Genomic DNA, 229169 nt, shown 5'->3' with positions numbered 1-229169 from the left:
CATGAGGTGTCCATGGGATCAGGGATCAGTATCAAAAGATCCAAAACAAACAATTACATAGATGTGAATGAGGGGGATTGAAGTGGAGGCCCAAAGTCATCTGTAGACAATTGGACATCCCCTCACAGAAGGGTCACAAGGAAGGGACAGGATAGCACCGAGGCAACGCACATCATACTTGTAGTTCCTGAAGGCTTCCTCCACCTGCTCCCCCGTCCCCCCCCTCAATACCATGACCCAGTTCTACCTTACAAATCCAGTTAGGCCAGAGTACACACATTGGTACAGATAATAGCTCTTGACAAATGGAATTCAGGACAGATACCTGAAGTTAGGGGGGATGGTGATGGTGGCAGGGGCAAAAGGGGACCCCATCACAAGGTTGGATATATAGCCCCTTGTAGGGAGATGAATAACAGAAATGTGGGTGAAGGGAGACAACGCACAGTGCAAGACATGAAAAAGCAACAACGATATATAATTGATCAAGGATTCCCGAGGGAGGGAGGGGACAACAGAGGAGCTGATACCAAGGGCTCAAATAAAAAGAAAATATTTTGAAAACATTGATAGCAACATATGTTCAAGTGTGCTTAATACAATTGAACGATGGATTGCTATAAAATTTGTTTAAAAAACGGTTTGTAAGAGTCTCCCAATAAAATGATTAATAATAATAATATTTTAAAAACCTCAATAAACAAACCCACAGCCATCAAGTTGCTTTTGACTCATTGGCACCCTAGATAGGGCTTCTGAGGCTGTACATCTTTATGGGAACAGAGAGTCTCATCTTTGTCCTTCAAAGCAGCTGGTAGGTTTGAACAGCCAACCTTGCAGTCCACCGCTCAGCTGACAGGGCCCACTACTAGGTATACATCCCAAAGAAATAAGAGTTAGGACATGAAGAGGTATCTGGAACCCATGCTCACTGCAGCACTATTCACAATGACAAAGGCGTGGCAACAACCCAAGTGCCCCTCAGTGGATGAATGGGTAGACAAACTATGGGACACACATCCAGTGGCATATTATGCACCACTGAAGAATGAAGGATCTCTGAAGTGCTTCGCACTGTGGACAAACTTGGGGGATATTATATTGAGCTCAGTATCATAAAAATTCAAGGAATGAGTTCCATTCAGAAATATATATATATATATATATATATATATATATATATATATATATATATATATATATATATATAATGGTGATTAGGCATGGTAAGGGAGAGCAAAGAAAATAACTTAACTAGAAATCAGACCCATATTCCTTTGCGTGAAATGAAAGGAACCCTACAATAAGGGTCAACCAACCCAGGAGCACTACAGAAACGCTGAGGGGTGCACAAGAGTGACAGATGGCAAAGATGAATACCACTCCTCAATCCTGCAATAGCAGCAGCTACAAGCCACGATCCACAGGGAGAAACACAGGCAGACCGGCAGGACGAGACGGTGGAAACACAGGCAGACCGGCAGGACGAGCCGGTGAGATGAGTATGTGAAAGGAGCCATAACTCATGGCCTTATCTAGGCTCAGCAGATGGTATTTCTGTCAACATGTTTATATGTGTTGTAAACACATCCAAATAACAGAGCAAACAATGCGTCAGGGGGGTATGTAAACTTTAGCCATAACCAAACACGAAGAGGGAATGACTCAGTGGGCCCAGGGGCGTGGATCTATAGTATTGGGACACATCAAGGTCAATTGGAGTAACATCGTTCACAAAGATAATGTTGTACATTCTTCTGTGAGTAAGACTGGGGTCTAGGTAGCTTGTGAGCAGTCTTCTAAGGGGCTGTTACTGTCCTCTCCCTGTCTAGCGCAAAGAAGAGAGAAAAAAATTAAAGGCACGTGGAAATAGTCCAAAGGACTAATGGGCCACATGAGCATCAGTCTGCACCACTCAATGACCTGAAGAACTAAACGGTACCAGACTTCCATGGAAGGAAATTCCAGCAGAGGAGATCCCAGCAGAGTGGTAGAAACACATGGAACAAAACTCAAAATAATAAAAATAAATATAGGTTTATGGGTCAGATAGAGCTGAAATAATAATTTTTTTTAATTGGGTCATATAGAAACTAGTGGAACTCCTCGTGTATAGTCTTTGTCAGGTGTCAGGTTTGGGAATGAACCCATCCCTGTAGCTCAACATTGGAGAGGTCTACAGGATGGGTAACTAGGGACGGGAAGCGCTTCTCAATAACCAACCTCGAGAACTCAAAAGGGCCGTGCCTGCCCATGGACATCATTCAGAGGACCACCAGGCATAGGGAAGGAGGCAGGATGGAAACAGGAATCCCAGGAGGAAGCGAGAGAGCTGATGGTACACTGGGGATCGCAATCTATGGCACGCTATAAACGTGTCTAAATTGTTGAGTGGGAAACTGATTTGTTGGGGGATGAGCAACAGAAACGTGGGTGAAGGGAGGCGGTGGACGGTGTAGACTATGAAAATAAAAATAATTTATACATTATCAAGGGATCATGAGAGGGGAGGGGTAAAAAGAGGCGCTGATATCGAGGGCTCCAGTAGAAAGAAAATGTTTCGGATATGTTGATGGCAACATATGTACAAGTGTGCTTGATACGATGGATGTATGGATTGTGATAAGAGCTGAGAGAGCCCTGATGAAATGATTTATTAAAATAAATAAAAAGAAGAGAAGACTGATTTGCTCTGTAAACCTTCACTCAAACCACAATGAAAGTTGGAAACAAAATTAAAAGATGATTGTCCAGGAAACTCTACGGGGTGGTACTCGGTCTTTTTATGTTTTTACTCTATCTTATAGGGTTGCCCTGAATTGGAAGCAACTTGATAACAGACAACATACTGACCCTATTCTAATTTTTTTAATAAATGAATGAAGAGAGGGTAAAAATGAGGAGCCAATGCCGGGGCCTAACGTAGAGAGCAAATGTTTTGAGAATGATGAAGGTAACGAATGTACAAATGTGCTTGACACAACTGATGTCTGTATGGATTGTGATAAGAGTTGTATGAGCCCCCCCCAATAAGTTGATTAAAAAAATAATGAATGAACATGGGTTTGAAAATTTCTCCAATCTTTAGTTCTAATAAAAAAACTCTTGACTCAATCAGAACCAATGTGAAGGCAGCTAACTAGCAGTGACAGAGGTTCAGAGAACAGGCTGAAAGCTCAGGGCAGCTCTAGACGCACAGGAAGCCCTTCGCCCTCCCTCCTCGCTCCGCCGTCCTTTGACCACAGTTTGTACACAGACCAGGGTGGAAGGGACCGTGGTGCCTTTGAGGAACGGAAGGAAGCCCGGCCAAGTGTGTGTGTTGCAGGGTGCCAAGTTCAAGAGGCCAGCGGTGACGGTCCCACGAGCCAGCTCACCCAGGGCCTGCGACACATTTTGAATTTTGGGCTTTCAAGAAATGGGAAACCACTGGAGACTTCCTATATACAGGTTCCCCTTGACTGAAAAAGATTATTTACTTGGTGATAGGGGCACAGGGTACCAACTTTTAAAGGTCTGGTAGGTTACATCTCCCACCCCTTCTTCCTCGGTCCGCCAGCTGCCGGGCCCTAGAGACAGCCAGTCTTCTCGGTTCAATGGAGCCTTCCAGAGGTGCTCTCTGCAGAGCACGAGCAGGCGTGCATGAGCGGGGTCTGCGAGGGACGTGGGAGCAGCGTGTGACTCCTGTTCGCCCCGCAGAAGCAAGGTTGGGCAGGCTCCTTTATTCCAATAACAGCCAAGAACACCCTCCTAGAGGAATGTCTGACGGGTTCGTTTGGTTTTGTTCGCCAGTGCGGCCTCTTCATCCCCTTTTGCATATTTTGAACGCACGGGAGCAATGTTGAACGGACATTTTTCATTAAAAAATCATTTTAATTGATGTATGTATGGATTGTGATAAGAGTTGTATGAGCCCCAATAAAATGATTTATTAAAAACAAACAAAAATCATTTTAGGGCTCAAGTAGAAAGCAAATGTTTTGAGAATGATGATGGCAACAAATGTACATATGTTCTTGACACAGTGGATGGATGTATGGATTGTGATAAGAATTGTACGAGCCCCCAATAAAATGATTTTTTAAAATCATTTCGCTGGGCGCTCTTACAAGTCTTATGGCAATCCATCATTCAGTTGTATGAAGCACACTTGTACATATGCTGCCATCAACATTGCCAAAGCATTTTCTTTCTACTGGAGCCCTTGGTATCAGCTCCTCTTTTCTTCCCCCTCCTTCTCCCACCCTCCCACCCTCAGGAATCCTTGATCAATTAGATATTATTGTTGTTATTTCGTGTCTTACACTGTCCATTGTCTCCCTTCACCCACAGGTCTGTCATTCGTCCCCCTGGGGGGGGAGCTATATAGCCAACCTTGGGATGGGTTCCCTCCTTTCTCCCCCCTCCCCGCCTTCACCGTCCCCCTACCCTCATGATGTCGCTACTCCCACTACTGTTCCTGAGGGTTTTATTTGTCCTGAATTCCATGGTGTCCATAGTTTTTATCTGTACCAATGTGTGTACTCTGGTCTAGCCGGATTTGTAAGGTAGAACTGGGTCATGGTAGTGGGGGAGGAAGCGTTCAGGAACTAGAGCAGTGGTTCTCAACCTTCCTCATGCAGTGACCCTCATGCTGTGGTGACCCCCAATCGTAAAATTACTGTCTTCATGACTTCATAACTGTAATTTTGCTACTGTTATGAATCCGGTGACCCCAAAGGGGTCTCGACCCACAAGTAAAGAACCGCTGTGTGTCCTTATGTGGAATGATGTGTGTTTTGTCGTTGCTAAACTGCACCCTGTCCCTTTCTTGTAACCCTTCTGTGGAGGGAGATGTCCAATTATCTATAGATGGGCTTTAGGTTTCCACTCCAACCCCCCTCATTCACATCAATTGTTTGTTTTGGATCTTTTGATACTTGATTCCTGATCCCGTGGACACCTCATGATCACACAGGCTGGTGTGCTTCTTCCATGTGGACTTATTGCTTCCCTGCTAGATGGACGCTTGTTCACCTTCAAGCTGTTAAGACCCCAGACGCTATATCTTTTGATAGCCAGGCACCATCAGCTTTCTTCACCACATTTGCTTATGCACACATTTGTCTTCAGCGATCGTGTCAAGGAAGGTGAGCCAGGTGGAAAAACAAAACAAAACAGAGTGCCAGGTTATTAGAACAAAGCGTTCTTGTGTTTAGGGCCTTTTGTGTAGAGGCCCAAAGTCCATCTGCTACCTTAATACTTAACATACATGTATATGTACATTGGCCTCTATCCCTTTCATTATACATTAATATATTTACATATATATTAATAACTTTACCTCTATAAATAGCTTTTGCTCCCAACTCCTTTTCTCTATTTCCTTTCACTTTCCTCCTGTCCCACTATCATGTTCACCTCCATTCAACTCTCAGTACTTCCTCTTGTATACATTGCACTTGATCAAACCCCACCAGGCCTCCTCACCATCATTTTTAGATCTCTTGTTGTTCCCTCATCCCTGGGTTTGCTGGCTCCCCACTGCCTCTCCACTCCTCATCCTCCCATGTCTCCCCAGGACCACGGACCCAGTTGTTTTCTCCTCGGGATTGTTCGTCCTGCCTATCTTACATAGATAGACATAGGATGAAAGAAACACAAAAACAAAAAAACACGGATAGATAGTTCCAGGTCTGTCTGCTGACCCTTGTGTGTGTTTTCTGATCAAGTGTGATGAGGGGCCAAGCCCTGTCCCCGAGTCAGAAGCCTATCTTCAGGATTCCTGGGGACTTGGTTACTTTGCTCCCCTTGCTGCCCTGTTGCACTCCCTTCACGCTCCACCCCCTGTGCGTGGGGCAGACCAGGCACACTTTCTGCCCAGTGTCTCCAGTGCAGTCCCCGTAGCGCTTTGGGTCAGTGAGGGAATGTCGTGTCTCATGATTGGTCCGGCCCTATGGGTCTCTCTGCATTGGCTGCTCTGAGCAGGGATGTCGTCCCTGGGGCTTGGTGGGCCATGATGAGGTCCTCTCTCGCTCTCTCTTTTTCCCTCTTAGCTCCCACCTGTGTGTTCTGGACAGACCTGCCACTCTCCCCAGGCCATAGCTTCAGTGCTGTCCTCTGAATTCCATTCTTCTGGGGAGGGGGTCGACAAAGCTCGGCTTGGGCCTGGTCCCATCACCCTCTCTGGTAGTTTGCTGCTGCATGCCAGTATGACGTTTTTCATTATCAATCTCTCTTGGAGATTGCTCCACTTCAGTACTTTAAGAATGTCTCATTAAAAAACAAAAGACTGCATCAGATTATGTGGTTTGGAATATTTTATTTATTTTACTGCCACATTGTATTTAACTCATCCCGTCTTAAGGCGCCCTGGTGGTACAATGGTTAAGGGTTTGGCTGCTAACTGAGAGGTTGGATGGTTCGACACCACTCAGCGGGTCCAGGGAGGGAGACCTGGTGATCTGCTCATGTAAAGATTTAAAAACAAGACACACTGCCATCAAGTCGTGACCCCATACAAGAAGCCTGAGGCAGTAAGATGGGGACAAATAATCTCATCTTTCGCCCTTGAAGCAGTTGGTGGGTTTGAACCATCCACCTTGAGGTTGACAGTAAAACACCTACTTGACCTGTCCCCAGGCTCCCCCACGAAGGTCCCAGCCTTTGGAGAAAAGCCTATGGAGCTGTCCCAGGGGGCCAATATGAACTGCAGTACGCACACAGCAGTCCCTCACAGCTGAGGTGGTCTCTAAGCGCCTGCCACTCACCCCCGACAAGGCTGCAATCAAAACACTTGTTGATAAGTCGTTTCACACGCGTGACTTCCTGGAACTGGAAATGCTCCAGTCAGAGGTAAGTGTAGCTCATATTCTGACACAGGAGAGGGCTTCACACAGCTCGTGAAAATTCTATTATCTTCCAAATGGCTGCCATAGAGCTTGCGCCAATTTACATTCCAGCAGCTCTGTTGTGAGTTTTTCAGGGTTTTAGCAGGGAAATGACGGGACCATACTTGTATCTTTACACGATCACTCAGACTACTGTAAGAAAGGCTTGGGGGAGGCAAAATAGAGCTAGGAGGCCAGGGAGGAGGCAGGAACCGTCTCTCAGGCACAGAGAGAGTGATGGTGGCACCTGGGATTGGATTGGTGGCAGTGGGCAGCATAACCGGGGTAGAGGATTCGAACCACCAACCTCTAAGTTAACAGATGAGTGCAAACCACTGGCACACTCAGGAACCTTAAGGTCCACAGAGACTAGTAAATCAATATCTGGGAAGGGTTGGGTGAAGAAGAAGAAAGTATTACACCCAATGTCTCCGCTTGAGCAGCGCAATGGAGGGCGAGGCCTTCCCTGAGCGGGACACTGGAAGCAGAAGCAGGTTTGCAGAGCGGTAGTGTACAGATGGTAAATTTAGTTTGGGGTGTTTACTTGGGTTTGCCATGTCTGATGAACGAGTGGAGATGTCTGCTACACGCATCTAGAGCTCGTGGGAGATCTAGACCAGAGACAAACATCTGCACGTTGCCAGAGACTGAGGCGCCTGGCCGTCCCTGGTATCGTCCTCCCTAACACGCCCTGGCGGAGGCCCCCTGGACAGTTGATCTGAAGCTCTAGACCAGGTAACTGTTTCAGCTTGCTCCAGCAGCTCTCATCTGCCCCAGCCTGCCTCCCACGACTCTCTCCAGAACCCAGGCTGCTCGCTCGCTGGCAGTATCTCCGCCACAATCTTTCTCATGGCACCCACCTGTGGCAGTGCCGCTCTGGCCTCTAGCCTGGCTCACTGAACTTTTTCCCTTCATGCTGGCAGTTTTGGCTTTGACATGTCTCCCCAAAGCCAGCGGGTGGTGACCCTAACCCTAAAATGGTGACATGGGGGGTGGAGGGTTGGCCCAGGCCTGGGGTGTGGGCCGCCTCACGACTTCCTGTCTCTCTTCATTTGCGCACATCATCCCTGCAGAAGCCACACAGCTCTCTCCCCACTGGGCTTCAAGCCCTCACACACACACAGCTGTGCGAGCAGCCAGGGGAAGAGACTGGAGGCAGAGGTAAGCCGGACAGATTCAGTTCCCCCTCTTTCCCCTGGGCCGGGAAAGGGGAGGGGACATGGTGCAGGCGGACTGGAATGTGCTGGATGCCCAGTTCTCTGCTCACATGGTCTCCTTTCTCTCTAGGCTGGCCATGTAGCTGTGAGCTCCTACTGGGGTGGAGAGCTTTGAGGGGGCAGGAACCCCAGCCCCCAGCCCTCTCCGAGACCCTCAGTGCCCAAAGCACTTGGTCAATGGAGGAAGAAGGAATGTTGACCAGAGTCCCAGGGAGAGAGGAGTCCCAGGGAGAGAGGAGTCTGGTGCTGGGTGAATGCACTGGCCCTAGGACCGGACCGAGGGGGAGATAAGGCCTGAGAGAGGAGAGAAGGAGTCAGGAAAGACATAGACATCACAAGTAAATAGTAAGGAAGGAGGCCCATTGAAGAAAAACGAAGAGAAAAGTGGAGACACAGGAAAAGGCAAGAAAAAGAGAGCAATTCTCCCAGTGTAACATCACCAAAACTTCACCCCCAAGCTCATGGTTGCTGCTCCCAGTTCAGTGGTTTCGCTGTGCCTTTTCGTTTTGTCTACTGGGGAGCGTTTTGAGACTTGCTGTACAACTTGTCTGAAGGCGCTTCCACTCGGGTCAGCTTTAACATGGGGGTGAAATGGGAAGGCTAAGCTGTTCGGAAGGGTGGGAATCCATCCTAGGAACACTGGTTTTAGAGAACTCAGCCTGCTCTCAAAGCAGGTCGCCATGGGTCTCAGAACTGGCCGGTTCCCCCTGGGCTTGGTGGGGTGCAGAACTCTACGTGCCTCAAGGTTGAGGCTTTAGAATTCCAGCCTCGCCCTGGCCCTTTCCCTTGTCCTAAGATTTCTACGGCTTCGAAGCTCCAGCTCTTTGGGAGTCCTCTGTCTACGCTTCACAGTGTTCTTGGTTGGACAAGAACCTCGTCAGCTGCCTTGAAATAAAAAGATCCCATCCCCAAGAATTCAGGAGCTCTCGCTCTAGGTGGGATAGATTTTCCTAAATGCCCTGCCCTTTGTGGGGCGCCTTTTTGGGGGCGTAAAATCCCATGGAGGACAAACCCTGATATTTCATTTTTTGATAAGTAATTTCTGCACGCCATTGTGTATAGACTCGCACAAAATGGCCGCCCTTGTCCCCTCAGGGGACAGAGCTGCAAGCGGGAGACAGTTGGGAGATGACGACTCTCCTCTAATTCGAGGCACCGTGGAGAAGAGCTCACTTCTGAATACAAGCACCCCCACCCCGAGTTTTTCTCTGGGTGGCACTGAGGCACGTTAACGGTGGTGGGATCCTTTGCAGAAGGCCCTGATGGCCGCAGCCCAGGAGGATGTAATCCATGTGGCTGAAGCATGTGTGAGGACCTGGTTCAACGGGCAGATGGTTGGTCGTGGATGTTGTCTTAATTTCTCGTAATCTTTTGGTTTGGTTCCTGGATATTTTCAACAACCTCCCCAGTGGCTTCTCAGGAGAAGCTCCACACCAACGCTAGGCCCTGGACGCAGGCAGAAGGGACGGTGAGGTGGTACCCAAGGTAGACCAGGAGGCGTCTGGCAAAGTTCGCCCCCCACCTCCCCCAGGTGGGTTGAATGCAACAAGGGAGGGGGTGCAGGCCGCGGGCAAGGTGGGGTACGGGGCCCTTTGCAAAGCTCTAAGAATGAGCGGCCTACGCCTTGGGGGGCGGGGGGGGGCAGCAGGGCGGCACGGCCCCCCTCTTGTGGGCGTCTGATGGCAGAGGATGGCGGGGCTGTAGCCACGGAACCACAGAGCCCCCTGAGCGGGTCGTGGTCTCTAGGAAGCGAGCCGTAGACAGGGGCGCGCAGTCGGAGGATATCCCGCGGCCGGCTCGAGGGGGGCCGGGGGCGGCACGCGGCGGAGATGAAAGTGCCGCGGGGACCACAGACTGTCGCTGTGGTGGGGCTGCGCCCTCTTCCTACCGGGGGCCGGGGGCGTGCGCCAGGCGCCTGCCTGCCCTCTGCGCCGGCCGCTGCTCGGGGCGCCGCGTCCTGCCGCTCCAGCGTCGCCCGTCCTTGCGGGGCGTCTCGGCCAGCCGGGTGCCCCGCTCCCACCTCGGGGCGCCATTGGGGGTCGTGAGAGGTCCAGCGAGCCATTTCGAGGGTCGCTCGGCTCGCTCTGCGTCGATGGCTCCCTCCTCCCTCCGTGCCTTTGTGTGTTTCTGGGGTGCGGGGGCCGGGGGCATGGTCCCTTGTCCACCCCAGTGGCAGCTCCCCCTGCCTCCCCCCAGGCCTGTGGCGGGGCGAAGGCTGGGGGTGCGGGTGCCGGGGAGCCCGCCCCGGGGCGTCGTGTAGCTGCGGAGCGGGGAGCGCAGGCCGGGCCCGCGGGGGACGCGCCCTCGGGAGGGGCTGCAGGCCGGCTCGTGCGCCCGGCTGCGGACGTGGGCACCGTGGGCACCGCGGGCCCGGCTGGAAAGGCCCCTCCACCGCGGCTCAGCCCCAGCCCAAGGCGGGGGAGGCGGGTGGGCAGCGGGAGGGCGGGATCGGCCCAGTGGGGGACATACCCACCGGGAGTAGGGGGCAGGGGTGCATGTCCTCAGCCTTGTGCCAGCACCTTCGAGGGCTAAGCTAAATTCAGGCCGAGGGAAGCGCTAGCCCCGCACCTTGCTCATTCAGAAGCCAGCGGGTCTGGGGTGGGGGGCAGTGGATTCTCAGGTGTAAGGGTACCCCTACCCCACCCTTCTCGCCCTCTAAGGCCTTCCATTTCCCACACTAACTTGTAAACAACTTCACCCCAGTGACTGACTAGCCTCCCCCCACCCCCCCTTTCTGGAAACTTCCTTTCTGTTTTCTACACCTGTGTTAGTCCGGGTACTTTAGAGAAACAAATTCACAGAAACTCACGTCGAAGAGAGAGTTTTATAGAAAGGGTTAAGTGTGCATCAAGAAAATGTTTCAACCCAGTGCTGCCCAAGCCCACAAGTCCAACATTAACCCATATGTCCAACACTAATCCACAAAGTTCTCCTCCATCTCACAAAACACACGCAATGACACCAACTGCAGGAGGAAAGCTGAGTCAGTGAGTGTGTAAACATCTCAGCCCGGGCAGGGGTCTCCACACGGGTGCCCCAGCACCCAGGGCTGCATCGGGGCAGGTCCATGTGGCTTCTCCTTGGGGATGTCTTGCAGGAAGTGAGCCTTGCAAGCTGAAGCAGGGCACTGGCTAAGGCAGCTGCACCCTGGTCCAACCATCAGAAAGCAAGAGACCTGAGAACTAGAAAGGCGAGGCTCACTGAGCCATTTATCTCTCGGCTCTTCAATTACCCCACCTGTGTTTATCGGCCAGGTTGGCACAATAAACTAACTAGCTCAACACCCATTGTCCTCTAGTGTGTCATGGGGCAGCTAGAAGACGGGGTAGACCTGCCTCAGGGTTTTCAAAGTGGTTATCCCCACCCCACCCCTGTATCTTTAGCTTTTGTTTATTAAAAATTTTTTTTAGTGAATTAGGATAACAGAGCCAATCATAATTTTATATCCAACCATTCTTGCGCATGAGTATTCAACCCATCACTGCAATCCCTCAATGTATTATCACGTATCTCACTTCCTCTCTGTTTCCTGTTTCCTAACCCTCCGAAATTTGTCCTTGAGGAAATGCTGTCCCTTTGATCCTACATGGCTGGTTATTCTCACGTGGCATGAGATCACCTCCAGACCTGAAGCCTAACGGCCACAGTCTCGGGAGTCTCATCAGTCTGTGATCAGTTATGAATTTTAGTTGTTTCCCCCCATTTTTCTCCCACTCTATGAAGACCCTTCTAATGTGGTCCTTTCCAGAACAGCTGGGGTACCTGGGAACCCCCTAGTTTTCATGGTCCCAGGGCTGGGAGCACTGCTGATTGCGGGGTCCACTCCCCCACTGGGCTAATGGTTTCCAGGGGCTTTCTGCTGCAGGGCCATCACTCTGCTTTGCTGTGATGGACGAGGCCAGGAGCAGCCTCTTACCAGGCGGTCCATCCTTAGGCCATCGTCCTGCTGTCCAGCAGCTGGAGGGTTCAAACTGAAGACTTTCCTGGTTAGCAGCCTTTGATCACCAAACCGCCAAGGCTCTTTTGCATCCTGTTCCTATTTCCTTAGTTAAAGGAACAAATGAGTAAAGTTCTGTATGAACGGGGCTTCAAAATGCATGTGAAAAAAAAAACGGGATTCAACTACATTAAAAACTTTGAGTGATATGTATACAAGCACTCATCATGCCCTAAACATGGATGGTCTGGAAGGACCCCTTCCTCACCGCCCTCCCCAAAGCTTTTCGGAGGGAGACTGCACCCCTCTGGTGGATTGCGGATCAGCACCCCACAGGAGGCAGGATCCGATTCAGGCGGTTGAAGGGCCTGTAGAGAAGGGGTTATTTATAGGAAGAGAGTTATTTGCAGAGGTGAGGACAGGGTTAAAGGAACCAACAAATACGCTAAGGGCCCCAGACACTCGTACTCGCGGGAAGGCTCCTGAGGAGACCAGTGAAGGGAACGGTGTTTCTGGGGCTTCAGTTGTGGGTAACAGGCCACCAGGCAGGAGCATCACCTTCCATGTTCTTTCCCAACTCGGCATCTCTGCTGGCAATTCTCGCTGGTCAACTGGGAGTGGGAGGAAGGGAGGTGTGCTCTGTAGCAGTCAGCCTCGTTGGTAGAGAGCAAGCAGAGCAGGGAAAGGTGGGGGGGAAATGAAGGTACGGATTGGGTCACACTGTGTGCTAGTCTGAGTAGACCAGAGAAACAAATTCATGGATATGTGTGCCTATATGTGTGTATATCCACACGTGTATCTGTGTATATGAAAGAGCTTTATATACAAGAGTAACTGAATATTGAGAAAACATCCCAGTCCAGTTCAGATCAAGTCCGCAAGTCTGATGTTAGCCCATATGTCTGATACTAACCTATAAATTCCTCTTCAGCCTCATGCAACCATGCAATGACACCAGATGCAGGGAGATCACAGGCCAGTGGGTGGGAAGTCTTGTGGATCCAGTCAAGGTGTTGTAAGCATCTCAGCGCTGGCAGGGGTCTCCACATGGCTCCTTCAGCTCCAGGGCTCTATCAGAGCTCCATGTGTCTTGTCCGCAGGAATGTCTCACAGAGGGTGTTCGTGTCCCACCTCCAGTGAGCTATTGATCTTCTTTGCGCCTCCAATGAGGTCATCAAGCTGCAACCTGATTGACAGGCTAAGCTCCGCCCCTTCCCTCTTAAGTCTCAACTAGAAAACAGATTATGTAACCACCACACACTGAATGACTCATTTTAGTAACAGAATAGAAACTTACACAATTATCGGGGCTAGAAGTCCAGATTCAGGGTGTTGATGGGTCCATGTTCTCTCGAAAACTGTGGTATTTAACCTTCCTGATGCCGCGACCCTTCAATACAGTTCCTCGTGTTTTGGTGACACCCCCCAACTATAAAATCATTTTCGTTGCTACTTCATAACTGTTATTTTGCTACTGTTATGAATCATAATGTAAATACCTGATAGGCAGGATATGTATTCATTGTTAATAATTGAACATTATTAAGGCATAGTGGTGAATCACAAAAAAACAATATGTCATTATATATTAGGCAATATTTATTTCTAGTTACAGATAAATGAAATTTAATCTTGAAGGATTGTGTAGCATGGGTAACTATCTTCACGCCAGTATCTACATGTGGGTGGACCCACCTGGAGATGGTCTCGGTTCCTAAGACCATCAGAAATATGTGCTTTCCGATGGTCTTAGGCAGCCTCTGTGAGATGACCCCCCATGGGGTCACGATCCACAGGTTGAGAACCACTGCTCTAAAGGCTGCAAAGAAAGATAGTTCCTTGTCTCTTTCAACTTCTGGTAGCCTCAGGGATTTTTCGGCATGTAGGCAGATTCACCTTTACAGGGCAAGTTTTCATGTCTCTGGCTCTTGGTGCCCCTCCTCCATAAGGTACCACTCGGACTGGACTCGGACCTACTCTACTTTGGGCATGATCTCCTGTGAATTTAATGGAAAACACCTTCAAAGACTATTTCCAAACAGGGTCACCTTTGCAGATGTGGATGGGAGGGGTTAGGACTTTAACATAGTCTTTTTGGGGAGCACACACCTCAATCTCTAACACCCCATCTCCATTCAAATTTTTTTAATGGCTTCTTTGGTGAACTGCCTATTCAAATCTACTTTATGACTGGGTTGCTTGCCTTTTTTTTTTTATGTGAAAGTCTCACCTGTTTTTGTTATTAGGCTCTTGTCAGAGATCCAGTTTCTGACCTGCTCCGTTTCCGACCTGGGCCGGTTCACCCCTCCTTAGGCAACCTGGTGGCCCCCCGCTCCCGGGAGGTCACCATATTGATGCCGAACTTAGTGCGGACACCCGATCGGCATAGCGCACTGCAGCCCAGAACTCCTGGACTCAAGCGATCCTCCAGCCTCAGCCTCCCGAGTAGCTGGGACTACAGGCGCGCGCCACCACGCCCGGCAGAGATCCAGTTTCTGAAGACCTTCTCCCCGTTGTAGCTTGTCTTTTGATAAAGTCTTTAAAATTCGTGTGTGTGTGTGTGTGTGTGTGTGTGTGTGTGTGAATTAGGTGAGGGGGGTGTTTACATGTCAGATTACTGACTCAGTATTCAGCAGTTCAAAATCCTCAACAAGGACCCCCTGCAACCACCCCCCCTCATCTCTGTTCTCCCTCTTGTGGCCCGCCACCCTCCCTTTCACCAAGTCAGCCCCTGTCAGCCTTTGAGTCTGTGGTTCCCTGTGCCCTCCGTCCCCGGAGAACCTCCAAAGTCTGTAGCTTGCCTTTTATCTGCCTCGTCCTGGTCCCACGCAATCTTTGTCCTTCTGTGTTTCATGACATTGCTTGCAGTCCCTTCTAGAATAGCACTCTTTTTGCTTCCCCCCTGGGTTTCCTGTTTCCATTCGCCCTTCAGTCTTGCCCCTCCTTGCCTTCTGACCTTTATTTTGTGGCCAGTGTTGTCCTTTTCAGCACCCCTGATGGTGTGGTGGCTATGCGTTGGGCTGCTAGCTGGATAGGGTGTTGTTTTTCACTTTAGAAGTCCATCAGTTGGCTGAAAGGTGATCCCCCAGAGGTGGTAGACATCTAACGTGAAAAATAACAGGTCATATAGACTTTATCTTAATGAAGCATTGTACTCAGGGATAATATCCTTTCCTGGGGTTGTTATTTTGCTAAAATGTGGTTCCACGTTTCAAGAATACCTCAGGACAATGGCTTCAGGGAGTTGCCAAGTCGTTTTTGCTTTCTAATTTAGAAAAGGGTATTGATTTAATTTTTTTGAAGGTGTGCAAAGCCAAAAATACACCATCTCAACTATTTTTAGATGTACAATTCGGTAACATTGATCGCATTCTTCAAATCATTCCACCATTCTTACTACTGTTTCCTAAATCGCCCCATCACCATTATCGTAAATTCATAGCCCCTAAGATTCCCATCCAACCTTCTGAGTGGCCATTGTCCATTGATCACACCCGGGGAATTCTCTCAATGACTGCAGTGTTCAAGGCACTCATTCTTATCAATTAGGAGAAAGTATTATTATTTTTAACTTTTTTTTTATTGTGGAGGTCACAGATGATCAATTTTCCCTTCAACCATTCCTATTCACTTTATTTCATCTCATTGATCTCAGTTCAAATGCTGTAACACCACTTATCCCACTTGCTCCCTAGGTTTGCTGTTTTAATTCCTCTTTTTTCCTAACCCTCTGCACTTTGTCCATGCGAGAATGCTCTCTTAATCTGAAATCATTGTTTATTCTAAGGTGTATGGCCCTCTCTACTGTCACTGATGTAGACCTCTTATTCAGTCCCAGGCCTGAAGGGTGATTAGGGCCATTGTCTTGGGGGTTCCACTGTTGGTCTCTACGTGACCCATAACCCTGGGCTTTGTTATGATTTTCATGTTCATTTTCATCACATCCAGTTCCTTCCAAAGTGACCCCTTCAGAGCAGTTGACAATGGCAGCCGGGCACCATCTAGTTGTGGAGACTGATGTTTAAGTGGTCTGTCTGTCTATTGAACAATTTTTCCCATGTGTCTTTCCATTTTCATCCCTCCTCTTTCCTCTGGAAAGTGAAAGGCCAGCGTCGCGTCTTAGATGGCCATTCATGCGCTTGTAAGACCCCAGTCAGTTCTCACCAAAGTCAGGTGGAGAACATTGTCTTTGTGGGCTATGTTTTTAATCATTTTTTTGACATTTAAATATTTATTTCAGCACTTATTTGGTTTTTAATCATGTTACTGGGGGCTCATACAGCTCTTATCACAATCCGTCCATCCATCCATTGCATCAAGCACATTTGTACATTTGTTGCCATTATCATTTTAAAAGCATTTTCTTTCTACTTGAGCCCTTGGTATCAGCTCCTCATTTTTCCCCCCTGTCTCTTTCCCACCCTTCCTCCCTCACAAACCCTTGATAATTTATAAATTATTGTTATTTTTGCATGTCTTATACTGACCAGTGTCTCCCTTCACCCACTTTCCTGTTGCTTTGTGGACAATGTTATGCCAGTTGGCCTTGGTGTCTTCTGAGACTGTGGCCCTGGCCCAACAGGGAGTCCTCTAATCCTAACTGACCTAGTACGTCTGAACTTGTAAGGAGTTTGAGTTCTAGTCCACATTTTTCTCCCATACCATCGGGTCGATCTTTTGTGGCCCTAATCTGAGGAGCAGAGAGTGGTAGCCAGGCACCATCTAATTCTTCAGGTCTCAGGATACAAAGAAAACTCCCAAACCCAAACCCACTGCCATACAGTTAACTCTGCCTTGCTGTGACCTCGCTGAGACAGTGGAACTGCCTCGCAGGGTTTCCACGCCTGCAATCTGTGTGGACGCACACGGCCAAATCCTGCTCTTGAAGAGAAACTGATGCGGGTGAACTGAGGACTTCTGGTTAAGCAGCCAATCGCGTTAACCACTGCATTCGGGAGAGGGGGTGTCCCTATGATCTCAGGGTAGATAAAGCCAATTCAATTGAATTGGAATTAACCACCTACGTAGGTAAATGGCCCCTCTAAGTTTCTCTCCTCTGTGCTCTGGAGTCTCTGGGTTGTACGAATGGTTAGTGCACTTTCCTGATAACCCAACGACTGGAGTCCTGAGTCCACCCAGAATGCCTCAGAAAAACCTGGTGATCTGTCCCCCCAATCTGCCCTGGAAACCCCTGTGGAGTACCGTTCTGTGCCGACACACGGGGGCCGTCATGAGTTGGAATCATCTTGGTTGTTTCTTGGTCTTGTCTAAGCTCCAGTTGGTACCAGGCTATGACCACGCCACACCTAACTGATCACCACTCCTATCCTCAGGCAGGTTGGGTTGGTGAGGGTGAAATGGGCACGCGCACTGTGGCAGTCGAAGGTCGAAGGGGCACGCCCAAGGTGGTGCCGTCACTTTGCTGTGGTTGTTCAGAAAGGGTGGCTTCCCGCAGACAGATGTTAGGGTGACCTCCAGCGCCGAATGGAAAGAAAGGAAGCCCGGATGCAGGCTCTCACCTCTCCAGGTGGTGGCCCAGGTCCCCGCTCGCCTTCCTTGTCATTCTTCAGGTCTCGCTGAGATCCACTGGTTGGCTGGGCCAGAAATCCAAAGACACTTGGTGGGGCTACCTGGGGGTCTTCTCCCAGTCTCGATTTCTTCCCTGTCATCTGACCTCCAGCTACCATACCGAGCCTCCTGAAACTCTACATGGACCGTGTCCCATCTCTGCTGCCGGTCGCCAGCGAGCAGAGCCCTGGTTGCTCTGTGCAGAGTTACAGTCAGTCCCCAAGCGCCTTTTCCACACGGCCAATTCACCCCAATCTTACAGAATCAAAACCGTACAGACTGCGGGTATCTGTAGCTAAGCAAGTGTGCCTGTGGCTTAGGTCTACTCAAGCTTGAGGACCGGGCGTGATTCTGTAAGATTGGGGTGGGGACCTGACACCTTACATTTTTAATACATTTTCAGATAATGTCCCTAATGATCCTAAGGACGCCCATGCCACATTCTGAGAATCACTGCTCTGACCCGGTGCTGTCTGCTCCTTAAGATTTACCCAGGGCCCGTGGGCGCCACCAGTCCCAGCCTTGAAGTCTTCCAAGCCCACAGCCACTCCTTCTGCCGCTGCGCCTTGCTGTTGGTCTCCGTCAGGGGCCTTCCCAGGGACTAGGGCAGCTCCAGTACCCAACAGGGAATTACCCTGTACTTTCTTTCTTCTCGGCTCCCCCTCAACTCCTGAGAATTTTCCTCCACAACGGTCCTCAAGCCACTCTTTGCCCACAGACAAACTTTTTGTAGTTAACCTAGCTCATTCCATATTTTCCCTTATTCCAGTTGGCCTAACTTAGGCTGTTTTTCTGATTTTGTTTTGTCCCCTCCGCAGTCTCTTTGAACGTCTGTACTGCTCAGAGGCAAACAGGTGGCTTGCGGATGTCCACGTGACTCTGAGGATCCTCTTATTTGCCTCACCTGATTGCGAGTCAAACAGTGAATTCCTGCTGTCTAATTAGTCAACAGAGACCTCCTGCGATTGTCCTAAGACTGAGGAGGGGTGTTATTGTTCTGTCTGCTTGCTAATGATCAGCAGTCACATCCTGACCCTGCGGCAATGTGAAACATCTGGGAAAGTGTATGATTCCCTAGGGAATGAATTCCAACCTAGAGCGCGTTCATCTTCTCTGGGTTCCGACTCCACAGGGTGTCCATGAAAGCAGCCTGACTCCCTGCTGGAGTCGCCTTCCCCTTCTCAGTTCTCAGCCTTCTCTCTGGACTAGGTGCATTGGCTCCGCTGCTCCAAGGGAGAGGTAACTCTCACTCATTCGGAATAACAATGCAATTCTTGTTCAGGTCACACCTTTCCTCACCTGCGTGGCTGCCCTCCCGCTTCCTGAGGTTCACCTTCTCTTAGCAGCTGGAGGGCCCCAGGTTACACATCCAGTCATGCCCCTCTCTACTCAGGGGCCTTCAATGGCGCCCGAATACCCAAGACCCAGTCCCAGCATCTTAGCATTGCCACTCAAGAACCTTCCTGCCGGGCCGGCTTCTCTGGCCTCAGTCCTTACCAATTTGCCATTTCCCCCATGAATTCTTTTCCCAGTTGGCAGATGGCCCACTTAAAAAAGAAACTGTGTTATTGGGGGCTGTTACAGCTCTTATTCCAACTCATACATCAATTGTATCAAGCACACTTGTACATATGTTGCCATCATCATTTCCAAAACAGTTTCTCTCTACTTGAGTCCAGGGTATCAACTCCTCTTTTTTCCCTTCCTTCCCCCACCGTCCCACCCTTGTGAATTCTTGATAATTTTTATATTATTTCTATTTTCCTATTTTACACCATCCGCTGTCTCCTTTCACCCACGTTTCTGATTTTCGTCCCCCAGGGTGGGGCGGGGGCGGGGGCGGGGTTGTACATCAATCATTGCTATTGGTTCCCCTTTCCACCTCTGACCTTCCCCTGACTCTCATGGAACTGCTGCTCCCATATTGGTCCTGAGGAGCTTATCTGTCCTGGATTCCCTGTGTCGAAATAACCCACTCGGGCCCAGGCAGGCACTGGTGACAATTACAGCAGAGAATCTGCTTCTAGGTTTCATATCGAGTCCCCTGAATTGACTGGAAGGATTCTGAAAGTATGCACGCCATCCATTTATGCTCCAGGCCTAGCGCATGCCTGCTGCCTAACCATTCTATCTCCCTCAGGCCCCGCCCTCTTTCGTGGGCATGCTGCAGGTTCCTGCCCACCTCAGCAGAGCCACCATGGATGGGGGCACCTCTTTCAGGAAACAGCTCCTGGTGCTGCAGTTGGGTGAGTGCTCAGACTTCAGGTTGGGAAGCAGAAGGCCTGGGAGGAGAAGCCGGGTGGGAGGTGCAGAGGTAAGAGATCAGGGTCCAGGTGGGTTGGAGAGGCCTGACACCTTCTTTTTTCACCCAGCGCTGCTCTCAGCAGCTTCTCTGGGAAAGGAGGTGGTGCTGGGCGAGGTAGGCAAGATGGTGGAGCTCCCCTGCAAATCCACCACACACTTCTTCGTCTGGAAAGTGAATGATACCAAGCTTGTGAGTAAACAGAACCAGCACTGTTTGAAAGGTAGGCTTTCTTGCTTATCCATCCAGGGCAAAACAAAAGCAAAAAAACCACCCCATGAACTGAACATCCTGGTGTCAGAATCCTCCTTCCAGAAAACTCTAAATCACAAAAGGCCGGCATTCCCAGGGCCTCAGGCCACTCCTCCAGTGTTGTCTGACTCTGTATGACTCAGGGAATGTCTTTGGCAAGCCATATCAATTTTAATCCTTTAATATGTGTGAATTTATTTGAATGTGCATTGTAAACATAAATTTAAACACACACGATTCCATGCATATTATTCCTGTAGACTCATGTTGGTGATATTGTGCTCACTTTGCTTGACAGCACTGGTGTATTTTTTAAATTTAGCTTTAAAAGTGAAATCTATAGACTTAAGACTTTAATACTTCTTAGAAATATTACTTTACAGTAAAGAAGTTATGTTTTGTATGTACCATTTCACTCTTGTGTCCTCCTTTAAATAACACTTTATTACGCTTATGGCTTCTTATAGTCAACATATTCTTAAATAACGATTCCCTAAAGGTCCACAAGTAGGAAAAACCTCAGCAGCATGAATTGCTTTTGTTCTAAATATATATTTGTGTTTTGCTAGGTTTTAAAATTCATTTATTTATTTTTTATATTTGTGTTTTATAGCTCTACTAGATTTAACATCTTTTCTTTACTTCCTATTTTAATATTTTATTTTACATTATGAAATTTTAAACATATATAAAAGTAGAATAATTATTTATCATCTATCCCAGGTTGTACAACTCAGGACGAATTTTGTTTTGTTTATCCCCCCACTTACAATGTTATTATGGGGCAAATCCAAGACATTGCATCATTCCGTCTGCAAATACTGCCACCTAGAGACCCACACCTTATCTACAGAGGTGCTTAGGTTCCGAAGTCCAGGTCATTATGAGAAATGCTCCATTGTGTGAAAATGGAGAATGGTCACATCAAAGCACAAATAGAGGATGACTACACTCGGTTTTTTGTTGTCATTTGTGACTACCAAGTCTTTGAGAACCATGGCCCAATGAACTTGGCACATAACCCTGACCAGCAAAACCACTGTTACTTCCCTTCACACCTCATTATTTGTTAGTGCCGGATGGATGTACGACATTAATGCACAGAAGAGTGGCTAACAAGTTTTTATCAATGTCAGCAGTGTGAAATGCTGCATAACAAGATAGACTGTCAGTGAGGCGTAGATGTACCTCTAAATACAGCGACTATATTCAAAACAGATCCACAGTGTCATTATCAACCCTTAACAACCACAACTGAATACTTTATAATGAATATTCGCTCTGTGTTAAATTTTTCCCATTTGTTACATTATTTTTATATTTGGCTTATTTGAGTCAGAATAAAATATAAATTCAACCATTGCCTTGGTTGATGGCTTACACTGAGTCTTGAACGAATCTTCTCTGTTTCCTCATGCAATTGATTGGTTGAAGAAACCAGTTACAGTAATTGTCCTATTAGGTTTTGCACATTGAGAATGGCATGTCGTCGACCATGCCCTCTGTGTGTCCTGCACACTTCAACCATCTCACTCTCGAACGTGTTGCATTGACAATCGTTTGCAAAGTCAGCGCTGACTAGCTTGTGCATTAGCGATGTACTTCTGGCAACAGCACACACCAAAGTGCAAGGCAAGCCCACAGAGGCCGTGAGGGTCATGTGTCCCCGTGGCTGCCCAGATTCTCAGTAGTTTAGCAGCTATGGAATGGCGTTCTCTGGCCACTGCAGAAGCATGTGGTCATCACCCATTTCGTGATCCGATAGGGTCATCCTTCCTCTCCTCACAGAACGACTCTGTCTTTGAAACCTAACCATGCTGTTGGCTGGAGTGGGTGTAGATAGAGATGACAGGCAGAAGCCTGATCACATCCACACTCGATCTTTAAAAACGAGACCATTTCAGAGGCAGTATTGTTCCTAGAAGGAACGAGGAATATTTTTTCTTCTTCCTGTTGATGGAAGTCAAGGGAGGAACCCATCTACCACCACTTGATAGTCATGCAGTTACTGCTTCACTTCCCCTGCCTGTTAAAACAAAGGCTTAAATAAGATTCCGAGTCTCGTAGCCGCATTCAAAAGTGTGCAGATTTAAATGGAAAATAATGCATTGTGTAAAGAGTCAGGAAGATCTCAAACTGAATGAAAAGGGGCAATCAGTCAAGGGCAGCACTGATGTACAATGGTCCAGTGGAAATGTCGATCTCTGATTTCATGAGTGGGGAAACTCGATCAGCGTCACCCCACGGCTGACTCCTATGGACAAAGGTCAGACACATCTCCTTGCTCTCCAAACTTTTCATCAACTGGGACGCCAGCTGTTCCTGCCCCGCGCTCGCTATTTCTCTCCTGGATTTGGTCATTCGTATAAATCCCACACCCAGCTCACAGACAATACTCATCACAAGAGGGTTTGTTGAGGACATAACCAGTTACAATTCAGGGTCAGGAAAGACTCAAGAGATAGTTCTTTGGCCAAGACAGCTTCTTGGCTGTGTCCACATGAAGTCCTCTCTTTAGCCTTCAGCCTTTTGGCCTGTAGCCGCTCGGGCCTCTTGGGCTGGGCTGGCCTCTGCTTTGCTCTGACACGGTGACAAAGCTCTTTCACATCACAGAGGCACCTCATCCTGCCAGCAAGCCTCTCGCCACAGGTTTCCAATTCTTTCATTCTGTGAGTCAGGTGAGCCTGCTTCCACCAAAGGTCCAAAGGCACTCTACACTAACTGTCTAGGTCCAAGGGCTGTGAGGCCCACTATACGGTCTCTCATTGGTCACCTGGTTCTGCGGCTGCCATTTTTCTACTTCTGTCTCTTACCTTCTTCAGTGTTATAATTCTCTTTCTCCTGAAGCTAAGAGGTTCTCAGCAGAGGGAGCCCAGATCCAAATCACATAATTCACTCATAATTTTCTTTCTTGCTAGTTGTGAGATCCTCTCTTTCTGTCTCTGGGGTGGCTCATTTTAAGCCTAGACGGATGACAAAACTGGCTAATCCCCCTGCTGGTCTTTCTATATCATATTCTCATGGTTCCATCCCTAAAAGGTGTTTTGCACCTTATTTGCATTATTAGTAAAACTGACCAATCCCCTTGGTGGGCTTCAAGCACCATATTTGCATAGCCCCACCCAAAGATTGAGTGGGAGTTACAACACTATGGTAAGAAACCTGTATAAAACTCATCCCTGACACCACAAACACGAAGAACGAGATGTTAGAACCATCTGGCAAATATTTTTAAGCAGCTGTGATATAAATGCTTCAATGAGCAATTAGAAACCCACTTGAAACAAATGAGAAAAAAAAAAAAAGAAAACCTCAGCAAAGAAAGAAGATCTAAGAAAAAGGAAATTCTATACTTAAAAAAATAGAGCTGAAATAAAAATCTTAATGCATGGTCTCAACAGAAGAATGGAGGGTATGGGGGGACATGGGAGAGGGGAATGAGGGGGCAGGGAGGTGGTGCTGACCAACCAAGGGACAGGGGAGCAATAAGTGATCCAAAATCAGTAGCAAGGAGGGTGCAAGTGGCCTGTTAGGAAGTCAGCAAGGGCAAGGTAACCAAGAGAAATTACTGAAACCCAAATGAAGATTGAGCATGATAGTGGGACAAGAGGAAAGTAAAAGGAAATAGAGGAAAGAACTAGGTGAAAAAGGGTATTTATAGAGGTCCAAAGACTGGAATGTGCATATGTAAATATATTTATATAAGAGTGTGGGGAAACAGATCTATGTGCATATATTTAGAGGTTTAGTATAAAGGCAGCAGATGGACATTGGGCCTCCACTCAAGCACTTACTCAATGCAAGAATACTTTGTTCGAATAAATTGGCATTCCAGGATGCACACCTTCCCAACATGATTGCTGAAGAAAAATGGGTGCATAAGCAAATGTGGTGAAGAAAGCTGATGGTGTCTAGCTAACAAAAGATACAGCATCTGGGGTCTTAAATGCTTGAAGATAAACAAGCGGCCATCTAGCTCAGAAGCAACAAAGCCCACATGGAAGAAGCACACCAGCTTGGCTGACCACCAGGTGTAGAAGAGACCAGTTGTCAGACATCAAAGAACTAAAATCCATATTAGTGGGTGCTCACCTTCCTGACACAACCACTGAAGACAAATGTGTGCATAAGCAAATGTGGTGAAGAAAGCAGATGGTGCCCAGCTATCAAAAGACATAGCATCTGGGGTCTTAAAGGCTCGAAGATAACCAAGTGGCCATCTAGTTCAGAAGCAACAAAGCCCACATGGAAGAAACACACCAGCCTGTGTGACCACGAGCTGTCGAAGGGATCCGGTATTAAGCATAAAAGAACATAAAATTATATCATTGAAAAGGTGGGTGAGTGCAGAGTGGAGACGCAAAATCCAAAGGTAGCCAACCAGACACCCCTTGCTGAGGGGCTGTGGGGAGGAGATGAGCCAGTCAGGGTGCAGGGTAGCAATGATGAAACACATAACTTTCCTCTAGTTCTTAAATACTTCCTACCCCCTACTATCATGATCCTAATACTACCTTGCAAATCTGGCTAGACCAGAGGATGTACATTGGTACAGATAGCAACTGGAAACACAGGGGATTCAGGAAAGATGACTCCTCCAGAACCAGTGATGAGAGTGGCGATGCCTGGAGGGTGGAGAGAATGTGGGGTAGAAAGAGGGAATTGATTACAGGAATCTACACATAGCCTCATCCCTGGTGGAGGGACAGCAGAGAAGAGGGCAGGGGGAGACATCGGACAGTGTAATATATGACAAAATAATAATAATTTATTAATGAAAACAATATATATGAATGATGAAGGGTTCACGAGGTGGAGGGGAGTGGGGAGGGAGGGGGGAAATGAGCAGCAGATATTAAGGGCTCAAGTAGAAGGCAAATGTTTTGAGAATGATGATGGCAACAAATGTACATATGTTCTTGACACAATGGATGTATGTATGGATTGTGATAAGAATTGTATGAGCCCCCAGTAAAATGATTTTTTAAAAAAAGAATGGAGGGTAGAAAGAATCGGTGAACTGGAAGAGAAAACAAAATAAATGCATAAATTCAAGCAACGAAGAGAAGACAGACTCTAAAGAAAAGGTGAACAGAGCCTCAGAGAAAAACGACTTTTAAAAAAGTGAACAATAGTTTTGTGTAGAACTGCAAAAATGGTCCATCGTTATGGTCTGACCTCATCTAACTTCTTGAGGCAGAAATACTTATGATCTCCAACCTTTTCACCAATTCTGAAACCAGGCATCCCCCTGGCACTCTCCGCTTCTCCCTTGGGGTCGCTCGTCCATGCCACTGGTTACGCAGAACTCACAAACAATACTCATGATGAGAAAATTGACTAGGGAAGTAGCCGGTTACAACTAAGGAGCAGGACCAAGAAGCCACAACTGGGGGTCAGGATGGTGACGCATGTAAGCAAAGCCTCCTTTCTTCAGTGCCTCCTCCTCTCACCCTCCTGAAGACAGGCTCCTCTTGCCTTCTCAGGAGAGGCAGCTTCGCTCAGCTCTCAGCCCTGTGCCCTGCTTGGGCTGGGCCTCTGCTCTGTTCAAGAAAACATATGCCAGTAAAGGCCCCCACTCCACCAACAAGCCTCTGCCCAGCTCTCTCAGTCTTTGGGTTGGGGCGTTCACTGGCGCAACCCCCACACTGGGTGGACTTCCTGGGACGTCAAGTCCACCACAGCTATCTCACTCGGCCTCCGCATTATGCTGGTTACCGCCATTTTCCCATTTTCCTTCTTGTCATCTCAAGCCATCATGTGCATGTGAAAGTTGGACACTGAACAAAGAAGACTGAAGAAATGATTGCCTTGAATTGGGGTGCTGGCGAAGCGTATTGAAAGGACCATGGACCGGCTCCCGCATAGCGGGCCAGGAGCACCTGGGCGATCTCTCCACGCAGCAAGGTCAAAGTCAGAGGGATGGAGGCGAGGCCCAGTGCGCTTGCGCATACAGACCTAGGATGCGGACAGCGCGCTAATGAAGATCGGAGATCGCACAATGGAGAAAGTGTGGCGGCCAGCTGGAGAGCCAGAGCTGGCCGGGCGAGGGGGAGATGAGGCGCAGAGCCGTCTGCTGCAGCTCGGGTACCAAGCGGAGTTGGTTTCCAAGGACATCCTCAGCCTGTGGCAGCAAGGGGACCATCTGCCCACCCTGACATCCCCTTCCAACCCCAAACATCAGAACGACAGCCCTGAGGGGGTACGTGGAGAGTGTGTGTGTGTGTGTGTGTGTGTGTGTGTGTGTGTGTGTGTGTGTGTGTGTGTAAGGGGGAGCTGATAGCATGGGAGTGAACAACAGAATGGTATGTGAATGGAGATCGTGGATGGAGCAAGATATGGCAAAAATAAATAAATGGGGGGGTAGGGTGGGGAAGGGGGACAAAGTGGAGCTGATGTCAAGGAGCGCAAGAAGAAAGTGATTGAAACAGATTGTGGGAGCAATGGTACAACACGTCTTGATGTGGCTGAGCAATGGAGTTACGATGTCTGTAAGAACTCCCAATTAAAATAATAATAAAAGTACCATGGACTGCCGGAAGAACAAAGGAATCTGTCTTGGACGAAGTACATCCCACGTGCTCCTTGACGTGTTGTCAGCAGAGACCCTGGAAAGGGTTCTCCTACTTGGTGAAGTGGAGGAAGAGTGAGGAGGGGCAGACCCATGACAAGATGGAGCGGCCAGCCACTGCCATGATGGGCTCGTGTATAAAAACCGAGGAAAGGACCCAGCACGGGGTGGTGTTTTGTTCTGTTGTCCAAAGAGCCGCCACGAGTCAGAGCTGACTTGACACCTCGCACGAGCACCCACTTACAAGATCAGGGCAAGAAAGGCTATGGCAGGGATTCGTCACACTGCAGGAACTGTGCCACAAGGTCTAAGAGAGATGAATGTGCAGATTCAAGAACCAGAGCAAACCCCAAGCAGGACAGATTGAAAAGAGGCACACCCAGAAACTTCCTAATGAAACTTCCGAAAACTAGAGATGGAAGCTGTCAGAGAAAAAAATGACAGCTTATCCATAGGGGAAAAGAGTTCGAATAACAGAGGACTTCTGATCTGAATCCATGGAGGCAAGAATGCAGGGCTACGTATTTCAAGTGCCGAAAGAAAAGAAATGTCAACCCAGAACCTAATACCCACAGAAAATATTCTTCAAGCATGCAGCGCAGATCAAGCTGAAGGAGAACTGAGAGAGTCTGTCGCCCACAGGCCTGCTCTACGGGAACGCCTGAAGAAATTGTTCTAAAAGTAAGGAAATTATACAAGAAGGACACCAGGGAGTGAGTGTCAGGAAGGAAGAAAGGATTGAATCAGCAAAAATATGTCTAAATACATTCGGCTTTCCTCTTGAGATCTTTAACTTGCATTGGATAGTTGACGGGGAAGAGGACATATTTTAAATTATAAATGGAGAGAGTAAAGGGATGCAAAGAGAGACAGTGGTAAAATGGGAACACTAGTAGGCTGTGTTCGATTATGTATATGTGTCACGCTTCAAAGAGTCGTGGGGAAATTTTATTGTCTTTTCATTCCACCTGTCCGTGAGCTTTTTCCAGACCCGTTATGTAACATAATATCCAGAACAAATACTTAAAAATATAAGTAATTAAACTCAGTAACATTACATAAAAATCTATGTGGATTCTAAATAATGATCATTTGCCAACATAGAAGTTAATGCCCGTGAGTCTGCACATATACAAATAAATGATTGGATAAATAAATAAAGAGAGAAAGTTCTCATGCAGAATTCACAGTAATTTATGTATGTACACCATTCTCAAGGAATTCACGGCTGTCTGGTTGTTGTCAGCTCCTAGAGTCTTCCTGCGTAGCTTTCCGAGACTGTAACTCTTGATGGGAGTACAGAGCCCTGGCTTCCTCTCATGAAGCAGCTTGTGGTTTCAAACTGCTGACCTAGCAGTTAGCAACCTAAAAGGTAACCACTACGCCAGCACTTTCTTAGGTGTAGGCTGCACATGGTTACTTCCTTCCGAGGCGTACAACAGGCAGGCTGGGGGAAGAACTGTGCAGTAAAGAAGCCTGACAAACACTGCCTCTGCCCAATGATCAAGGTCAACACCACTCATGATAACTCACATGGGTAGTGGCCAAACTATGAGCCGAAAGGTCTGCAGTGCAGATGTACCCACTGCTCCACTCTAGAAAGATGTGGCAGCTGTCTGCTCGGTGAAGATTTATAGCCTTGGGAACCCTGTGGGGTAGCTCTACTCGGTCCGGTAGGTTGACTGTGAACCCAAATGGACTCATTTCAAATATCATGATATAGGCAGGTTGAAATTAAAAGGATACGAAAAACAGGATTGGTTATATTAAAATCAGATAATGTAAACTTAAGACTCAAGACAATTACCAGACAGAAGGATATTATATAACGACGAAAGGTTCAGTCCACGCTACAATCCTAAACACGTATGCACCAAACAACAGAGTTGGAAAACGTGTGAAGGAAAAACTGATCAAACTAAAGCGAAGAAGTAGACAACTGGTCAATTATAGTTGGAGATTGCAACACCGCTCTCTCAACAACTACGGAGAAAATCAGCAAGGACGTACAATACCTCAATGACACCATCAGCATTTTATCAAGACTTAGAGAGCACGCCGCCCACAACGGCAGAACACACTGCTCTCAGGTGTCCGTAGAACGTTGACGAACACGGAGCCCATCCTGAGTTAGAAAAGAAACCTCTACAAAGTGCAAAGGAGCTGAAATCATACAGAGCACATCCTCGGACCAATGAAATCAAACCAGACATAAATAACAGGACCAGAATAGGCAACGCTCTCAAAATTTGGAAATGAAAACCAATAACTTCTCAGTGATCCATGCGTGGGTCAAAAAGGAAATCTCTCGGGAAACTTAACAATCACATTGAACTGAGTGGAAATGAAAATACATTCTGTCAGAACGTGTGGGACGCAGCTAAGCGACGCTGCATGGTTCTTGTTGTCAGCGGTCAGCGGTCAGCCCTAGAGTCGGTTCCGGACTCCTGGTGGCCTCATGCAAAGGTGAAGTCTCAAATCCGTCTTCCAAGCTCCAACTTCAAGAGCCTAAAGGAAAAAAAGAAAAGAGCAAATGAAACTTAAATTAAGCAGAAAGAATAATAAAGATAAATGCAGATATCAAACACAGCAACACAAGAGAAAGCAATGAAATAGAAATTTGATTCTTCAAATTGATCGGTGACATTGACCACCTTCTAGCGAGACTGAAAAGGAAAGAGAGAGGACACAGTGATCGATATTAGGAAGGGAGCAGAGTTTCACCACAGACTCTGCAGACCTGGACGGATAGCAGGAGGATGGTCGTACCACATGAAGAAGGTGAGCAATGCCGTGGCGTGTACACGTAACATGTTTTTAAAAAGAAGGAAGGGATAAGAAGAGAATTACTAAAAACAACTTTATCCATATAAATAGGTCAATTTAGATAAAATGGATCAATTTATCAAAAAAACACAAACTACCACCATCCACCCAGTGTGAAACAGGTCGTTTGAATAGTCCTGTAACTCTTAAGGGCCTTCAATTCATAATTTAAAAACTCCCCCAGGGGAAATCTCCGGGCCTACACGGTTTCACTTAAGCTTCCTGCCAAATGTTTACAAAAGATTGAACACTAATTCTACACAATATCTTCCAGAAAAAAGAGAAGAGAATGGGTCAGTTTCCCCGTCATTTTACGACTCGGCATTACTCTGAAACCAGTATCACACAAACAGCACACACACACTTTGGTGAGTGTTCCCAAAAGAAAGCAAAGACCAGCATCTTTCAAAAGTAAAGGTGTAATCAAGGGCTCCAGTAGGCAGAAACTATTTTGAGAATGATGGTGGCAACATATGTACAGCTGTGCTTGACACAATGGATGGATGGATTGTGATAAGAGCTGTAAGAGCCCCCAATAAAATTATTTTTAAAAATCTGAATTATCCCAATCATGAGGTCACTTTTATTTTTTTCTTACATATTTAAAGGTCTTTAAGAAGACAAGACCAAACAACTAGAAGTAATTTTATATATATATTCCCATGTCAGAACAACGAAATTTTAGAACTAAAAAAAAAAATTTAAGATCAGTGTTTAAATAAGTAGATGTTTAAAAAAAGATTGAAGGTGCAAACATTCTTAGCAAAACATTAGCATATAAAAGTCAGCCTTATTTTAAAATAGTTATATACCACAACCAAATGGAGTTTGCTTCAGGAATGCAAGACTGGCTCAGTATTTGAAAGTCAATAAACGCCACCCCTCATAATAACAAGTCAAGAAAGGAGGGCCACGTGATCGCATTAATTGATGCAGAAAAAAAAGCACTTGACAAAATTCAACACCCACTCAGAGTAAAACTTTCCAGAAATTTATGAATAGATGACAACATCTTCCATTTGAAAAGAACCTCTACAGCCAACAAACCAACCCCAAATCCCTACAACTAACATTACATTAAATGGTGAAAAAGGAATGCTAGCCACGTAAGAACCAGAACAAGGCAAGCATGTCCACTCTTACTCAGCATAGTACTGCAATTCCTAGCCGTGATGAATAGGGGGGGGGTTGGAGTGGGGGACACTGGCTGTCAAGAAAAAAAGAAAACTGTTCTTACTTGCAAATGTCAGGATTGTCTATGTAGGAGATTCCAAGAAATTTTTGAAACAAAACAGAAAGCCCTCCTAAAATTAGTAAGTGGGTCATGCAAAGCTGGAGAGTAAAAGATAATCAATTCTATACAATAATCAATTCTATTTCTGGGTAATGACAATGAGAATGTGGACACAGAAGTTAAAAATGCAATGCAGTTTACAATCACTAAAGATAAATCAATGTGTGCAGATCAAATAAAACATGGTCCAGATTTGCACGCTGAAAGCCACGCAATGCTGACGAGAGAAATAGAAGTGCTGCGGGAATGGAGAGGTGTCCTGTGTTTAGGGATTCAAACCCACAAGGGTGTCGATTCTCCCCAAATGCCTATGAAAGTTTAACACAATTCCTATGAAAATCCCAGCGAGATTGTTTTTGTAGACATAAACAGATTTATTATAAAATCTATATGGAAAAGCAAAAGAACTAGAAAAACGGACACAGTTTTGAAAAATAAGAAAAGCAGGAGCAATCAGACTACCCAATCTCAAAGCTTATTGCCGCAGTAATCAAGACTGGGTGGGGGGATAGGCATATGGAATAACATTGAGAACCCAGACAACTAAGTCCACACAAATCTACCCAAATGATTTTTGACAAAGCGGTCCAAAGAGTTCAGTGGAGGATAAACAGCCTTGTCAACAAATGGTGCTGGAGCTTTTAGACATTCCTGGACAAAACAAACAAAAACCTAAGTCTCATAGCTTATTTAAAAGTCAACACAAGCCCAGCTATCAAAAGATACAGCGTCTGGGGTCTTTAAGGCTCGAAGATAAACAAGTGGCCATCTAGCTCAGAAGCAACAAAGCCCACATGGAAGAAGCACAGCAGCCTGTGTGACCACGAGCTGTCGAAGGGATCAGGTATCAAGCATCAAGGAACAAAACATCATATCGTTGTAAATATGGGTGAGTGCAGAGTGGAGACTCAAAGCCCAATGGTAGCCAACCGGACACCCCCTTACTGAAGGGTTATGGGGAGATGAGCCACTCAGGGTGCAGGGTAGCAGCGAAGAAATATATCTTTCCTCTAGTTCTTAAATCCTTCCTACCCCCCACTATCATGATCCCAATTCTACCTCACAAATCTGGCTAGACCAGAGGATGTACATAGGTACAGATAGCAACTGGAAACAGGGAATCCAGGACAGATGACTCCTTCAGGACCAGTGGTGAGAGTGGTGATGCCTGGAGGGTGGAGAGAATGTAGGGTAGAAAGGGGGAACTGATTACAAGAATCTACGTATAACCTCCTCCCTGGGGGATGGACAGCAGAGAAGAGGGCGGGGGGAGATGTTGGACAGTGTAATATGACAAAATAATAATAATTTATGAATGATGAAGGGTTCACGAGGTGGGGGGGGAGCAGGGAGGGAGGGGGAAATGAGAAGCAGATTTTAAGGGCTCAAGCAGAAGGCAAATGTTTTGAGAATGATGATGGCAACAAATGTACATGTGTTCTTGACACAGTGGATGTATGTATGGATTGTGATAAGAATTGTACGAGCCCCCAATAAAATGATTTAATAAAAAAAGTCAACGCAAAATGAAACCGGTTTAAAGATAAAATTGTAACTTCTTAAAAAATCATTTCATTGGGGGCTCATACAACTCTTACCACAATCCATACATATACATACATCAATTGTATAAAGCACATCCATACATTCCCTGCCCCACTCATTCTCAAGGCATTTGCTCTCCACTTAAGCCCCTTGCATCAGGTCCTCTTTCCCCCCCCCCTCCCTCCTCATTCCCCCCTCCCTCATATGCCCTTGGTAATTTATACATCGTTATTTTGTCATATCTTGCCCTATCCGGAGTCTCCCTTCCCCCCTTCTCTGCTGTCCCTCTCCCAAGGAAGAGGTCACATGTGGATCCTTGTAATCAGTTCCCCCTTTCCAACCCACTCTCCCAGCATCGTCCCTCACACCCTTGGTCCTGAAGGTATCATCCACCCTGGATTCCCTGTGTCTCCAACCCTCATATACACCAGTGTACAGCCTCTGTCCTATCCAGCCCTGCAAGGTAGAATTCGGATCATGGTAGTTGGGGGGAGGAAGCATCCAGGATCTGGGGGAAAGCTGTGTTCTTCATCGATACTACCTCTCACCCTAATTAACCCATCTCCTCTCCTAAACCCCTCTATGAGGGGATCTCCATTGGTCGACACTTGGGCCTTGGGTCTCCACTCTGCACTTCCCCCTTCATTTAATATGATATATATATACACATACATATATACATATACACATATATACACATACATACACACACATATCTTTTTTTTTTTTTGCATGATGCCTTATACCTGGTCCCTTGGGCACCTCGTGATCGCACTGGCCGGTGTGCTTCTTCCATGTGGGCTTATTTGCTTCTGAGCTAGATGGCCGCTTGTTCACCTTCAAGCCTTTAAGACCCCAGACGCTATCTCTTTTGATAGCCGGGCACCATCAGCTTTCTTCACCACATTTGCTTATGCACCCATTTGTCTTCAGCGATCCTATCATGGAGGTGTGCAGTCAATGATATGATTTTTTGTTCTTTGATGCCTGGTAACTGATCCCTTTGGGACCACTCGATCACACAGGCTGGTGTGTTCTTCCATGTGGACTTTGTTGCTTCTGAGCTAGATGGCCGCTTGTTTATCTTCAAGCCTTTAAGACCCCAGTCACTATCTCTTTTGATAGCCGGGCACCATCAGCTTTCTTCACCACATTTACTTGTTCACCCATCATACAACTCTTATCATAATCCATACATACATCAATTGTGTAAAGCACATTTGTACATTCATTGCACTCATCATTCTCAAAATCTTTGCTCTCCACTTAAGACCTTGACATCAGCTCCTCATTTTCCCCCCTCCAAAATTATAACATTTTTATTAAAAACAAAAACCAAAATTCAGAGGAGAAAACCACTGGGACCCAGCTGAGGAAAGAGGTCTCAGATTTAATACCACAAGCATAGACCATAAAAATAAAAGTTGGGCTTCATCAAAAATGTTAACTTTTGCTCTGCAAATGACCTTGTTAAGAAAGTGAAAAAACAATTTACAGAGTGTAAGGAAATATTAGTAAGCCACATGTTTGACAAAGAACTGGTACCTGGGACATTAAAAAACCAATACTAAAAATGCAAACAATTCAATGTGAAAATGGACAAAAGCCATGTACAAACATGTCAGCAAAGAGGATCTACTGTTGGAGAATAAACACGGGGGCGGGAGGGGCTAAAGTACAGAATCCTATGTCATGTCCTTACATCTGTATGTGAGCTAATGTTTGCAGATGCAAACAAAATCGTATAGAAAGATTCACATCAAATTGTAGTAATATTAGAGAGATGAACAAGGGAAAAGCACGTGCTTAAGTCTGTGTATTGTTTGTAGTTAAAGTAGCTACACTGAAGAATAAAGATTAGTTTACATCAACCTAAAAATCTATGTTTTGAGTAGGATGGTCAATGTCACGTGTCCACTGGATCCAGCTATGATTCTCCATGGTTTGGCAGACATTAGGCTGGTTGCTTTTCCAAAAGGCAATCACTTCCTTATGTGATTTGATATGATCAGTTGGAGGATGAGTTGCTTTGGAGGTGTGGTCCGTATCAGATATATGAATGTTTTGGAAAAGTTAACTTGTTGCTAACTGCAATGCCAGCAGTTCAAAACCACCAGCTGCTCCATGGGAGAAAGATGCGCCTTTCTACTCCCATACAGTTACAGCCTTGACACCCACAGTGGGAATTCTACCCTGTCCCATAGGGTTGCTATGAACTGCAGTCAACTCAAGGGCAGTAAGTTTGGTATTTTGTTGAGTCAAAATCAATAACACATTTAAAAAATATATTCTTATTTATTAATTTCACTGGTTTTGTTTCTTTCTAAGTAACCCAGCCTAGAATCTTGAGTGTTTTCCACCTCATTAAAATGATGTTTAAAACAAAAATTATGGCAGACATCATTTTTGGTGTCAGTGTAATATCCCATCACATGAACGCACGCTAACAGACAGCCATTATCCTCTTGGCTGACGTTGCCCTGCGCACCGTTCTACAATGATTATTTTTGTACATAAATTTCGGCTTTCATTTATTAATTATTATTTTAAGGATAATCTAAAAATGAAAGTAAAGAGACGAACTTTTAAAAGTAGCTGATGGATGTGGCAAAATGATAATTTATAAATTATCAAGGGTTCATGAGGGAGTGGGGAGCGGGAAGGGAGGGGAAAAAATGAGGACATGATGTCAGGGGCTTAAGTGGAGAGCAAATATTTTGAGGGTGATGAGGGCAATGAATGTACAAATGTGCTTCTCACAATTGATGTATGTATGGACTGTGATGGGAGGTGTATGAGCCCCTAATATAACAATAAAAAAAAGAAAAAATAGTTTAAAATAAGTTTTAAAAAAAGTTAATCTAAATAAATACATAGAAGTAGCCGATGTACGTCACAAATTGGATAGAAAGGCTCTGTCCATGGCCCCAAGTCTAGGTGATGTCGCTGCGTGCCTCTAGTACTAACTAGCACCCTTGCCAGCCTGCTGGGTATTGTTATCTAGATGTGGTAATTTGAGAGCTGAAAAATATATCATTGTTGTCTGCATTTGCATTTCTTTGCTCTGCTGTGAGCCGGAAACAATGTGCTACTTTCCAAAAATTCTTGACTCTTTTGTGTAAATGCTTTTGATCTGTTTCTATGGCTTAATCTTCCTCCAGAATAGCTCCTTTCCTGGGGTCCCCATCTGCCACTGGCAGCATCACCGCCTGATGAACCACAGAGCCCAGCTCTTTGCTCAATCCCTGGTTTCCTGTGAAAGCCCAACCATTCCTCCCTTTGAAAACATCCCCCCCAACCCCTTATCCTCTCCTTTGTTCTCATGGAAATGCCACCATCCTTAACCAAGTGGTGCCTCTCACCTCGATTACAGCGAAAACATCCTCATGGTTCTTGCTGCTACCTCTGTCTCCTTCTTTGATTGCTCTTCCACCCAAGCAGCACGGCCTTCCAAAGCTCTGCTGCATACACATGTCCCCTGCCTAGCTCATCGGACCGAGCCTAGACGCCACAGCCAGACACTCACGCTCCGAGCGTCACTTTCCACGGCTTCCCAGCCAGAGGCTTCTCCTCCCAGTGGTTCCCTCCTAGTGGGCCTGTCCCGGGCACGTGAGCCAGGTGGGCACATCAGAGAAAAGGCGAAGGAACAGTTATTTTGGGAAAAGGGGTCTGCACTTCATTTTGGATCCGTGTTGAGTTTGGGGTAACGGGAGGAGATGCACATAAAGCTATTCCTGTGCTGTTTGGAATGTAGGCCCAGAATTGAGGAGAGAGGCTGAGTTGGGAATAAATATTTGGGAGTCCTCTGCAGCCCTGACAGGGGAATTCAGTGGCGTTTAGAGAGTCTAGTGGAGTGGAGAAGGAGGAGGACTAAAGGCTGGAGTGACACCCAGAGCTCTATGTCCAAACAAGAGGCCAAGAAGTGGGAGGAAACATTTAAATAAAGGTGAGAACCCAAAAAGGTGAAAGGGGGGCAGAATCAGAGTAGTCTACTGCTTTAGGAAGTCTGATGAATTATGAAAGGAATGTAGTTGAATTTCAGATAAAGCTGGGGAACTGGAGGAGTATTTGGAAGCAGGGGGAAAGGCAAGTAGGGTGTGAGTGACTGAAGGGACAAATAAGAGGATGGGGAGAGAAGGGAGGGGCGCTGTTGGGGTGAGGTGGGCTACAAGGGTCTCTGGAAAGCCTAGGGGGAAGACTCCTGTGGGAGCTGGAAGACAGAAGGGAGAATGCCTGTGGAAGCTTGAGGAAGTGTCCCGAGAGAGTAGTGCAGCAGCATCTACCCAAATGGCCTACATTTTAATCTTGGGCCTTCCATTTAATAGAGTTAGAATCCCAAAGACAGAAAGGGGCAGAAGGGAGGGAGGAAGGGAGGAAGGAAGGAAGGAAGGAAGGGAGGAAGATATAGCGAAACATTTCTCTCTGATATTTGCCCTATAGGTCTTCACTTCCTCTCCTCTGAGACAACTAAGATTATCATTTTATGTTCCCTTCCAGAAACACACGTATGTGTGCATGCTTGTGTGCGTATTTCTCTAAGGCACTCTCTCTCTCTCTCTCTCTCTCTCTCTCTCTCTCTACACACACACACACACACACACACACACATCAATTTTCAAAGTTTGTGGGAACATTCTATTATGTTTTCATTCCATTTCCCCTGAACTTTTTGAAGCCCCTCATATTTACAGGTACAGAGAGAGACATATGTATGTAAGCTTAGAAGTTTTGCTACCAGAGTTTCAAGGCATACATGCACAGAATTATTTCAAACAAAAAGTGCTGAAACATGTCTCTGTGGGCGGGGATGGATGAAGATGAGTCCTCCCATTAACAGGCTTGCCTTAGTCTCATTATAATCCCTTTAAAGAGGTGAAGAAAGCTGGTGGTGCCCGGCTATCAAAAGATACAGCATCTGGGGTCTTAAAGGCTTGAAGGTAAACAAGCAGCCATCTAGCTCAGAAACAATAAAGCCCACATGGAAGAAGCACACCAGCCTATGAGATCATGAGCTGTCGAAGGGATCAGGTATCAGGCATCAAAGAACAAAAAATCATATCATTGTGAATGAGGGGGAGTGAGGAGTGGAGACCCAAAGCCCATCTATAGGCCACTGACATCCCCTTACAGAAGGGTCTCAGAGAGGAGATGAGCCAGTCAGGGTGCAGTGTAAATAATAATAATTAATAATAATAATGCCTTCAAAGAAAGGAATGCTTTTTCTGCCAGGGGGAGAAAAATAACTTTGAGATGAGAACTAATATCAAAATTGCAATAAAACTCATGGACTAGAGGGTTGACCAGTGTTGCCTTGGGTAAAAGGGAGGATGGGGTTCACAAGAGGGAGAAGAGAAATCAGTGGGACAGGGGTGGAACATGAGTGTGTGTGTGTAAGTGGATTGAACTGTTGAATGCAAAGTTGATGGTCTGAAATATTAACCGCCCCCACCACCAAACACACACACACACACACACACACATCATTAAACAAAACAAAAACAAACTCCAGTGGACATCTTTCCAAGCTATTGACGTTTTACCACAAGTTTATGGAAATGCTGCTCCATGTGAAACAACGGTTCTTAAGCAGATCCAAAGTTTTAAGGAAGGTCGGGAAGACACGCCCGTGCACCTCAGCGGAAGAAGAAACGAGTCGGAAGAGCACAGAATCACCCCTGGAGCAGCCGCGGCTGAAGCTGGGCTCTCACATGGCTCAGCACGCGCCGTTCTGAGTGGACGCGTGTCCTGCCCTGCGCTCCACAAGTGGTCACACACGCGTGCACATTGCGTTCAGTGCCCTGCTTGTTTCGCAAAGGACGTGTCTTAGAGATTGCTCCACATCAATAAGAAAAGAGCTTTCTTCCTCTTTCCTTTGCGCAGCCTTCTCCTGGCCGAGGAAGCTCAAATGTCTGCCTCCTTTTCTTGGTGGATGTGTAAGTTTTGGAAATACATCTATAATTCTGAAAGATATTACAAATCACCTGCCAAAGAACTGTAGGATTTGGGGGGAACTGATTGTGGTAGCAATCGTATAATTCTACTTGATGTGATTGAACTATGGATTGATATATGTATTAAATCCCAATCAATAATACATTTTTAAAAAGAAATATAGGATTTATATCCCCACCAACAATGTATAAGAGTTTGGGTCATTTTTAAATCTCTGAATCTGTTTCCTTCCTTAAAAAAAAAAGTAAGTAGCTATATTTGGAATTGCTGTGAAGATTCATTGAAACGGCTCATGACAAACAGCTGGCACATAGACGTCTCTGCCCCACAATAAGGGCAGTGTTTGACTTTGGGGTTGTGAAATGTGGCCCCTTCTGGGTAAGCGGATGGATGGGGTTCTCTGATTAGCGTGAGGGGCAGATCCGAGGCCGTGTGAACCCTGCTCTCCGCAGAGGGGCCATGTCTCTGGAGCTGCCCCACCTCTTCCATGTGGCTTCTCCTTCCAGGTCCCACACAGCAAAATCGCTACGAGTGCAAAAAGAACGAGTGGGACCAGGGCTCTTTTCCTATGATAATAAAGAATCTTCAGGTGCGAGACTCGGGCAATTACATCTGTGAAGTGCACACCGCCCAGAAGCAAGAGGTTCAATTGCTGGTGTTTACATGTGAGTGGGGAGGGCCTGGAATGAGGACACCCCCCCACCCGATCTCTCTTCTTCCTCTCCACCCACCTCTGCACCAGAATCAGGGCCTGAGTTGGTGGTGGTCCTTCCACAGACAGGAAACGGAGCAGACTGGTGCCCAGGTCTCCTCACACACAGCCTCCTAAGGCCTAAGGTCTTGAGTCAGGCAGGGGAGAGGCCTGGAGAGGAAAAAAGAGAAGGGCAGGAACCAATGGAAGAAAGAGAATCGGATGGGGAAGGAGGGGTGAGCGGAGGAAAGGGCTGGTTTGGGGATGGGCAGCTGGGTGTTGGGAGGAAAGTTGATATTGAGACAGAGCTAGAGACCCTCTACATTTCTCAGCTTCTTGTGGGTGTGCAAGTGTGTGTGTGTGTGTGTGTGTAAGAGAGAGAGAGAGAGAGAGAGAGAGAGAGAGAGAGAGAGAGAGAGAGAGAGAGAGAGAGCGAGCGAGCCAGGGCAGAGAGACAAGTGTCCTGTTCTTTCTCACAGTGAAGAGCTCTCCTGGGCCACGCCTGCTGCAAGGGCAGAAGCTGACCCTGACCTTGGAGGGCCCCGTGGGCAGCAAACCCTCAGTGCAATGGAAGGACCCAATGGCTAACAGCAAGAATGGGGACAAGATCTTCTCAGTGGACCAGGTGCAGTCCAAGGACAGTGGCACTTGGACATGCACCGTCTCCCAGGGCCAGAAGACGCTGGAGCTCCGCATCAACATCCAAGTACTATGTAAGAGAACCCCCTCTGGTGGCAGCTGCTCCTGCTTCACTGCTTCAGGGCAGACTGGCCCTCCTCGGGCTCTCACTGCTGTGCCCCTGGGCTGGGCTGCCAGGAGATCTGTCCTGGAGATGCTGGACTCACTTCCCCAAGGGGCCCGCTAGCAGCGAGGGAGGATGTACGATGTTGGGCCTCAGAGACCATGTCAAGGGTCTCAGCTCCCCACTCCTCCCTCATTGGCGTATGCATTTACTAAGTGAGATTCTCCAGTGCACGCGCGGAGGCACTGAGGAAGACCGAAAGTCAGGAACACAGGGTGGGCCCCGGCTTGTGCCTCTGAGGGGCTTATGTGAGAGAAAGCTAGCAGCTCAGGGTGTGTCCGTGCTTGGATTCGGATGTAAACCCTGACTCTTACACTGCTAGTACTTGACCTTGGGCAGGCTGCTCTGTGCCTTGGCTTCGGGGTCTGTAAAACGGGCATGAAACGGCAGCCACACGCACCTGGAGTCTGTCCGCAGGAGAGCCGGGCGCTGCGCCACGTAACACGTTTAGACCAGCGCCTGGCACGTGGTCAACCTGATTTTCTTGCTCTGATTTTGCGAAGGGTGACCAACTATGCACCCTTGGAGCTGATTCTGACGGACCGTGACCCAGTGTGGTGGAGGAGCCCTCCCGATGGCGATAGAGCTTTGCTCTACCCTTCACTGAAGCAGGTCACTAGTCTTCACCTGGAGAGCGGCGAGGGTTGGGAGGGGTCCAAACCATCCACCTTGTGGAGCGCAGCCAAGTGTCTAACCTTTGCCCCAAGGTGCCTCTCACAGGCAGGGCAAGCCCAATGGCTTCGGGACTCCTGGGCTGCTCTGTGAGGCTTCCCCGAGGAGGGACGCTGCCTGCAGACCATGCGGTGGTGGGGAGACAGCGGGGAGGATTGTGAAGGACCTGAAATACAATATGCTGCTTGGGGGTTAGGCTTCCCTTGTTGCCCTTTCCTCGCTCCTACCCCTGCCTAGGCTGCTCTTCTGCCTCCATCTGACCCCGGTTCTCTCCCCTCCCACCCTCAGCTTTCCAGAAGGATACTACTCTCATCTACAAGAAAGTCGGAGAGCAGGCAACTTTCTCCTTCCCACTGAACTTCCAAGGGGAAAACTTGAATGGGGAGCTGACGTGGCAGGAAGAGGGGTCGTCCTCCCCCAAGACCTGGATCAGCTTCTTTTTTAGGGACCAGAAGGTGACCACAACATCGGAGAGCAAGTTCCAACTGATGAACTCCTTGCCGCTCACCTTCGTCATACCCCAGGTCTCGCCTCAATATGCTGGTTCTGGAAACCTGACCCTGCATCTCGCCGAGGGAACGGCCAAGGGAACGATCCAGCACAAAGTGAGCCTCGTGGTGATGAAAGGTGAGGTGTCAGGCTGAGTCGTGGGGGGCAGGGGCAAGATAGGGAGGTGGAGGGGCCTTCCCAGAGCGCCTTCTAAGGCAATGTAGACTCGACATGAGGATGCCTAGCTAGGCCCTGGCTAGGAGTTGTTGGGTAGTCAGATGGCTAACATGCTCAGCTATTAACCAAAAGGATGGTGGTTTGAATCTACTCAGAGACACCTCACAAGAAAGGCCTGGAGATCTTTTTTATTTTAAAGCCTGTCTCTGACACACATGGCATCCCTAGGGCTTGGGATCAACCTGATAACCATGCTTTTAGGCCCTCATCACACTGATCAAGAGCCCTTGGGCTTGGGTTGAGTTTGAACTTTGAATGAATCCTTATGTCCTTCCCCAACATGCCAGAGTCAGCTTGGGATTGTGTCCACCGAGAGCCCCCTAATGGGTGCGGGCTGAGAAGAGGGATGCTAAGTCTGCCTCTGCCCAACTCACCCTCTGTGATTCTGAAGAAACCTCCAGACCGACTGGATTTTAAAGGGCGATAACGGAGCCTGCTCTGAGCTAGGCAGTGAGGATGGTAACACTTCTGGCAGGTTCCAGGGTGCGTTCTTCACATCCGTATCACCCCAATTATCGAAACACCGCCACACACAATGATGGCTAACACTTGATGCTTCTTCCTCCCTGGCTGGCCCTGTTTTAAGTGGACTCATTCCTTGGCTGACTGTCTGACCCGCCTGGAGAGTTAAGGAACTTACCTCAGAGTAAGCAGCAGAACTGAGAGTCAAATGTGTGCTCTCTATCAAAACAGCTTGAAAAGGTTCTCTGAGGGGCTGGGAGCAGGGTCCCCATGTAAAGCATCACCCTTTCTGTTCTACTGAATGCTCTGAGAGCTTGGAGGTGTGGAACCCCGAAGTCCAGGTTCCTAGCCCCCGCCTCTCGCCCCTCTGCAGTGACTCAGTCACAGGACGTGTTGCTCTGTGAAGTACTGGGACCCAGTCCCTCCACGGCGATGCTAATCCTGCAGCTGGAGAACCAGGCTGAAAAGATCCACAGTAAGCAGAAGGTGGTGAAATTGTCTGACCCTGAGACGGGGATGTGGTTCTGTCGGCTGAAAAACCAGAGCAAGGTTCTGCTCGAATACACAACTGAGGGTAAGGACCTGGCGGCTCCCACCCTCAGGGCGTCATGGGTTTGGCAGAGGCTGCCTGCCTCTCATTTCCTTTGAGTTATACATGTGGGTCCAAGACAAGAGTGTCCCAACTCCCTAAGTTCTACAGCCCAGGAAGTTGGTGACACGGTCCTGGCTGTCCAGCAAAACACGCGCGCGCGCGCACACACACACACACACACACACACTGGACCACAATTTTTTTTTCTGAACTACAATTTTTATGAGACCCCTGCAATCTCTAAAACATAAACTTCTTTCCAGCTCTGCCTGCCTCGAGGCCTGGGAAGGAGACTTTAGCCCTGGGAGCCTGAGAGACCCCAGTCTGACCTGAGGAGGCATCCGCATTCCCCTGCCCCTCCAGAGGGCCCAGTGCCCCTGATGAAGGGCAGTGGTCTGAGTACACCCTGTCTCTTGCAGTTTCCCTCCCAGACCACTTCTCCAATCAGCAGGCGATCTTCCTGGGTACAGGGCTGGGCGGCGGCCTCCTGCTCATCCTCCTTGTGTGTTGCATCTTGTGCGTCACATGCAGGACCAGGCGGGTGAGTGAGTCCCCCATGGGCAATGACACCCCACTGCTCACCCAACAGGCCCCCTGGAGCACCTGGGGCCCAGACAGCAGCAGGTGTACATATGACCTGCTCCTGGGCCGGTGCTCTCTGCCCATAGTTTCCTCACTGGAGACAGGAGCCAGTCCCAACTGTCACGCAGAGAGACAGGAAGGCGGGGACAGATGGCCTCTGCTATAGTCATGGCTTCTCCTCTCCCAGCTTCCCCCTCCCCCCCCTCCAAGGGGCAGCTCCCTCCTGGAGGCCTGGGAACCTCACGACTCCCCTCCTTCTCCCTGGACAGCGCAAGGCACAGCGGATGTCTCAGATCAAGAGGCTCCTCAGTGAGAAGAAGACTTGCCAGTGTCCCCAGTAAGGACCAGGGAAGGAGGGTGGGTGAGGGGGAGAGGGGAGGGCAGGGAGGAAGAGAAGAGGGTGTGAAGAGGAGGAAGGGGCAGGGGGAGGAGGGAGGGGCCAGAGAGAGGAAATGAGGATGGGGGGTCAGCGAGGAGGTGGGAAGACACAGAGATGGGGAAAGGGTGGCTGAGGAGGGAGTGGAGCAGGCAGGAGTTGTGGGGGTGCGTCACTGGGAGAGCAGAGGCCCTGGAGAACAAAGGGTGGACACATACACTCCCTCTCCCAATTCTGTGTTCCTCCAGCAGGTTCCAGAAGACATGCCACCTCATTTGAGGGTGCTTCTGGCTCCCAGCCTCCCAGGCCACCCCGCCCCTCGGCTTCCCGCTGGGCTCTGGGGAGTTGGGGACCAGATGAATGTAGCCTGTGCCCACGCCTCTGACCACCTGTCTCCCTGTCCACAACGCGCCTCTGGGCAGCCTCCACTTGTGGCCCAAGTCCTTTGGTCAGACTCCAATCCAGTTGGTTAGACTGCCTGGCTTCCAGCCTTCCAGAGACGAATCACACTGCTTCTGGCCCCATTACCCTCTCACTCAACCCCTAGCCCTTTCTGAAGACTTCACCTTGACCTCTCCCCCACTGTCCACTTGGAGCCCAGGGGGGAGAGCCCAGGACTGTCCTCTTACAGCAGAGGAGGCAGGGACTTTGCCCAAGCTCCACAGCCTGTCAAGACAGACCCACTTCCAAAGGCTCCTGTCTGCCGGCCTCCACTCAGTTGGCAGGGCCAGAACTGGACATGCCCTGCACATGCACAGCCACACACCTGTACACCGTTCCTTAGGGGGCAGGCGGCATCTCTCAGCCGACACGCGCACTGTCTATGTGAACCGTATGAACACCCCCACGCTCTGACAGTGACAGGGCATCTCCCACGTTTGAAAGTCAGAGAGGTCATCCGATTGCTGGGCATCATCACAGTCAGTGCCAGACTTGGGGTTGACCAGGTCTCCGGCTCCTAGTCTCCTTGCACTACTGCTGTTTCTTGAATGGAATGCGAGGACAACTAGCCCACCAGTCTGCAGCTGGCTGGTCAGTGTGTACTGACGAATTCACAGGTGCTCACCGCCTTAGAGAGGGGGCCTTGCTGTCTAAAATCCCTCCCTGGTCACCTTCTGGTGGCAGAGCCTTGTTACCAGCGAAGAAAGCCTTCCGTTCTCCTAATCGGAGCACACTCCTGTGCAAGAGTGCCCAGGGACAGAACCCTCTAGAAAGTGGGCTTTGTTAGGGGGAGGGGGCTGAGAGTTAGCCAGATCCCGCCCTGCACCCTCCCTGGTGGCCTGAAACCATTCAGAAGCGAGGAAGCATGGGGTTCATTACAAGGGTCCCTCCCTCTCTTCTGGCTCCCCACCCTCCTCGCCCCTCTCATTTTCTCTTCCTTGGCCCTCCCCAACTCACACACCTATTTCCCTTTCCCGCTTGCCTCTTCCAGGGAACCACCTGGTGGCTGTCAGGGATCCCCATTGCCTGCCTTGTCCTCCCCACCCCACCCCTGCCTCCACAGCTGACAGGAAGACTCAATAAACTTAGCATCAAGACGCTGATCCATTCTGTGGTTCTGCTTAATTCTATCAGCACCCACCCTCTGTGGAACTAGTGCAGTGCACACAGTGTCTGGGGGCTGGAGCACGAGTGTGTGTGTGTGTGTGTGTGTGTGTGTGTGTGAGAGAGAGAGAGAGAGAGAGAGAGAGAGAGAGAGAGAGAGAATGCCAGGCGACCACTGATTTTGTGGATAGATGCCTCTGACATACATGCCCTAGCAAGAGGAGGCTTGTGTGTGTGGTGGGTAGAAAGGAGTCTGTGTGTTCCAGGAGGAGGAGGCCCTGTGGGGTGTGTGTGTGTGTGCGTGTGTGTGTGTGTGTGTGCGCGCGCGCGCGCACAACCCCACTCCACGGCAGCCCCTCACTCCCCAGGCGCCTCCTGCACATACCCCTCTGAACACAGCCCCAACATACACACGGTGACACACGCTTCCTCCGCCCCAACAGCCAGCTCCGCTCGCTCGCTCGCTCGCTAGGCTCGGTGGCACCCACCGAGCACCAGCTGCCAGTTAGAGCTTGTGTTCATGCCTGGGGGGGAGGGGGGAGATGGGGGGCGGGGGGCAGGACAGGGACTATCTCACCAATGAAGTGGGCGCCCCACCAACCTCGGCACCTTCCTTGCCCCTCCCCCTTCAAGTCCCCAAGGTCCAGCTCCCCGCCCTCCGCTCCCCGCAAAGCTGTCCTTGGGTGCCAGCGCCGGGCCCGTGCAGAGAGGGGCCTGCAGAGACCTAGGCGGCCGGCCGAGCCCGCGAGCCGAGGGCCAGCCGGGGCGCGGGCCTGGAGGAGGGAGGAGGAGGCCTGGGGGAGGGAGGGAGGGGGGACGACGCTCTCGCTCGCTCGCTCCGGAGCCCGCTGGCGGCGGGAGCCGAGCGAGCCGCCTGGGAGTGAGGTCTCCATGGCAGTGCCCGGCGCAGCCCCAGGTAAGCCGACCCCTGCCCTCCCCCGCCCCCGCGGCCCCCCACCTTTCTCCCCCTCCAGCTGCCTCCCCTCGCCTCCGGCCGGCCCCTCCTCCCAGCCACCTGCTGTTTCTGCCTGGGAGAGCACGGTGGGTGGTGGGAGGGCGGAGCCACTTGACCTTCCCCCTTCCCCCCAAAGGGCGAGAGACCCCCGGTCGGCCCAGGCAACCCCTCAGATTCCCAATCCCCGCTCCCCCTGATCTCTGTCCGCCCTTCACCTCCTTCCGTCTGCCCTTCACACCCTCCCTGCCTGACTCCCTCTCTCGAAGACTCCCGTCGCTAGCTCCCAGAGCCCCCCGCGGGGGGCTGGATGGGGTGGGTGGGAAGAAGGGGTCTGAGACTTTAATGGAGGGTAGTGGGAGGGGGGCCCTTCCTGACCAATTCCCTCCACCTCCCTCTGACTGGCATTACCATGGCAACCAGGGTGTACTGGGCTCCGGAGGAGAGACTAAGGTGGGGGGGTGGGGGGGCTCGAGAGGGGGCAGCTTCTTGCAGAAGGCAAGGGTCTAAGGTTCTTCCCCCATCAAAAGGTCCTTCCACCCCAAAGCCTTCATGGCCATTTCCACAACTCCCCCTCTGCTCTGGGGTCACCAGCGCCCTCCCCCCTCAGCAAAGACCAGCCCAGTGGCACTAAAACCATGACTACCCGCCCTCCCATCTTGGGGGAAACTGAGGCTCCAAGTCAGGGGACAAAAATCTACCTGTGGAGGGGGAAGGGGGGCAGTGGGGAGCAGTCAGCACCTATGGAACATTTGGTTTTTCTCCTTAGCTCCCCCCATTCCCTGTCCCTACCTCCACCCAAGCCCTCTTCCCTGCCCAGCACCATCTCCAGGGGCTCTAGATACTGTCCCCCATACTACCACTTTGCCCTTTGGGGGGGGGTTCTTCCTTCTTCTCAAACTCTCCACCTTCCTCCTAGTTCCCCCTCTTTCCATTTCTGGATGCTTCTGATGTCAGTGGCGTCCCCGCCTGCCTTTGGATTCCCCACCCCCCTCCCCCCCAGGTCCCAGCCCTTCTCTCCCATCTCACCAGAGAGCCGGGTAGGTGGAGGGCGAACACTGCAGGCTTCTGAAAATGGACTGACCACCACGGAGACCGTAGCAGGAGACTGGAAGGCTGGGGAGGGGTAGCCCAGTTTACAGTGGTCCTGTGTGATGGAAGACGGCAGAGGAGCATGAACTGGGGGGTTCCCAGCAGTGAGGAGCAGTAGCAGAGAAAGCTGGGAGGACCCAAGGGGGGAAGGGAGGACCCAAGGGGGAAAGGCTGACACAGCATGGGAGGCGCGTGGTCTGAAGGGTCAGGGGCTCTTGTCTGCGGGCTGACTGCGTAGCTATCGCATTTAGAAGCAGGAAAGTCGTGGTTCTGAGCCACCCCGGGGGCCCCTAGTGATGTATAATCTCTGTCTTAAAGGAAGGGAGTAGGGACAAGAAACCAGTTGGAGTCAGTCTCCCTCTGCCCTACCTCTGTCATGCTTTCTCCCCTGCAGCTTGTCCAGGTAGCTGAGTCCCACCCCCAGAACCCCTAGGGGCATCCAGAAGACCCCCAGCTGGTTCAGGACCAGAAGAAGACTGGGCCTGGAGGTCCTGGCGCATCCATCCTGCCAAACTCCTAGTTGGGAAAGCCACCTGCCTCCCCCTTCACCAGCCACAGGAAAACTTCAGAAGGGGCCCCAGCCCATATGGAGGCTGAGGACTGCCTCTGCTGACCCTCGGCTTCTTCCCCTGCCCTCCACACCTGGCCTCAGCGGGGTCAGTCATGCCTTGCTGAGCAGTGGGGTGAAGCCGGGGGGGGGCAGCTGCCTCACCACAGATCAAGGATTGCGGGCATCATGGGTGGGGGTGTGAGTGAGGCTCCTGGGTGAGACCTAGCCCCCGCCCCCCCTCCCCAGGAGTTCAAGGGGGGTGGGGGTGGGAGGCCAAGGATAGGATGGCTCGGAGTGGGGCGGGGGCAGAGGAGGCCTCCCTGCGCTCCAATGCGTTGTCCTGGCTGGCCTGTGGGCTGCTGGCCCTGCTGGCCAATGCCTGGATCATCCTCAGCATTTCGGCCAAGCAGCAGAAGCACAAGCCGCTGGAGCTGCTGCTGTGCTTCCTGGCGGGCACGCATATACTCATGGCGGCAGTGCCCCTCACCACCTTCGCGGTGGTGCAGCTCCGGCGCCAGGCTTCCTCTGACTATGACTGGAACGAGAGCATCTGCAAGGTCTTTGTGTCCACCTACTACACCCTGGCCCTGGCCACCTGTTTCACAGTTGCCTCGCTCTCCTACCATCGAATGTGGATGGTGCGTTGGCCGGTCAACTATCGCCTCAGCAACGCCAAGAAGCAGGCGCTGCATGCGGTCATGGGCATCTGGATGGTCAGCTTCATCCTCTCTACTCTGCCCTCCATTGGCTGGCACAACAACGGCGAGCGCTACTACGCTCGCGGCTGCCAGTTTATAGTCTCCAAGATTGGCCTTGGCTTTGGCGTCTGCTTCAGCCTCTTGCTACTCGGGGGCATTGTCATGGGATTGGTCTGTGTAGCCATCACCTTCTATCAGACGCTCTGGGCCCGGCCACGGAGGGCTCGGCAGGCTCGGAGAGCCATGGGGGGTGTTGGGGTAAAGGGGGGTGGGCCAGGGGCCTTGGGGACCCGGCCAGCCTTTGAGGTGCCAGCCATTGTGGTGGAGGATGCCCGAGGGAAGCGGCGATCCTCGCTGGACGGCTCTGAGTCTGCCAAGACATCCCTGCAGGTCACCAACTTAGTCAGCGCCATCGTCTTTCTCTATGACTCACTCACGGGGGTACCCATCTTGGTGAGATCGGGGTTCCCCTATTGTTCCTGCTCCCCCCAATATCCAGGCCCCATATCACCCGATCTCTGCCTTCATCAGCCAAATAGCTCCATCATCCCTCTTTCCCGTCCACCATCCATCCTCCCCTCCCAGCCCCGCTCACCAGTTCTTGAATAAGTCCCATCTCTATCATCCATCTTCTAGTTCCCACTACTTCATCACACAGCTTCATCATGTCTTCCTGCTCCCACCACTCAACTCTTCCATCCATCCTTGAGTCCCACCAGCTGTCCTTCACCTCTACCATCCCTCTTTCAGTTCCCCTAGCTGTCATCCGGTTCTTCAGTTCCAGTGTCTTCAGGTTACCTGTCCTTTAGCTCCATCACCTACCCTTCACTCCCACCAGCTGTCCTCTAGCCCCATCACCCTCTCTTCACGTCCATTCTTCAGCAGCTCATACCTCTCATCCATCTGCCAAGGCCCACTCTCCAGTCCCGAATTCCCTCTGACACCGCACAGTCTCTAAGCACTGCTGAGTAGGACCCCACTCCTTGGCTGTTTGCATGCTCTGAGTCCCTTTTCTTGGATTTCTGTCTTTTGATTTCTGGCCCCGCCTCTGTTCCTTTTCCTCCTCATCCCAAAGTGATAGCTTTGTCTATCACTCTCCTCTCCCCTTCCTCAGGCTCAATCCCTTCCCTCCCCTCGCCACTGCCTCCTCCTCCAACTTAGCTTCTTAGTACCCCTGTGCGACCCGGCGGCGGCGGCAGCAGCATCACCTGGGTTAGGTGGCTCCCTGCCTCTGGGCCCGACCCTGTGCCATTCCTCATCCTCCCACTAGGTGGTGAGCTTCTTCTCCCTGAAGTCGGACTCGGCCCCGCCGTGGATGGTGCTGGCGGTGCTGTGGTGCTCCATGGCCCAGACGCTGCTGCTGCCCTCCTTCATCTGGTCCTGCGAGCGCTACCGTGCAGACGTGCGCACCGTGTGGGAGCAGTGCGTGGCGATCATGTCCGAGGAGGATGGTGATGAAGGTCAGAGGAGAGCCCGGCCTTTGCTTCCCGGGGCAATGAGTCCCGTTCCCCCTTCCCCTACTCTGTGCCTGGGGAGGCCTGCCCTGGAGCGCCCCTGTTGGCCACAGCCCCGGCGGACACCTCCCACTAGCATCCGCTGGCTCCTTTGGCACCAGCGGTCTCCTTCCCTGGGCCCTGCTTCCCCCTCGAAGCCCGATCTGCCACAACTCTGGCCACCAGGCAGAGTGCCTGTGCAGGGACTAAGCTCCAAGAGAGGACCCTCAGCCACAGGGAGAGCGTGACAGGAGGGGTGGTCTTGGTTTCAATGACCTGTGGGCGGGCGTGTAGGAAGCGCTAGGGATTCAAGGCTGACTGCAACCGACCCTGGCCACGTGCATGGTCTAATAGGAGCTTCCAGAGAGTGGGGACAGAAGGGGTCTCCTGGAGCTTATCAGGTGAGCCAGGGATTGGCTACTTCTTGACTTGAACCACCCCACCGCTTCTATCCCAGATGGGGGCTGCGAGGACTATGCAGACAGCCGAGTGTGCAAAGTTCGCTTTGATGCGAATGGGGCCACGGGCGCCGGCTGCCAGGACCCCGCCCAGGTGAAGCTGCTGCCCGGAAGGCACATGCTCTTCCCCCCTCTGGAGAGGGTCCACTACTTACAGGTACATGCCCAGGCCTGGGCACGGCCCTTCCCCCCTGGCATCTGCTCATCACAGGCCCCGCTGCCCATCCTCAGGGCACCCAAGGGGTGGAAGCAGGGGAGGGGGAGAGAGGCACTGAACTAGAGTCTCCCTTCCGATGCCTCAGAACCACGTTTGCTAAAGTCAGGATGTTCCAAGGGAGGGGAGCCCGCCTTGCCGGGTCCCCACGTTTGCCCGCTCTGCGCTTGCAGGGTAGGTACCTAAATCTCACGTGCTCCTCTCTCCAGGTCCCTCTGTCCCGCCGTCTGTCCCATGATGAGACCAACATCTTCTCTACCCCTCGGGCACCAGGCTCCTTCCTGCACAAGTGGTCATCTTCCGATGATATCCGGATGCTCCCGGCCCAAAGCCAGGCCCTGGGGGGGCCTTCTGAGTACCTGGGACGGCGCCGCAGGCTGGAGGAGGAGGAAGAGGAGGAGGAGGACTCCGAAGGTGGGGGGCTGGCCAGTCTCCGACAATTCCTGGAGGGTGGGCTTCTGGGGGCAGGCGGTGGACCCCCACGGGGTCCTGGCTTCTTCCGGGAGGAGATCACCACCTTCATTGACGAGACCCCTCTGCCTTCTCCAACTGCCTCACCAAGGCCCTCTCCTCGCCGGCCCAGGCCTCTGGGACTGTCACCACGCCGACTCTCCCTTGGGTCCCCTGAGAGGGGAGCCCTCGGACTGCCTTTGGGGCTAAGTGCAGGGAGACGCTGCTCCCTTACCGGGGGTGAGGGGAGTGGGAGAGCGTGGGGAGGCTCCTGGGGCCCAGGTACCCCTATCTTCTCCCAGATGACCCTATGAGCCCACCTGGACCTGCTGAACTCAGAGGAGAGGCTTGGGAGGGGAACACCTCCTTCTGGCCCTGAGCCTAAGGCAGGTGCTTCCAGACTTTTGGGTGGTGGGTGCTGGATCTGGAGCCCTGCAGCGCCTGCTGACTCCCATCCAAGCGACCAGATGCCCTATGCGCCTTCTAGCATCCCTAGCAAAATGTATTAAAATCTGAAGTGTTACCATGGAAACTTCTGTGTCCGATCTACGGTGGTGACAAGGCTACCGGTATGGCCAGAGACATGGGGGCTATAGTGGCTGGTGGAGGACAAAAGTGGTCCAAGCAGTGGGTAGAGGCTGCAATGCAGTGCATTACTTAACATGGCCCTTCCCTGGAGGGTTTTCATGACTTCTATACAACGATTGGGTGGGGTATGCAAATAAGGTCCCTGTGGTCCACTAAGGAGATTGGACAGTTTGTTGCTCATGCAAATAAGGTGCATAAAACCCTCATAGAGGTGGGGTAATGCGAATAAGGTATTTGGAACCCTAATAAGGAGATGGGTCTGTTTTACCATGCTGTCAGGCTTAAAATGAACCATATCATTCTAATAATAATTTTAATAATAAGTTGGGGGGGAGAAACCACTACAACCAAGACAAAGAGCTGGGAACATTCTTTGGACCTGAGATCTTGGAGAATTTCCTAGACTCGGGATCTAGAAAGGGTTTTAAACACCAAAGAGGGCACCGGACAGAGAGAAGTAGCTCAGTGGTCAGCACAGCACTGGCAGCAGCAGAACCAGGAGACAGCGTAGGCCGGCCGCCTAGCCCACAGGTGAGGAAGCCCAGGGCTTGGGGCCGGACGCTGGGTGGCCAGTGACGTGCCTCTGGGCATGTATATGGTGGAGCTAGTCTGCTGACCCTTAGCGCTGGAGAGCTGAGCGCCTTTGGGAAAAGAGTTCCTGGCAGATAGGGGTGTTTCTGGGCATATGTATCAGTAGAGCCAATAAACCTTGTAGAACTTGCCTGAGCTGGGCAGAGGCTGAGCAAAGGGACTGAGGGCCAATGAGAGGCCTGCAAGCACAGCTGAGGGGAGCTGATCTTGATCAAAGAACTGTCTCCTATTTCCTGATCCTGAATTATTACTTGTTACTTCCCCAAGAAGCCCCAGAATTGTGAGCATTGCCTTGGAGTTCCATGCGGCGGCCATTGCAATGAATTGTTGAAGCCAGCAGACTGCCGTGGGAAGGGCAGAGCGATAGGAATGGGCAAAAAGGCTTAAGATAGGAGGTCTGTCTGACCTCTGCATCCTAGCTCTTGCCCTTGGGCTGTTGGTGCTGAGGATAATTTCGTCTGGGTGGCGTATTGGTTACAGGTTGGGTTGCTAACTGCAAGGGTTCAAAACCTACAGGCTTTCTTTCTACTCCTCTAAAGAGTTAGTCTCAGAAACCCACAGGAGCGTTCTCCTCCGCCCTCAATGGCATTGAGCTTTTTGAGGGGTTTTGTCTGTTTGAGTAAGAGTGTGGCTCTAATCTCAAGGTTCTAAATTTCATCCACCCGCCGCCCCCCCCAATCCACCCAGGGGCCCACTTTCTGGGCCGGGAAGGGTGTGGGCCTGACTTGGGGTTGAGGGCTGGAGTTTCTCTCATCCATGCTGCATGCTGAGTTCTTTCCCTGGGGGGGGAGGGTGTGGGGGGTGGGGGGGTATTGTGTGTGTTAGGGGCACCTGGCTTTATTTGAACCCAAGAGTTGAGAGGAACACAGGACAGTAGTTCCACTCACATGCCGCACCAGGGGCTGCAAGCTAGCGTCCAGGATTCCTAGCTGGCCCCTCCCGCTGCCCTCCAGGGCCCCAAGCCGGCTCCAGCTCTCCGCTGCTGCTCGCCTCGCAGCTGCCCTTTGTTTCGCGTTTCACAAGGCCACTTTATCGTAAATAACTCAAACACTAAATAATAATACCTCAAATACTTTCCCCACTCAGCACTTGAGCCTCCCTCCCCGCTGTGATGGTGTCCTCAGCTCTCTGGCCTCGCTTATTCACCCTCTCCCCCCCCCCCCGCCCCCCATCTCTCCTTCCTTTCCCCTCCCTCTGTCTTCCCCCTTTCCTCTCCCATCCCGCTGCCTTTCCCTCTGCGGCCGGCTGGCAGCTCTGGCACCATGCTCCGGCTCCTTCGGGTGCTGCCGCTGCTCCTGCTGCCTCCCCCGGGCTCCCCGGAGCCCCCCGGCCTGGCCCAGCTGTCCCCGGGGGCGCCCCCGCAAGCCCCGGACTTGCTCTACGCCGACGGGCTGCGCGCCTATGCCGCCGGGGCGTGGGCGCCCGCCGTGGCGCTGCTGCGGGAGGCGCTGCGGAGCCGGGACGAGCTGGGTCGCACGCGGCTGGCCTGCGGGGCCCGCTGCGCGGCCGGGCCGGGGGCGGCGCTGCCCGCCGCGCCCCTCGACGCCCCGGGGCCCGAGGCCCGGCCCGGCTCCTGGGAGCGGCCGCTGCTGCGCGCCGCGCTCCGCCGCGCCGAGTGCCTGAGCCAGTGCGCCGCGCGCAGGCTGGGCCCCGGGGGCGCGGCGCGGCTCCGCGTGGGGCGCGCGCTCCGGGACGCCTTCCGCCGCCGGGAGCCCTACAACTACCTGCAGCGGGCCTACTACCAGGTGCGGCCCCGGGCTCCGACCCGGTGCCAGTCGCCCCAGGGGGCGGGAGGCCGCATCGGGCCCGGGGCCAGAACCCCAGGGAGGGCAAGGGCCAGCCTAGGGAGCGCGTGAGCCCCGGTCGACTGGGGGCGATCGCGGGACCCGAACTCTCACTTAAGGCTGCCTGGGGGTGAGCGGCCCTGGGGTGGGGACGGGCCGGCGGTGGGTGGGCCCTTTGCAAGGGACGGTTCCACTGGCAGCCTTTGCCTGGGGCGGGCGCGAGCCCTGGAGACGGTGGGCGCGCGCAGGGAGGGCGCAGGGAGGGCCGGGCTGCGGTATTAGCGCAGCTGCCGACGTGGCTGGTGGCGGGCGGGGGCTGCTATGTCCACCTCACGGTCCTAGAGAGCTGCTGATTTTGCTGCCGGGTCGTCACCCCCACCCTACACCCCTCCCACTTACTTGTAGCCATCCCTACCACGTGGTCACTCAAACTGAGACCCTGAGCCCTTCTGCCCACAGCCCCACCCCTTAATGACCATACCCTGGGCACCCACGCTGCTTTCTAGGTGGCCTGCAGGTTGGAGGGTGGGGGCTGCTCTGACTGACAAGCCCACCCCCCAGGCTCCTGGGGCAGCCCAGGGTGCATTCTAGGTCTGCAGAGGCTGGTGGTGGTGGGCGCAGTGGTCTGGCAGCCCCAGCTCAGGACGCTGATGCCCTCCGCCCCTCCCACAGTTGAAGAAACTGGACTTGGCGGCGGCCGCAGCACACACCTTCTTTGTAGCCAACCCAACACACTTGCAGATGCGCGAGGACATAGCTAAGTACCACCGCATGTCCGGGATTCGGCCCCAGAGCTTTCGGGATCTGGAGACACCCCCACATTGGGTGAGACCCTCAGCGCCAGTCCGGCCAGCTTTTGGTCCAATGCAGCTTGGACATAATTTCCCTTGCCGTGACTCAAGGCTAGTGTTGGAACGTTCTGATTCTGAGACCCCTCCCTGCCTTCCCTAAGGTGAAGAGAGACAGGGACTTCAGGCCCCAAATGAAACCAACACCGCCACCCCCACCCCCACCCTGTTTGGCACTCCCCAGGGTCTCAAGTAATTGAGGGCCCTCCCCCACAGGCAGCCTATGATGCAGGCCTGGAGCTGCTGGAGCGCCAGGAGGCAGGGCTGGCACTGCCCAAACTGGAAGAAGCCCTGCAGGAGAGCCTGTCCCAGATGGAGCTCTGCAGGGCTGGCTGTGAGGGGCCTGAGGAGCAGCAGCTGGAGGATGAGGAGGAGAAGGATGGCACCGGGAGCCAGGGGGGCCTCTATGAAGCCATTGCAGGTAGGAGCTCAGGGTACCAGAGGGAGGAGTCCCCCACAGCACAAGCATCCTGCCCCACGTGTTTACTCTGCAGGGCTCTGGATTCGGGTCCTGCAATGCCGCCAGCGCTGTGTTGGGGACATAGCCACACGTCCTGGCCGAAGTTCCCCTGTCCCGGACTTCCTTCGCAGTCAGCTGAGGTGGCTGCATGAGGCCTACGCTCAGGGTCAGTTCCAGAATGGTGGGCCCTGGAGGCCACTGTGGGGCGGGGGGGGGGGGCACTGTGGGGAGGGAGGCTCTGCCCCTGCCATCATCCTGAGCCTGCTGTCTCCATCCCGCCCACCTGTCTCAGGGTCTGTAGCTTTCCTGCCAGGGTCCCAGCGGACTGACTTTCCTTGCTCTCCTCCTTGGGAAAAGCTCAGGAGAAGGCTCCCAGGGCTGCTTCTGACTTCCTGCTTCTCCCCTGCCTCTCTTCTCTCCTCTCCTCTGCCTCTCTGAACTCTGCTCCGCTAAGGTATGTTTGAGTAAGCTTTCTAACGAAGCAATTGATGAACATGGCTGTCAGGTGGGCAGGGCGGAGGGCCTTTTGGAACTGGTTGGTGCTGGGGAGACCATCTGGCTTCTCCAGCTCTGCCTCCGTCTGAGGATCGTTGCTGTCTCTCTCCCCACCTCCCTCCCCACTGGCACTCCATCTCCAGTGGGGAATCTGACCCAGGCTGTGGAAAATGTCCTCAGTGTCCTGCTCTTCTACCCTGAGGATGAGGCTGCCAAGAAGGCCCTGGGCCGGTACCAGGCCCAGCTGGGAGAGCCGCAACCCGGCCTTGGGCCAAGAGAGGTAACCCCTGCCCCACACGTCCCCTGTGAAGTAACTCTACGTCCAACAAATAGAGTTGAGACCTTGGTTTGGACCTGCACCTGGATGTGGACCCCCACTCCCACATCGGTCCTGCTTGCTCGTTTACCTGGTGCCACTGTGGGATAAGCATTGGGCAGATAATCCCAGGGTTGGTGGTTCAAACTCACCGCTGCTCAGTGGGAGGAAGATGAAGCTGCAGCTCCCACAGAACCCCCTGCAGAGAGGAATCGACTTGGTGGCAGTGTATTTGGGTCCGGTGGCTTGACTTTAGCACTAATGCCACAGATGGATGGTTTTAAAGAACAGAAATACTCTCTCACTGTTCTGAGGGTCAACATCTAGATCAACGTCTTGGCTCTGTTGGTTCCTTCCTGGCCAGTCACCGTTCTTAGTTCCTTAGCTTGTACAAGATGCTCACGTGAAGTCTGTCTTCCCCTGTGTGGGAATGCCTCAGTAGCTACTCAGTTTGTTTTTTGTTTTTGCTTTTGTCCATAGCTCAGAAGTGATTCGGTTTAGGATCCGCCCTACACTGGCACAGTCTTGGCAGAACTGACATTACGTTAGCTGGACACATTTGATCAGATGTGCAGTAATGATTGATATTACCGTAGCTCACATCCACAGGTGTGTTGTCGTTTTTGTTAGGTACCATCCAGTCGGTTCTGACCCGCAGGGACCCTGTGCACAACAGGAGGAAACACCGACCGGCCCCACAGCATCCTTCCTCACCATTGTCCCATTCCAATGTTGTATCCACGGTGTCAGTCTAGCTCCCTGCAGCTCTTCCTCTTATTCACTGTCCCTGTACTTTACCAGACAGGATTCTCTCTCCAGGAGCTGGTCTCCCTCGACAACATGGCCACAGTATGTAAGACCGAGTCTTCCCATTCTTTCCTTTAAGGAGCACCCTGGCCCTACTTCCTCCAAGACAGATGTGTCTGTCCCTTTGGTACTTTCAATAGTCTCCACCGGCACCACCATCCAAATGCATTGAACTTCGGGAGACGTTCACTGTCCAACCTTCACATGCATAGATGACCATGGTTTGGGGCAGGTGCACCTTGGTCCTCAAAGTAACCTCCTTGCTTTTCAGTTCTCTATAAAGGTCTTGTGCAGCAGATTTACCCAATGCAATGGGTCCTTTGATCTCTTGACTGCTGCTTCCATGAGCGTCGATTGTGGATCCAAGCCGGACAAAATCCTAGACAATGCCGACCTTTTCTCCATTTGTCATGCTGTGACCTGCTGGTCCAGCGGTGAGGATTCGGGTCTTCTTTACATTGAGTCTTAATCCACACTGAAGGCTGCAATCCTTCCTCTTCATCCGCAAGTGCTTCAGTTCCTCTTCCCTTTCAGCAAGCAAGGTGTGCCATCTGCATACCACAGACTGTTAACAGGCCTTCTTCCACTCCTGATGCCATGTTCTTTCATATAAGCCAGCCTCTCTAATGATTTGCTCCGCATATAGCTTGAATGGGTATGGCGAGAGCTACAGAAGGTAGGATTCCAACACGTATTTGGGGGAATGCAGTTGAGTTCATAATACAATCTCTTCCCTGAGCACCCTAGTCTTTCATCCCACATCCCAAATCTGTCTCCACTTCCTGCTCCCCACTTCAGATTCTACTTCGGAGTCACCCCCCGCCCCCAGTCTTCTGCCTTCCGATCCACACACACAGACACACACAAACTTCCACTCTGCACCTGCTAGGGAAGGAAAGTTGAATCCAAAGGCATTGTGAAGAGGTTAGGGGCAGGCAGTATCCTGCCCACCCCTTCACACACGCACACACTTAACTTCTTGTCTCCTGTCTTCTTCCTGTCATCCAATCCCCTCTGTTCAGGACATCCAGAGCTTCATCCTGCGGTCCCTGGGGGAGAAGAGACAGCTCTACTATGCCATGGAGCACCTGGGGACCAGCTTCCGGGATCCTGTAAGGAGCCCCACCCCTCTCACCCCTGAGCGCGGCCACAGGGGTGATGCTAAGAATGGCCTGCATTTGTCACTGCGTCTTGCAGCCGACGTTCCCACGCCTTAGCCATCTGGCTTGCACACAGTCCTGTGGGGCTTGGAAGGTGCCCTGATCGCGCAGTGGGTTAAGCACTGGGTTGCCAACTGATAGGTCAGTGTGTTAGTCAGGGTAGACTAGAGAGACAAATTCATGGACATCTGTCTGTGTATCAGAAGGCACTTTATATACAAGAGCGGTTGAATATTGAGAAAGCATCCCAGCCCAGTCCAGATCAAGTCCATCAGTCTGATATTAGCCCATATGTCTCATCCCCAGCTATAAACTCCTCCTCAACTCACAAAACACATGCAGCGATGCTCAATGCAGGACGCTCACAGGCCAGTGGGTGGCAAGTCTTCTAAGACATAGTGTCGGGGAAGGATCTCCGTGCTGGCAGGGGTCTCCACGTGGCTCCTCCAGCTTCAGGGCCCTGGCTGCGATCAGCAATGTCTCCCAGGGAGTGAGGGTGTCCCCGCCTCCAGTGAGCTATGTATCTCCTTAGCACCTCCAATTGAGGTCCTCAAGCCAGACCTGATTGACAGTTAAACTCCACCCCTCCACTCTTAATCGTCTCAAATTGACAACAGATTGTACAACTACCTCCATCGGCAAACCCTATGGTCAGCCGAAAGGCCAGCAAGCGGTCTCCCGACCCCATGGAGCAGTTCTGCCCTGTCTTCTAAGATCGATGTGCTGCAAGGCACTTGATGGCAGTGGGCCTGGCTTGGGTTTGCTGTGAGGCTGGGAAGGGACGCTGGTGTCCCAGTTATACAGAACCATCGTGGGTCCCTCCTTCAGGGCTCTGGGGCCCGACAGCTCTGTGGGCAGCCAGTGGAGGAGGCTGTGAGTGGGTGCTCTCTGTATGACAAGAGTTGCCAGCATTCTGGCCTCACACAGCAGGATGGACAGTCCCCCTGGGCCATGCCAATCAAGCATGCTTTCAGACATGGCCAGCTGTCCTCTGGCGTGCAAAATGACGCAGGCTGAGTGCCACTGGTTAAGAGAATGGAATCGTTTAGGACTGCACAGGCTGCCGCCCCAGAGGCTCACCGGCGCCTGGCAAGGCCAGGGTCCTGGGCTGCAGAGTGGACGGACTCCTGGCCCTGGCGCTGGTGTTGGCTGCCCTTTAGGAGGGAGGAGTGAACCTGGGGGTGGCTGCCTCTGAGGCCCTCCAGTCACAACGTGGCTCCCCTCCGGGAGCCGACCGAGAAATAACACTGTTGAGGCTCTGGAACAATGTAGAAAGTGTAGACTCATCGAGCTGGTTCGGATGCTTCCCTGGTCTGTCACTGACGTTCTGAGAGGCCTCGACTTCAAAGTGGGCACACTGATATTCTCTAGTTCACGACTCTTGTGGCCATTACATGATCCATTCCACATTCATGCTGGGTATGCGCGCTGACAGGAACCCACCATACCCACCGCCATTGAGTCAACCAACTCTTAGTGACCCTGTAGGGCAGCGCAGAACTGCCCCGCTGGGTTTCTGAGGCTTAGCAGACAGCCTCAGCAGTTCTCTGGAGGAGCAGCTCGTGGGTGTGAACTGCTGACTTGCGATTAGCGGCCCAGCAAGTACCACCTACACTACCAGGAATCCACGCTCTTAGACTAGCGTCTGACAGATAGTAAGCCCTTTTGTAAGGTGTGTTTTGTTTTGTTTGTTTTTATGTTTGTCTTACTGTGGTGGTTTTTAGCATTAATGATTGTTATTAGAGTTTGACCAAAGCCCCAGTTCCTGATAGTCCAGGGCTTCCCCTTCGGGTAGAGGGGAACCTTTATGCGATTTAATCAGAGGCTCACATCAGGGAGCCCCCAGGGCTGGGCATGGCAGGCGATGGGAACTTTCCGCCCGTCTCCCAGGATCCCTGGACACCGGCCGCTGCTGTCCCCGAGGCACTTAGAGAAAAGCTCAGGTAGGAGATGCTCTGCGGTGGAGGGGGGCGTGGGGGGAGGGGGCTCAGGGGAGCTGCTTCTGGGGAGGATGGGTTTATCCTGCCCTGGGCATCCACTGAGCGTGTCTCTTGCTCCTGAGAGAGGATCAGGAGAAGAGGCCTTGGGACCGCGAGCCTCCGCAGCCAAGGCCCTTGACCCATTGGAAGGGTAAGTTTCTGGGAGGGTGGGAAGCAGGAACTGGACGGCCTGGGGGCTACCAGGTCCAGCTGGGCCTGCCCTCAGGATGCCAACTGCCTTCAGCCTGCCCTTCTTTGCAGATGCCCTGCTCCTAGAGGGAGTGAGCCTGACCCAGGATGCAGGCCAGCTGAACGGCTCTGAGCGAGCCGTGCTGGACGGGCTGCTCACGCCTGCCGAGTGTGGACTGCTGCTGCAGCTGGCCTCGGTGAGTGAAGCAGGCTGCCTGGGGGCAGGGCTGGCCGCAGGGACGGGCCTCGGGGCTCTTGGCCTGTGGCCTCTCTCTGTTTGGTCCTGCCCCGACTCCCTCCCTGGGAACTGTCCTTGCTGCTGTCCCTCAGGTGTGGATAAGTTCCTTCTCTGAATGTAGCTGGCAGCTAGCGGATTTTATTTACAAAGGAATTTGGCAAGAAAGTGATAGGAGCCACGAAACAAACAACATGAAGGCCCCCTCCCCAATAGGTGCTTTTTTGGGGAAGGGTCCCTTGGCTAGCTGAGAGCCACCCAGACGCCCTCAGCGCGGATCGAATGAGCCACACGCACCGGGCTGCCCTCACTGTTAGGAAGCCCACGTCTTCCGTGAGGTGAGGACGGTGCAGGACCAGGCAGGGTTTCATTCTGCTGTGCACAAGGCTGCCGTGGGCCGGCTCGACGGCACCTGACAGCATTGACAATTCAGCCTGCACCCCTTCGCTGAGCACATGCTGAACCCACTTCACCACCAGGCTCCTCCACCTGAAGGCAGGCCACCCAAACCCCTCACCCACCCAGCCGCCGCTTGGCGGTCACCCCGAGGCCAGCAGTTCAAAACCACCAACTGCTCTGCGGGAGAAAGACAAGGCTTTCTACTCTCGACAGCCTGGGAAGCTCGCGGGGCAGTTTTCCCGGGGCCTTTCGGGTCATGAGTGGGAACTGACCCGGTGGCGGTGAGTTTCTGCTTTGAGCCTCTCTAGCAGAGGTGTGGCAGGCGGTCTGCTGTGGGAAGGACTTGGGGCTCCCTGATTCGGTGGAGCCCTCTCGTGGCAGTGTGCAGAATGCCCTGGGAGAGATCCGACAGACGTGGCAGAGACTTGGAGTAAGGCCTGACTCAGTACCACTACCTTCTGTCAGGCCGTCATTTTAACAGGATGGAGAGAAGCGGGCAGACATCAAAGAGCGATCAAATGTAAAGATTAAGTGTTGTGGACGATGGTGAGGAGTCCAGGATAACTCCCAAGTATTGGACTGGACGATACTGAACTTGAGCCCATCCGACCATGGTCTGTGTTGTACGCAGGGAGCACCCGACAACAGCGTACTCAGTTCATGCTGACCCAGGCCCTTTGCAAAGGCCGTCTCCTCTGCACATCTCACGTGCCTCCTGAGCATCCTTCAGTGCCCTTTAGATGTCACCTCTCCGATGATCTGCCCCTGACCCTGTTTGAGTTGAGGCCTCACGAGCGTATAGCCCCGTTAGAATATTCTTTTTTTTTATTAGGGGCTCGTACAACTCTTATCACAGTCCATACATATACATACATCAATTGTATAAAGCACATCTGTACATTCCCTGCCCCAATCATTCTCAAAGCATTTGCTCTCCAATTAAGCCCTTTGCATCAGGTCCTCTTTTTTCCCCTCCCTCCCCACTCCCCCTTCCTCCGTTAGAATATTCTTTGTAGTATTTTATCACCATATTCATTACTTATTTACTCTTTTCAACTTTTATCTCAAAAATACAAGGTCAGAAAAAAAAAACAAGGTCCAAAGGAGCAGGGACCTTTATTGTTTGTAGTTCTATCTTCAGGGCCTAGAACAGAACCTGGGTCTGTACACACGTGTTTAAGGATTGACTGAAAATAGGTTGGGTGATGTAGGCAACAGACTCGTCTCTCACAGATGGGTTTGGGTGCAGGGAAAGCAGGATCGCTCAGGCCGAGGTACCGTTACTGAGGTTCAAATAGGTAGAGGGAAGTCGGGGAGGCAGTGCTCCTGGCTCTAGATGTCCAAATACGGAGTCACTCAGGAGATACTAGTCCCGCGTTGGGACTCAGCGTCAAGAGGCAGTTGAAGCCACAGGGTTGTGGGCCACCAAGAGGATACCACGTGCAAGAGACCAGAGAGGGATGCTCCGGCAGGTGCTGGTTCCCCACCTTCCTGCCAGGACCTGCCCTGACAGTCAAGCTCCCTGTTAGGAGTTGGTTTCTAGACTTCCTCTGTTCTGAGCTCCTGTGTGAATCCGGGATGGAAGGTCAAGGTCTCCCTGCCCCACCCTGTCCTGAGCGAATAGACTGGAATAACAGTTCAGGCGGGAGCCACAGAGGCCTCTGAGCGCTTCTGGCCCCCTCCCGAGTGGGCGGCCAAGGGAAGATGGCAGAGCCACCTGGGGCCAGCGCCTCTGAGATAACTCCTTCCCATGTAGGATGCAGCTGGGGCCGGGGCCAGGTCGGGCTATCAAGGCCGCCGCTCCCCTCACACCCGCCACGAGCACTTCGAGGGGCTCACGGTGCTGAAGGCTGCGCAGGTGAGAGGAGGCCCCAGGACTGGGTGTGCAGGGGCGAGCAGGAGGCCGGGCACCAGGGCCTGAGAGCCACTTCCAGGACTGGACCCGGGGTCTGCCCTGTTGAAGGATCAGTTTGGGTTGAGGGAGGGGGCTGCATCCCATGTGGGGGTCACCGCTCCATGGCCTGCTCTTCCTCTCGCCCCTGCAGCTGGCCCGGGCTGGGGCCGTGAGCATGCAGGGCGCTAAGCTGCTTCTGGAAGCGAGTGAACGCTCGAGGGCAGTGACGGAGGCCTACTTCTCACCGGGGCGGCCTTTGCACCTGTCCTTCACGCACCTGGTGTGCCGGAGGGCCATAGACGGTAACTACGGCAGGCCACCCTCGGTCCTTTCCCAGGGAGCCCCTTCCTTACTGCTCTGCTCTGCCAGGCCTGGGAGCGGCGGGCGGTGGGAGTCCTCCTGGGGGCGGTGGGTGGGCACAGAGGCCCTGGGCAAAGCCCCTGTGCCTGCCAGGAGAGCAAGAGCAGCGAATGGACCTGAGCCAGCCCGTGCATGCGGACAACTGCGTCCTGGACCCCGATACTGGAGAGTGCTGGCGAGAGCCCCCAGCCTACACCTACCGTGACTACAGGTGGGCAGCTGCCCCCTAGGCACCAGGCACGCGGGCAGAGAGAGGGCCACCCCCCGCCACAGCAGGCCCGAGCTGGGGGGCTCACCACCTCCTGTCTTACTCCCCCCACCCAGTGGAATCCTCTACCTCAACGATGACTTCCAGGGTGGGGACTTGTTCTTCACGGAGCCCAATGCACTGACGGTCACGGTATGTGGAGGGGGGGCGTGGCAGGGACGGGGGGCAGGTAACAGGGAGCCAGCTGTGGGGTCAAGATTCAAAACAGAAGATTCCCAGAGGCAAATGCAGGGAAATGGCCGGGGCCACCTGAACCCTCTCCCCTCTGGGCCTCTAGCCCTCCTTGCCAACCTCGGAGCACAGGGGCCACTGATGGGCTTTCCTGGCCCCTCAGTCCTCGGGGTGGTGTTGGCCTGCACCCCGAAGGAGATGGGGCTGAAGCACAGTTGGCCGGGCCCCTGCAGGACTGCCAGGTCCCTATTCCGAGGATGTAGGGAACTTGGAAATGCCCTTTCCCCACAGTCAGATGGACGTGGCGTGGGAGCCATGCTGGGTCTGCTGGGCCTGAGCGCAGTTCTAATTGCTCACCTGCCTGAGGTTCCGTGTCCGTGTGCGTGTGTAGCACTAGTGTCGATTTTAAAGGGTTACTGTCTAGAGGAGATTAGACCATACACCCAGAAGAGAGTCGTGGCTGGAAAAAATGGTGGCTCCTAAATGGTGGCTGGTAGGACTGCTTTCTCCCCGTTCCTGGATCGCGGCACGTTCCGGGTGGAAACCAGGGGCTAGAATTGGGAGGTGGAGAGGGACAGCCGTTCCCATTTGCCTAATGTTGTGTCTTGGGGAGCCCTGGTGGCAGAGTGGGTTACACGTTGGGCTGCTAACCGCATGGTCCGCAGTTCGAAACCACCAGCCACTCTGCAAGAGAAAGAGGAGGCTTTCTACTTTCATAAAGAGTCAGGCTCAAACCCCACAGGGCCCGTCCTGCTCTGTCCTGTGAAGTCACTATGGGTTAGAACCGGCTCTGGCAGTGAGTTTTTAGAGATGCTCTGTCTTACCCGATGACCTTCCCTCCATCCTTCCTCCCCTCCCCCTTCACTCCTCACCCCCCAGACCCAAAACCAAACCCATTGCTGTCAATTCTTTTTTTTTTTAACCCCAGTTCTTTGTGAACTCGCAGCGCGGCCTTCCATAGCCGACCGAGGGTTTGCAGTCCACAGCTCAAATAACTTTTCAAACGCCAGCCAGCAAGTCAGTTCTGAGTCCTTGAGACCCCCCCCGAGAACCCAGCTGCCGGTAGTGCCCATCCTCCTTGGGGTGCATAACACCTCTCCGAGGTTCTGGCCTGCCACCCACAGCCTCGGGTTGCTCCACACACTGGCCCAAAGGGTTGAAAATCCAGGGCGCCCAGGGCAGGGGATGAGAAGTCTAAGTGCTGAGTGATGGGCGGGAGAGTGGACCCACTCAGTGCTGCCTCTGCCCACTGGTCCCCCTGCCCTTAAGAGCAAAGGCCGAGCTCTCTGAGGGGGCACTGCCGGGGCTGAACCCCGCTTCCCCTCCAGGCTCAGGTTCGCCCTCACTGCGGACGCCTGGTGGCCTTCAGCTCTGGTGGGGAGAACCCCCATGGAGTGTGGGCTGTGACCCGCGGACGGCGCTGTGCTCTGGCACTGTGGCACACGTGGGCGCCCGAGCACAGGGAACAGGTGAGGGGTTGCAGAGGGAGGGGTGGGATTCTTGTGGGTGGGAGGGTTCAGGTAACTACTGAGAAGGCCCGTGGGCCGGGGGCATGGACTGACTGGCCCCCAGCAGGGGTCTTTGGGGCGGGGTGGGCTGCACCTCACTGGGCCAGTCTCTCCCACCGCCCTTAGGAGTGGTCAGAGGCCAAGGCGCTGCTGCAGGAACCAGTGAAGACAGGGGAAGAGGAGGATAAAATGCCCAGCAGAGACCCTGCCCCAGAGCCCCCCAGCCCCAGGCTGCAGCGGGTCCAAGACAAGGCGGGGAAGCCCCCTCGGGTCCGGGAGGAGCTGTGAGGGGCTGTACCAGCCCCCGAGGACGTGGCTGCCGGACATGTGGAGGGTTCCAGGGATGGTTCCGAGCCCTACAGCGACTGCTGTCCCTGTATTCCCACCACTTGGGGGCCCTAGGTCCAGCCCGGGCCAGGCTTCCCAGGACACTGCACTGACTAGCCCTGAGCTCCCAGGCCTGGCCCCGCTGACTGGGGACATCATGGCTCCCTGAGCTGAAATGCCAGAGGACACAGACTGCCTGCTTTCCACAAGGAGGGCCCGGGTCGGCCTGGTCCCCCCATCCCAGCCTGCGCAATAAAGAACATTCGGACCCCTCAGTGGGGCTCAGTCGGGTGTCTTCAGGCTCCATCGGCGTGCGTGCGTGCGGTGTGGTCAGGTGGCTGGGGCTGGCCTGGAAGGAGGCAGGTGTCTCTGGGCCTCCCTCCCTCAGGGAGGCGTGGTGCTCAAGCTGAGATTTGTCAGGGAAATCTGGACACCTGCTCCCCTCATGCAAATGCACCTCAGCCTGGCAGCTGCTCCCTGTCCTCCCCCTCGGGCTGGGGCAACCAGGCCCCTCTGACTCCTGACTTCACAGCCCAGCAGGACCTAGTGAGTCTGGGCCACAGAGGATGGGGTTGCCCTTAATTCTAATCCCCCACCCCCCAAGGTAGGGGCCAGCCCAACCATCATCTCCAGATCCCCTCTACCTCTCCTCACCCCGCTCAGACCTGAGGGCAGCTGGTTGGGGTTTGTCCAGAAGTAGGATTATCCAGATCAGCCCCCCACTAATCTCAGCTCCTGCCTGCACCCTCCCCGGTGCTCTCCTCCCCCCGCAGCTGAGGGCCACCTTTGGGGCACCTTCTACACATCATCCTCTCAGGTGGGGGCCAGGTCTGGGGGTGCTGGAGCCCTGGCTGCTGCTGCTGCCACGCACCCCTTCCAAACCCCAACACCTAATCCTTACAGCTTTATTCTAATCCCACTGGCCTGCTGCTCTTTTCTGAGCCTCAGAGACAGACCAGGAGAGCACCCTTCCAGCTTCCCTCTCTGGCGGTGGGTGCGGTCTGTCCAGAGGGCCACTCCCCTGTCCAGAGCCAAGCTCCCACCCCTCACCCCTCTCCCCCCATTCCTCCCCCAACCCAGGCCTCTGGAGTGGCCTTTCCCCCTCCCCTGCAGCTGATGATTCCATTTGCCTGAAGTCACCGCCCATCCCCACCCCCAGCTCCCCCTGGCCGTCCCAGTCTCCCAGTCTGGGCCAGGCCAGGCCACCTGTCTGGCAGCAGTGGGCCAGGTGAGCGCTGGCACTGAAGCTAGGGGAGTGAGGAGGTGCCTGGGAACTGGAGCGGGCAACCCGGGAGAGATCCAGCCAGAGCCCAAGTAAGAGGGGGCTGGTAGGCGCTGGGGGGTGGGGGTGAATGCACAGGACTCCAAATATGGAGGACCCAGGGAGGGGAGAGGGGTACCCCATTTATTTCCCCATTCTTGGCATGGGCTTCAGCTCTTCTGAGGAGCCCGGGGCAGGGTGTTTGGAAGTTCCCCAATGCCCAGCCCATGTTCCGCGTTCTGCCGGCAGGCGCAGCCCCTTGACCCGGCAGCCATGGGGGAGATGGAGCAACTGAGGCAGGAGGCGGAGCAGCTCAAGAAGCAGATTGCAGTAACCCCAGAGCCCTCCCACTCGGGAAATACTGAAACAGAATCAGGAGGGAGTGTGGCCTAGGGGTGGGGGCTGGGTTTTCTCTTGAATGACACCTTGGGGACCACTGACCTGGAAATAACCAGCCTCCTGATCTTGGGTTGCACACTGTTGACCCCAGAACCCCAAACCCTCACCCCTCAGAGGCCCACCCCTCCCCTGCCCGTGCCCTTGTCCGATGTCTGCTTCCTCCTAGGATGCCAGGAAAGCCTGTGCCGATAGCACGCTGGCAGAGGTGAGACCTCCCGTCCCCCGGAGGGCAGGGCATGAGGGGTGAGGCTGGGGATGCCCAGACCAGCCCCAAGCAGGTTCTGAACATGAGGGACAGCATGTCCTCAGGCTGAGCCAGGGCGACTGGTGAATTCATTCAGCAACATCTGGTTAACTGAGTCGGGCACTGTGATACCAGGATGCTGTTTGGGCTCTGCTGGTCCTCCACCTCCCAGGCAGGGTCGTGAGGATGAAGGTACTTTGTAAATTGAAAAGTCCCGGAGACAACAACGCTAACAGTTGCTCAATGTGCTAGTTCATCAATTCAGACCTGCCCGGTTTCTTCACATTCTGACATCTGGGAGGCTCCCAACCAAGGATGATGCCTTGGGGTGGAGTTGAGAGCACCCCCTCCTGTAAAATAATGGGTGTCTCAGTGTTAGTGGTAGCCCAGTAATAAGGGGAGCAGACATTGACCACGCCCCTTGAGCCAGGCGCTGGGCTAAATCCCTTTTCCTTTTTTATGTCAACCTGGGATAAGGCTGTATTTGCACTGGGGGGAAGGCAAGGAACTTGCCCAAGATCACAAAGCAAGTCAGTGGCAAGTCAAATGCGGATCCTGAAACCTTCATCTAGGTGTAAAAGCTGCTTAGTTTTCAGGGCAGATCAGGTACCAAGAGGTGCCTTCTAGGGTCCGGGTGCCCCGTGGGTGCCCCGTTACAGAGCTGGCCACACTGCAGTGGGGAGCCCGAGTCTGTGTTTAGTGAGGTTGGCCAAGCTGGGAGTCTTTCATCAGGAAGACCACCTACCCAACACCCCTCGCTCTTCCCCAGCCCCTGCTTGAGAGAGGGCCATTCTTCAGCCCTTACCTGCCCACCACCGGTGCTGCGGCCTCTCTCCCCCAGAGGGGCCAAGAAGGCTCATTTCTCTACGGCTGGGGGGTGAGGAGCAGGAACAATGTATACCAGTCTATGACTGTGACGCAGGTCTGCACATGTTCCCTGCCCACTGACTTCAAATGCCCTTCTCCACAGTTGGTGTCTGGCCTGGAGGTCGTGGGGCGAGTCCAGATGCGGACGAGGAGGACACTAAGGGGGCACCTGGCCAAGATCTATGCCATGCATTGGGCCACTGACTCCAAGTGAGGCTTGAGAAGGTCAGGGGTGGGGTGGGGGGAGGCAGGCAGGAGCCGCTGGGCGACATGGCTCTCCCTCTTCCAGGCTGCTGGTAAGTGCCTCGCAGGACGGGAAGCTGATCGTGTGGGACACCTACACCACCAATAAGGTACCAGCCTGGCTCCCTGACCACCTTGCTGGGGTGCCGGCTGCCAGCTCAGCCAGGGACTCCTCTGCCCAAACCCACCCTGCCGCAGGTGCACGCCATCCCGCTGCGTTCCTCCTGGGTCATGACCTGTGCCTACGCCCCCTCGGGGAACTTTGTGGCGTGTGGGGGCCTGGACAACATGTGCTCCATCTACAGCCTCAAATCCAGGGAGGGCAGCGTCAAGGTCAGCCGGGAGCTCTCCGCGCACACAGGTGAGCGGACCCTCTCCATCCGAAAGGGCCCCCAGGCTCCTGGAAGATGGTGACTCTCTGCAGCCCGGGGCCTGTCCTTGTAAACACTGCCACCAGGTTACCTCTCCTGCTGCCGCTTCCTGGATGACAACAACATCGTGACCAGCTCGGGGGACACCACGTGGTGAGGACCCATGCTCTGGGGCGTGGGGGCCAGCCCTGGTGCCGTGCGAGGTGGCCTTCCTCAGGGACAGTGCCTTTTGTCCCTCCCGCAGTGCACTGTGGGATATAGAGACGGGGCAGCAGAAGACGGTGTTTGTGGGCCACACGGGCGACTGCATGAGCCTGGCCGTTTCTCCCGACTTCAAACTCTTCATCTCGGGGGCTTGTGATGCCAGCGCCAAGCTCTGGGATGTGCGAGAGGGGACCTGTCGTCAGACCTTCACAGGCCACGAGTCGGACATCAACGCCATCTGTGTGAGCCCCTTCCCGGCCCCAAAGCCCCGCCAGTGCCCAGCCCCCTGGCTCTTCATGTTGCTGTCAGGCTGCGAGACCAATGTCACCGTTGGCACGTGTGGGGCTCTCACTCGCTCTCTGAAGAGAAGCGGACACGTATGCAGACATGTAGGCAGAGCCAGCGTCCAGCCACCCGCTGGAGACCCTGCAGGGCAGAGGATCGATCGCCCTGCAGGCGGAGGCTGTCCATCAGCCTGGTCTCTCTCTGAAGATGCTGGTCCGGTTAGATTTGAGGGCATGGCTTTTGTGAACAATGCGCAGACACCATGCCTCTGTGCCCCTTAAAAACTTTAGTGTGTATTACTTTAAAAAAAAGGCTATTTTTTAGACTTTTATTTAATCCTTTTATTGGAGGCTCTTACAACTCTTATCACAATCCATACACACATACATTGTGTCAAGCACATTTGTTGCCATCATCATTCTCAAAACATTTTCTCTCCACTTAAGACCCTGGCATTAGGACCTCATTTCTCCCCTCCCTCATGAACCCTTGATAATTTATAAATTATTTTGTCATATCTTGCACTGTCTGACATCTCCCTTCACCCACTATTCTGTTGTCCATCCCCCAGGTAGGAGGTTATATGTAGATCCTTGTAATTGGTTCCCCCTTTCTAACCCACCCTCCCTTTACCTTCCCAGCATCGCCACTCACACCACTGGCCCTGAGGGGATCATCCACCCTGGATTCCCTGTGTTTCCAGCTCCCATATGCACCAGTGTATATGTTCTGGTCTAGCCAGATTTGTAAGGTGGAATTGGGGTCATCATAGTGGGGGTGGTGGTGGAGAGAAAGCGTTAAAGAACTAGAGGAATATTTTATGTTGCATCAGTGCTGTACTGCACCCTGACTGGCTCGTCTCCTCCCCGAGACCCTTCTGTAAGGGATGTCCAGTTGCCTACAAAAGGGCTTTGGGTCTCCACTCCGCACTCCCCCTCATTCACAATGATATGACTTTTTGTTCTTTGATGCCTGACACCTGATCCCTTTGACACCTTGTGATCACGCAGGCTGGTGTGAAAAAGGCTATTTGCTTACATAAAAAAAAAAATAGTAAACTCACTTCCGTTGCATTGATGCGGATTCACAATATAACTCTTATAATCAGCAACACTGACATAACACTAGACTCAAATTCATCTACAATATATATTCAGATCTCACTTATTGCAACCAGGCCCCTCATGGCCTTTTTGTCCCTGAGCATGGTCCACTCCAGGAGCATGCATCCCGTTTTCCTGCCTCGCATCCACATTGAGCTGAACCCCCTGCCTGCCATTTTAAGTAGGCTTGCTCTCAGTCCAAGTGAACCATTTGATCATGACGAGACAGGCCGGGCATCTTTCCCTGACCTTGAGCAGCGCTGGCTGCACTCACTGGCCATGTGGAAATGGCGCCTTGTGGTGCGCTTGCTCCTTCTCAGCCAGTGTCTGAGCTAGGGCCCCGACAGGACAGGACAGGACAGGTGGCGGCTTGCTCCTTCTCAGCCAGTGTCTGAGCTAGGGCCCCGACAGGACAGGACAGGACAGGTGGCGGCTTGCTCCTTCTCAGCCAGTGTCTGAGCTAGGGCCCAGACAGGACAGGACAGGACAGGTGGTGGCTTCCCCAGGCCGGAGTCCTGACCCCGCCCCTGCACTATCAGTTCTTCCCCAATGGAGAGGCCATCTGCACGGGCTCGGACGACGCCTCCTGCCGCCTCTTTGACCTGCGGGCCGACCAGGAGCTGATGGCCTACGCCCACGAGAGCGTCATCTGTGGCATCACCTCCGTGGCCTTCTCGCTCAGCGGCCGCCTGCTCTTCGCAGGCTACGACGACTTCAACTGCAACATCTGGGACTCCATGAAGGGCGAGCGTGTGGGTAAGGCTGCCCACCTCCTTCCACCCCTTCTGTGTTCTCACACCAGTGCCCGTGTTGGGACCCACTCACTGCTGTTCCTCAATTAGTGGGTAGCTCTGAGACCCAGCCCAAGGACCCAGCGCCCGTGGCTCCCCATCTGTGACCATCTTCCCTCAAAGCAAAGTTGCTCTTGGGCCCCATGGGCGCCAGGAGTGCCCCTGCTGAAGGAAGTCAGCCCATCTGTCCAGTCACGTCTGAGTTCTTGAGGTTCCAGACCAAGGGTGTTCTTGTGGAAGTGTGGGAGAGAATTTAAGGTGCTTGGGAGAGAACTGACCCCCACCTGGGGGCATGACTGGGCCCAGCCTGAGCGTGGCTGCTGCTCCGGGACCAAATGACAACACTGGCCCCAGAGTTTGGATCTCAACCCTGATTCTGCTGCTCACTTCCCGAGTGCCTGGGCCTCAGTTTCTTCATCTGCAAACAAGGGGTGGGACTGAAGGGCCTTCCCCGTTTCCCAACACCCCTCCACAGATGGGAGTCACACCGCCCTGGTTCCTCATTGCACACCGGCGCCTCCAGCCTTCCCACTGTCAGCCCTGCCCTATTCCATGGCAGACTCTTGAGAGCTGGACCTCCAGAGAAGTCCCTTTTCTTAGAGGGATCCTCAAGTCCAGGGCCTAGCCTACTGACCTGAAGCCCGTACGTGTGTGCGCACTCGTGTTCTCGCCCAGAGCCATGCCAGGAGGCAGGCTGACCCTGCCCCTCTTCTTCAGGCATCCTGTCTGGCCATGACAACAGGGTCAGCTGCCTGGGGATCACGGCGGATGGAATGGCTATGGCCACAGGTTCCTGGGATAGCTTCCTCAAGGTCTGGAACTGAGGAGGTTGCAGGCGAGGGAGGCAGAAGGCCATGGAGACCCCCAGCTGCATCTCCTTGAGGTTCCTCTTCTGTATTCCGGCTGCTTTTCCCACCAAGCGTTCTGTCTGGCCCACAGGGGGTTGGAGGAGGGTGCCCCTGAGAGACAGAGGTGGTGGGTGTCTTCTCCCTTGGTCTCCCCCTCAGAGTCCCACAGCCTCCCCCTTACTGAGCAAGGACAATGGACCCCTCCCGCTGCAGCCCCACCAGGCCCACTAGAGTCTCCAAGGCCGAGCTCTTGCCCCACGGCCTCTACCAATGCTCTGACCTGGATGGTTCAGGTGGCTCAATCTGGACCCTAGCTCTGACCTTGTGACATCGCTCGGGTGCCGCTAGGGATCCTTTTCCTTCTGTCCTGTGTTCTCTCCTAAAGCACCTGTAATAAAGTGTAGCGCCGTGCTATGTCTGTATTTGGCTCCAAACCAAACTGAAACCCGCGGCCATGGAGTCAGTTCCAACTCATGGCAACCCCCAAAACACAAACAGGGCACACAACACAGTCCATTTCAACTCATGGGGATCCTATAGGACAGGACACAACTGCCCCTGTGGGTTTCCGAGACTGTAAAGCTGTAGAGCCTCATCTTGCTCCCTTGGAGCAGCTGGTGGTTTCCAACTGCTGACCTTTCTGATCACAGCCCAACAAGTAACCACTGTGCCACCAGCAACCCTATCAGACAGAACTGTACCAGGTTTCTGAGACTGTAAATCATCACAGGAGCACACAGCCTTTATTTTTCTCTAGTGGAGTGTCTGGTGGGTTTGAACCACTGACCTTTGGTTACCAGTCCAATGCTTAACCCGTGACACCAGCTTAGCTCTATCCCAGTTGAAGTCCCCAAACACCTGAATCTCACTTCCTCTTTACCCCTTGTTCTTCACTCTTAATGGAAGGCAGCCTTGCCCTTCTCACCAGTAAAGCTCAGAGGACCAAAGACTCCCCTTTCCACTGATGCAAGAGGTTTGGAACTAGAACTCTGTGGGACCCCACTGCAGTCCTGGTCTCCCCTAGAGGAGACGCCTGGTGGAGGGAGCTAGACTCCTAGTTAATGCTCAGTGTTTATCTGCAGGGAAAGCCTACAGCCAAGACAGGACTGGGCTAAGTAACAGGGTTGGGTCCAAGGGTAATGGCTTTAGCAAAGTAATTCTCAAGAGCAGCAAAATCACAGGAGGGCAAGAAGAAATGGACTTGGTTTCCAGCACACGTTTAGACCCCAGGCTCCACTCTGTCACTGAATCAAAAACAGTCAGGGTCTGTCATCGGGCAACATGATGCAGCAAAGCGTTGCAGGTGCAGTGATAAAGGCTGGCCCTTGGAAAAGATGGGAAGCAGAAGACATGCCATGAACTGGGGGGGTGGGAGGGGGTAGGGGTGGAGTCTGAGATGAATCAGGGGCAGAAGGTACTTACCTGGAGGCGGGGGAGTGGGTTCTCCCAACAGCCTGCCTGTGACATTGAACAGGAAGCAGGTTATAAAAGGGTCTTAGGTGACAGAAGCCACTGAAGAGCCTTGAGCATGGTCGTGCTATGTCAGTCACAAAGGCTCAACTTTTCACAAAGAGAGCCCTACAAGCTGTGCAGGTTGAATTAGAGGGAAAGGTGTCTGGAGCCAAGATAGGCTGCAGGTGGTAAAATCGCAAGAGTGATGGGGACAGAGAGGACAGTGATGGGGCAAGGGAGAAGAATCGGAATGAGATTCTAGATAGAAAATTATTGATCAAGTGCTAGGATGTGGGGCATTCAGAGGAAAGGCTTGCAATTGGTGGCCAAGGTTTGGAATTGAAATAATAGGATGACCGATACTCTTGCACATTGGAACAAGCGAGAGGAGCAACAGCTGCTGACAGGAGATGATAAATTTAATTTTAGACCAACTGGAGCTGGCTGGTAGAAGGCCGGGTGGTGAAGTGGTCATGCATTGGGCTGGGATCCACAAGGTGAGCAGTTTGAAACCACCCGCTGCTCTATGGGAGAAAGATGGGCTTTTTACTCCTGTAAAGTGTTACAGTTAAAAAATTTTAAAAAAGAGTTACGGTCTTGGAAATCCACGACAGGTCTACCCTGTCCTGAAGGGTCACTATGAGTCAGAAGCCAGTGGTGGCAGTGAGTAATTGGATAAAGGGTCATGGTTAGAGAGACCTGGGAGTCCTCAGAACATATGGGGATGAATGCCTGGAGGAGAGCAAGAGGGAGAGAAGCTGGGGGGAGGGGGGGAAGAGAGGGGTGTTGCTGTCACCAAGACATGAGGATAATAGGCTTGGAGTTAGCAGTGGGGGGACCTTCACATTGGGGAGCACAGGCTCTCCTGGCTGGTGTTTTCTATACAGAAGACTCAGCACGAGGTTCAGGTATAACACTTAAAAAAACATTTAAAATTACTTCCTTTAATATTACAAGAAACATAACAACAAAGGTCTGATCAAGCTCTCAAAGAAAGCCCAACCGAGGGGTGTAGTAGAGTCAGAGAAAAACCAAACCAACCACGCTACTTCTGAGTTCGGCAGAGAAAGGCAACATGGCGAAGCTCCGGGTGATTCCAGTACTGGGGCTGCGCAGGGCCTAGCTCTCCACCAGGGCAAAGTGCTGGTTTTCCTTGTCATGGCCCTGGCTTGGCTCCCACGCTTGCCCTCCAGTTTTCACAAGTCTCCTAGTTCCCAGGCGGGGCCCCTCTTTGAGTTCCCTAACGTCTCCACTCAGGGGAGAAGGCCGCTTTCCCTGCAAGGACAGTGTGTGAGTGAGAAGATCTGGGCACAAGGGTCTCCCACTCCCCGGGCTGGATTACCTCGCCGCGGCCCCTCTCTCCCTTTACCTGCCGTGGTGTCAGGGCCCCAGGGGAGTTGTCATCCTGAAGGATAGTGAGAGGGGATCGCCCGAGGCCCTTGCCCCTGGGTTTCCGTCGGTTGCACTTAGGACCTAGGGTGGGTTGGGAGTTAAAGCAAGGGCCCCCCATTAGTGGCATCCACTGGATTCCTTTCACATTGGCACAGTACATGCTTCCGGCGTCTGTGGTGGACACAGTGTCCTTAAGATTCTGTACCTGCAGATCGAGGCGTCTCGGGCTCTCGCGAGGGCTTCTCTGAGCCCTGGCTGGCCACCAGGCTCTCTGGAGGCTGGCCTGCTTCCTCTGTGGAAAACACCTCTTTGGAGGGGAACTCTGTTTGGCTCAGAGGTGGTATCCGAGCCTCTGGAGAGACCTGGGCGCCCAGAGGTGAGTCTAACTTAGGAGATGAAGGTGCCTCCGGGGGCAGAACAGGCTCTGGGGAAAGACTTGGCAGGGCAGCTTCGGTGTCAAACACTTCACTCAGCTGCTTCGCCAGTGGGCTCGGAGGCTCTAAAGGAGATACGTGAGGTGGGGCACATTTGACCCGCTGACACAGATCCTTCAGCCAGCTGGTAAGAACGCAGGAGCTGTGTGGCGTTCTCGCCCAGGTGGGTGAGGGAATGGGAAGAGGGAAACCAGGGGAGAGGGGGCAATGTGGAGAAATGAATGAGGTGAGGGGTTGGGGAGACGACAGAATTCTCTTGGAGGAGTCCTGAGACCCACCACCCAGGGCCCAGAACCCACCGCTGGTGGTCTTCATAGGTGTCCGCGCGATGCCCAGGGTAGGTGAGCGGGGATCGCAGTCCTGCGTGGGGTTAGGCCCCTCCTGCTGTTTCCCTGAAGGTAGGCTTGGCTCTGCAGAGCTCTCCACCTGTGATGAGACCACAAGCAGGCCAAGTTCGGCCTGGGACTGTCCCCTCTCCCCAGGCCCTTGGCCTCGGGCAGACATTCCAGGGAGAGTTTGCAAGTCCTCGCACCTACCCCACACCGGCTGAGAATCGTGCAAAAGCAAGCCCCGACGTGGGAACGGTGGCCAGAGTGAGGGTCCACTCAGGGCCAAGTGAGGCTGGGGCGCAACCATTTGCTCCTCGCCTCCCCCACCCCGGCCCGCAGTACCTGGATGGGAGTGCGCTGGATGCCCGCACTCGGCGAACGCGGGTCCGCCACTCGAGCCAGGAGCTTGTTGTGCGGCGGCGGCCGCGCTGGGGTGACCGGGACGCTCTTGGCCAAGCCCATCGCCACCAGGAAAGCGGGCTGGGGCAGGGCCCGGCTCGAAAAGAGGAAGGGAGGCCTGCGAGAAGCGACTCAGGTCTCAGCTCTTACCAGGATCGGGCCCGCATTTGACCCAGGTCAACCCGATCTTCCCAGTGTCAAACGGAGGACCCTCCCGGCCGCTGGGCAAGAGGTCCTTGCGGGGCTAATGGCTAGTGCAGCTGACCAGGAGGTGCATCCTAAACCTCCTGGGACCCCTAATTTATTCAAATCACTTACCGGGCCCCAGTGCCACCTCGAGTCCACCTCGAGTCCACCTAGTGTCTCAATTCCCGAAGCTAAGTTTCAAACTTCCCGCCACGCCCCCTGCCCTGACCCTATTGGCTACCCCGACGTGGGCGTCCCCTTTCTGTGGGCGTCCCCATTGGACTGGAGGCACGTCAATCAGAAGGGTCCTGGGACCAACGGACGGAGGCTTGCTCCGCCCTGGGCGGCACTTCCTCGGCATATCGCGAGACTTTGAGGGCTCGTTTTCGCTTTTGAACCCTCCAGGTTCAAAGACAAATTATTTTATTGACAAAGAAAGAAACCATAAACGGTCACGCTATTATGTTCAAAACCAGCTGGAGATGGAGTTAGGCTGGCTTCCCCTGAAGACGAGTGGGATAGGGATAGTTACAGCTATTAATCCCTCGATACGAACTCGTTCCAAGCGCAACCTCATTGGGCAGCCCTTTTTCAAATATTAAGAAGGCAAATCGCTTCATAAATCTTTTTCAGTCGCTTAATATTTTCTGATTGGACAAGTCGCCGGCAAAGTTTCTGGGACCGGTTGGCTTAAATGTCTGTCAATTTTTCCAATCGAAGGCACTCGAAGGCATTGCAGGCGGCTTAGCCCCAGCCTCCCAAACTCGGGGTCCCGCCTGGCCGCTCGACCGACGCATAAACCGTAGCGAAGTGGGATTGGCTCTCTCAACTGTCAATTGTGTTGGACGCGCTTTTCATTGGCTCTCTTCAGGAGTGGGAGCAGAGGGCGGCGCACTAGTAGCCAGGCCCCGCCCAACTGCCATTCTCGCGCGTCTTCCCTCCGGCGCATGCGCCTCGTAAGCGCTGCTCATTGGACGGGAGGGAAAGGGGGTGGGGGAGTGGGACCGGTGGGAGCCGCCGTGTGGAAGAGCCGCTGCCGGTATCATGGCGGAGCTGTGTGAGGAGGCGCTGATATCAGTATTACCAACAATCCGCGTCCCTAAGCCTGGAGACCGGGTCCACAAAGACGAGTGCGCCTTCTCCTTCGACACCCCGGTAAGCTTGTTCCCCACGTCCGCAGCGAGCACGACTTCCTCCCTTCGCCCTGGTCATTCTGCCGGGGCCTGCAAGGCTTGAGCTGCCGCCTCCCTGCGGTGCACCATGGGACTTGGAGTCTCCCGCGCTCCTCCGCCCCGTGGCTTTTCATTATCTGGGCCCGTCGTCGGACTACTATCCCCGGAAGCCACCGCGCCCTCCAAATCCGCTCCCTCCCTCGCGGAGCACTGTGGGGATTGTTGTCGCTCACTCCCCGCCGCCGCCCTGAACTAAGGGTACAACCCGACCTTTGGACTACATCTCCCGTGCGGGCCCCTGAGAAAGGCTGAGAGCTGGCCTGGCGTGTGGCGCATGGCTCTCTGGGTTTTGTAGTTCGGTGTGGGAGGGATGGGGGCGACCCCCGCCACTAGTCTGAGCTGAGGGGTAGTGGTGTCTGCAGTTGCTAGGCGGCTAGGCGTCTGAGAGGGGCTGTGAAGCCGATGGATACAGAGAAAGGCCGGGTTAGGGAAACCTCCACCCGTGGCTAAGATGGACCTGGGGCGGGGAGGTGGGTCATTGATAATGAGAGGAAGACGTTCGTCCGCTCTCGAGGTGAGCCTTGCTCGCAGCAGCCCCCCTCCCCACCCAGTATGGAGAAAATGGGAAACCTCACTGAAGGTATTCCCAGATAAATGTTTCCTTTCTTGGTGGGTGCTAAGCCGGAGTCTTCCCCATCCCGGCGCCCACTCTTGACTAGTTAGACAAAACTGCCATCCACACCGCGCCTCCCGTTTTGCAGGCTCCACCCGGTGCCTCCCTTCCTGCGGGAGCTCCATCCAGGCCGGGCCCGCACAGAGAGGACAGCAGCCTGGGATCCGCCCCCCTTGCCACCCCTCCCTTCAAGCCACCACTGGGCCCTGCCCATGGTGTTGAGCCCGACCAGCTCAGGGCTGGAAAACTGCAAGTCAGAGGGGCAGGCTCGTTCAAGCTTCACCCCTGCTGAGTACAGCAGCACCACCCAAGGCCCCAGTTCAGGAGCCCCGCCGTCATTTGCTAGGCTTGCATGGGGTCTCAGACCATGTGCTGCTTCTCTGAAATCGGGCTTCAACAAAGGGACAAAAAGAAGGACTTCTCCGAGCCAACCCGCCACCGTCTGTGGTGCACTGGGCATCCTTTAGTTCCAACAGAGGAGTTCTCGTCCCACAGGGCTCCCACATTCCTCCAGATTCTCAATTGCGTGGATTTCTAGAGCGCCCTCCTCCTCGGGAGGGAAGTGGTTTTCTGCATTCCGAGCTTATGGTAGAAGATGGTGGGTGCCTCCTTACACGCCCCGCCGTTCCCTGCCGTCTCTCCTCAGTCACAACGTTGACTACTTTAAAAGAAGTTTTTACACTCTCCTCTCACTCTTACACTCTCCTCTCACTCGGAGTCAAGAGGTCTGCTGGGTGACCCAGTTGCGTAATTGACCAGCTTTTGCCAAGTTTGATGATCTTTAAATTAGGTTCCTGGTGGGAGGCGCATGGGTGACTTCCCCAGTGGTGGGAAGTGCTCCATGTGTCTGTGCACCTTGCCGCCCATACTGTTGTCGGGAGTGGCTCACACATCGGCCTAGTTTTCATATCACAGCAGGGAGACTTTCAAGGCCACTGAGCCTTTTATTCTGGGAAGAAGATGCCCATTGTTACTCAAAGCCTTGACTCTCTGGGAAGACTGTTATTGTCTCCAATTTCCTCCTCCATCTTCTCCATCTCTTTACTACAAAGGCTCCTATGGGAGCTTTTTCAGCCTTGGGAGGAAGCCCTCCCTTCCTCCCTCCTCAGACCTTTGTCATTCCCGGTCTTAGGTCTTCTTACTGGCTTGTACTCGGTCCAGCTGCCTCAGTAAATGTTGCTAGAATGTTTTAGGAAGAAGGTGACCTTGAGGTTAGAGGTAACCAGGTGGCCCTTTGGTGGGGATCATAGTTATGGATCAGGCTCAGCGGGAGAGCAGGTGGAGGGCTCACAGGGTGGGCCCGTTTGACCGCCCAAGAAGAATGTGGCATAGGAAAGGTCTGCACTGGAAACTCCAGGGTTCTGGGCGCTATTCCGGTGCTGCAATCTGTCCCCTAGCCTAGAGGGCAGGCCCTGTTTGTCTTGGGTGTCCCTAGCTGCCTCCACTGTCTGACACGAACATCTTGTCTCTCCTAAGAAAGGTCCCTTTCCCCTCTGAATGTCATCCCTGGTGCTTGCAGTACACATGGTTGATCACCATTTACTTTCGGGATTTCTTGACTCAGGAAAGAGGAGTGGGAAGTGAATTCTCTGGGATTGACTAGAGGGGACCAGTGTCCGAAGGAACAAATATATATAGATGTTAGCTAGCCCTCTGATGTCCTTCTTGGTTCTTATCAAAGTCATCGAAGGGGATGGGGAGGATCTTAGCCGGGTTACAGGTCACAAAGGGATAACCAGCTTGCTAAGGGGCACATGGTGTTAGAAAACAGACCCTACCTTCTGGAAGCCAGGAGTTTCAGCTCCGGGTCTCTGACTTCCCTGCCTGACCAGCCGTCATCCGCCGGTGTATCTTGCCCCGCAGGAGTCCGAGGGGGGCCTGTACATCTGCATGAGCACATTCCTCGGCTTCGGGAAACAATATGTGGAGAGGCACTACAACAAGACGGGCCATCGAGTCTACCTGCACCTCCGACGGACCCGGCGCCCGGTAAGGGCAGGGCAAGAGGGTGGCGCACACACGCCCCGCAAAGCACTGCTGTACAGTCTCTGCCCTTCTTACCCACTGGCTTCCGTTTCTCCTTTTCATCTGCTGTGTGTGTCTAAAACCTGGATGGAACATGATGAACGGAGTTCATGTCACTTCACCGCACACAGGCGGATCCTGGAATGGCAAATGTTTTCTGACACGTTCCTTCGCTTTGTATTGGTTTTCCGCCCAACAGTTGTGGCTCGTTGCATTTTGTGACACGGCTGGCAACCTCCACGGCCTCCCAGCCCCATGCCGTGTCCCTTCCTCCCGTGTTGCTGCCTCCTTTATCCTCCCCTCCTCCCTCCTGCCTTCAGAGCTTTATCCCTGGGGAAATGCTGTCCTTTGAGCTCACACGGTTGATGGTTCCAAGGCGCGGGGACTCCCTGGTGTGATTGGTCAGCTGGTAGCCCCTTCTGCTGCGTGGCTGAAAGTTGGGTCAAGGGGGTGAGCTCAGTTCAGGCTTGGGAGTGAAACGGGTGACTAAAGGCAGTAGTTGGGAGGACAGGGGCGGGGTTCTACCAATTTCTACCCAACCGTTGAGCTTAACTGTTTCATAGAGATTTACTTCACTCACACACACACACACACACTTGGCTCAGTATCTTTGTCAGCTGCATCCTCTTCCTAGGTCCCCCATCCATCCATCCTCGGAGCCTTCCCTTCCCTGGGATCAGGTGCCCCTTACTGAGCCTGCTCTTCTTACCCCCTTGCAGAAAGAGGAGGACACCACCACAGGCACCGGAGATCCGCCCCGGAAGAAACCTACCAGACTGGCTATTGGTGAGCTGCGTGGGCACCTATTCCCCGCCGCCCCGGGGTCCTAGCGACACAGAGGGGGCATTGACCTGTGGCGGCTGTCCCACTCCTCCTCTTCTTCCCTGTCCTCCCAGGTGTGGAAGGTGGGTTTGACCTCACGGAGGAAAAGCCTGACTACGAAGAGGATGTGAAGATTATCATCTTGCCTGACTACCTGGAGATTGCCCGGGAGGGGCTGGGAGGACTGCCGGACCGGGTCAGGGAGCGGGTAGGAAGCCCTTCGCGCCCCAGCAGAGGTGGTGGGCCGGGGCGGGGGTGCTCGGCCCAGTGATCATCACCAGAGCTGAAGAGCACGGTGGGGAGGGAGGGAGGCGCGTGGAGCTGGGTGCTGCCTCTGACCCTCTACGTTCCCCTCCACAGGTGACCAGTGCCATAGATGCCCTCCTGCGGGCCGACTCTGCCTCCCGCAAGCAGGAGGTGCAGGCCTGGGATGGGGAGGTGCGGCAGGTGTCTAAGCACGCCTTCAACCTCAAGCAGCTGGACAACCCTGCTCGAATCCCTCCCTGGTGAGGCCTGGCCCTCCCACCTTGGGGCACCACTGGCAGGGCAAAGACAGAGCTGCCTTTTGCTGGGGATCTGGTGGGAGAGAGGGTTTGCCAAGGGCAGAGCTGGGACCAGAGGCGAGCAGATGGGAGGGATGTTGGGGCTGGTGAGAGCCCCTTCCCGGCGCACGCATCACCCCCAGCCTCCCTCCCTACTCAACCTGCTTTGGGCAGGGGCTGGAAGTGCTCCAAGTGCGACATGAAGGAGAACCTGTGGCTCAACCTGACCGATGGCTCCATCCTGTGCGGCCGCCGCTACTTCGACGGCAGTGGGGGCAACAACCATGCTGTGGAGCACTACAGGGAGTCGGGCTACCCGCTGGCTGTCAAGCTGGGCACTATCACGCCTGACGGAGCAGGTAGCCCCTTCCACACACACGCGTGTGCTTATGTGTGTCTTTGTATTCGTTTTCTGTGACACCAGTACGTGAATACATCCGCTTAATACAAGGTGAGGATGTTCAAGGTGAGCCTAAATCCTGAGTTAACCCCCGGGACCTAGTCCCTTACTGACGTGAGACAGACCACTCCTGCCCTTACTCTGTCTGACTCCAGTCGCCACCCCATCTTCCCTTGCGCCTCACCTAGAAGGGCATGTGACCGCTCTGTGACTCAGGCACCCAGCCCTCCGGTCCGTCCAGGGCAGGGAGTGGGACTGGTGGCCAGGAGTCCCTCCAGAGGTACCCGCTTGACTCTGTCCCTGCCTCCTGCCCTAGACGTGTACTCATACGATGAGGATGACATGGTCCTGGACCCCAACCTAGCTGAGCACCTGTCCCACTTTGGCATTGACATGCTGAAGATGCAGAAGGTGAGAGCTGCCAACTTTACCCCTGCCCCGTGACGGGCCGCCTGAAACAGAGGGTAGAATTTGCAGCGAGGTACTGCAGTTAACCCCGCGGCCAAGATACAGGGAGGGCTTCAGAAAGACCGTGGGGAAATGCCATTATCGTTTGATTCCATTTTCCACCAACTTGTTCAACACACCCTCGTGTGTGGCCCTCCTGTGGACAGCTCCCTAGCAGCATCCATTCTGTCAGCGAGTACTGACCGAGTGCCTACGACAAGTGTGGTCCCGCTTTCAGAGACCTGTGTTGTGGGGGAAAGGCAAGCGGTCATCACACAGTCAGCACAGACAAGTGGACAGACAGACGGATGGGTGCGATGAAAGAGGGGTGGGGGCCACAGGAGGTCTGGGGAATCAGGGACTGCCCTGGGAAAATAGCATTGGAGTGAAATCCGCAGGTGACCCAGGGTGAACTTCAGGATGGGGAAGGCCTTTCCTGTAGAGAGGCCCCTACGAGCAGAGGCGAATAGGCCTCTGAGGGCTGGGTGGCCCAGCCTGGACCGCTCACAGGCCTCTCGTTGTTCAGAGCTGTTGTATCCGACCCTGTGAGAGGTCTGTGGAAAGGCCGGGTGAGCGTCTTGCCCAGTGTGAAGTGCACCTGCCTTTGCAGACAGACAAGACGATGACTGAGTTGGAGATAGATATGAACCAGCGGATCGGTGAGTGGGAGCTGATCCAGGAGTCTGGTGTGCAACTGAAGCCCCTGTTCGGGCCTGGCTACACTGGCATCCAGAACCTGGGTAACAGCTGCTACCTCAACTCTGTGGTCCAGGTGCTCTTCAGCATCCCCGACTTCCAGAGGAAGTGAGTACCCTCCCCACGGTGGCCCAGGGCTCTGCACCCATAATCCCTTCACCTCTCCTCCTGGCCGCCAGCCTCTGGGCACACTCCTCCTTCAGCCGCCCTCAATAGGTGTCCGCTTTCTCCCAGTCTCAGAACGGTTCTAGCGTGCCGTGGCTGGGGTGTGTCACTCAGCCCCCTGCAGAACACACCAGCAGGTCCCCAGGCTCTCCAGGCCGCGCATCTGACTCCAGGGTTAGCGGGTCCGTGACACTGGATGAGCGCCTCAGATGGACAAGTAGCACTTGAGAGGAAGGGTTTGGACCACGAAGAAGAAAGGCAGATTCTTAGCATAAATGTGTTTGCTGCCTTGGTTGGGAAGCCGCCCTGGTGGCGTATCAAGCATTGGGCTGCTAACCACATGGTTGGCGGTTCAAACCCACAAGCTTCCGTGTGGGGACAAGATGAGGCTGTCGACTCCTGTAAACAGGAGTTAGTCTCAGGAGCCGTTCTACCCTGTCCTGTAAGTAGGGATCAAGTCAGTGGCAGTGGGTTGGTCTAATTTGGAGGGATCTGACACAAATTCAAAAACTTAGACTACCAACAAGCTCTACCTGATAGATTGGGAACTGTCTCTCTCTCCTGCTCCTGGGCTGCCCTCCCCCTCGCCCTGGCGTGTGCTGCGCCCTGACATAGTGGAGAAGGTAACAGCGATGTGGGCTCCGGGGTTCTGCTGCCGGGAACCCCACACTCGGGGAGAGCTTGTTCTGGGAGTTAGTAGATCACCGCTCGCTTCTCTTTTCCTCCGAGCCCAAGCAATGATCTCTGCCTGGTCCTTAGGTATGTGGATAAGCTGGAGAGGATCTTCCAGAACGCTCCGACAGACCCCACCCAGGACTTCAGCACCCAGGTGTAGGTAGCCAGGCCTCTGTCCGAGAGGCCTCCCCACTCAAGCTGGTGTGTGTGCGCCCTCCTGCATGAACACCTGGGGGGGATGGCAGGTACCCCCTGGTCACTTACTAACTCTTGGGTGGCTGTCCTCTGGGCTTGTTTGTCCTGGTCTTGGTCCCCGTGGAACACAAGGGTTCTCGCCCCTGAGTCTTGTCTGCGGTGGACCACCATTGAGGGTGAGGGGCTGTGGGCAGGCGGGTGGGCGTCAGTGGGACTGGAGCTAACTGGTTCTCCGGACTGTTTTCACAGGGCCAAGCTGGGCCATGGCCTTCTCTCTGGAGAGTATTCCAAGCCAGTGCTGGAGTCCGGTGATGGGGAGCAGGTGTCCGAACAGAAAGTGAGTTGGGGGCCTCTGCCCCTTGCCAACGCTGGGGTTATGGGGAGTCTGAGGTCTGGGTGCCTTAAAAGCTGCAGGGCGGGCTAAACCCAGCTGAGTCCCTACCCTCTCTCCCCAGGAAGTTCAGGATGGCATCGCCCCTCGGATGTTCAAAGCCCTCATTGGCAAAGGCCACCCGGAATTCTCTACCAACCGGCAGCAGGATGCCCAGGAGTTCTTCCTGCACCTTATCAACATGGTCGAGGTGAGGGCCCGAGGGAGACTCGCTCACACGCCTCGCATCCCTCCCTCTCCCTCCTGCCACCCTCTGCTGGCAGAGCCTCCCCTGTGCCCAGAGAGTCTGCATGCACAGAGAATGGTTGGTGAGGGCATGCCGTGATCCTTGTGCACCGTGCGCTTGCAGCCCTGTGGGGTGCAACCACAGAGAAGGATGTGAGACTGCTTAGTGCTCAGAAAGAAAATAACCAGCCATGGCGGCCTAGGCACACAGGGCTCCGTGGGGCCAGGGTGTGGAGGAGGGGGGGTGCGTGCATTAAAGTCACGAGCGGAAGTCAGCCTGCTCCACCCTTGCATCCTCGAGGCCGTCTCCACCTCCCCCTTTCCCCTGCCCCCCAGGGACCCTGCTCAGCCCCCTCACCCCCCATTCCCTACCTGGCTTCCCTGTGTCTTCCCCACAGAGGAATTGCCGGAGTTCTGAAAACCCAAATGAAGTGTTCCGCTTCTTGGTGGAGGAGAAGATCAAGTGCCTGGCCACAGAGAAGGTGAAGTACACCCAGCGAGTTGACTACATCATGCAGCTGCCGGTGCCCGTGGACGCGGCCCTGAACAAAGGTAGCGTGTGCTCAGCAGGGGCTGGAAGCGGCAGGCGAGCTCTGTGAGGCCTGGCCCCAAGGACCAGCCTGCTTCCCGTGTGCCCTGCTCCCGGGGCCACCTTGCCCACAGCTTGACACCAGTTCTTGGTGAAGGACATCGTCGGTGGTAAAGTAGAGGAGAGAGAGCCCATGGCCATCGAGTCACTGCCAACTCACAGCAACCTGTAGGACAGGGTAGAACTGCCCCTGAGTTTCCCAGACTGCAGCTGTTGACAGGGATGAAAAGCCCCGTCTTCTCCTGAGGAGCTGCTGATGGTGTCGAACTGCTGGCCTCTGGGATCGCAGCCCAGCCCGTAACCACTACGCCACCAGGGCTCCTCTAGTAAAGCGGAAGGGCAGTAAAAAAGAAGGCCCTCATGGGGATGGATGGACGCGGGGACTGTAGCAAGGGGCTCGGGCGGAGGGGCCGATGCGAGGCCGGCGCAGCACCGGGCAGTGTTTCATTCCATTGTGTTTAGGGTCTCTCCGGGTTGGAACCAATTTGAGGGCACCTAACAACCACCAGCGCAGCCTGTTGAGGAGAGGCAGGGTCCTCACGTGACCGATGGTCTAGTGGGCCTTGGGAGGGCAGAGGAGCTGTAGTAGGCACGGCTGCAGAGCCTGCGGGCAAGGCTGGGGTCCGGGCCCACTGGTCCCTTGTGCCTCCAGAGGAGCTTGTGGAGTATGAGGAGAAGAAGCGGCAAGCCGAGGAGGAGAAGTTGCCGCTGCCAGAACTGGTGCGGGCCCAGGTGCCCTTCAGCTCCTGCCTGGAGGCCTACGGGGCGCCCGAGCAGGTGGATGACTTCTGGAGCACCGCCCTGCAGGCCAAATCAGTAGCCGTCAAGTAAGCCCTGTGCGTCTGGGCCCGAGGCTTTGGGGACCCTGGAAGCTACCGAACGTCTCTCCTGTTCTCATACGCCTTTCATTTGGGGGCTGGTGGTCTGGCCGGAGTAGACGTGGGCGACTGCTGTGCCTGCCACCTGCCCTGTCCCCGCACCCCGTCCTTCCCTCTCCCCTGGTACACCCATTACCGACAGCCACCCAGCCCCTCCTGCCTCAGAGCCGCCCTCCGGGGTGGGCAGCCACAGCTTCCTCCCACCCTGTGGCTCTGCTTTCGTCCCTCAGCTGTGCTCGAGGGCAGGCCTTCAGTAGGGACAGGATTAGCATTGCCAGAAACAGCCTCTGGTGTCCGAGCCATGTCATTGGCACCGGCTAGAGATGGGAAGGCGCTCCTTGACCTGAGGGGAATTTGCAACTTGCCCTGTACTTCCCTCTCTCCTGTGTCCGCACCTACGGGGGGAGAGTGCCGTGGGGATCTCTCGAGCTTTTAGGTCTCCCCCACCTGCTCATCCCAGGAGGGGCTACGGGGCTATCAGGAGAGGGGAGCTGTGGGATGCTCAGGTACCAGGACATTCTCTCTTCCCTAGGACCACGCGATTTGCCTCATTCCCTGACTACCTGGTCATCCAGATCAAGAAGTTCACCTTCGGCTTAGACTGGGTGCCCAAGAAGCTGGGTATGGTGCCCGGGCCGAGGGAGGGAAGCTGAGAACGCTAGAATCAGGAGGGGCCGTAGCACCTGTAGCCCCTGCCTCTGAGAATAGAACAAAATGAGCTTCAAGGGGCCAGGGTTTGTGAAAAACAAATAAACCCTGACTCAGAAACATTAGAAGACGCCTTCAAGTTTGCAGTTAACGTTCCCAACCAACGTGATTTCCATAGCTGCATTTTTATAACCAGTGAAATGTTTTCACCTTGAGTCGTGAGCAGTGAGTTCTGGCTCGCGGAGACCCCTGACGGCTCTAAGAGCTCTCTGAGGATTACTGATCTGACTTCCTTCTCTGGAACAAGGGGCGGAGCTCCTCAGAAGTCATAAAGCCACCCAGTCCCACGGCAGTGGCCCCCTTCCTTGCGCGTAGCTGTGGCAGAGCTGGAGCCAGGATCCGGGCCTTCTAAGATGGGCCTGCTCATGGTAGCTCCTTTTGAACGAGCAGTGAGCCACCAAGGCGACCCTCGCCCTGCCCTTCCCCTTGCAGACGTGTCCATCGAGATGCCGGAGGAGCTGGACATCTCCCAGTTGCGGGGGACAGGGCTGCAGCCCGGAGAGGAGGAGCTGCCTGACATTGCCCCTCCTCTGGTCACTCCGGACGAGCCCAAAGGTAGCCTTGGTTTCTATGGCAACGAAGACGACGACTCCTTCTGCTCCCCTCACTTCTCCTCTCCAACATGTTAGTGACTCTTCCTGCCTGTCTCTCTCCTTGCTGGGGGGGGGCCTTCTCCGCCTTGTCTCCCCGACCCTGTCCTTTGTGTTTTTCCTGTCTCCCCTCTCCTGTCCTTTGTGTTTCTCCTGCCCTTTTGATGGAGCTGGGGACCCCCTAGAGCACCCTCAGCCACATTTGCCGCAGGGGTGGCCATGGCCCTGGCTAATCGCCTCTCAAGGCCTGTTCCTGCTGGCGGGGGGCGGGGTGGGGTGAGTCCCCTGCAGCAGACGCAGGGCCAGTCTCTGGACAGGGCCCTGTCACTTCCCTTCTGTGCCTTTGGGATCTCCGTGTGGTCCCTCTAGTTCTGGGGTAAGGTTGATGAGGGACATGCATGGACTTGGATGGCTGGGAGAAAGGGCTGTGGGTGCACTTGGAAGGGAGCAGAGGGTGCCCCACGGAGTACAGTCAGTGTGCCCACCCCACCCCCTATCCCCCCCCAGCACCCATGTTGGACGAATCCGTCATCATCCAGCTGGTGGAGATGGGCTTCCCTATGGACGCCTGCCGCAAAGCTGTCTACTACACGGGCAACAGCGGGGCCGAGGCGGCCATGAACTGGGTCATGTCACACATGGATGATCCAGGTAGGCCGGCCAGCGGGGTGGGCCAAGCCAGGCTGCCATCCTCCCTGCAGACACACTTCAGCCGTTTACCTCCTGACAGACTTCGCAAACCCCCTCATCCTGCCTGGCTCCAGTGGACCTGGCTCCATAAGCACAGCTGCCGAGCCACCACCTGACGACTGTGTGACCACCATCGTCTCCATGGGGTTCTCCCAGGACCAGGCCCTGAAGGCTCTCCGGGCCACGGTATGGGCTGCCACGGGGAGCAGGGAGCGAGCCTCAGTCTGACCGAGCAGAGGATTGTGTGTGTGTGTGTGTTTGTGTGTTGGGGTGCCGGGGGCTGGGTGTCCTTCGATGGCGGCAGTGAGTTCTCCCCGATGCTTGCTTGCCCCTGAATGTGCTCAGAAAAGTAACGGCCCCTTCCTCTCCAAGAACAACAGTTTAGAGCGGGCTGTGGACTGGATCTTCAGCCACATTGATGACCTGGATGCGGAAGCTGCCATGGACATCTCAGAGGGCCGCTCCGCTGCTGACTCCATCTCGGAGTCGGTGCCAGTAGGGCCTAAAGTCCGGGACGGCCCTGGAAGTGAGTGGGCCTGGCAGACAAACGGGACAGCTGGGAGGAGCTAGCCAACCCACTGCTCCAGAGCCCTCTTTGGAATGCAGTGCTGCCTTCCCAGGGGCCAGAGGGGTCAGTTCCTGGGGGTGGGACTTGAAGAGCGCCCTGCATGTTCCACGTCCCCTGAGCTGCTGGCTGGAGCCTCAGCATGGGATGCAGGCATTCCACATGTCCGTCTCTGCCTTCTCTCTCCCCAGAGTATCAGCTCTTTGCCTTCATTAGCCACATGGGCACCTCTACCATGTGTGGTCATTATGTCTGCCACATCAAGAAGGAGGGCAGGTAAGGGGCTGCCCGTGGACACCTTCAATGGGGAAAGGGAGGTGGGAATTAGTAGGGACCTTGTACAAGAAAATTCCAGAATAGCTGTGACTATGGGGCACAAGGACGCCCCAGATTGGACCTTGACTGACAGCAGAGATCGGCAAACTAGCCCCAGGGCTCTTGTGGATGCCGTTTTCTGGAGTGGAGCCGCTGTGGGTCACTAGGCGTTGGCACCAGCTGCATTCAGAGCCGTGATGGCACCGTGGCTGCGGGTCGGCTGTGATCGGAAGCTCAATGCCAGCAGCTTCTTGGGAGAAAGGGCTTTCTGCTTCCGTGAAGAACGGCAGTCTTGGAAACCCACAGGGGCAGTCAGTCCTACCCTGCCCTGCAGGGCTGCTGTCAGTATTGACTCGATGACAACACTGGGTTTGACATGGCTGCAGTCCTCCTGCAGCAGCTAGACTTAAGTCACAGTCAGAGGGCAGGTGACCTGTGAAACCCGAGATGTACTGTCCAGCCTTCACAGAAAGTTTGCCGCCCCCTGCCTCATAGGAATGGGGCAGGGCTGGTTGTAAAGATAAAAGAGGGCCCCAAGACAGAGTAAGGGAAAGGACCCTGGTGGGATTGGGACCCTCCCTCCAGTACAGTAGGGTGTAGAGAACAGAAGCACCAGGAGAAACAGAGAGGAAACTGATCCAACTTGGGGTGCGCATGCATCCTTTTCTGCCTCTCCCCCAGATGGGTGATCTACAATGACCAGAAAGTGTGTGCCTCCGAGAAGCCCCCCAAGGACCTGGGCTACATCTACTTCTATCAGAGAGTGGCCAGCTAAGAGCCCTCCTCACCCCTTACCACTGGGGCAGGGGCAGACCACCCGCCTGAGGGATGGGGCTGTGGGATGGGCTTTGCCCAGCCCCCTGCTCGAGACCCTTTTCCTTTTGGTCCCAGCTGCAGGGAAGAAGCTGGAGGCCTAGAGCAGGGCCAAGCAAAGGGGAGGGGACACATCTTAGGCTTGGGGAGTAGGGCGGGAAGGGGAAGGGAGGGCTGGCCGCCTGTCCACACCAAGGCTCCGTAGTGTCCCCTGCCCCTGGACCCAGTGTGCTGCTGCTCTGTAACCCTGCCCGGCCCCTGGTGTGGAATGGGGAGGGGTGTCGTCTGTGTGTGTGTATGTGTGCGCGTGGGTGTCGCTTTGTGCGTCCTCTTCCAGGGGAGGGAGGTCTCTGCTTGCCCTCCTCCCCCTGCGTGTTCCATGTGGCTGGGCAAGGGAGGGCTAGGAGGGAATCGGGGACCGGGCGCCTTCCTGCCTGTCTTTCCCCCACCCTTTCTGAAAATGCCAAAATACCTGATGTGAATAAAAGTACAATGGCTACTTTGTGTCTTGTCCCATTTGAGACCAGTGTGGGTAAAGCAGGATGGCTACTGGAGACCTCGGGAGGGCGCTCGGCCAGTTTCACAAACCCCCTGCCCCAGTGGGTGCCAACTGCTATCGACCCTGTAGGCAAGGGAGCGAACTGGCCTGTGGGTCCCTGAGACTGAGTGTGGGCAACTTGCTGGGCAGCTCCTGGTACACGGTCGCTGGCGCTGGGGAATTGGGTGTGCCACTGGGAGGTGGTCCCTGGGGCAGGAGGAGGGCTAGTTGGGGCTGAGACCGCCAAGGGAGGGCCTCGGTGCAGAGAAAGGGAAGCGGCTGGAGAGCCCTTCCTCCTCGCCCTAGTGGGGGGGGGCCTCTGCCTGGGCCCCAGGCCCAGGAGTGGCTTGTGAGCTCCCGCAGAGTAAGGCGTCCCGGAGGGGCTGCTGCCCCTCCCGCAGACCCTGTCACTTGTCCAGCGGCTGTGGGGCCAAACGTATTGCTGGGTGGGTCAAGGGTGCTCCCCGGACGCTGGGGGCAGGGGTGCTCGTTCCCCGAGTTGGAGCCATGCCCCTCGGAGCTGCCTGCGCCCTGGTGAGCACTGGCGCAAGGCCTGGCTTCCTTCCTGCCGCCGAGTCGCCCCTGGGGGACGCCCAAGCACGGATCACAGCGCTTGCCACCCCTCGGCCAGGCAGTGGGGCGACGGCCACCCAGCCCCCGCCCGCGACGCCGCTGGAACGTCGATAGAAGAAAGGAGGGCACGTCAGAATCGAACCATCCCGGCCCGCGGCGGGCGGGCCCAGGGCTAAGGACTGGCAGGGAGGGAGGCAGGGAGGAGCGGGCAGGCAGGGAGGGAGGAGCGGGCAGGCAGGGAGGGAGGAGCGGGCAGGCAGGGAGGAGCGGGCATGGCGGAGGAGGAGGAGGAGGAGGCGGAGTTCTGCCTCGCCGCGCTCTATATAAGCCACCAGTGGCAGCGGCTGCGCGGTGATCCTGACCTTCAGACTGTCGGCGCCAGCACCATGGCGCCCTCCAGGAAGTTCTTCGTGGGGGGAAACTGGAAGATGAACGGGCGGAAGAAGGGGCTGGGGGAGCTCATCACCACCCTGAACGCGGCCAAGCTGCCGGCCGATACCGGTAAGCCCTCGCCCGGGCGGAGAGCGGGACGGGCGTGGCCCCCGCGGGTGCCCTCGGGGACCGGACCGCACGCGCGGCCCGGGATCAGGCTGCTAGGTGTCCGGCCCTTGACCCCACAGTGCGGCGGCTGCAGGGGGGGAGGCGTCCGCGGGGGAAGGCGAGGCCCCACTTAATGGGGTCCTCCCACCGGGGCGGGAAAGGACTCGGGTCGCTGGGAAGAAGATGGCCCGGGGCGCGCACGGGGACTGTCCGAGCGAGGAGCGGGGAAGGAGCAGAGCCCGCCCGAGCCCCGGGGGGCGGCCGGGGGAGCCTGCGACGCCCCCGAGCGGGGGGGGGGCCACAGCGCACGCGGCTCCCGGCTACCTGCCCCTGGGCCCCGGCGCCGTGCGCCGCCGCACGTAGCCCGAGAGACTCCTCCCCGCGCCTGGCCTGGCCGCCGCGGCCCCCGCCCCGCCGGACACTCGGATCCGTTCCATTCAGCAGCCCCGGCCGCGCGGCCTTCTGTGGGCGCACCGAGCGGAATGCAAACTGGCCGAGCCACTGGGACTGGGTAGCGGTCCCACAGCATCCCCCCACCTGGGAACGGGAAGCGCGAGGCCTGTGGGAGCTAGTCAACTGCGTGCCACCCACGGGTAAAGGATGCTGTGCTCTGCCCCCGCCCGCCCACCCCCTAAATCACAGGCGCCAGACCCGAAGCGCTAGCCCCTTCTGGTGTGTTCCCCTAACGGCCCCCATGCAAACACAAGAAATTGGCCCCTTCGCCCCTGCTAAAAATCCTTTCCTGCTGGAGCAGGTGAGGATGGGCTATTTTGGAAAGGAGGCCGGCTTGGCCCCTCGAGAATGCTGAGTCTGGGAGGTGCCTGTGCCCAGAATAGCCCCCAGAAACCAGAGCCACAGCTGTTAAAGAGCAGAGGGCAGGCCTAGGGCCATGGCCTCTCATGGCCACCTGGAAGGCGCTCTGGGTTGGTTGCAGGCCCGGCCTGGGCTGGGGAGTGGACAAAGGTCATCTCTTGCTGGGCGACAAAAAGGAAAGAAGACTAAGGAGGAAGGATAGTGGGGGTGGGGAGGACGTGGGGGGAGGGGTGCTCCAGTGCACTGGATGGAAGTGAAGAATGTAGGCTTCTTGCCATCTTCCTCCACCCCCACCACCCCCACCTTCCATCTCATCTTCAGAGGTGGTCTGTGCACCCCCTACTGCCTACATCGACTTTGTCAGGCAGAAGCTGGATGCCAAGATCGCAGTGGCTGCACAGAACTGCTACAAAGTGACCAACGGGGCTTTCACTGGGGAGATCAGGTGAGACACAGGCAGAAGGGAGGTACAGCCACCCCACACCCCGCCCGCCCTTTCCTAGCTAAGGGGAGGGTTCCCTCTTGACCTGTGGCTCCCTCTCTCATTTAGCCCTGGCATGATCAAAGACTGTGGAGCCACCTGGGTAGTCCTGGGCCACTCGGAGAGAAGGCATGTCTTTGGAGAGTCGGATGAGGTGAGTCAGCAGGAAAGGAGGGGGAGAGGAGACCCTTATTCCAAGAGGGGTGTTTCACCAGATTTGTTCCCCAAACAGCTCATTGGGCAGAAGGTGGCCCATGCCCTGGCAGAGGGCCTTGGAGTAATCGCATGCATCGGGGAGAAGCTGGATGAGAGGGAAGCTGGCATCACAGAGAAGGTCGTTTTTGAGCAGACCAAGGTCATTGCAGGTATTTCTGGAGAAGACCTTTGAGCCTAGCCAGGGCCACAGAGGGTGCGATTGGATGCTCTGCAGCTTGACTCTGAACTCAGGCTGATCCAGGAAAGGGGGGACCAGAGCCCTTGTGCCTTCCCTCACTCCCCCTGATGGTACAGTTGCCACTTGGGTGGGTGGGTAGGGTTCTTCAGTCGGCAGCAGGGGGCTGCTCCCATTCTTCCTACCCTGGGGGAGGTGGCTGGCTTCTGTTAATGCCCTCTCCATCTCTCATCTCTGCCCTGCAGATAACGTGACCGACTGGAGCAAGGTTGTCTTGGCTTATGAACCCGTGTGGGCCATTGGTACCGGCAAGACTGCAACACCCCAACAGGTGACCTACCCCAGGAGCCCTTCCTTTGTACAACAGGGTAGCCACAGAGACCTTGTGGGCCAACCAATCCCACATGTTAAAAGACCAGGAGACCCCAAATCTACAGAGAAAGATTTGTCCGAGCCCCTCATTCTGAGCCCTGGCTGGGATTAAAGCGCTAGAGTTGGGAGATTGCACATCGGTGCCCGGTGCTTTTTCCCACTGGGTGGGGATGAGAAAGGGTTCTACTTGCCTGCTCTTGTCCTAGGCCCAGGAAGTCCATGAGAAACTGCGGGGATGGCTCAAGTCCAACGTCTCTGATTCGGTGGCTCAAAGCACCCGCATCATTTATGGAGGTGAGTAGGTTTGGCCTTACTGAAAACTAGACCAGGTCCTCCTCAGGGGGCCCACCGCACCCCTGATCACCCCCCTCTTTACTCCCTCCCAGGTTCTGTGACAGGGGCTACCTGCAAGGAACTGGCTAGCCAGCCTGACGTGGATGGCTTCCTGGTTGGTGGCGCCTCCCTCAAGCCCGAATTTGTGGACATCATCAATGCCAAACAATAAGCCCCTCCCTTCCATCTCCCTGGCCCCCTTCCTGCCAAGCCAGAGACTAGGCAGCCCAGAAGCCTAGTCCATCAACTGCCACCCTGCCCCATGCTTGTGATGGTGTCACCTGCCCCCCTCTCGTGGCCTCATCCAAACTGTACTGTGTGCACCTTCTCCTGTCATGGTTGGGACCAGGCCAATCACTTCACCCAGGACTATAATGGTCGGAACTTTACATGTTACCAAGGTGGCTTCTTGTAAGCTGAGAGGTGGGGGGGATGGGGGGGGCTTGCCCCTGGGTGCCCTTAGCCTCAGATCACAGCAAAGGCAGGAGAGAGAAAGTACCTTCCTCTTGCTCTCCCACTTATCTTGAGGTCAGCAGCTGAGAAGAGGCCCTGTCTGCCCCTCAGGGCCCAGGGGTGCTACCATCTCCCATGATTCCATTGCCTGTGTCGTGTGTCAGCTGCCGCAGTCGTGGGGGAAATAAATATCTGGCACTGTGCCTTGTGGTGTGCCCTTCGCTGTACTTGCCCATGCGATTTCTCCTTTTAGAGACAGCCACAGACCCTATACTGCGTGCCAAGAGGGGGGAAACGGTCAGTAACATTTCTATAACAACAGATCTTAATATTTTTACTCAAAAAAACAAAAGCAAACTTTGAGTACCAGGCAGCCACAGGCTCGAATAATAGCTCCCTCCTGCCACCCACGCTGGGTGCCTGTGGGACGATGGAGCTCCCCAGAATATTGGGGACAGGAGCTCGCCTCCCCCGTCAGAGGCACTGGCTTTCAGAAGCTGGTGTGGACCAGCAACTTCCTGTGCCACTCCTGAGACCCACAAGGTCTCTGCACTGTTGGGAAGCACAGGTCACTGGTAGAGCAGGTAGCGCTTCATGGCAGGGGGCAGCGGCAGAGCAGATACCTGGCCAAGCCGGGTATCCCCCAGGGCGTGGCGCACACACAGCCGGCTCAGGTGCAGAAGGGAGTGCGGCTCCGCTGGGGGACAGAGGAAGGTGAAGGTTAAGTAGGGGTGCAGTGCCCACCAGGAGACAAACACCTTCAAACTACTGGGTCTTCGCCCACAGCCCTTCTGGCCTCCCTGCTCCACTGCTGCTTGCTACACCTGGCCTGAAAGGGAGGTGCAAGGCACCTTAACCTTCTGCATCTACTCTTGGGGTGAGGGCATTTCAGCTAGATTTCACACATCCTCCAGCAGAGCTGGGAATTCAGCTGCAGCTAGGCCCTCTAGGGGACATGCCAAGGTGCCTGGGGGCTGGTGCTATGTGACAAAATGGATGGGTTGGCCCTGCTGGGCCTGTACTGGGCTGCTCTTGCTGGAGACTGCAAACTCAGGCTATGGCTAAATTCAGTCAGCCCCAAGTTCTGGCCTTAATTGGCTCCCCAAGGAGGCCCCGCCCCAAGGCCCACCTCCTACTCTTCTGGGTGCCCAGGAAACCCCCAGCTCCATCCTGGGTAGTTTGTGGGAGGAAGTAGGTATGTGTCAGCGATGGGTCAGAGCCCAGGGAATCTGAACACACCCCTGGTGCTAGCCTTCTCTGCCTTTGAACCAGTACACCTTTAACCCTTGCACCGCTTGCTTCAGGGCCTGAAGCCTCAGTAAACCCTAATTCCTAGACCCCATTCAGGCCCGTCTGCATTCAGCACCTATTAGCCAGGAGCACTCCAGCAAGTTATTTTTGCCGAGGCAAGCCTGAAGAACCACCACCTGCCGATTCACCACCTCCAGTGACAGACCCTCTCCCCAGGCCTCACCTCTCCTCTCGCCCAGGTAGCGGATGCGGACTTGGCATTGGCCCCAAACAGCACTTACAGCCGGGTAGAGGGTCCTGCCCTTCAGTCCTCGGAAGGCTGGCCCCAGGTAGGTGCCCCCGATAGCGTAGCCCAGAGTTCCCTCCTCCATGTCCAGAACCACCAGTAGCCTCTCTGGCACCTCCAACGGGCCACCCTGAGGTCCGGCTGGATAGTGGGGGGCGCCAGGCCCCTTGCTCTGATGGTACAGCTTTCCACGCCCAATGTCCCAGCCCCAGGACTCGCTGTTGCTGCCCAGCAGCGCCGCGTAGTGATCGGCCTGCAGCGGGGCCAGGGCCGTGGCCACGCCGACCACGGCGTGGGTGCCCCTCTGCTCCGGCGGCCAGCTGATCTCCCAGGCGTGCAGGCCCCTCGAGTAGCCGCTCTTACCGCGGACCCCATCAGTACTCTGGGCCACAGGCCGCCGCTCAAAGCACAGCCCCCCTTCCTTGACATCGATGTTTTCTGAGCAGTCCTTGGGGTTCCAGCCGTGGCGCCGCTGGGACCGCAGGTCAGGAGGGGGTGCGGACAGCAGTTCCTCCAGGCCCTCAGGACTTGAGAGGTCGGGGTACAGGGCCTGTGGGGTGGGGGTGCTGCGGCTGCTGCCCGCTGCCAGGGCCGTCTGGCCCATGGAGGTAGAGGAGTTGAGGAGTGCCGGGTCTGAAAGTTGCGCTCCAATTGCGGACTGACCTGGAGCGGGGTCGGGGGAGAGAGCGTGTGAACCGGGAGACCCAGGCGGCGGCGGCCCATCCATCCACTGCCCGCGGCGCCCAGGCCCGTGCTTCACCTGGCCCACCGCCTCTCCGCGCCCAGAGCCGCGTCAGTCCGCGCCCTCGGCGCCTCGGCCCCGGGGCGCCCCCTCCGCCATCGCTGTCGCCCCCCGCGAGCCGCGGCCAGCTCCCGGCCCCGTAAGTCGCCGGCGGTCCGCAGAGGCCGAGCCGAGGGCAGCAGGGGCGGGCCGGCCGCCGCCGCTTCCGCCTCCAGCCCCGCCCCGGCCCCGCCCCTCCCGAAGCCCCGCCCCTTCAGGGGCCCCGCCCCGCGGGCCCTCCCGGGCAGTTAACCCTCTCCTCTCTGCGCCGCCCCGCGCCGCGCCCCGCGCGCGTCCTTCCGCGGCCGTTAACACGGTGGTCACCGCTCTAGGGGACTCGGCTGGCCCCGAGACGCTGCCCCCGCGGGGCGGGAGGACTCTCCCGGGCAGTTAACCCTCTGCTCACCTCCCGAGGCTGCGTGCACCCTGCACCCTGCACCCCACTCCTGAGCCCCTGGGGCGTGGGGCGTGGGTCTTCGTGTTTCACATCTGTTTGGGGTCCCTGCCTCTGGGCGGCCTCTGTCCGTGAGTCAGCCTGGGCCCTGGCTGCGGTGCTGCTCCGTTTCAGGCGTGAACTGCGCGTGTCATCCGACTGCACGCTGGCTGTTCCAGGCCACACACACACCTGACACACGCACACCTGACACACGCACACACCTGACACACACGCACACCTGACACACACACGCACACACACACCTGACACGCACACACACCTGACACACGCACGCACACCTGACACACACACGCACACACACCTGACACACGCACACCTGACACACGCACACACCTGACACACACGCACACCTGACACACACACCTGACACGCACACACACCTGACACACGCACGCACACCTGACACACACACACCTGACACACAGACGCAGACACACACCTGACACACAGACGCAGACACACACCTGACACACGCACACCTGACACACGCACACACCTGACACACACGCACACCTGACACACACACACCTGACACACACAGACGCAGACACACACCTGACACACGCACACCTGACACACGCACACACCTGACACACACGCACACCTGACACACACACGCGCACACACACCTGACGCACGCACACCTGACACACACACACCTGACACACACAGACGCAGACACACACCTGACACACACACACCTGACACACACGCACACCTGACACACGTGCGCACACACGCACGCACACGCGTGCACACACACACACATGCACACACGCTACTCAGTGCCATGGAGTTGATTCCAGCTCAGAGCGACCCTGTAGGGCCGGGGCGAAGTGCCCCAGCAGCCGCCACCCTTTCAGACAGCTCCTCATGCTGTGGGGACCCCCCCCCCAAACCATAACATTATTTTCGTGGCTACTTCATCACTGTCATTTTGCTCCTGTTATGATTCAGGGGACCCTTGTGAGAGGAGCGTTCCACCCCCAAAGGGGTTGCGACCCACAGGTTGAGAACCGCCGCCTTAGGGAGTAGAAAGCCTTGTCTCTCCCCCGTGGGACCTTGGGTGGTTTCCAACTGCTGGCTTTGAGGTCAGTTAGCATCCCAACGCGGGTCAGCAGCGCGGTTTTCAGCCAAGGAAGCCATGCCACCTAAGTAGCTGTGCGATTGCCAAACTTCCCCAAACCGGTTTCTTCGTGTTTGTTTGTTGCTTGGGCCGTGAGCTAAGTGGGCGTGCTGATGGCACTTTCCTCACAGAGGAGCTCTCGTGTTTAGTGGGTCACGCGTTGGGCTGCTAACTGCAAGGGCGGCAGTTTGAAACCACCAGGTTCTCTGAGGTAGAAAGATGAGGCTTTCTACGCCCATAGAGTTAGTCTTGAAAAGCCCAGGGGCAGGTCCACTCTGCCCCATAGGGTCATTGTGAGTCAGAATGGACTTCATAGTAATGAGTTTGGGTTCTGTTTTCCTCACAGGGTGGTTTTGGAGTCGAATAACCCACGTAAAAACTGATGTAAAGCATTTAGCACCAAGCCTGGCACGCAGTCTGCTCTGTACTTGGAAGTGTAACTGACGCTGTGACTTTCCTGAGGGCAGATTCTGCGGAGAACAGGACAGTGGTGAGGGGCAGTGAAGGGTGAGAGAACAGGACAGTGGTGAGGGGTGAGAGAACAGGACAGTGGTGAGGGGCAGTGAAGGCTGAGAGAACAGGACAGTGGTGAGGGGCAGTGAAGGGTGAGAGAACAGGACAGTGGTGAGGGGCGGCAGCTTTGGGGCAGGCTGACTGGGCATGCATACCTGAAGGCTACTCTGCATGTGACCTTAGCCAAATGACTTACCCTCCTCCAGGTCTGCTTCCTCCTCTGGAAAACAGGGCGATCCTCATGCGCACTTCATAGGCTGGGGTGTTGTGAGTGTGGACCCTGACTCCGCCGGTCCAGCAGGGCAGAGTAGACCTCTCCCAGAGTTTCCTAGATCGTCATCTGTACAGGAACTAATTGCTGCCACGTCTTTTCTTCCACAGAGCTGTTGCGTGGGTGGGAACGCTTGACCTCACAATGAGCAGCTAAGCATGTAGCCATTGTGCCAGTGGGGCTCCTTTTATAAGGATGTACCCACCCCTGATATTGAGTCGACTCCTATGAGTCGATTCTTAGCGACCCAACATAGACATAGGGTCTCTGAGATGGTCAGTCTTGATGGGAGCAGTCAGCCAGGTCTTTCTCCAGAGAAATGGGGTGTCAACCACTGACCAACCCTTTGAGTAGCCCCACACCTCCCTCACGCCATGCCCATGGCACCCTTTTATAAGGGTGTAGGGAGGGGGGAGTTTCTGTACGTGTGGAGGGCAGTGGTGTTTGGTGGTAGAATTCTTGGCTGCATTTCTGCTTCGGCATACCCAGTCCACTGTCAGCGCCCTTCTACAGGTAACTTTCCTGCTGAACAGATTTTGGGGAGTGCCCAGACTAGGTAGAAAGGTCTGGCCATCATATTTGCATAGTCCCACAGAATCATTTTGTGGGAATTACAAGACCATGGGTAGCCGGGTCATAGGAAGTAACTCACAGAGCCACATCTTGAAATCCTAAACACACTCCAGCACACATTGGCCTCTTCGAGCCTAATTGCTGTTTCCATGAACTTTAGTATAACTGGTGCAGTTGGCAATGTTGGAGGACTCCCAAGACACCGTCACATCAGACGTAGGATCAACATCCAGGTCTGGGAGTCAAGGAGGAATTTCAGCCTCATGGATGTGGCTCTGAACGAGTCAATCATGCTTAGATCTGCAGACTGACAGACAGGGCTGAATCAGGATGAGCACACTGGAGTACACGGTGGTACAGTCTGAGATCAGCAATGGGAAGGCCAAGGTCTTTTTCTTTGGAACTTTGCTTGACGTCTACGGTGAACAGTTGTGGAACCAAATCAGGAAAGATGCTTCAGGAAGTAGTCACTCGGGACACTGCATTTGATTGCTAGAGTACATGTATGTTCTCTCTAGATGGATAGATATAGATATACATACACACGTGTGTAATAATTCTACATATTTTATAGATGTAAACTTTTTATATCTGTTATATATATAATTTTGAAGGCCCTTAGACTAGCCTTTTTATGAAATGTTTTCCACAATGATATATGTATGTCAGCTTACTTGGGCCACGATTCTCAGTGGTTTGACAGTTAGATAGACAATGATATAATTTGGCAGTTAAAGAATGATGCCATCAACCCCAATGATGTGATTCGATTAGTTCAGTCCTCAAGGGGAGTAGAGTGGGATGCAACTCCGTCTGCTCGAAATAGCTCTGATCCCAGGTAAGGAGATAGTCCCTAGGGTGAGACCTGCATCTCCTTTTATCTTATAAGAGATAAAAGGAGAAGGAGAGATGAGCACAGGAGCATGACTACTGTCACCAAGAAAGGAGATCTAAGTTTAAAAAAAATTTTTTGCACATGTGGCTAATATGCTAACAATTATTAAATCTAGGTGGAAGTTATATTGATGTGCCTTGAACTATTATAATCTAGAACTTTTTCTAAGAAAATGAAAGATATGAAAAATAATTTGAACTAAAACAGGAATTATCCAAATAAAAATGCAAATTAAAGAAAAGACCTGTGAGAAGCAGAGCATGACCTTTGGACCCAGGATCCCTACATCAAGGACCTCTCAACTCAGGGCAGAGTGATGCCAAGACCCACTAGATCTCCAGGGACACCAAACTCACAGATGCTGAAAAGAGCGAGGACGGTCTTCCAGAGCTGAGAGACAAACCCGTCCCCTAGGTGCAGTGCTCTGAATGCAGCCTTCTAGCTGCCTCGACTATGAGAGAATAAGTGCTGTTTGTGAAAGCCATCCACTGAGGGTACTTGTGTTTGGTCGCACCAGAGAACTGGATAGTACCGTGGGAAACGTCTGGATGACTCCATATGTCCTCAAGACACACAGAAAAAGCAGCAGGCAGGTCATTGACTTCTCAGCACCTTCTCTTTCTAGTGTGAAAATATAAACTATTTCTCCCCAGAAGTTACCATCTATCTCATCTAGGTCTAGAAGACAGCTCTTTTCTCCAATAATTATAAAAAATTGTTTCAGGTGGGTTTTTGTTTATTTATTTACTTTTTAAAAATTGTGAAACAGGTAAAGGTTACAGAGCAAATCTGGTTTCCATTCAATAATTCATACACATTTTGTTTTGTCATTAATTGCAATTCCCACAACATACTATCACTCAACCCCACTTCTACCCTGGCTTCCTGTTCCCAGTCATCTTGCCTCCTGAACCCTTCCTGCCTTCTGAATTTTGTCTGTGGGAAAATGCTGCCCTGTTGGTCTTGAGTGGGTGACTGGGCTAAGGAGCACACACCTCTAGGATCAGTGTTCACCGTATAGGCCTGTCTATTGCTGGCTGAAAATCGAACCATGGAGATGGGTTTAGTCCGTGCTGGAAGGGTAACTAAAGGCCATAGTCTTAGGGGTTCCACTGATCTCTATCTTAGTCAGCCTCGTCTGTCAGAGGAAGCCAGCCCCTAACACATCATTATGGGTCCTGTAGGCGCAATTGTACAGCGATAATAAGTAAAGATTATAGTAAAGTTATAGAGAGCATGAGAGATAGAAGTGAAGCATTGAAATAAATGGAGTCATACACGATTCATGGTAGGATGCTCACCTCAGCCCCCGCTGATGGTCCACGTGGAGGGAGAGTTTAATGCTAGCCCAGGCTTTTTATATTCTCTGGGGACATGCAAGCCCCCTAATTACAGGTGAGTACAAACATCACAGAAAAGGGTTGTGCTATAGGTAATACACTAATGGGAGGGGTGATCTAGTAATAGGAAGAGGGATTGGGGGTATACATATGGCAAGATGGGCGGATCCTAGATATAGGACTGCAACTTAACTTTGGATGTCACAGAGCCAGCTTTGCCTGTTAACTGGCTCAACTGATAGAGACCATTATTGGTAGGGTGTGAACACTTGGTCACAGGCCTCAGGGAGAACTAGTAGCAGGGAGCAGGTCTACCAGGTAGTCTGGTGACTAACTGCCCTTGGGAAGGATGTCTATAAGCATCTGACCTTGCCCCACATTTGTCTTATGATTTTGCGTTTCCTCTGTATTTCTCTCTCACTCTATCCAAGGTTTCCTAATGTGACCCCTGTTGGAGCTGTTGGCGGTGGTAGCTGGGCACCATCTAGGTCTCTAGATGGTCAGGGTAGAGGCCGAGCTCACATTGTCCATTAGGCCATTGGGTTGTTTCCATCGAGTCTTTTATTTTCCTCTGCACAGGCAGCTCTGGGTGGTTTGCACTGTTAGTCTACTGACAGTTTCATCAACAGTCTATACATTTTGAGCCATCCTGGACTGGTTTTAAAATCTTTCTAAAGGCTTTCATTTTTGGCAGAAGGTTTGACTTGACTTGAAACTAAAAACTTTGCTTTGTGTTGTGTGTGTGTGTATGTGTACATGTGCCATCTACTGCCTGTGTGAAACATATTTCTGGTTCCTCTCTTCTAGCCTGTAAGAGTCTGGGTAGACTAGAGAAACAAATCCATGGACACACATATATATTAGAAAGAGATTTATATACAAGAGCAATAGAACATTGAGAAAACATCCCAGCCCAGTCCAGATCAAGTCCATAAGTATGATATTAGCCTATATTTCCGATATTAATCTATAAAGTCCTCTTCAGACTCACGAAGCCAAATGTAGGACGATCACAAGCCAGGGGGTAGAGTCTTTGGATCCAGTGGCGTAAGCATCTCAGTGCTGGCAGAGGTCTCTCTGTGGCTTCTCCGACTTCCAAGATCTGGTTGCGTCCACGTGGCTTGTCTTCTGCAATGTCTCCCAGGGAGTGGCAGAGAGAGAGAGAGAGATGTCTCTGCCTCCAAGGAGGAAGTACCAGATTTCCCAGAATTCTCAGAGAAGGCAATGCCCACACAATAGTCTCACTGGCTATCTCTAGATTGACAGCCTAGACTCCAACCCTACTCTCTTAATCATTAAATTGACACCAGATTAGGTGACTACCACATAGCCATTAATTTAATGTGATTTCAGCCTTCATTAAAGATTTGTCACATAGCTGTCATTGTAGCAAGTAACAGTTACAGGAGCACTAGATGACGTGGCTTGGCTTCACCAATTTTTCTTTCTTTTTTAATTTTTGCTGAAAAAAATTCCATTATCTCCTCTTTAAATAACCAACCAATAAATGCTTTTGTAGTGTCAATTAGTTGAAAGGTGACAGAGCAGACCATCAGTTTACATTCAACAGTTCAGTTCATTATGTTTCAGCTCAGCCTTTGCAATCCCCTCAATGAGCCATCCCCTATCCCACTTCCTCCCAGTGTTTCCTGTGTCCATCTTTCCTAACTCTCGGAACTTAGTCATTGGGTAAATGCTTCCCTTTTGATCTTAAACGGTTGATCTTCGTTCTCAAGGTGGGTTCAATTCCTAACCTAAAGAATGAGTAAGGGCTGTGGCCTTCCAGTTCTACCAGTTTCTGCCCAACGGGTAGCCTGGACTCTCTTCTGACTTTTGAGTTTGTTCCATATTCTTTAGCCTCTCTATCCAAGCCTTTCTAATGCGATCCTTTCCAGAGCAGTGGGTAGGGGTAGCCAGGCCCCATCACGTCATTCTGGTCCCAGGGTTTTGGAGCCTGATGTTTACATGCTTGAAGGGTAACTCAAGACCATGGTCTTAGGGTTTCCACCAATCTGTCTTGTCAGCTTAGTCTTTTTTATTTGGTATTTCTATCTTTCAGTTTTTATCACTCTCTTCCCTTCCTGACAAACAGAAAGAGACCAGTAGTGGAACCTTAGATGGCTGCTCATGACCTTTTAAGAGCCCAATCACTATTCATCAAAATAGGATGTAGAACACGTTTCCACATTTATTTGGGCCTTTCGCTCCCTTTGCAGAAAAAAAAAAAATTACTCAGTGCCTCCCAGCAATGAAAAACTTTTGTATTATAGTCCATAATCCAGGATAAAGAGTGGCCATCTGCTTTTACAGCCCCCTTTATTGGTCTAGCACCCTCCAGCGAGCAATATTGCTCACTTTGGGAAACACTGATATGGAATGTCCTGAAAGATGTGATGCCAATTGACCATGGTGTTCCCGCCTCCTCACAGTTTTAAAAAGTTTTATTAGCATATAATTCACATATCCTACAATTCAAGAGTTCAATCATATGCAGAAGAGTTGTGCAATCATAACCACAATGAGTTTTAGAACATCTTCTTCCCCATTTCCCCTAGGCAATTACCCAGTTCCTGTCCCCCTTGATTTGCCGACCAAAGCAGGCTGGTTTTTCTGCCAGCACTCAAAGGGATGCTTTCTTTGGTTGAGTCAGAGGGGGCGGGGGTTCTTCAGGGTCAGACTGTCTCTGGAGCATTGTACAGAAAGGAGGACTTTTAAAACACTAGAACCAAAACATGTGCATCTAATTTTCAACCCGCCATCGCAGTTAGTCTTGCAAGGTGCACACGGAGAGGTTCAGAACTAGGGCCAGTTTCACAGGGGAGAGCGGCTGGCCACACACGAAGTGGCGTTAAAACTCCCAGGGAGCCTGGCTGAGGGAATGGCAATGGGTTTGGTCCTCTAAAGAGGCTCAATGGGTTTACCTCATCTCATCATGGAATCCTCACAACAAACCAAATGCCCTGCGCCTGAGCCCATTCCCATTTCAGCAGCCCTGCAGGGCAGCGCAGCGCTGACCACGGCTGCGGGAGGCTGTCAATCTCCCCGGGACTTATCTTTCTGCTGCAGAGGCGGGCCTAGCGTCCGCACCCACTATGGCCACCAGGGCGGCTCCTCCAAACAATGAAGGTACCAGTCTAGTCTGGCCAATGGCCGCGACTTAGAGACGCTGAGCCTGTCTCGGGCTACGAGGGAGGCTGGGGAACAGCAGCAGGAAGGCTCGAACCCGAGACGCCAGGGGGACCAGGAGACGGCCACGGCGGCGGCCCGCCCAGCGCTGCCACCTCAAGCGCGCCGGACGCCACCTGGGCGAAGCCCGCGGGACGCTGACTCACGCCGGGCGCGCGCGCGCGCGCGCAGGTCACGTCACCGGGTGCGCATGCGCGGTGCGGTCACGTGACCGGGGCGGGGCCGACCGGCGAGGGCGGGGCGTCCGTGGCAGTGCCGGGCAGTGGTCGCGCCCCGGCGGGCCGAGGCCGGAGTCGGAGCCAGAGACCCCGGGCCTTCTGAGGACCAGCGCCGGAAGGAAAGCCCCCCGCAGTCTCCACCTCCTTCCGGCTTCCCTTGTGTTGAAACTAGAATCTGGTTCGGTTTTCTGAGGTGGAACTGCCGCTCCTCAGCGGGGAGGGAGGACCCAGTGAGGCAGCCGGCCGGAGGACCCCCAGGCTGGGGGAGGGGGGTGGGCGGAGGGGTGCCGGAGTCGCTCACCTACGGAGCGAGGTGCTGTGCAAATCTCGTTGCGGGGTTCACACCCCGTTTCTTAGTCGGCTGCTCCCTTATCTCCTTCCTGCCTGTCCGAGTGCGGTCGGTCTTGGGGCCCTGCGGGGAGAGCGTTTTTTGTGCACTTGAAGTAGGAGACACCCAGGGTAGCTTAGAAACTTGGGTACGAAGGAGCCTAGTAGGATAATATAATACACTGCCAGCCCCACCTCGGTGACTCAGCCGAATACAAATACCCTTTTGCTTATCCTTGATTTTTAAAGAACTCTGACTCAACTTGTTCTGGCTCTCCTCTCGCCTTTCACGTCTTCCAGTGAAGTCCTCACCAGGGGCCTCTCAGGCTGTGTGTCCTCTGTTCTCAGAATGGATCCTTAACGTTTAGGGGGAGGCGAAGAATTTGTCTCCAAGTGAGGGAGGAGGTGTGGACTTGCTGGCTTTTCAAAAGCTTATTACCCATTCAGTATTTACTGGGCACTTGGTATGTGCCAGCCAATAGGATGGAGAGTGAAGCTCGAGGTTTAATGGTATCCCACTTACAGGTAGATAGATTAGGGGTAAAGGGAGGGTATTACCCCAAAATGCCTGCGCTAGGGGAGATCGGCTGGCAGGGTTGCAGGAATCAGGCACGCAAGTGGGCATGCTCAGAAGCCGGCCACCTAGGCCCAGGTGGAAGCCAGCTTGGACACACCCACATTAGGCACCAGCAGTATGACATCACACAGGTGCGCCTAGACACAGCCAGTAAGAACGGCCAATACCCTCAACCAGCCTGCCCTGCACATGGGGATCAGAGGGGGGGTGCGAAATACCAGACAGCAAGTCACTTTCTCATGTTTGGGTGCTCTCTTGCAGGTTGGAGGGCATAGGTGCCCCTGCGTCTCGGGCCCCGCTCTCTTGGGATTTCCTACTCTTGGTTCTGCACAATTGGTTTCGAGCTCCTGTTCAGTGTTCTTTTCACGTGTCTTTTCTCGCTCCCCTAAAGTGGATATTTTCAGTGGCGAGCTCTCCCACGCCTACCCGCCATACGCTTTGCGTGCTTTCCAGGGAGTATGCACTCTCTGAGACTGTAATACCTGAAACTTCCCTTTCCCTACTGAAAGTTACAGAAGTGCTTCTGCCCTGTGAATTCTTTTCCTTGCTGAGAAGCAAGAACCAAGGTAAACCACCCCAGAAACTTAACAAGACTACATAGCACGGTATTCTCTGGAAGACAGTACAGGAGGGTGTGTGTGTTCATTTATAAGGACAAGGTGTGTGGACTGTTATCAGGGAAATGCAGGGAACTGTCAGGGAGCATCCTAATTTAGAGGTCAAGGAAGGCCTCTAAGGATGTCGCATCAAAGCCTTGGCCAGTTCCACACAGGAAGAGAGGCTTGAGGCGGAGGAAGCACGGTGGGAGAACAGCCCTGAGAGGGCACTGTGGCTCAAAGCGAACAAGAGAGGTCACGACCGACCTTGAGCTGCTGGGCTGCACTGAAAGCCAAGGTGATGAGAAACTTCTTTGTACCTCTAATCTTAAGAGCACTGGGGAAATTTGAGGGCATTTAAAAAGGAAGTCGCAAAACTAACTAAATAATTAAAGGAAGCCACTTTACGTTTAAAAGAGCTTACTATAAAAAGTCTTATTAGAAAAATAATAAAGACGCTATGTTGATGGCAGCCAGAGCCCTGGAGCGGAGCTGGAGGAGCCACGTGGAGAGCCCCGCCAGACTTTTCACCCACTGGCCTGTGATCTTCCTGCTTTCAGCATCAGTGCCTGTGCTGCATGAGTCGAAAGAGGAATTTAGGGATTAGTATCAGACAAATGGGCTAATACTGGACTTATGGATGATCTGGACTGGGATGTTTTCTCAATATACAATTGCTCTTTGATATAGAGCTCTCAAAATAAATAAACTTATTGTAGCCTTTCACAGACGAGGCAAAGAGTGGAATCAGAAAGATACTTAGGAGCAGTGGTTAGATTCGGCCTGTTCGAACCAGTTTGGCAGAACCAATACCAAAGTTTTTGTTAAGTTTGGTGAACTGGTTGTTAAAATAGCACTTGTAATCAGGGTTCTCTGTAAGGCGAATCAGCAATTGCATATTCCACCTGCACATAGTCATGGTCATTCCACAGGTATAACACATTAGATGGAACTATGCTTGTAACATGAACAAGGGAGGGCAGAGTGGGGAGAAATACAAAGTCCATCTAGACAGAAGGGTCACAAGGAAGAGACAATCCAGTCAGGGTGCAGTTGTAGCACCAATGAAACGTACAACTTTCCTCAAGTTCTTTAATTCATCCTCCCCCCAAGCCCCCCACTCTCATGACCTCAATTCTACCTTACAAATCTGACTATACCAGAACATGTACACTGCTACAGATAAGAGCTGGAAACACAAGGAATCCAAGACAGATGAACTCCTCAGATCCAATAATGAGAATAGAGATACCAGGAGAGTAAGGGCACGGTGGGGGAGAAAAGGGGAATCGAGCACAAGGATCTACATATAGCCTCCTCCTAGGGGGAAAAACAACAGAAAAGTGGGTGAAGGGAGACTGGACAATGTAAGATATGAAAATAATAATTTATCAAGGGTTTGAGAGGGGGGGAAAGGAACTGATATCAAGGGCTCAAGTAGAAAGAATGCTTTGAAAATGATGGCAACGTGTACAAATGTGCTTGACATATTGTCAAGATGGATTGTGATAAGAGCTGTAAGATCCCCCAATAAAAGTATTTAAAAAGTTCTTTAAGTCTTAAAAAAAAATTAGAAGGGAGGGCGCTAATCAAGAAACCACATGAAAATATTTGAACAGTTTTGTTGTCAGGTACTATTTAACATTTTTCATTAATGTTTTATAACTTTATTATAGTCTAGTTTTGCATGTCTCTTGTTCTCACTTAAGTACTAAGTATGTGACATAGTAAACTCCCTTTTGGTGCATATATATATATTTATACTTCAAACAGACATGAGGCCTGCGGACCAGTTGTTAAATGATTTGAATCCTACCACCACTTAGAAAGCTACTGTGGTTGCTGAGGTGCTGACAGCAGTTTGGGCCAGGGTTGGCTCACAGAAGACAGAGAAGATGATGAATTCAGGTTAGACGATCATTTAGTGCTAGAATTTAACTAGACTTGGTGATCGATTCTACTGGTGGGGGAGAAGGGGTGAAAAGTATGACCCACAGTTTCTGGTTTTGAACATTTATTTAGTTATACTTTATATAACAGTTTTATTGGCTCTTCCTCCACATGTCATACAATTCAATAGTTAAGTCATGTCAAGAAGAGTTGTACAATCATCACCACAATCAATTCTAGAACATTTTCTTCTTCCTTGTACTAATTGTTATTCGTGTGATTATCATTATTTTTAAATGTGGCAAAAATATACACACCAAGGAACTGATATCGGGGGCTCAAATGGAAAGAGGATGCTTTGAAAATGATGATGTCGGCCTATGTGAAAATGTGCTTGATACATTGGAGGAGTGTATGGATTGTGATAAGAGATGTAAGAACCCCCAATAAAAGTATGTATGTATATGTGTGTGTGTGTATATATATATATATATATATATATATATATATATATATATATATATATATATATACACACACACCAAACATCCTCCGATTTCACCACACTTGGTTGGAACATTTATATGATGATCGATATCGGGGGTGTCCTCCACTCACCTGTCTTGAACAGTTGTGGTTTTTATATGACTGTGATGATGGAACCTATGCCACTGGGATTCTTCACATACCAGCAGGATCACCGATAGTGCACAGTTTGCAGCAGAGCGTTCAAACCAAGACATACTACAAAGGAGGACCTGGCAATATACTTCTTAAAAACAAACTGGCCACTGAAAGCCTTATGAATTGCAGCAGAAAGTTGGCACTAATGACAGGGATGAAGCCAAGCATTCAGGTGATTCACTTGCGGATGTGGAGTAACTTAAAATGAGAAAGAAGAAACAGCTGCATCCAGTAATAATCAGAAGCAGGGGTGCCCGGAGAGGCTCTGAAACTTGCTCTAGAATGTCGAGAAGCTAAGGTGAAATGAAAGAAAAAGTAAAAAGCTGAACAGAAGATTTGGGGGTGGGGTGAGGGTGAGGAGGTGAGGCCGCAGGTAGGCATTGAGTGTATGGTGGTGGTGGAATAATTTGGAAAAGAATATCAATAATGGCTGCACAACGTGAGTATAATCAGTGGCACTGAATTATACAAGTAGAAGCTAGGCGCTGTGGATTTCGAAATTGTTTTGTTTAGTATGTTTTTGCCACAATTCAAGGCTTAAGTTACAATACTGTGGTCAAAATAAATGATGCAGGAAACATCACAAGAAGATGGGACCAGAAGAAGAAGATGTAAAGAAAACAGAGTCACTGTACCAAAAAAAATTGGTCAACCTTAATTTTTTGGGGAGGTAGCCTATGTCAAGAACTGATAGTATTGAAGAAAGTAGTCCAAGCTACACTAAAGGCATTTGCAATAAACAAGGCTCCAGGAACTGACAGAAAGCCAATGGAAATGTTTCAATAAATGATGCCATATTGGAAGTGCTCACTTGAACTAGACCAAGAAATTTGGAAGCTGATTTCATTAGCCAACTGACTGGAAGAGATCTATATTTATGCTCATTCCAAAGATAGGGGATCTTCCCAAAACTGTGGACATTATCAAACAATTATCACAATATTCCCATGCAAGTACAATTTTGCTAAAGGTAATTTAAAAAGTTGCTGTAGAACAACAATAGGAAACTGCCAGAAACTCAAGCCAGATCTATAAGAGGAGGTGGAACGAGAGATCTAATTCCTGGTAACATATGGATCTTTTCTGTGTTTTATTGACTATACAAATGCGGACAACTATGTGGATCATAATAAATTGTGGGTAGCATTGTGAAGAATGGGAATTCCAGCAAGCTTCCTAGGCCAGAGGGATAGTCATTGGAACAGAACAATGGGATGCTAATTGATCTGAAACAGGAAAAGTATGCATGAGGGTTGTGTATTTCACCATCTGTGTGCTGAGCACATCACCACCTGAGGCTCTGGATAGACTATATGAAGAAGAATCAGGTGCCAGGAGCGGAGGAAACTTAATAACCTGCTCTAGGCAGACAATACAGCCTTGCTTAAAGTGAAGAGGACTTGAGTCACTGACTAATAAAGATCAAAGCTACAGCCTTCCATATGCATTACACCTGAACTTAAAGAACTAGAAATTGTACACTGGACCATTAAGCAACATCAGTCAATGGAGAAGAGATGGACGCTGTCAAGGTTTTCGTGTTACTTGCATTGAGCATATCTGCTGCAAAAGATCTCTGAAAGTCCTAAAACACATTGGTGTCACTTTGGAGACAAAGGCACACCTGAACCAAGTCATAATATTTTCAGTCTCCCCATATGCAAGTGAAAACTAGTCAATGAGTAAGGAAGATCAAAGAAGAACTGATGCCTCTGAATCAATGGTAGTGACTGCCAGAAAAAAAAAAACTGCATTGAAAGAAATGTAGTCAGAATGTTCCTTCGAAGAGAGAATGGGGAGACTCAGTCTCAAGGACTTTGGACCCGTTATCAGGAGGACGTGTCCCTGGCGAACTGTGCTTGGTGGAGGGCTATCCAAATAGAAGACCCTCCGGGAGACCAGCAGATGCAGTGATTAACACGGGACGGCTCTGAGGATGGTACGGGACGGGGCAATGTTTTGTTCCGTAGCACATAGGGTAGCCTATGTGAGTCAGAGATAACTCCACAGCACCTAACAAGAAAATAAGGAATAGTGGAGTTTCCGGATGCTGCAAATGGTAAATGTGCCAGACTAACAACAAGATTGGAAATTTGAGTCAATCTGGAAGTGCCTTGGGAGAATGCAGTGACAATCTATACTCCCCCCAAGAGCCCCCATCAAAAACAAACCCACCACAACAACCCTAAATCAGCCATTGAGAAGCCCTTGGATTTCAATTCTATTCTGACACACAGGGCCTCCACAAATTGGAGTCTTTTTTTTTTTTTTTTTTACAGTGGAAAGGGTTAGCTAGAGTTTTTTCTAAACTAAATCAGGGGCTTCAGTTACTTGGAAACAGGGACCCAAATACTGATCACATTGGGCAGATTGGAGAAGCAGTGAGATCTTACCAAGAAATATCTAAAGAGCAATTAATGCAACTCTCACTAATTTTCTAACTAGAAATCTCCCCATTCCCAGAGGTAACCCAGATGGCCAGAACCATGCACAAGTGCGGTTATTACATCATTGACAAAATGCCAGCATCGCCCCGCTTCATCATGCAAGTAAATTTTTTTATCTGTATTTTTTTCAAGTTTCAGATGTTTATTGTTCAGTGTAAACCCCAGCGCGACACACCAACATGACTTCATGCATTTAGGAGATAACAATATCCTGGTTACATGGAAACTTGTGCAGATAATTTCTGGAAGAACTTCATTCTGAGAAGCCTTATGGGAAAACATTTCACTCAGAAGTCAGGGCCTTCTCTCTTCAGTTTGCTGTAATCCGTATTCACAGTGAAGAACTTATATTGTTCATCGGGAACAAGTTTATTCTCCGGTCTGGGTGGTTCTTTCTGTCCCAACGGACATCTAGATTAAACAGTGCCAGACACATGACACACGGTGCAGCTGCAGTCCCTCCAGCTCCAAGCAACACAAAGACAAGGATCAGGTGGTTCCTGGCCTGGCCGAGGATCTGACACAGCGTATTTGCTGCTTTGGCCTCTGGTCCTGAAGGAGAAAACAAATTTGGCAGAACCAGGAGCTAGAACTCCACACAATATCTCTGCAGGTGTCCAAAATCACCCAGGACCTCCTACCCGAAGATCTGTGTTTTTAGAAAATGTAGATATGCAGGAAATACCAGGGGACTTCAAAAACTTGTGGATGGGGATGGAAGGGGAAAAGAGCTGATACCAAGGGCTCAAATAGAAAGTAAATGTTTAGAAAATAATGATGGCAACATATGTACAAATATGTTTGATACAATTGCTGTATGGATTGCTAATAGAGCTGTAAGAGCCCTCAATAAAATGATCTTTAAAAATATGCATGCGTATATGTGGACACAAGCTTGCGTGTGCACACACACACACACACACAAATCCTTTAAAATACCAAAATATTTCTATTTGTGAAAGTAGGTGGGGTTTATATTTTATATCATCTATTTTGTATTCAACAACTTAAACTACTTATCAACCCCTCAATAAATTTGTCCTACCCTCCCTTTGATTTTTCTTTGCCCCCTAGTTGAATACCGTCTTTCCCTTTCACCAAGTTAATACATGTTACTCTCTAGCCTGTTCCTTCTCTCCCCTCCCTTCCTCCAGCCACCAAAGTCTGTTTCTTTTGTTGTGCAAACTTTGCCGTTTCTCCTCCTACCACACTTACCTTTTGGGGACTGGCATTTCTTTTGTTTTGGTGCAGCGATGCAACTGTGGGTGCTAGAGAGACAGTCTTCTGAGAATGGATGATTTGCCACAGGGATGCTTTCCACGGAGTCACAGAAACGGATCAAATGGTGCTACAAATGTTTATAAGTACATTTGTAATCTCGCGGAAAAATAAGGCTAGAGAGCAGAAGGAACGACTGGGCGGGAAAGGTTGGTTCCCTTGGAGTCCTGATTGCTACCTGCAGCCATCTCAGGACAGTGGGAAGAATCCGCTTCAGGAAATCCCAGATCGTAGTCATGGTGATAGAGAGCTGCCTGATCGGCCAACCCGGAAGACCAGCTCTCATAATTCATTCCTCTTCTCCATACTCGAAGTTCTTTCAGTTACTGGCTCCTTTGGGGCTTTCCTCTCCATCCCTCTACCACATAGCTCCAGCCATGACGGATTGCTCCCATTCAAAACACTGTCGAATTACAGCTTTAGATCTGTATTTGCATCTGCATCTTACAAATGTACAATCACATCCTGGAATTTACTGAATCACTCCACTTCGCTCTATCCAACAGATAGATAGACAGACTATTCTATTAGAACTAATAAGCGGGTTCAGTAAGATGACAGGACATGTGACATTATATATATATATCTATGGAAATCAGTAGTAAGATCAGTAACCGTGACAGTGGGTACCAGAGAAGAAAGTGCCAGTTATACAAGTCAATGAGAAATAACCGAGAGTCCCAGCACAGCCCACATGCACACCTAGGCACGACTATATGGTCTAGTGGCTAAGCATATGCTGACCACTGGAAGGATGGCCATGGGAACCCAACAGCTGTTCCACAAGAGAGAGATGTAACGATCCACTTCTGAGAGGTCACGGCCTTGAACTCCCTTTGGGGCAGCCGCCCTCTGCACATGGGGTGGCCCAGGGTCAAAATCAACTAGATGGTAACTTTTTTAAAAAGCCGGTAGATTCCACCGAGCTATGTAACTACTCATGGAGTTGTCCTGCCAGCAGCAGCAAGGGCTTGGCATCCCTTGGGCTATCACAAGCTACATTTTAACAAGATCATCAAGCTCATTAAAGTGTGAGGACCACGTGGCACAGCAGCCACAAGGAAGAGCGCAGACATATGCCTAAGAGTTTATTGCAGTGTCGCTGATAGCATTCACCAGTTTTTAAGTTAATATTCATCAGTTAGGGTTTTGAAGAGTTTATTCTCTTTTAACTCCATTTTTTCCAGGAAGTTTTTTGAAGTTCCCTCATATGCCCGTAAAATAGAAGATTAGACAGTTATCGTAGAGAAATCAGTAGCTCTGATAGTGACATGAAAGATGTCCAATATGTATTATAATATCTTAAAAATCCAGTTGATGAACAGGAAAGATGATTGATAGTACCTTATTTAATTATTGAATCTGTGCAGTTTAATAATTCATTCACACTTCTTTTTATACATCTATGTTCTCTAATGTATTTAAATATTCTATAATATCTTCCATAAATATGTAGTTTTCAGTTTACTACAGCATTTTATTTCTAAGTGAAAGTGGTGTTGGGGGAGATCATGGCCTTTTACTGTTGTAATTGGAGGATAGTGCCTGGACCAGCCACCGAGGGAAGGGTCTGACCGAAGATGATATGCAGCTCTCATTAAACAATGTAGGACAATGCACAGGTGGATGGTGATAAGAGTTGTATGAGCCCCCAATAGAATGATTTTTTTAATTAGAATGATTTTTTTTAAGAATTAAAAATAAACAGTGTATATTCAGCCCTGGTCAAGTAAATACATCATAACCCCTCCAGTGGTGCTCCACATCTTCCAGGATAAAGTCCAGATCGCTCAGTGGGATCCAGCTCCATTGGCTGCTCTGGCCTCACCCCCTCACCCACCACCTTCCTGCACCCACTGTTCCTGCCAGCAGAACCACTTGTTTCTCCTTGCCCAGGCAGTGAACTCTCTTTCCTCCAGGTTTCCCTGCAGGAACCTCTGCCCTAATATATGAAAGTAGGCATGCAGTGTAAAAGCATCCCCTGGCATTTAGTAAAAGATGAGGTGGGGTCAGGGATCATTATGATAACATTCATCTCATTCTATTGAATGACTTGTTGACTTAATCCTCGCAGATGCAGTAAATCCTAGGATGACAGGGACATTATTTGCTGCCTTTGAGTTGCTCGGACTCATGGTGGCCTAGTGCACAATGAAATAAAATGCTGCCTGGTCCTCCCCATGATTGGTTATGTAGGGGTAGATCACCAGACCTTTCTTCCTAGTCTTAGTTTGGAAACCGGGCAGGAAGTAATAGTTCTTGATTTTCCATTCATTTTACCACTCTCATCTATCACACCCCTTTATAAGACTAAACTCATGGGTGAGGTCCAGGTAGAATGGCAGGGGCCAAACTAAATCCAGGGATACATATGGTAACCAACTAAAAAGGAGGGAAGAAAAAAAAAGACACGGGTAGCCTAGGGAACAGGGCACTAACCCACACAAGGGGAGGGTGTTGTTTATATCTCTACAGGGAAAGAGGGACCAAACTTCAACCCGGTGCTTCAAGATGAGAATGTATTACACCGACATGAAGCAGGGAACCAATAGAGAGGTCTGAGGGGCAGCCTCAATCCCAACTACGTGGACAGCACCCCATCCCAGCAGAAGAATTCACTGTAGAGGATAGTACTGAAGCTATAGCTTAGGGAGAGGGACATTTCTGATCAGAGCACACAGGAACAAATGAAGGGGGAGGGAGAGAGAGTCGAGCACATCTTGGCCCACGAAGCCCTGAGCAAGATATTCCTGCTCAGAGCAGTCAATGCAGAGAGGACCATAAAACCAGCCCCACCATGAGCCAAGATGGCCCTCACTGACCCATAGCACTACAGGAGCCAACATGAGACACAGTGTGGGAATTGTGCCCGATCTGACCCCACCACACTGAGGCTAAACACTAAGGGTGTGCAACAGAACAGCAAGGGGAGCAGAGCAATGAAGTCCCCAGGGTGTGGCACCCCATTCAGACTTGACTGGAAAACACTTGTAAAGGTCAACAAACAGAACTTGAACTATTTATAGGCTCCCCCCCCATTGGTTTATTTATTGTATTGTTGTTTTCTTATTTGTTCCCTCTGTCTTGTTTTTGTGCATAGTATTATCTCTGCATGCCTATATAGATAAGAGAGGCAGGATAAACAATCTGGAGGAGGAAACAACTGGACCAACAGTCAGGGGTGAGGGGTAGTGGGGTAGAGGGTATGGAACTTGGGAGAGGGGGCGGTGGGAGGAAAGGAAGTGGGTGTTAAACCCAGGGACAAGGGAACAAGTGATCTAAAATCGATGGCAAGGATGGTATAGGAAGCCTGGTAGGGCTTGATCAAGGGCAAAGGCAATATAACCAAGAGGAATTACTGAAGCTCAAATGAAGGCTGAACCTGATAATGGGACAGGAGGAAAGTACAAAGAAATAGAGGAAAGAACTGGAAGGTAAAGGGAATTTATAGAGGTCTAAGTACAGGCATGTACATATGTAAATATATATGATGGGGAAATAGATCTATGTACATATATTTATAGGTTTAGTAGTAAGGTAGCAGATGGACATTGGGCCTCTATTCAAGTACTCCCTCAGTGCAAGAACACTTTTGTTCTAATAATCCGGCATTCTGTGATGCTCGCCTTCCCAAAATGATCACTGAAGACAAAATGGGTGTATAAGCAAATGTGAAGAAAGCTGATGTTAACCAGCTATCAAAAGATATAGTTAGTACCTGGGGTCTCAAGGGCTTGAAGATAAACAAGCAACCATCTAGCTGTGAATCAACAAAGCCCACATGGAAGAAGCACACCATCCTATGTGATTATGAGGTGTGTATAGGATCAGGTATCAGGCATCAAAGACCCAGAACAAAAAATCATATTATTGTGAATGAGGGGAAGTGCAGAGTGGGGACCCAAAGCCCATCTGTAGGCAATTGGACATCCCCTTACATCGGGGAGGAGAAGAGCCAGTCAGGATACAGTGTAGCACTGATGAAACATACAACTTTCCTCGAGTTATTTAATGCTTCCTCCCCACCAGTATCATGACCTCAATTCTACCTTGCAAATCTGACTAGACCAGAGCATGTACATGGGTACAGATAGAGCTGGAAACACAGGGAATCCAGGACAGATAAACCCCTCAGGACCAACATTGAGAGTAGCCATACCAGGAGGGTAAGGTGGAGGGAGAAAGGGGGAACCAATCACAGTGATCTATATATAACCCCCTTCCAGGGGGATGGACAACAGAAAAGTGGGTGAAGGGAGATATCAGTCAGTGCAAGACATGAAAAAAAAATTATCAAGGGTTTGGGAGGGAGGAAGAGTGGGGGGGAAATGAGCTGATACCAAGGGCTCAAGTAGAAAGAAAATGTTTTGAAAATGATGATGGCAACACATTTACAAATATGCTTGACACAATGTATGGATGTATGAATTGTGATGAGTTGTTTGAGCCCCAATAAAATTATTTATTAAAATATTTTTTAAACCTTATAGAAAAGGGTAGAACTGTCCCTGTGGGTTTCTGAGACTATATTTATGGGAGTAGGAAGCTCCACCACTTTATTTATTTTAAATATTTTATTTTTTCTTACAAAAAACAGAAGCATGTTTTATTTCAATCCTGTTGAGGGAGTGCGGGATGGAAAACAAAATGAGGGGAGGGTTCTCTTTATTCACACATATATAGACACATCAAAATCAACTATAAGGAATAATACCCCCCCCCATTCCACTGCCCCCACCCCCAATTTCTCCACGGGGTCCAAGGCCAGCTGAGAAAAGATGGGTAAAGAATTAAGACACTATCGGCACAGTAACGTGGCCAGTGCACCCAAAGATGGAGAGAATTTCCCAGGCAGCAAGGCCCTGGGCCCCAGGTGAGGGAAAATGAAACAGTGCTGGCTTAACAGGAGGGTGGTCGGCAAAGATTAGGGTCACCCGCGTGGACGTTCTGGGTCAGACTATGGGTGGAGGGAATCCAAACACCGATGTAGTCCGTGGTGGGTTTGGCATTCTTGAAGACCCAGGCTTTTCCTCCTCCGGCTTGAGTTTAGCTCCACCACTTTATAAACCCAAAACCAAACCAAGCTCACTGCCATGGAGGCAATGCTGACGCCCAGTGACCCCCTGTGGGTTTCTGAGACTAGCTGTTTAAGCTGAGTCTTTCTCCCAGGGAGATGCTGGTGGTTCCAACTGCCGACCCTGTGGACCACTGCTTAGCATAGCTACTCCACTCTCAGAGATTCCTACAATACCAGTTTTTGTTCCATGAAATCTGTCACATGACTTAACAGTCACGTATCGAATTGTGTTGTTTAATTAGATTCCAGTGCAAGATTGGTAATATTCCCCTCCCTCCCTGTTCTGGCAGGAAGTGTGCCATTGCAGATTCTCTTCTCCGAGTCCTAGATTCCTCCCCCTCCTCCCCAAGGTGTCCATCTCACCGGACTGGGGGGCACATTAAAAATCACTTGGAAAGGTGCGCACCCAGTGCCTGCCACAAACTCTCTGCAGATGTTTGTTGGCCCTCAGCCTCTTCCTTCCTCATGTCCTTCAGTGCCCTTCAGGCTGGGTGTGGATGAGCCGTGGGTGACTAGATCACTAGGTAGACTCAGGAGTATTTTCCTGGGCAGATGTTGGGCTCTCTCCCCACTGACCAAAGAATTTTCACTAACCCAGCAGTGAGGAGAAGGTGTGAAGAGCCTTTTACAGACTGCGTAATTCCACCCTACCCCTTAGTAGAGTTAACCTGTTTCACAGATTAAGAAAGTGGAAATTGCTTAAAGAAACTGCTAGCAAACGGAACCTCTGCCAGGCCTCCCTCCAACACACATCTTACGACCCACCCACTTTCCAAAGACCCGACTGAAGGGGAAGGGCGTCCCCCCTCCAGAGCCCTTAGTCCAGGCACTGAGTTTATTATGTCCGTCTGGACAGTACCCGTGCCCTTTAAACACAGACGGCGACGTGTACCCAGCCCCGCCCCCGCCCTGTCTACGCCCCGCCCACTTAGCTCCGACCCAGGGACCCCTTCCTCCCCCACCCCCACCCCCGCCTTCTGCGCCTCATCCGGGTCCCGGGAGAGGGAACTTGGCCTCGTAACCAAGCAACCACTGATCGCCCCCCCCCCCCGCGGATTTTCCTTTCAGTTGGTGGCTTCTCGAGTCCAACCGTGGGCAGCCGCCGCGCCCTCGCGTCCCGCGCCCGCCCCGTTGCTAGAGTGCAGTGCACACCTCTCCTTCGCTCGGCCAGACCGCCCGGAGCCGCTCCCCGGCCGCCGCGCCCCTCTGCGCAGGACGGGGTGGGCACCGAGGGGCCTGGGGCTGCGAGCGAGCGCGGAGAGTTGGAGGAAGGGGCGCGGGGCGGGGGCTCGGGCTGGCAGAGAGCAGAGGGGAGGAGTGAGGGGCACTTTGGACCAGGACTTCGCGGGGAGGTGGCGGAGACTGGAGAAAGCGGGGAGACCGGGCTGCAGAGGAGAGGTGGAGCCCTGGGGAACGGAAGGGTCTTGGCCGGGAGTCTTAGGGAAGGCGCCCCGGAAGCGGGAAGTGGGGAGACTGGGGATCCACATTGGGCGGCCCCAGGGATGAGGACCGATGCATGGTTGGGGTGGCCAGAGGGGAGCAGGCCACTGGCGGTGAGGGAGGTGGAGGGTTAGCCCCGCGGGAAGCCGACCGAGCTCGTCTTTCTCAGCGCACTGACTCCACAGCCTTCCTCCGCGAAGAGAGATGTCAGATGAAGACGATGAGGACTACTTTGAGGCAAACCAAGATGACCCGGAAAGATATGACTACGAGAAGGAGGAGGCCGAGGAGGGAGAGGACTACAGGAAAGATGGGGAAGACTTGTCGGAGGAAGTGAGGCCCTGGGAAGGGACAGCGGGCCCCTGGGGACCGGCTAGCCTTGGGTGGTTACGGATGCCTGACTCCACTGTCTCCTGCAGTGGATACCCAATTCCCTCACTGAGGACTTGATGAAGGAGAGCCTTTCTTTGCTCTGTAAGACTGGTAACGGCCTGGCTCATGCTTACGTCAAGCTGGAGGTCAAGGACAGGTGGGTTTGGGAGGGCCCCATCTCCTTTCCTGCCTTCCCCCTGGTTTTTCTTGTCTTTCTCTGAGCGTTTGGATGGCTCTCGTCCCTGGCCCAGTGGTGAAGGAGGGGTAACATTGATGAGACTCCCTGAGTCTCAGACTTGGTGCCTGAGACTGTGAGGGGATTCCTGAAAAAGTCCCCTGTTCTCCGAGACCAGGCCCTGACCGCTGTGCAGGACACACGTACCTTTTCTTCCTCTTCTGCATCTCTCCCATCCACTTCTCCATCTTCTCCCAGTATGAATCATCTCCAGCACCTCAAGGACCCAGTGGGTCCTCCCTGGACTTGGCCCTAACCCTGGCCTTTCCCTCCACCACCACCTAGGGATCTGACAGACATCTACTTGCTGCGCTCCTACATCCATCTGCGTTATGTGGATGTTTCTGAGAACCACCTGACAGACTTGTCCCCACTCAATCATCTCACCCACCTGCTCTGGCTCAAGGCTGATGGCAACCGGCTGCGCAGTGCCCGGCTCAATGAACTGCCCTACCTGCAGATTGCCAGTTTTGCTTATAACCAGATTACTGACATGGAGGGCATCTCTCATCCTCGTCTGGGCACCCTGGATCTCAAAGGTGGGCCCTGCAGAATGGCTTCCTAATCTGGGGCCAATAGAAGTGGACTTCTCCGCACGTATCCATTCATTTAGATACCCATTATCATATTCACTGTGGTTGTTTTGTGTGCTGAGACACAGCAATGTCTCAACAACCCAACCCAAGTGAACCACAGAGGAGAACCCTGGGATCATGGAGCTTATGTTCTCATTTGGCCGAGGGGCCGTTAGCAGGGAAGACAATGAGTAAATGAACATGGTAGGTTAAAGGGAGAGAAGTGTGGAGGTAAAATAGAGCGGGCAGGAGGAGGGGGGCCCAGGGAGTGATTTCAAACAGGATGATTCAGACAGGCAAGACTGGAGAAGAAGACATGTGTGTACAGGCTGGTCGGAGAAGAGGGAGGTGAGCAATATGGTTTGCTGGGGACTCTTCACTCACTCCTGAAAGGCTGAGGGAGAGTGTGTGCGACTGTGGTGGAGGTGCTACGGTGCTCCCTCAAACAACGGAGGCTAGAAGCCCCAGAGGCTCCAGCAGGCCTTTATCCTCTGCTGGGCATCTACCCTAGCCAAGTAAGAGCCGTCACGCAAACGGGCCTCGCATCCCATGTACATCGCAGCCTTGGTCACAATCGTGCGAGAAGCTGGAAACCGCCCCAGAGTCCATCAGTAGACGGATCAAGAGACTTGGGGTCCTCCACACAACAGAATAAAGCAATGACGAAACCACGAAGCACCTGGTGGCTTAGGTGGGCTTGCTGAGCGAAAAGAGTCAATCGCCCAAGAACAAGTAGCGCCTGAGACCCCTATGGTAAGGATAGACACCGAGACAAAGACTGGTGTGCCAAAGGGAGCCGCCCTTGCAGGTTCCCAGAGGAGGGAGCACCAGGCTGAGAAGCTGGACCAATGGACCAGAGTATAAAGGAGTATAAAGGAGGGCGGAGGTCCGTAAGAGGGAGAAGAGAAAGCCGAGGAAGGGGGGGTGAGAAAGAACATAGAGGTGGGGCGTGCTGGGTGGTTTGAACTTTGGAATGCAGTCTGAAATACAACCCCCAACACACCTCAACCAATCCAAAAGAAGAGGAGGCTGAAGTGGACATGTCCCTCAGGCTCTTGGACTACCAGGTCGCTTGCTCCAGGGCCCAAAGATCTTAGATCTGGAAGGGACCCCTTTCACCGAGCGCTCAGCTTTAGAAGAAGATGGTGCAGAGGCTCCCAGGAAACGGCGTGTGAATGCTGGGTACCTGGTGGGGCCTTTTGAGCCCTTGACTCTTTCTTCCTCCCCAGGAAACCGCATCCAAATGGTGACCGGTCTGGACCCCCAAAAGCTGAGCTGCCTGCACACCCTGGAGCTTCGGGGGAACCAGCTGAACAGCACCCTGGGGATCAACCTCCCTAAGCTGAAGAACCTCTACCTGGTAGCTCACAGGACAGAGGGCGGGGCAGGAAAGAGGGCACTGTCCTGGGGGCCAGGGTTTCCAAGTGGGCTCGGCCACTATGTTCATCATCGTAAGGGTCACTGGTATCATTTATTTATTAAGCCCTGACTTGATGTCAGAGGCTGTGGGGATAGCAAGTGAAAGACGCTTTGACCTCTAACGGGGATCAAAGGACGGGCGTTATGACCATATATAACGCGTGGATAACACAGGTAATTCACGTCACAGCACATCTGATGACATCACTGAGGCGCAGGCCTCAGGCAAAGGGAGCCACCTAAAGGTTCCATCTTTTAGAGCCTGGAGCATCTTCACTGCAGAGCAGAGCTGAAGCCACTTCTTGGCTAAGGTTGGGGGCTCCTAGCCGAGTGCTGGGTTGAAGCCCCTCCTCCCCGTGAGAGGTGGCTTTGGGAGAGTGTGTGGTGCAGGGGGTGTGACCTTGGACCTTGCTCCGGAATAGCAAGCAGCTTCTCCTGGACTTCTAAACTCTTCGCAGATCGCTAAGCCCTTCTTCTTCCTGTCTCTCTCTGCTTCTCTCTCTGACTTTGCTTCCTTCCCTACTCCTGTTCTCCCTCCCCGTCTCCTTACTGTGTCTTGGAGTCTAGGCCCAGAACATGCTGAAGAAGGTGGAAGGCTTGGAGACCCTCAGCAACCTCACCACCCTGCATCTTCGAGACAACCAGATTGAAACTCTGAGTGGCTTTTCTGGGGCAATGAAGTCGCTGCAGTACCTCAATCTGAGGTAGGCACCCCCTCCCAGCCCCACCCTGCCCTTACCCCTGACCAGGAGCAGCTTTGGACCTTTCAGTTCCACTCCAGCCCTGACCTTCCAAACCTGACCACGCCAGGACCTTCACCTCGTCCTCAATCCGACCTGCACTCCTCACTTCAAACTCCCCGCCATCGAGTCGATGCTGACCCGCAGGACAGGGTGGAACTGTCCCCTATGGGTTTCTGAGATTAACTCTTTATGGGAGTAGGAATAGAAAGCCCCCCCTCCCCTCCCCACCCCTGACCGCTGAGGAACAAGTGGTGGTTTTGAACTGCTGACCTTGCAGTTAGCAGCCCAGTGTGCAACCACTCCGCTCCTCCGCCATTCCTTACGCCTCCACTGTGGGGAATGTGCTGGGGAACAGCTAAAGGAGTTAGAGACCGTCCCTGTCTTTAAGGACTCGCTGAAACTCTTGTCCGAGCTCTCCCTGCAATGGTAGGTTTAGAAGCCCCAACCCCTCCCGACTCAACAGAGCCCCACTTCCCTGAGGCCATGCTTCCATCCCAGGACCTTCTTCACTGGCCTAATTCCTACCTTCTAGCCTGTGGTTACGTTTCATCGACACATAGAACGTATGTCTGTCTCTGCCCAGGAGATTTCCTCCCTTCACTCCAGCTACGGAATTGTGGCCCACCTCTACTGTCCCAGGAGGCTGGACAGGGCCTGATTTAGCAGCCCTTGCAGGGCAGAAACCGGACTGAGTGGAGCAGAACACCTCTATAGGCTGGCATTGCTTGGTGGGCCGATCCACAGGGGTAGGGCTTTTAGGGAAGCAGGAGCCCAGTGGGAGAGTCTCCCAGGGCCCCCAAAGCCTGAGTGAATCCACTTCTGGCTCTACGGCAGGGGCAATATGGTGACTGACCTGGGGGAGCTGAGCAAGCTTCGGGACTTGCCCAAACTGCGGGCCCTGGTACTGCTGGAAAACCCGTGCACAGACGAGAGCGACTACCGCCAGGAGGCCCTGGTGCAGATGGCACACCTGGAACGGCTGGACAAGGAATTCTTTGAGGAGGAGGAGCGGGTGGAGGCGGAGGAGCTGCGCCAGAGGATAAAGGAAGAGCAGGACCGCGAAGCTGACCAGGATGAGGACCCGGACCTGTCAACAAATTAGCCCCTGAGGATGGTGGTGAGGACCCCAGCAGAAAGCGGAGGTGAAGGGGGGCTGGACAGGCACAGAAACGTTGCTGCAGGAAGAGAGGGGTGAGGAACGTGAGGGAAGGGGCTCCTACAAGGAGAGCCCTTGGAGAGACCAGGCTAGGGGTCAGGGGCATCTCAGCGTGGGGAGGGGCTGAAAGTAGGCTTAGGAGATACATCCGACACCACCACTGGAGGCTGTAAGAATGAGGGGATAGAACTGGGGTAGCAGCTGAGGAGTGGGTGGGGGGGGGAGGGTGGGCAGCCTCCCCAGACATAGAATGAAGGTGGGTTAAGATGGGACTGATACAGCCAGGCCCACAGGGTGTCCGTTGGTGGTGCTGAGAGCAACTCAGCTGTCTGTGCGTAGGAGAGAAGACAGAAGATCCTGCATCACAATCCGCAGCTGAAAATAACAGGACACAGGAGGAGGGGTGGGTGAGTGGGAGGGATGAAGGCAGGCAGGGTGAGGCAGAGAGAGGCTGTGAAGAGCTTTGGGAGATGGGGCAGCTGTGCCTCTGGATGGGGCAGAGACAGGCTAGCCTTCTGCCCTCTTCCTCCAGGAGATCAAGACCTGGCAGGCCTGCCAGTAAGGCCCCACCTTCACCATGCCCCATGCTCGCCCATCAGGACATCGGATGCCTGCTTTGGTCTCAGCCTAGCCTGGACCGACCCTGGGGTGCTGGTGGCCAGCGCTGGGCGCTGGAGCTCAGGGAGAGGGCTAGGTGGGGGCCAGGCCTGGGCTGATGTGTGGACAGACCCCCTGGACGTTTGGCCAAGAACAGAGGAGGGGGCTCGGTTGGTTTTCGAATAAAGAGACGTGCTGACGCTCTTGTGTCTGACCTGGTTTGTGACACGCCGAATCTGCGGAGGGGGTGACTGGCATTGTGGGTCTAGGCTAGGCTCCAGGATTGCTGGGGGGCGCGGGGCTCTAAGCAAGTGCACGTGGGTGCGGGGCGTCAGGTCTAGCTGGGGTCCTTGCCGGCCCGCTTGCTTCCTTCAGCTCCTGGAACCTTCCTCCCCGCCCCCCACCGCTCCCCCACCTGTGCTTCTACGTGCGCCCCCGCCAGCCGGCGGCTCCTGACTCATCGGGGGCTCCGGGTCACATGCGCCCGCCCGGCCCTATCGGCGCCTGCCCCCCTCCGCCCCCCGCCGCCCGGGAGCTGCAGCCGCCGCCGTAGTCGCCACTCCCGTCCTCGCCGCGCCTCCGCCGCCGCAGGCCGGTCTGCAGCCCCGAGGTGAAGCCCAGGCCCAGGGCCCCCTGCCCGCCCCTCCCCGCCCCGAGACCCCCGCGCTTCTCGAGGCCTCTGCGCTGCGCACCTGCTGGGTCACCGCGCCTCCTTCCCGGCCTTCGCGGACCCCTCCGGCTTTCGGGCGGGAGCCCCCTCCCCATTTAGGAGCCAGCCCTCCCCGCACCTGTTCCCCTCTAGCCGCCTCTCCACCCTTGCCTGCCCTTCTGCCCGCGCTCTGGGCCCCTGGCTTAAGTTCGGTGTGTGGGGGCTGTGTGTGTATCGGGGCGAGCCCCCCTTGGCTTCGGATTTGGTGGAATGGCTTCCCTCACCCATCCTCTGCACCTCAGACTTCTAGACGTCCCCTCCCTCCCCCTAAGTCGGCCCTTCTCCTGGCTTTTCCATTTCCTCCTCCCAGCTTCCCACGGGAGGGGCGGGGGGGGGGGCGGTTGTCTGAGAAGGAGTGAGAGAGGACAGGAGCCCTTCTCCCTGGCCCCCACAACCCCCAGCCCAGGCCAGTCTCCTGGTCTCCCCAGACTCCTCTCGGTACCACCTCTTGGGAAGAGAAGGGACACACCTTTGTGGGTTAGGGATCCTGGACTGTCGGCTGGGCTGCAGGATGCTGTGAAGTGTGGGGTGGGATGGAGGACCTTGGTCCTGCGGGCCGGCCGGAAGCCCCCTGCTCTTTCTGGCTCCAAGGAGAAATGCCAGCTTAGCTCTGAGAAGACCTGGGGGAACCCCAGCAGCGTCCACAGGAGCTAGCTGCCCAAGTTGCTGAGGAGGCGGATGAGGGACCCTCTGCTCCTGCTCCCTACAGGGTGTTCCCATCGCATCCTTTCACCCTGGCAATGACCTCCCCCTCCTCACTGGCGTGACCTTCTCCCAGGCCTCCCGCCCGAGGGGGAGGGACGGAGATCCCTTCTGCTGCCCAAGACTGCGGCCAGCTCCTCCCCGCCCACTGCAGTAACCTCTTTCCCGCCCCGCCCACTGCTGCCAGGCTCCACCCCTCTAAGCCTCTTGCCTTTCTCCTTCAGCCCCTTCCACCCAAGGAGATTTCCAGCATCATGTCGATCGAAAAGATCTGGGCCCGGGAGATCCTGGACTCCCGTGGGAATCCCACGGTTGAGGTGGATCTCTCTACTGCCAAAGGTAACGGTGGGGCACGGACCTTGGGGCGCACACGCACACATACATGCTGGACTCAGACTGGCCTGGGTGGGAGCCCACTTAGCTAATGCATGGGTGCTTGTCTGCTCACAGCCTGGGGAGTGGGGGGGGAGAGGCTTGGATCCTCATTGGGGGGACGGGACAGAATGGGCAGGTCTGTGTCCTGGCATGAGACAGACCCCCGCTGGGGTGCCTCTGCAGGTGCAGCTGTGTGTGTGTTTCTGTGGGCCCTCATTTGCGCTTGTGGGAGAGATCACTGCTTGTATCTTCTCGGCTGTGTACGTGTGTGTGTGTACACGTGTGAAGGGAGCCTTGCGGGGAGATGGCTGGAAGGCAGAAGTAATTCCTGGCCTGGTAGTGCCCTCCTCAGTCCACGTTCCTCTGGCAGGTCTGTTCCGGGCTGCAGTGCCCAGCGGAGCCTCCACTGGCATTTATGAAGCCCTGGAGCTGCGGGACGGTGACAAGCAGCGCTATTTAGGCAAAGGTGAACCCCGGAAGTCCCCAGCCCTTTTCCAGTGTGCTCTCTCTTCCCCTCCCCTCCCGCGCGGGCTTCTCCTAGCCTGGCCATCCACCCCCCTGCCTCTCCTCAGGTGTCCTGAAGGCAGTGGACCACATCAACTCCACCATTGCTCCAGCCCTCGTCAACTCAGTGAGACCCTCTCTTTGCTGGGGAGGGCAGGGCCCAGGGCCAGGAAGGAATCGTGGTTGAGAGGGGGAGGGAAGGGGAAGGGCCACTTTGGGGGAGTCCTGGTTCCTGGGATGGGGAAGGAGGTCCCCTACTGCCCCCTGCTCCCACACAGGACTCAGGGTCTCTCACTCAGATAGGCCCTGCCCCAGGGATCTGGTTGGACCCCGGCTGAATGGGAGCCTGTGTGCCGATGGGAGACCTGCCCTTGGGCCCAGCCTCCATCTTGGCCCTGCGTCATGGGAGCTGTGTCCACAGGGCCTCTCTGTGGTGGAACAAGAGAAACTGGACAACCTGATGCTGGAGCTGGATGGCACCGAGAACAAATGTAAGCAGGAACTGGGAGAAGGGGGTGGGTATGGGGTGGGCAGAGAAAGAGCAGACAGGACTGGAGGGGCCAGCACTGTGGGGACTTCCTCAGGGAGGGCTGCCAGTGGCCTTGTCCTTCTTGCTCCCACCTCCCAAAGTTGAAGTGCAGTGCGAGGCAGTCGTGGTAGAGACAAAGAATAGTTTCTTTGCGAGTAAAGAGGAGAGAGCTGGTGTTGGGTTGTCTCTGGTCGCTTCTTGGGGCTTCTTAACATGAGGTCGGTTCTTTGCCCTTTGCCCACCCCCCCTGCTATTTGTAGGGAAGAATGCATGAGATGCACAGATGTCTAGAAGGGCTCATTGCAGGGGTGGGGAGGGAGATCTCTTCTATTAGCTCCTTTTGGGGATCATGGGTGGAGGCAAGGGCTAAAAGAAGGGGGCCTTTTTTTGCTCAGTCCTCTCTTCTTTAAACAGCCAAGTTTGGGGCCAATGCCATCCTGGGTGTGTCCCTGGCTGTGTGTAAGGCGGGGGCGGCCGAGCGGGATTTGCCCCTCTATCGCCACATTGCTCAGCTGGCCGGGAACTCAGACCTCATCCTGCCCGTGCCGGTGAGCACTCTGCTGTGTTGGTGCCTGTCCCAGGGGTGCGGGGAGAGAGGGAGTGGGAGAGCCTGGAGGGTGGAATGAAGGTGGGAAAGGATAGAGCACGTAACCCTTGCTGGGGTGTGGGGCGCTGGGGCAGATTGGGGGTTGGCATGGCTGTCGGATCTGGGGTTGACACTCCCAGGCTGGAAAGGGAAGGCCATTGCCTCTGGCCTCCTGCGCCTCCACAGGCCTTCAACGTGATCAACGGCGGCTCGCACGCTGGGAACAAGCTGGCCATGCAGGAGTTCATGATCCTGCCTGTGGGTGCAGAGAGCTTCCGGGATGCCATGCGGCTCGGGGCGGAAGTCTACCACACGCTCAAGGGGGTCATCAAGGACAAATACGGCAAAGATGCCACCAATGTGGGGGATGAAGGTGGCTTTGCCCCTAATATCCTGGAGAACAGCGAAGGTAAGCCCAAGAGCCCCGACTCTTCCCAGGGACATCCGGAGAGGCCACCCCTTCACCAAGTTCTGAGGAGGAGGAGTGGGGTGCCAGAGCCTCCAGTTCTCAGAGGTACCAGAAAACCAGCCATCATTCACATCCAGGCCCCGATGAGCTTGTGCCTGCCTAGTCCGATCAGTTAGCAACCTGTCAGTTCTCAGGGGAGCTCCTGAGATACTGGGAGGTGGTCTAGGTGACCTGTGGGGTGCAGTCATGTTTTAGTTCTATGGGATTCCCTGTTGGATGAGATCATGCCAATCTCTGGGGAATCCATGCTAAATCTCTCCCCGTCTCAAGCCAACTTCTTCTGCCTCTAGGTCCCCTAGTTTTTCTGTCTCAAAGGAGCACATGAAGGGTGTGGCTACGAGTTTAAATTCCAAGGCTAAATTGCCCGGGTTTGCCTCTAAGTAGGAAGAGTTACTTGCAGACAACCTGACTTCCTTCTCTGCTTTGTTCCAGCTATGGAAGGGGATAACAACCATACCCCCAGGGGGCAGAGGTGGTTTGGTGGCAGGGTTCGAAGATCCCCGTGTGATTCCTAGCCAGTGCACTGCCACCACCCACTGCCTGGGTATTGCAACGATGCTGACTAGGTGTCAGCAGAGCTTCCAGATGCAATTAGACTAGGAAGAGAGGCCGGGTAATCTGCTTCCAAAAACCAATCGACGAAAAGCCTATGGTTCTCCCCAGTCCAGTCTGAAACAGATCCATGGGTAGCACAGAAGTGGATAATGTTTCAGCCGGCTGTGCTGTGCGCCAGGGCTGGCTTGATGGCAGCTCCTGGTGAACATTAAAGGAACCCTTATATGTCAGACTCATAGCTGAGGTAGCCACTGCCCTGGACCCTCTTCTACCTCACAGCCCCTCTGTAGGTAGCACAGAAGTGTGCCCCAGGGTTTCCCAGACTGCACATCTTCACAGGAGCAGACGGCCTCGTCTTTCTTCCAAGGAGTGGTTGATGGCCTTGAACTACCGACGCGGAAGCTAGCAGTTGTCTGTTTAACCCACCGTGCTGCCAGCGCTCCTTCTGGTTGACACAACCCTTAATACATGACAGCCAATTCAAACCCAAACCAACCCCTGTCAACAGAGTCCTCTCTGACTGCCTAGGAGCAGCCTTGGCCAGCCCCACCTAGACCTGGGGATAACCCAGTGGCTTCAGCCAGGCTCAGCCCAACAGCAGTCCTCCACCTGTGCTCGGTCTTGCCTTTGCCTTCATCCTTCCAGGCCTCCCGCTTATCGTCTCTCTGTTCCACCCCTAGCCCTGGAGCTGGTGAAGGAGGCCATCGACAAGGCGGGCTACACAGAGAAGATCGTCATCGGCATGGATGTCGCTGCCTCAGAGTTTTATCGGGATGGCAAATATGACTTAGACTTCAAGTCTCCTCCCGATCCTTCTCGATGCATCGCTGGGGACCAGCTGGGGTCCCTCTACCAGGACTTTGTCAGGAACTATCCTGGTGAGGGCTGGGAGTCTGCGAGAGAGGCCGGGGGCAGGGCTGCTGACTCTGGGGCCAGGTGGAAGTGCCCTCAGAAGAACCTGAATATCAGGCATGGGGTGAAGGGGCAGAAACTAGGTTTGGTTTGGAACGGAGATCCATGGGTGCTGAAGCTCCCTGGATTGTGATGGGGAAAGGATGAGTGGGCTCAGCAAGGTGTGTAACTAGCACGCTTCAGTATCCTCGATGGGATCAGCCCTAGAAAGGGTCTGGGGCTGATGTGTGAATCGCAAAGAAAGGTTGAGGATGAACTGGGTCACCTGCTCCACGTGTACCAAGGCTCTCCCTGCTAAAGGCAGAACAGAAGAAGGAGGTGAAACACACTGCAGGAGGCAGGATTTGGATCAGCAATGAGGAAAGGCTCCCAGAATAGAGAAACACAAGGGCAGGCTGGGCAGCAGGTTCCAGGCCTTTGTTCTTGGAAGGTTTCAGGGACTACACGGCTCCCTTCGGGATGGGAGCAAAGGTGGGGAGGCTCAGTGAGGAATCAAAGGGCAGGGCCAGGGTGGTGACTGCCTGATACAGAAACCCTCCGTTCCTCCTCCCCGGCAGTGGTCTCCATCGAAGATCCCTTTGACCAGGATGACTGGGCTGCCTGGTCCAAGTTCACAGCCAATGTCGGGATCCAGATTGTGGGGGATGACTTGACTGTGACCAACCCCAAGCGCATTGAGCGGGCCGTGGAGGAAAAGGCCTGCAACTGCCTTTTGCTGAAGGTCAACCAGATCGGCTCGGTCACTGAAGCCATCCAGGCGTGAGTGACTCCCATGGCTCTCCTTCTCGGCCACTTTGCTTCAGGTCCCTTTTTTGCAAGTGCTGTCCGCTGCCCGGTCCTGCCCCGGGATGCCCATGCTCACATCTTGCTCCCCTCGCAGCGCCCTCTCCCTCTAGAATTGTTTCTTGACTTAGACCAGTGTCACTGTCGGCTGGGAAGAGCGAGAGCCTGCTCCTGCTCGGTGAGACCCTGGGCTGGGGGCTCAGTGTGGGTGTCTGGATGCAGGTGTAAGCTGGCCCAGGAGAATGGCTGGGGGGTCATGGTGAGCCATCGCTCAGGAGAGACGGAGGACACGTTCATTGCCGACCTGGTTGTGGGGCTGTGTACAGGACAGGTGAGTGGGGCCGCCCAGTGAGTGGAAGGCGGGGTGGGGGGTGGGGAGGGTTGTGGCTCTCTTTCGGGGAATTTCAAGGTTTATGTTGCCTCTTGGCGGGTGCACTGGCCACCCCTGAGCTGCTTTATTTTGGGGATGTTTCAGATCAAGACTGGTGCCCCCTGCCGTTCTGAGCGTCTGGCCAAGTATAATCAGCTTATGAGGTAAGGGAGGCGGGGGACTGGGAGGGAACTCACAGGCCCCGAGGGTTAAAAACCCTGTTTAACCACCATTTCATCTCCAGTGCCCACAGCCTGGTAACAGTATGTCCAAAACAAACAAAAAACTCACTGCCAGTGAGGAGATGCCAACTCCCAACTGCAGGGTAGAACTGCCCCTGTGGGGTTCTGAGACTGCACTTTTTTATGGGGGTAAAAAGCCTCATCTCTCCCCCATGGAACAGGGGAGTGGTTTTGAACTGCTGACTTTGTGTTACCAGCCCTACACATAACCAACACACCACTAGGGTCCCTTGGTAACAGTAACTATTTGCTATTCAAGGCCTGAGTGACTAGAGGCCACATGGGCAAGCAGGGGTGCTGATCCTTGGACACGGGCAGGTGGTGGTGAAGCGTGCCAGCTGGCGGGCTCCCAGAGAGGGCAGCAGAAGCCTCCCGCTTACCTGACGGTCTCCTGTCTCATCTCTCTCAGAATCGAAGAAGAGCTGGGGGACGAGGCGCGCTTCGCCGGACATAATTTCCGCAATCCCAGCGTGCTGTGATCCCCCTTCTTGCCTGGAGACGCGGAGCTTCTCTTCCATCCTGTGAACCCCTCTCTTCCTGTCTTGATCTGTGATATTTCACCCGCTGAGATACCTGAGCCCCAGGGAGCCCGGAACGCCCCTGGTGACCCTAGCTGCCCGCCTGCTCTTTGGCTTGCCCGACACTATGCTGTCTTTGCGCTCTCCTTTCTGCGCCCCCCCGCCCCCTTTGGTTTTCCACATTCTCCACTTTGCCTTCCTTTCTTCTCTCTCCTCGAAAGAAACCTGGATGTGGGATGAGGACTACAAGGGGAGTTTGTGGACGAACAATCAGGGTCTGTGCCGGGAGCGTCAGGGTCAGTGTGCCCAGGGTACGCGAGTGGCACCGTGTGTGAACTTGTGCTTTGCGCTGGCTCCAGGAGCTTCCCGTGTTGCACATGAGGACAGGACTGGGGTGGATGTTAAGTGCTGGGTGTGTGACCACGCCTGGTATGTACGTACGCATGTATGTATGATGTATGTATGTATGATGTATGTATGTCCATTCATTATCTCCTCATACCGCTAAGACCGAACGCTTGGCCTGGTCTGAAAGGACTGTGTGTCTGTGTCACCCCAGGCTGACCTGGGGTGGGCAGTCTTGCTGGAGTGGGAAGGGTAGCAGAAAAGGGCCTTGCTAGAACTTCCTTTGTGTGAGCTCATCCTTAAAAGAAGCCTGGGTTGGCCCAGGGGTGGGGCTGTGTGCCTGGGGGACTCCCCTCCCGTCAACCTCTCCCCAGCCCTAGGGTCCCCGTTTTCCCTCCAGCTGCACCAGAGCAATGCCTCACCCCCCTGTGCCACGTCCCAGTTGGCACCACCTGTGGCATTGAGAACACCATTAAAGTCTGAATCACAGTGCATGGTTGTGTCTGAAGAGTCGTGCTCTAGTCTCTGAGGACAGGGGGAGAGAAGGCAGAGCAGCCGGGAATGGTAGAACTGGACAGCCGGGCTAGGGAGGGCCACGTGGGACCCAGCTACCCCTGCCAGCCCCCGGACCAGCGGGTATTTGGTGTTCTGAACCTGGGGTCTGGATCCCTGGGTGGTACAAATAGTTAGCAGTGAATTTGCTAACCAGAAAGTTAGAGGGGCTGAGTCCACCCAGAGGTGCCTTAGTTGAAGGGAAAAGCAGCCACTGAAAACCTAACCTAACGGAGTGCATTCGCCCCCGCACCAGGGGGGCGAGTCGGGATTGACCTAACAAGTGGGATAGCCCGGGTGGAGTCCTGATACCATCGCAGGCGGGGACCTCCTGGGCCAGTTCCCTCACTCAGCCCCATCCTGTAAATCCTGGCTAGTTCTGGGACAGAGCTAGGCTGTTTGGTCATCACCCCCTTAAGATGGGGGAACTGGGGAGGGTAGTGTTATCAGGTACATGAGAGGAAGGTCTGAGGGAGGCCTGAAGATTCTTCCTCTGGGTCAGGCTGTGCACAGGGTGCCAGCATATGGCTAGAGGACCCTGTCTCTCTTCAGCGACGGTGGATGCCCACCTGAGGGATTACCAAGAAGGGGAATGGGGCGGGGAGGGGGGCAGCTCCCCAGCAGTTAGGGCTGCCCTTTGGGGAGCTGTGACCACTAGAGGGAGCTGAGGTTCTGCAGGACGTCATGTCTGACTACTGGAGGTGTGGCAGGAGGCACTGGAAGGTGGTTCTGCACCCTTTGTAGGTTAGGCCTGCACTGTGCTCATGGCATTTCTGGTCTTGGGCCCCCGCTGCGGAGGATTCCTTTGGTTTGGGCAGGGCCCATTTCTCTGGGCCCTCTCCTCCTGGAACCCTGACACTTGGGCCATTTCCGCCTCTTGATGTCAGTGTGGGCATCTTATTATCTTCCTGCCGTGTGTCTCCTGTCTCTCTTGGGGGGGTCACCCTAACTCCCAGACGTCACCAGGATGACTCTGGTTCTGGTTTGAATTACATTCCCTAACCAATGCCCTTTCTCTCCTCCCTCCTTGCTCTGCTGCCTTCTCAGACAGCCATATCCCAAGCTCGCCACCCCCCTTTCCCCCCCTCAGGTACTGGATTGGATTACATCTAACTCTGCCTGGGCCTCCCTGGCCCCTCTTTCTACTTTCCCTTTGTGCCGTTGCCTAGAGACCAGTGGGTTATGGGGGTGTGGGGGGCTGGGGTGAGGGATGGTGAGGTGTGTATGTAATGCTCCCTGAAGCTGAATTGTGAGTCTGGTTCTCACTCAGAGGGGCATTGGAAGGGGGTAGGCCTCCATTTCCCTAACTCTCCCCACCCCCACTCCCCTCTTCTCACTTCACACCTAAGGCAGTTTTCCCTTTGGGGCTCAGATAGATGGGTCACCATCCTTTGCCACCTCTCGGTGGTTGAAGAACAACGGAGACGCTCTCAGCCCAAAGGGAAGTGGGACGCGGGCCTGGGCCCAGGCCCACTGGGAGAATGGCGCTGTGCCAGAGAGGAGGCAGGAGTGTGTGTGTGTGGAGGAGCAGGGTTGGGGAGGAGGGAGCTGTCTTGGAACACAGGAGGAAAGGAGTCTGGGGAGCACCGGGAGAAGGCTGCAGGGGAGGGGTAAGGAAGGTGGGCAGGGAGGGGCCAGTGCTAACCAAATGGGAAGGGAGGGACTTTAGGGTGGTGATTCACTGCTAGGCCAAGGGAGCCTTCTGGTTCTGCATCCTACCCCATCCCCCAGAGCTCTTTAGAACCCACAGGCGAGCACCTGGGTCTGCTCAGACACAGGCCGGGCTTTGGCCCGGGGGAATAAGAGAGGGCAGCCACTGACCTGCTACAGAGCCAGCCTCCTCCCCTCCCAGAAGACGGGGGGTTCTGCCAGTTCAGGGCACCACCCCGGCCTCTGGCTGGCCTGACCCCACAAAATACTCCCCCAAATCTGGAGCAGTAAGGGCTCCTGATCCTTACTCCAGCTCCAGCTCTTCCTGTTTCCCAGCCTGCCTCCCTCCCTTCCTCTGGCCTTCCCAATCTCAGCTGCCAAAAATCACCCAGTGTCTTGGTGTCCTTTGTCCTGGAAAAAAGAGCTGCTTGGTGTGGGCCCAGGGAGGGAGCCCTGGGGCAGCGGCTGATGTGTCCTGGTGGGGTGCTGGCTTCCAGGCTGGAGATGGAAGTGGCTGGCTGCCCGGCAGCCTCAGGGACCGCGGGGAGCAGAAGAGGTGGGAGGAGGGTAGTGGTGCAGAGCGTGCTGTCTGTGGTGACTGTCTCCACCTTGGAATGGCTGGGGTCAGGGGACCAGTTGCCCACGGATTCGGCTCCACATCGAGCCTCATCTCAATTCTTTCCTTGTGGCCCAAGGCACTCTAATAGGTGGTGACTTTAAAGGGATTTGAGAGTGAACATGGAGAAGCCACCAGGCAGAAGGGTCCGAGGCTGGTCCCCAAAGCTTCCTATATCGATATCCCTGACCCACAGAGGACATGTCCTCTACCCTCAGCACTTCTTGTCATTTCCCCTATCAATGACCCTCCTTCTTATTGATACCAAGGGCCTCGTTTTGCCAATCTTCTGTGAGCGCCCCACGCCTTGCCTTACAATTCTATGTGCCCCGTCCTGCAACCCTCCATTCTCCGCACCCCCACTTCAGCGATCTCTCTGTCCTCTTGTCCTACGCACATCTTGGCTCTCTGGGAATAAGTGTCTGGCCCTGCCTCTCTCTCTTCTTAAGATCCCCTCTTCACACTGACATTTCCTCGGGACCTTTGCCTTTGGATTTATTACCTCATATTCTTCTCTCGCCTTCCTCAACACCAATCACTCCTAAACTATCTGCGAGAACCCATCCTTCCCATGATCCCAAACTTTCACCCCGTTTCTCTTTGGCGATGATAGCGATGGATGATAGCCCCCACACGCTTCCCGCGCCCCCTCGGGCCGACGTGGGCATGCCAAGCTCCTGGCATCTCTCCGCTTCCACGCACCCCATTGTCCCCCACCCCCGGAGCGCCATTTTCCCAATCTCTGTCAGCCGAACTCGCTTGCCCCAATCTCTACACCGTCACCCCCAAGCTCCACCCACTTCGCCCCAAACTTCTCCCACCTCCCCGCGGTCCGCCCTGGCCACGCACGGCCCCTCCGGCCAGCGCCCCCCGCGTCGGGCCCGCGGGCCCCCGCATTCCGCTACAGCGAGCCCCTCCCCGAGCCAGTCCCCGCCAACTCGCACGGCGCCTCCCCTCCCCTCCCCTCCCCTGCGCGCCGCGCGCCCCTCCCCCGCCCCCTCCCCCCTCCCCCCTCCCTCCCGCCGCCGCCGCCGCTTTCCTGGGCGACTCGCCGGACGCGCCGCCCAGCCGCCCGCAGCCCCGCGGCCTCGGCCGGGACCTTTTCGGGGGCGCTGCCGGCCTGGGGGGGCGAGGCGGGGCGGAAGGCGGCGCGCGGGCGGGGCGGGCTGCGCGGGGGCCGGCGGGCGCGGGGGCGAGCGGCGCGGCCGCGGCATTCCGGGCGGCGGGGAGGGGGCGGGCGGGCGAGCGGAGCGAGCGGAGGGAGCGGCTCCGGGGGCGGCGGGGCCGCGGGCTGAGGGGAAGGAGATGGGGGCCGCCCTTCGGGGGGGCCGAGGCCGCCGCCGTCGCCGTCGCGGCGGCGACTGAAGCCGGGCCGAGGAAGGGGGGCGGGGAGCGGCCGCCGCCGCCCCCCGGAAGCGCCCGAGCCCCGCCGCGGGCCCGGGCTCCAGCCAGGTAAGCGGGCTGGCCCCCGCCGCGGGCCGGGCCGTGCCGGGCCGGGGGCGCGGGGCGCGGGGCGGGAGGACGATGGCCGGGCCGGGCCGGGCCTGGCGGCTAGGAAACGCCTCAGAGGCCGGGAGCCGGGCCCGGGCCCGGGTGCGTGGGGCTCGGGGGGAAGGGGTGTGGTGGCGCCGCGGGGGCTTGCGGCTGAGGGGCGGCGCGGGGCTTGGAGGGGTGACGTCTTTGTGGCTCCCTGGCCGCCGGCCGCCTCAGACCTTTTCCCCGTCCCCGGGGCGGGGGCGGGGCGGGGGCCTCCTCCACTGCGAGGGAGCCGGAGCGCGGCCCGGGCGCTCGGGAGGGCCCTCCTTCCTACCTGGAGCCGCGAGATCGCCTTTGTGCCAGCTGCACCCCTGGGGCGCTCCCTGGGGGCGGGGTGCCATTTTGTTGCCATAGCAGTGGTCCAGCGGGGTGTCCAATAGGTAGGGGTTCGGGAGCTTTCCTGGGCCCCGGGGCGCGGCTGTGCCCTTGGGGGGCAGCAGGGCTCCCGCTTCCTAGCACTTGGCCGTGCTCTAGAACAGGGGTTCCCAACCTTCTACTGCCGCGACCCTCTCCAGGTACAGTTCCTCACGTGGTGGTGACCCCCCCACCGTACAATTAGTTGCATTGCTGTCATTTTGCTACTGTTAAGAACCCGGCGACCCCTGTGAAAGGGTCGTTCGACCCCCCAAAAGGGCCCAGGCTCACAGGTTGAGGACCGCTGTTCTGGGTTTGCGGTGCTGCGTGGGTGAGAGGTCCCCAGAGGGCACCCCCTTCCATCCAGCAGTCTGTTGGAGATGGTACACGATTACTTTGAGGGCCAGCTCCCTCCCCCAGCATGGTGGGAAGATGGAAATGTTCCCTTTCTGCGGTTCTTTCTGACCTCTACCTCCCTTACTATCAAGGACCTTTGCTGTTTGTTTTTTCTCTTCATTTCTGTACTGAAACTCTTTTTCTCAAATTTGAATTCTTCCTTGATTTTCCCTAATATCCCTTTTCCCTCTTTCCCAAACTATCTTCACAGTGACCCTTTCCTCAGCTAACCTGCCTTCTATTTCTGACCTTGTAGGAATGCCTGGGCTCTCCCAGGTGAGGGTGGCCCCGGGGAGAAGGCCAGGGCCCAGCCTGGTATAATGGAAATACCCTGGAATGGGAACCTAGTCTGGTCTCCTGTCTCTGTGACCTTGGCCAAGTCGTTTTCAGCTTCTGCACAGAGAGGCTTGTACACTAGGTGATCTCCGGCTTTATCTGCTGGTCTGGGCTGCACTGTTATCTAGGAGATACTTTGGACTGGTTTGCTTGTCAGGCAGGTCTGGAATGAGGAGGGCTGGGTCAGTGATCCTGAAATGCACCCAGCAAGCCTTGTCACTTGATTGTATTTCTTTTCATAGCCTTTCCAATTAAACCAAAACAAAACACAACACAAACCAGTAGTGTTTTTTTTCCCCCAAGTGGATCAGCAGGCCTTTTTCTGGGTAGACGCAAACTTAATTTTCCTTGTTCTGTTTCTCACAACCCTTTTGCAGTTTCCCAGTCCAGGCGACCATTTTCCCTTTGGAGGCGAATGTGGTTAGTGTGTTGCGAGGCACCTAGTGCTCTATAAATGTTAGTTAAAGTGACTGGCTGCCCTGGCGAGGAGTATAGTCCGACTCGTTGGTTCCAGAAACAAGTTCCAGCTTCAGAAACATCACGCGATCCAACCGGAGCCTGAGTTCTCTCTCCCCATCTACCTACCTTTCTGTGACTGCTTGCTTCTCTCCTTCTCGGTCACTTTCGCTAATTTTATCAGACTCCAACTGTTTCAGAAAAGCTGAGTGGCAGGGATTGCCCTGTTCTTCAGGTACCTTCCTGTGTTTCTCGTGACTTTCTGATCCCGACTGGGTCGGTGAACCGGTTGTGATTGGAGGAAAGATGGGCACCCAGCTCAAGCGGCTGACAAAGATTATGGCCACTCACAGTCATCTTTGTTGGGCTTTTGCTTCGTTTTTCCCCCCTTGTGTTAGATGGGGGCCTGTCCTTTGCATTTTGGGTGTTGACAGTATTTTCAAAGTAGTGTACATAACTACTCAGACATGTGGCAGTGGTTATAGTTGACCGAGACAGGAAAAATAATAAAGTTCCACTAGGTAGGTAGAGTATCATTTGAAAATTCAGAAGACCTAGGGCGTTAGACCAGCTATTCTGTGATTCCAAGTAAATTGTTGTAAAGTTTCTGGGAAGGTTATGTTCACCCCGTGCCTGTTGACTTCAGAAGTGGACCTGAATAAGCAATCTTTTCAGTCTCCCTTGGGAAAAGATGCTGTACAAAGGAGAGATGCCATTTACCTAGCCAGCCCTCCTACCTCAGAGTAGATGCAGAAGCCTCCTTGGCTCCCGTTGAGGTAGGCAGCACTTAACTCAAGACTTCCTACTGTAGTGGGTTCAAAGGTCAATAACACGAAAGAACACCTGTAGATACATGGCATTTGTGGAGGATGTTCAAAGGAGAAATCAGCAAGAAATTGCTTCCAAAAGATTACAAACACGCGCAAATGAAGAGTTGGACACTCACTCACTCACTCTGTAATTTGGAGATAGCTCTGTCTGGTTTGAGGATGAATAGGCCTGGGCTTCCTTTGTCCTGTCCCGTGGAGCATTTCAGGGTCCCTCCCGTCTGATGTGGAAGAAAAATTTCCGATCTCGGGAACTGCTCTAGGCCTTCTGAGACTTCTCCCTCCTAGCTTCTGAAGACAAATACAGCAAACTAAAAGAGTGAACATGGGCTGTGAGGTCAGAAATGTGACCTCTGTCACCATGGGAAGCTGGGCGAGACTCATTCCTTAAGCCTCAGTTTCCTCCTCTAGACAGGGGGAATAATGAGAATACCAATTTCTCCGGGTTAGTTAAGTTAAATGAAGTTTTGTGTACTCAGTAAACTAGTACTCCAGCTTCACTGCTTTCTACTTCCGGTGTAAAGAAAGCTCTGTGGGGTTTGCGTGCATACACATCTTCCTGAGGGATCATCAAGGGTAGAACAGCATGATCCTTTGGATCGGAGCTCATAGTACTTCCTGAGTTTCCTGCCTTCCCCAGAGAAAAGAGTAGCTTCTCTCTCCTTAAGGAGCCCTGGTGGTACCATAGGGTTAAGTGCAGGACTGCTAACTTCAGGATTATCATTCCAACCCCTCCCCTCCCCCCCCCAGGAGAAAGATAAGGCTGTCTACTCCCTCAAAGATTTACCCTAGCTCTCAGAAACCCTATGAAAGGGCTCTTAGGAGTTTGGATTGACTCGCTGGAGGTGGGCTGGTTGGATTTCTTGTTCACTTGTAGATAAACTGAGGTAGTCCCCGGGCAAGGCAGCCAGTCCTTTGGGAAGCACAATAGTATTGCCTTCAGACCCAGCTAGCCAATTTAGTGACCCTGATGGTCTCCTTCTAGAGCCTCACTCACTGGAGGGAGATCCGGCAAGATCCAGGGGCCTACACTGGAAACTTGGCAAGGCTGCTTCCTACTTCCCAAGCCACAGCTGTGGGGAACTTGAGGTGAAGCAGAGACGTTTCTGTATTCAGCTGCCCAGGCAGAGGAGAATGGGGTCTCCACAGCCTGAAGAATGAAGACACGACAGAATAAAGACTCAGTAAGTAACAGCTAAAGTGAGAGATGGTGAAGATGAGGGACAGGGAAGGGGTGGGACCTGACAAAAACACCAATACAGCCCATCACCAAAGTTGGGTTTGATGTAACACCAAATGAGAAATCGCTTGCCTCCTTCCTCAGATGTCAATGAGGAGTGGACGGAAGAAAGAGGCCCCTGGGCCCCGGGAAGAACTGAGATCGAGGGGTCGGGCCTCCCCTGGAGGGGTCAGCACGTCCAGTAGTGATGGCAAAGCCGAGAAGTCTAGGCAGTCAGCCAAGGTATTCTGTCTCGGGCCCTCCCACAGGATGCTTGGGTTGGACTGTGTGTGTGTATGTTCTGGGGGCACTTCCTGTCCGCCAGAGAAATTAGCCAGTAGAGGCTTGGGAGACTCCAGGTGTAAGACAAAGCTTCCCTCCAGCAGAAGGCCCGAGTAGAGGAAGCCTCCACTCCGAAGGTCAGCAAACAGAGCCGGAGTGAGGAGATCTCAGAGAGTGAAAGTGAGGAGACTAGTGCACCCAAGAAGACCAAGACGGAGGTAAGAAGCCTTTTCAGCTACGTGATCCTTCTTCTGAAAGTGTATTCTCCCAGACTGCCTCTCACTAGCAATTCCTACCATGGTCCACCTGGGATATGGGAGGAAAGCCCTGCCTCGGGTTTATTAAAGCAGCCATGTATCAGACAGATCCTTAGGGCTTGGGGGAGAGACTGCTAGCTGACTGGGCAGGACCAGAGGGGACTAGAGTTTGAGATGCCAGCACTCGCCCCACCTCAGGTCCTGGTTTGCAACTTAGGCTGGGGAGGTGGTGGTTCAGGGTAAGAAGTCTTGTTAGAAGGAACAAGTACATCATAGAAAGGAAATGTAGAAGTTGCCTTTTTAAGAACAAAGTGTTTTTAAGGTGGTTAATTAAAGGGATAAGAGATGAGATAGGAGATGGGGAAGACAGATGGGTTCCACTGTGGAAGTGGGGAGAGGTGTTTGGAGGAGGAGGAGGGCTCGGTAAGGCGGGAAACAAAGTTGGCTGCTAAGGAGCAGATGGCAAAGAGATGGACATTACAGTACAGACATGCTTGGAGGGGAAGAGGATTTTGTGCAAAGGAGACCCCGGATATGGGATGGGAAATGGCCCTTCTTCTGCAGCAGGAACTCCCTCGGCCACAGTCCCCCTCGGACCTGGACAGCTTAGATGGGCGGAGCCTCAACGACGATGGCAGCAGTGACCCTAGGGACATTGACCAGGACAACCGCAGCACCTCCCCCAGCATCTACAGCCCCGGAAGTGTGGAGAATGACTCCGACTCGTCCTCTGGCTTGTCCCAGGGCCCAGCCCGCCCCTACCACCCACCTCCACTCTTTCCTCCCTCCCCATCCCCAGCAGATGGCACCCCCCGACAGCCAGAGCCTAGCTTTGAGCCCCACCCTTCTGTGGCACCCACTGGGTATCATGCTCCCATGGAGCCCCCCGCATCTCGAATGTTCCAGGCGCCCCCTGGGGCCCCTCCTCACCCACCACTCTACCCTGCCGGAGCTGGTGGAGGAGTTTTGTCGGGACCTCCAATGGGTCCTAAGGGGGGAGGGGCAGCCTCTTCGGTAGGGGCCCCCAGTGGGGGTAAGCAACACCCTCCACCCACCACCCCCATTTCAATATCAAGCTCCGGGGCTGGTGGTGCTCCCCCAACAAAACCGCCTCCCACTCCAGTGGGCAGTGGGAGTGTACCCCCTGCTCCTCCACCAGCCACCTTCCCCCATGTGACACCAAATCTGCCCCCGCCACCTGCTCTGAGGCCGCTTAACAATGCATCAGCCTCTCCTCCTGGCCTAGGTGCCCAGCCGCTCCCTGGGCATCTGCCCTCCCCCCACGCCATGGGGCAGGGTATCGGTGGACCAGAGAAAGGCCCAACCTTGGCCCCTTCGCCCCACCCTCTGCCCCCCACTTCCTCTTCTGCCCCCGCTCCCCCTCTGAGGTATCCTTACTCCTCCCCTAATAACTCTGCAGCGGCCTCCTCTTCCAGTTCTCCCTCTGCCTCTGCCTCGCAGTACCCAGCTTCCCAGGCACTACCTAGCTACCCTCACGCCTTCCCTCCCCCAACAAGTCTCTCTGTCTCCAATCAGCCACCCAAATACACCCAGCCTTCTCTCCCAGCCCAGGCTGTGTGGAGCCAGGGTCCCCCACCCCCTCCTCCCTACAGCCGCCTCTTAGCCAACAGCAATGCGCATCCTGGCCCCTACCCTCCTTCCACTGGGGGCCAGTCCACTGCCCACCCACCAGCCCCAGCACACCACCACCACCACCAGCAGCAACAGCAGCAGCAACATCACGGCAGCTCTGGGCCCCCTCCACCTGGAGCATACCCCCACCCCATAGAGGGCAGTGGCTCTCACCATGCACACCCTTACGCCATGTCGCCCTCCCTGGGGTCTCTGAGGCCCTACCCACCGGGGCCCGCACACTTACCCCCACCCCACAGCCAGGTGTCCTACAGCCAAGCAGGCCCCACTGGCCCCCCATCTTCTTCCTCCTCTTCCAACTCTTCCTCTCAAGGGTCCTACCAATGTTCACACCCCTCTCCTAACCAGGGCCCCCAAGGCACCCCCTACCCTTTCCCACCGGTGCCTCCCGTCACCACCTCCTCAGCCACCCTCTCCACTGTCATTGCCACGGTGGCCTCTTCGCCAGCAAGCTACAAAACCGCTTCCCCTCCCGGCCCCCCACCATATGGAAAGAGAGCCCCATCCCCCGGGGCCTACAAGACAGCCACCCCACCTGGATATAAGCCGGGGTCACCGCCCCTGTTCCGAACGGGGACCCCACCAGGCTACCGAGGCGCCTCACCCCCCGCTGGCCCAGGGACCTTCAAGCCTGGCTCGCCCACAGTGGGGCCTGGGCCACTACCACCAGCGGGGCCCTCAAGCATGGCCTCCCTGCCACCGCCGCCTGCAGCCCCGGCCTCAGGGCCCCCCCTAAGCGCCACACAGATCAAACAGGAGCCGGCGGAGGAGTACGAGCCCCCGGAGAGCCCGGTGCCGCCGGCCCGCAGCCCCTCGCCCCCTCCCAAGGTGGTGGACGTGCCCAGCCATGCCAGTCAGTCTGCCAGGTGAGCGCCCTGGGCTGGGGGGAGGGGGCCCTGCCCTTCACGTGCTTCGGGGAGCGTTGGCGCCCAAGCCCAGCCCTCGAGGGCCTGACTGGAAACTGGTTTGTGGGGTGGGGGCGGCCCGGGGCTCGCGGAGGTTGGGTCGCCGCGGGGCCGCCCGGGCAGCGCTCCAGGGCTGAGCGCGCGCCGCCGCTGCCGCAGGTTCAACAAGCACCTGGACCGCGGCTTCAACTCGTGCGCGCGCAGCGACCTGTACTTCGTGCCGCTGGAGGGCTCCAAGCTGGCCAAGAAGCGGGCCGACCTGGTGGAGAAAGTGCGGCGCGAGGCGGAGCAGCGCGCGCGCGAGGAGAAGGAGCGGGAGCGCGAGCGCGAACGCGAGAAGGAGCGCGAGCGCGAGAAGGAGCGCGAGCTGGAGCGCAGCGTGGTGAGTGCGTCACCAGGCGCGTCACGTGCCGCCCCCGACGCCGCTCCGCCCGGCCCCGACGCCGCTCCGCCAGGCCCCGCCCCCGACGCCGCTCCGTCAGGCCCCGCCCCCGACGCCGCTCCGTCAGGCCCCGCCCCGCCCCCCGCGCTGCGCAGCGGGCTCCAGCCGGTGGGGGCGCTGGCACCGCCGCCTGTGGCGCGGCCGGAAAGGTTTCCCGGGGTAGGCCAGAGTCCGGTGGGACTACCAGAAAGGTCGACGTCTACGGGGGCAGGGCAAGCAAACAGACCATCCCCAAAACTCTACCCGCAGACTAGGCAGGCGGAGCCAGGCGTCCTGGCACGGTTCTTGATTCCCTCTCTCCGTCTGCCCCGCAGAAGTTGGCTCAGGAGGGCCGCGCTCCAGTGGAGTGCCCATCTCTGGGCCCGGTGCCCCATCGCCCTCCATTTGAGCCCGGCAGTGCTGTGGCTACAGTGCCCCCCTACCTGGGCCCGGACACTCCAGCCCTGCGTACGCTCAGCGAATATGCCCGGCCCCACGTCATGTCGCCTGGCAACCGCAACCACCCGTTCTACGTGCCCCTGGGCGCAGTGGACCCAGGGCTCCTGGGTTACAACGTCCCAGCTCTGTACAGCAGTGACCCAGCCGCCCGGGAGAGGGAGCGGGAAGCCCGGGAGCGAGACCTCCGAGACCGCCTCAAGCCTGGCTTCGAAGTGAAGCCCAGTGAGCTGGAGCCCCTGCACGGCGTCCCCGGGCCAGGCCTTGATCCCTTCCCCCGACACGGGGGGCTGGCCCTGCAGCCGGGCCCGCCAGGCCTGCACCCTTTCCCTTTCCATCCCAGCCTGGGGCCCCTAGAGAGAGAGAGGCTGGCACTGGCCGCTGGGCCAGCCCTGCGGCCCGACATGTCATATGCTGAGCGGCTGGCAGCTGAGAGGCAGCACGCAGAAAGGGTGGCAGCGCTGGGCAATGACCCACTGGCCCGGCTGCAGATGCTCAACGTGACCCCCCACCACCACCAGCACTCCCACATCCACTCGCACCTGCACCTGCACCAGCAGGATGCTATCCATGCAGGTAAGACACCCTCTTACTTCCCTGACTTGGCCCGTTGGACCAACCGCCTTACGTCTCACAAGTGACTAGCCTGGCATGAGCCTCTTTCCCGTGATTGCTGCCTCCACTGTCCCCACAGCCTCTCTCCTCATGCTCTGCAGCCGCAGGCCCTGGATGCCCCACCGGTCACTGCTTCTCTTTGTCTGGCATCCCCCGATTGAGGCTCACGTTGGGGGAACCACCTTGCCGCCTTTATAGCCCCTTGCTCCCAAATCTACCTTCCCCATTCCCTGACTCCTTTGGTTTCAACTCCTGTGTCTGCCACAGTTTACATCCTCCATCATGTCTACCCCTGGGGTGGGGTCCCTAGTTCTCTCATTCTGCCCCCATTCTATTCGGATCCCCCTCTGTCGCATTGTCCGCTTCTCTTCCCAGGCTCCCTTCACCCAAATGAATAGGTTCCCAGACCTGCCTCTGGTGACACCTTCTTCTTTGCCCTCCAGCCTCTGCCTCGGTGCACCCTCTCATCGACCCCCTGGCTTCTGGGTCCCACCTTACTCGGATCCCCTACCCAGCCGGGACCCTCCCCAACCCCCTTCTTCCTCATCCTCTGCACGAGAACGAAGTTCTTCGTCACCAGCTCTTTGGTAAGGACGGCGCTCGAGGCCAGGGGAGCTCTCCTGAGGGAATGGACCAGAGCGACAGAAGGGAGGCATTTGGGGGGGTGGGACTGGCCCACGTGGGTATGGGAGGGAGGGAAAAGGAGGTGCCTAGAGGAGCTGTGAATGGGATGAGAGCTGAGGCCCTGTCTAGACTTCGGAAGGTATGCACCCGGACTCCACTGGTGACCGCCTGCAAGACTGGGGGTGTACCCTAACTTCTTAACTGTGGCTTCCTGTGTGAGGTGACTGGCTGCCCACTGGCCCATAGGAGGTACCCAGCACCCATCAGTCACGCACCCCCTTGCCTTTCCTGCCCCCAGCCGCCCCCTACCGGGATCTGCCGGCCTCCCTCTCTGCCCCGATGTCCGCGGCGCACCAGCTGCAGGCCATGCACGCGCAGTCGGCTGAGCTGCAGCGCCTGGCGCTGGAGCAGCAGCAGTGGCTGCATACCCATCACCCCCTGCACACTGTGCCGCTGCCCGCCCAGGAGGACTACTATAGGTATGGGTTTCTGGGGCCAGGAGTGGGTGGGGGCTGCAGGCCTCCCGGCTCTCCCCCCCCCCCATTGGTGCGAGGAGCCAGGTCAGGATGACTACCAGCTTAACTCAGTTCTGCCTCCCTCTCCCCTCTCCCCAGCCACCTGAAGAAGGAGAGCGACAAGCCGCTGTAGGTCCTGCCACCAAGAGCACCTGGACCTGGGAGGCACCCCTCCCGCACACCACAAGGAGTCCAGAGAGGACGCTGCTCAGTTGCAGGGTCTTGACAGCTGGCCAGTGGGGAGGAGGCAGACACAGACAGAAAGCCAAGGCTGGTGTGGGGAGGTGACGAGGGTGGGGCAGAAGCGCACAGTGTCTTGGACCCGGTCCCTTTTCCTCCTTGCCCCTCCGCTTTCTTCCTCCCCAAGCCCAGCCCTTGGTGGCCACCGACCCCTCCCCCACCCGTTGGTGTGGTTATTTCATCTGTTAGATGTGGCTGTTTTGCGTAGCATCGTGTGCCGCCCCCGCCCCACCGCCCCCAAATCCTTGTGTGCGCGCCCCCTGCGATGTATGCCCGGCCCCCTCTCCCACATTAATAATTTATATATATAAATATCTATATGATGCTCTTTAAAATACATCCCAACCAAAACCAAACAAGCAAAAACATCCTCACGACTCCCCAGGAAGATGGCTGCGACTCTTTCTTTGCGGGCTCTGGGGGTGGAGGTGGGGGTGGGCTTTGGTGCCGCAGTGCCCAGAGAGAGACCTGGAAACCTGTCAATGGGCTAGTGGGGGGGGGGTAGGGTTGGGTGGGAACTGGGCGGAGTCGGAGCCACCGGAGTGGGTTCCCTGTGGGACAGTGGGATCCGCCAGCTGGGAAGAGGAGGGCTCTATACTGTAGAGTTGGTCTTGGGCAGCCACAGGTGGGTCGCTGTGGGCCAGAATCCACTCGGCGGCAGTGGGGTTTGGCTTTGAAGGGCCCACCTGAGCCCTGGGAGGTGTGTCTGCCTCGCCACTGGGACAAGGTTCCGGAGTTCTGGCTGCTTGCCGCGGGGCACGACGTGGGGTAGGCAGTTTCAGGTGGGTCAGTGCCCTTCGGTCGGAGGGATGGGGGTGGCAATTTCAAAGGCCTCGCTGGGTGCTACGAGGCCATTTTAGGAGACGCCCAGAGCTGCGCTTGCTCCAGCTTGTCGGCCTGCAAATCACAATCTTCCTTCTTAAGACCTGAAGGAGGTGTGGCTTGCTGCTTTTCAGCCAATGAGCATAGCGCTCATTTGCATAAAAATCCTACCGTTCACAAACTCCAGAAAGGAAACGGCTTAGTTCCTTCGAACAGGTTTTTCTATTTTACCTTAGTGTGCACCGCTTATATGCCAACGGGGGTCTGAAGCCCTCCGCCCTCCGCTCACCCTTACCAATAGCGGTGTCCTAGGAGATGCCCTGTTCTCTCCGCGGCACTTCCGGCAGTGCTACAGCTCTTTTAGAATTTGTCTAGCAGGTTTTCTGGTCTTCCCGGAAAACCCCCCACACCAATCCAACAGCTGCTTAACAATAGACCAGTTGAGACGTTTTCCTTCCGTTCACGTCGCTCCCGAGGCTCCGTGCCTGCTTCCCGGCCGGTGCAGCCCCGGGGCTGTGCGACCTGGCTTCCGGTTGCTGCTGATGCTACTTCCCCTGCGCTTCCCCCCGGCGTCGGGCACGCTGTCGGGAGCCGGCCCTTGCCCGCGGCTTCGCTGCACGTGCCCCTGCTCTCGCCTCCATGGCGTCGGCCCAGCCCGCGGCGCTCAGCGCCGAGCAGGCCAAGGGTGAGGCGCCCTCTGCTCCCCGGGGGTGGGGGGGGTGGTATGGGCGCGCCGCCGCCGCCGTGGGGGGGGGGGAGACAGGGACGTGGGCGCAGTCGGAGGGGCGGGGAGCCCGCGCGCCGGTCCTCCCCCGCTGCCCGGTGCAGCGTGGGGAGGGTCCCGTCCGGAACGGGGGCGACGTCGTCGGGCTATGGTCCCCTAATCCCCTGTTCCCCCCCTCCTGCTGGGGCGCTGCCGGGGCGGCAGTGGTGCTGGCCGAGGTCATCCAGGCCTTCTCGGCCCCCGAGAACGCCGTGCGCCTGGACGAGGCGCGGGACAACGCGTGCAACGACATGGGCAAGATGCTGCAGCTGGTCCTGCCCGTGGCCACGCAGATCCAGCAGGAGGTCATCAAAGCCTATGGCTTCAGCTGCGACGGGGAAGGTGGGTCTCCCGCCGCGTGTCGTGCGCACGGCGCGTGCGCAGTCGGCCCTCGTTAATCACTGAGACCCGAGAGCAGGGCCCGGTCCCCGCGGAGCTGCACCCCAGCCGTGTTTCCTCCCCCATCCACGCCCGCCCACCCGTGCACACTGCCTTCCCCGGATTCTGGTGACTCGGCTGCTAACAGGGCTCTGCCTCCGGGGAGGGAGGGCCACGCTGCTTTGGGGTGCTCTGCAGCCGCCTTTCCCATCCGGATCCCAGCCACGCAGGAGGAGATAGGCCAGTGGCAGACAGCGTGCTCCCCAGGCTGTGGGTAACTGTCCGCTCCCTGCCTGTTGCAGGTGTCCTGAAGTTTGCCCGCCTGGTCAAGACCTACGAAGCCCAGGACCCTGAGATTGCCAGCCTGTCGGGCAAGCTGAAGGCCCTGTTCCTGCCACCCATGACGTTGCCGCCCCACGGGCCTGCTCCAGGGGGCAGCGTGGCTGCCAGCTGAGGGGCCACCCCGGGAGATAATAAACCTGCCTGTGAATCGGCCTTGACACCAGTCCTTGTGACCCCAGAAGCCCACCTCCTGTGCCTGGGTTCCCTCGTCTTTCTCCTGGATCCTCCAGTGCCCCTGCTCCAGGGAAGGCCTGGGGCCCCCCTCTTTCTCCCTCCCAAGGAATGGGGGCAGGAGGGGCAGGCTTGCTCGCGCCTCACCACTCACTGGGTGGTTGGGCCTGCCGGGCACTTCCTCTCTGGAGGACGGGTGTCCAGCCTGTGCACTTGGGTCCCCTATTTGCCAGGCTTCCGTGTGCCTGGGCTATTTCCTGGTCTCTGCCACTACCAGCCCTCCCCAGCACCTCCGTCAGGTGGAGCTCCAGGTGACTCCTCCCTTCCCCAGGGAAGGCGGCCCTGGACTGGCTGGCGAGGCTGGACAGGGAAGTGGGCTGCTGTGGGCGGTCTGTGCCTGGCCCCACCCCACCTGTCCCTCCTTCAGGGGCTTGTCCCTTCCCCACGGTACCATAGTCCCTGGCAGTGCCTAGCTAGAAGGAAGTAGCCGGATTCTTCCGAGCGCTGCTATTCACCTGGCCTGGTCAGGGCTCTGCCGTGCCCAGGCTCGGCCCCAGCCCCTGTGGCCCTCTGCCTGCGAGCCCCACTTTTCCTGGGAGATGCTGTCCCGTGGGTAAGTCCCCTGCCCCACTTGGCTTTGCCGGGCTCCTGCTAGGTTGGGAGGGGTTCCTGCTCATCCCTAGCAGGAATGGGGCGGAGGGGCCGTGTGACTGCCCCGGGCCATGTTTCCTGTTCTTACACACTCGGCCTCCCCAAGATGCACAGACCCCGCCCCACCCCCACCCTCCACGCTCATTCCTGCACCTCGGCGCCACCCCCACCCCCCCATGTTGTCTTAAATGACAGGCTGTATGCCTGCCCTCCCTCACATTCCCACCTCTAGCCTCTGCCCCCTCCTGTCTGCCTGAAGCCTGACACCTCACCTGAGCAGCACCCCCACTCACACCCTTTCTTCCCGCCCCCCAGTCCCCCACACTCTGGAGCTGCTGGCTTTTGTTCAGTTTCTTTCCGTTTCTCTTCACGCCCCCGTCCGTCATTCATTCACGAATGCACGTGAAGCATCTGTCTCGCAGTGCCGGGACCGTGTGGTACTGGGAGGCGGCACGTGCCCCAACCCCATGAGCAGCACAATTCCTCATCTTTATGCGTGTGGTGCAGACGCTGAAAAATAGCTTCCCGCGAGAGCCAGCGCCACGCGGGGCAGTAACGAGCTGGAGAAATCTGGGAGGGCTTCCCTGAAGTGGTGGCATTTGAGCTGTGGCCTGGATGGTGCGGGTCCTGGGGTAATCAAGAGCCAGACATCCCAGGCACAGGGCCTGGCAAGCAGTGGACCTAAAACCCAGGCAGCTGGTGGAGAGAGAGAGAGACAGGCAGGACCAGTGGGGGCAGGTTGGCCCTTGCTGGGAAACGGAGATTATATTATTGGGGGACACTGCTTAGAGACTGTTGGTGCATTTGTGGGCACGTCGGCCTCAGGTCCTGCTGACTCTTGCTTCTTCCACTCTTGCCTGCCCCTCCTTTGTCTGCATCGCCCCGCCTGCCCAGGTCCTTGCTGTGTCATCTGGTCCGTGACCCCTTCCTCACACCAGCCATGCTCATTTTCCTTCCAAATGACATGGCGAGGCCTCCCTTCATTCCTCTCAGCCCAGCCTGCTGCAGTCTTCCGCATCTGCGTCCAGTCTCTCACAGGTCTATGCCAGCCAGCTGCCCTGCCCAGCCCCTCCTCTAGGGGGCCCTGCCTGGTGGTCCCTTCTGTGCCTGGGGCAGCACCAGTCCTTGCTCCCCAGCCTGCTGCCTACCTACTGCAGACTTCCCGGCAGCCCAGAGAGCTGGGGTGCTGGACAGGGCAGGGCTGTGGTTTGTTCGCCTTCCCACTCACCAGCTCATGACCTTGGGCAAGTTCCTGGACCTCAATTTGGCTTCTAAAATTGGACCAATCACACCCACTAAATAGGGTTGGAAGGGCAGGGAGCTGATTCCCTAGTAGGATTCTCCGGCAGGCGGGACCCAGTTGGAGTCCCACCCTGCCCATGCACTCCTCCTGTCTGTTGGGGGCGGGCGGGTTGTGGCGGAGCGTCCAGGCCTGGAAGAACGGCCTGCCTGGTGGTCGGCCTCCGGAAAGCAGGCGGAGAACCCTGTGGGGCCCAGCAGTCCGGTCTGTCTGTGCAGGGGGTGCCTTGGGGCTGGGGCTGCCCTGACGGTGGCTGGCCACACCAGCAGCGCCTTACTTAGGGTTGGCGTGAGGACTGGCAGTGGAAACCACTTGGCACTGAAGCCAGCTACATACCAGCTTTCCCCAGGGACAGTCAGCCCTCAGTGCACATGGGACACCCCCCCACACACACACCCCAGGTTCACCCAGCCTTCCCCCTGAAAAGCCATATTCCCTGCAGAATGGATGTTCACCGCACCCCCATAGCACAGGATAGAGCTGCCCCTGTGAGCTTCATGGGAGCAGAAAGGCCAGTCTTTCCCCGCGGAGGGGCCGGCGGTTTAGAACTGCTGACCTTTGGAGCTGGCAGCCCAGTGTGTATAACCATTATGCCACCAGGTCACCAACCCTGATTGACAGCAGTGGGGAAGCCGTGTGAATTAGTCAAAAGCATCTCTCGAGACCCATAGGGAGTGTGGCATGTCATTCCCTTACTTCGTGTATACGTTGTATTCTGTGTTTCCGTGTAATTCAGAGAGGACTGAACGAACACGGGAGGATTTTGTAGATCATATGTAGATACTAAGGAGCCCTGGTGGCGCTGTCAGCTAACTGCTGAGCTGCTAACAGCCAGGTCCGCAGTTCAAACCCACCAGCTGCTCCCAGGGAGACGACGAGGCTGTCTGCCCCCGTGCAGAGTGACCGCCTCAGAAGCCCGAGGCAGGGGTGTGCTGGATGGCGGTGAGTTTGGGGCACAGAGACTTGAGCATCTGAATTTGGGGATGTGTGTATGGGGGTGTTCCTGAAATCAACACCCTGCATCTGCTGAGGCACGGCTGCACCGGTCGCCCGTGGATCAGGTGGGGTAACAGCCTTGGGGAAGGGAAGTCACTTTTTAGAGCTCATGTCACCTCATTTGCTCCTCCAGACCACCCATCATCTTCTTTTTAAAATCATTTTATTGGGGGCTCGTACAGCTCTTGCCACAATCCATCCATCCATCGTGTCAAGCACACGTGTACATTTGTTGCCACCATCATTCTCAAAACACTGGCCTTCTACTTGAGTCCTTAATATCAGCTTCTCATTTTCCCCTCCCTCCCCACTGCCCACTGCTTCAATGAACCCTTCATCATTCATAAATTATTATTTTGTCATATGTTACACTGTCCGATGTCTCCCCCTGCCCTCTTCTCTGCTGTCCATCCCCCAGGGAGGGGGCTATACCTAGATTTTTAAAAAATCATTTTATTGGGCCTCATACAATTCTTATAACAATCCATACATCCATCCGTTGTGTTACCTAGATTCTTGTAAATGGTTCCCCCTTTCCACCCCACATTCCCTCCATCCTCTAGGCATCGCTACTCTCACCACTGATCCCGAAGGAGTCATGTGTCCTGGATTCCCTGTGTGTCCAGTTGTTATCTGTACCAATGTACATCCTCTGGTCTAGCCAGATTTATAAGGTAGAATTGGGATCAGGATAGTGGGGAGGGGGAGGAAGCATTTCAGAACTAGAGGACAGTTGTATGTTTCATCGTTGCTACCCTGCACACTGACTGGCTCATCTCCTCCCCACAACCCTTCAGTAAGAGGGTGTCCAGTTGGCTACCAATGAGCTTTGAGTCTCCACTCTGCACTCACCCACATTTACAATGATATGATTTTTTGTTCTTTGATTCTTGATACCTGATCCCTTCGACAGCTCGTGGTCACACAGGCTGGTGTGTTCTTCCATGTGGACTTTGTTGCTTCTGAGCCAGATGGCCGCTTGTTTACCTTCGAGTCTTTAAGACCCCAGACACTGTCTTTTGATAGCTGGCACCATCTTCTTGATCTCTGTCTTTATCTCCTAACTTCCCACAGGGATAATTTTCTCTTCTGAACTACCAGGCTCTGCTGTCTGTAGCCTCCTTTGAAAAGTGGTCACAGTCACTCCCCACCACAGGGTGAGTCCCAGCTGGGGCAGGCGGTGGGTGTGCAGGTGCCCTGGGCACTGTGTTCTGCTTTCCTGCCAAGGGCCAGCAGACACCTGCCCTCTTATCCGGGCGTCTGCCTGTCTTCCCGCTCTCAAGTCTTCTGAGGAACCCTGCCCTTTGATGGGCCGGGAGTTTCAGTTCTGGACACGGGCCTGCAACTTCCTGTGTGGGCAGGGAGGACCATGTGTGGGCCTTGGCACACACGGTGCACAGAGTGTGAGGACGGGCATGGGTGGTGCGGTGCATGGAGCGGGACTGCATGCACACGTGGTGTGCTTGCTGTGGTCATGCTGTGTGCTCACGTGTGCGGGACCAGGAGGCTGTGACTGCGCTTGCTTGTGATGGGTTTGTTGACTGACATTCACTCTATGCCGGGACATCCCACGGTGAGCAAGGTCAAGGGGGCCTGGCCCAGTGGGGACAACCCCTGCCTTGTTCTCAGGTGGCTGTCCGAGGCCGAGGGGCGGACAGGGTTGACCTATGTGATAGGCACACCCAGAGAATGGAACACACGCGCGCGCGCGCACACACACACACACACACACACACACACACACTTTCTTTGGAAAGGAAATTGATCAAAGCTGTTCCTGTGAAAAACATTAGACTTTCATTAAGCTTTAAACTTGACTCCTCTAAAAAAAAGGTGTCCCGAGGCACAGTCTTGAGTGGGTCAGGTGCCCCCCAGACCACAACGCACGCGCCCGCTCTGCCCAGAAGCTTCTCTGGCAGGGGCGGGGTGACCCGTGGGGCCGCTAACGCACAGTCAGCCGTTCAAAGCCACCCGCTGCTCCCTGGGAGAAAGAGGCGGCTCCCCACTCGGATGCAGTCTCTGTCCCCTCTGTCCTGTGGGGCCGCCAGGGGTTAGAATCACCTTGATGGCGGGGGCCTGGGGTTGTGTGTGCGTGTGTGTGCACAGTTGAGTTGATTGCGTTATGGTATCTGTGCCCCTGGTCTGGAAGAGAGAAGCCTTGCAGAGGCGGTGGTGGTTCCTTGGCAGGAGCCTGCCCACCTGCCAGTTGCGTCCCGGTTGCACACAGTGTGTGGCTGGGATGCTGAGTAGGTTTCCATGGAGTTTCCAGACCACGGTGGGACTAGGAAGAAAGGCCTGGCGATCTGTTCCTGGAATTAGCTCGTGGAAACGACGTGGTGACCACGAACTGGGGCAGCAGCAGCATCGTGCATGGGGTCACCGTGAGCTTGGACCACAACAGCCAACCCAGCACTGCCTCCATGCCAGCCCGGGCTTGCAGCCACCCGGTGTCCCTCCCCAGAGCAAAGCACCTCTGGGTGCATCCTCGATTGGGCTCCCGCACCCCGTCTTGTTTGGGTTTGGTGGTGCTTGTGTTTGGGATGACACAGAAAGCAAATCACCCTTCACTTCCCACCTTTGGGTCTCTAAAGGTCAAGCTCTGAGACAGTCAGTGCACCAGACCTGCCCCTCCGTCCCTGGACACCAGGACACTGGGCAGTCAGTCCTGCGAGCTCCGGCCACGCAGGGAAGGGGACTGACGTGGGGCTGCCTGGCTGTGCCCCTGCCTCATCCCCTCCATCTGCTTTTCTTCCCGGTCCAGTTCTGGGGTGGTGGTGGGCAGGGCAAAGGGGCCGGGCGGCTGAGGGGTCATTTGGACCATCCCTCCGCGCGGTGCAGGAGGAGATGCTCTTAAGCATCTGCAGGCCCGTGGCTATGGGTCTGTCCCTCCCGCGGCGTTCCTTCCGGGCTGGCTGGGGGCTGGGACAGTCATCCAGATCACCTCCCACACTGGATCCCAGGGTCTGGGGGTGAGTCCCTGGATGCGGTCTGGCTCCGGATACGTTTTCAGGTCCTCAAGTACCCCCAAAGGGGTAACAAGAGCTCCCATTTTGCAGGGGGGTCAGGGGGGCCTGATTGCAAGAGAAAGAGTTGGCTCGGGGTCTGCTTTCCTGTAAGCCTTCCTGGGCCCCAGAAAGCCCGAGTCGCACGGGTTTATTGCGAAGAGCGTGGAGCTGAATGCCTAACAACATACAACAAGCCCCCAGCCCGCACCCACTGCCCCCATGGATTCCAACTCAGGATGGATGACCCGATGGCAATGGGAGAAGTGCTCCCCGCCCCCCCATGCCCTGGTTCCCAAGGCTGTCCGTCTTTTCTGGGAGCAGACGGCCACGTCCTCCAGTGGGGCAGCTCAGTGCTTAAACACCGCGCCACCAGGGCTCCTCGGCCTGCCGGAAGGCTCCACGGGAGGATAGCTCTCCTCCTCTTCCTAACAGGAGCTTTGGCCAGGTGGGGGGTGGGTGCTGCGGGGGGGGGGGGGGGAGAGCCCGAGGGTGCCCGCAGGTTCCCACGCGTGGTCTTTGGCCGCCGCGTCACCTGAGTGCCATGCTCCTGATGCCCTTGATGGCAGACCTATGGGGAGTGGGGCCCCTCCCCGCCCCCACTGTCACCCTGCTCCGCTGGCTGCTTAGTTCTAAAATGAGAAGTAGAGTGAGTTCCCCCAAGGGGTCGGCCGCGCCCCTTCCTGTCCCCGCCCTGCCGGCTGCCCCAGGCCAGTACAGTGGCAGGCCCCAGTGCCAGGACCCGCTGCCTGCCGGGGTGGGGAGGAGGCCTGGCACGGAGCCTCTGAGCTGGAGGCTGGACCTCACCTGCTGGGACTTGCCGCTGTGCCCCTTCCTCTTGGGGAGCCCCCAGGATGGTGAGGTAAGGGCTGGGGGCTCACAGCAGGCACAGGCCGTAGGCAGGTGTTCTGGGGAGGGGTGTCCAGCAGACCCCTCTTTACACGCTCTGCACCCCCCCCCCCAGATGGTTCCACCGAGACCTTGGAGGACTGGACGCCGAGGCCCTGCTCAAGAGCCGTGGCGTCCATGGGAGCTTCCTGGCGCGGCCCAGTCGAAAGAACCAAGGAGACTTCTCCCTGTCTGTCAGGTAGGCGCGGGGTTGGCCTAGGCCCGGACCGCTCTCTGTGTGCTCCCCAGGGCCGTGCTGCATCCCCAGCACCCCCTCATCTGGGCCCTTGTCCGCTGCCGTTCCCCGTCCCAGCATTCCCCCTCCCCCCTTCCCCCTGCCCCCTGGGCCCCCAACCCCCCTGCGTCCACTTCCATGCCCGCACCCTTGGGCCTCACTGCCCGGTGCCCCGCAGGGTGAAGGACCAGGTGACCCACATTCGGATCCAGAACTCGGGGGACTTTTACGACCTGTATGGAGGGGAGAAGTTTGCCACGCTGACGGAGCTGGTGGAGTTCTACACGAAGCAGCAGGGTGTCCTGCAGGACCGCGATGGCACCACCATCCACCTCAAGTACCCGCTCAACTGCTCCGACCCGACCAGCGAGAGGTGAGGGCCGCGCCGCAGCCTGACCCACCCCTCCAACCAACTGTCCCGGAGGCCGTCCATCGCCCCACCCGGCCCGACGCCTCCTCAGGGGTCCCAGAGGGCCAGCCTCCTGTCCCTGTCCCTTCCCCTCTAACCGAGGCAGCAAGAGAAGGTGGCCGCCGGCCACTGCTCCGGAGTGCAGGCAGCTGCCCGGCCCAGGCCCTCGTGACAGGAGGCCACCCTGTTGTTAGAAAGCTCTTCCGCCTGTGGGACTGGCTGCCCCTGCCTGCCCCCACTCCGCCAGCCGGCTGGAGATGTGGAGGGTGGGGGGCAACGTGTGTTGGGACGTGCAGTGCCTTCTCCCAGCGGCCCAGGATGGCTGGGGCTGGGTTTGGAAACAGCGTGTGGTCGCGCGGTCGCCTGTGTGTGGGTCCTGGTACTGTCCCGCCCCGTGTCCCAGGTGCTGCTGATACTCAAGGCATTCTCCCCAGAACAGAACGGAGCTGGGGCGGTCTCCCCGAAACCACCCCCAGTGCGTGGCATGACTGCCCGCCCGCCTGCCTGGCTCCCGGCAGCACCGTGTGGCCTAAGACACTTAAGGGCCCTGGAAGGAGGGTGGGTTTTCCCCGTGGGCCAGGCCAGCGGGGCCCTGTCCTTCCGGATGTGTGTGTTGGTTGGCCAGCTGGCTCCGGGCGCCTTCTCTGTCCTGTTCAGTCTCCGAGAGTGACATCTCCACACCTGCGTCCTCATCTCCGTTCACGTCCCTCCTTGACCTGAGCCTGGGGGGAGGCTGAGGAAGGAGGCCTGGGGGCCGCCATTGGCCACGTCTGTCTTTGGAGTTTGCCTGAAGCCAGAGTTCTGTTTCTCTCTTCGCCCAAGGGTGCAGCCCCTCTCCCTTGCGTCCTCTGTGGGCATCTGCCCCGGCACCTGCGTGCACCAGACCCTCTTTGTTCCCTTGTCTCCTGGCCCCAGGCCTGGGCCTTGCCTGCAGGAGGCCAGGAGAGACTGGCTCAGGACTGCAGAGCAGTAGCCTGTGGATGGGGTTGGGAGGGAGGAGGAGCTGAGCAGGCCCCAGGGAGGAGGCCGAGGCCGAGGCCGGGGTCCAGAGAGCCTGGGGTCCAGAGAGCCTGGCAGAAGCACCAGAGAGAAACCAGAGTCCAGGAGGGGCCAGGCCGGGGGAGTATGAAGGCTAGGGGAGCTGACTGCGCTGCGGTCTCTCCGAGTGACCCGTGCTCAGAGCCTGGGTCCTACCCACCCTCCCTCCAGCAAAGCCCCTGGCCCTGGGGGGCTTCCTCCAGACCTTAGCGCCTATTCCCTATCTTTGGCTTCTCTGGCCCCTCCTCTTCCTTGGGAATTTGCATTTGTCCCCACAATGGCTAACTCTTTGCCTGTGGTCAGCTTGCATTTGCATGGACACTTCCTCCTGCCTGGGGCTGGAGGAAGGGGGTTCAGCCCCACCCCTCTACCTGGGGGCCTCAGCGTGTCCCTGCCAGGTGGGGGGGTGGCCTGAGGTGCTCAAGGGTGGGGTAGGAAGCTCTGAGGTCTCTGAGCTGGAGCCCACGGGGGGGGGGGGGGGGGGTGTCAGAGGGGACAAGACAGACTAGCTCCCTCCCTCCATCCCCCATCCCTGCGGTTGGAAAATGCCCCCCCTCTGGTCCCGGGGCTGAGGAAACCTCACTTCTCACTCTCCCCAGGAGGAGTTTTGTGTTTTTTCCATCACGTGGTTTCCTGTGGGGCTGGGCATGATGGGGCTGCAGTTTCCTCCTGGGAAGGGGTTGTGCTTCGGGGAAAAGTCCTAGTTCTGCTTTCTGTCCCCACAGCCCCTTTGAGCCCCGGCCTGCCCTTTGGTGACATCGTCCCGGCCCCCTCCCTGAGCCCCCTAAACCCCCTCCCTTAGCTGAGGTGCCTCCCGAGCAGCAGAGCCATGTGCCTTCCCTCCCCGGGGGCGATCTCCCTGGCGTGTGTGTGTGTGTGTGTGTGTGTGTGTGTGCCTCCCGTGTGACTCCCGCCTTCCCATCTCCCACCAAGCTCCGCTCTGTGATTCCGCCTCTTCTCTGTGACTCCTGGACACCCTGCCTTGGCTGCTCCCTTGCGGCTGTGCCCAACCTTGCCCAACGTTCTGTCTCAGTCTTAAATGTCCAGAGGGAAACGTGGGGCAGGAGGGTGGCTCTGGGTGTTGTCATCCCCAAGGCCTGCCTCCCTCACCTCTGGTGGGAGGTGGGGGGTGGGCATCAGCTGCCCAGCCCTCAGCTTGCTCACCTGAGCAGTGGGGGACACCCTGCCTCTGGGGCGCCATGAGAGGCTCTGGAGTTGAGATTGAAAAGCCTGCCCTGGGCATGGGGTCTGCAGGAGGCAGCCCGTCCCCCTGCCGCTCTCCGTGCGTGCTCTGCCCCTGTGGCCTGGAGCTCAGCCTCCCCGCGCTGCCCCCTCTAGGTGGTACCACGGCCATATGTCCGGGGGCCAAGCAGAGACGCTCCTTCAGGCCAAGGGCGAGCCCTGGACGTTTCTGGTGCGCGAGAGCCTCAGCCAGCCTGGGGACTTTGTGCTGTCCGTGCTCAGTGACCAGCCCAAGGCCGGCCCTGGGCCCCCTCTCAAGGTCACTCACATCAAGGTCATGTGTGAGGTAAGGCTGATGGGTGGAGCATAGAGCCCTGGAGGGTGGGGAGGGGAGGCCCAAGATGAAGCCCCCTTTTGTGCCTCAGCACTGGGAATGGGGAGAGGGGGGCTGGTCCCTGGAGGGAGACTCAGGCCCTGTGGGGTGCACTCCCCCCGCCCCCCACCCTCAGGGCGGACGGTACACGGTGGGTGGGCCCGAGAACTTCGACAGCCTCACCGACCTGGTGGAGCATTTCAAGAAGACGGGCATCGAGGAGGCCTCCGGGGCGTTTGTGTACCTGCGGCAGGTGAGCGATGACCCCCAGCCCCCCACCCCCCAGCTCCCAGAGCTGCGGCTCCCTAGACCCTCATTTCACCCGGGTCACCCGCCTCCACCCACCCAGCCTTACTACGCCACGCGGGTGAACGCGGCCGACATTGAGAACCGGGTCTTGGAGCTCAACAAGAAGAAGGAGTCAGAGGAGACGGCCAAGGCCGGCTTCTGGGAGGAGTTTGAGGTGTGTGTGGCGGGGCTGGGGGTGCTGGTGGGCTTGGCCATGCCCTCAGCCTGTGGGCAGCCCCTTCTCTCCCCACCACTGACTCTTCCCGCCCCCCCCAGAGTCTGCAGAAGCAGGAGGTGAAGAACCTGCATGAGCGGCAGGAAGGGCAGCGGCCAGAGAACAAGAGCAAAAACCGATACAAGAACATCCTTCCTTGTGAGTCCTCCCTCCGCCTCGGCCCCCACTCAGGGGCAGTCGCCCCAGGAAGCCTTTGCCTCCCTCACCTGTCCAACAGACGCCGTTCCCCCCAGCCCCCTTCCTCTGAGAGCCTGACCCCACCCCATCTGAATCCCCTCCTTCATCTGGACGACCCCTCCCTGGCCATCTAGACCCAGGGGGGAGCTCAGTCCTCTGTGGGCCCCTGCTGCCCAGGCAGGAGGGCCCCTGAGTTTGGGCAGCGCTGGCCTGACGCGGGCCCTTCTCTGCCTTTCCCTGCCCTCGCCAGTCGACCACAGCCGGGTCATCCTGCAGGGACGCGACAGGAACATCCCTGGGTCTGACTACATCAACGCCAACTACATCAAGGTGGGCGGTGCCCGTCCCCAGGGGAGAGGGCCCTGTGCTTCCTGCCTCATGGTGGCACCTGGGTTTGGTCAGAGTCCAAGCTGGACTCAGGTGGGCGGTCCGGCGGGCAACAGGGGTCTGGCCCGGGCCAGGGAGCTCACCACCGTCCCTCCGCCCTCGCGCACGTGCAGAACCAGCTGCTGGGCCCCGACGAGATCGCTAAGGTCTACATCGCCAGCCAGGGCTGCCTGGACGCCACCGTCAGCGACTTCTGGCAGATGACATGGCAGGAGAACACCCGTGTCATCGTCATGACCACGCGGGAGGTGGAGAAGGGCCGGGTAGGCAGAGCTCTGGCCCCCCCTGCGCTCCTGAGCCCCCCGCAGGCAGGGCTGGCTGCCCACCTCCCTCATCCTAATGGAAACACGAACACACAGCAGAAAGGGACCTAAAGGCTGGCCCTCTGGGGGAACCAGGCCCACGGGCAGAGCCTGGGCAATAGACACGCTCAGCGCCCGGAGGCGGGCACCCCAATCTCCCATCCCAGCTGCCTGAGGCGGGCACCCCAATCTCCCATCCCAGGTGCTTTCTCAAGGGCTCCCCTCTCCCCAGACAGTTCCCTCCTCGGGCCTTCGTATCCACAAACTGAGGGTCCCCCTGCCCCTCCCCACAGTAGGCCTCGTTTTCTCACAATCTATCCCCCAGCCCCACTGCCCGGCTGGCCCTCTGTACCCCACCCCCACTGCGGTCATGAGCCTGCCCAGAGGATCGGGCACCATTGCCCCCTCTCTGCTGGCCCTTCATGGCTCTGGCTCCCCTGGTTCTCCCAGGAGAAAGCCCCGGGCTCCGAGCGGCACCCCCATCTCCCCCCAGCACTGGCTGCCCCCAGGGGCCCAGCTCGGCTCCGGCGGCTGGACTTCTGAGCCACTGCGGCTGGCCCGGCTGATGCTTGCTTGCTTTCTGCTAGGAAATGACAGGGTCTTTCCGCACTATCTCTGCCTGACAGCCTCCTCCCTATGGAAGACCCAGCCCACAGCTGCCTCCTCTGGGAGGCCATCTCAGATTTCCACCTGCCCCTCCCTCGCAGTGGGCCTGGCCTCCGGCCCCAGGGCCCCGGGAGTACCTGTCGTATTCCTGCAGCCCGGCCTGTGCGCGGTGTGGGTGGATGATGAATGAGTGGAAGGAGGGCGAGCTGGCCGGCCAGGTCCTCTGGGGGCACTGGGGCCAGGAGCTCAGCAGCCTCCCGCCGCCCTGGAGCCCTGCTCCCACGCCTCATGTCCTCCCCATCCTCCTTTTTCCAGAACAAGTGTGTCCCTTACTGGCCAGAGGTGGGCACGCAGCGCGTTTACGGGGCCTATTCCGTGACCAACTGCAGGGAGCATGATGCAGCCGAGTACAAGCTCCGGACCCTGCAGGTCTCCCCGCTGGACAATGTGAGCAACACACACGCACACACACACACACACGTGCCCCTTGGTCCTGCCCTGCCTGGCGAGGCGGGGCAGGATGAGTGCCTGCTGTTTGGAAGCGGGGGGCACTGACCCTGTGTGCTTGGCCCAGGGAGACCTGGTTCGGGAGATCTGGCATTACCAGTACCTGAGCTGGCCTGACCACGGGGTTCCCAGTGAGCCCGGGGGTGTCCTGAGCTTCCTGGACCAGATCAATCAGCGTCAGGAGAGCCTGTCCAGCGCAGGACCCATCATCGTGCACTGCAGGTGAGGAGGAGGGCGGAGGCCTGGGGTGGAGGGCAGGGCTGGTGAGTCCGCTCTGCGCCAGGGCCAGGCTGGCTTTAATCACGGGCACCTGCACCTGGCAGTGCCTTCCCTTCGCCCCCAGCTCCCTTGGTCTCCCCGGCGGCTCCAAACTCCCAGGGAGAACTCAGCTGGCACCGGTCCTGCCTTGCCCTGCCCAACACATGCCGGACTTGGCAGCTTACCCCAGGGCGAATTGAAGGGATCGATCACTTCTCACAACAGACCCGGGGCCCTGTCACCCTGCTTTCTCATGTGGTTCCACACAGGCTCCAGAACCTTCTATCTGGGGCCCCTGAGGCTCCCTGTTGCTTCTCTTTTTCCCTCTTTGTGGCTTCCCAGTTCCCCCACCCCACCTGGGCCCCAGGATCCTCTCACGCCCAGCTCCAGTATAGGTGCTCCTGTGGGGGGTGGGGTGGGGGTAGGTAAGAGGAACAGGGCAGCCCAGCAGCAGCTGATGGGGCGGAGGGTCCCCAGTGGGAGCAGGAGCCAGGGCTGCCTGCTTACGGCCCAGCTTCTCCACTTGTGGCTTCTGCAACCTCGAGGTCCAGAAGGGTCTGAGGGTGCTCATCGGAGGGGCTGCCCGAGGCCTGCGGGATGGCATTGTCCCACCCCCCAGCCTTGTGAGGGCTGTGCCCGGTCGCCATGTCTGGGGTCCACGGGACCCTCCACAGACGGGGGCCGCGGGTGGTTTACGAACTCACCTTGGGTGGGGGGGGGTGACATGACATGTCTTCCGTCGCTGCCATGTGACCCCCAGCCCAGGCCCGGCCCGTGAGGACCTGACTTCCTCTCTGTTCCCACAGCAGCTGTTGTCCTATGGCTGGGGGGGCCCCCAATCTGGAGGTGCCCAGTTGCTTGGGTGCCCAGCCCCTCCCGCGTGGGGGCAGGCCTGTCCCCCTGCCCCCCATGCACACACATGCACGCACACATGTCTTAAAATCCCCACGGGCTTTATTTAGACATGGCCAGAAGGATGTGGGTTTGGGGGGTTTATTTTCGATGTTTGAAATAAGGCGGTGATTGTCGGGCACTGCCCTGACTGGTCAGCCAGAGGAGGTGGGAGGGCCTGGGGCCTGAGGGTCCCGAGGTCTGTCTGTCCAAAGGGTGGGCAGAAAGGAAAGGCCCATGGCCCCTTCCCCGCCTCCGGGGTCTGAAGAAAAAGGGAAACGAAGCAGAGGGAGGGTGAGGGACGCAGGACTGGGCCGGGCGGCACTGCAGGGCCTGTGGGAGCAGCCAGCAGTCACAGATCAGAAGCTGTGGCAGGAAGTTGGGGGTGTGTCTCGTGCTAGGAAGGACAGGGACGTTGCCCTCAGGGAGACCCCCATGCCCCGTCCCTCGGCCGAAGTCACGACCACAGGGCAGGGCGGGCAGACTTGTGCCCCTTGCTCGTTGTGGCTCAGTGGCCCGGCCCCGGCGGTCTGCTCCATGGTGGAGCCGGGCCTGGGTCCGGCCCGGCCCCTGACGGCGGCGCCCTTTCCCCCCAGCGCGGGCATCGGGCGCACGGGCACCATCATCGTCATCGACATGCTCATGGAGAGCATCTCCACCAAGGGTGAGGGTGAGGGTCCCCGGGGGCGGGGGGTGGGGCGGGCCCTCTCCTGGGCCCTGAGGTGCCATGGCCGCCCTGCCCAGGCCTGGACTGTGACATCGACATCCAGAAGACGATCCAGATGGTGCGGGCGCAGCGCTCCGGCATGGTGCAGACCGAGGCGCAGTACAAGTTCATCTACGTGGCCATAGCCCAGTTCATCGAGACCACCAAGAAGAAGCTGGAGGTCATGCAGGTGCGCAGAGCGGGCGGGCGGGAGCGGGCGGGGCCATCCCTGGCTGGCCGGGACCACCCTTGCCCACCCGCCCCTCCGTGTCCAGTCGCAGAAGGGCCAGGAGTCAGAGTACGGGAACATCACCTACCCCCCAGCCATGAAGAACGCTCACACCAAGGCCTCCCGAACCTCCTCCAAGTGAGTGAGCCCCGCCTGCTGCACCCCGGCCTCTGCAGGGGACCCGGGGCGGACGTGGGTCCAAGACTTCCCCAGTGCCCACTGCGCGCGGCCTGTGTGAACACGGGAGGTGCTTCGGGTCTGGTGTCGGGAGAGACCGCAGCCAGGTCACCCTGCTTGCGGGGTGCTCGTCCATGAGAGGGGCTGGTGGTGGGGAGCCTGCAGGTACTGGATGGACAGAGGGTCGGTCTCCTGGCCCGAGCTGATGGCCGGCCCGCCCCGTGCCTCCGGCAGGCACAAGGAAGACGTGTACGAGAACCTGCACAGAGCGAACAAGAAGGAGGAGAAGGTGAAGAAGCAGCGGTCAGCAGACAAGGAGAAGAGCAAGGACTCCATCAAGAGGAAGTGAGCCGCGCCTCGCGCCTCCCGAGGTGGCCAGGTAACAGCCCCCGCTGCTCCTGCCCGCCCGCCTCTCCGCGCCCAGCCTGGCCCTGGGGACCTCGCCCGCCCCAGCTGCCCCCGGCCTGCCCCCTGCCCCCTGCCACGCCTCCAGGTCCCAGCCTCGCCCTCACCCCCTCCCTTCTCTCGCAGCCCCAGCCTGACGCCTGCCGCGGCCTCCGCTGAGAGCCCCCGGCACAGCCTGACCCTGCACGGAGCCCCAGCCACTGTAATTTAAGAGGTGGTCACCCCACCTCCATCTCCCCGACACTGTACATAGCCCAGCAAGGCCCAGGCAGGGCCAGGCCCCGCTACCTTGTAAATAAAGCTGCTCCGGTCAGTCGCCGAGTGTGTGCCCTCCGACTCTGTGTGGGGAAGGGAGGGGGCCGGGGTGGGCGCCCCGGAACTCAGCCGGGGCCGGCACAGGGCCACCCAGCCCCGGGCTCTGAGCACAGGACCTGTGTCGCGTGTTCACATCGTGTGATGGGTGTGTTTCAGCCCAGGGGCTCTGCCGCCGCCCCGGGGTGGAGGCGCATCCATGATGGCTCAATGGTCAAGGGCAGGAAATGGAGCTCGAGGCCAAACCAGAGGCCTGCTGGTTCTGCCCCTCGCTCTGGGCACCATTCAGGATCCCCCTCGCCTCGCCATGGGCCAGGCGCTGGCGCTGCCGAAAAGACTCAAAAGCCAAGTGTATTATTCGACCCGGGCCCCTTAGCTTTCCCAACTGATGGACGGCAGGGAAAAACCGAGGCCGGCCTAGAGGCCGCCCTTGCCTCAAGACCAGCCGCTACGGCGCGGGTTCTCCAGGGCCCCACATGCCTCCCTCACCGGGGCGAGTCCTGGGCGGCCCACGAGCCCTGCGGATCCGAGAACGAAGATGAATGTGGAAGCAGGGGTCTGAGACCCAACTCCAGGCGCCCACCCGTCCGCCCAGGGGGTGTGGGGGGTGTCAGCCCCTGCTGTGACCTGACTGAGGTGGAGGAGTGGAGGGAAGATGGGACAGCTCTCTGGTCTTCCTTCTTCCCGGGGCCGGAGTGGCCTTGGGGGCTGTTCACTCACACGGCTCAGCTCCTGCCCCCCAGCTGGGATGTCTAAGAGGGGGCGTGGGGGTGGGCCCTGGAGCAAGGGGGGCTGGCTTTCCTGGACTCAGCAAGTGCCCACTGTGCGGCTAGGTGGGACTCCACCAGGGGGACAGAGAGTCCCTGGCCTGTGGGGCTTAGGATCCTGGCCTGGGAGACCGGAATACACCTGGAGCAGACCAGGAGCTGTACCAGCATGCAAACAAAGGCTTCTGAGGGGGGCCAACCCCCCGCAGCTCCCTGCCCTCCAGGGGGTGAGGCCTCACCTGGTGCCTTAGGGCCCCTCTGGGGCAGCGCCTTGGCAGGCCCTGCGCAGCTGCACAAAGGAGCTGAGGTCCCACGCCTCCGAACCACCCCAGGGAGGCTCGGCTTGGATGCTGAGGCCTGTCGTGTATGTGTGTGGCTGCTTTAGGGCCAAGCTGATGCTCCGGTCAGCTCTGGGCTTGCAGGTGGGGAGGGGGAGGCAGGGAGACCTGAGCTGAGGGAGGGGACCCTGCTGGGGGCCTGCCTGCCCTCCACTGACAGACGCTGGGCAGTGCCTCCTCCCACCTTTTCCCCACAGGTTGAGGGGTGGGGCGACACCTGATCCCTGTGAGCTGATCTTACTGACCTTGGAGGGTCTGGGGGTTCTGGCTGTGGGCTGGGTCTGGCCTTGAGAGGCGGGAGGCGTGGCCTGGGGGCAGTCTCGGGAGCAGGAGGGCTGAGGAAGATGCTGAAGGGGAACCATACTGCCTAATCGGAACCCCAGGGGCAGAGGGGGCCGACTGGTGGGAAGGGACGGCTGGGAGCAGGTGGGAGGCCTAACGGCTAGGCCAGGCCTGGGAGCAGGCGGCTGTGCCCGGAGCTGGGAGGGAAGGGGTTAAGGCGGCGGAGGGGGCAGCCTATGGCAGGAGGACACACCTGTGCGCAGGGCAGCAGGCGGGGCCCAGGTGAGGCGCCCGCCCCAGCGCTGCCAGGAGGAGGAAGGAGGAAGAGTGGAGGCCAGGGGGGCTGTGGGCCACTGGGTCCAGGGCCTCCACGCCCCCTCCCCGGCGCACCTGCTCTCTGAGGGGTCGGTTCGGCGGCAGGTAAAGCCACCAGGAAAGGGGAGAGGGTTCCTGGGGCTGGGCTTGGGCTGCGGGATCGTCCGAGGGGCATTAGAGCGGGTGGGGAGGTGAGTCGGGCAGTCCGTCGGGGGCAGGTGGGCAGGAGGTGTTGCTGACGTCTCTGTTGGGCTCGGGTGTCTGCTCTGTGGAGCAGGGCCGCTGGCCAGGAGCAGGACGCACCCGGAAGAGTCCCCTGGGACAGGTGGGGGGAGGGAAGCCAGGGTTCTGCCGCCTCCCGCTGGGGTCCCAGGGCTGGGGGCTGCCTGGCTGGGTGGGTGGGGGCCCTCGTCTTACCCCGCAGTGTTTGGGTGCTGGTCGGGTCTCTAATACTGCCGGGTAATGATGGAGGCCCCGGCCCGTGTCAGCGGCAGCCCTGGCCTCAGGGGGCCCACTCTACTCTCCGCTCCCAGCGTGGGGGTCCCTTCCTCTCCCTCGCAGGGCTCTCGATTGGAACTGACCACTGAAGACACAGTGGGCCTGGCCCTTCCCGAGGCCCGTGTGGCCTGTCACCCGGTGGATCCACTGGGACCTGCGGCAGGCGGGCTCCTGCGCTGCCAGGACGAGCCGGGGCCTGACGAGCTTCCACCTGGCGCCCGCTGGCCGGCTCTGGGCCCATCTTCCAGCACAGTGTTGGGTTGTCTGAGAAGCTCCTAACACTGTCTGGTAAAGATGGCTCCCGGGCCGGCGCCCTCCGCAGTGACCTTCAGGGTGACCTAACCACCCTGACTGAGGACCTCTGACCGGCACCCTTCCGGGTTGGAGTGTGAATCACAAGGGCAACGACGAGACAAAATGTCTGCCTCTAACCTGTTCCCCGGCGGCCCTGCATCCTTTCCCGCCTCACCTCCACAGCCGCCAGGGATCGGCTGACGGGCACAGCGTCCAGCCAGGCGCCTGACCTGTCTTCTGTGAGGCTGTCAATTCACGGCTTATGATTCCCACGTGCCCAGGGACTGACTGCCCCCAGAGCAGGGGGAACTTCACCTTGATCTTCAAACTCTGAGGCTTTACGCCCACTTCCGACTCCCAGGACTCCTTCTGCTGCCCTCCAGAACGCCCCCCAGCCCCCCAGGCCACAGGGTGGGGAGGGGGCCATGGGGGCCCAAGTACAGGCAGGGACTTGTGTTTCTGGCGCTTGAAATTCAATGAGGGCCGTGTGGGGAATTATGAGGAAGCTTGTCTAGGGTTGAAATGGCCACGTGGTGGCTCTATGGGCGCAAGGAGCATGGTCACAGAGCTGGCGGCCAAGGACGTGGGAGCATGGGCAGCTCACAGTGGGCAAGGCCCACTGGCCACAATGGCCTCCCACCCGGCAAGTGAAGGAGCCAGTTGTTACCAAGGAGGCGGCAGCCCGTGGGCATCAGTGGCCGCTCCAGCCTCGAGGAAGGAGGTGTTGGTGAGTGGGCAGCGCGATTGCAGCCTGGTCGGTGGGGGCTGCTCACGCCCTCTGCTGGCAGACACCGGGAAGGACTTGAGTGAGGTGCCATGTGTGCAGGGGCCTCCCCAGCTCCACTGGGACACTGGGACGCAGGAGGTCTCTGCTTCAGTTTGCATAATAAAAGTTTATTGAGTATTCCTGGGGCGACAGTTCTCTCCTCCCAGTCTGGAGGGAGGGAACTCACCCAGTACGGAATAAATCACTGAGAAATCAATCACACTCGGTTCCTTGGACGAAATGGGGGAGAGGACAGTCATTTCCCTGAAAAAAAGGGCCAGTCCTTCAGTAATCCGGGGGTGGGGTGGGGTGGAGGGGTGGAGAGGGGACCATCATGATGCTGGGCAGGTGAGGGGCGTCCAGGGACCCCCGAGCTGGCTCCTCCAAGACCAGGGAGAGGCGACTCCACGTCGTCTCGGGCGAAGCTCTCGCTCAGCAGGCTCATTTCTTAGTCTTGATGAGGCTGTCGCTGTGAACCAAGGGGCAGACGGACCGACAGGGTTAGGAGACAGCCCATGTGACTGGAGAGCACCCCTTCCCTGCCCCCCCCCAGCAGTGGCAGGGAGGATGGGGGTGAGGCAGGGCCCACACAACCCAAGGTGCAACATCGTACCTTCCCCTGTGGCAGCAGGTCAGCAGACGCAGAGGAAACAGAAAAGAAACACATGTGATTGGCCAGCTCCAGCCCCACACCTGTGCATCCGTCCACACCACCCCACTGAGCCCAACCCCCAGCTCTCCAGTCCAAGAGAGACGACAGAGGCGGGTTCTCTGGGCCGGGGCTCCTGAGTAAGGACACCGGCAGTGCCGTTTGCTTTCGGGGGACAAAAGTTCCCCGCGGAATGCTCCTGCCGCGCGCCCAACAAACACAAGGCAGGCTCCGGAAAGCCAGGCAAGCCGGTCTCCTCAAAGCCCACGGGGGGGCGGGGGCTCTCACCGCGTGAAGGCCTCGTCCTGCAGGTTGAGCACGAGGTTGTCAGCGGTGAGATAGATCCGATTCTGTGACGTGGCGATCTGGGGGGACAGGCAGCAGAAGGCAGAGCATTAAGCGCCAGGCACACGCTGGGCGAGGACGGGGCCTCGGACATGAGCAAGGCACGGCCCCGGGAGCCCTGCAGGGCCTCCCCTCACCGTCTTGGAGATGTTCTGGGCCGCCCGGATCTTGCGCAGTTTGATGTAGCCAGGGTTCTTGCTCAGCGCTTCCCCAAGGTGAGCGAGGGCAGTTAAGGGTCCACACAAGGCCAAGCCCCAGCCCGACCCCCACCCCCCCAGCCTTTGCTTCATTCCCCTGGGCCGTCAGATCCAAAGGTTGTGCTCAGAGGGGTGTGCCTCCCCATTCTTGGCCCCCCCGCCTGTGGGCCCCCCTGCACGCAGCTGCCAGAACTGGGGACAGCAGCGGACATGCATTCAGGGCCAGCAGTGCTATTGATCTGGCCTTACAGTGGGGAGCCAGGCCTCAGGCACCCCACTAAGATTACAGATCCACCCCCCCACCCCCCCGGAGCCAAGGGCCGGGAGGCACGAGTCACATTCGCCTTGCTTCATCAGCCGGCCGTCGCTGACCGGGGCAGCAGTGGGGCAGGGCCACGGGCTCGGCAAAGGATATCATCTTGGCGGCCTCGGCCTCCCCCTCCGCCTGCACAATCTTCTGCCGCTGCTCCTGCTTCGCCTTTTCCACCAAGAACTGGGCCCGCTGGGCCTCTTGCTGGGCTGCAGGAGCGGAGCCAGGGTCACAGATGTGCGGGTCAGCGCCCCCCCTCCCCCCAAGGAGCCGGGGCCCCACTCGTCTTGAGACTCACCCACTTGTTTGGCTTCAACAGCAGCTGTGTACTCTCTGCTGAAGCTCAGCTCTGTGATGGCGACATCGTCCAGGATGAGGCTGAAGTCCTTGGCCCTCTCGGTCAGCTCCCGTCGGATCAGTAGGGACACCTGGTGCAGGGTTGAGGAGGGGAGGGCTGGGGTGGTTTTACCACTGAGAGGAAGGTGCGCTGCTATGACAACCTGGAAACCAGCTTTCAAGTGGGGCCAAAAAGGCCTGTCCTCACGGAAACAAAGACCAAGCCCAGCGTTTATGGGCTGAATTCCAGCCCCTAGCAGTTCTGTGGGTTTCTGAGACAGCAAACCTTCGTGGACACCGACGGTCGTGCCTTCGTCTCTCGGAGCAGTTGTGGCCGAGCCACCGGCCTTACAACTAGTGGACTAGCAACAGAAACCCTGGACTCACGGTCATGGACGCAAACCCGACTCTCAGCGCCCTTTAAGACAGGCACAGAACTACTTTGTGGGTTTGAACAGGCCGCCTGTTGGCAGCCCAACGTGTAGCCACTGTACCACCGGGCTTTCCGTTCCCTCACTGGAACATCGGAACTGAAGGGATTAATCTGATCTCCTGGCAGCAGAGGAGCCAAGCTCAGAGGTGGGGCGACTGGCCCGCGTCACGTCAACTCAACTCCTTTTCCGCACGCACCCCTTTCCCTGCCGAGACGAACCTGAACGAGCCCCCTCCTCACCGAGAGGGGGACGAAGCCTGCCCTGTTAGTGTCATCCCCTTCCCAGACTCACCGAGGCCAGCAGTGCAGGTGGAAACAGAACCAGACTCACAAATCATCTTTCGGATGACGGCGCCTGTCCCGACACCCCCGCGTGCCTGGGCCCCCCCAAGGGAAACGCTGAAGTGCTGCTGGTGGGGGGGGGTCAGACCTGGGCCCGCTGGGTGATGAGCTGGGAAGCATTGAACTTGGCCACGACGCTCTTGAGCACCTCGTTGACAATGGACGGCAGCACCCGCTCCTCGTAGTCGAGCCCCAGGCGCTGGTACATGCTGGGGAGCTCCAGGGCGTTGGGCCGGGACAGCACCCGCAGGGAGATGTTCACCATCTGCAGATCTGACACGGAGGCCCCGGGCCCTCACCTACAGACCCCCCCCCCCCCCGCGTTTCCTCCTGGGGGGCCCTCGGGGTAGCATACTTGAGCTCCCTGGGTGGGGGGAGTGGAGGAAATGACGGGACACCAAACGCACCCCCAGCCTCTCGTGAAGCCGTCTCTTATGCCCCCCTTTAGGGGGTTTATGCTCGGGGGCTGGGCTTGTGAGTGGACAGTGAGAAGCCGTCGGAACAGGGCAAAGGCGCACGTGAGGTGGGAGGGCCGAGCCAGGCGTCTCCCGGGACAGGGCAGGTGGAGACCGAGGCCCCAGACTAACATCTTCCCGCCCGCCTCGCGGGCGCTCACCTACCTTTGGAGCCCGTGGGCGAGGAGATTTTTCGGGGTCTGGCCCGGATGTCATAGATGATGGGGTACTGGAACCAGGGGATTCTGGCGTGGAGAAGAGGCGCCGGGGTCAGACGGCCGCTCTTCTCCCTCCAGTACCGGACGCCCAGGCGCGGGCGCAGGGTCGGGGTCGGGGTCGGGGCGTGAGTGCCCGCCGTTACCTGAAGTGAAGGCCCTCGGCCAGGATGGTGTCCTGCTGCACGCCTCCGATGCGATTGAAGAAGATGGCTCTCTGCCCGCCTTCCACTGTGGGGAGCAGGGCAGTCAGGCGGGGGGGGGCGGGGGGGCGGCGCGCGCGGGCCTCACAAGGTCACCGGGCACGGGCACGGGCACGGGCACGGGCGGGCCCCGCTCACCGGTGAACACGGACTCGCGGACGCCGTAGGCCACGGCGCCGGCGCCCAGCAGCAACTTCAGCGCCGTGCCCATGCCCCGGGGGCCGGCGGGCAGCCGCCCCGCCAAGTCCTTCAGGTTCTGGGCCATGTCCGCGCGGACGCCGGCGGGCCTGGGTCGGAGGGGGTCCGGCGCGCCGCCACCCAGCCCCGGTGCGAGCACAGCACCCTGCGCACGAGGGTCCGGCCGCAGTGCGAGCAGGCGAAAGGGCACCGGAAGTGCGCGCCCCGCCGAGCGCTCCCCTCCGCCCCGCGGCGGACCCGAGCCGCGCGCACCGGAACCGCGCGCACCGGAAGTCCCCGCCCCTTCCGGAACGTGCCCGCCCCTGGCCAACCGCCGCCACCCCCCGGCTCGCGCGTCCCCACGGCGGCCGGAAGGAAGTCTCGGCGCGCAGGTCCGCGGCAGCACGCGGCTGGAAGCGGCGCAAGTTCCGGCCAGCCTGCAAGATGGCTGCGCCCAGCGGCCGCTTCCAGCCTGGCGAGCGGCGCGGCGAGCGGGAGCAGAGCTGGGAGGCTGGGGCGCCCAAGCGGCCCCGACTCGGGGCGGGGAGCAGGAGCGGGGGCTGCCGGCTCATCGTGGTGCTGGAAGGGGCCAGTCTGGAGACCGTCAAGGTAGTTCGGGAGGTGGGAACCGGGAGGCTCGGCGGCTTGGGTCCCGTGGGATGGGCCGGGCGGCCCGTGGGCGGAGAGAGCACACGCGTAGCTCATTGCTTTGACTCTCGGCTCGTTTCCTCCTGCTGTTGCTGAGTCGCGTTCAAGCCTGCACTGTATTCCGATTGTTTCGGAATTTGGGGATAAAGGCATTTACAGGGACAGGCCGCTGCTGGCCCTGCGGTGCTTGTGTGCAGTGGACGGGGCTCACGGAGCAGAGTAAGACAGCCCGGCGGCTACTGCTGAAGACGACCCCGTTAGAAGGCCTGGTGGGGCTGCACCCCAGCGTGCCAGCGGCTGTGAAGATGAGCACCGTGTGCGCCCATGCATTGCGTGGCAGTGAGCAACTGCAGCAGGGGAAGGGGCGTTTCCTTGTCCTGAGTCCCACGACAGGCCACTGGGCAAGAGAGAAAGGTAGTCAACTGTCATCTACTGAGATTCCTGCCCACTTGCTTATTTGTAAGGCTGCCTAATTAGCTAATGGGTGTCTGCTCTCATTCCACACTGTGCTACCTGCAAACGCTGCCTGAACAAGATTATTTTTCTACCTTTGCATCTTTGTTTTACCTCACGCTCAGCTCTTTTCAGAACAATACGCCCTTCCATCCCTTAAAACTTTGGACGATTTTATAATTTTCTCGTTCTCTCTGACTTCATACTCTTTAGAACAAAACCTGTAGTTCCTTGAGTAGCCAGTGAAGAGACAGCTGTTTTAGAATTCAGACCTGGTTTTCCAGCTTGGTTCTGAGATGCACTGTAGGTGTGTGATCTTGGTAGTTGTCAGCAGGTTGTACAATGGGGGCTGGCCACACGAGCGATTGTGGTGCCCTGCGCTGCAAGTCCAGCGGGACACTGCTTTCCCTCCTCCTTCCCTGCCACTTTGTTTGTAGAAGACTTAAAGTTATTTTTTTAATGTTTTAGCATGGCCAGCTAAGCAAGTTTCCTTCCATTTTCCTCTACAGTTTTGGTATTGCTAACCTATCAGCTCATCTTCATCGGGCACGTACTTGCTATTACCTCTGAGTACTCATTTCGACATCACGTCGGCTGTCCCTCGGGCTGCCATGGACAGTGTGTGAAAAGCCCCTCTTCTTTGGGAGCCCGGCACAGTGGTTGAGAATGTCGACGGGCACCAGACTGATGCCGAGTCCGGGTCTCTTTTCTTTCACATATAAAAATAAGTGGCACTCCAAATTCCACACCAAACCATTAGTTCATGTGACTCGAGGATGTGTGCTGCCCAGGCGTTTCAAGGGTGAGTTTGGGGAAGTAGATCGCCACTTCTGAGGTGCCTCTCTGGACTGCAGCCTCTGATAAACATAAACCTACATTTATTTTTTGTACCCGGCCCCCTCGGCCTTCAAGTTCTTTGAAAGCACTGCCTTCCCTTACCTCTTAGGGCCCCTGCATATGTTCTCCATTGCCACGTATTTGTCCATGCACCGAATAAGTAGGTATTGAGTCTCCAGTTAAGGATGACCTCTTCAGAGAAATGACCCCCCTCCCTGGGTTAAGTTCAGATTACCTGTTACTAACTCGTTAAGGGACCCTTCACTTGTGCTTCAAGTTTATCAGTCTAAACACTGTGGTGGTTTAGTTTGCCGTTTCAGTGAGAATGATCTCTGAGGACAAAGAACTCTAGACTCTTTCCTGTCTCTGGTTTCTGGCAGTCTTGGTGCATGACGGTGCCTCAGGGCCCTGGTGCTCGGATGGCCATGGGCATTTTGTGTGTGTGTGTGAGGTTGGGCTCTTCACATGTGGATTCTGTAGTTCACAAAAAGTTTCAGTCAATGTTTGCCATTCTTCAGTGTCTCAATTTTCACATTTTGGGTGTCATTTATTTTCTCACTTATGCTTTTTCTTCATCCTGTTGCTGAAATTAGTCTTAAACCTGGGAATAAGCCAGTTTTACTTGTGAGAGATGAATTCCCCCCGTTGGACCCCTTCCTGTGACATAGAATTTGGGATTTATAGCTCCTCACTTAGTGCACATCATTCATAAGCTGACTGGGTAGTGATGGTCTGTTTTGCCCAGTGCGCACGAGTTGCTTCTTGTGAGAAATAAACTCACCCATGCTCACAAACCCAAGACTGGCCGTGCCAGCATCCCTCGTGGTTTCAGCGGAATCCAGGTCTGGAGTTGGCCTGAGAACGTGCCCTTCTAACAAGTTCCCAGATGTTTTGGGACCCTCTGCCTTGAGCAGCAGCGTGGGGTTGATAGAAGCTAATGTTCCCTCTTCATCTTGCCTGCTTTCCAGGCAGGCCGGACGTATGAACTACTCAACTGTGACAAGCACAAGGCTATGCTCCTGAAGAACGGTCGGGACCCTGGAGAAGTGAGGCCGGACATAGCCCACCAGAGTTTACTCATGCTGATGGACAGCCCCCTGAACCGAGCTGGCTTGCTACAGGTTTACATCCACACCCAGAAGAATGTGCTGATTGAAGTGAATCCCCAGACCCGAATCCCCAGAACCTTCGACCGTTTCTGTGGCCTCATGGGTGAGGAGCCTCAGGACTGAAAGGTTCTGTAGGGAAGCAGGGGAGAGGAAAGAGCAGTTGAAACAGGGATGCTTTAAACTAGAGCCCACAGCGTGACTGATAGCAGTACCAGGACCCAATGTCACCTGCCGTGTGTGGGGAAACAAGGCTCTCAGGAGCCTGGTGGTGCCGGGGCTCGAGCTGGACTGCCAGCCACGTGGTCAGCAGCTCAATCCCACTGCAGCTCTCATCTGTCCTAGCAGGTTTCTGAGCTGGCACTGCCTCTGTGCAGGTGGGGGTGTGCCTGGGCTCCTGGCTGGATGAGGGCGCGGGGCTGGCCCCACCAGCTGCCTGTCCTCCCAGGCCTGTGCTGGACAATCACTTGCTCGTCCAGTTGTGTAGTCTGGGAGTAAAGCACACCTGGAGTCCATGGACCTATTGGGTTCCTGGGCGGAGGAAAGGGGTGGGGGCCTCCACTTAGCTCTGCACTCCTTCCCCCCCTTCCTTCAGTTCAGCTTTTACACAAACTCAGCGTGCGAGCAGCTGACGGTCCCCAGAAGCTGCTGAAGGTGAGGGGTGGAGCCCACTGGGTGGAGGGAGGGTTTTGAGAACGTGTCAGGAACTGATGTTCATTTTTTTTCTTTTTAAAGGTAATTAAGAACCCCGTGTCAGATCACTTCCCAGTTGGATGTATGAAAATTGGCACCTCTTTTTCCAGTCCAGTCGTTAGCGATGTGCGAGAGTTGGTGCCCAGCAGTGACCCCATTGTCTTTGTTGTGGGGGCCTTTGCGCATGGCCAGGTGAGGGCGTAGTGGGTCTCAGAGGACTGTGTGTGCGCGCTTGCTTGCTTGCTTCTCGGTCCTCTGGGGGCGGTGCCTGCTCCGCTGTTGAGCTGAGACTTGGCACAGAATGCAGAGCGCAGTTAGCAGGTCTGATTTCGCGCTCAGGGGAGAACCAGAGTGAACTGGAGGTCCCACGTCCTGTCCCAGGACCTGGCCTTTGAGGACTTCCGGGTCTCTGGTAGCACTGCGACCCTTTGTCTGACCGTGGCCCCGGATCGCACGCGGGGGAGCAGTGCAGCCTTGTTGTCCTGCTCCTGCCGACAGGACCCCTTCTTTCCTCCCTAGGTCGACGTGGACTACACAGAGAAGACTGTGTCCATCAGCAACTACCCGCTTTCTGCCGCCCTCACCTGTGCGAAGCTGACCACAGCCTTCGAACAAGTGTGGGGCGTCGTCTGACGGCAGCCCCTTGGCTCCACAGCACAGACTGTTGACACCCCTTGATTCTTGCTGAGCTGCCTGCTGAGAGATGACCTTCCTTCTTCGACCCTGGAGACTGGAAGCCAGGGCTGTACGTGGGGCGTTAGTTTATCCTATAAACACAATTTTTATGTAAACCTGGTTGTTCTTGGGGGTGGGCTTTTTAGGGTCTTACAACGTCTAATAGTTACTTCCCTCAGACCTCAGGTGCGACAGGAGGCCCCCACGCTCTCAGCTTGGCTCCAGGCTTGGGAAGGGGCTTTATTTCCAAGTGCCCTGTGTGCAGTGCAGCGCTCTAAAGGAGGGGCCCGGATGTTTTCAGCAATGGCAGGTGGGGGGGCTTTTGTTGGAAAGAAGGCAGCCGAGACGAGGAGTGAAAAACGGAACAAACAGAGTGATTTTATACGGTACAGTTCCAAGGTAGAAAAGGCGGGGCCTCGTGCCCCACGTCTGTTCCCCCCTCCCATGGAGGGGTGGTGGTAGCGGCACATATACAATCGTAGTAAATTGGCAGAAGAAAAACCCAACAGATTCCTGGCTAGAGGGAGAGATAAGGCAGCGTGCTGGGGGAGTCCAGAGGGGGACACGGCCCCTCGGCTCCACCCACAAGAGTTCCCCTTTGGCCCGGATGAAGACTTGGCTGGCAGCAGAGGCACAGCAAGGAGTGCCATGTCTTCCAGTCCCCTGGCTCCGTGTTCTGTGTGCTCGGGGCGGGGCGGGGCGAGGCGGGGGTCCTGTGAAAGGGACACAAGCCGATAAGATGGATCACAGCTGCTGCTGGGAGCCGGACGCGCACGTGTCTGCTGTGAAGCGCTCAACACAGCGGGCGGGAGGCAGGCGCCCAGGCTCCAGTCACGCTGGCACATGGTGCACAACTGCCACCGGTCTGCCGGTTGTGGCTCCTGTGGCCACCAGATTCAGATGGACGACTTCTGCCATCACATCAGGCATGCAGACCCTGTGGGCCAGTGGACCCCTGTCCGCTGGGGGGGCTGACGGGATAGGAACTTTTCTGCCCCGCCCCTGGTGGTCTTGAGTCTAGCTCCAGGGCCGCCTACTTACCAGGGAGGTGAGGTTACTCCATTTTCTTCAGCTTCTCTTTCCTTGGCACCAGTGCTTTTTGAATGTAAGGCAGGATGACTAGCAGACTCAAGAAGACGATATGGCCCAGAAAATAAATGGACTGGTACACCTGTTGGGGAAAGAGGCCATGAGGTGTACGGCACGGGGTGTTCCTTGCTGCCCGAGCCGTCAGGGGTGCTGCCGTCCTCCCGAGCAGGCCCTCACCTTCAGCCATTTGTCCCAGGTGAAGAGGCAGAAGGCGGTCATGGAGTAGCCCATGAAGAGCCAGTGGATGGTCTGCTGCACCAAGTAGAAGAGGGGGTGGAGGGTGGGGATGGACGCCAGCTTGCTCAGAGCAGGGCTCTCCCGAATGAGGCTGGCGACCTGGGGAGGGAGGAAGGAGAGAATCTTGTCTCCAGAATCCTGCCTCTCTGCGGCATCGGCATCCTTCCCATCAGGACCCTCCAGGGCTACTGACCTGCCTTTCCACCATCACAATGAGGAACTCCATCTGGAAGCAGACCAGGTATCCTGAGTGTAGGCCGTGCCAGAGGGCCAGGAATAGCAACGAGAGACCCTGGGATAATTCTTTATTTCCAAGGAACTTGAGTCTCTTGAAGAAGTAACTAGAGAGAAGGGCGGGCAGAGAGCCTCAGACCAGGTCTTGCCTCCCCGTGGGGTCCCTGCCTCTAGGTTCTCCGTGTTCTCAGGAAGGGGTGGAGCGGGCTGGCTCCTGCTTGTGGCCAGCAAGGGTGAGGGAGGCAGTACTAGTGCTACCTGATTAGCTTTAGAGATGAAAGGCAGTTAGGACTCACAGTTTAGAGACAGAAAACAGACCCAAGGCTTAGCTGGGTGATCTTGGGCAAGCCACTTCATTCAACAGATAATGGCTGTGTGCCTACTGAGTGCCTGAGGCTGGGACCACAGTGGTGAACAGGACAGGCCAGTTCTCTGCTTACATCTCTAGTGGTGGGACAAACAAGCAAACAAACAAAAGATGCTTTTAAACAATGCAGTGGAGACCATAGAACCGCAGCTGAGACTGAAACCCTAGCCTCACGCTTATCTTGCTTGTCTTTTTATTCATAAGAGGGGTGGGGAGACAAAAGCTAAGCTTGCAGGTGTGTGTCACAGAGGGGTAGGAGGTTCTACCTGAAGTGGGAAGAGACAGACAGAGGGGACATAACTGGAATGCCTGCCCTCAATCTGAAGATGCAGTGGCAGGCGGGCAGGATTGGGGTCACACGCCCTGCCCGGTGGCTTACCGGGACACCCAGGCATTGGTGTTGATGTTGAAGGAGTTGATGGTGCCAGTGAAGCGGGGGGTGGTCTCAAAGAGCCACACCTTCATGTTGGCGCAGGCATCCCACTTTGCTCTGCGGTTTTCATCAAAGCCGGCGAAGCCCAGGCCGGTCAGAATGCACACTCCTTCCTGAGGGGGGAGGCACGGCGTTGGGTCTAGCCACTCCTCCTCCCCTTCCCACGGCCTGTGTGGACGGGGCCTTGGGGCTTCTCTACTTACCGTGACGAGCCAGCAAGTGACATATTTGTAGAGCACAAACTTGCCCCAGACCAGCATGTACATGCAGCGGAACCAGAAAGGGCGCAGCTTGCGGGAAGAAGACATGTGCATTAGGGACACGGCATTTGCAGCGAGCCGTGGCTCCTTTCCCAGTCTTCCTTTGCAAACCGCTGGCTGACCACGCCTGCCTGTCACCATACTCCGGCCACGTGTCCCCCTGCCAGTTGGGGGGAAGGGCTCAGCACTGCGGCAGCCCAGAGAGCGCCCTCCCACTTCCTTTCCTGTAAAGTCGGGGCGGCCCTGTCCTCAGCTCCTCCACAGAGGGCCTTCGTGGAGCAGTAAGACAGAGGGGCTTTACGCACCCCCTTGAGGAACCCTCCTGAGGGTGGCTGTGGACAGCCAGCACCTGCCCCTTCCCTCGCTCTCCCATTGCCCTAGAAGCTGCCAAACCCATCCTCAGAAGAACACAGGCTGGGGGTGACCAGAGGCAGCTGTTTCTCCATTTCAAGGAGCCACATGGATGCACTGAACTAGCTCCTGGGGAAGGGAAGGGGTGAGAGAGTGCACATGGCACAGCCCTGTGCCCGCGAAGGCCCTTCAGTGCTGGCTGATGACCATGTCCCGGCTGGCTGGCACTGACACCAACTCTCACAGATCTGGAGCAAAACCAACATGCGTTTGCCGATGGTGCAGCCCCCTCGTTCGCTAGCTACGGGGATCCTGCGCTTGCCTCCTCTGATGAGGCCATGCCTGCGTGCGCCCTCAGGCCCCACTCACCTCGTAGTCCTCGGTGAGGAGGTAATCGTCTGTGATGTGAGGGCTGAGCACAGTGTAGCCCACTAGGTAGACAAGGCCCAGACTCAGGCGCTTGAGAGCCGGTACGATGCTGGAAAGGAAGAGCCGGGGTCACAGAGGGCAGTCTGCTCCCTTTACCACCCTCTGTGCTTGCTCATCCACTTGGGGCAGGAGCAGCAGCGCTGCTGCCTGAAGTCTACACTCGGTCTCCCGTGAGGACAGCTGCACTGCATGCTTAGAGCACACCGGGAGGGCTGGGTGGGCGTCTCTTGCACCAGGGTCTCGGGCTGCACGGGGACTGAATGCCCCACGTAGAAAAGAAACAGTAACCCATCTCAAATGTCCCTGCTCTCCACAGGTGAGGGCGCGTTCTCAGTGAAGGGGCTTTAAGTTTTCTACTCTGACACAGCTGAGGTCATGGAAAACGGAATGAAAAGATAAGGTGACTTTCCCACGAGCGTCTCTCTCACCCCCCACAGTGGGAAAAGACAGAGTTAACATAAAAAAAACACATTTTTAGATGGAAAGTAGGTTTTAGCGACAGGGACACGACTGGCTCGGGTACTATCCCGTGGCACGGAAGTACATGGTCATGTCACAACTGCAGGTCAGACGTGATCAAGGCCAGCGGGGCCGCTTCCAGCAGGGCGCACGCCCCGCGGGGCCCAGGTGCTGACACGCGGCTGGGATTGCCTTTGGGAGAGGTAGTTCAGCAGAGGGGCAGGTACCTGTTTGGTATCTTCCCTGGGACGTCAGTCAGCTGTCCCTGCACCAGCTTCATGTAGTGGTTCATTGAGAACTGAGGCCCCACCAAGAAGGCCCCATAGAAGTAGGAGAAGCCAGCCACTTCCAGCAGGGAGGGGATACCCCGAATGGCATATCTCTGTTGCTCAGGGGTCAAGGAGTCCTAGGCGGAGAAGGGAAAGAATGGTTCAGGAGGGCCTTGAATCTCCCCTACCAGAGCCAGTGTGCGTGTCCCCCCACCCTTGGGCCTCATAAACTGGGGATGGGGTGGGGGGTGCCCTCAAATAGCCATCTCTTTGTGGAAATGATGTGGAGAAAACAGTTGCTTCACTTGGAGATGAGCATGTGTGGGGGGGTAACTCAGCAACAGGTGCCGGTTGCTGCTTTTCTAAATGCCCTGCATTGATCTCTGGACTCGGTGCATGAGCTGGATTCTGGCCAAATTAGGTCTGCTGATCTTTGCTCAGTGCGCTCTGGAACAGGGCGTTCACACAGGCTGGGGAGCGAGGGAGGGGCAGGTTCTGCCTTTGGCCCTGGCTGGCATTCTGTCATGTGGTGACAAGTCTCCCGCCTTCCCTCAGGTGAAGCCCTTCACTCTCCTTGGCAGACGAATGAGCTCTCACCTGGTCTTTCCCTCCGTCAAAGTAGTCAACCGCCAGACCTGGGCAGAGAGAGAAGGCGTGGGTACAGCAGAGGGAGAGGACCCACTGAGTACAGCCGGGAGTGCAATGGGGGGCGGGGGGGGGGCGGGGCGGGGCTGATCAGGGAGGAGCCTAGGTGACCCACCACTCACCAATCAACTTCAAAGTTAGAACACAATGTGGCATGGTCCACTTGATATCGTAGTTGCCAGTGGCTGTGAAATAATATCCAGCGAGAAGGTAGACCTAGGAGAGGGGACAGTGGATATTCTACCATCATTCCTATTGGATTTTGTCCGACTCTGATATCCAGTTGACTCTGCTCTTCTCTCGGCCTCTGTCATTAAGTCTTTGGAAAACCACGCGGGGAGAAACGGATGCTAGAAGAGCCCCCATCAAGGTTTCTCAGTGAAATGAGCAGGTCCACTGGGATCAGAATGTGCATGCTCAGATTCTGTAGTTCACTGAGCTGGCCTCCTGCCTTGCCAGCGAGCGACACCCCTCATATACGGGGGGGGCTAATGCTGATCAGAATCCAAGGCAGGTGAAGCATTTCATTGGGGTTGCAGGTGAGGTGGCCTCCCTGAAGTCAAACAGCTGGTAAGTGCTGGGGGAGGAGAGTAGCTCGTTGTTTTCTTGATCTCGTGCCCTCCTCCCACTGTCACTGCTGTCAGCTGGGCCCAGAGCAACTGAGGTGCCTGGGGACCGACGCTTACCATCTGGAAGCAAAACGTGGTGAGGACGGCCGTGATGGTGCGGCCCATCAGCCGGAGGATGAGGAACTGGAGCACAACGCACAGCAGGGAGTGGTAGAGCTGGGTCCCTGGAGGGCAAACGGGAGCCTGGTTTTGTACGACCCCCTTCTTGTGACTTTCACAGAATAGAGACAAGAAATAACTGTGGGCACAGGGGCTTTCCTTTCCGCTCCCAGGATAGTCTCCTGGTTGGGAGGGAGGGCTGGTCAAAGGAAAGGAAGGCGAGTCACAAGGTTTTACTGGGCAGAAAGGATGGCTCAGGAACAGGGAGAGCGCCCCTCCGAGGTGAGGAGCGCCTCACAGGAAAACTCTATCAGCTCACATACAGCACGGACTATTCTTGGGATTTCCCACAAGAGAAATGTGAGGCAATGGGTTGGTGTTCATTAAGGGGGGCTTTCGGTGGACTGGTTTCCTACCTGTGTGCATCTGCATCATATAGGTTACTTACACCTCACCTAATTATTGGACCTTTGTCAGAACTGTCTTTTCAGGAGGTTTCACTTCTGGGAAGGGCTAAGAGTGAGATCTGTTGGGGGAGAGGATGGGTCTTCTTTAGCAGGAGTTAATGACATAAATATAAGGATCTCCTGGGCGGGTCCTATTTCTGAATTGCTTGAGCTGAGCATTGACTCTGAGCAGGGACTGCGTGGGTCTGTCGGTCAGTGAGCGCGGCCGTGGAGAGAAGCTCTCCGGCTGGGTCTGGCCGCCGTGCCCCTAGCTGGGAGGGGAGTGGGTACACAGGACAGGGCAGCAGGAAGGGTGGAGCATCCCCCAGAGAGCTTCTGTAGCCATCCAGTTCTCTCCAGAGTATTTTGTTCAAAATTGCTTCTTTCCCAAGTCCTCTATATTCTAGTGTCACTCCTAACGCAGTTCACTTACCAAAGTTAAAATAAGCAATCGAGAGGCCTGTGAAGGTGTGGAAGAGATGGATGAGGTAGCTGTCCTTGTAGAAAAGGTAATGCCGATAAAACAAAGCTAATGGGTAGCCTGGTGGGAGGGAGGGAGGGAGGGAGAGAAAACAGGGTTAACGATGTTTGGGGCCATCCCAATAATTCGTTTTGAGAATTTACTTAGCATAAAACGCAGCCTAGGAAGGAAGAAATCACACTATGAATGCCGACAGAGAAAATGATAATGGTGTCCCAAGAATCAAAAGGGTCCTCCCTTTTTGGAAAACAAAACTTAAAAAAAAAAAAAAAAACAACTTATTTTGTTGGGACTCTATGTGCCCAAATGCACCACAACCGGAGTTTCCACACATACAACTCAGTAACAGTAATTCTCATCTTGGAGCTGTGCAACCATCGTCCCCCCGTTTCTGAGCGGTTCCTCCTCCTCCATCCACATCACCCCCAAATACACGTCCACCCTAGGATGCTGCTTACAACACATGGTAAATGGCTGGTACACTTGGGGTCAACTTCAGCTGCTTAGAGGCTGTCTCCCTGAGAGCACCAGCCATCTAGAGCAATCAGACTCTGTTCTTTGTCCCACCCTGGGTGGGGCCCACTCCCTGCCAATAAGGATCGTGGATTGTTTTCCTGAAGGAGACAAGTAAAGCCCACTCAAGGACCGCCGAGCTAAGGCTGCCATCTTGTCCCATGTGTACCCCTAGATGGTCCTCCTCCCCATTGCATGTATTGCCTATGGTACCATCCCTTCCTATTATGATATAATCAGGGGGGCTTGCACACCCCTAAATGTATATGTCTTGAGATTAGAAATCCACTCCCTCTCCTCGTCTCCCACCTCCACGTGGACCAGCAAGAGGGGCTGTGGTGAGCATGCTGCCATGAAATGTGTCTGACTCTATTTCACTCTCTCTCCTATCCCTCCTATTCTGACTTTACTATAACCTTTTTATATTGCCGCCCTACAACTGCATCTTCGGACCCTGCGGCTGCTCGAGGCTGGTTTACTCTGACACCTGCCCACTGGAGCTGCCGCCCCACCTCTTCAGTGGCTGTGTCACTTTGATTCCACAACTATAGCTCCTGACAGGCTCAAGGCAGACATTCTTTAGCAGTTCAGCGAAAACTGCGGTTTGGTTTTAAGATTTCAGGCGAATATATATATATATATATATATATATATATATATATATATATATATATATATATATATATATACATATAAATCATTTTATTAGGGGCTTATACAGCTCTTATCACAATCCATACATACATCAATTGTGTAAAGCATATCTGTACATTCTTGCCCTCATCATTCTCAAAGCATTTGCTCTCCACCTAAGGCCCTGGCATCAGGTCCTCATTTCTCCCCTCCCTCCTTCAGGCGATATTTTTGATGTCACACTGAAAGAAGATCAGTGTCAGTCTGGGGAGGGTCATCTAGATTTCAGGCTCCAGAAAAGTCTGGAGTCCAGGATGTGAAACTCTGTTCTGCAGGTTTACACTTTGATCAGAATTCCTCTATAGAATCCTCTATCCAAAATAATAATTCCTCCCCCTCCCCAATTTTAAGCCTTTTTCTTATGGTGAAGGTTTACAGAGAAAAAATGGTTTTCCATTCAACAATTCATATGTATCTCGTTCCATGACCTTGACTGTGACCCGGCAATGTAAGGGCCTCTGGTCATGACCTTGACTGTGACCCCGGGATGTACCGGCCTCCTGTCTAGTTCTTCTGGTCTCACTTTGAAGGAGACAGCTGGACACACACCCACGATCTCCCGTTCTTGACTCTCCATTGTTCTGTTGAGAGAAGTTTTTAAATGTTTTTTCAATAAATGCAAACTTAAACCTTCACGGACTCTTTTACTCTGAGGCAATTCAAAAGCAGGTCTTAGGAGCAGGGGGCATCCTCGAAGCTGCTGGGTGTGGGTGCGGCCCAGTCGGTTCCCACACAGAGCAACTCTCTAATCTGCGCGCTACGCATGCCTAGGAACTTGTAGATCACTGACCGCTTCTTCCCTAAGGAACGGAAGGGGCCCAGCTGTGCTCCACAAACACTATTCCACCCCTTCGTGACCGTTCACAGGTTTACCACCTGTTGCGTGTGTACAGAACCTGTCAGACAGATTATTCAGACAACTATCAATTAACACCCAGGCTACACAGCGCGGCTGGTGAGGGCACTGGCTGGCATGCAGCAGGCTCACGACACGTGCAGACGCTGCTCACAGACGGGCGGTCTGGGCATTTAATTAGACTGGAATGTGTCTTCATGGGCTGGGAGTCGGCGCTGCAGGGCCGTGACGGAGCGAGGCCTGCACAGCCCAGGCTGCTTCACTCAGTGCCGGCGAGACGGTGCTGAGTCACGGCAACACTCCGGCCTGGGCAGAACGGCCGTGGGTGTCCAAGGCTGCGCTTTGAGGGGAGCAGCCGGCCAACCTCTGTGGTTCGGTGACCAGGAGCTGAGTGCCTTTGCCCTGGGCACCACCAGGGCGCGCTCCTGCGCACCGATGATGGAACGGGAAAAGGTCACACGTTTTGGTATTCCTCTGTTTTGGTATTCCTCTATCAAAATTGGCATGTTCCCTGGTTTATAAAGAAACCTGGCTGGTGAGCTTGCAGCATTAGGGCCTTGGGAGGTTTTTGGAAGGACTCGTAACCTATTATGATCGGTGCCCTCCAAATTGGTCATGAGTTTTAATAGCCTCAATCCTTGCTTTTACATTCTAAATTGCAGTTAGTTTATCTTTTTAACACCTGCAGTAACTCTGTTGCGAGTTGTCTGGTTAGCTCTGCAATGTTTCCAGCAAGAGCAGATGGAATGGAAGAGCTCAATTACTTGTTAAATGATTAAGTTAATGGACAAACATATAGCAACAGTTTTGGCTTACATCCTTCAAGTTACCCTTGGCTCCGCTCCCAATATATCTTCTTCTTTAAACTTAAGCTCACAGCCCGTGTGTCTATGTATCCTGCTTTGTCCTTTCTTCTCCCCCCTCCCTCTCCCGCTTTCACAAAAACAGTATTTAACCCTTCGATCGTGATGCCAGGTTTCGCTGGTGTTCTTTGAGAGCTGTTTCCCGGATGGCAAGGCTCTGTCTCCCATGTAGAGTTTCATCCATGGAGTCAATTCCACAGACAGACTGTGATGGCGCATTCCTCTTCATCCACATACTTGATAAACGTTTACTAAGTGCCTCCCTCCCACATGCCGGGCAGAGTTTATGGAACATACAATGGGGGGGGGGGGCATAGAATGGCTATTTTCTAGCCGCCGGAGATGAAGTGAGATAGAGTTACTAGCGCAAGAGAGAGGGAGCCATCTGTGACCCCTTCACAGTCAGAAGGGAGATCATGTGTCCTCTGTATCACGGGCAGAAAGTTGGCAGGGGTAGAACCAACCCAGGTCAGCAGCAAGCACAGCATGTAGCACTGACCTCCGACCGCCTTACGTCTTTGGCTTTTTAAGTGTTTAGGAGAGGCAAGAATAATGGAAAGACTACAGTAGAGTAGATCCAAATGATCTAGGCACTCACGAATAAGTTCTGGATTGTTAAGCCTGCACCTCTTTAAGCACCAAGACCCTTAACTACTTGGAATGCTTAAAGTTGAGAAATTAAACACGTTGTTTTGTTTCCTTAGAAGTGAACAGGAGTTGGCATCTCCTTGGTCGTCTGGGCCATAGTAATTTTAACGTCCCGTTGCAGTGGTTCTAACATGACCTACTGAAGTACATGAAAGAACCTGCTCTGACACCAACAGGCCGTTCCTGTATCCATTTCTTGTACGGGTTCTACCCTGCTCTGTGCTATGCAGGGATCAAGAGTCACTGTGTGAGCTTTCAGGGTCCCTTCCCTACTTCACATGTATTGCAGGCTCTCGAAGCCCTAACTTTGACTTAAAGGTGGAAGAAGAGAAGAAATAAGCTCAGAACATGGGCCTTAGGGACTTTTCTTGGCGATCCCCTGTTGTTGGGAATATTCTGGTGAGTGTAAGTTCCCAGTGAAGTGTTAGCAGCATATACGAAGGTGGAGCAATTGGGAGAAATGCAAAGCATGAATGCAGCAGGCCAGGACACAGAGAGCGTTAAGACCACGTACCAGAGGAAAGCAAGGCCTGGGACGCAGCTGCAAATGGGGACGAAGAAACTGTGCCGGGGTGAGTTGCTGTGACAACCCAGAACAGATCTGAGGCTGTAAACACCAAACTTAGCTGTTGGCTGCTGCTCAGCTCAGCAGGCTCTGAAGCCTGGCTGCCCCGAACTGGCTCAGGGATGTGCTTGCTGGTTTTCTAGGAGGGTGCTGTCCTCCAAGCAGTTTCTAAATCCAAATGCTTTTTTTGGGGTGTGAGAGCCAGTCAGAAAGGGGGCTACACTCAGAATCACCTGAAGACTCTCTCTAAAAAAAACAACAAACGCTCCATTCCTCACGGAGCTACCTGTCTGATCCGGTTTCCGTAGGTCTGCATGGGAAGGGATCTCCACCTTAAAAAAGTGGCCTCCAATACAAGGCAGGACAATGCTGGGAGGGACCGGAGGATGCAAGCCCAGCTGGATGTCGGTGTTGCTGCCTTTCCTTTAAAAGCACCACATAGGCAGGGTTCTAGGAACTGGTTTGGCAGCCCTGCGTATTTTCCTTCTTCTTCTTGATTGGTCATTTAAAGGAGGGCTTTCAGAAACGTTTTAGCAGACGAAGGACTATGACTCAAAGTACACCCTAAAGCCGAGGAAGTCCTGCTCAAACGAGAGCTCAGAGCCAAACTAGGACATTCAAAATGCGTGTGCGCCTCAAAGCCGGCCGCTGGAATGCACTTTATTTGGTCCCGCCCCCTTGGGGGCTGTGCAGCACGGACTGTGCGACAGCTGTGTTCTTTCCCTGACTCGGTGCCAAGTGCCGCTTGAGTCAGGGACCAGGAAAGGAGCCCTGCTGGTGGAGTGGGTTATGTGTGGGGCTGCTAGCCGAGGGGCGGCTCTGGGAGAAATCTGAGGCCTCCGGCTCTTGACAAGACTGAGTCTTAGGAGGCGTCCCGAGCAGGTCTACTTGGTCAGAATCGACCCAGGGGTGGCCAGTCAGCCGAGGCTGCCAGCGGCACCCAGCCTTACTCACGTCCTACGCAACAGTTCTGAAAGGACAATACAGCCTAAGGTGTCAGAGATGTCACTTACAGAAGCGTGCTGTTTGCATTAAGTTCAGGTGACCTCTCTGGCCTTCCATCCCGTGTCGCTATTCCTGCGTCCTGCGTGTGGGACTACGTCCTGGTGACGAGCCCTGGCCAGCGTGAGGAGTAGCTGCGCGCAGACCTAACTACACCGGGCTGGTCGAGCCAGCGGCTGACACCAGTTGTACAGGAAAAAGAACACCACCTCCACAATCGATGCTCAAGGGAGCAGCAGTCAGGGGATCGGAAGACCTCTTTAGACACAGAAGCGCAAGGATGCTACTTTGCTGACTAAGGTGCGCCCGACTTAAGCCATGGCGTTCTCCGTGGCCTCATTATGCATGCGGAAGTTGGACACTGGGTAAGGACGACTGAAGAAGAATCGGTGCATTTGAACTGTGGTGCTGGGGAAGAATACTGGGAGAACCATGGACTGCTCAGAGGGCTAACCGACTCGTGTTGGAAGAAGTAAGGGCAGAGTCCTCCTGAGAGGTTACGATGGCAAGACTTGACCTTACATAATTTAGACAGTGTCAGGCGAGATCAGTCCCTGGAGAAGGACATCATGCTGAGTACAGTGGAGGGGTAGCGAAGGAGGGGCAGAGCCTCAACGAGATGCATTGACACGGTGGCTGCATCCATGGGCTCGGGCACAGGAACAATGGTAAGGACGGCACAGGACCAGGCAGCATTTCGTTCTGTTGTGCACAGAGTTGCTATGGACTGGAGCCAACTCGATGGCACTTGATAACAACAAGAATCACCACCTTAACAAACATCATTGTGGCAGCTGCATAATCTCCGGTCAACTTGAACGAAGGGATGGAGTCTAGCCTGTCAATCAGGTCATAGCCAATCATGCCTCTGTGTGGGCATGGTCTTCTCCCAAGGATTCTGGGAACTCCTGTCTTCCTCCTTGGAGGCAGGGTACACACTCTGCTTCATATTCCTGTTGACAAGCCACATGGAGCCACACTGATGGCAGCCAGAACCTTGGAGCTGGAGAAGCCACATGGAGGGCCACGCCAGCACTGAGATGCAACCACCACAACTGGATCCACAAGGCTTTCCACCCACTGGCCTGTTATCTTCAGGAATTTACAGACTGGGATCAGACATATGGGCTAATATCAGACTTATGGACTTGATCTGGACTGGGCTGGGATGTTTTCTCAGGGTACAATGGCTCTTTTATACCCAGACTAACGCAACCATCATTAACAAAACTCACTGCCATTGAGTTGATGCCAACGCACATAGGAGTAGTTTTCAAACATTTTGTTCTCAAGACCATCTTACACTCATAAGTAATTTAGGAACTCACACACTTTTTGCATTCTGTCTGGCAATGTCTACTGTATTAGAAAAAGACTAAAGTTTTAAACATCTTTGATTATTAGTTCATTTAAAATCACTCATTATGTTATCACAAATAACATAATTTTAATGAAATAATGGTATTTTCTAAAACAAAAACCCATTTCATATGAAAGATGATTATTTTACAGTTCAATAATTTTTTGTTTTGTCTGGCTTAATAAATGATAGCTGGAGTCTTACATCTGCTTCTGCATTGAATCTGTTTTTGTTCAAATATGTAAATAAAACTTGGCTCGTATTCATCATTGAAGAGTTTATCACTCTTTCTAGGTAATTTTGGATAGTCTTTGATGATTACCCCACTAAAAACTGGACAGTCATTTTTGAAAGGTGAATTGCAAAGCAGAAATGGAAACGTTATCAATGAATTTTTCATACCTGTGACATTAAAACCCACCGGTCCCTCTTGTTTTTGAAAGGACCGTTATCCAAGGATGACTTTGTAACATCAGGTGTTGGTCACTTGGAGAATATGGCTTGGGCAGATCTTTCAAATATCGACATGATCATGTTAACACAACATCGAAAAGTCACACTCCACTGACTCCAGTGGAAAAGTCTTTAAATATTGGGAAGTTTTCAAGCTCATGAAAGTATGGATAAGTGCCCCAAATTATAATTTTTATTTGAAAGCTTCAATTTTATCATTGGCTAAAAATATTGCTGGTTGTTTTCCTTGAGGCAACAGAAACAGACTCACTGTACATTTTCAAGAAATTATCTGCCAAATGGCCAAGTCTAAACAGCTATAGGCTTTCTGTCGGTCATTCTGTCAAGTAGAAGTGGTGTTGAATGGGAGGGGGACAGAAGAAGCAGCCAGCCCCTTATTGAACAGGCAGCGGTCTGAAGAAACGCACGCATGCTTTTCCTGGAGACAGTAATCAGCGGGCAGCAAAATGCTGTCTGTGTGTTTCTCGTTTCTTCACTCAGAATACTAAAAAGGGCCCGGATGTAATAGATTCTGTCTCCTCACGATGTTCTTCAGTGAAAATGCCCCCGTCCTTTGTTCTGGAAGCTGTGAGTGTACACAGGGACGAGTACAGCTCCGAGTTCACTGAGGTCCCACAGCTTGGATTGGTGTCAGTCACGTCACCAACCCCTGCCTTCGCAGCATTAGTGCAAACGTACACACGAGGAACTCAGCATTCAACGTCTTAGTGACGCAGAACTTAATTTTGACATTACACTCTCGACATAGGTGGGACCCCCTAGGAGCATGTCGGCAACACTCTGCGAACCACTGGGATACACAGTGATGTTTGGGGCTGGACCACCCTTCTGCCCACCCTGCCCACATCTAGCAGTCTTCTGTCCCTCCCTCGTCTCCTCAACTGGCATGCTGCGTTCTTCCTTTTGGAAGCTTCCCCTCACCGGCTCTGAGATATGCAGTCTCCCAGCTCTCTTTCTTTTGACTAACATGGAGCCTCTCTGCCACTTTAACACGTGCAATCAAATGGTTCCAGCACAGTCACCAGACAGCAAGCATCACTCTGAGAAGACGCCCTGTGGCCGTGAGTAGCCCTGTCTCAGGCTCTGCTGTTCACACCCCCTGGCTCCCATCAACCTACCCTCTGTCTTCTCAGATTTGAGAACCTGACGAGAGACCTCATTCTATTTAAGTTCATATACAAATAGACACGCACAAAGGGGCGTCCAAAAGTTCATGGAAATACTGTTACCTTTCGGGGTCCATTTGTCCATGAACTCCTGGAAGGAAGGCCCCTTGTCTCACACGTGGTGTTGTGTTTCCTTTCTTTCATTAACACAACATTGAAACAATTCACTTCTGTTCAGCATGCATCAACAGCCCAGTCCTTCTTAGGGCCCTGTGGGCAGCCACATCTTGTTAGTCATTCAACCATGCTTTTCACCTTTTGACTATGATAGGCCATGTGGTCAGGAGCATTTGTGTACAAGCTGTTGTAGGGACAAAGGCCTGTAATCCCTTGGGGGCATATACCTAGGAATGGCTGCCTCTGTGGGGTTCTGATCCTCAGTCTACGATGAAGGCACTTTCAGAAATTTCCCACAGGGAGTAGACCCAGACTTCTGTAAAATATAGAACCATGCCTCTGACGCGGGGGCACTGTCAAAAGGAAATCACAAAACATTTCCTAAATGTTTCCCTTGATTTTCTGTGCTCGACTTGACTGGCACAGAGCCTTGCCGTCCACCCTTTGAGTAGACTGTCGCAATTTCTCTCCGTCTCTTTGCAGGAAGGCTTTTCCTGGATTCTAATGGCTGACCTCCAGGAGCGTGTCTGGGTTCTACTGTCCTCACCGCAGCCCTGCTGGAAAGGAACTGAGTGTGACGTTTGTGGCAAGCCAAACAGGCCTTTTAGCCCTTTCAGGTCTACAGCTCCTGCTTCCGGGTGGACATTACCCGTTTTCGGCCTCATGCGACCAGAGTCTTGGTAAACCTCAAAGACGACTTCCCTCTCCGCCAGCCTTTTCCAGCTGCTTCTGTTTATTCGTGGTCCCTACCCACCGTGACCATACACCCAGGTTCTGAAGCTCCAAGGTGGTGTGCCTTTGACTCTTGCCGCTTCTTTGTTGTTCGGATTTAGGCCCCAAGCCTGGTCAGTTCTGCTGGAAAGCTTGTGATTATCACCCCTCCCATGCCCTTTTGCTTGTGCTACCTCAGTACCCCATCTTAAAATTCCTGCGATGTTCTTACCCGATCTCTGCCTGCAGCCTCATCTTCCCAGCGCCCCGTTACCAGAATAATCTCCTTCAGAAACCATTTCTCCTGCTCAGAATCCACTAACGGCCCCCACCGACTACCCAACGGAGCCCCACTTCTCAAGCCTACGCAGGAACTCAAGGTCTGCCTTCAAAACGGTATTTCGAGCGCAGGCTTCCATTTCAGTGCAGCAACAAAAGCTGTCTGCTGGTGGTGGCCTAACCGTGTCTGAGGCTTTTGTCTTTCGGTTCCGAGTGCAGTTCTACTCTGTACCATATGGGGTCACTAGGCGTCCGGGAGGAATGGATGACAGCCAACAAGGGGTGTTACTAAGTAAGAGCTGCGGCGCCTACGCGGCGGCGGTTTTTGCAAACCCAGGACACTGCAGTAGCATTTGCTTCAAAGGGGGCTGTAAGAACGCAGCAGCAGGATGTATATGGTGCAGGTATGTCCCCCCACCGCCGCCCACACACAGACCCCGGAGGGAGGTGAGGCAGGCCTCACCTAAGAGCCTGGGGCAAGTGGATTTCAGAGCTTCTGAATCTGATCTCTGTAAGGTATAACCATCGAATGACTGAGGGACTTCTCCCTGATCTGTACTTGAAAATAAGACTTGCAGCACATTTGTTTTGCAAGTGTAGATTGATCATGGGGTGCCAAGTGCTCGCTGATCCGTAATTAAGAGTCCTCTCTAAATGGCAGTGTCCAACACTGGATGATGGGAGGAACTTGGACTTTGGAGCTAAGACAAAGACAGATTGTAATTTGAATTCTGCTTCTGTTACTTACTAGCTCAGGTTGGTTGACTCTTCAACCTTGTTGGTCTTCAGTCTCTCATCAACAACATCACAAAATCTACTGTAGGATTTGGATCTACGACACCTGATACATATTTGATGCTCAGCAAATGTGACATTGCTTCGCTTCTGCGTAAAGTCCCAGAAACCTTATTCACACACACGGCTTTAAATATTATCTGTACAGCCAGATGTCACATTTTAAAACCGCCTTTCAAATCTTAAAACCAATTTTCATCTCCAGCTGGCCCCTTTCCCCAGAACTCCAGACTCGTGCATGTAGCCATTCCAGGCCTAAAGTGGGTCCAGTGCACATCTCAAACAAAACAAACCTTCCCACCGTGAACCTGCGCCCCCCACCACCCCAAGTCATCAGCATACAGCAGCTTTATCTTTCTATTTGCTAAGGAGAAAACCTGTAGCCTCACAATCATTCTGGGCTTCTCTCCTTTGGTCCCAATGACTGTTCTACCTTGAAAACAAATCTAGACTCTGCCCCCTTCTCTTCACCCCCAACTGCTTGCTTCCCTGGGTCAAGTTGCCTTCATCTTCCTGCTCCCCTTCAGCCTGCCCTCCACATAGCATCCAGGGGCCTCTGTCATAACCTAAGCCAGATCAGTTCATGCTTCTGCTCAAGACCTATCGAAGGCCTCCATCCAACTCACTTGAAGCCAAAGCCAAAGTCCTAACCAGAACTGACACCATCTGCTCACCCCTCCCAGTCCCCCACCTTTCTCTGACTCATCTTTACTCTCTGCCTCAGCCAAACAAAGGTCTCTTGCCCGCTGGCATATCTGGCGTCAGAGCCTTCAGGAGCTTCCTTGCCCACAGTGCCCTTTCCCCAGATACACGCATTCAAGCATTGAAGCCATTCTTACACTTCAGCGGTCTTTACTCAAAGGGCATCTTATCACGCAGGCCTTGCCTGACCGTCTTGTTTACAATCGCACATAACGTCTTCCTTCCCCATATACACTTCCTATTTTTCTTTCCTGCTTCATTTCCCATTTTTTGCTCCTCACCACTCAATACTCTTTAACACACAGTGCCTGCTTCCGTGCCTGGTACACAATGGGGCTCAGAGTATTGGAGGAATGATGAAGCAGGAAGAAATGGATGCTCTGTAGCCTAGGCAGTCAATGAAATATTTATTTAGCGCCCATTATGAGCTCAGCATCGCATTAGACGTTGGAGTGTGAGGTAAAAAAAATGAAGAGCTGTTTCAGCCTCACAAGGAACATGCTTTTTAGGTAGCGAGAAAAGCAACAGCAAACAAAGAGGAGCCGATGTTGGGGAGGCTAGGGAAGAAAGAAATCAATAGTGACCAGTCAGACTTCCAAGAAGCAGCAGTACTGGGGGGGGGGGGGGGGCGGGCGCAGCGGTGCCATCAAGTTGATTCTGACCCATAGTGACCCTACAAGGTAGAACTGCCCCTGTGTTTCTACTGCCGTTAACGCTTTACAGGAGTAGAAAGCTTCATCTTTCTTCCACAGAGCGCCTGGTGGTTGCAAACTGCTGACCTTGTGGCTAGCAGCCCAACTTCTAGCCCACTATGTTACCAGGGCTCCCCCCAAAACAGTTTTGAAAACTATGTATCCCTTTGGCTCCTAGAGGCAAAGTTGGTTATGCCCAGGCTGCGAACCACAAGGTCAGCCCTTATAACCCACCAGTGGGACAAAGAATGAGGCTTTCTGCTCCCTGACAGATCCACAGCTTCGGAACCCCCAAGGAGCAGTTCTACGCTGCTCTATAGGGTGGTTATGATTAGTCGTCAGCTCCACAGCAATGTTGTTTTTTTTCTTCCCTTTTTTATGTCCTTCTCGGGCCTCTCAAACTAACTCATGGCAACCCTATAGAAATGCCACCCTCCCCACCCCCAAAAATGTCCCCATGGGTTTCTGAGACTGTCAATCTTAATAAGAGCAGAAAGCCTCATCATCCTTTTCCTCAGGAGCAGCTGGCAGGTTCTAATCGCGGCCGCCCTAAGGTTATCAGCACCAGGGCTCTCCCCACCCTCACCCCCACCCCTAGGTCCTTAGGCGGTACAACTGTTTCCCATGACAAAGCTAAAAGTTAGTTAATGGTATCACAGAAGAAAGGGCTGGTGGTCTGCTTCTGTAAAGATGCCAAGGTTACAGCCAGGGCAGCCCTATGGCGGACGCAGTACTCCCCTGAAACACCCGGGACTGCCATGGAGTGCAAGTGACTTGATGACAACGGGCTGGGTTTTATTGGTTTTGGTATCTTCTCTCACAATTTTAAGTTGACATTTAAAATGTATAGGTTTAAGCCATTTTTAAAAAAGAAATCATTTTATTGGGGGCTCTTATAACAATCCATACATCAGTTGTGTCAAGCACATTTGTACATATGTTGTCATTTCAAAACCAAACAATGTTTTTCAAATGTGTATATACGGAAACGACAGCTCAATACCTGTCCCTCAGGACCACCACCTCCCGTCTGAATCCTACTTTGACTACAAATAGAGACGGCAGAGGTTGCTGTCAGTCCTCCCTGCTTTAGTGGTGCTCTGGGAGACGGCACACCAATGGGCATGTTTTCCCCCTATTTCGTCCTTTAAAGACTGACGGAAGGGGAGTGTGAGAGAACTGGAAAAAGAGGCCCCCTTGGGACACAGGCATTTTACTTCAGAAGCGAGTACATAGGGGAGCTGAAAATCAGGAAATTGCAGAACACATCACCAGAGAAGATGGCTGATATGAAAAAGAATCGCCATCAGGATGGGAGGAAGGCTTGTGAACCACCTGTGCTATGCAGATGACACACCTTGCTTGCTGAACAGGGGGCTGGGATGCTTGATGAGGATCAATGACTACAGCCTTCAGGAGGGATTGCCACTCAATGTAGAGAAGACCCAAATCCTCACATGCCGCACCCCTTTCAGACACTTCCTCATGCGGTGGTGACCCCCAACCATAAAGTTGTTTTCGTTGCTACTTCATCATTGTCATTTTGCTACTGTTATGAATTGGGTGACCCCTGTGCAAGGGTGGTTTGACCCCCAAAGGGGTCACGACCCACAGGTTGAGAACCGCTGTATTGGGTAAATCTGCTGCACAAGACCTCTTTAAAGTGTTGAAAAGCAAGGATGTTACTTTGAAGACAAAGGTGAGCTTGACCCATGCCCAGGTATCTTCAATTGCCTTATGTGCATGTGAAATTTGGACAATGGAAGATAGATCCCATCGACACCTCATGATCACACAGATGGGTGTGCTTCTTCCATGTGGGCTTTGTTGCTTCTCAGCTAAATGGCCACTTGTTTACCTTCAAGCCTTTAAGCTCCCATGCGCTATATTTTTTGATAGCTAGGCACCATCAACTTTTTTTTTATACCACTTTTGCTTCTGCGCCCATTTTCTCTTCAGCGATCACATCGGGAAGGAAGGTGAGCATCACAGAATGCCAGGTTATCAAAACAAAGTGTTCTTTCATTTAGGGAGTACTTGAGTAGAGGCCCAATGTCCATCTGCTATCTTAATACTAAACCTATAAATATATGTACATAGATCTATTCCCTATCTTTATAAATAAATATATGAACATGCCTGTAATTAGGCCTCTGTAATGCCCTTTGCCTCCTAGTTCCTTCCTCTAATTCCTTTTATTTTCCTCTTGTCCCACTATCATGTTTGGCCTTTATTTGATTTTGGTAATTCCTCTTGGTTACATTGCCCTTGATCATGTCCTACCAGGTATCCTTCATCCTCTTCACCATCGACTTTAGATCACTTGCTACCTTGTTCTGGATCAGGTATCAGGCATCAAAGACCAGAACAAAAAATCATTTCATTGTGAATGAGGGGGAGTGTGGAGTAGAGACCCAAAGTCCATCTGTAGACAACTGGACATTCCCTTACAGAAGGGTCACAAGGAAGAGATGACCCAGTCAGGGTGCAGTATAGCACTGATGAAACAACTTTCCTCTAGTTCTTTAAACACTTCCTCCCCCCCACTATCATGATCCCAATTCTACCTTACAAATCTGGGTGGACCAGAGGATGTATAGTGGTACAGATGGGAACTGGAAACACAGGGAATCCAGGACAGATGATCCCTTCAGGACCAATCATCAGAGTAGCGATACCAGGAAGGGAAGGGAAAGGTGGGAGAGAAAGGGAGAACCGATCGCAATGATCTACATTATAACCCCCTCACTGGGGGATGGACAACAGAAAAGTGGGTGAAAGGAGACATCAGACAATATAAGACATGAAAAAAAAATTATAAATTATCAAGGGTTCCTGAGGGAGGGAGAGTGGTGGGGAGGGGCAAAATGAAGAGTTGATACCAAGGGCTCAAGTAGAAAGAAAATGTTTTGAAAATGATGATGGCCAAAAATGTACAAATGTGCTTGACACAATGGATGTATGTATGGATTGTGATAAGAGTTGTATAAGCCCCCAATAAAATGATTTTAAAAAAAAAGAAAAGAAAAAGGAGGATAGAAGAATTGATGTGTTTGAAGTATGGTGCCAGAAGAAAACTCAAAGTCCCATAGATAGTCAAAAGAACAAACAAATGTGTTCCGGAAGAAGTACAGCCAGAACGGTCCTTAGAGCCAAGGATGACGAGACTTTGTCTCATGGACTCTGGACACGTTGTCAAGGGAGACTAGACCCTGGAGAAGGACATCATGCTTGGTAACGTGAAGGGGCAGAGAAAAAGCGGAAGGCTCTCAACAAGATGCACAGACACAGTGGCTGCAACAATGGGGCTCAAACATGACAACAGTTGTGAAGATGGTGCACGACCAGGCAGTTTCTTTCTGTTGTGCACAGGGTCGCAGTGAGTTGGAACCGACTTGCTGCCACCTAACAGCCACCAAGAGGCCATCTTCTCCCGAGGAGCCCTGGTGACGTAGTGGGTTAAGAATTGAGCTGCTGAGAAAAATGAGGAGCTGATACCAAGGGCTCAAGCAGAAAGAAAATGTTTTGTGAAGGATGCTGGCAACATAACATATGTACAAATGTGCTTGACACAACGGATGAACGGATGCATGGTGATAAGAGCTGTAAGAGCCCTAATTTAAAGGAAAAAACCAAAAAGGCTTGGGCTGCTAATTGCAAGGCCAGCAGGCAGAGACCAGCAGCTGCCCCGTGGTTTCTAGGAAGACTAGGCTTTCTCTTTAAAGAGTTAACGTGGAAGAGCCACAGGGACATTCTCCCCCGTCCTGTAGGGTCACTGGGAGTCAGCATTAACTCAGTGGCAGTGAGGCTGTAATTTTTTATTCCAAAGTTCTCTGGTGGTGCTGTGGAGGAAGCACTGGGCTGCTGACCGGCAGGCGAAGCCTTTAAACTCATATGCCATTTGCTCCCACCAAGACTCACAGTCCCAGAAACCCAAGGGTGCAGCTCTGCTCTGTCCTATGGGGCTACTCCACGTGATGGCAGGGGGTTTGGTTTGGTAGTTCAGAGATGGGGCCTAACTAGACACTGCGTGCTGAGAACGTCCCTACTGATCACCCTGTCAGCTTGAAAAGCCCTTGCAGACTGCGGAGTCTGGGCAGGGCTGAAGTTCACCTGTGGAACTTATTTAGCACTGGCTTTTTTGTTCCCGTTTAGCAGATTAAATCTTGCTGATAGTGAGGGCAGGGAGCCAGCACACCTTCCACACTCCAACAATCTGCATATCAGGGGCTGAGTCATATACTGAGTTCATAGAATACCCAGATTCTAAGAGCTGAAGAAACCTTAGAAATCCGCCAGTCCACACTCTGCAATGGACAGGTAAGATACGAAGGCCCAAAGGGAACAAATGGCACGTCCAAGGTTAACAGCGGAGTGCAAAGTAGAATCCATGCCACCTGGCTTCCATTCTATTCTTGTCACCTCACCTGCCTTGGCACATGGCAGTGGTCTAGGAGTCAACATAATTAACCTTGTGTTTGTTTAGAGTTTCAACTCAACGCTCTCTGGTCAGTTCTGACTCAGAAAAGGAGGGCAGGGCAGAACTGCCCCTGTGGGTTTCCGAGACTATAGCTCTTCAAGCGAGTAAAGAGCCTCATCTTTCTCCCGAGGAGTGGCTGATGGTTTCCAACTGTTAACGCCACAGCAGGTCCTCATGGAATCCACTACATCACCATGGCTCCTTCTTTTAGAGCTACATTCTCCAAATTTTAAAATAACCATCTATAGTCAAGACACACACACACACCCATTTTTTTTGCTGCTTCTCCTTCTGACCTGAAAACATTTCAAACTTAATTTTAATGCTGAAGTTAGATAATACACTTGGCCTTGTTAGTTTAATCCTGGGGTGCTTCTCCCTACCCCTTCTACTGTGTTGTATGAATATAGCAGTTCATTTCTGACAGTGACCTTTAGCTAAATACCTTAAGCATTTAAAGGTAAAGGGTTTGGGGAAACTGGGGTAAGTGATCAAAATTATCCTGGAATGAAGGAAGACTACAAAGGCATTGCATTTTCTCTTCACAATCCACCCCCCCCCCCATCTTGTTAGAGGAAATCACAACAGAGATGAATCTTTACTCACTTCCCAGTGCCTTTTGGGAGCATCTTCACCCTGATCTTGTTGCTGTTGAGAACGTACACGCCCATGGTGGAGCAGACATCAATCCAGCGACACTGATTATAGTCTTCCACAGAGTGGAGCCATCCCCATCTCCCACTCCAAGAATCAGTCCTCCAGACGAGCCCGTCAGGGTGCAGTGTAGCACCAGTGAAACATACAACTTTCCCCTAGTTCTTTAATGCTTCCCCCACCCCCACCCCGGTACCATGACCCCAATTCTACCATACAAATCAGGCTAGACCAGAGCATGTACACTGGTAGAGATAAGAGCTGGAAACACAGGGAATTCAGGGCAGATCAACCCCTCGGGACCAATAATGAGAGTAGCAATTCCAGGAGGGCAAGGGGAAGGTGGGGGTAGAAAGGGGGCACCAATCACAATGATCTACAAATAACCCCTCCCAGGGAGATGGACAACATAAAACTGGGTGAAGGGAGACACCAGCCAGTGTAAGACATGAAAAAATAATAATTTATAAATTGTCAAGGGTTCATGAGGGAGGGAGGGAGGGTGGGGAAAAAACGAGGAGCTGATACCAAGGGTTCAAGTAGAAAGAAAATGTTTTGAGAATGATGACAGCAACAAATGTACAAATGTGCTTGACACGTGGATGGATGTATGGATTGTGACAAGAGTTGTACGAGACCCCAATAAAATGATTAAAAGAAAAAAAAAGTTACCGTATATACTCGAGTATAAGCTGACCCAAATATCAGCCAAGGCATCTAATTTTACCACAAAAACGGAATTTAAAATGTGCTGAAAAAGTCCACTTATATGCAAGCGTAGTGTATAGGTAGTCCTGATGGACACAAACTCACTGGCCCCTAAATTTCCTACCTCATCTTTCCTACACACTGTTTGATGTTAAGAAGACCTCAAGGGATAGGTTTGCTTTCAGGTTTAAAGACAGTTCCCAGGCAATAGTTTTGGGGGTTCACACAGCAGACAGGGCTGCAGGAAGTCTGGCAGAAGGACATTTCACCGGTTGCTGTTTGTGAGAAAGAAATAAACGGGTTGTTAGGAAGGCTAAGGATGATCAGATTCTCAGTTGTTAAGCCCAATGGAGTAATCTAAACCGGAACTGCCCCAGAGCCTTTCCAAAAGGAATTCTTTCATTTCTCCATTTAAGTAAGCAAGGTCTTCTTAAACTCGGAGGTAGGGACTGATGTTCTTCATAGGCCAGGTGAACTGGTGAAACGTGGTGTAAAAGCGGAAAAGTCAGGCAACAACAAAGACGGGACACTGATGTCATGTGTCCCTCTGATGCCTATTCTTGAGAGGAAGGCAGTCAGGGACTGAAAGGACGCAAGGCCACAGGGATCGGACACTCACTGGCTCTCGCTAGCTTCTTAGCCCAGGAGAAAGTTGTAATCTACATGCACACTCGCAGTGATCAGGCGCCAGGTTCTTAGCAGTCAGCGTCTCATCAGTTAGGCTTTGCCAAGTGGGGCTTATCAATCACCAACCACTTAAAAGGGCAGTCTCAGCTTTGCTCCGTGTAAGTGCACTTGTGCATCAGTGGCGAGCTTTAAGGGATATTTCAAGTGTGAAATACCTGAAGGCAAAAGAGAGGTCATGGACATCATCCTTATGCGTAACATCTGGATTCTGCTGTTTCCACTACTAGTGCAGTTTGTTCCAAAGGCCAAATGTAATTTTGTTACTGCACATCACAATTTCTCCCCTAAAAATTATTCTACAGAAAGTTACATACTTAAAGCTGATAAAGCCCAGAGAAGTGCTGACGGTCATTTCTGCATTTTGGTGGGACAGGGACAGCAGAAGTTCAGACTGACTTTGAGACACTGGAAGACACTGCACTGCCTTCCTGCAGATAAAAGGGCATGGGTTTCCTGTACTAGGACGTTTGATCTGGGTGAAGTGTTTGTAAGTCAGGAAACCGCGAGGCAAGTCTAGCCAGATGCCCCTCCGGAGTCACAGGGGACCTAGTGGAGAACTCCTACTCCGCAGCTTAAGGCAAAGGATTCACATTCTTTGTACTTCCATTTCCTCGTCTGCTAACCAGGGAAAACGCCAGCCATTTCACAGGGCTGTTGTGCACATTAAAAGAGAAAACATTAGCGAGAGCATCATACATGTACTTCCATTAGGCCACTTAACGAGGTATTTACTCTGGGTATGGGTGATTTTTTTTTAAATGAAGTATTTCTATACCTAGCTTCGTAAAACTTGAGTATATATATTTTATTGTTTTTGTGAAAGTTTACATAGCAAACTAGGTTCCCATTAAACAATTTCCATGCATATTGTTCAATGACACTGGCTATATTTTTCACATTAAATCAACATTCTTTTTTGGGGGGGTTCTGAGGGGATGCATGGAGACAATGGCTGATGCAGTAGTTTATCAGGGAAGGGGGAGTGGGGGGAGATAGGGAGGGTGAGGGGATTTGGGGAACAAACCATGAATCTGGGAGTGGGGAAGGAGCACTAGAACTGAGTGATGATGTATATACAACTCATTTCATTTCATTACTACTACTTAAATCGTTTTATTGGGGACTTGTACAACTCTTATCACATTTGTACAATATGAAATTCATTTAAAAAGTGATTTAACCATGCAAGTGTATGCTATGTGAGTACTATGTCAGGAAAAGCACTAAAAAAAAAAAAGACCCCTCCCCCCCAAAAAGCAGAAGGGTATGTGAAACAACTCCACTTCTGTGAGTCTATTCCAACTCATAGCGACCCTACGGAGTGGACCAGGACTGCCCCATACGGTTTCCAAGGCTATTTCGTCTTCTCCGGAGCACCTGCCACATCTTTTATCCTTGGAGCTGCTGGTGCGTTCAAACGACTGACCAACCTTTCAGTTAGCAGCCAAGCACTGAGTCATTTCAAGGTCTCCCTCGGGGCTCCTCATGTTCACGTACAGTGGGGAAACTCTGGCGTACCTTAAGAGACTTCGAGAGGCAGGGTCAGGGTGCGGGCAGAGGGAAGGGAGTGGTGGAACTGGTGGGTACAGAGTTGATTGGGCCTTTGTCTCTCCTGTGAATACCGTGCATTACAGACAGCAGCGGGCGGGGTGGGCAGGGATAAGAGGCAGTTCAGCCTCTCAATTAATGGGCCACAGGGAGAGCTGAGAGCCCAGGAGAAAGAGCACCTGGCTCCTTCTTCCTTTCAGGTCTTCACCATTCTTTTCCAGTTATAAACCTGAGGTGTTCCCCTCTTTTTTATGTTTGTTGCTGTGTGATACTTGAAAACCACTTTTTAAAAAACAACTTTATGGCACGGGCTTTCAGTGAAGGCAACGCTTTTAGCTCCTCTTCTTTCCTGATAGGGATTCCGATTGCTCTAATCAAGTGGCTAATTAGCAGTCCTTTCTCTAAAGCCCCTTAAGTGCTTATCATGGGGATTTCCCTTTGTAGGGAGGCCTGATCTAATCTTTATACAAACAAGGTCGGTGAGAATGCAGGTGTTGCAGCAAATGTAACAATAAATTCTTTGTAACCCACTTAAGATTCTAAAAGGCGAAAAGAGAACAACTCTCACACCCTAAATTGCCTTTCAGAATTCCAACAGGTTGTATCTGCTCTTCAGCGCCGGCTCATTTTGAGGGTGTTAGTCAAAAGAAAAAAGGAAGAGGGAGTTTCCAGTCTCTGTAAATATTCCCCCCCCCAAATGAACAACCTCAACTAAGCTTTCAAGATCTTGACAGACTGTTTGCCCAGGTATTCTGATATAAAATTACACAAATGTAATTATATGTAATTGGATATGTGCATTCATACAGCGGGCTGTCTCAGGTGCCCTCGAAACAGCTGTGGCAGTATTTCCTTCAGAAACAGAGAAATAGGTAAGAAATGGGCGAAGTTCAAAAGTGCCAGACACTAGATTTTGTTAGCTTCTTGAATGGATTTACAAAGTACCTTAGTGGTACCATAAAATGTAAGCACAATTTTAGAAGGAATCTTTCTTTTGGTAGGTCTGTAAAATGGTGCCAGCACAGTGGGGAACGCCATGGTGCTGCCTTAAAGAGTTGGCACTAGAAACATCAGGTGACCAGCAATCCCTCTGTGTAGTGCAAACGTGTGAAGAGCAGCAACAGCCAGGACACGTGGATACGCACCCCAGGCTCATGGTAGCAAGACTCACAGTGGGGAAAAGAGGGAAACAGCCCAGGGGCTCAGCAGGGAAGAATGGATAGGCCACTCAGATAGTACACACAATGGAACACCAGGCAACACCAACGCAAAACTGTGAGTCTGGGAAACACTTCATGGGATGGATGAACCCGGAGGGCATTGTACTGAGTGAAAGGGTCAATCACACAAGGTCAAATATTGCAGGGACGCTACTGTAAAAAAGGCAAGAAAAAGTTTTCGCACTTTAATACGAGGCAGCCTCGATGCCTACCAGGAGTGGGGGCAGAAGACCCAACCCAACCCAACCCAACCCAACGAGAACCTTTCTTTCCTTCCCACTGAATTTACTAATCAGACTCCTTAGAGAATAGGGCTTGTTCAGCTGATTACAATTGTTTGATTCAATTACACAAAAATACCTTGCCCCATATTTAATGGAAATGAATACATTCCAGTTTTTTCCTTTCGATTCTTTTTAATTTCCAGTCTGTAGCACACACAAGATTTACCTGCGATGCTGATTTAAAATGTGAATTAAAAAGAGCAGTTTCCCAATTGCTAAAGGGAGGGAATGCCTTGGCCCTGTAATCTGAGAAACCAGAACCCAGTCATCACCCAGTTCTGCATCATTAACAAGTAACTGTATCTACAACATGTCTTCTGGCTGAGTCATCAATGACTCCACGACTATGCCACTTCTACTTCATGAGTAGTAGCTGGGTTTTCTTTTTAGGGCCATTTTAAACAAAATAAAAGAAAATCTTATGATTATTAAGGTGCAGAAAACAACTTCTGGATAACCCCTGGTTTACGACTGGAGTCTCGAACTAGTACTTTTAAAAGTCTCTCTCACGGAGCCAGGCATTTTAAGCATTTTGCACATATGTAATCACTCAACCCTCACAAAACCCTATGAGGCAGTGTGGTGAAGTAAAATTTGCTTGGATAGGGCTCTCCTGTCTCTCTGTTAAGACCACCACGATTGGGTGGGGCCGTGCATATAGGGAATTGGTCAGTTTAGCCACTCCTGAGAAAAAATAAGAAAGCCATCAAAGATATAACGAGAGGAATCTATGACTATCAAGAAGGAAGAGCCTTAGGGTGCGAGGTAGTACCGATGAAGAAGACAGCTTTCCCCCAGATCCTGGATGCTTCCTCCCCCCAACTACCATGATCCGAATTCTACCTTGCAGGGCTGGTTAGGGCAGAGGTTGTACACTGGTGCATATGGGGGCTGGAGGCACAGGGAATCCAGGGTGGATGATACCTTCAGGACCAGGGGTGTGAGGGGCGATGCTGGGAGAGTATAGGGTGAGTGGGTTGGAAAGGGGGAACTGATTACAAGGATCCACATGTGACCTCCTCCCTGGGAGAGGGACGGCAGAGAAGGGGGGAAGGGAGACTCCAGATAGGTCAAGATATGACAAAATAATGATGTATAAATTACCAAGGGCAAATGAGGGACGGGGGAAAGGGGAGGGAGGGGAAAAAAAAGAGGACCTGATGCAAGTGGCTTAAGTGGAGAGCAAATGCTTTGAGAATGATTGGGGCAGGGAATGTATGGATGTGCTTTATACAATTGATGTATGTATATGTATGAACTGTGATAAGAGTTGTATGAGCCCCAATAAATTGCTTAAAAAAATTTTTTTAAACTGTAAAAAAAAAGGAAGAGCCATCAGCAAGGGCGTCAGCACCCAGATCATGTGACAGAGCAGGGGAGATATGCTCAGGGTATGAGACAGATTGGTTGGCTTTCTGGTCCACCAAACAAAGCAGAAGCCAAGAGTCTGAAAAGAGACATGCTTGCCAGCATGGCTGAGAAGAAGCAGCGTTAGGGACAAAAACTATGCCCTTCACATCCTAATAAACCCCATAGTTGTGAGATTTGTCTGTGAGTTCTATGTCGTCATTGCAACGAGCTATTAAACCCAGCAGACAAGTCGAGTGCCCTGGGAGGGAGGGGTGGTGTCAGAATGAGTTACAGGAGGATGGAGGGTGGGAAGGAGCCTGGCTGACATTGCTTTATTGAGCTTGAGCTGGTGTGGAACTGGATTCTCCTCCTTTGTGTAGCCAGAGGACGGCCCCATGCTGGTTTTTTCCAGGCAGTTACCTTTATTGCACAGATGAGAGATGAAGCACAGAGGTTTCGTAATGTTCTGCAGTCCCAGAACTGGTGGGGTCAAGGCCAGGATTTGAATCCAGAGACTATGCTTTCAGCTACCCAGCTCCTTACCTAGTCTATGTACACGGATCTCCACCTGGAACCTTGTCTTAAATTTACATCTTTCCCAGACAGTATCTCTTCTCATTTCAGAGTCCAATCAAACTTCCTGTTTCAAAAGTTCTATTAAGTTTCATATAAGCTCGCTTTGAATTTATCACTCTCTACTCCAAATCAACTTCTTTAGCTTGGCCTCAAGGCCCTCCCTCCCCGCTCCCCCCTCCCTCATGAACCCTTGATAATGTATAAATTATTATTTTGTCATGTCTTGCACTGTCCGACATCTCCCTTCACCCACTTTTCTGTTGTCCGTCCCCCAGGGAGGTGGTCACGTGTAGATCCTTGCAATCCATTCCCTCTTTCCACCCTCCCAGTGTCGCCACTCTCAGCACTGGTTCTGAAGGGATCATCCACCCTGGATTCCGTTTCCAGTTCCTATCTGCACCAGTGTACATCCTCTGGTCCAGCTGGATTTGTAAGGTAGGATTGGGATGATGTGGGGTGGGAAGGAAGCATTTGGGGCGCATAGGAAAGTTGTGTGTTTCATCACTGCTACCCGGCACCCTGACTGGCTCGTCTCCTCCGCGACCCTCCTCTTTCCTGGCGTTCATGACTTTCCATTTGAGCTGCCATCACCAGGAAATTCACAGCGTCTCAGACAGAGCAGGAACTCAGCACTCTTCAGCAGCACATGCCACTGTCTCCTCCCCCAGGTCCTGGTGGCTGCTCCTGTCAGTTTCCATGCATTGGCCTAATCTAGATATTTCATATAAGTGGGATCATGCAGACCTGTGTTTTGTGTCTGACTTACTTCACTCAGCATGGTTTAGCAGGCCATTGGGGATAGTGTTACAAGGACTACAGGTGTGGTTTTTTTTTTTTTTTTTTTGGTAATCATACATAGGCAAACCAAACCTGTTGCCATGGGGATGGTCTCACAGGGTTCTCCGGCTGTCATCTCTGTGGGAGCAGAAGGGCTTATCTTTTTCCCAGGGAGCAGCTGCTGGATTCAAACGGCCAACTTTTGGTTAGTGGCCAAGTGCTTTATCGCTGAGCAACTGGGCAGCTTTGATCAGACGCAGGCCCTGTATCCTTGGTCAAGACGGGGGTTTCAGTACATTCCCCACGGCGGTGCATCTATCCCCACTATGTAACCCCAGAACATTTCCACAGTCGTTACTTCCCATTCGCTCCTCTCCGCAGGCTCAGAGTTGCCGATTCTGAGTACATACAGATGGAATCGTACAGTTCGTGTGGCCTTTTGTGTCTGGTTTCTTTTCATGTAACGTAATGCTTTTAACGTTCATCACGATGTACGTTAATGTACCACGATGTCCCATGGAATAGTACTCCATTCCTTTTTATGGTTAATACATTTCACATTTGTTTATCCGCTCACCAATAACTGACAGACATTTGAATTGTCTAATACCCTTTTGGTTATTAGAATACTGAAACAAACCTCTGACTACTAGGGGTGGAACTGCTGGGTTATACAGTAACTCTACGTAACTCTTTTAGAAACTGTCACACTGTGTTCCACAGCAGCGGCACTGCTTTATATCCCCATCGGCCATGCATGAGCAGTTCCACTTCTCACCAGGACACTAAGCTGATTTTATTCCAGCCGTGCCAGTGGATGGAAAGTCCTACCTCACTGTAGTTTCAGTTTGCATCTCCTTCTGACTCATCAAGGAGCCCTGGTGGTGCCCTGCCCTAAGCACTGAGCTGCCAGCCTCTAAGTCCAGCAGGTCTAATAAAGAGGAGCTGATACAAAACGGCTCAGGAAGAAAGTGTTTTGAAAATGACAACAGCAACATCTGTACAAGTTCACTTGATATAACTGATTGATGGATTGTTTAATATAGGAGAGAGAGAAGGCTGCCTGCCCCTTTCACCATTTCGTCTCCGAAACCCTCAACAGGGTCACTCTGGCCGGAACCAGCCCCATGGTCATGTGATAACCAATCATGTTGAGCCTCTTTTAATGTTTATTGGCCACTCATCTTTTTTTTTTTTTAAGAGAGCGATTTATTCAAATCTTTTGCCATTTAAAAATCTGCTATGTTGCCTTTTGACTGCTGAGTTTAGGACTTCTTTATATATTCTAGTTACTAGACTTTTGTCAGATTTGATTTACAAAAACTTCAAAATTTTCTCCCAAAGTGTCTTTTGACACACAGAGTTTTTAATTTTTAGGAAATATTATTTTTCCTTCAGTTGCTTGTACTTTTGGGGTTATATCAAAGAAGATGTTAAGGCTTTAAAAAACCTAGCTTATTTCATGTTTCTTAACTATCCTTAGTTTTACACTTTACCCATGCCTTTGCTTATTTACACTATACCTCCTTACACTCCCAGTGATCAAAACCTTAACTCCTTCTTCAGGGTCATAGGAAGCTTAGGGAAGGCTTCCTCTCCTGACCAAACTAGCTGGAAATACCAGCATTCAATATAACCGGAAGACTTGGGATTTTAAAATAAATCAAGAAATTATGTATGTTAGGGTAGTCCAAGACAAACTTTTAACACAGAGCGAGAGGGCCAGGCTGAAACAAATTTAGAGCTTTTGGTGAGATGATGCCCTGGCTCTCTACAATTCGTCTGTTAGGCTCAGCGTACTTGGTGGTCAACGCTGAAAAGCCTTGGCCTACAGCACTTATGTGTTATGACTGAACCTGCACTGGGCAGGGAATTGGCTCTATGTATTTTAAAATAGATGCCTGCTATCTAGAAAGTCACATGGTCTGCTCTCGCCTCTTAGTCTTTTAGAGAGTCAGTGATCAATGGAGAATTAACAAATGATGTCAGACTGTCCTTCAGCTCAAGAGTGAAAATTCCTCACTATTTTTAGTTAGGGCCACAGTAGCTCTTTAGCTCAAATCAATCTTCACTCCCACTAAGGTCTATGCCACAGGAGCCTTCCAGGGCACTATTCCTGGTGGCCTCCGCGTGCTGGCGTGTAAACAGAAGTGTCCTATTTATGGACAGAAATCCTGAGTGATGCCTACATCCATCTGAGTTTAGAGTTGCTCTCTCAGCAGAAACAGGAAACCTCAGGAGCAATAGGCCATTCACATGCCTACCTGGCTGCCATTTGAACTGATAGCATACACAGGGATCGGAACCTTACTCTTTCGACTCCTAAGCTTTGCACATAATACATGCACATAAATCCACTATGTCCCATAGTCAATTCTCAACTGCCTACAAAACTACCCGACTGTATATCATTTTATGAAGGAGATATGAACATGAGCTTATTTTAAGGATGTAAATATTATGGCAACACGAATACTTGGAATTGAAAGTACCTTCAATTGACAAAAGTGTTTTTGTTTTAATTTAAAATTAGGTGTTGAAATAGTCTATTTGATGACACCATGGGAGTCAAGGACAAAACCTGGGTTTGATAATTTTTTTCAAAATTTATTTTTTAATCATTTTATTGGGGGCTTGTACAACTCTTATCACAATCCATACATACATCCATTGTATCAAGCCCATTTGTACATTTGTTGCCATCATCATTTCCAAAACATTTTCTTTCTACTTGAGCCCTTGCTATCAGCTCATTTCCCTCCTCCCCCTCTTTCCCTCACACATCCTTGATAATTGATAAATTATTTTTTTTTCTGTCTTACACTGTCCGATGTCTCCCTTCACCCACTTTTCTGTTGTCTGGCTCCCTGGGAGGGGAATATAGATAGATCATTGAGATCAGTTTCCCCTTTCTCCCCCCACCTTTCCTTTCCCCTCCTGGTATCGTTACTCTCAATATTGGTCCGGAGGAGTTTATCAGGTTTAATAATTTTGACCTCATCTTCTACCTGCTTTCTGAGTAACTGTCCTTTCAGTTACAAAGCAATGATATTTGGGTCAGAAACCTTTATAACTAATGATTATTGTATACATAACTCTTACAGAGAACGTGAGTTGTTCAGTTTCATGTATTTAATTTTATCATCAAAGCCAATGCTTGAACAGAGAGGAACTAAGCTCAAAAAAGAAGTTAGTTCATTTTAAGCCAAAAGTAAATTCTTACCCAGAAACTTTTTTTTTTGTTAAATGTGTCTTATCCTCCCTCTTGTTTGGAAGACAGGTAGAAATAAAGAGGCAATGTGGCACCCTTTGGTTATACCAATTTTAAGTAGATTTTGAAGAAGCTATTAAGGAGCAATGTTGGTGGTAAGGATCAGGTATCAGGCTGCTAAACTCGAGGTGGCAGTTCAAAACCCACCAGTGGCTCTATGGGAGGGAGAGGAGGCTGCCTGCTCCCCTACACATTTATAGTGTCAGTAACCATAGACAGGGTCACTGTGAGTAGGAATGGGCTTCATGGCCATGGGTTGACAGGAAGGTATTATTGTCTTACCATGAGAACTCCAAGTGAACCCTAAATCTCCCGGTCCTTGACTTCAGCAATTGCTGGGAAAATGTACACACACAACTCTTTTTGACATACCCCTACCTTAAAAATACTATGCTAAAGGAGGACAGTTTGTCTTGATATTAGAACAGCTTTTTCTGTCAGTTGTAACTAGGGTACCTAATTTTTTTTCTTTCAGTTATCATTTTATTGGGGGCTCTTACAACAATCCATACATCAATTGTATCAAGCACATTTGTATATATGTTGCCATCATCATTTCCAAAACCTTTTCTTTCTACTTGAGCCCTTGGTATCAGCTCCTCTTTTTCCCCTTACAACCCTCACCCACCCTCGTGACCCCTTGAAAAATTATAAATTATTATTTTCATGTCTTACACTGACTGCTGTCTCCCTTCACCTACATTTCTGTTGTTTGTCCCCTTTGTGGGGGGTGGGGGTGATATGTCAATCATTGGGATTGGTGCCCCCTTTCTCCCCCCACCTTCCCTCTACTCTCATGGTATCACTACTCCCATTATTATTCCTGAGAGGTTTATCTGTCCAGGATTCTGTGTGTCCAGAGCTCTTACTTGAACTAATGAACATGCTCTGGTCTAGCCGGATTTGTAAGGTAGACCTGGGAGCGTGATAGCCCATGACAGGGTTGGGGGAAGAGGAGAGAAGGAAGCATTAAAGAATTAGAAGAATGTTTTGTCAGTATGATACAGCACCCTGGTTGGCTCAATCCTTCCTTGTGACCCTTCTGTGAGGAGATGTCCCATTCTCTTCAGATGGGTTTTGGGTCTCTGCTCTGGCCCGGCCTCATTCTCAGCAATATGTTTCTGTTTGTTTTGGGTCTTCTGATGCTTGATACCTGATCCTGTCAACACCTTGTAATCACACAGGCTGATGTGCGTCTTCCATGTGGGCTTTGTTGTTTACCTCTAGATGGCTGCTTGTTTAACTTCAAGCCTTTGAGACCCCAGACACTATATCTTGTAATAGTTGAGTACCATCAGCTTTCTTTACCACATTTGCTTATGCACCCATTTTGTCTTCAGCAATCGTGTCAGGAAGGTGAGTGTCACAGAATGCCAGGTTATTAGAACAAAGTATTCTTGTGCTCAGGGAGTACTTGAGTAGAGGTCCAATGACCATCTGCTACCTTAATCCTTATCATATAAAATATATGTACACAAACCTATACCCTTCTCATTACATTAATATATTTACATATATACATGTCTACATTTACACCACTATAAATGTCTTTTGCCTCCTAGTTCTTTCCTCTATTTCCTTTTACTTTCCTCCTGTCCCACTATCATGTTCACCTCCATTCGGCTCTCAGTAATTCCTCTCGGCAACACTGTACTTGATCAAACCCCACCAGGCATTCTATATCCTCCTCACCATCAAGTTTAGATCTCTTGTTGATCCCTTGTCCCTGGGTTTATTGGCTTCCCCCTCCTTTCCCCCAACACTGCCTCTCCTGGGAATAGTTGGTCCCATTGTTTTCTCCTCCTCGGGGACTGTTTATCTTGCTTATCTTATATAGATAGACAAGGGTATTTAATTTTTATTAAAGCTATTAATCACAATTTATTAACTGTACTAAGAAATGTAAAAAGATCAATGAAGAGAAGGCTATATTTAAGGAGTTTTGCTACACAGAAAAAGGATATAATTATTAGTTCAGCAACCTTACAAATCAACAACCCAAACAGTCCCTTATATTTAATTTTTTGCATAAAAACGATCAAGCAGAGATAGTGTAGGTAATAATGGTAGTATGAAAGTAATGATAGAACAAACAAAAACCAAACTCACTGCCAATGAATCAAGGCTGATTCAAAGCAACTCCCTGTAGGTTTCAGAGACTGTAACTATTTATGGGAGTGGAAAACCCAGTCTTTCTCCAGAGGAGCTGCTGGTGGTTTCCAACTGCCAGCCATGCGGATCAGAACCCAATCTGTAACCACAAAATCACCAGACGTACTAATAAAGATGATGGTGCTGTAACACCATTTTCATGACACAAATCATATGGTTTAATAGTAATAATATAAAGAATAACGAGGAGTCAGCATTTGGGGAAAATTCAGGTATACAGAATCCGAGAGTGGTTTGTTCATGCCAAAGATTGTAGGCTACGGTAACATTTTAATAAATTGAAGGTATTATCAGAACATCAGGACTTCTAACACAGATACCCGAAGATAGTATACTTATCATGGTAGCTTGGAGGACTCAGTAAAACATAGGCTACTGTGGGGGGAGGTCCGATGCTCACAGACATCTTCCCTGGAGGCAGTCCCCGCCAGACTGCTGTCTCCCTACACCACAGGGGTGGGCCTGCTCCCTGCTGCTGGGGACAATGGATTATTTCTCCCTGAAGCTTGCAACCATTAGCTTGGTTCCTGTAGGTGGGGTTTACACTTCACTAATGGTTCTTAAGGAGATCCAGCTGCCATCCTGTAGCTAGGGTCTGCCATCTGGCCACATGTATACCCCCAATCCCTCCTCTTCCTATTACGTGGATACCCCTAGATCAACCCCTTCCAATACTGCATTACCTATAGCACAACCCCTTCCTGTGACGTATGTCCTCACCTGTAATTAGGGGGCTTGCATGTCCCCAGAGAATATGAAAGACCTGGGCTAGCATTAAATCTCTCTCCCCCTCCACGTGGACCACCAAGCGGGGCTGAGGTGAGCATGCTACCATAAATTGTGTCTGACTCCATTTATTTCAATCTCTTCTATCTCTCATGCTCTCTATAACTTTACTAAGATCTTTACTTATTATCGCTGTACAATTGCACCTACCGGACCCATAATGATGTGCTAGGGGCTGGCTTCCCCTGGCACTACTGGGCCTTAACCTCAAAGTTTCTCATGCACTGGGTCTGGTGTAGATCCAAACATCTGCCTTTCTGACGAGTTTCTAAGAAATGCTGCTTCTGCTGCTGCTGGACCCAAGACCATAATTTGAGAGCCACTGTAAGCAAGTCAGCCCCAAATCCTTGGAAAACACTGAATACTTATTGAGAGGAAAGGGAAAGCACAACACTGAAGAAAATGACGGGGCCAGGCTTCATTGTGTGTTTACAGTGTCTCTGCTTCCAGTAAAGAGCAATGGGCAGTGTGCACTCTCACCCAAACGCATCAGTAGACCTCCAGAAACAGCGAAGATTTTGAGGACTATAGTACCTTTGGGAGCTTTGGGGGTACAGTGGTAATGTATTAGGCTGCTAACTGCAAGTTCAGCAGTTCAAACCACCAGCCAGCTCCTTGGGAGAAAGATAAGGCTTTCTACTCCTGGAAAGAGTTACAGTCTGGGAAATTCAGAGGCTGTTCTACGCTGTCTTATCCCGCTATGAGTCAGAACTGACGATGGCAGTGAGTTTGGATTTTTTAAAATTACCTTCAGATGCCATTTAAAATTGCATTGCTTCAAAATATGGCTGTTTGTTTTAAAATTACGCCGACTACCATTGTTAACTCCTCTCTCTCACTGCTATTGAGTCACTGCTGATTCTGTGACTCTTTAATGAAGTAGGAAACCCCATCTTTCTTCCTTAAAAAGATCCTACAGGACAAAAAAGGATTGCTTTGTAGGGTTTCTGAGGCTGTAAAATCTTCATGGGAGCAGACAGCCTCCACCTTTCTCCTGCCAACGCTGAACCCACTACCTTACCCAGGGCTCCTCTATGACCCATCAGATACATCGCTTAACTCTTAACCTCAATTCTTTTGTAAAACTGGCTTGTGTGCATATGAGGCAATGGAGGGCTGAAGTTTAGTAACCAGGCCTAGGCTATGGTGAAAGTTTCCAGCCGAGCCAAGGCTTATGGGTCTCTGCAAACATTGCACCTTTCCACTCTCTTTCCCTCCCCTTTGGTCTCAACCTGACTAGAACCTTATCGGCCCTGTCAAGGCCCAAGTGAAGTGCCATTTCCTTCCTGAAGACCAGATGCCATCTGGAAAGGCCGCTGGACTGCACATCTCCAGCGGGCACCCTTGGCTGCCCACACTTGCTCCATTGTCAGTGGGGAGGTAGTTTTTGGTAAGCTAGCTGGTACAGCTACTCTCACGGGCCCTAATGTGCACACCCTCTGCAAAGGTGTGTGTCTGTGCATACTGTCATCCAAATTATGAAGGCCTGTGCAGTGGGCCACACTGGGGGGTGTTGGTGAGGGGGTGTGTGAGAAAATGGAGTTGCAAAAAAAATTCAAAAGAAAATCCCAATGAGTTGCTGCTTTAGATGAAGATGAAATTTGTGGTTCTGAATTTAGGACAATCCCCTTAATTTATAGTAACAATGTTTGGGTAAGTTTATAAGCCAGAATCTACTCAATGGCATTGGACTTGTTTTATTTTCTTTAATTTCAGCAGGTCTCCTTTGTCTAGTAATGCTGTCCAATTTCCATCTGGCTTAGCTTTGGCCTCTTTATATTGTGATTTCAACACCTCCCGAAGGAAGCTTTGTGTACTGAATAATTGTGGGGAGAGGTCAAACGCTTACAGACATCCTCCCCAGGGTAGTCAGTCACCAGACTACAGAGTAGGCCTCTAGGGCAGTTAGTCAACCAGACTATATGGCAGGCCTCACTCCCTGCTACTGGGGACAATAAATTATTCCTCCTTGAGGCCTGAGACCAAGCATTCATACCCTACTGATAATGGTTCCTATGGAGATCTAGGGAATAGGTCAAAGTTAGGCCGCCATCCTGAACCTAGGATCTGCCCAACTTGTCACATGTATAACCCCAATCCCTCCCCTTCCTATTGCGTGTATGTCCCTAGACCACCCCTTCCCATTACTGTATTGCCTATTGTACAGCCCCTTCCTGTGACGTATGTCCTCACCTGTAATTAGGGGGCTTGCACGTCCCCAGAGAATATAAAAGGGGCCGGGGCTACCATTAAACTCTCTCTCCCTCCACGTGGACCATCAGCGGGGCTGAGGTGAGCATGCTACCATGAATCGGGTCTGACTCCCATTTATTTCAATACTTCTATCTCTCATGCTCTCTGTAACTTTACTATGATCTTTACTTATTATTGCTGTACAATTACGCCTACCGGACCCATAATGATGTGTTAGGGGCTGGATTCCCCTGACAAATAATGGATTTCGTTCTGAAGGCCAGGCATGACTTTGGTCCAAAGGGTATTCACTACAGAACTTCTTTTGATTTAAAAGGTCTCCAACCTTGCGGACGGACGTTGTTGTTAATAGGTGTGCACAAGTCAGCTTTGACTTAAAGTGTTCTTGTGTATAACACGATGAAACACACCCAATCTTTGCTTCGTCTGAGCCCACCGTTGCAGCCACTGTGCTAACCCAACTTGCTGAAAAACTCACTGCCATAAGTCAGTTCTGACTCACAGAGACCCTGAGGGACAGGGAAGAACTCTGCCTGTGGATTTCCCAGACTGTAACTCTATACAGGAGTAGAAAACCTTGTCTTTCCCCTGCAGAGCTGCTGGTGGGTTTGAACTGCCAACCTTGTGGTCAGTAGCCCAACATATAACCCCGTACACCACTGAAGGTTCTGTTTTCCCTATGACCTTCGACTTTAGCAAGCATGTCCTTCTCTCAAGACTAGTCCTTCCTGATAACTTGTCCAAAGCACCTGAGCCAAAGTCTCCCCATCCCGGTTTTCAATAGTAAGGAGCATTCTGGCTATACTTTTTCCAGGATAGGTTTATTCCTCGCTAACGTTAACGATGCTGATTCTGAACCGCTGAGGGATGACACGCTACCTCGAACTGCAATTTTCAATCAGTTAACAGCCAAGCCAGTCACGGCCAAGAAGTCTGCTAGAGAAGAACACTCATGCTATGCGGGGTGGCCGTCTGTTCCGCCTGGCCAGTTCTGCTGTGAGAAGCTGAGAGGGGTCTCATGCTGATTACATCTTGGTTTAACCAAATGACGGTGAAAGATAACAGGGTATTGAAGGCATTAATCTTTTCCAGCCTCATGAGCCTTTTGCAATCTGCCTTTCCCAACTCCAAGGAGCAACGAGCAGGAACTCTAGTGTGAGGCAGAAAATCTAAAGTCAAGTTTGACAGTAGGTGAGTTACTTAATATACAAATAACCTAGTTTCTCATCTGTACAAGAGAACTACTGTTTTTATGGATGATTGGTTAGTTTAGGTAGAGTATTGTTTGCTGATTACTAAGGACAAGGTTTAGTATTTAGCAAAACTTAATCAATTTCAGCTATCAATGCCGAGACCACTTCCAACCATGGGCCTTGACAAAGTCAGCGCATGGTGGAGGAGCAGTCAAGGAAGGCTCCACCAAGGAAAGTCTCTTCCGTGAATCCTTTGAAATAATTGGCCTCTTATCATTATTGATCATTGCAGCTGCTCTCTGGTTCCTGATAACTTTGATCACTTCCCCTTTTAGGAAACAACTGATGTCAACTGAGGAAATTCCCCAGAAGTTGAGGTTACTCCCCTTCCTATGGCTTTGAAAGATCCATGTCATGACTGCGTGCAAAGTGTATTGTATAATAACACTAGAAACTGGAAACCAGTAACCCCCCTTAAGGAATTTATGTTAGATCTTGAGCAGGCTGAGCTATTGCAACCGAAACCCATGGAAATCTCAGAGGCTCGTTTTGGAGTTTTTGTGCGAGGCTCTAAAAAAGTTTATCATCCTCTTCTTTCCCCCCTCCTTATATTGGGTTACTGCACAGGGGGGAGAATATGGTATCCCCCTCCCAAAGAGAAATAGAGCTCCTGACCCTGATTTAGCTTATACAGGGGCTTATAATAAGAACGGCCTAAGAATGGTTAACAAAGAAGATGTACAAGTTCCTTTTAGTAGTTTAAGTTTTATGGAACGGTTAGCAAGAGGAGGGGCCCCGTGGTGTTTGAAGTCCACTGAAGCAAAGCTACCTATAGTGAGGCAACTCATACCTTGGTTCAGAAAGACTTACTTTTGGGAGTTTAATTTATGGGAACTTAGTGGTAAAGAAAGAACAAGAAATGAAAGCCCTAGAGGAACAGCCTAAGAAAGAACAGCCAGAACAGCCAAAGCCTGTTAGGTAATTTTTGATAATGAAATGCATTAATGCTTTATTGATTTCATAGTTAGAACAATGCGCCCTAGTTGGATGAAGTGTGCTCCGTTATTGTTAGAAGGTTTATGTTTATCACCCTTGTGGTTGAGACAGTTTTAGTTTCACGATTTACCAATTTTTTTTTTTTCATTTTGCCCTCTCCCTCCCCAATCCTGATTTACCAATTTTTAACCAAGAATCATGATGTGATTTATGTAACTTGGCATGGTCTTGTGGCCTGAGAGTTTCCTGATGAATGACCTCAGGCCATAAGCTTTAAGCCAAGAAAAAGAAGATATAAGTTGACGCTTTGCATGAATAAAATTGGAACAGTCACATGCAACCTTTGAGTCGTGTGGTTTCTGTCTCCTACTCGCCGATGCTGTGACCCACCTTGAGGGACCCCCGGACCTTGCTGCAGCTGGACGGCATCATCACCAAAGAAGTCTAGTGCGCAGTGAGCTAAGCGCTTAACTGCTAACTGGAAGACTGGCAGTTCAACCCCAGCTTCTGAGGGAGAAAGGCAAGGCTGTCTGTTCCCATACAGAGTTAGTCTTGGAAACCCAAGGACACCGGCAGGGTCACACCAGCCGGAATGCCCTCAGTGGAATAGGCTTGATTGTTATTATTAACAAGGGGTCGCAATATTGGCATATTCCATCAATATGAATGAGGCGCTCTCCTCTCGGAACAGAAGCCCTGGCGGCAAGCTGGGTCACTTGTTGAGTTGCTGGTCAGCAGTTTGACACTTGGGAGAAAGGTCTCTGAAGAAACCCATAGGGCTAGTTCTACTCTGTCCTATTGGTTCACTCTGAGTTGGAATCGACTTCATAGTCGATTTCCATTTTTCCTCTCTGAATAAGCATTTCCATGATACTTCATTCTCTCTGGTTTCCATTATGATCCCAATATAAACGAATAAAATTGTATTTTCAGTCCAGCCTGTCTCATGACCTCAACACGAGGCTTTGCAGCTCGCAAGACACCTGGAGGTACCCCTGGGACATACAGTCAACCCCAGACCTAGGCTATTCCCTGACACGGACTATCATTGCCCTTCCTCCTGACCTCTCAGGCTTGCTGGAAACTATTTCTTCCCAGCTATCCAGGGAGTTGAACTTTCTTTCTTTCTTCTTTTTTTAAACACTACTTCTTGTTTTTTTAAATATGTGAACAATTTTATTTTAAATATATAGGTTGTTTTAAACACTACTTATTTATCCTCCATTTAATCCACTGCCAAGTCATTCATTCTTATATTTACTTACTGAACAAATATTTATTGAGCCCATTCCATAAGCCAGCTACTGTGTTAAACTCTGGAACACTATGAGCCAAATATACACATATGAGAGTAAATAAAACTATGCTGAAACCAGGGTTGGAGTTCATACTTGCCTGGGTTTATCTACATCAAGCATGTTTCGTCATGTCTCTGGATGGCTCCAGACAAGTTCTCTCAGTAACACACTTGTTGGATACACTGTTATGTGCTTTAACCTCCCTGGCGGTCTAATTATGTCAGTAATTTTGTACATAAAGCAGTACATTGTTTTGCATAAAATCTGTTGTTTTATATTGTAGGCTTGTAGTTCTTAAGAAATTACTCATTTTAATCTCTCTAGTAGACATTCCAGGTATGATAAATTAAAAAAAACAAAACTATAAATTATAATATAATAAATATAAAGTATAATTTTTTTCAGTAATGTAATCAATGTATCGCTCAATTCTGTGAGTAATTCTAAGTCACTGTCACTTTTCGGGTCTAAAACTCCTTTTGTGCTAACACTTTTTTAATGCCACGGACAAAAATTTCCAGGCAAAAATTTTTCCAAATGTAAAAGGGTAGGCAGGGCACTGGAGGTGATTTGCTTTGATACAATGTAACCCTCACTGTGTGTGTGTGTGTGTGTGTGTGTGTGTGTCTCTTTTAGATGCGGCCAGGAGAGAACAGAACTGGAAGGAGGAAGTCAGGTAGTTCTGCGATCACAGCGGAGGACACCCCTGGACCAGGGAGCAGATAAGGGACTTCTCTGCAGTGTAATCCCGAGTGTGGCTCGGGATTACTGCTTCTGACAGTTAACATTTACCCCGAGCCACACTCGGGATTACCTACAAGCAGGTTAACAAAACAAAAGTCATGGGCGAGAAAATGATTTTTAGGGGAGGTTTAATATAAAATTTTTTACCAAAACGTTAATGGACACCTTCCCAAAGCACGGAATCTTTACTGCCGCATACAGATAGACCTACAGACCCACAGACGGAGCTTTGAGATGGGAAGGTTGGCAAGGCCTCAAAGATAAATTCAAGGTGGAAAAGTCATGTCGGAAGGCTATGCCGACTGCTTGTGTTTGTCTTTCCGGGGCGGGGATGGGGTGGGGTGGGGTGGGGTGGGAAAGGTTAGAAAGGGGAAGTCTTGACCGATTTTCTCAAAGGACACAGGATAATCAGAAAGGCTGATGACGAAGACATCTGAAGAAAGTTGGAACTGCAACTGGTGAGAAAATGGCCAGGAAAACCAGGCCGAGAAATTTTTTCGGTATTGAAAATAACACCTGCTCCTTCTCTGGAGGTAGTAAGGGCTGTCCTAGGAGCATTTCACTGGGAAACCTTACCCCACAGGCCTGAGCGTTCCCCGTCAACACTTCCTCTTGTTCCGCAAACTCTGAGAACATTCCAGAGAAACCACTGGAGTCCCCGGAGAATGCCCAAACTGCCATCTTGAAGTGGCACACATAGAAGGGCATAGGACTGGGGTGGGGAGCTATGTAGAGACACAGTAGCTTTATCTGATTGTTATTTTTGCTTAATAAAAGGGTTTCAATGATGTAGCAATCCTTCTTGACTAATTACAAATTGAAATAATACTTGGAATGAAATTTCAGTCAGCAAAGCCTTCTCAGCGGAGGTCACCATGTAAACCAAGCCCTGCGAGGCCAGGAGCCGGTCAGATGAGGAACGGGGTGAGGAGGGGTGAGCGCAGCATGGACGCAGCCGAGGAGGAGCGGAAAGGCCATGTGGCTAAGGGCTGGGAAGGTGCTGGAGTCGAGGCTGGAGCAGCAGGTAGGGGCTTACCAGCCATGAATGGGAGCCCCTGAAGGGTTCTGAGCAGGAGAGGCACAGGATGGATCACTCAGGCTGCTTGTGGAGAATGGACTGGAGGGGCAACAACAGAATTAGACCCGTCAGGAGGTTTCTCAGGTGTCCCCCAAACAGACGGTGGTGGCTATGGTGATGGAGAAGCGCTGATGGGTTTGAGACAGAACTGGGCGGTCGTACTGATAGGATGAGGACATGGGAAGTGAAAGGATGATGATTCCTAGGTTTCTGTCATGAGTAGCTATGAAAGGGCTTACACAATCTACCTTCCCCCCAAACTCTGTATTCCTCACGTAGTTCCTGTGAGCTCCTTACTCTCCCCTCTCACGACGCCTCTGAGTTTTTCTGACTTTCTATGGAGATCAGGGTTCCTTCTCATTAGCTTCCCTACCGATTCTGTATGCCTATTTCAACCACGTTATTCTCCATTCTAAGATCTCCAGCAGTTCTCTCGCGTCCGCTCAGTACAGACTCCTTTCTCTTTGGCTTCTCAGGCTCCACAATCTACCTTCCGAGTCTTATTTCCCAACGCCTCTCTCCCTCCTACTATGCCCACTTTGAGCGGAGTCGGAGTACTTGATGCTCCTTGAGCATGGCTCCACGCATCCCGAGTTCGCGGCCTCTGCTCACGGGGGCGCTCTCTCTCTTGCCATCTCAGCCTGCTGCAACCGTGTTCGTCTTTTCAAAGTCCGTAGTCTATGACAGCCTCATAAAGCTCCGCGCCTCTTACGGCACTTAGATTTCTGCCCTTTATTGTAGCTCTGAGTGTACATATCTCGTGCCCACTCCCTAGTCCCTTCAGCAGACCGTGCTGCCTCTGAGGGCAGGGCTCGGCCATCCGCACTGCACCTCCTTGCCCTGGCCGGGTTGAGCACAGCACTCTGCCCACAGCCGGTGCTCAGGAGGTTTCAGGGACTGAATCAGGAGAAACTCAAGTTATTGATTAACTCCATGAGCTGGAACCCAAGTTGCTGAAGGAAAGGTGCTGCTCAGTAGCATTCACCAGCACCAGGGCTTAAGGAAACCTTCATCTTTAGCATCCTTCTAGCAAACTATGCGGTCACGCACAGGGAAAACACACGCACGTCCTTTCGCAGCTTCTGATGGTTCCAAAACTCCAGTGCAGCAGTCCCAGTAAGCTTACCTTCCCCCAAATGGTCTATGTTTAAAAATGACAGCTCTAACTGGGGGTGTTTCCAGATTGCTTGGTGTGGTCCCCTAATGGGCCATGAAATCAACTTAGTGAGCCATAAACAATGCTAAGAAAACCTGCCAAACAGAATAGAAAATAGCTGAAGGCAATGCCTGTAGTAAGGATAAGAACTGTTCTTGAAGCTTTTGTTTCAAATACATATATTCACATATACATGGAAACATGGATGTGTACTGAGTCATAATAATGTGTACACACACACACACACACACACATTTTTACCATGGGCCCCAGTCAAAAAGGTTTAAGAACTGGTATCTGAATGCTCTGCACCCCACTTTAAGATCAGCACACAAAGCCCAAGTAGAGAAAGTTAAGGTGTTAATTAAATTCAGTTAATGTCAATTAAAATACGATGAAAAGTTATTCACACTCTGAAATGTGACTGACTGATGTACCTGTCTCTTTTGCACTCAGAGGTGTTTTAAGCCCAAAGTGATCTTTAACTGGTAGAAAATGGATCTGAAGTTATTTTGTGCTGTCAACCTTCTTGGCACCTTTGGCAAGCATTTCCTCCAGTATCCTAGCCCTCGCTTGCTTCTGCCTGTTTTGTTGCCGGAGAGAGGTGGAGAGAGCTGGGATCAGGAAACAGATACTCGACTTCAGAAAGGCTACTGGTTTCTAGGTTACGGTACACAGAAATGATAATACCTTTGTGAAGCAAACATGGTTACAACCAGCATGGACTCCTTCTATGCGCACTATCTAGCTTATCAACTGATGGCTACAGGTATGGGAATTTCTGCATTCTAAAACTTATTATCTAGAAAAAACAATTCTACGTCTTCACATGAAAGAATTACATGTGATATGTAACAACAAAAAGCCCCACGTTGATCTAAACGAGACATATTGAGTTACTGAAGGCAAAGGTCTATGTAAGATACGAAGGAGGATAGGAAGAAAGGTAGACTGGGCCAAGGGCCTCATGAGTATAACAATGTATTAGTATTAATTACCTTGTTGACTAATAGATGGTAAATGAGAGAAGAGGGACAGGAAATGGAAGAAATAATTCTTTCACTGCCATCCCCACAATACCTACTCATACCCCACCAGAAGACACACAGTATTCGATTATCTCAGCACACAAAAGACAAATTCCAAATCCTAATTCTGCCCCTAGCTCCACTTAACAGGTACCTCCTGATAATGTGTGGCTACTTATATTATTCTCAATTTATGGCTGTGAAATCAACAGTGAGCTTTCTAGTAAAAGAATGTAAACACTCTTGTCAATTACAGCCCTGACAAATAACTGGGTCAGAGACAAAGTTGAATTGAAAGAGTAGGACATTCAGTTCAAAGTTGTTGTGCATCGTACTAGATCAAAGTGTTGGTAAATTAGGGTTATGCCTGGTGGATACTGTATGAGTCACAAGCATAAGGTTGTTTCCATTTCCAAAATCTTACACTTTTACAGGAGGAATAAGTGGCTCTTAATTATAAGAAAGGTAAACCACCTTGATTTAACATGTAGTAGGCAAAGAACAATAGTATTAGCCAAGATGCTTTAAATATGAATTACTGCCTCTCCCATGATCTAGATTGGATTATCACCCATGAGGGCTATCCTATGTCAATGTGTCCATTGAGTCTTGGATAAAGTTCAAACTTCCCCTGGCATTTCGGGCATTCCACATCTGCACAACTTTATTCCCATTTATCAAAGTTCAGATCTCTCTGCTTTCACACCAGTCCTGCTAATCATACCTGTAGCTTTGGCTTAATTCTTCCCCTCCCCCACTCTCCTAGCCACAGTCCCACATTAACCTTCACCCAAACCTTCCAACTCCTCACATACACAGATTAAGTTCTTGACCTTTGAATTCTACAGTTATCGTTTGAGGTAGGTACTATTGTGCCCCATCCATAGACAAGAAAATTAAAACCCAGGCAGGTTAATGAACAGGTTAATGAATAGCTGGGGTTGTCTTCAAAGTCACCCGGTCTCTTCACACCATGTTACCTCCATGTAGTAAGGAGGAAGTAAGAAAGCCTATCCACCCATTATAATACAGCTTGTTGTGACATACATTTAGACCTACCACAGCCTTTAAACGACGTGGGTAATACATGCTTGGGATAGGATGAACAGTCTTGAAGGGGCTTGGTCGTCCTGTTTAAAGGCCAATATAAAAGAGATCGCATTTCAGGGCAATGGCAGGGGGATAGCTAAAGTTTAAGAAAGCAAGATGGTATCAGAAGGAAACAGGATAGAAACAAGACAGAAATGAAACGAAAGTGCAATATAAGCTTTTAATGCACAAAATACTCAAGAATATGTAAGTATGAAACATGGCTGAGAAGGCCTAAGGTGGGGGGGGTTGGCCAGCTTACCGGTAAATGCACGCGTGTGCGGGCTGTTATTAATAACAGACAGCAGAACACATGGGCAGCCTAACTCAGGAGAGCGACAAATAAGGGCAGGTGGTGCGGGCACCGGGCGGAGAGCGAACGGTACGATGTGACGGCGCGGGCGCCGAAGCAAGGGGCAGAGGGCATATCGCGGGGGTCGCACTGGAAGCCCGCCTGTTGGGAGGTTCAGAGGGCACAGCGCCCCCAGACTCCAGACCGGACCGCCGTGTCTCCCTGATCAGCAGGTTGGTGTGATTCAGGATTCACACCCGCACCTCCCTCCGAGAGGCTTCGCGGGTGGCTCCGGGGGGGGGGGAGGGAGACCGTGCCCCCGGTCCTCTGGCACCCCGCGAGGACTCCGCGGGGGGGCGGGCGGAGGGAGGCAGGAGGGTCCTTACCCAGGAAGATGGAGATGATGAGCCGCAGCGCCTGTTCTGACGCGCCCAGGGACGCCGCCAACTTGTGAAGGCTCAGCTCCTCGAAAGCCGCCCGCAGCACCTTCCCCAGCTCCACGGCGGCGCCCACGTCCCCCTCGGTGGCGGACGCCATCTTAACTGCGGGCGCCCCTCAGGGACCCCCCAGCTCCGTGCGCCCCGAATGTGGGCCACAACGCTGTCGCTTCCCCCTTAATTCCGGCCCCGGGCCCGCCCACGGCGTGCGCATTGGCTGCAGGCCCGCCCCGCGGCTCCAGCGACGCCCTGCTATTGGTTGCTGTGGGCGCGGGGCGGGGCCTCGGGCGCCAAGGTACGGAGGAGGCGGGTCTGGACGTTTGTAAGGCAAAGGTGACTCCCGCTCGGCAGCGGTGGGCGGGGCTTGCAGCCGGGACCCGGGTTCCGGGCGGAAAGGTTGAAGCCGGCGGCGGCGGCGGCGGCGGGGGCGTTGTCCGACTCGGTCCCGACTGCTGCGGGGAGGAGTCCCCGGGGCCGGGCGGCCGGCCGACCCGCTCGCTCTCTCCCCATTGGCTGCAGCGGGAGCAGGCGAGCGTCCAGGCGGGGCGGGGGCCGTCCCGCCCGCGGGGTTACTCGCGGTCGCCGGCCTGTGGGGCTCCGGGGCCGGGGCCGCGGCCGGGAGGGCGGGAAGCCCTGCTGCTGCTGCTGCTGCCCGCGAGCGCCCCCTAACGGCGCCCCGCCCCGCCCCGCCGCGCCGCGCCGAGACCGTTAGACGCGCCCGGGGCCGCGGGAACCCAGTGACAGCGCGTCGCTCCGCGCGTTCTCCTCCCGCTGGGTTTCCTTCCAGACGCGATGGCGGGAAGACAGGCCGCACATGCACCATACTTAGTCTTTTAATTCAAAAGGAAGCCCGTTCTTCTTTCACCGTGTAAGTAATCCGTAGGCATGGCGAAGTTCCGACAGCAAGAACCCAAAAGCCCAGCCCCCCACTGTCAGGGCGCCAGTCCGGACTCGAAGCCCCCGGCAGGACGGAGTAGCTTCCTCCTGGGCTCCCCGAGCTGCGGAGTCCCGAGGGGCGGCCGCCGCTTCCGCGGTGGTGTGGCTCGGGCAGCGCAATGCTTCACCGCACCAGCAAGCAGAGTGCCCCCATCAAACCGCCCGGACATACATGAAGGGGAAATTAAAATTCCGCCCTGCTGACCGCGTTTCCATGGGCGCTTGGAGCAGGTAAGTACTGTTCAGACAGCGCTACCCGATGCCTTTGGCGCCGTGCATGCGCCGCCGGAGCCAGGTACTGCGCTGGGCTCCGGGAAGTGCAAGGGTGGGCTCAGATGCACAGCCTGTGCGAGCCGACAGACAGACAGACAGACACACACACACACACACACACACACACACACACACGCGCGCGCGCGCAGGGGCTCTGCAGGAAAGAACCCTAAGAGTTTTTTGTAATCACTGGAAGTAGGGAGCATTTTCCCATGACAAAACAATTACAGCGTAGACGGCAGCACTCTGCAAAGCACTTCTGTCCATTCAATTCGTCTGTAACCGGATATTTATTATTGTTATGTTCTTTTTCAGACACCGAAATTGTCACTAATTCCACCGCCCACCTACTAAATGGCAAAGACAGGATTGAAACCTAGGGCTCAGCCCCCCCTCCATTTTTCCCCCTGAAAAATGTGAAGTATATAAGTCATTTCATTCATAGAGAAACTAACATCGGCACCAAAGCAGTTACTAACATGTCAGCGTGGGAGTCTTGTTACAAAAACGAGGGAGATGGAGAGGAAGAAGAGCAAGATGAAGGCCCTGAAGCAGGCGTAAGCGATGTGAACAGTGCGTGGTTTTGTGTGAAAGAAAGACTCCCCTGCCTATCTCTGCATGCAGGTCTTCCGTAGGAAAGAGAGGAACCTATAAAGCTACACCAAGCGGATACATTTAGCAATATCTGTAGCACAGTTTCCTGGTTCTTCAACAAATTGCAAAGGGAAAAGAAGAGAGGTAGGATCTTTAGATTGAAAAACAGAAGTACGTGATTATCAGAAGCTAGGGTAGGGGTGACTCTTGGAGACTAGGGGCACTATTATGGGGAAGCTATGTGGGGGGCATCTGGAGTGACCATTGTCTTGTCGGTGCCATTGAATTGGTTCCGACCCATGGTGACCCTGTGCACCACAGAAGGAAACACTGCCAGAGAAAAAGAAAGGAACATCAACCAAGCCCCCCACCGAGAACAATATGACCTTCCCAGGTCATGAAACCTTTTCTGATGGTGTTTCCTCCCTACCCTCTCAGGGGCCAAGGTCTTGCTGGCCCCGTGTATTTTTATCCATATTGTATGTACCCAGAAAAAAAATAGACAGTAAAGCCTGCGAAAGTTGCAACTTGTTTAAGGTCAAAACCTGTCAGAGAGAGAAAATGAAAATATGTTCCCTTAGTTAGACAGTGGTGGGATTCAAATAGTTTAACAACCTCTTTGCTCCCTAATGACCATTTTGTGTATAAAAAAAGATATACCGAAAGGTAGTTTATGATTTCATACTGTTAACACTTAAATAAGAACAGCAAAGGAGGTACACAAAACTAGATTATAAGAGTTTAAAAATATTAATGTAAAACATTCAATAATACCTGCCAAAAACCAATAAAACTATTATTTAAGATACTTCCAAAAAAAAGAGATGCTTCCGTCTTGCTTCTTGGTTGGCGTCTTCATTTGCCATGTTCTCCACTTTAATCTGAGCGCATCGGCTGTGTGATTTTCCTTAACCTTCTTTGCACTGTGGGAGTGGGATCCCGTTCCTTTAGCGGCAGACCAAGTAGACAATAGTCAGTGTGTTGGCTATATTAGAAACAGGTGACGTCTCTGAGCATATCATGCTCACTTTTGAAAAGCCCCTTTCTGCTTCTGCCTAACCGACAGCAATTGTACTGACAATATATTTAGCTCATTGAACACTCTGTGGAATTGCATAATTCACTCATACTATCTCATGGGAAGTTGGGGTGTAACACAGAGCGGAGACAAAAGACAGCGTGTCCCCTCTAGTTGTTTAGCACTTTTTCTCTTTATGTTCTGTGCTTGTTTGCTGAAGTCACAGATGCCAGGGAAAGGAAATGTAGCATTTCATCAAAGGAATAATGAGTTTGATGAAATGAAGCACTAAATATTACAAGCATGTTTCCACCCGATGAATTATATCTATGGACGGAATAAACTGTTACTACAGGTGCTTAGAATACGCGGTTGTGCAGGTGGACGCTCAGAAAGAGTGAGGAATGTACACCTGTGATTTCCACACCAGGCAGTGGCTGCCCAGCTGCTCCCCTCAGAAAGAATCCTGGTACAAGCATCATTTTAACAACTGGGTCACAGAACTTAACAAAAAAGTTGGTATTGGTTCTGCTGAACCAGTTGAAACCAGCCGAATCCCACCACTGGTTAGAGAGTTATAGCAAATGGAAAATTGACAAGATCCAGGAAAACAAGGGAGTCCTGTTCTAGCGCCCATAGACGACATTGTGTAGCGCTGTTTTGCATGATTTTAAATTTTGCCTAGTCACTGTAGATTCCCTTCTACGATAGAAAACAATGTTTCCAGGCCCCTCCCTCAGACCACAGACGGTTGCTAAGCCCTGTGCACTCTTAACATCTTGGTCTGCTTGAATCCGTTCTTGAGACCACTGTGTTGTTTTTTCTCTCACACTGATACATTTATTAAAATATAGACTCATGGCTCTGTGCTCAAATATCATTGTGGTTCTGTGCTGACTTCCACAAAATGGAACTACCTGTGTACATTCTGGACAGAAAGAAAAAAGGTCTGCCGAGGTGACGGTGAAGATGGAACTATTGCAGACCCCCGTGATGACCACCCGCTGGGAAAATGAGTTTGGCAGTGTTTACAAGGACAGCAACGTTCACGGTGGAGGCCGAGTATCAGAGGCCAAAGGGTGCACTATCACCACAAGAAATCTTTTCACATTTCCCAATTGATTTTATGTAGTCATTTACCAGAAAAAAACCCCACTGAACCTGTTCTTTTTTTTTTTTAATTTATTATTTTTTTTCTAAACTTGTTCTTCACAAGCAGACTTTTTTGTCCCACATCTATTTATTTATTTATTTATTTTTAAAATTTTAACAATTTATTGGGGCTCATACAATTCTTTTCACAGTTCATATATATACATACATCAATTGTATAAAGCACATCTGTACAGTCTTTGCCCTAATCATTTTTTTCTCTTTTCTTCTTTTACATTTTATTAGGGACTCATACAACTCTTACCACAATCCATACATATACATACATCAATTGTATAAAGCACATCCATACATTCCCTGCCCCAATCATTCTCAAGGCATTTGCTCTCCACTTAAGCCCCTTGCATCAGGTCCTCACAAGCAGACTTTTAAAGTCCATTCAATCAGCGGGGGTCTATCCATTTGCGGACCGGAGGAGACTGGAACCAGCATCCATTCTCGTGCGATACCCCATGGCTATCCAGTTTCTTTAAGATAAATGGAGTGGTGCGCAGCGGGGCCACATAGATGGGAAAGTGCCTCATGGAGGAGATCCCGTCCTCGCTCATCTTCCCTTCATTTCCCCAGGGCCCAGCTTCCGTGCGAGGCCTTCCATTCCAAGGTCATGGCTGGGCTTCAGGGACTCCTACCTGGGGGTCTAGGTGCTTCTCGGATTGCCGTCTCACACCTGGATCTCTGTGTCTGGCCTGGGTGCTCATCTTCATAACACCTTTTCTTGTGGTTTTTCACAGGCCAAATTTTGGATGTAGTTTGCCAGGCCTTTTCTCCTACTTGCCTTAGTCTTGAAGCTCCACCCAACCTGAAGCTGGTATTGAAGTATCAGCGGCAAAGCCTCCAGCATCACAACAGCAAGCAAACCCCCGAGGGATGGACATCTACCGAATGGTAGTGGAAACGTTTAATTTGGTATTCGTTCACAACACTTTGGGTGTTTAGCATCTTTATGGAGGAATCTATGGAGTTTGAACTTCCATGCAGCACACCCAAACTAATTTCCTGTCGCATACATTGCTCCAGTGAGCGCCCACTCTCCTTTAAGCCACAGTGAGGGTTCCGTCAGGGCTTCAGTTTTCAGATGTCTAGCCGTGGTAGAGAATACAGTATTATCTAGTACGCATACACATTCCTACACTAAACAGCAAATACGCAGACGGTGCGCACACAGCACATGCTACCGTACTACGTATGATGTTTCTGATAACTTATATTCCGTTGTAACTATTTATTCTTTTAAACCATTTCCGATGTAAAATATATGGAATATGACAAAATTGTGCCATTGACAAATTTTACAGAAAATATGCAGTGATCTTAAGACAACTACTGTGTTTTCAACCCTTACGACTATCTACTTCCAAAAGCTCTTCATTACTGGAACAGAAACTGTCTTCCAGGGGTTCTCAGCCTTCCTAATGCCGTGGCCCTTTCATACAGTTGTTCGGCCACCATAAAATTATGTTCGTTGCTGCTTCATCGCTGTCATTTTGCTACTGTTATGAGCCGCCACGTAAACATCTGATCTGCATGCAGGATGTAGGCTCACTGTTACAAGTTGAACATCATTGAAGCTTAGTGATGAACCACAAAACAGTAGGCAGTTATATATTGTGAAATATTTATTTCTAATGACAAATAGATGCAATATTGTCTTCAAGCCTGGCACAGCATAGGTAACAGTCTTCACGCTGGGTACTCTTAGGTGGGCGTATCTGCCTGTGGGTGGCCCGCCTGGAGACGGAGAGTGGATCAGTGTATTGGTTCCTAAGATCATCGGAAATATGTGTTTTCCACTTTCCAATGGTGTCAGGCTACCCCTGTGAAAGGGTTGTTTGACTCCCAAAGGGGTCACGACCCACAGGTTGAAAACTGCTGATCTATTCTTTTAAAAAATTTTCTGATCAGGACCCATTACCTTGATTTCAGCACAGTTTGTAAGTAGGAAGGAAATGATGTCGATTGAGAGCATTTACACTTTCAACCTTACTCAGTTTTGCCTAATTAAAGTGTTTGGCTAAATATTATTTAAGACTGCTGAAATCACTGATGTAAGTAGAAATATTTATTAAAGTATAAGTCAACTAGACACTGTTTAAAAAAAACACAAGAAGTCAGTTTCTAGACGCTGTTTAAAAAAACACAAGAAGTCAG

General features: G+C 53.4%; 16 protein-coding genes, 2 non-coding genes and 1 pseudogene across 27 annotated transcripts; 13 read left to right on the top strand and 6 right to left on the bottom strand.

Annotated features, from left to right (window-relative positions):
- Positions 1–19749: 19749 nt before the first annotated feature.
- On the top strand, positions 19750–43512 carry CD4 (CD4 molecule). The gene is made up of 9 exons (XM_075553373.1): positions 19750–19834; positions 19961–20113; positions 38837–38995; positions 39501–39734; positions 40784–41122; positions 42057–42257; positions 42695–42816; positions 43127–43194; positions 43482–43512. The coding sequence occupies exons 1-9, from the start codon at positions 19750–19752 to the stop codon at positions 43510–43512; spliced, it is 1392 nt and encodes a 463-aa protein (XP_075409488.1).
- A 4144-nt stretch (positions 43513–47656) lies between these two features.
- GPR162 (G protein-coupled receptor 162) lies at positions 47657–51207 on the top strand. Its single transcript, XM_075553128.1, has 4 exons — positions 47657–48523; positions 49341–49530; positions 50021–50178; positions 50445–51207. The coding sequence occupies exons 1-4, from the start codon at positions 47657–47659 to the stop codon at positions 50997–50999; spliced, it is 1770 nt and encodes a 589-aa protein (XP_075409243.1). The 3' UTR covers positions 51000–51207.
- A 1848-nt stretch (positions 51208–53055) lies between these two features.
- Positions 53056–65339, top strand: P3H3 (prolyl 3-hydroxylase 3). Its single transcript, XM_075552126.1, has 15 exons — positions 53056–53609; positions 54321–54473; positions 54713–54917; positions 54991–55122; positions 55595–55731; positions 57597–57686; positions 59625–59677; positions 59797–59864; positions 59975–60099; positions 62293–62394; positions 62582–62732; positions 62884–63001; positions 63115–63190; positions 64558–64698; positions 64864–65339. The coding sequence occupies exons 1-15, from the start codon at positions 53127–53129 to the stop codon at positions 65023–65025; spliced, it is 2196 nt and encodes a 731-aa protein (XP_075408241.1). The 5' UTR covers positions 53056–53126; the 3' UTR covers positions 65026–65339.
- A 1259-nt stretch (positions 65340–66598) lies between these two features.
- GNB3 (G protein subunit beta 3) lies at positions 66599–72086 on the top strand. Its single transcript, XM_075552130.1, has 9 exons — positions 66599–66655; positions 66891–66929; positions 67939–68045; positions 68125–68188; positions 68277–68439; positions 68536–68602; positions 68694–68895; positions 70581–70797; positions 71550–72086. Exons 1-9 carry the CDS (start codon positions 66599–66601, stop codon positions 71654–71656), a joined length of 1023 nt encoding a protein of 340 aa, XP_075408245.1. The 3' UTR covers positions 71657–72086.
- Positions 72087–74056: 1970 nt separating this feature from the next.
- CDCA3 (cell division cycle associated 3) lies at positions 74057–76102 on the bottom strand. Of its 3 annotated transcripts, XM_075552128.1 has the most exons (6): positions 76005–76102; positions 75630–75804; positions 75258–75384; positions 74730–75023; positions 74502–74605; positions 74057–74407 (listed from the first exon to the last, which is right to left on the bottom strand). In XM_075552128.1, the coding sequence occupies exons 2-6, from the start codon at positions 75747–75749 to the stop codon at positions 74252–74254; spliced, it is 801 nt and encodes a 266-aa protein (XP_075408243.1). In that variant the 5' UTR covers positions 75750–75804; positions 76005–76102; the 3' UTR covers positions 74057–74251. The 3 variants fall into 3 exon arrangements, with proteins under 3 accessions (XP_075408243.1, XP_075408244.1, XP_075408242.1); XM_075552129.1 differs by lacking the exon at positions 76005–76102 and having other exon boundaries at positions 75630–75990; XM_075552127.1 differs by lacking the exon at positions 76005–76102 and having other exon boundaries at positions 75258–75990.
- A 757-nt stretch (positions 76103–76859) lies between these two features.
- USP5 (ubiquitin specific peptidase 5) lies at positions 76860–89947 on the top strand. Of its 2 annotated transcripts, none has more exons than XM_075552125.1 (20): positions 76860–77027; positions 79581–79706; positions 80462–80528; positions 80639–80772; positions 80925–81070; positions 81281–81465; positions 81823–81917; positions 82564–82757; positions 83574–83645; positions 83934–84021; positions 84140–84265; positions 84699–84852; positions 85542–85716; positions 86300–86388; positions 86908–87030; positions 87573–87716; positions 87796–87941; positions 88128–88281; positions 88512–88596; positions 89317–89947. In XM_075552125.1, exons 1-20 carry the CDS (start codon positions 76917–76919, stop codon positions 89408–89410), a joined length of 2508 nt encoding a protein of 835 aa, XP_075408240.1. In that variant the 5' UTR covers positions 76860–76916; the 3' UTR covers positions 89411–89947. The 2 variants fall into 2 exon arrangements, with proteins under 2 accessions (XP_075408240.1, XP_075408239.1); XM_075552124.1 differs by having other exon boundaries at positions 86908–87099.
- Positions 89948–90902: 955 nt separating this feature from the next.
- TPI1 (triosephosphate isomerase 1) lies at positions 90903–94145 on the top strand. Its single transcript, XM_075552123.1, has 7 exons — positions 90903–91060; positions 92234–92357; positions 92463–92547; positions 92626–92758; positions 93030–93115; positions 93363–93450; positions 93543–94145. The coding sequence occupies exons 1-7, from the start codon at positions 90946–90948 to the stop codon at positions 93659–93661; spliced, it is 750 nt and encodes a 249-aa protein (XP_075408238.1). The 5' UTR covers positions 90903–90945; the 3' UTR covers positions 93662–94145.
- A 114-nt stretch (positions 94146–94259) lies between these two features.
- Positions 94260–96402, bottom strand: SPSB2 (splA/ryanodine receptor domain and SOCS box containing 2). Of its 2 annotated transcripts, XM_075552121.1 has the most exons (3): positions 96240–96397; positions 95417–96142; positions 94260–94639 (listed from the first exon to the last, which is right to left on the bottom strand). In XM_075552121.1, the coding sequence occupies exons 2-3, from the start codon at positions 96081–96083 to the stop codon at positions 94512–94514; spliced, it is 795 nt and encodes a 264-aa protein (XP_075408236.1). In that variant the 5' UTR covers positions 96084–96142; positions 96240–96397; the 3' UTR covers positions 94260–94511. The 2 variants fall into 2 exon arrangements, with proteins under 2 accessions (XP_075408236.1, XP_075408235.1); XM_075552120.1 differs by having other exon boundaries at positions 95417–96402.
- A 15245-nt stretch (positions 96403–111647) lies between these two features.
- On the bottom strand, positions 111648–119233 carry LOC142451660 (cytochrome c oxidase subunit NDUFA4 pseudogene; annotated as a pseudogene).
- LRRC23 (leucine rich repeat containing 23) lies at positions 118692–124443 on the top strand. 5 transcript variants are annotated; one of them, XM_075552117.1, is made up of 8 exons: positions 118692–118935; positions 119341–119488; positions 119575–119684; positions 120048–120301; positions 121567–121697; positions 122324–122460; positions 123334–123616; positions 124188–124443. In XM_075552117.1, exons 2-7 carry the CDS (start codon positions 119360–119362, stop codon positions 123599–123601), a joined length of 1029 nt encoding a protein of 342 aa, XP_075408232.1. In that variant the 5' UTR covers positions 118692–118935; positions 119341–119359; the 3' UTR covers positions 123602–123616; positions 124188–124443. The 5 variants fall into 5 exon arrangements, with proteins under 5 accessions (XP_075408232.1, XP_075408230.1, XP_075408234.1 ...); XM_075552115.1 differs by having other exon boundaries at positions 119325–119488; XM_075552119.1 differs by having other exon boundaries at positions 119325–119488; positions 123334–123641.
- A 1453-nt stretch (positions 124444–125896) lies between these two features.
- Positions 125897–132335, top strand: ENO2 (enolase 2). The gene is made up of 11 exons (XM_075553127.1): positions 125897–126002; positions 126409–126504; positions 126611–126669; positions 126964–127033; positions 127486–127619; positions 127844–128066; positions 129362–129559; positions 130151–130352; positions 130599–130707; positions 130852–130910; positions 131398–132335. Exons 1-11 carry the CDS (start codon positions 125918–125920, stop codon positions 131465–131467), a joined length of 1305 nt encoding a protein of 434 aa, XP_075409242.1. The 5' UTR covers positions 125897–125917; the 3' UTR covers positions 131468–132335.
- Positions 132336–135964: 3629 nt separating this feature from the next.
- On the top strand, positions 135965–146149 carry ATN1 (atrophin 1). 2 transcript variants are annotated; one of them, XM_075552114.1, is made up of 10 exons: positions 135965–136121; positions 139560–139758; positions 139899–140036; positions 140180–140293; positions 140897–142851; positions 143050–143272; positions 143647–144343; positions 144826–144969; positions 145305–145485; positions 145621–146149. In XM_075552114.1, the coding sequence occupies exons 2-10, from the start codon at positions 139732–139734 to the stop codon at positions 145652–145654; spliced, it is 3513 nt and encodes a 1170-aa protein (XP_075408229.1). In that variant the 5' UTR covers positions 135965–136121; positions 139560–139731; the 3' UTR covers positions 145655–146149. The 2 variants fall into 2 exon arrangements, with proteins under 2 accessions (XP_075408229.1, XP_075408228.1); XM_075552113.1 differs by having other exon boundaries at positions 140177–140293.
- Positions 146150–146784: 635 nt separating this feature from the next.
- Positions 146785–148231, top strand: C6H12orf57 (chromosome 6 C12orf57 homolog). Its single transcript, XM_075552112.1, has 3 exons — positions 146785–147268; positions 147512–147688; positions 148027–148231. Exons 1-3 carry the CDS (start codon positions 147223–147225, stop codon positions 148176–148178), a joined length of 375 nt encoding a protein of 124 aa, XP_075408227.1. The 5' UTR covers positions 146785–147222; the 3' UTR covers positions 148179–148231.
- On the top strand, positions 146928–146988 carry LOC142452102 (U7 small nuclear RNA). Its single transcript, XR_012785158.1, has one exon. It is a non-coding gene; the product is annotated as a U7 small nuclear RNA (small nuclear RNA).
- A 2893-nt stretch (positions 148232–151124) lies between the features above and the next one.
- On the top strand, positions 151125–163786 carry PTPN6 (protein tyrosine phosphatase non-receptor type 6). The gene is made up of 16 exons (XM_075553372.1): positions 151125–151130; positions 155086–155273; positions 155488–155682; positions 158095–158284; positions 158448–158564; positions 158661–158774; positions 158876–158972; positions 159262–159341; positions 159512–159661; positions 160622–160753; positions 160881–161035; positions 162559–162626; positions 162707–162858; positions 162944–163035; positions 163309–163453; positions 163606–163786. The coding sequence occupies exons 1-15, from the start codon at positions 151125–151127 to the stop codon at positions 163421–163423; spliced, it is 1851 nt and encodes a 616-aa protein (XP_075409487.1). The 3' UTR covers positions 163424–163453; positions 163606–163786.
- A 3372-nt stretch (positions 163787–167158) lies between these two features.
- On the bottom strand, positions 167159–170972 carry PHB2 (prohibitin 2). The gene is made up of 9 exons (XM_075552111.1): positions 170675–170972; positions 170480–170564; positions 170284–170363; positions 169752–169936; positions 168851–168980; positions 168658–168761; positions 168183–168260; positions 167665–168065; positions 167159–167520 (listed from the first exon to the last, which is right to left on the bottom strand). The coding sequence occupies exons 1-8, from the start codon at positions 170799–170801 to the stop codon at positions 167985–167987; spliced, it is 870 nt and encodes a 289-aa protein (XP_075408226.1). The 5' UTR covers positions 170802–170972; the 3' UTR covers positions 167159–167520; positions 167665–167984.
- On the bottom strand, positions 168346–168603 carry LOC142452300 (small nucleolar RNA U89). Its single transcript, XR_012785316.1, has one exon. It is a non-coding gene; the product is annotated as a small nucleolar RNA U89 (small nucleolar RNA).
- A 150-nt stretch (positions 170973–171122) lies between the features above and the next one.
- On the top strand, positions 171123–175241 carry EMG1 (EMG1 N1-specific pseudouridine methyltransferase). The gene is made up of 5 exons (XM_075552110.1): positions 171123–171322; positions 173620–173863; positions 174353–174411; positions 174493–174642; positions 174970–175241. Exons 1-5 carry the CDS (start codon positions 171158–171160, stop codon positions 175081–175083), a joined length of 732 nt encoding a protein of 243 aa, XP_075408225.1. The 5' UTR covers positions 171123–171157; the 3' UTR covers positions 175084–175241.
- Positions 175242–175478: 237 nt separating this feature from the next.
- LPCAT3 (lysophosphatidylcholine acyltransferase 3) lies at positions 175479–223239 on the bottom strand. Its single transcript, XM_075552108.1, has 13 exons — positions 222977–223239; positions 181506–181613; positions 180585–180691; positions 180021–180114; positions 179851–179888; positions 179212–179390; positions 178466–178574; positions 177689–177775; positions 177432–177598; positions 176645–176792; positions 176392–176550; positions 176167–176296; positions 175479–175838 (listed from the first exon to the last, which is right to left on the bottom strand). Exons 1-12 carry the CDS (start codon positions 223125–223127, stop codon positions 176180–176182), a joined length of 1464 nt encoding a protein of 487 aa, XP_075408223.1. The 5' UTR covers positions 223128–223239; the 3' UTR covers positions 175479–175838; positions 176167–176179.
- Positions 223240–229169: the final 5930 nt, after the last annotated feature.

This window comes from Tenrec ecaudatus, chromosome 6, assembly GCF_050624435.1.
Source record: "Tenrec ecaudatus isolate mTenEca1 chromosome 6, mTenEca1.hap1, whole genome shotgun sequence".
Lineage (NCBI taxonomy): Eukaryota > Metazoa > Chordata > Mammalia > Afrosoricida > Tenrecidae > Tenrec > Tenrec ecaudatus.
Note: the sequence above shows the minus strand (reverse complement) of the source record. Positions and strands in the feature narration are given on the sequence as shown.

Excerpts from the sequence above, each read along its gene's own strand:
- CDCA3 (XM_075552127.1), bottom strand. The coding sequence starts at position 75,594 with ATGGTTGCGCCCCAGCCTCACTTGGCCCTGAGTGGACCCTCACTCTGG. Across the intron at positions 75,024-75,257 it reads ACCTATGAAGACCACCAGCG|AGCCTCCGAGCCCACTGGCG; the intron begins GTGGGTTCTGGG and ends TATCTCCTTTAG. Across the intron at positions 74,408-74,501 it reads GGGCCCTGACACCACGGCAG|GGAAAGCGGCCTTCTCCCCT; the intron begins GTAAAGGGAGAG and ends CTGTCCTTGCAG.
- LPCAT3 (XM_075552108.1), bottom strand. The coding sequence starts at position 223,127 with ATGGCGTCCGCCACCGAGGGGGACGTGGGCGCCGCCGTGGAGCTGGGG. Across the intron at positions 180,692-181,505 it reads GATTGCTTATTTTAACTTTG|GGACCCAGCTCTACCACTCC; the intron begins GTAAGTGAACTG and ends TTTGCCCTCCAG. Across the intron at positions 177,599-177,688 it reads TCACTTGCTGGCTCGTCACG|GAAGGAGTGTGCATTCTGAC; the intron begins GTAAGTAGAGAA and ends CTCCCCCCTCAG.
- PTPN6 (XM_075553372.1), top strand. Across the intron at positions 158,285-158,447 it reads ACATCAAGGTCATGTGTGAG|GGCGGACGGTACACGGTGGG; the intron begins GTAAGGCTGATG and ends CCCCACCCTCAG. Across the intron at positions 158,973-159,261 it reads ATACAAGAACATCCTTCCTT|TCGACCACAGCCGGGTCATC; the intron begins GTGAGTCCTCCC and ends TGCCCTCGCCAG.
- EMG1 (XM_075552110.1), top strand. The coding sequence starts at position 171,158 with ATGGCTGCGCCCAGCGGCCGCTTCCAGCCTGGCGAGCGGCGCGGCGAG. Across the intron at positions 171,323-173,619 it reads CCAGTCTGGAGACCGTCAAG|GCAGGCCGGACGTATGAACT; the intron begins GTAGTTCGGGAG and ends CCTGCTTTCCAG. Across the intron at positions 173,864-174,352 it reads CCGTTTCTGTGGCCTCATGG|TTCAGCTTTTACACAAACTC; the intron begins GTGAGGAGCCTC and ends CCCTTCCTTCAG.
- USP5 (XM_075552124.1), top strand. The coding sequence starts at position 76,917 with ATGGCGGAGCTGTGTGAGGAGGCGCTGATATCAGTATTACCAACAATC. Across the intron at positions 77,028-79,580 it reads CCTTCTCCTTCGACACCCCG|GAGTCCGAGGGGGGCCTGTA; the intron begins GTAAGCTTGTTC and ends CTTGCCCCGCAG. Across the intron at positions 83,646-83,933 it reads CAGGACTTCAGCACCCAGGT|GGCCAAGCTGGGCCATGGCC; the intron begins GTAGGTAGCCAG and ends CTGTTTTCACAG.
- P3H3 (XM_075552126.1), top strand. The coding sequence starts at position 53,127 with ATGCTCCGGCTCCTTCGGGTGCTGCCGCTGCTCCTGCTGCCTCCCCCG. Across the intron at positions 54,474-54,712 it reads TGGAGACACCCCCACATTGG|GCAGCCTATGATGCAGGCCT; the intron begins GTGAGACCCTCA and ends CCTCCCCCACAG. Across the intron at positions 55,732-57,596 it reads CCGGCCTTGGGCCAAGAGAG|GACATCCAGAGCTTCATCCT; the intron begins GTAACCCCTGCC and ends CCCTCTGTTCAG.
- SPSB2 (XM_075552120.1), bottom strand. The coding sequence starts at position 96,206 with ATGGATGGGCCGCCGCCGCCTGGGTCTCCCGGTTCACACGCTCTCTCC. Across the intron at positions 94,640-95,416 it reads CTACCTGGGCGAGAGGAGAG|CGGAGCCGCACTCCCTTCTG; the intron begins GTGAGGCCTGGG and ends TCTGTCCCCCAG.
- PHB2 (XM_075552111.1), bottom strand. The coding sequence starts at position 170,801 with ATGGCCCAGAACCTGAAGGACTTGGCGGGGCGGCTGCCCGCCGGCCCC. Across the intron at positions 169,937-170,283 it reads CTCGCCCACGGGCTCCAAAG|ATCTGCAGATGGTGAACATC; the intron begins GTAGGTGAGCGC and ends CCTCCGTGTCAG. Across the intron at positions 168,981-169,751 it reads TCATCACCCAGCGGGCCCAG|GTGTCCCTACTGATCCGACG; the intron begins GTCTGACCCCCC and ends ACCCTGCACCAG.
- TPI1 (XM_075552123.1), top strand. The coding sequence starts at position 90,946 with ATGGCGCCCTCCAGGAAGTTCTTCGTGGGGGGAAACTGGAAGATGAAC. Across the intron at positions 91,061-92,233 it reads CAAGCTGCCGGCCGATACCG|AGGTGGTCTGTGCACCCCCT; the intron begins GTAAGCCCTCGC and ends TCTCATCTTCAG. Across the intron at positions 92,759-93,029 it reads GCAGACCAAGGTCATTGCAG|ATAACGTGACCGACTGGAGC; the intron begins GTATTTCTGGAG and ends TCTGCCCTGCAG.
- ENO2 (XM_075553127.1), top strand. The coding sequence starts at position 125,918 with ATGTCGATCGAAAAGATCTGGGCCCGGGAGATCCTGGACTCCCGTGGG. Across the intron at positions 127,034-127,485 it reads GGATGGCACCGAGAACAAAT|CCAAGTTTGGGGCCAATGCC; the intron begins GTAAGCAGGAAC and ends TTCTTTAAACAG. Across the intron at positions 127,620-127,843 it reads ACCTCATCCTGCCCGTGCCG|GCCTTCAACGTGATCAACGG; the intron begins GTGAGCACTCTG and ends GCGCCTCCACAG.
- C6H12orf57 (XM_075552112.1), top strand. The coding sequence starts at position 147,223 with ATGGCGTCGGCCCAGCCCGCGGCGCTCAGCGCCGAGCAGGCCAAGG. Across the intron at positions 147,269-147,511 it reads CAGCGCCGAGCAGGCCAAGG|TGGTGCTGGCCGAGGTCATC; the intron begins GTGAGGCGCCCT and ends CCGGGGCGGCAG. Across the intron at positions 147,689-148,026 it reads CTTCAGCTGCGACGGGGAAG|GTGTCCTGAAGTTTGCCCGC; the intron begins GTGGGTCTCCCG and ends TGCCTGTTGCAG.
- CD4 (XM_075553373.1), top strand. The coding sequence starts at position 19,750 with ATGCTGCAGGTTCCTGCCCACCTCAGCAGAGCCACCATGGATGGGGGC. Across the intron at positions 20,114-38,836 it reads GAACCAGCACTGTTTGAAAG|GTCCCACACAGCAAAATCGC; the intron begins GTAGGCTTTCTT and ends TTCTCCTTCCAG. Across the intron at positions 42,817-43,126 it reads TCACATGCAGGACCAGGCGG|CGCAAGGCACAGCGGATGTC; the intron begins GTGAGTGAGTCC and ends CTCCCTGGACAG.
- LRRC23 (XM_075552117.1), top strand. The coding sequence starts at position 119,360 with ATGTCAGATGAAGACGATGAGGACTACTTTGAGGCAAACCAAGATGAC. Across the intron at positions 120,302-121,566 it reads GGGCACCCTGGATCTCAAAG|GAAACCGCATCCAAATGGTG; the intron begins GTGGGCCCTGCA and ends CTTCCTCCCCAG. Across the intron at positions 121,698-122,323 it reads AGCTGAAGAACCTCTACCTG|GCCCAGAACATGCTGAAGAA; the intron begins GTAGCTCACAGG and ends CTTGGAGTCTAG.
- ATN1 (XM_075552113.1), top strand. The coding sequence starts at position 139,732 with ATGAAGACACGACAGAATAAAGACTCA. Across the intron at positions 142,852-143,049 it reads CATGCCAGTCAGTCTGCCAG|GTTCAACAAGCACCTGGACC; the intron begins GTGAGCGCCCTG and ends CCGCTGCCGCAG. Across the intron at positions 144,970-145,304 it reads TCTTCGTCACCAGCTCTTTG|CCGCCCCCTACCGGGATCTG; the intron begins GTAAGGACGGCG and ends TCCTGCCCCCAG.
- GNB3 (XM_075552130.1), top strand. The coding sequence starts at position 66,599 with ATGGGGGAGATGGAGCAACTGAGGCAGGAGGCGGAGCAGCTCAAGAAG. Across the intron at positions 66,930-67,938 it reads CCGATAGCACGCTGGCAGAG|TTGGTGTCTGGCCTGGAGGT; the intron begins GTGAGACCTCCC and ends CCTTCTCCACAG. Across the intron at positions 68,896-70,580 it reads CGGACATCAACGCCATCTGT|TTCTTCCCCAATGGAGAGGC; the intron begins GTGAGCCCCTTC and ends CTGCACTATCAG.
- GPR162 (XM_075553128.1), top strand. The coding sequence starts at position 47,657 with ATGGCTCGGAGTGGGGCGGGGGCAGAGGAGGCCTCCCTGCGCTCCAAT. Across the intron at positions 48,524-49,340 it reads TCACGGGGGTACCCATCTTG|GTGGTGAGCTTCTTCTCCCT; the intron begins GTGAGATCGGGG and ends TCCTCCCACTAG. Across the intron at positions 50,179-50,444 it reads AGAGGGTCCACTACTTACAG|GTCCCTCTGTCCCGCCGTCT; the intron begins GTACATGCCCAG and ends TCCTCTCTCCAG.